Source organism: Podarcis gaigeae (genome assembly GCF_964106915.1).
Source record: "Podarcis gaigeae genome assembly, chromosome: W".
In the NCBI taxonomy this organism is placed as follows: Eukaryota; Metazoa; Chordata; class Lepidosauria; order Squamata; family Lacertidae; genus Podarcis; species Podarcis gaigeae.
In genome coordinates, this window is record NC_139695.1 from 12,572,066 (window position 1) to 12,860,423 (window position 288,358).

At 44.8% G+C, this 288,358-nt stretch overlaps 1 protein-coding gene across 1 annotated transcript; it reads right to left on the bottom strand.

Annotated features, from left to right (window-relative positions):
* Positions 1-29,989: 29,989 nt before the first annotated feature.
* On the bottom strand, positions 29,990-172,081 carry LOC310835981 (BCL-6 corepressor-like protein 1). Its single transcript, XM_083720952.1, is given in 15 exon segments — positions 29,990-31,652; positions 32,976-33,129; positions 70,937-71,014; positions 73,244-73,389; positions 75,996-76,162; positions 76,261-76,467; positions 77,324-77,544; positions 90,808-90,922; positions 111,398-111,714; positions 112,161-112,241; positions 137,796-137,934; positions 149,256-149,963; positions 149,965-151,665; positions 162,496-162,586; positions 171,115-172,081. Coding segments are annotated over 15 exon segments (4,494 nt in total). The 5' UTR covers positions 171,201-172,081; the 3' UTR covers positions 29,990-31,369.
* Positions 172,082-288,358: the final 116,277 nt, after the last annotated feature.

A 288,358-nucleotide genomic window follows, 5' to 3' on the forward strand; every position in this document is an offset into this window, starting at 1 on the left:
AATTTGCCATTTGAATGCCCATTCACCCAGTTTGGAGACATCCTTTTTGTTCTTACTGCCCTGACCAATTTGGTGCCATTTGTAAACTTGGCCATCTCACTGCTCATCCATGTTATTAGTATAATAGTTCAAAACTCAAGTCCCAGTACTGATCCTAGGGGGACCCTACTTACAGTCTTCCATTGTGAGAACAGCCCATTTATTCTTACCCTTTGCTTCCTGATTGTTGACCAGCTGCTGATCCATAAGACCTTATCCTCTTTATTTCATCACTGCTAAGCTTACTCATTAGTCTTTGGTCAGGAACTGTATCAAAAAGTTTTGAAAATACGGTATCTACCACAGCACCTCCGCAGATATACTTATTGACGCTCTTAAAATAACTGCTATGGGAGGCAAGATGTGTTGGGATATGAGTGCTCACCAGCTGCCAACCAGCAGTTCATTGTTTACATCATGTGATTCATCTGATGTTACTGAGCATGAGACAGGATGTTCTTCGCTCTTCTCAAGGTTGGGTTCTCAGTGTAACTTGAGACCTTCCTGTTGTTGCTGCAAAGGGGGAGTGAGTGAGTTGTGTGGAGGTTATTGAGATGTACACACTGTGCTGGTTATTTTTCAGCAAGGCTCTCTTTTTTGTACACTTGGTAATTCTACCTCTAATAATGCTCTGCAATAGCTTTTCCAGTAGAAATGTTAAGTTAAAAAAGGTAAAGGTACCCCTGCCCGTACGGGCCAGTCTTGCCAGACTCTGGGGTTGTGCGCCCATCTCACTCAAGAGGCCAGGGGCCAGCGCTGTCCGGAGACACTTCCGGGTCACGTGGCCAGCGTGACAAAGCTGCATCTGGCGAGCCAGCGCAGCACACGGAAACGCCGTTTACCTTCCCGCTGGTAAGCGGTCCCTATTTATCTACTTGCACCCGGAGGTGCTTTCGAACTGCTAGGTTGGCAGGCGCTGGGACCGAGCAGCGGGAGCGCACCCCGCCGCAGGGATTCGAACCGCCGACCTTTCGATCGGCAAGTCCTGGCGCTGAGGCTTTAACCCACAGCGCCACCTAACTGGCCTGTAATTTCATGGCAGCTCCCCAATTATCTTTTTTAAAAAATGGTGTTACCTTTAGGACCTCAAGCACAGAGGCTGATCTTAGGGTGTTGCATACTTTTGGTAGCTGATCAGCCATTTCACATTTCAGTTCTTAAGATTACACTTAAGCTTCTGCTGTTCAACACCCTTATTTTGAAATGTTCCATGAAATGAAGGATTTTCATGAGCTCAGGTGAACTACTGCAGCTGCCCAAGGGCCCGTTTTTACCTGGCTCCAGATATATAGTTTGTTGTCATATACTGAAGACTGACCAGTGAGGACAAGCCATGCCCCCTTTGAGCCTGTCACACACCAGTGCAGCTCATTGACTGATACGGGGCATGGGGAGTGGTTTATTTTTTGTGTCCTCCTTCCACATTGCTGGTGGCACATGATGTCCTTGAATTCCCTCTCAACCCTTGCAGCCACCCAATCCAGTCATCTGCTCTGTATGAGAAACATACAGGGGATTCTGGGGGCCACTAGGTGGCGCATCGGAAGATGGCTGACAATAACATCTCTCCGACCCACACAAGGTAATTTGGAGGCTATGATGGGGGTAATTAGCCTCCTTAACCCCTGGGGGATGGGGGGGGGACGGCCCTTGCCTGCTGTGCCCTATACCACCCCCGAATTTGTGGGGGTGGGGGCACTAGGCACAAAGCCCTCCTGTGGGATTCCGGCACTCCTGGACGCCGTCCCTGATTCGCGCCGCTAGTTGCAAGGATCTTCAAAAGAAACAATTTGGACAAGATAAATTGCACATGCTTCAAGGAAAAAGGGGAGTAAAGACTGCTGACAGAAGAGATCTCTGATAACAAGACAAGAATAAAATATGAGAAGATACGTCAAGATACGGTACGACAAATGACTGAGGGGGGAGGGGGGAAAAACCTGCCTTCCCTTTTTTTATGTGATTTAACAAGAATCCCCTCCCCTAATGAGTCAGAAATCAAGGACTTAAGCTGTGGATTTAAGGCTGTGTGGAGATAAACGTTCGATCCAAAGCAATGTTTCAAGATGAAGCTGGAAAGCTAAGAGTTTTGGAATGATGCAGTTAAAAATGCCGTCACCATTTTGGGAGGCATTGTTGGAGCTCTTGGGTCTGGGAGGAGAAAGAGAGAAATAGAGTTGACTTCCGGGACAGTGCCAACGACTAATGGCGGATTCCTTCTGAGCTCCAGAGGGAATCGGCTCCGCGGGATCGGGTCTTACCGCTGCGGTGAAGCGGGGACCCTAAAAAATCACAGGCGGTGAAGCCTGTGAACGTGGTGACTCGGCGGGCACCATCTGCGCCCCCCAAGCTGCGAAGGAGCCTTTTTAAAGGCTCCGGAACGGGACGGGGTGAGCGGTGTGGTGCTGAGAGTCGACTGCTCCTTCCGCGGAGTGAAGCCGCACGGCCATTGTCGAAGAACGCTGACTTATTTCTGAACAATCGGACTCTAAAGCAACTACCCGTGAGTAGGTTTAAATCGAATTAATTTGAGGAAAAAATTGAACAATTTCGGTACCGAAACGGGAAAGGCATAAACAGGAAGTCTGCCTTTCCTGCTTGTAAACAGACCAAAGCAAAGAGACTATAAAGCGGAAACTCTGAAAGACGTCTTATAAAGGTTTAAAATCGAACATCAAAAAAGTGGTTCCCCTCCTGTTTGCAGGAGTGGAGGGGGAGAAGTTTGAGCATTATTTACCTCCAAGAAAAGGGGGAAGGAAAGATATATCCGCTGCCTCCAAAACCTGGGAACGGGCTGCCTTTGAAAGGGAAAGCCGATCAGTGGGAAGACTGTCAGCACGTTAAAGGTAAAGACTCTTGAAATAACTCTGCGTAAGATATAGTGTTTCTAGACTGCTCTTGATTATAAAGTAACTTTTAAGGACATTGAAACTGTGGCTTTTAAGTGATTTGGGGGACTTATAAGGACCATATTTGTTTTAAAAAGTTGCAAAGTGAAGCTGGAAGTGTGTCCCCCTAGAGGAGACTTTGTTGCAATAACAACTAAGCCACTAAGTAACTAAGCCATTGGAAAATTCCTCTTCAAAACAAATCTACCAGGCGTGAGACTGACCATGGATTTTCATAAGAGTGTTATGGCAAATGATAAAGGGAAGATAGAGCTGGTACAGGAAAAAATCACCAGGTCTGGCAGACAATACAGGACTGACAGTACACATCAGCGAAGGGCTTCAACATCTGGAGCAGCAGGTACAGCAGGAGCTGCTGCTTTGCAAACAAAACTAAAAGTTATGTCATCTGAAGATGTATTGGCTCAGGCACTTGGTAAAATCAATGAATCCTTGGAAAATTTAGCTAAACAGGTAGCAGAGACAAATAAACAAGCAACAGAAACGAACAAACAAGTAGCTGAGGCCTCAGCAAAAATTGATTTGAATACCACAAGCATTAACAAATTGGGAAAGAAGGTGAATTCTAACACATAGTCCATCGAAAAACTATTAGAGGAATCGGCCACGACCCGAAAGATAGCAGAGGAAGCAAAGGAAATTGCAATTGCCACTCAGGAGAAGATACCACCGGTATATAAGAAACTAGAGGACCATGATCTGACATTGTCTATGATTGAACTACAAGGAAAGGAGAGAAATTTAAGAATCAGAGCAGTACCGGAAAGTGAGAAGGACAACTTGGCGGACTTCCTTACAAAGGAATTTACAGATTTTTGGCAACAGGACTTGGGGAAGGAAGAATTCAAGATAGTGAGTGCATTTAGACTTGGCAAAAGACAAAGAAAGAACAAGGTAAGAGATTGTTTGATTACTTTTCGAACAAAAGAAGAAAGAGACAAAATTTTGAATTTGTGGAGATCTTTAAGGATATACCAAAATATATTCTGGATGTAAGGACCTATTACAGAGATCTACTGAGAAGAAACAGAATACTCTTCAGGTGGGAATTCCCCCAAGGCCTATCTTTCAAATATAAAGGAAGGAAAATAAGAATAAGGACAGTGAATGACAAAGACAAGTTTTTGAAAGATCACGAAGAGGATTTACAGAAAGAAGTGGAATCTGGAGAGGAGCCAATCGCACCAGAAAAAGGAATATTAGACATAGCAAACTTATCATTCGGACTCCTTGGCCCAAGGAAAGATACACCACCGATAGAAGAAGAAGAACTACTCGGTGCAGCTGGAGGGAAAACTAAGTAACTTCAACATGGCTCTGCAACTTCTAAGTTGGAACTGTAATGGACTTAACTCCCCTCGGAAGAGAAAATGTGTTTTTCATAAATTAAGAAAAGAACAATTGGACTTGATTTGTTTACAGGAAACACACGTAATGAGGCTACACAGGAAAATACTTATTAATAAGAGATTGGGACAAGAGTTTATTTCGTCTGACAAAGTTAAAAAGAGAGGAGTGGTGATATACGCAAATGTCAGGACTGCCGCTAGGTCCCAGCTCACAGAGGACCAACGCCCAGTGGATGTTATATACAAAAGTCTTTATTAAAGTTTAGTTTCCATTTCCAAGCTCTGGGCGCGCAGACCCACGTCTCTACGCTAGACCGGCTAGGTCCCCTCTGACTCACTGCTCCACCCACACCAGTTTAAGATTCTAGCCCGGCTCCACCTCTTGCGCTGCTCTTTCCTGCGCTGGGTCCTTCTGCCCTCTGGGGTTCCCTCCTTCCTGGACTCCTCTGACGCTGAGCCTCCTGAGTCTTGCCCCTCCCTCCGGCGGGCTTTAGGACCTGGCTCCCTTCCCGGGCTCCCCGCTGTGCCGCGCTCCTGTACATTTGAACTTGGCGCGCGCCCCCAGCCGGTGACTTTCCTTCTGACCGTTTCCCCGCTTCCTGATGCGGGCGTTGCCAAACCTGACTCCTCTCCTCCCTCTGGTGGTGAGGACACTGGTCCCGACTCCTGGGACTCCCCCTCCCCACTGCGCTCTGGTGGAGACGCTGGTCCTGATCTCCAGCTGCTGCTCAGGGACTCCCCGCTGGCCCCTTCCTCCTGGGGCTTCCCCCCTGGACCCCCCTTCGCTCTGGCCACCGGCGCTCCCTTCTGTGAGTCCTCCGATTCGCTAGAGAGGCTTGTGGAATAACTCTGGCCACTGTCACTGCCTGCGCCCCCCTCGTACTCCTCCTCCTCACTCTCCATTTGCTCCCCCTCCTGTGTCTCTCCTTCTGAACCCCTGACAGCAAAGGAGAAACTTTCACCGAAATTAATTTTTAAAGATGAACAAGGAAGATATTTGGCAATTGAAATTCAATTCCAAGGAGAGAAATTTTTGATTGTAGGGGTGTATGCACCAAACGAGGGGAAATCTGAATTCTTCAAGAAGTTGCATGAGACTTTACTGGACTATCTAGATTACAATTTGATTTTGATGGGAGATATGAATGGAGTAGTTTCTACAAATATGGATAAAGCACAGAGACAGGTAGTCACAAAAGATGGCAGACTACCAAAAACCTTTTTTGAGATGACAGACAATATGGACTTAGTGGATATTTGGAGAACAAAGAACCCTCTCGGAAGAGAGGGAACATTCTTTTCTGAAGCCAAGATGACATGGACTAGAATTGACCAAATTTGGGTAACTAGAGGAATGGCACCAAAGATAAAGAAAGTGGAAATCTGCACATAAACCTGCTCCGACCATAATGACGTAAAGATGGAGATGAAACAAATATCAACTGGCTCCTTCAGATGGAGGATGAATGACACCCTATTTAGAGATGAAGATGTGTACCAAAAGGCCCAAAAAACTTTGAGAGATTACTTTGAAATAAATATGAACACTGATGTTGAGAAAAGAGTAATCTGGGATGCAAGCAAAGCTGTTATGAGAGGGTTCCTGATACAACAAAATGCAATAAAGAAGAGAAGCCAAAATGAGAAAAAAGATAAAAATTTAGAGAAAATAAAAGAAGGGGAAAAGAAATTGAGAGTGAAACCAAAGTCGCAAGAGATTTTGAGAGAAATTAAATTATATCAAACGCAATACATGGAACTGATGAACCAAGAAATAGAATGGAAAATTAAACAAATGAGACAAAAGACATTTGAATCAGCAAATAAATGCGGGAAACTATTGGCTTGGCAAATGAGAAAAAGACAAGAACTAAATACGGTTACAAATTTAGAAGTGGAAGGAAGGAACATACACAACCCAACTGAGATTAGAAATTGTTTCCAGAGGTATTTTAAACAATTATACTCACAAGGGCCACAGAAAGAAATGGAAATAATAATAATAATAATAATAATAATAATAATAATAATAAATTTTATTTATATCCCGCCCTCCCCAGCCGAAGCTGGGCTCAGGGCGGCTAACAACAGTCAAAATAGTTCAACATTCTAAAAACATTCATTATAAAATTAATTAAAATCAAATTAATGGCAACCATCAAGCAAAATTCTGTGTAGGTTGCCAGAGGAGGGGGTCAGGCTGCGCCCTGACCAAAGGCCTGGTGGAACAGCTCTGTCTTGCAGGCCCTGCGGAAAGATGACAGGTCCCACAGAGCCCTAGTCTCTTGTGACAGAGCGTTCCACCAGATTAGAGCCGCGGCCAAGAAAGCCCTGGCTCTAGTTGAGGCCAGCCTAACCTCTCTGTGGCCTGGGATCTTTAGATTGTTTTTATTTGCAGACCGTAAATTTCTCTGTGGGGCATACCAGGAGAGGCGGTCCCGTAGGTACGAGGGTCCTAGGCCGTATAGGGCTTTAAAGGTTAAAACCAGCACCTTGAACCTGATCCTATACTCCACCGGGAGCCAGTGCAGCTTGTATAGTACCGGATAAATATGATCTCGCAGCGAAGACCCCATAAGGAGTCTCGCCGCGGCATTTTGCACCCGCTGGAGTTTCTGGGTCAGTCTCAAGGGCAGCCCCACGTAGAGCGAGTTACAATAATCCAGTCTGGAGGTGACCGTCGCGTGGATCACAGTGGCTAGGTCAGGGCGAGAGAGATAAGGAGCCAACTGCTTAGCTTGGCGGAGATGAAAAAATGCCGCCTTTGTTATACCTGTAATCTGCGCCTCCATAGAGAGGGAGGTATCGAAGATTACACCCAAACTCTTAACGGACGATGCTGGCACTAATTGCACCCCCACAAGAGATGGGAGTTGCCCCCTCAATCCCATATCGCTCCGTCCCAGCCAGAGGACCTCTGTCTTCGAAGGATTTAACTTCAACCGGCTCCCACGTAACCATCCAGCCACAGCTTCCAGACATCTGGTCAGTGTATCTGGGGCCGAGTCAGGATGGCCATCCATCAACAGATAGAGCTGGGTGTCATCGGCATACTGATGGCAACCCAGCCCAAAACTCCGGACAAGCTGGGCGAGGGGGCGCATAAAGATGTTAAAAAGCATCGGGGAGAGAATCGCACCCTGAGGCACTCCACACACCAAGGAGTGGCACGATGACAATTCCCCCCCAAGCGCCACCCTCTGTCCCCGACCAGAGAGAAACGAGCGCAGCCATTGAAGGACTGTGCCCTGGATCCCCACGTCGGCAAGGCGGCGGTCTAGGAGTTCGTGATCGACCATGTCGAAGGCTGCTGACAGGTCTAGAAGAATCAGCAGCCCCGACCCGCCTCGATCCAGCTGCCTGCGGATATCATCTGTTAGGGCGACCAGAGCCGTCTCGGTCCCATGACCAGCGCGGAAGCCGGACTGGAATGGATCGAGAGCCAATGTTTCATCCAGGAACCTACCAAGCTGTTCAGCAACCGCTCTCTCAATCACCTTACCCAGGAATGGAAGATTCGAAACCGGGCGGTAATTGGATAGATCTAAAGGATCTAATGATGTTTTCTTTAAGAGCGGACGCACCACTGCCTCCTTCAGGTCCCCTGGGAATATCCCGGTACCAAGGGACAAATTGATGATATCACCCAGGGGGGCCCGCACCTCGTCTGGACACGCTCTAATCAGCCAAGACGGGCACGGGTCAAGAGGACAGGTGGTGGGCTTTCCAGCTTGGAGGAGTCTGTCCACATCGGCTGGGGATATCCAGTCAAAGTGGTCCAATACTGGACCCGAGGACAGTCGAGGGGCCTCCAGTTCCTTTATTGTATCCAAATTGGCAGGGAGGTCATGGCGGAGCAACAGGACCTTCTCCGTGATAAAGTTCGCAAATGCCTCACAGCTGTGTGTCGAATTGTTATTTAAATTTGGCTGTCCTTCAAGGGACGTTAAAGACCTAATTATACTAAATAATTGTGCCGGGCGAGAGCTAGCGGAGGCAATGGAGGCCGAGAAGTAAGACTTCTTAGCGGCCTTCACTGCCATCTCATAGGTTTTCATAAAAACCCTATAAGATATTCTTGAGGCTCCGTCACGGGCACCCCGCCATACTCGCTCGAGCCGTCTGAGGTCCAGCTTCATTTTCCGTAGCTCCTCGGTAAACCAAGGAGCCCAGTTTCTGCGGGGTCGCAGAGGGCGCCTAGGTGCGATCTCATCGATGGCTGCTAGGAGCTGGATATTCCAGCCCTCAACAAGCTCAGTCAATGAGTCACCAGGGGGAGCAAGGTCCCGCAAGGCCTGACGGAATCTATCAGGATCCATCAGCCTCTGCGGGCGAGCCCAAATTGGCTTGCCACCTAAGCAGGGTGGGGTGGAAAATCAATCCCGGCTTTCAGTGCGTAGTGATTAGACCATGGCACCTTCATCGAAGGAAACATGATCACATCTATACCGGTGCCAAAGATCAAATCCAGCGTGTGGCCTGCTTGATGTGTGGGGCCCGAAACAAACTGGGAGAGCCCTAGTGTCGCCATGGAAGACACCAGGTCCAGAGCCTGTGAGGAGGGAGTGGCATCAGCATGGATGTTGAAGTCCCCCAATACCAATAGGTTAGGGAACTCCAAGGCCCAGCCGGCCACCGCCTCCAGCAGGCCTGACAGGGTGGCTGCTGGTGCGCTAGGTGGCCGGTACACCAGCCAGACAGCCAAGCTCACCTCGGAGCCCCACACTAGGCCAACACATTCAATGCCGGGGATCGATGGCGATGGTAGAGCCCTGAAAGAACAGTCTTCTCGGATTAATAATGCCACCCCTCCCCCCCGGCCCACAGTCCGCGACTGGTGGAGGACGGAGAAACCCGGGGGTGCCATCTCTCGTAAGACCGATTTTTAGAGACAAATGGATTACAAAAAATTTCTCATGAAAGTAAATGAATGTTGAACCATAAAATAACTGAACAGTAAATAGAAGGTGCCATTCAAAACATGCAACTGAGCAAGTCTCCGGGACCGGATGGGCTGACTTCCAGATATTATAGATCTTTGAAGGAGTGGTTATTGCAACCTTTGAAGGAAGTCTGCAATGAAGTTTTGGAGGGGAAAAGGGCACCAGATTCGCAGAAAGAGGCATATATTACACTTATACCGAAAACAGAGACTGAAAAGACTCAACTTAAGAACTACCGCCCTATATCGCTATTAAATGTGGATTGCAAAATTTTTGCTGACATTTTGGCTAAGAGATTGAAAAAAGTTTTGATGGAGGAGATTCATGGAGACCAAGCGGGCTTTCTCCTGGGAAGACACTTGTTTGATAATTTGAGGAATATAATTGATATTTTGGAAAAACTAGAAGTGAACATAAATACTAAAGCAGTTTTGATATTTGTGGACGCAGAGAAAGCCTTTGACAATATTTCTTGGAGCTTTATGAAAAAGAATCTTCAGGGGATGGGGGTAGGCCAAGGTTTTGAAAATGGTATAGGTGCAATATATTCCTGAGTAAAAAGTTAATTGTAAATAATGTGGTGACAGAAGAATTTAAGATAGAAAAAGGGACACGACAGGGGTGCCCAATCTCCCCATTGCTTTTTATATCAGTCCTGGAGGTTTTGCTGAATATGATCAGAAGGGACCGGTTGGTTAAAGGTATACAGGTCGGAGCCAAAAAGTACAAATTGAGAGCATTTGCAGATGACCTAGTACTAACATTACAAGAGCCAGAATCTAGTACTAAAAGGGTCTTAGAACTAATTCAAGAATTTGGTCAAGTGGCAGGATTTAAATTGAACAAGTCCAAAACTAAGGTTCTAGAGAAAAACTTAACAGCAATTGAAAAAGAGAGGTTTCAGAATGAGACAGGTTTGGCTGTGGTTAAGAAAGTGAAATACTTGGGGATTAACATGACAGCTAAAAATGTGAACTTATTTAAAGATAATTATGAGAAATGTTGGACAGAAGTGAAAAAAGATTTAGAAATCTGGTCAAATTTGAAGCTTTCCTTGTTTGGTCGAATTGCGGCTATAAAGATGAATGTATTGCCTAGAATGTTGTTTCTGTTTCAAACATTGCTAATTGTGGACAAGATGGACTGTTTCAAGAAGTGGCGGAATGGACTTCCGGAGGCGGCGCAAAATAGCAATGGCGGTCCTCTTTACCTGGTGAAGAGGGGCTCCGCGAAAAAGGGTCGTCCGCTACGGCAAAGCGGAGACCCGTTAAGAAAAACCGCAGGCAGAGCGAGCCTGCGGCCGTGGGACTCGGCGGGCGCCCAAAGCCCCCCCGGAAACGAAGAAGGGGCTCCGTAAGGGGCTCCGGAACGCGAAAGGGGGAGCGGCGCTGTGAGTTCATCGCTCTTTTCGTGGATGCAAAGCCGCACTGCTGCTGCTGATGAGCGCCGACCTTTCTTCTTGAAAACATCAAAATTGGCTGCTACATACCCGTGAGTAAGGGGAGCTAAACATCGGAAATTTTGGGAATTTGGTTGAAATTCGGCTGAAAACGGGAGGCGAGTAACAGGAAGTCCGTCTCCCGACACTGCTAACCAGATTAAAGCAATTGCGCAGAAGAGTGCTGAAGCGCTGAAAGGGGACTGTCAAAGTAAAACGAGGGTGTATTTGATAGACTTTGTAGTGAAAAGACAAGCAGGAAATTTTTGTAAAGGTTGTGGATTTTATCTTTGGGACCTTCTTCCTAATTTTGAGATAAGTGGAGTTAAAAGAGACAACCCAGCGATCGGGCTGTCAGTGTGCAAAGGAGAGCTGTCAAACTGCTGATACTGTTATTGGAGCTTAACTGATACATAGACTGAGACATTAACGTTAAAACATTGTTGCTGGGACCTTTCTTGACACCTTGTGGCTTCTTTTTAAGTCAGAGAAAGCCTGTGGAAACTTCCTTTTGTGCTCTGGAACTACCAAAGACTTAACATAGGAAATATAAGAACTTCAATGGCGGACAAGAGTTCTCTCCTTCCTTGAAACTTTGAAATACCCCCACCTAGAGGATTGTGGAGATATAGAGACCTGGGAACTGTACTTTATTGTGACTCTCTGTGGTTAAATTGTTTACACTCTGGACTTTGTCTAACTTATGAAACAAAAGAAAATTTGACCTTGAACAGAGGCAGGTGTGGAATGAGTGGTACAGGGAGAACAAGAGCAGCTAAAGCTAAAGAGAAAGAAAAGAAACCAGGGCAACTTGTACAAACAACCCTATCTCATCAACGAAGATCATCCGTTCCAACTGTGCTAACAGCACAGGAGGTGGAATTTGAAGAGCCTGCTGCAGAGCCTGCTGCAGAAGATATGGCAACTGGAGGATCTGAAATAGTCCTGAAGCAAATCTTGGAACAACTTGGAATTTTAAATCAAAAAGTGGACAATCAATCATCAAAAATTGACCAAGCTACATCCTCTTAAAGGGAAGTTTTCCTTCTGCACATATGTTTTCCCTCTGCACACATGTTTTCCCTCTGCACATAACTGTTGCATTATAGGGAAGCATTGCATCTCTTTCTACACATAACTGTGGCCTTATGGGAAGTCTTGCTATGGGAAGTATTGCTTCTTTTCTCTTGCATTCTGGGAAGTCTCGCTTATAATCTTCTCTCTGTTTCTGCACACACTGTACGAACTTGCTCCAAATACCAAGACATTCCCTCATCGCTCCGTTCACCTAAAGTTCATGGTGACTTGTACTCCATGCATAGCTGACCACATCTATAGAACTTGATTATTGTATTCTTTCATGTTATGATCAATCATTAGTAATTGTTTCATGCCATATTAATCTTTAGTTAGGAGGTTTCATGCTTGTCTAGTCCCAACCTCGTTTCCCAGCCTTTAATCTACCAGTGATTAATGTTCACATGTAATTCCCACCCCTCACATGTAATTCCCGCCTTGCATTTGCATTAACCAATAGGCAATGAGTTTCTTTGTGTTTGTATCAACCAATCAGCCACAACCACACCTGTGGCAATGTTTGTAATATTCAATAAAAGAGAGTTCCCGGGGCTTCCCCAGCAGACGCCTCTCACATGACACCTACTACTCGTCTCCCGTGATTTTCATTCCTACATCCTCTATTACTAAATTATCTGAGCAAGTTTCCCATCATACCCAGGCAATTGAAAAATTACAAGGGGCAACTACTGAAAATTATAAGCTTGCGGTGGAAGCTTGTCAAAAAGCAGAACAGGCGAACAAAAAGGTTGATGAGATTAGGGGGGAAGTAAAGCCTCTGAAAAGACAGGTAGGGGAACAACAAGCCTACCTGTCATTGGTTGAATTGAAAAGTAAGGAAAATAATCTCAGATTAAGGGCTATCCCAGAATTGGAGGAGGGAAACCTACAGGGATTTTTGACACTTTTGTTCTCCAAATTCTGGGCGATAGAGGAAGATAAGGACTTTAAAATTGTGACTGCCTTTAGACTGGGAAAATTGATAAAGAAGGACAAGTCCAGAGACTGTTTGGTTATTTTGAGATCAAGAGAGGAAAGAGATAAGATACTAGGCCTACATTTTAAAAAACCTTTGGAGATAGAAGGAAAAAAGGCTGAGATTTACAGAGACATACCTAAACACCTTTTGGACCTTAGGACTACTTATACAGATTTGACCAAACTGTTGAGATATAACACAATCCCTTATAGGTGGGAGTTCCCGCAAGGACTATCATTTACTTACAAAGGAAGGAAAGTAAGAATTAAAACACCGGAGGACCAACAGAAGTTCTTACACGACCACGAGGAGGACCTCCAGAAAGGAGCTGCAGCTTCTTGGCCTCCACCACCACCGGGACCATCTCCAAAGCCTACACCGTCTGGATCTGGACCAACATTACTACCTCCGGGATCGGGGGGAAGCCTAGATACCCCATTGTAGACCCACCATTGTAGACCTACTAATTGGACCAGGATGTCGCTGCAGCTTCTTAGTTGGAATATAAATGGCGGAAATTCTCCGGAAAAAAGAAGAAAAGTATTTCATATATTGAAAAAAGAACATTTGGACATTATTTGCCTGCAAGAAACGCATGTGACAAGGCTCCACAGAAAAGTGTTAATTAATAAAAGACTAGGCCAAGAATTTATCTCTTCGGATAAAGTGAAGAAAAGAGGTGTGGTGATATACGCAAAGGAGAGCCTGTCACCGAAATTCTTATTTAAAGATGAACACGGCAGAATTTTGGCAATTGAAATTCAGACACAAGGAGAAAAATTTCTGATATTAGGAATCTACGCCCCAAATGAAGGAAAATCGGAATTTTTCAAGAAGCTGCATGAGATTATGCTGGACTACTTAGACTATAACAACATCATCATGATGGCTGACATGAATGGGGTTGTGTCTGTAAATATGGATAAGTCGCAAAGTGCTAACATAACGAAAGATGGCAGACTACCTAAAACTTTTTTTGAAATGACTGACAATGTGGACTTGATTGACATATGGAGGGTTAAGAACCCCCTAGGAAAAGAAGGGACTTTCTTTTCTGAAGCTCATCTGACATGGACACGAATCGACCAAATATGGATAACTAGAGGACTGGCACCCAAGACTAGAAAGGTGGAAATCTGCCCAAAAACCTGCTCCGACCATAATGCTTTGAAAATGGAATTGAGACTAAATACAACCGGATCCTTCAGATGGAAAATGAATGACACCTTATTAAGGGACGAGAAAATTGTTAAGAAGGCCCAAAAAACTTTGAAGGACTATTTTGAAATAAATTTAAATACTACTGTGGAAAAAAGAATAATCTGGGACGCAAGTAAAGCAGTTATGAGAGGGTTTCTAATACAACAAAATACGATCAAGAAAAAATTCTGGAATGAAAAGAAGGAGAAGATATTGGAAAAAATAAGAGATGGAGAGAAAAAATTAAGATCTAGGCCAAAGTCGAAGGAGGTGCTGAGAGAAGTGAAATTCTTCCAAGCACAATATTTGAAATTGATAAATCAAGAGGTGGAATGGAAAATTAAACAAATGAAACAAAGATCCTTTGAATCAGCAAATCTCCAGGCCCCGACGGACTTACCTCCAAATACTATAAGATTTTGAAAGACTGTTTGATACAGCCTTTGTTGGAGGTTTGTAACCAGATTATGGAGGGGAGGAAGGCACCGGAAACGTGGAAAGAAGCCTTCATCACATTGATACCCAAACTAGAAACTGAAAAGACTCAGCTGAAGAACTACCGCCCCATCTCACTCCTAAATGTGGATTACAAAATTTTTGCAGACATTTTGGCAAGTAGGTTTAAGAAAGTGCTTAATGAAGTGATCCATAAAGACCAGGCTGGCTTTCTCCCTGGTAGGCATTTGTTTGGCAACACAAGAAACATCATCAATATTTTGGAACTTCTACAAACAAAATTAAACACTAGAGCGGTGTTAATTTTTATTGATGCGGAGAAAGCCTTCGACAATATTTCCTGGATGTTTATGAAGAAAAACTTGGAAGGGATGGGAGTGGGGCGGGGGTTTGAAAATGGAATAGAAGCAATATATTCAGAACAAAAAGCGAAATTGATAGTAAACAATGTGGTGACAGAGGAGTTTAAAATTGAAAAAGGGACACGGCAGGGGTGCCCACTATCCCCCCTATTGTTTATTTCAGTTCTGGAGGTGCTATTGAACATGATTAGAAAGGACCGGTTGGTACAGGGAATTGAGGTCGGAGTGAAACAATATAAATTGAAAGCATTTGCAGATGACCTGGTATTAACATTGCAGGAGCCTGTCTCTAGTACTAAAAGAGTGTTAGAATTAATTTCGGACTTTGGTCGGGTGGCAGGATTTAAGCTGAACAAACAAAAAACTAAGGTTATAGCAAAAAATTTGACAAGTACAGAAACAGATGAGTTTGTGAAAGAAACAGAATTAAATGTGGTTAAAAAAGTAAAATACCTAGGGGTGTATCTGACCTCCAAAAATTTGAATCTGTTTAAGGACAACTACGAGAAATGTTGGTTAGAAATCAAAAGAGATTTGGAAACATGGTCAAGATTGAAACTTTCCTTGTTGGGCCGAATAGCAGCTATAAAGATGAATGTATTGCCAAAAATGTTATTTTTGTTTCAGACCCTACAGGTCGTGGACAAGGTGGAATGCTTTGGAAAGTGGCAGAGGGATATTTCTAAGTTTGTTTGGCAGGGCAAAAAGCCCCGAATAAAGTTTAAGATACTAACTGATGCGAAAGAAAGAGGGGGATTTGCCCTGCCAGACTTGAGGTTATATTATGAAGCTGCAGCCTTCTGCTGATTGAAAGATTGGATTTTACTGGAAAACACTGATGTCCTAGATCTGGAAGGGTTTGACAATGCTTTTGGGTGGCATGCATATTTGTGGTATGACAAGGTTAAAGTGCACAAATTGTTTAAAAACCACATTGTCAGGAGAGCAATTTTAATGGTCTGGACAAAATATAAAGACTTATTGGAGAGTAAGACTCCGAGGTGGCTCTCACCGGTGGAGGCCAAGGCACGTAAGAGACCTAATATGGAAGCCAATTGGCCTAAATATGGGGAAATTATTGAAAAGATTGGAGACAATTGGAGGCTGCAGAGCTTGGAAAAACTAAAAAACAAGGTGCGAGATTGGTTGCATTATGCACAAATTCAAGAGGTTTTTAAAGTAGACAAGAAGGTTGGATTCCAGGTGGAAAAATCGAAACTAGAGACAGAATTGTTAGATCCAAAAAGTAAACTACTTTCGAGAATGTATAACCTGCTGCTTAAATGGAATACTCAGGATGAGACAGTCAAATCCGCCATGATAAAGTGGGCGCAGGATTTGGGGCATAACATCATGTTCGAAGACTGGGAAAGGTTATGGAACACCGGAATGAAATTTACGGCATGTAGTGCCTTGAAGGAAAACATTATGAAAATGATATACCGGTGGTACATGACCCCAGTCAAGCTTGCTAAGATATATCACCTGTCTGATAATAAATGCTGGAAATGTAAAGAGGCGGAAGGGACATTCTTTCACCTCTGGTGGACCTGCCCGAAAGTGAAGGCCTTCTGGGAAATGATTCATAATGAATTAAAAAAGGTACTGAGATTTACCTTACCTAAGAAACCAGAGGCCTTCCTTCTGGGCATGGTGGACCGGAGAGTGTTTAAGAAGGACAGAACTTTTTTTATGTATGCCACTACAGCAGCAAGGATTCTGATTGCAAAATACTGGAAGACACAAGATTTACCCACACTGGAGGAATGGCACACGCAGTTGATGGATTATATGGAACTGGCCGAAATGACTGGCAGAATCCGAGACTTGGGAGAAGAAACATTTGAGGAAGATTGGAGAAAATTTAAAGTCTATTTGGAAAAACATTATAAGTTGTATGAATGTTAAAAAATGCACCTTTTAGGAAATTCTAGCTTCAGTAATGTTAAATTCAAGAAATGGAAATTAAGGTACAAGGAGCCAGAGATAGAATAATGAAACAACTTTATTGTGTTAAAATGAAAATGTACATGATTTGGGTTATAATATATTTGAAATTGGGTAACATGATAAAAAGGAAGATACAATAAGTATTGAAATAAGTTAACAAATTGCAGACGTTATGTATCACAGAGAATGCAGGGTTGGGAGGATGTGGGGAAGTCCAACAGATTTGGAAAAAAGGGTAAGAAAAATTTGTAACTTTTCTTTTTGGCTCTTATAACACGTTCTTTATTCTTTTTTCTGTACTTTATAAAACTAATAAAAAATATTATAAAAAAAAGAAGTGGCGGAATGATATCTCTAGATTTGTCTGGCAGGGCAAGAAGCCCAGAATAAAATTTAAGATTTTAATTGATGCAAAGGAAAGGGGGGGATTTGCCCTGCCAGACTTTAAACTTTACTATGAATCAGCAGCATTCTGCTGGTTGAAAGATTGGCTGCTCCTTGAGAATACAGACATTTTGGATTTAGAAGGCTTTAACAATATTTTTGGGTGGCATGCATATTTGTGGTACGACAAGGTCAAAGCTCATAAAGCATTTAAAAACCATATTGTCAGGAAAGCATTGTTTAATGCCTGGATTAAATATAAAGATTTGTTGGAAAATAAAACCCCAAGGTGGTTGTCGCCAATGGAAGCAAAGGCTGTGAAAAGGCTCAATATGGAGGCCAAATGGCCAAAATATTGGGAAATATTGGAACAAGAAGGAGACAAATTGAAATTGCAGAGTTTTGAGAAATTAAAAGATAAAGTGCGAGACTGGCTTCACTATTATCAGATAATGGAGGCTTATAAATTGGACAGGAAAATTGGCTTCCAGGTGGAAAAATCAAAATTGGAAACAGAATTGCTAGAACCAAAAACTAAGATTTTGTCAAAGATGTATAACTTGCTGTTGAAATGGAATACGCAAGATGAAACGGTTAAATCAGCTATGATTAAGTGGGCATAAGATATTGGTCATAACATTATGTTTGCTGACTGGGAACAGTTGTGGACCACCGGTATGAAATTTACGGCATGTAATGCCTTAAGGGAGAATATTATGAAAATGATATATAGGTGGTACATGACCCCAGTCAAGCTTGCAAAAATCTACCATTTGCCCGATAATAAATGTTGGAAATGTAAAGAAACTGAAGGAACATTCTTTCACCTTTGGTGGACGTGCCCAAGGATTAAGGCTTTCTGGGAAATGATTTATAATGAAATGAAAAAGGTATTTAAATATACCTTCTTGAAAAAACCAGAGGCCTTTCTCCTGGGCATGGTCGGCCAATTGGTGCCAAAGAAGGACAGAACATTTTTTATGTATGCAACAACAGCAGCAAGAATACTCATCGCAAAGTATTGGAAGACACAAGATCTACCCACTCTGGAAGAATGGCAGATGAAGGGGACTGGCAGAAATGACTGGCAGAATCCGAGACCAGGGAGAAGAGTCGGCGGAAGAAGACTGGAAGAAATTTAAGGACTATCTAGGGAAATATTGTAAAATTATTTATTTTTTTATAAATATTTATTAGGTTTTTTTTTATAGAAGAGATACACAGATAATAAACAACATTACTTATATCATAACAAAATTTCATAACTTGTTTAGACTTCCTGTCTCCTGCTCCCACTTACATTGTTAAAAAGTTTTTTCAAACAAATTATCATCTTGTTTACAATCTTATATCCACTCATTTAAATATAATCTAGCAATTCTCCAAAAGGTTTATGTTTTCCTTAATCTCACTTATCATCAAATTCCAGTCTAATTTGGTGTGGCCAATTATTTATGATCAAGCATCCTTCTTAACATTCAACCAAATTACAATATTTTTGTAAATAAATCTTAAATTTCTTCCAATCTTCTTCAATCCTTTCTTCCCCCAGGTCTCGGATTCTGCCAGTCATCTCCGCCAATTGCATATAGTCCATCAGCTGCATCTGCCACTCTTCCAGTGTGGGTAGATCTTGAGTTTTCCAGTTCTTAGCGATGAGTATCCTTGCTGCCGTTGTTGCATACATAAAAAATGTTCGGTCCTTCTTTAACACCTTCTGGCCGACAATACCCAGGAGGAAGGCCTCTGGTTTCTTAGTGAAGGTATACTTAAATACCTTTTTCAACTCATTATATATCATTTCCCAGAAGGCCTTCACTTTAGGGCAAGTCCACCAGAGGTGAAAGAATGTTCCTTCATTTTCTTTACATTTCCAACATTTATTATCAGACAAATGGTATATTTTGGCAAGTTTAACTGGGGTCATGTACCATCTGTATATCATTTTCATTACGTTTTCCTTCAGAGCATTACATGCAGTGAAGTTCAGCCCAGTGGTCCACAACCTTTCCCAGTCCTCAAACATAATGTTATGCCCAATGTCCTGTGCCCACTTTATCATAGCCGATTTAACCATTTCGTCTTGTGTGTTCCATTTTAGCAGCAAGTTATACATTCTTGATAATACCTTAGTCTTTGGTTCTAACAATTCTGTTTCCAACTTCGATTTCTCCACCTGGAACCCTAACTTTTTGTCATTTTTAAAAACTTCTTTAATCTGAGCGTAGTGTAACCAGTCTTGCACTTTATCCTTCATTTTCTCCAAACTCTGCAGTTTCCAATTGTCTCCATCTTTTTCTAATATTTCCCAATATTTTGGCCATTTGGCCTCCATATTGGGTCTTTTTCGGGCCTTAGCTTCCAGAGGTGAAAGCCACCTCGGAGTTTTGTTTTCCAATAAGTCTTTGTATTTTGTCCAGACATTAAATACTGCTTTCCTGACAATATGGCTCTTAAAGGCCCTATTGATCTTAACCTTGTCATACCATAAGTATGCATGCCAACCAAAAGCATTGTTAAAACCTTCCAGATCCAATACATCAGTGTCTTCGAGAAGTAGCCAGTCTTTTAGCCAGCAGAAAGCTGCGGCTTCATAGTACAGCTTTAAGTCTGGCAGGGCAAAGCCCCCTCTTTCTTTCGCATCAGTTAATATCTTAAACTTAATTCTGGGCTTTTTGCCCTGCCAGACAAATTTAGAAATATCTCTCTGCCACTTCCGGAAGCACTCCGTCTTGTCCACAATTTGCAATGTTTGAAACAAAAACAACATCTTTGGCAATACATTCATCTTAATAGCAGCAATTCGGCCTAACAGAGAAAGCTTCAATTTTGTCCAACTGTCCAAGTCTCTCTTAATTTCAGACCAACATTTTTCATAATTATCCTTAAATAGACTCAGATTTTTTGCTGTTATGTTTACCCCTAGGTACTTTACTTTTTTAACCATAGTTAATTCTGTTTCTCTCTGAAACCGCTCTGACTCTGTATCTGTCAAGTTTTTTTCCCAACACCTTAGTTTTCTGTTTATTTAGTTTAAATCCCGCCACCCGACCAAAGTCTTGAATCAATTGTAATACTCTTTTCGTACTAGATTCTGGCTCCTGCAGGGTCAAAACTAGGTCATCTGCAAAAGCTTTAAGTTTATATTGTTTCGCTCCGACCTGAATCCCTTGCACCAACCGGTCCCCTCTGATCATATTCAAGAGCACCTCCAGAACCGAAATGAATAACAGAGGGGAAATCGGGCAGCCTTGTCGTGTTCCTTTTTCAATTTTAAACTCTTCTGTAACCACATTGTTAACTATCAGTTTTGCCTTTTGTTCTGAGGATATTGCATCAATCCCATTCTCAAAACCCCGTCCCACTCCCATTTCTTTTAAATTTCCCTTCATAAATTTCCAAGAGATATTGTCAAAGGCCTTCTCCGCCATTACCGTTCGCGCTGCCTCCGGAAGTCTCCTATCTAGGGAAATATTGTAAAATTAATGGATGTTAGAATGATGTTGGTTAGAAATTAAATGGTTTTCAGCTGTAATGTTTAAGATAATTGGGGGGGGGAGGTTGAAAATTAAGCGAAAATTAATGGTGAGGATTTGCTGAATTAACAATTTGAATTGGAATACAAAAAGGGGAGGTATGAGGAGGTCTGGGAAGTAAGTTATAAGAAAATAAGTGAATGGAATTTTATGTGGTTTTTAATTGTTTTTAGTTTTGTATTTTTGTATTTTTGTTATTTCTTTTTGTTTGTGTTTCTTTTTTATTATTGTTTTTGTATAACTTATGAAATGTTAATAAATATCTTATAAAAAAGAGAGAGAGAAATAGAGTTGTTTACATATCGTGGATCAACGCCTCGGTGGGACTTAAGAGCGACAAATGCCAAAATTTACGATGGAAAGAGTGATGTTATCTACGAAGGAGATATATGGAAACCATATGGACTTAGTGGAGGAACAGGAAATCCACACAGGATTATTATACTTGCTATCGGCTTAAGGAGACTAACAGAAGAGATCGTAAAGGAAAAAGAGAAATTATATTGTCAGAGCCGCCCCTATGTCCCAGCTCACAGAGGACCAATGCCCGGCTGTAGTTATATACAAAAGTCTTTATTGACGTTCAGTTTCCATTTCAAAGCCGCAGCGTGCAGCTCTACATCTTAAACCCTAGACCGGCGAAGCTCCGTCTGAATCTCCTCCCCTTCCACACCAGTTTAAGACTCTAGCCTTGCTCCACCTCTTCCTTAGCTCCTTCCTCCTCTGGGCCCTCCTGCCCACTGGGGTTCATCCTTTCTGGACTCTTCTGACGCTGACCCCCCTGATTCTTGCCCCTCCTTCCGGCGGGCTTTAGGACCTGGCTCCCTATCCGGGCTACCTGCTGTGCCGCTCGCCTGTACGTTTGAACTTGGCGCGCGCGCCCAACCGGCAACCTTCCTCTTGAACGTTCCCCCGCTCTCCGATGGAGGCGTGGTCAATCCTGACTCATCTTCTCTCGCTGGTGGTGAATCCGCTGGCCCCGATACCTGGGACTCCTCCCCCCCACTACACTCTGGTGGGGAAGCTGGTCCTGATTTCCAACTGCTGCTCTGGGAGTCCCCGCTGGCCCCTTGCTTCTGGGGTGTCCCCCTTGGGGCCCCCCTTGCCCTGGCCACCGGCGCCCCCTTCTGTGAATCTTCCGATTCGCTGGAGAGGCTCATGGAATCTCTTGGGCTACTGTCATCTTCTCCTGCGCTGCCCTCGGATTGCTCCCCCTCGCTCTCCATCGCCTCCCCTCCCTGCGCTCCCGCTGCGTCCCTGACATATATGAACAAGATATGATGTGGAAACACCAAGATAAGACTGGATAGAATTATGAACTTTGTCTGGACTGATTGGGACTGATTTGGACATTAACGCAGTAATAAGAAGATGATCTGAATCCCCCTTTGGATCTTGAAGTATGGGTTCCCCCAACAAAATTTAAAAATTTGGCTTTGTAATTTGGAATTTATGCGATGTGATTTAATTTGATGTGATTGGCCAGTTAATAAATAAAAAAAAAATTTAAAAAAGAGAAACAATTGGGGGATTCTAGTCTACCATGTAATAATAATTGGCTACAGCTTCATGCTAGGCCCCAGCTTGGATCCCAAGCAGTTAGGAGAGAGAAATTTAAATGAGGCTCACATCCATGATTATGTTACTGGGCAGTTTATCATCTGGCATGCATATCCTTTCTTCCAACAGAAATGGGGAACCTGTGACTGGCCATATGTTGGACTCCTGGCTCCTATCAGCCCTGGGCAGTATGGCCAGGTCACAAGTTTCCAATCCCTGCCTTACAGAGTAGGGACCATGCCTCCTTGTTCCAGTGAATAGCCAATAAATGCTTTTCTAGATTAAAGGACAAGATTTGTCCCCCAGGAACTACAGTTGTGCCCAACAAGGATTGTGTGTGCATCCCACTTGAGTTTGGAACAGCATGTCCTTTCAGCCAGGCATTCCATGCCCCAGGCTTGGGTAGGGAACAGGTATCATGTCAAAGGGAAAGCAGGCACAGGAGAGGAATGAACCCTAGTCCCCTAGAGCCCAGCCCAGCATCATAAGTGACAACTTGCAACACAAAACAAAGCAGGCACAATTCAGGGGGTTCCAGAAATTCACCAGCTTGCTGCATTCCTCTCTGCACCAGGAAAGCAGCCTGATATGCCAGTAAAAGCTCTGCTTTGAGGAGAGAACCCACCTCTTTCCCTTGCTGTAGGAGAGCAAGGGAGTGAAATCTTGCTACTGTAAGTTGGTTGTTGTCAAAAAAAGATGGAGGAGATACCCCAAGTTCTTGCTGGAGAAAAGGAGTAGTAACGGGTGACGAGGTAATTACTTTACTTTCCGAGTGGGCTTCAGGATGGAGTGGAAAACACAGGAATGCCTGTGCCTTCTGCCCAATACCTGCATCAAAGAAGAGTGCCTTGACTTTCCACCTTCAGTTCTTTGCCCGTGCCAGGAGATTCTGGGAAATGAGGCGACAGTCCCACATAACACTCCTGACTAGAAAGCCAACCTAACTGCTGAAGACAAAGTGGGAGATAATCCCAGCTAGGGAGGACAGATTTTTCAAACCAATCCTCCTCCCAGGAATAATAGAAACCTTGTGTACAGCTAAGCTATGATGGAGCTGATCGGAGATAGGAAACACCTGTGGACACCTTAGCTGCTGCTGACCATTGGGTAAGTTGGCTGGAAGTGCTTGGAGTTGAAGTCCACCCACAGCAACCAAAGGGCCACAGGTTTCCTGTCCATGGACAAAACCTTCCATGTTGAACAGACCGCCTGCCCCCCTGCAGCTAGTCCTTCCCTTTGCGCAACACTGACAGGGAAGACTTTTGCAAAGACAGGATGCTGCTGCAGCAAATCCCACCTTAGCTGAATGATATGAGGGATAACCCAGCAAAGTGCCTTAAGATTTTTCTGCAGCAGATAATTATACTCTGTGTAAAGGGAATTGGGGTTGCTCGTGTGTAAGTGGCCGCTGCTCTAGGCAACACTGTCTGGCTAAACTTTTCCCTGGCTGAACAGCACTTTCTCCGTGGCTGTGTCAGTCACTGGCAGAATCCGTCAGTGGGCGTTTCCTGAACTTCTTCCAGCATAAAAGCTCTTTGACACCAAGTCGCCGCCTAGCCTCCCTGCGCGGAAGTTTTCTGCGCAGAGTGGGTGTGGCCAGCGGAGGTCCTGGGCTCTCCCCGCTGGTCTCTGTGGAAGAGTCTTGGAGCCATCTCTCCGAAGTCCTTCCCTGCTCCCCTTTCTTCCTGGTGTCACGCTGATTTCCTTCCTCCGAGGAAGTGTTCCCTCTCTCCCTGCTGGGTCCTTCTCCTGCATCGCTAGGGAGCCTTACCTCCACTCTTGGCTCCGATGGCAGTTTCCTGACATCCACCTCCCCCCCCCAGGACCCCCCTCACCTCCGGCCCGTTCCTTTGGCCCAAATTCCTCCCTTTCCTCTGACGCTGATGCGGGGAATCCCCGGAAGGAGCTATCCCCATCCTCTGATGATTCAAACATTGCTCTCCACCTGCTGCTATCTCTTCTCACGGGGTAATCTTCCCAGTCCGATTCCTCTCCCTCTGATACCTCTCCTCCCTCCTCTTCGGAGGCCGGAAATCCCATAAACTCTTCTTCATCATCTGTGGTGCCAAATTGCTCCTCCCAGAACCTTGCTATTGGTTTGGGCTTCCTTGGGAACCTGCTGTGAAACTCCCCCCGGAGATACTCATCCCTGATGGTTTCCGCAGGAACCCACGTGTTTTCCGACTCGGGCTCCCCCTCCCAAGCCACCAAATACTCCACCTGTCTCCCTCGCCATCTTGAATCGAGTATTTCCGTGGCTTGACTACTGAGTTCCCTCTCCTCTACCTGTGGATGTGTGAGGACCTCTCTCTCTCGCCCTGGAAATTCCAGTCCCTCCCTGTATGGTGAGAGTAAAGACCTATGGAACACTGGGTATAGTTTCATGCTGGTCGGCAACTTGAGCCTAAAGGCCACGGGATTAACCTGCTGTGTTACCTCAAAAGGTCCCAGCCGCCTTGGCCGCAACTTCTTGCAACCTCCCTTGAACGGTAACCCTTGGGTTGACAACCACACCCGGTCCCCAACCCGTATGGTTTCCCCTTCCCTACGGTGCTTGTCTGCCTGCCTCTTGTACACTTCCTTGGCCCGTTCCAAGTTCATCTTAAGTTGTTGGTGTAAGGCCTCCATTTCCTCCACAAACTGCTCTGCTGCCGGTACACTCCACCTCTCCTCCCCCTCCCCTGGGAAGGCCCTGGGGTGACACCCATAATTGGCCATGAACGGGCTCATTCCCGTGGACACATGTTCAGCGTTATTGTACGCAAATTCGGCCAGCGCTAGTTTCTCCACCCAATCGTTCTGCCTCTCGCTGACATAGCAGCGTAGGTATTGTTGGAGTATACTGTTCGCTCTTTCCGCTTGCCCGTTGGTCTCCGGGTGTCTGGCTGTCGAGAAGCTCACCTCGACTTGCAGCAAGCTCATGAGCTTCCTCCAGAACCTGGAAGTAAATTGCTTTCCTCGGTCGGACAAAACCATCAAGGGGGCGCCATGCAGCCTGGAGATGTGATCCACAAACAGCCTGGCAGTTTCCTCTGCTGTCACCGCATGCGAGCAAGCGATAAAATGGCACATTTTTGTTAACAGGTCGACAACAACCATGACGGCGGTTTTCCCCCTTGACTTGGGCAAATCGGTCATAAAATCTATGGATACCACCTCCCATGGTCTTCCCGGTGTGGGTAAGGGTTCCAGTAACCCCGCGGGCGCCGCCCTCTCCCCTTTCGCTCGTTGGCAGCGGTCGCACCCCCGTACGTACTCCCGTACATCTTCCCTCACGCTTGGCCACCAGAACTGCCTGGTGACAAGCAACATGGTTTTGTGTTGACCGAAATGCCCCGCCGTCGGGTTATCATGGAGTTGTTTGAGTACCCTTCTCCTCAAGTCATCCCCTGGTACGTACAGTGCTCCCCTGTAATACAGTACCCCTTCCTTCTCCTCAAAACCCCCAAGGTTTTCCCCTTCACCCCTGAGTTCCCTGATTTTGGTTTGGGCGAACTCGTCGTCCCTCGTCAGCCCGGCTAGTTCTTGTCTCCCTACCAACACTCCCCCACACACCCATCGCTTCTCGGGGATCACATGTCGGGCTTCTGGTGGTCCCTCTCCTTCCATGTACTCCGGCTTCCGGGAGAGGGCGTCTGCTCTGACGTTTTCCTCTCCCGGCACGTACCGAATCTCGAAGAAGAACTTGGAGAACTCCTGAGCCCATCGCACCTGTCGCTGGTTGAGCACCCGTGCAGTCCTCCAGTATTCTAGGTTCTTATGGTCCGTGCACACCTGGATCTTGTGCTGCACCCCTATTAACAAATGTCTCCAGCGTCGAAAAGCTTCATAAATTGCAAGCAGTTCCCGGTCATACACCGTGTAGTTTTGCTCCGACTTGCTCAGCTTCCTCGAGAAAAAGGCACACGACCTCCAGCTGGACTGGTCTCCCGGCTGTAGCAACACCGCCCCTACGGCTTGGTCTGACGCATCTGTCTCCAGCCTCATTGGCTTCTGCAGATCCACGTGCAAGAGCTGCTCTTCCGAAGCGAACGCCCTCTTTAGCCTTTCAAAAGATTGCTGTGCCTCTTCTGTCCAGATGAACTTCCTTTTGCTACTGAGACAATCGGTGCTGGGTGCGGTTAAGTGGGCGAAGTTCTTGATGAACTTCCGATAGAAATTCCCAAACCCCAGGAACCTCTGCACGTCCTTCCGGGTCTTGGGTGTCTTCCATTCCAGAACCGCCTGCACCTTGCCTGGGTCCATAGCTAGGCCCTTGTCCGACAACCTGTATCCCAGGAACTCAACCTCTCGGGCGTGGAATTGGCACTTCTCCAGTTTGACCCACAACTGGTGCTCCTGTAGCCTCTTTAGCACTTCCTGGACGTCTCTGACATTTTGCTCCTCGTTCTCCGAATAGATTAACACGTCATCTAAGAAGGCCACGCAATTCTTGTACAGCAGGGATCCCAACACGTGGTGCATGAAAGATTGAAAACAGGCTGAGCCTGATTGTAATCCAAAAGGCATAACTAAGTACTCAAAGGCCCCCAGAGGGGTGAACATGGTGGTTTTCCATTCATCCCCCTCCCTCATCCTAATCAAATTGTACGCTCCCCGGAGGTCCAGCTTGGTAAAAATCTTCCCCTTCCTCACCCTGGTTAAAATATCGTCAATCCTGGGCATTGGGAAGGTCACGGGTTCCGATACAAGGTTCAACGCCCTGAAATCTACGACCAATCTGGGCTGTTTAGTGTCTTTTTTGTCCACAAAGAACACCGGACTGCCTCCCACCGCCCTTGATTCTCTTATGAAACCTCTTTTCAGGTTCTTGTCAATAAACCCCCGTAACTCCTGCATCTCTCTGTCTGACATGGCATACAGTTTACCCACTGGCAGCTGAGCTCCTGGGAGTAGGTTGATTTGACAGTCAAAGGGCCTATGGGGGGGTAGTCTATCCGCTTCCTTCTCACTGAAGACCTCCTGCAGGTCAGCGTATTGCGGTGGTACCTTCCCTTTTTTCCCCACCGCCATCCCTGCCACCCTGGCTACAGCCATCCTCGGGGTTTCCCCCCCGTGACAGTGCTCCAAGCAGTGAGCTGACCCAAAAGTAACTGTCCGCTGGTGCCATGCCACCACTGGATCATGTAGTGCCAGCCAGCTCATCCCCAGTATGATTGGTGGTCCTGCCAGTGTGGCTACGTGGAAGGCAATGGTTTCTGTGTGTCTGGAAACTCTCATTCTCATGGGGGGAGTCTGGTGCGTCACTTCTCCTCCCAGGAGTTTTCTGCCATCAATGGTTGTTACTTGTAAGGGACACTCTAGAGGCAGAAGGTGGAGCTGGTGCTCCCGCGCGAAATCCTTGCTAAGAACTGCCGGAATCCAGCCGTGCCTTCACCTTGATTGGGTGCCCATTAGGGAGTTCTAGTACCACCTCTATGGCTATGGCTGCTTGGGGGGGGGGTCTGGCTTGGGCACTTTTACTGGTTGCTGGCCTGGCTGCTGTGCCCGCAGACCAGCAACCAAGCGTTGGCTTTTCCCTGCTCCTTATCCCCCTCCTCCTCACAGCCAGCAGCCCCCACCATTCCTTGCCATGCCTTCCTCTGAGGGCAGACCCTGGTAAAATGTCCTGGCTGTTGGCAGAGGAAACACTTCTTGGCTGTTTTCCCCTCCTTTCCCTCCTTCTTTCGAACTTCGCCGGAGTTTGAAACCCCGCGCGCGCTCCCCCAATCTCCATTGGTTCCACTGGCTGGGAAGGTTGCTCCGGTATTTCAGGAATGCGGTTGTCATGCCAACGCTCTCCCCTCCCTTCCCGCTTCTCTAGAGCGTGCGCTTCTTGGCGTACTCCTATCGCAAGCACAGCTTTAGTCAGCTGATCCATCGATTGAGGGCGGGGCGCGCGGGAAAGTTCATCCTTCACCGAGGGGGATAAGCCTTCCTCAAAAACCATTTGCACGGGTTCCAAACCCAGTTCCCACCCAAGTCTGTGGATAAGCATCGCAAAACGCGACCAGTACTCTCTAACTGACTGGCCCCCCTGCTTGCACGCCATCAGTTCCCTGCGCGTCACACTCTGCTCCACTTCACTTGAGAACATGGTATCCATGGCGCCAAAAAATTTCCTACGGTCCTTTAGAGCAGCATTCTGCATTGCCATTAATGGCCGGATCCATTCTCTGGCCGCGTCCTGAAGATGCCCGATAACATAAGCCACCCTCTCCCCATCGTCAGCAAAGTCATCATACTGCAGTTCCAGCGCGTACTGTACCTCCGTCCTGAATGCATTATAATCTCTGGGGTTTCCCCCAAACTTGTGCACCAGTCCCGGTACCTTCCTTGCGATGGGGGTGGGCTTCCCCTGGGCATCCTGAGTCCGCCTTTCATCTAGCTGCGCCGCTAACAGGGCCACCTGCCGTTCCAAATCTCAGTTTCTCTCCTCCAGATTTGGCACTGCCGCTGCTCCCTCTCCGGCGCCTGCTCCTCCTGTTTGACTCATGATGCTGCCTGTCCTGTCGTTGTGCACAAGCAACGTCAAGGACTGACGGATTGCTGTAAAGGGAATTGGGGTTGCTCGTGCATAAGTGGCCGCTGCTCTAGGCAACATTGTCTGGCTAAACTTTTCCCTGGCTGAACAGCACTTTCTCCGTGGCTGTGTCAGTCACTGGCAGAATCCGTCAGTGGCCGTTTCCTGAACTTCTTCCAGCATAAAAGCTCTTTGACACCAAGTCGCCGCCTAGCCTCCCTGCGCGAAAGTTTTCTGTGCAGAGTGGGCATGGCCAGCGGAGGTCCTGGGCTCTTGCCGCTGGTCTCTGTGGAAGAGTCTTGGAGCCATCTCTCCGAAGTCTTTCCCGGCTCCCTTTTCTTCCTGGTGTCATGCTGATTTCCTTCCTCCGAGGAAGTGTTCCCTCTCTCCCGGCTGAGCCCTTCTCCTGCATCGCTAGGGAGCCTTACCTCCACTCTTGGCTCCGATGGCAGTTCCCTGACACTCTGGTAGTGTTTAAAGTGAGTATAGGGAACCTGTGACTCTCAAGAGTCCTTGTCCATTGCCCATGCTGGCTGGGGTGTTCCGAGTTTCCCCAACATCTGGAGGGCCACACGTTCCCCACTCCTGGTTTAAAGAGGAGGCAAAGGGGGCTAAGTCCTAAAAAACCAGCTGTGTGAACAGAGCACTTGACTCCTTTAAAGAAATTAGAACATTGGGTTTGGATAGAGCTGGGAGAGAATGTGTACGTGGAGGCTGACCCTTTCAACTTCCTCGCACCCTGTTTTACACAACTGGAATTACAGCAGCTTTAGCTGAGGGGTGAGTGGAATGGGAATTCCAGTCAGGAAAATGCAAGTCGCTTAAATGATGCACCTTCAAAAAACACAATGCAGGCTCTCAAATTAAAACTGTCCTTCAAGATGCCTTCGTGTTCAACAGTTTAGGTGATGGACAACAGTATCAGAGCCAAAATCCATCTCCCTTCCTTGCTGATCTTGGTTTACTGGTCCGTACTGGGACTAAGAGCCCAGCACTCTCTTCCCCCAACCAACAACAGCTTGCTTTGTCCTGGGAGGGATATGGCAAGAAACTGTTTTCAAAAGTCAACTGTTATTGTACAGGTAAGCATCAAGTGGAAGTTGTAAACGGCCTTCTTTAGTCTGTACAACTCACTGCCAAAAATGGGTGGAAGAGGCAGCCATTACGGCATATAGATAACACCCGTTTTCCCCTCAGAGCAGAAGTGCTTCTATGATGGGGTTGCTTTCCCCCCACCCCCCACCCTATCCACCAGGCTTCAGAAGTAAGAGGCTGGACCCAAAAAACGAGGCGGGAGACTGAGGCTCTGATGCAGGTTTTTCTGTACATAAGTGTTTTTGACACCAAAGTGTTGCTTAAAACAAATCAGAAGAAGCAGCAGCAGCAGCAGCTGCAGCAGCAGCAGCTGCAACACATGCCCCAAAGCCTTGGTGGAAGAGAGAGATGGTGGCGGAGAGAAGGGAACGCTGTTTGCTTTTTCCAAGGAAGGGGGCCAGAAGAGGCAGCCTGCTTGGAAAACTGATTTTGGAGCTGTGCAAGGAAATGCAGCTCCCCGAGTGGGAAGGGTGGGGGGACACAACACAAAAGAACAAAAATGTCACCACCCAAAACAACCTCCCCAGAGCAGGGGAAGAGCCAAAATAATAAGAGATTGTCCAGTCCTTGTTAGCACCTGTACAATAAAACTGTACCGCACACCCCCACACCCTGCCCCCCTACCCTCCAAATGATCTCTCTCTCTCTCTTTCTCTGCTGCCCCCACCCCGTTGAAGACCGTACTGCCTTGCCAGCCGAACTGATTGAACAAGGATGAAATTATAAAGAGGGAGTGGGGGCTGTACAAATAAAATAGCTGAGACCACCAGGTGCCTTCGGCTGTGTAATCATTCTGTTTCGAAAAGTGGCTGGCTGGACATCAGAAACAAAATAATATGATAAAAAAGGGCAGGGAGGGAAATGCACCCAACCAGGGGTGCCAACTTGAATAAAGTACTGGGGGGGGGGGGCAGGTGTCACATCGCTTAGCTGATCACAAGACGTGATGACCACACACCATTTGAATGGTTATGCTCCTCAACTTTGGGGGGGGGCGGCCCCTCAAATAATTTATTGTGGAAACTGAAGGTTGGCTCCTACACACCCAACAGAAGCTGGGTGTCTCTAAAACAGAGGGGGGAGAAGAAACAATAGCCTCCCTCTCGCTATTTCATGGAGGACAGGAGAAAGGAAGGCCCAGCTTAGTCACTCAGGGGAATCCCAGAGGCGATGGTGGCTGCAGGAAGTTGTCCCCTGTCTCTCCACACCCCCCCCCGAATCACAGTGATACAGACTTAGCAAGAACAAAAAAGAAAAAGAACACCACAAATTAAATACTAATTTAAATAAATACTCTCGAAGAGCTTGGGGGTGGGGAAAGAGACGCAGTTCCATGGAGAGGCTTCCAAGCCACCGAGGCCTTGCAGCAGGTGAATGAGTGCAGAGTCCAGGGCACAGGGGACAGCAGCTTCCTACAATCAGGGTTGGTGGGAAGGTAGGAGGGCAGGCGGTGAGCACCCGTTGCAGTTCGTCAGGGAGGACCAGGCAGACAGAAGCCCTGCCCGCGAGAAGGCCACCTTCTCTCCTTGGTCCAGATTATTGCCTTGCAGTGCAGTCCGACGCCGACAGAGGGGAATGCCCAGCCCCCCATTAGCTGCTCCAGGCCTCCAACATCACCTCCGAGCCCAGCAGCCGAGCCAGCTCCAGCTCGTGGCGCACCAGCTCCACCGTCTCTGCAGCACCCAGAGCCAAGGGGGGTGCCATGTGCTCCTGGATTTCTTTTGGGGCCAGCACCTGGCTCAACAACGCCTGGCGCTGGAACTCCACCTTGGGCAGGGTGGTCACCTCAAAGTGTGGGAAACGGGCCTGGAAGATGCGGGACGAGAGCTTCAGCCGCTTCAGCATGTCCGAGAAGAGGAACCAGTTGCAGGGCCTGGGCAAAGGGGAGAAGCGTGGTGGTCAGTAGGGACATGCTCTCTGTGGCCATCCCTCCCCTGTTCTCCATTTCACTCTCCCCCTTCCCACCCCCACAGGCAAAGTTCTAAAAGCTGAAATGCAAGGGTTGAAACCTACCCATAAGTGACACCATCCCATCTTGATGGAAGCCCATTTTCCCCATATGTTGCTAGATCACAACTGCCATTATTCTTCCCACTGGCCAAACTGGCTGGGGCCAACAGGAGTTGGAGCTCAATGACATCTAGGGGGCCACATGTTCCCCATCCCTAATGTACTCAGAGCAACTGCCCTATCTTCTAGTGCCGTGTTTCCCCAAACGTGGGTATCCAGCTGTTTTGGGGCTATGATTGCCATCATCCCTGACCACTGGTCCTGCTAGCTTAAAAAGTGCTTGTGCTGCAACTCCACGCATCCTCTCTCCCCAGCCATTAGCACCCACCTCATATCACCCACGGCTACAACTGCCTGGTGCAAGTAAGTGAAAAGGATGGTAGTGCTTAGTTTTTGAACACCATGCTTCTAACCCTCATGGGTGCCCATTATGCTTGAATACACTGCAGCCTGTCCCTACTGACATCTCAGCAGTTGGCTGGACAGAGGAGGGGGGAGGCAGGACTTGGGTCAGGTAGTGGGTAGCTTGTCTCTGTGCTGTGCAGCCCTCCCCCATCCCTCCCCCAGCTTCTGCCTAATAAAAAACAGAACCAATGATGCAAAAGCACAAGACATTCTGAGATCTGCTTCCTTTGCATCCTTTATCTGGGTCACAGTATTGTAACGACTGCAGCACCAGCAGTTTGGAATGGTGCTTTTGCAGATGCAGGATCTTGGCCACGACCCTGCCTGCCTTCACCCCCATCCTTTTGGAACCACGGAGCTCCCACCACTTCCATGCTTAATATGCAGAATAGGCATCATATACCCCCCCCAAGCCTGTTATTTTGTCATGGTTTGCCAGTCTCTCATTTGTCACAGCAGGCTCTCTGAATGCCCCTCCCCTCCTTGAGAAGGAGAAGGAGAAGCTGGCAAAACCTTGCTGTGCCTGTGTGAGCTGGAGAAGGAAAGGGAAAGCTGACTTGCAAGCAAATGCATGTCTCCTCATCCTTTCTCCAAGGCTCTCAAAAGCTGTTGTCTGCAACAGACCCGTCCTTCTTTCCCTCCTGCTCACCACCTTCCAATGGCACTGGCCTTCAGACTTCAGGGCTCCTCTTTCTCCCAGGGAGTAGTGGGGTGGTACAATTTGGCCCGTTCTCAAAAGCTCCCCAAGCTCTCCCAACAAGGAGATGCCGCCATTACTCACCCATGGGAGACAGACACTTCCAGGTTGTAGCTGGGGAGCAACGGCTTGTTGGAAAACTCAAACATGAGGTGGCCCGAGTCCTGCTCATCGTCCTCCTGATCAGAGCTCCCGGGAGGGTTGAGCAGAAGGTCACAGCCAATTTTCTCTTTCCCCTCTGAAACAAGGGATACGGGAAATGGAGAGGGAAGTGAGAGAGGGGAAATGCCACGGGCTCAAAGAACTCTGCACGCACAAGCTTGCTCCCTAGCCTTCCCTGTGCCCAGTTCACTTGCTGGACAGCCATCACCATAGCAACCCAACCATGGGCTGCAAAAGAAGCCCAGCATGTAGATGCCTGGAGGAACACCTGGCAGAAGCCGATAGAAATTTAGAGACCACTATGGGGCTGTATTATGGTGCAATGCTACAGGAGTGCAGATGGCTCAGGCTGGGTGAGGAATGTAGCTCTGCAAGAATGACAGCTCCTGTTTTGAAAAACCCCATGCATCTAGCCTTTTTAGGTGCAGAGAAGCATCTGGCAGTGCTAGTAAGCTGAGTCTCCTGATGTTTCAGAAGTCGGAATGTAAGATTTCCAGGGGTTGGGGTGCATCATCAGCCCCTCATCAGCCCCTCCCAGGATCAGCAAAGGTAGAATAAATGACAGACACACAAAAAAAACCCAAATAGTGGAATAAATTGTGCATAATAAGGGAACTTTTGCACAGTGCTCAATCCTTGTCCTTTAGAGCTACCTTCTCCAATGTGGTGCCCTCCAGTTGTTTTTAGACTACAACTCCCATTACTCATGACTGTCAGCAGTGCTGGCTGGGGTTGATGGGAACTGGGACCATGTAGCATCTAGAAGGCACCAGGTGAGGGGAGGCTACTTTTGGCAGGCACAAATTTCAACTGTTCTGGACTGCATGGATGCAAAAATGCTGGGTTCCTCTTTCCCACATTTAAACAGAGAGTACAAACAGTCTTAGATACATACTGCCTCTCATTTCCCCACTCTCTCCACTCTCAGGATGGGAGAGGCCAACCTCCTGAGGCACAGGAGCAGCAGGCTCTTTTCTCCCACAGAGAATGGCTGGAATTCTGGCACAAGGTATGCCAAAAGTCACCCATCTCTTGCTGCCTACTGCTTGCCCAGAGCTGCCATTAGGGCAAGGACAGGGAACCTGTGGCCCTCCAGATGATGCTGGACTCCCAACTCCCATCAGTCCAAGCAAACGGTTAGGGATGACAGAAGCGGAAGTCAAACAGCACCTGGAAGGCCACAGGTTCCCTGTCCCTGCCTAGGCTGAAGAAGGGAAGGCACCAGCAAAGGATCAAAGAATGGAGGAAACTGTTAGGATATAGTTCCGTTCCACCTTAAATGGTCAGGCATGATTGTTGTGTATCACATGCCTGTTTCGTTCCAGCTCTCTCTCTTTTTTTTTTTAAAAAAAATAATTTTTATTAACCAACCAACCAATCAAATCAAATCAAATCAAATCAAATCAAATCACATAAATTCCAAATTACAAAGCCAAATTTTAATTTTTTGTTGGGGGTACCCATATTTCAAGTTCCAAAGGGGATCCAATCATCTTCTTGCTGCTGCTTTCAAGTCCACAAATCTGTCCAAATAATGTTCACAGTTCTATCCAATCCTTTCTTGTTGTTTCTTGTTGTTTTCCACATCTCTTGTTGTTTTCATATATTTTTACTTTCTCTTTGTGACCTCTGATGGTCTCCACAAGCGGGTTAAGACAAATTGTAATCCTGTGTAGGTTTTTTCCGTTCATCCAAGAGCCATATCAGACAGCTTCCATAGATCATCGCTTCCATAAATAAAAACGCTCTTACCGTCGTTAATCTTCACTAGTCTGTCGCTCCCTTCTCAGTCCTTTGAGGAGGTTCTCTAGGAATCCAGTATGAAAACAAGTCCATTCCTCCTCCCGGTCGTAAATCTTTCGACAAAACCAGCCAACATGGCGACTCTGTTTTTTACTGCTGCGTCATTCCAAAAGCTCTTGTTCTTTTCTCAATCTCCGTAAAGCAAACTTTTGGTTAGAATTCATTTCCACACAGTTCTTAATCATCCTGCTTGGATCAGTTAAGCAACGGTTCTATCTTGAGAAGGGGTTATTGGTTAATCACATAGAAGAAAATAAAAAGAGTTCCCCCCCATCCAGTCCTGCTGCCGACATTCCAAGCCTTTGATGTATTCTTCATGATATATTCCTGTTGATCCAACCCGTTGCTCTTCTTTCGCAGAGGTCCCTTCAATTAGCAGTATTCACTCCCGTTCTTCACTTGAAATATATGCATTTGCTTCTTTCTAATTGTTTATTTCCAATTTGCTGCAGCTAGTGCGCGATCAGAGACAGCGTCCAGGAGAGCCGGAGTCCATACAAGGGCATTCTGCCTAGTGCCCTCACCCCCTTCTTTCGAATCCGGGGGTGATTTATGGGCACAGCAGGCATGGGCAGTGTTCCCCATTCCCTTGGGGCAACAAGGGAGGCTGCATACTCCCATAACAGCCTCTTAATTACCTCGTGTGGGCCGGAGAGATGTTATTGTCAGCCATCTTCCAATGCGCCCCTAGTGGCCCCCCCATTTCATTCCAGCTCTCGCTGGGAACTTCTGTTTTGTATATAGCTTTTGTTCTGGCTGTTTTCCTGGACACGGAGGCAAGCAGTCATGTTTTTCCTTTGTTCTGATCTACGTTGAATGAAGCTGTAAATAAGCTCTTCTGTCTGCATCTTCCGTTGTGGAGACTCTGCTGAAAGGGTGTGCACGGGCCTTGGAATGTCTCTGAGGCTCGTGTCGCTAATTGACTGACGCTGTTCCTGTTGGAAAACATGCCCCCTCGGGAGAGGCTGGCCCCTTTCTGCGGCTCCCGGGGCTTGTCTCCGGTGACCTACTCCGGCTGGTATCACGGCAGTCCAGAGAGGTCTTGATAGGCGACATCCCCCAGCATGGAAGATGCACACCCCCTTCTCCCCTTGCATACCAGCAGGAGAAAGAAGATAGTCAGAAAGTCTATTACATTTCTACGGTTTATTTCTGACTTTACATCTGTACAAAAACATGTCCGTTCAGTTCAGTCTCCTCCAAGCAACTGACTAAGACTTCCTTCACACATGCAACAGGAAGGTCTCATATTAGACACAGAACAAATCCCTGTAAACTGCCTGGTACATTCTTTCCCAGGACTAGCCACATCATGTGATGTAAACATCGAGCTGCTTGTTTGCAGCTGCGTTGTACTCATATCCCAACATACTCCCCCATATGATTCAACGTTAGCTGCGAACAAAGCTTGATCCAGAGAAGAAAACAAACAGTTGTTATACACGTAACAATCCCCTGTTGTTTCAGTTCCACCTTTGGAACTACCCGCCACTGGTTTCACCAGTGTAACTCTCTGGTTGTCTGTTTTCCAAGGAATGAGTGCTTCTACATTGCCTTGGCTAGGGAAGGTAGTGTTACATTTTGCAACTCCCAGTTGTGTCTTTGTCTTTGACTTAGACATACCTTTAACCTGGCTTGAGTTGTCAACAATAGTAACACATGCAACAGCTGAGTTGGCAAACTCTTGAGAATAACTCTTGGGTGGTATGCCCTTTGTCATTCTCTCAGACCTGCGTATGAGGTACAGATCTTCCTTGCTGACTGGTTCTTCCTCTGGACTTTTTGGAGAACCACTCCCAACAGTAAACAGTGGTTCAGTCAATTCTAGTTCAGTCTTAACCTGTGAAGCACTAGACATTGTGTGTGAACCCCTCTCAATGACTGTGTCAGCAGAACTCTCTGAGCTCTCTCTGTCACTCTCAGTATCAGAGTACTCATCTGCATTGTCATCAGTGGGAAATGTGTGGAGAACCTCTCTCTCCTATCTTGGAGTGCTCTCTAGATATTTTGTGAGAATCACCTGACCAGATTCAGACAAAATTACTCTGTAGAGACCCTTTTCATAACCCACAAAAATGCCTCTGGCATTTCTGACCCCTTGTGGAGTTTCTGTATGGATGTGAGATCCAAAAACCTTAAAATGTGTTGCAGAAGGTTTCCTTGTGGAAGAGCTTCTCAAAAGGAGAACTTTCCATACCTTTTGAAACCTTTCTCACCCAAGTGTGACAAAAAGAGGATAAAGATTCAGCCCAGAGCTCATATTGCAAATGTGAACTCAGCAATTGCGCTCTCATGCCATTTTGCAACTCTTTGTTCACCTTTACATACACACTCTTGTTCCATGAAGCTTCAGATACAGCAATCTTATGCTCTATCCCTTGTTTCTCCAGGAAATCCTGAAAATCCTGTGAAAGAAAAATTGGCTTTTCATCTCTGAAAAGATAATCAATATTAGCATCATGAACAGTCTTAACCTTATCACAAAACTCTTTAAACCTTGCTAAGGTTTCTTTTGGTGATTGCAATACATATGTATGTGTCAGGGAACTGCCATCAGAGCGAGAAACGGAGGCAGGGCTACCCAGCGATGTCGGAGAGGGGACGAGCAGGGGGGAAGGATTTCAGCGTAACACCCATAGAGAAGAGAGGGAGATGGAGGAATTGGTGACAGGGCTCCAAGACCCTTCCCCCGACACTAGTGGAGAGAGCACTGGGACGCCCCTGCCTTCCCCTTACTTGCGCAGACGCGTTCCGCGCAGAGAACATAGGAGGAGACTCGGGGTCAAACAGCTTTTATGCTGGAAGAGGTTCAAGAGACGCCCACTCTCGGATTCTGCAAGTGACTAACAGGTCACGGAGGGCGAGCTCCGACCCTAAGCATGGTTGGGGCAAGCAAACTAACTGAACTGAAGTAAGGTTAGGCACAAGTAACCCCTCACAACCATTACAGCATTCCGAGAGTCCCTGCTGTTACTTGTGTGCAAGCAGTGGAAACATGAGCCAGACTGGAGGCGCCGGGGCAGCGGAGCCAGCTGCGGGGGCGCAGGACCTACTAAAGAGGAACCAGGAGCTGGAACGGCATGTAGCACTGCTGATGGCGCGGCTGGACGAGAGGCGCACCCAGGACGCGCAGGTTAGACCCACCCCAGTGGCAAAGAAGGTGCCAGGACTAGTACACAAATTTGGGGGGGATACCCAGAAATATAATGGATTCCAAATAGAAATAGAGTACGCCTTGCAGCTACAGCATGATGACTTTGCTGACGAGGCAGCGCAGGTGGCGTATATCATGGGGCACCTTGAGGGCAGCACGAGGGAATGGGTTAGACCCCTAATGGCCTCGCAGAACCCCGCCATGAAGGATGTTCGGAAGTTTCTTCAGGCAATGGACACAATGTATTCTAGCCAATTGGGGGAGAGCGTGAACCAAAGGGAGCTGCTGAGATGCAAGCAGGGGGAACTTTCCGTGAGAGACTACTGGTCCCGCTTTGCGATGCTAATACACCGGCTCGAATGGGATCTAGATAGCCCTCCCATACGGATGCTGTTTGAGGAGGGGTTGTCCCCAACCGTTAAAGATGAGCTCTCCCGCGCGCCCCGCCCGGAGACTATGGATCAGCTGACAAAAGCAGTGCTGGCGATAGGCGCGCTCCAAGAAGCGCGCGCTTTGGAAAGGCGGGAAGGGAGGGGAGAGCGCCACTCTGACTACCGCATTTCAGAGATGCCTAAGCTGCCTGCCGATGACGTAGTGCCAATGGAAATCGATGGAGCGCGAGGTTTCTGGCGCCAACCAAGGAGGCAAAAGGGAGGGAAAGGCTGGGAAAAGCACCAAGAAGTGTTTCCTCTGCCAACAGCTAGGACACTTTGCCAGGGTCTGTCCTCAAAGAAAGGCTTGGCAAGGGATGGTGGGAGCCGCTGGAAGCGAGGAGGAGGGGGCAGAGGAAAAGGTGCAGGGAAACGCCAGCGCTTGACTGCCCACAGGGGGGCGCAGCAGCCAAGCGAACAGATAACAGAAGTGCCCAAACCGGACCCACCCAAGGTTTCTATAGCGATAGAGGTGGTGCTAGAACTCCCAAATGGACACCCAGTCAAGGTGAAAGCAATGCTGGACTCAGGCAGCTCCTGTAATTTTTTTAGTAAGGAGTTTGCATTGGAGCACCAGATCCATCTGCTGCCCCTTGATTTCCCGCTCCAAGTGACCACGATAGATGGCAGGGAGCTGCTGGGAGGGGAAGTGACACATCAAACCCCACCTATGAGAATGAGTGCATCCAGGCACACAGAGACCATTGCCTTTCACGTGGCCACACTGGCGGGACCCCCGATAATACTGGGCATGAGCTGGCTAGTGCTACATGATCCAGTGGTGGCCTGGCACCAACGGACAGTCACCTTCGGGTCAGCACACTGTTTGGAACACTGTCTAGGGGGGTGAAACCCAGGGTGAGGTTGGCCAGAGTGGCAGCAACTACACTGAAGCAGAGAGCGGACGTGCCGCCACAGTACGCGGATTTACAGGAAGTCTTCAGCGAGAGGGAAGCGGACAAGCTGCTGCCACATAGGCCCTTCGACTGCCAGATCAACCTGCTCCCTGGGGCGCAGCTACTGGTGGGTAAGCTGTATGCCATGTCGGACAGAGAGATGCAGGAGTTGCGAGACTTTATTGACAAAAACCTTAAGAGGGGGTTCATAAGGGAATCTAAGGCAGTGGGGGGAAGCCCTGTGTTTTTTGTGGAAAAGAAAAACACGGATCAGCCGAGGCTGGTAGTGGACTTTCGAAAATTAAACCTTGTATCGGAACCCGTGACCTTCCCAATGCCCAGAATTGATGATATTCTGACTAGGGTGAGGAAGGGCAAGATCTTCACCAAGCTGGACCTCCGGGGAGCATACAATCTGATTAGAATAAGGAAGGGGGACGAATGGAAAACCACCATGTTCACCCCCCTAGGGGCCTTTGAGTACCTAGTCATGCCATTTGGATTACAATCGGACTCAGCCTGTTTTCAAAGCTTCATGCACCATGTGCTGGGACCCCTGCTGTACAAAAACTGTGTAGCATTTCTGGACGACGTACTGATCTATTCGGACAATGAAAAGCAGCATGTCCAGGATGTCAGGGAAGTGCTGAAGAGGCTACTAGAGCACCAATTGTGGGTCAAGCTGGAAAAGTGCCAATTTCACGCCAGTGAGGTGGAATTCCTGGGATACAAGTTGTCGGACAAAGGACTTGCCATGGACCCTGGCAAGGTGCAGGCAGTGCTGGAATGGAAGGCCCCTAAGACCCGGAAGGATGTGCAGAGGTTCCTCGGGTTTAGCAACTTCTACCGGAAGTTCATCAAGAACTTCGCCCACTTGACCGCACCCATCACGGATTGTCTCAGTAGCAAGAAGAAGTTTGTCTGGACGGAAAGTGCCCAAAGTTCCTTCGAAAAACTAAAGAAGGCGTTCGCCTCGGAGGAACAGCTCCTGCACGTGGATCTGCAGAAGCCGATGAGGCTGGAGACCGACGCATCAGACAGAGCTATTGGAGCAGTGTTGCTACAGCCGGGACGGAGCCAACACACCTGGAGGCCGTGCGCCTTCTTCTCACGGAAACTGAACAAATCGGAGCATAACTACACGGTGTATGATCGCGAACTGTTAGCTATTTATGCAGCGTTTCGACAGTGGAGACATATCCTAATAGGGGCACAGCACAAGATTCAGGTTTGCACGGATCATAAGAACCTGGAATAGGGGACTTCCGGTCGGCGCCAGCGTTTAATGGCTGCCCTTGCCTCGAGCTCCGAGGCAGGACTGCTCCGCGTGTTCGGGTCTGACCCGCTACGGCGAGCGGGGGACCCCTAAAATCACAGGCGCAGAAGCCTGTGAGCAAGGAGACTCGGTGGGCACCTTTTGCGCCCCCCGGTACTGTGAAGGAGCCTTTTTAAAGGCTCCGGAGCGGCATCGGGAGTGAGAGCGGTGCTGAGAGTCGCTACCCAGCCCGTGGAGTGAAGCCGCGTTGCCATGAACGGAGAGCGCCGATTCCTTCCTGAAACTGAGAATTGACTGCAACACCCGTGAGTAAGATTGAGGGACTGAATGGGACACTAAATTTGGAAATTTGACTGAAAACGGGAAAGGCATAAAATAAGGAAGTCTGCCTCCCCGAACTGCATGACTAACAAAGCAACGAAAAGAGTAAGCTGCATTTGAAAGGAAAAACCTTTTGCAATTTGTCAAACCTGACATCGGATCTAGATTTTCCCCCAACAGGCAGGAGAAGGGGGGAGGATAATTGGACATTGTTAACCTGCGTGAAAATAATTGGGGAAAAAGATCTTTCACTGTCAAACCCCCCCAAGTCGGGCTGCCAGAGCAAGGCACCGTGAAAAGTGAACTGTCAGATTAAACTGGATACAAAGTGGGGTCTCTGTCTGAAACAAAGTTACTGGACTTTAAGGGAAGAAAGTTGCGGACTTTTTGGTTATATTGAAACAATTGTGGATTTACAGAGTGAACTCTTGAACTTTTTATTCATTGCTCTACGTTCTCCCTGCTTCCTTTGTTACCTTTTTCCTTTGGATACAATTGAATGCTCCCTCTAGAGGGCCTAAAGAGAAACTGTTACATCGAGAAAGAAACAGTGGGATTTTCCACTTGCAACTTTTTCCTGTGAGAACGACCTTGAGGACATGAGTGGTTCAGATGAGATAGTAACCAGACTCAAAACAAAGCAAGCACAGCAGAAGAGAAGGGGCTCAACATCAGGAACAACACCAGCTGCACAGGAAAAGACAATAACAGCATCTATGGATCCTATGACACAGGCATTGTTAAAAATAAATCAATCTTTGGAGGCACTAACAAAGCAATCCACAGAGAATTCCAAAAAATTGACAGAACTGACAGCAAGATTGGATTTGAACACTGCAAGCGTATCATCTAACACAGACTCTATAAATAGACTAATTCAAGAAAGTTCTGAGACACGAAAGATCGCGGAAAGTGCAAAAAATACTGCAGAAGAGACAAGGGAAAAGTTTGAACCGATTAGAAAAAAAGTAAATGAACATGATGCAGCCCTGTCCTTACTGGAACTACAGAGAAAGGAGAAAAACCTGAAATTAAGACTGGTACCTGAGAGTGAGGGGGATGACCTTGCGGAATTCCTTAGAAACAACTTTGCAGAATTTTGGCATGAAGAATGGGAGGAAAAAGATGAGCTTGAAATAACAACGGCCTTTCGGCTTGGCAGGAGACAGGGGAAGAAACCAAGGGACTGCCTGATTACACTGAGATCCAAGGAAGAAAGAGATAAAATATTGAACCTGCACTATCAAAAGGCGCTGGTGATCCAGAATTGTCAAGTACAGATTTTTAAAGATATCCCTAAATATATTTTGGAGGTGAGAACCTTATTTAAAGACTTGGTCGACCTGCTGAAGAAAAATATCATTCCTTTCAGGTGGGAATTCCCACAAGGACTATCTTTTAATTTCAAAGGAAGGAAGATAAAAATAAGAACAATTCAAGATAAAGAACAGTTTCTGGGGAGATACCTGGAAGATCTACAGAAAGGGACGGTAGAGGAGAAAGAACCAACTGACATTGCTAACCTGTCATTCGGGCTTTTACCACCATCAGAGGAAGAACAAAAACTGGGAGCAGTTGGAGGAACAGATATTAAGTAACAAAATGTCTCTGCAACTTCTTAGCTGGAATTGTAACGGTTTGAACCTTCCCCGAAAAAGACGGCAAGTTTTTCATATTTTGAAGAGAGAACAATTAGACCTAATATGTTTGCAAGAAACCCACATTGCCAGAATACACAGGAAATTATTAATAAATAAGAAACTTGGACAGGAATTCATTTCATCAGATAAAGTGAAGAAAAGAGGTGTAGTGATTTATGCGAAAGAAAAATTGGTCCCAAAAATGATATTTAAAGATGAACAAGGGAGATATCTGGCAATTGAAATACAAGTTCAAGGAGAAAAAATTTTGATAGTTGGAATTTATGCACCAAATGAAGGGAAGGCCGAATTCTTTAAGAAGTTGCACGAGACTTTAATGGACTTCCTGGACTATAAAATCGTAATGATGGGAGATATGAACGGAGTTGTCTCCACAAACATGGATAAAGCACAGAGACAAGTGATATCTAAGGAAGGGAGACTACCAAAGACTTTCTTCGAAATGACTGAAACTATGGATCTGATTGACATTTGGAGAACAAGGAACCCTCTTGAGAGAGAGGGAACCTTTTTCTCTGAAGCAAAAATGACATGGACAAGAATTGACCAAATATGGGTTACTAGTAGCCTGGCGCCAAGAGTAAAAAAAGTAGAAATCTGCCCAAAAACCTGCTCCGACCATAACGCTGTAAAGATGGAGATGAAACTAACAACAACTGGATCCTTCAGATGGAGAATGAATGACACCCTACTTAAAGATGAAGAGATTCACAAGAAGGCCCAAAAGGCATTGAAAGATTATTTTGAGATAAACTTGAGAACAGATGTGGAGAAAAGAACAATTTGGGACGCAAGCAAAGCCGTGATGCGAGGTTTCCTAATTCAACAGAACTCTATAAAGAGGAAAAAACAAAATGAGAGGAAAGAAAAAATCTTAGAAAAAATGAAAGAAGGAGAAAAGAAATTGAGGTCCAAACCAAAGTCTCAAGAGATTCTGAGAGAAATAAAGTATCACCAGATGCAATATATGGAATTGATGAATCAAGAAATAGAATGGAAAATAAAGCAGATGAGACAAAAGACATTTGAATCAGCGGATAAATGTGGGAAACTTCTGTCATGGCAATTGAAAAAGAGACAGAAATTGAACACCGTGACAAGCCTAGAAATGGACGGAAAGATTATCCACAAACCTAATGAGATAAGTAATTGTTTTCAAAGTTTTTTTAGGAAATTGTATGCACAAGGGCCAGTCAATGAGCAAGAAATAGAAGAATTTATTAGAAAATATGGTCTACCAAAAATTTCAGAACAAAGTAAAATGATTTTGAATGAAAAAATAACAGATCAAGAAATAGAGGGTGCCATTCAGAACATGCAATTGGGAAAATCACCAGGACCAGATGGTTTGACTGCTAGATATTATAAAGCGTTGAAGGAATGGTTGATGCAACCATTGAAGGAAGTTTGTAATGAAATTATGGAGGGGAAAAAGGCACCTGAATCGTGGAAAGAAGCTTTCATCTCACTTATACCGAAAACAGAGACTGAAAAGAACCAGGTTAAAAACTACCGCCCAATATCTTTACTTAATGTGGATTACAAAATTTTTGCAGACATTTTGGCAAAAAGACTGAAGAGAGTGTTGATAGGGGAGATTCATAAAGACCAAACTGGCTTTCTCCCAGGGAGACATATGTCAGATAATGTGAGGAACATTATAGACATTTTGGAGTTATTAGAAGTTGACATTAACAGAAAGGCGGTTTTGATTTTTGTGGATGCGGAGAAAGCCTTTGACAACATTTGTTGGAGTTTTATGAAGAACAATCTCCAAGGGATGGGGGTAGGCCAAGGTTTTGAAAACGGTATAGGTGCAATATATTCTAAACAAAAAGCAAAGTTAATTGTAAACAATGTGGTAACGGAAGAAATTCCTATTGAAAAAGGCACACGACAGGGGTGCCCAATATCCCCTTTGCTTTTTATATCGGTCCTGGAGGTTTTGTTAAACATGATTAGAGGGGACCAGTTGGTTAAAGGAGTTCAGGTCGGAGTTAGACACTACAAACTAAGAGCATTTGCAGATGACCTAGTATTGACTTTGCAACAGCCAGACACTAGTACTAAAAGAGTATTAGAGCTAATCGAGACTTTTGGTCAAGTAGCAGGATTCAAACTTAATAAACAGAAAACGAAAGTGTTAGAAAAAAACTTAACTACAGAGGAAAGAGAGAGATTTCAGAGTGAAACAAGTCTGGAAATAACGAAAAAAGTGAAATACCTGGGGGTAAACTTAACATCTAAGAATGTGAATTTATTTAAAGACAATTATGAAAAATGCTGGTCAGAAGTAAAGAAAGATCTAGAAATATGGTCAAGGTTGAAACTCTCCTTGTTAGGCCGAATTGCTACTATCAAGATGAATGTATTGCCTAGAATGTTATTTTTATTTCAAACCTTACAAATATTGGACAAGATGGACTGTTTCAAGAAGTGGCAGAAAGATATATCAAAATTTGTCTGGCAGGGCAAAAAGCCCAGAATAAAATTTAAGATTCTAACTGACGCAAAAGACAGAGGGGGGTTTGCCCTGCCGGACTTAAGACTCTATTATGAATCGGCAGCTTTTTGCTGGTTGAAAGACTGGCTACTTCTTGAGAATACAGACATTTTGGATTTGGAAGGGTATGACAATAGCTTTGGTTGGCATGCATATCTATGGTATGACAAGGTAAAGGTATATAAGGGTTTCAAAAAACATATTGTCAGAAAAGCATTATACAATGTCTGGATTAGATATCAGGATCTGTTGGAAAGTAAAACTCCCAGGTGGTTGTCACCAATGGAAGCTAAGGGGGTTAAAAAAACTTAATATGGAATCTAAATGGCCAAAATATTGTGAAATTCTAGAATATGAAGGCGAAAGGGTTAAACTTCAGAGTTATGAGAAATTAAAGTCCAAAGTTAGAGATTGGTTACATTACCATCAGATAAACGAGACATTCAAACAAGACAGGAAAATAGGATTTCAGAAGGAGAGGTCAAAGTTAGAAACAGAACTGTTAGAACCCAATACTAAGAATCTGTCAAGAATGTATAATCTGCTGTTAAAATGGAATACACAGGATGAAACGGTGATTATACACAGGATTAAATGGGCACAAGACATTGGTCATGACATTATGTTTGCTGACTGGGAACAGTTATGGACCACTGGTGTTAAATTTACGGCATGTAATGCCTTAAAAGAAAACATAATGAAAATGATCTACAGGTGGTACATGACCCCAGTCAAACTTGCAAAAATCTATCATTTGCCCAATAACAAATGTTGGAAATGTAATGAGACGGAAGGTACCTTTTATCACCTTTGGTGGACCTGCCCAAGGATCAAAGCCTTCTGGGAAATGGACTTCCGGTCGGCGCCAGCGTTAATGGCGGTCCTTGCTTCGAGCTCCGAAGCTGGACTGCTCCACAAGTTCGGGTCTGACCCGCTACGGCGAGCGGGGGACCCCTAAAATCACAGGCGCAGAAGCCTGTGAGCAAGGAGATTCGGCGGGCACCTTTGCGCCCCCCGGTACTGTGAAAGAGCCTTTTTAAAGGCTCCGGAGCGGCACCGGGTGTGAGCGCGGTGCTGAGAATCGCTACCCAGCCCGTGGAGTGAAGCCGCGTCGCCATCAACGGAGAGCGCCGATTCCTTCCTGAAACTAAAGATTGACAACATCACCCGTGAGTAAGAACAAGAGAATAAGATTAACGGGACACTAAAAATTTTGACATTCGGCTGAAAACGGGAAAGGTATAAATTAAGGAAGTCTGCCTTCCCGAACTGCATGACTAACAAAGCAACGAAAAGGCAAGCTGTATTTAAAAGGGAAACTTTTCTTTAATCCAGCAAACCTGACATCGAACGTAGACCTCCCCCCATTCGGCAGGAGAAGGGGGGAAGATAATTGGGACATTGTTTAACCTGCATTAAATAATTTGGATGGGAAATCTTTCACTGTCAAATCCTCTGATTCGGGCTGCCTGAATAAGGCGCCGGGAAAGCGATCTGTCAGACGGATCTTGGATACAAAGTGGGACTTTATCTGTAACAAAATTATGGGACTTTAGTGGATTTATACTGTTGAATTTTGAACTGAAACAAAGTAAGGATTTACAATTGGACTTTTGAACTTTTTCATCGCTCTACGCTTTCTTGTTTCTTTGTGGCTTATTCCTATTTGGATACAATTTGCTCCCTCTAGAGGGTTTCAAGGGAAACAGTTCCATTGAGGAAGAAGCAGTGGGATTTTCCACTTGTAAATCTTTCCTGTGAGAATGACCTTGGATATGAGCACCCCAGTGGAGGAGATATCAACTAGATCAAAAACAAAGCAAGCACAAGCACAAAAGAAAAGGGGCTCTATGTCAGGAGCAGTACCAGCTGCACAGGAAAAAGTAACAACTGCATCAATGGATTCTATGACACAGGCACTGCTTAAGATAAATCAATCGCTGGAAGCATTGACAAAGCAGTCTACTGAAAATTCTAAAAAATTGACAGAACTGACAGCGAGATTGGACTTGAACACGGCAACTGTGACAACTAACACAGACTCCATAAATCGATTAATACAAGAAAGTTCAGAAACAAGAAAAATCGCTGAAAGTGCTAAAAGTACTGCAGAGGAGACAAGGGAAAAGTTTGTGCCAATTGCAAAAAAAGTGAATGAGCATGATGCAACTTTGGCCTTAATGGAACTGGAGAGGAAAGGGGAAAATCTGAAACTAAGATTGGTTCCTGAAAGTGAGGGGGACAACCTTGCGGAATTCCTTACAGAGAACTTTGAGGAATTTTGGCAAGACGAATTGGAGAAAGAGGAGGAGTTTGTGATAACTACAGCCTTCCGGTTGGGCAGGGGACAGGGCAAGAAACCAAGGGATTGCCTAATCACGTTGAGATCCAAGGAAGAAAGAGATAAAATACTGAATCTACACTATCAAAAGGCACTGGTGATCCAGAATTGTCAAATACAGATCTTCAAGGACATCCCTAAATACATTTTGGAGGTGAGAACCTTCTATAAAGATCTAGTTGACCTGCTGAAGGAAAATACCATCCCATTTAGGTGGGAGTTCCCAGAAGGACTGTCCTTTAACTTCAAAGGTAAGAAGATAAAAATAAAAACAATTCAAGACAAAGAACAGTTTTTGGAGAGATATTTAGAAGACCTGCGGAAAGGAACGGTAGGAGAGAGAGAAACAACTGATATCGCAAACTTATCATTTGGACTTAACCCAATACCAACCGAGGAGGAACAAAAGCTTGGCGCAGTCGGTGGAAAAGGTACCCAGTAACAAGATGTCTCTGCAACTTCTGAGTTGGAATTGTAACGGTCTAAACCTTCCCCGAAAAAGAAATCAAGTTTTTCACATTTTAAAGAAAGAACAGTTAGATATAATATGCTTACAAGAAACCCATATTGCCAGGATACACAGGAAACTTTTGACAAATAAGAGATTGGGACAAGAATTTATATCATCAGACAAAGTCAAGAAAAGAGGTGTGGTGATCTACGTAAAAGAAAAATTGGTTCCAAAAATGATATTTAAAGATGAACAAGGAAGATACCTGGCAGTTGAAATTCAAATTCAAGGAGAAAAAGTTTTGATAGTAGGAGTATATGCACCAAACGAAGGGAAGGCCGAATTCTTTAAGAAGCTGCATGAGACATTAATGGACTTCCTGGACTATAAAATCTTAATGATGGGAGATATGAACGGAGTTGTCTCCACAAACATGGATAAAGCACAGAGACAAGTGATTTCTAAGGAAGGGAGACTACCAAAGACTTTTTTTGAAATGACTGAAACTATGGATTTGATTGACATCTGGAGAACAAGGAACCCTCTGGAGAGGGAGGGAACCTTCTTCTCTGAAGCAAAAATGACATGGACAAGAATTGACCAAATATGGGTTACTAGTAGCCTGGCGCCAAGAATAAAAAAAGTAGGAATCTGCCCAAAAACCTGCTCCGACCATAATGCTGTAAAGATGGAGATGAAACTAACAACAACTGGATCCTTTAGATGGAGAATGAACGACACCCTATTTAAAGATGAAGAGATTTACAAGAAGGCCCAAAAAGCAGTGAAAGACTATTTTGACGTAAATTTGAGAACAGATGTGGAGAAAAGAACAATTTGGGACGCTAGTAAAGCCGTGATGCGAGGTTTTCTAATTCAACAGAATTCTATAAAGAGGAAAAAACAAAATGAGAGGAAAGAAAAAATCTTAGAAAAAATAAAAGAAGCAGAAAAGAAATTGAGGTCCAGACCAAAGTCTCAGGAGATCTTGAGAGAAATAAAGTATTATCAGACGCAATACATGGAACTGATGAACCAAGAAATAGAATGGAAAATAAAGCAGATGAGACAAAAGACATTTGAATCAGCAGACAAATGTGGGAAACTTCTGTCATGGCAATTGAAAAAAAGGCAGAAACTGGACACTGTGACAAGTCTAGAAATGGATGGAAAGACTATCCACAAACCTAATGAGATAAGTAATTGCTTTCAAAGCTTTTTTAGGAAACTGTATGCACAAGGGCCAGTTAATGAACAAGAAATAGAAGAATTTATTAGAAAATATGGTTTACCAAAAATTTCAGAACAAAGCAAAATGATTCTAAATGAAAAGATAACAGATCAGGAAATAGAGGGTGCCATTCAGAACATGCAATTGGGAAAATCTCCAGGACCAGATGGTTTGACTGCTAGATATTACAAAGCGTTGAAGGAATGGTTAATACAACCATTGAAGGAAGTTTGTAATGAAATTATGGAGGGGAAAAAGGCACCTGAATCGTGGAAAGAGGCTTTCATCTCACTTATACCGAAAACAGAGACTGAAAAGAACCAGGTTAAAAACTACCGCCCTATATCCTTACTTAATGTGGATTATAAAATTCTTGCAGACATTTTGGCAAAAAGACTAAAAAAAGTGCTGATAGGGGAGATTCATAAAGATCAAGCTGGCTTTCTCCCAGGGAGACATATGTCAGACAATGTGAGGAACATTATAGACATTTTGGAGTTATTAGAAGTTGACATTAACCGAAAGGCGGTTTTGATTTTTGTGGATGCGGAGAAAGCCTTTGACAACATTTGTTGGAGTTTTATGATGAAGAATCTCCAAGGGATGGGGGTAGGCCAAGGTTTCGAAAACGGTATAGGTGCAATATATTCTAAACAAAAAGCAAAGCTAATAGTGAACAATGTGGTAACGGAAGAAATACCTATAGAAAAAGGTACACAACAGGGGTGCCCAATATCCCCTTTGCTTTTTATATCTGTCCTGGAGGTTTTGTTAAACATGATTAGAAAGGATCAGTTGGTTAAAGGAATACAGGTCGGAGCTAAACATTATAAATTAAGGGCATTTGCAGATGACTTAGTGTTAACGCTGCAACAGCCAGATACTAGTACCAAAAGAGCATTAGAACTAATTGAGATATTTGGTCAAGTAGCAAGATTTAAACTGAATAAACAGAAAACGAAAGTGTTGGAAAAAATTTAACAATGGAAGACAAAGAGAGATTTCAGAGTGAAACTGGTTTGGAAATAATGAAAAAAGTGAAATACCTAGGGGTGAATTTAACATCTAAGAATGTGAACTTATTTAAAGACAATTATGAAAAATGTTGGACAGAAGTTAAGAAAGATCTAGAAATATGGTCTAGGCTGAGACTTTCCTTGTTAGGCCGAATTGCTGTTATCAAGATGAACGTATTGCCTAGAATGTTATTCTTATTTCAGACCTTACAGATTCTAGACAAGATGGATTGCTTCAAGAGGTGGCAGAAAGATATATCTAAATTTGTCTGGCAGGGCAAAAAGCCCAGAATAAAATTTAAGATCTTAAGTGATGCAAAAGATAGAGGGGGTTTTGCCCTGCCGGACTTAAGACTCTATTATGAATCAGCGGCTTTTTGCTGGTTGAAACACTGGCTACTCCTTGAAGACACAGACATTTTGGACTTAGAAGGGTATGATAATAACTTTGGTTGGCATGCATATCTATGGTACGACAAGGTAAAGGTGCATAAAGGCTTTAAAAACCATATTATTAGGAAAGCTTTGTATAATGTGTGGATTCGATATAAAGATTTGTTGGAAAGTAAAACCCCTAGGTGGCTGTCACAAATGGAAGCCAAGGCGGTGAAAAAATTAAACATGGAACCTAACTGGCCAAAATATTGTGAAATCCTAGAACAAGATGGTGAAAAGTTTAAACTCCAGAGTCATGAGAAGCTAAAGTTTAAAGTTCGAGATTGGTTACATTAAAGGTAAAGGTAAAGGTACCCCTGCCCGTACGGGCAAGTCTTGACAGACTCTGGGGTTGTGCGCCCATCTCACTCAAGAGGCCAGGGGCCAGCGCTGTCCGGAGACACTTCCGGGTCACGTGGCCAGCGTGACAAAGCTGCATCTGGCAAGCCAGAGCCGCACACGGAAACGCCGTTTACCTTCCCGCTGGTAAGCGGTCCCTATTTATCTACTTGCACCCGGAGGTGCTTTCGAACTGCTAGGTTGGCAGGCGCTGGGACCGAGCAGCGGGAGCGCACCCCGCCGCAGGGATTCGAACCGCCGACCTTTCGATCGGCAAGTCCTAGGTGCTGAGGCTTTAACCCACAGCGCCACCTGCGTCCCTATTGGTTACATTACTATCAGATAAATGAGACATTTAAGCAGGACAGGAAATTAGGATTTCAGAAGGAGAGGTCAAAGTTAGAAACAGAACTGCTAGAACCCAATACTAAGAATCTATCTAGAATGTTTAACTTGCTGTTGAAATGGAATACACAGGAGGAAGCGGTTAAATCAGCTATGATTAAATGGGCACAGGATATCGGTCATGACATTATGTTTGCTGACTGGGAACAGTTATGGACCACCGGCATTAAGTTTACGGCATGTAGTGCCTTAAAAGAGAACATAATGAAAATGATCTATAGGTGGTACATGACCCCAGTCAAGCTTGCAAAAATCTACCATTTGCCCAAAAATAAATGTTGGAAATGTAATGAGTCTGAAGGTACCTTCTATCATCTTTGGTGGACCTGCCCAAAGATCAAAGCCTTTTGGGAAATGATCTATAATGAAATTAAAAAAGTCCTTAAGTGGACATTTATAAAGAAACCGGAGGCTTTTCTCTTGGGCATGGTCGGCCAGTTGGTGCCAAGGAAGGATAGGACTTTTTTTATGTATGCGACCACAGCAGCAAGGATCCTGTTGGCAAAGTATTGGAAGATGCAAGAACTACCTACTCTGGAAGAATGGCAGACAAAGGTGATTGACTTTATGGGACTGGCAGAGATGACCGGCAGAATCCGCGACCAGGGGAAAAAGACAGTGGAAGAAGACTGGAAGAAATTTAAAATGTATCTCAAAAATTGTTGTAAAATTGAGGAGGGTTAGATGACAAGGGGTAAGAAGTAGAGAATTACAGCTGTAACTAATAAATTAAGGAAAACTTAATGAAAGGGAATTAAATGGATAAATGGATTGACGGGTTGCTAAAAAATTGTAAAATAAGGATGCAGTGAAAGGGAGGTATGGGGAAGTCGGATGAAAGAAGGTATACGAAAATAAGATTGTGAAATTATACATGTTTGTTTTTGTTTTAGTTTGTCTTTATTATGTGTTGTGCTTGTCTTTTTTGTATGTGTTTAAAAAAATGAATAAAAAAATATTTTAAAAAAAAACCATAAGAACCTGGAATATTGGAGAACAGCTCAAGTGCTCAACCAGAGACAGATTCGATGGGCACAGGAGTTCTCCAAGTTCAACTTTGAGATCAAGTACGTGCCGGGGGAAGAGAACGTGAGGGCAGACGCGCTTTCACGGAAGCCCGAGTATATGGAAGGAGAAGGACCGCCGGAAGCTCGACACGTGTTTCCTGAGGAACGATGGGTTTGCGGGGGAGCGTTGGTTGGGAAACGAGAACTAACCGAGCTGATTCGCCAGGACGAATTCGCCCAAACCAGAATCAGGGAACTCAGGGGAACGGGGGGAGATCAGGGAGGCTTTGAGGAGAGGGAAGGACTGCTGTATTACAGGGGAGCAATGTATGTGCCCGGGGAAGCCCTGCGAGAAAGGGTTCTCAGACAGCTTCATGACAACCCAACAGCGGGGCACTTTGGGCAACACAAAACCATGTTACTGGTTACGAGGCAATTCTGGTGGCCAAGGGTGAGGGAAGATGTACGAGAGTATGTACGGGGGTGTGACCGCTGCCAACGGGCCAAGGGAGAGAGGGCGGCCCCGGCGGGGTTACTGGAGCCCTTACCCACACCGGGAAGACCATGGGGGGAGGTGTCGATCGATTTCATGACCGATTTACCCAAATCTAGAGGGAAGACAGCAGTCATGGTAGTAGTAGATCTGCTAACCAAAATGTGCCATTTTATAGCGTGCTCACATGCAGTAACGGCCGAGGAAACCGCCCGGTTGTTTGTGGATCACATCTTCAGGTTGCATGGGACTCCGTCGAGGGTTATCTCCGACCGGGGGAAACAATTTACCTCGAGGTTCTGGAGGAAACTCATGAGCTTATTGCAGGTGGAAGTGGGATTCTCGACGGTGAGACACCCGGAGACCAACGGGCAAGCAGAGAGGGCGAACAGCATTTTACAGCAATATCTACGCTGCTACGTCAACGAGAGACAGAACGATTGGGTAGAGAAGCTAGCACTAGCGGAGTTTGCGTATAACAACGCTGAGCATGTGTCCACGGGGATGAGCCCGTTCATGGCTAATTATGGGTTGCACCCCAGGGCTTTTCCTGGGAGAGGGGAGGAAGGGTGGAGCGTGCCCGCCGCAGAGCAGTTTGTGTAAGAAATGGAAGCTCTGCACCAGCAGCTTAAGATGAACCTGGATAGGGCCAAGGAAGTGTACAAGAGACAAGCAGACAAACGTCGCCGGGAAGGGGAGACCATTAGGGTGGGGGACCGGGTGTGGTTATCCACACAAGGCTTACCCTTCAAGGGCGGGTGTAAGAAACTGAGGCCAAGACGGCTGGGACCATTTGAGGTGACCCACCAAGTGAACCCGGTGGCGTTCGGGCTCAAGTTGCCAGACAGCATGAAAATCCACCCGGTATTTCATAGGTCGCTGCTCTCACCGTACAGAGGGGAGCGGAAGGTCCGGGAGGCAGGAGGGGAAGGGCTCACCCACCCACTAATGGAAGAGAGGGAACGCCACCACGAGGTAATGGAGATCCTGGATTCGCGCTGGCGAGGGCGGCAGGTGGAGTACCTAGTGGCTTGGGAGGGGGAACCCGAGTCAGAAAACACATGGGTGCCTGCAGGGGAAATAGATGATGGATATCTGGTGGAAGAGTTCCACAACAGGTATCCGAGGAAGCCCAAACCCCTTGAGAGATTCTGGGAGGAGCAATTTGCCACCACCGATGAGGAGGAGGAGGATTTCGTGGGTTTTCCGGCTTCCCAGGAAGAAGGAGGAGAATCGTCAGGAGAGGAGGAGTCACATTGGGAAGTCCCGCCCGTAAGAAATTGGAGCAGGTGGGAAGCGGGGTTTGAGTCCACGGACGACGACAGCAGCTCCTTTCCCGGCATCATCGGCTGAAGAAGGGGACAAGGTCCCGTCACAGGGTCAGGCCGGGGGTGAAGGGGGCCCTGGGCAGGAGGTGGATGTCAGGGAACTGCCATCAGAGTGAGAAACGGAGGCAGGGCTACCCAGCGATGCCGGAGAGGGGACGAGCAGGGGGGAAGGATTTCAGCGTAACACCCATAGAGAAGAGAGGGAGATGGAGGAATTGGTGACAGGGCTCCAAGACCCTTCCCCCGACACTAGTGGAGAGAGCGCTGGGATGCCCCTGCCTTCCCCTTACTTGCGCAGATGCGTTCCGCGCAGAGAACATAGCAGGAGACTCGGGGTCAAACAGCTTTTATGCTGGAAGAGGTTCAAGAGACGCCCACTCTCGGATTCTGTAAGTGACTAACAGGTCACGGAAGGCGAGCTCCGACCCTAAGCATGGTTGGGGCAAGCAAACTAACTGAACTGAAGTAAGGTTACGCACAAGTAACCCCTCACAACCATTACAGTATGCAATCCATACATATTGAGAATAGTGATCAACAAACACAAGATAGTATTTAGCATTGCCTCTAGATGGTGCTAGAGGACCAATTACATCAGCATACACTCGCTGAAAAACACTGTTAATCTTTGTTGCCTTTCTTCCCGTGGCTTCTTTCGATACACCTGCAAAAGAAAGCATTTTAGATTCACATGCAGTGCACATTTTGTAATCATTCTCATCAAAAATCAATAGATACAGTCCATCTTTCTCTCTGGTAGAAAGATACAGCTCTCCGTCTTTAAAGATTTTGCAACTCTGCTTATCATAGGACAACATCAGCCCTTTCTTTGTCATCTGAGAAACATTCAACAAATTGAACTTTAAGTCCGGAACATAATAAACATTACTTATAGTCAAGTTCAGACTCTCCAGATAAACGGTTCCAATTCCAGTAGCTTCCATCTCCTAACCATTGGCTTGAATCACAGTGAAGCGTTGCTTCTCAAACGTAGAAAACAATTCCCGGCGTGACGTGAGGTGCTCGGTCGCTCCAGCGTCGATAATAAACGCGTTTTCTACCGATGATGTGGCTTTTGGCGACATCAAAGCCTTTTCTGGTCTTGCCTGCGACTTGGCACGACCCTTGCCTGAAACCTCAGGCTTTGCAGAGCCCCCTTTGGCTCCTTTCTGTTGACGTGGCCTTTTACAGTTCCTCTGAATATGCCCAGGCTGGCCACAATTGTAAGAACGAACAACGTTCAAAGCTACAGCCTGCTCCTCTGTAGCAATAACAGTGGGGGTGCTTGAACTCCGAGCTTCACTCCCCCCATCAGCAACAGCTATTGCAGCAAGTCGGTCTCTCTCATTCAGAACCACGGAACAAATTCTCTCCACCGTCAGATCCGCGGCAGGTAGAGAACCAAGTTGACTTGCAATGGTTTTGTAAGTCTGGTTCAAGCTGTTAATAATCATAAAACAGAATATTTCTTCCTGAAGAGGAAAATTTCTTTGCGTCATCTGCTGGCGTAGAAATTTCATCTCTGTCAAATGCACTTGCACATCGCCATCAGGCTTCAGTGTCATGTTTGTGAGTTTCTCAAAATGCAGCAGCGCAGTGCCAGCGGCATCTCTCTGATGAATTCGCTGTAACGTTTGCCAAATCTCGCACGCGAATTATGTGGTCAGAAACACATAAGATGATAGCCGACCTGGCCTTCACATTCTGTTCATTCCAAGCTCTTGTGGGAGCTGCTGGGATGGGATTTTCAATCACCCCAAATACTCTCTGTCTCTGAAGTAGGGCTTTCATTTTCAAAGACCATGAGGAATAATTGTCATTAGTTAGGGAGGGGTGGATAAGGCAAACCTGCCCCTTGCTTGGCATCCATCTTGATTCCAAGTGTCAGCTCTCAGCTACAAGCGTGAAAATCCAACAGTCTGTCAGCTGGCTCCCGGGGCTTGTCTCCGGTGACCTACTCCGGCTGGTATCACGGCAGTCCAGAGAGGTCTTGATAGGCGACATCTGTTCAGTTTCTGTTAATTGATTCTCACGAAAACTTACAGATTCTGGCTTCACACAATTAACTCAAGGCAGTGTCAATTTACTCTTGGAAGAAAGCCAAGGTCTGCTTGACCTAGAAACTACTTACTCTGATTGGTTAACGACCAGCACTCAACTCTGTTATCTAGGAATGCTAGCACAGTTTGTGTTAGGAGAAGAAGTGCTGTGTATGGTTAAGTGAGAGAGAAAGAAAGGATTTATTTTTGCTTTGTTTTGTATGCAGAAACCCTGCTGGTTTTATTTTTTCCTTTTAATAAATCCTGTAAATAGTTATTCTGAGTCTAGCTGACAAGTCATTTCCACCTCAACTAGCTTCTTCGCTGTGCAGGAAAACTCTGCTACGTTTGGGCTAAAGCCATTAGAGCTATGCCTGACACTTCAAAGTTCCAAGAGGTTATGGGTATTGTGCTGCCAGCCTGAGTTGTGGTGGTGTCAACATCAACGGTGTTGGTTCCAGTAGTTCCAGAAGTTCTTGTTCCTGTTGGTGCAGCAGATGGACACTGGTTGGTTCCTGACTGTTGTGAGCTGGTGACGCAGTGGACACAAGGACAACAGCTGCAGCGTGTGAGTGCTGGGTGCTGTGGTTCCTGTTTTCTCTCTCGGTGGTCGTGAGTAGCTGGTTCCGGGTTCCAGGAACATTGCTCTCAAGATGGCCTCTCAACCAGTTCAGATGGCTTTTGAGCGTCTGAATGACTCCAATTACTTGCTGTGGTCGGAACGCATGCAGGCAGTGCTGCAGAGGGATCGTCTCTGGCAAGTGGTGAGTAAGTTTCCTGCGAAGCCTGATGATGAAGACCTCGATAAAGACCAAAGAGCAAGGGCCACAATTGTCTTGGGGCTGGAAGATTCCCAGTTGCCGTATGTGAGGGGAATCAAGACAGCTAGAGGTGTGTGGCAAGCACTTAAAGAACTCCATGTGCGTGAGACAGCAGTTTCCAAGCTGTTCATTCGCAAGGCATTGTACAAGGCAATGTTACAGCCTGGGGTTACAATGCAGGAACACCTACACAGTTTACAGTTAAAGTTTACTGCGCTACAGGAAAGAGACTGTGTGTTAGACCAGCAGGAGAAGGTGGCTATTATTTTGAGTTCTCTCCCGGAAAGCTGGGATAATTTAGTTTTGTCTCTAGAAGGCATGCAGGAGCGTGATTTATCAGTCAGTTACGTTACTGGGCGTTTGATTGAAGAATGGCAGAAGAGGCAAGAAAGGTCGTTTGCTGCAGAGGCTTCTACAGGCGGGCGGTTTGGAAGGAGTTCTCATGCCGCGCCAGAGGTGAAGCAAAAGCAGCATACTGGTGAGGAGTCAGCGTTTGCTGTTAGGCGTTGTTTCCGATGTGGGTCTTCAGCGCATCTAAAATGACAATGCCCGGAGTTGGTCAAGTCTCTGTGGCTGGTGCAAGAGCAGAGACGAGATCAGCAGCAGCAGCAGCAGCAGCGTAAAAAGAAATTCTTCAAACGAAAACAGTCGGCTCAGCTGGTGACCGCCGAGGTCAAGATTGCTGATGAGAAAAAAGCTGTCTGGGTGGTCGATTCGGGCGCGTCTCGGCACATCGTAAATTCAGATGAATTGTTTGTTTCCAAGAACTCAGCACAGCGCAGCCAGGTGGCTCTAGCAGACGGAAGTACTTCCGAAGTGATTTCGGGGGGTGCAGTTTTTGTTCCTTGTCTTCGTGAATGCCTGCAAAATGTACTTTGTGTGCCTTCATTAAGGTGCAATCTGATGTCTGTAGATTGTTTGCTAAAAGCTGGGTTTAAAGTGTATTTTGAAGGAGACAGTTGCATTATTAAGAAGGCTGGTGAGATTTTAGGCACTGCTAAGTCAGAGGGAGGCTTGTTTTGGCTTAAAGCAGGATCTCAAGTTGCAGCAGTAGTCAGTAAATCTCAGCCTGCAGTGAATAACAAAGCTATACATGACAACTGTGTGCACTTATTGCATAGGAAAATGGGGCATGCTTGCTGGAAAAGTGTACTAAAAATGTCTGAATTGGCTGATGGGGGTAATTTAAAGAGTTGTAACAAGTACCTTGATTGTAATGTTTGTAAAAAGGTTAAAACCCACAGAGTCTCTTACCCCAGAAGTGACAGAGTTAGTGAGTCACCGCTACAGCTGGTTCACATGGACGTAATTGGTCCATTTGCTGTAAGCAGGGGTGGATCGCGTTTTTCATTAACAATTGTGGATGACGCCACACGTTACTCTTGGGTTTTTCCCATGAAGAATAAGGGTGACGTGTTCACTAAGTTTAAAGGCTGGGTGGCATCTGTGGAAAGATTTCTGTCCATTAAACTCAGAAGGATTCAGACGGACAGAGGTGGCGAATTTATGTCAAATGCTTTTAGAGATTGGTTACAAAAGCGTGGCATTGGGCATAGAAAAACAAACGCTTTTTCCCCAGAGGAGAATGGCGTTGCAGAGCGAAAAAACAGATCTTTACAAAATATGATGTTTGCCATGCTTGATGATGCTGATTTGCCCATGTCTTATTGGGGGGAGAGCATGCTCACCGCGTGTTATCTCCAAAATAGGCTCTTTCATCAAACAATAGGTACAACTCCGTACTTTAAATTGTTTCAGAAAAAAACCAAAATTGACCATTTGCATGTGTTTTGGAATTAATACCCAGGCTTTTGATCCAAACAAATGAGAAAGAAGGGAGATCCTAAGACCAAACAGTTAGTGTTTGTGGGTTACCAGGAGCTGGGAAAAGGTTTCCGCTTTGCTGAAGGGACAAATGGCATTGTGATCTCCAGGAATGCCAATTTTTGTGAACATAGTGGCTGGGAGAGACTACATGCCAATACTGAGGTTTGGTTTGAACCTTCCCAGGAGCTTCATGACTCTGAAGGTAAACATAGAGAATCAGAGTCTGAGGGGGAGGAAAGTTCAGATAAGAGCTCTCAAGAAAGTGGAATTAGCCAGAGACCAGTTGCTACGCAACAAAAGAGAGGTCGTAGTTCTGAGGAGGAAAGTGGGTCAGAAGAAAAATTTTCTCCCAGAAGATCTAAAAGACAAAACAAAGGAGTGCCTCCAGTGCGTTTTTCTCCAGATACTGCAAATGTGTTTAGTGTAATTGTAGAGCCCAAGAGTTTTCAGGAGGTGTTAAAGTTACCAAAAGAGGAGGCAGAGCTCTGGAAACAGGCAATGGAGGAAGAGATGTCCTCTCTGAATGAGCACAAGGTCTTTACACCAGTAGCAGCGCCTGAGGGGGCAAAGATTGTAGGCTGCAGGTGGGTGTACAAACTTAAACCTCTGGTGACAGGAAAGTACAAATACAAAGCTCGTTTAGTGGCTCAAGGATACTCTCAGAGGCCTGGAAAAGATTATGACGAGACTTTTCCCCCTACTGCTAAGGGGGACAGTGTAAGGCTGATTCTAACGCTTGGAGCAAAGAGAAAACTCCTGTTAAACCATTTTGATATCCAGACTGCATATTTACATGCATCAATATCAGAAGACCTGTATCTAGCCGAACCGCCTGGTTATGAGACAGGTTCCAATAGAGTGTTGAAATTAAACAAAGCTCTATATGGTCTCAAACAGGCTGCAAGATCTTGGAACAAATGTTTCCATGAGGCCTTAGTGTCATTTGGTTTCAAGCAGAGTACAGCTGACAATTGTGTTTATGTACGTGGTACAGGCAGTGATCAAGAGTTTTGTCTGATTTATGTAGATGATGTATTGTATGCTTGCAAAACAGATAAACAAACTAAAAGGTTTGCCAAGCAATTGTCCAGTAAGTTCAGAATGAAGGACTTGGGCCCGGTTAGGACATATCTAGGGTTGGAAGTGTGCTGGGCCCAAGATGGCAGCTGCCTAATTAGTCAGCAGAACAAGGTTAAACAACTACTGACTACATACAGGATGCAGGATTGCAAAGGGGCAGTGGTGCCTATGGATCCAGGTTTCATAAAAACACTTCATATAGATGAGAGTCCTGAATTTGAACATCCTGATATATATCATTCTGTAATTGGAAGTTTATTGTATCTAGCACAGTGGTCCAGACCTGATATTAGCTATGCAGTAGGCATATTGAGTAGATTGGTCTCAAAACCCACACTAAATGCCTGGAAAGGGGTAAAACAAGTTCTGAGATACCTCAAACAGACAATTGGCTATATGTTACAATTAAATTCTTCAGAGGATGAAATGTTGAGTTGCTTCTGTGATAGTGACTGGGGAAATTTGCCAGATAGAAAATCTGTCACAGGACTAATCATAATGGTCGGTGGAGCTCTAATCAGCTGGCGGTCACGCAAGCAAGACGTTGTAAGTGTGTCATCAACGGAATCAGAGTACGCCGCATTGAGTGAATTGTGCAATGAGGTGATTTATTTCAAGCATTTGTTAGCAGATTTAAATGTAAATTGTGGAGAACCAGTACAAGTTTACATTGATAATCAGGCTTGTATAACCTTAAGTAAAACAGAGGGTTTCAAATCACGTTCCAAACATATCTCTGTAAAATACCAAAATGTACGTTGCTGTGTACAAGACAATATAATCACATGTACTTATGTATCAAGTGAAGAAAATGTAGCAGATGTATTAACTAAACCATTGGCAAAGATAAAGAACAAGCAAATGTGCAAGGGTTTAGGTTTGCTGGAAAAATAATCTCCTACATAGGTGTTATTTGATGTTAATTGTCCAGCAGAATCTGTGAGGGGGTGTTCAGTTTCTGTTAATTGATTCTCACGAAAACTTACAGATTCTGGCTTCACACAATTAACTCAAGGCAGTGTCAATTTACTCTTGGAAGAAAGCCAAGGTCTGCTTGACCTAGAAACTACTTACTCTGATTGGTTAACGACCAGCACTCAACTCTGTTATCTAGGAATGCTAGCACAGTTTGTGTTAGGAGGGTGTGTTAGGAGAAGAAGTGCTGTGTATGGTTAAGAGAGAGAGAAAGAAAGGATTTATTTTTGCTTTGTTTTGTATGCAGAAACTCTGCTGGTTTTATTTTTTCCTTTTAATAAATCCTGTAAATAGTTATTCTGAGTCTAGCTGACAAGTCATTTCCACCTCAACTAGCTTCTTCGCTGTGCAGGAAAACTCTGCTACGTTTGGGCTAAAGCCATTAGAGCTATGCCTGACACTTCAAAGTTCCAAGAACATCCCCCAGCGTGGAGGATGCACACCCCCTTCTCCCCTTGCATACCAGCAGGGGAAAGAAGATAGTCAGAAGGTCTATTACATTTCTACGGTTTATTTCTGACTTTACATCTGTACAAAAACATTTCCGTTCATGAGAGACTATTTTGAAACTAATTTGAGAACTATGGTGGAAAAAAGAGTAATCTGGGACGCAAGTAAAGCGGTCATGAGAGGGTTTTTAATTCAACAGAATGCTATAAAAAAAGAGGACTCAAAATGAGAAAAAGGATAAAATTTTGGAAAAAATAAAAGAAGGGGAGAGGAAATTAAGGTCAAAACCCAATTCAAAGGAGATTCTGAGAGAAATCAAACTTTATCAAGTACAATATATGAAACTGATAAATCAAGAAGTAGAATGGAAAATAAAGCAGATGAGGCAAAAGACATTTGAATCGGCTAATAAATGTGGGAAGCTGCTAGCTTGGCAGTTGAAAAAAAGACAAAAGTTAAACACAATTACAAACCTCGAGATAGAAGGGAAAAACATTCAGAATCCCGTGGAGATTAGAAGGTGCTTCCAGAGATACTTTAAACAATTGTACACACAAGGGCCTCAGAAAGAGACTGATATAGACCAATTTTTGAGACTTAATGGACTACAAAAAATATATCAAGAAAAAAGGACAATGTTGAATTACGCAATTACAGAACAGGAGATTGAAGGTGCCATTCAGAATATGCAGCTGGGCAAATCTCCAGGGCCAGACGGGTTAACCTCCAAGCATTACAAAGTTTTGAAAGATTACTTAATTCAACCATTAAAGGAGGTTTGCAACGAAATTATGGAAGGGAAGAGGGCGCCGGAGTCATGGAAAGAAGCTTTTATTACGCTTATACCTAAACTAGAGTCTGAAAAGACACAACTCAAGAACTACCGTCCCATTTCCCTGTTAAATGTGGATTATAAAATTTTTGCTGACATTTTAGCTAATAGACTAAAAAAAGTATTAGTAGAAGAGATTCACAAGGATCAGGCAGGCTTTCTCCCAGGTAGACACTTGTCTGATAATACAAGGAACATAATTGATATTTTGGAGATGTTACAAGTGAATATTAACACAAAAGCTGTTTTAATTTTTATTGATGCGGAGAAGGCCTTTGACAATATTTCTTGGAATTTCATGAAGAAAAACCTTAAGGGAATGGGGGTGGGACAAGGGTTTGAAAATGGTATAAGTGCAATTTATTCAGAACAAAAAGCTAAACTGATTGTTAATAATGTGGTGACTGAAGAATTTAAGATAGAAAAAGGAACACGACAAGGTTGCCCTATCTCTCCATTGTTATTTATTTCAGTCCTGGAGGTGCTGTTGAATATGATTAGGAGGGACAGTCAGATTAAAGGAATTCAGGTCAGAGCCAAACAATACAAACTGAAAGCTTTTGCAGATGACCTAGTTTTGACATTACAGGAGCCAGAATCTAGTACGAAAAGGGTATTAGAACTGATTCAAGAATTTGGTCATGTGGCAGGTTTTAAATTGAACAAGTCAAAAACTAAAGTTCTAGAGAAAAACTTAACACAGATAGAAAAAGAAAGGTTTCAGAATGAGATTGGTTTGACCTTAGTTAAGAAAGTGAAATATTTGGGGATCAATATGACAGCTAAAAACTCGAATTTATTTAAAGATAATTATGAGAAATGTTGGTCAGAAGTTAAAAAAGATTTAGAAATATGGTCTAAATTGAAGCTTTTCTTGTTGGGGCGAAGTGCAGTTATAAAAATGAAGGTATTGCCAAAAATGTTATTTTTGTTTCAAACCTTACAGATTGTGGACAGGATGGATTGTTTCAAGAAGTGGCAGAAGGTTATTTCTAGATTTGTTTGGCAGGGCAAAAAGCCCAGAATAAAATTTAAAATATTAACAGATGCGAAAGAAAGAGGGGGGTTTGCCCTGCCGGACTTTAAACTACGAATCAGCAGCATTTTGCTGGTTGAGAGATTGGCTGCTTCTTGAGAACACTGATATTTTGGACTTAGAAGGTTTTAACAATGCTTTTGGTTGGCATGCATATTTGTGGCATGACAAGGTTAAAGCGCACCAAGCTTTTAAATACCATATTGTCAGGAAAGCATTATTTAATGTCTGGATAAGGTACAAAGATTTATTGGAAAACAAGACCCCAAGGTGGTTGTCACCCATGGAAGCAAAGGCTCTGAAAAGACTCAATATGGAGGCCAAATGGCCGAAATATTGGGAGATATTAGAATTAGAAGGAGATAAACTGAAATTGCAGAGTTTTGAGAAATTAAAGGACAAAGTGCGAGATTGGCTTCATTATTATCAAGTAAGAGAGGCCTATAATTTGGACAAAAAGTTGGGTTTCCAGGTGGAAAAATCAAAATTGGAAACAGAACTGTTAGAACCTAAAACTAAGATCCTTTCAAGAATGTATAACTTGCTGTTGAAATGGAACACTCAGGATGAAACAGTCAAATCAGCCATGATTAAATGGGCACAGGACATAGGCCATAACATTTTGTTTGCTGACTGGGAAAAGTTATGGACCACCGGTATAAAATTCACGGCATGTAATGCCCTAAGAGAGAATATTATGAAAATGATTTATAGGTGGTACATGGCCCCAGTCAAGCTTGCTAAAATTTATCACCTGCCTGATAATAAATGTTGGAAATGCAAAGAGTCTGAGGGTACATTCTTTCACCTATGGTGGACATGCCCAAAGATTAAGGCTTTCTGGGAAATGATATATAATGAACTGAAAAAGGTATTTAAATATACCTTCCTTAAGAAACCAGAGGCCTTTCTCTTGGGCATAGTCGGACAATTGGTGTTAAAGAAAGATAGAACGTTTTTTATGTACGCGACAACAGCAGCAAGAATACTTATCGCAAAGTATTGGAAGACACAGGATTTGCCCACCTTGGAAGAATGGCAGATGCAAGTGATGGACTATATGGAGTTGGCAGAAATGACTGGCAGAATCCAAGACCAGGGAGAAGAATCAGTGGAAGAGGACTGGAAGAAGTTTAAAGACTATCTGCAGAAACACTGCAAAGTTTATGAATGCTAAAATAATGTTGGATTTGGAAATAATAATAATTAGTGACATAGCTTAAAAAGTATGCAAAATGTAATAGAAAAGGAGGAAAGATTAAAGTGATATTATGTCGAAAGTAAATAATATTATAAAGGTGATTAAGTACGAGGAGAAAAGATTGGTGACATAATAGAATGAACTTAATAATTAGAAATGAGATCTGAAAGAGGGTAAGGATTTGCTGTATTTGATTGGGTAAAGAGGAACACAAAAAAAGGAGGCATGAGGAAGTCAAGAAAGGATTTTTCGATCAAGTATGATCGAAAAAGTTGGAGTTTTTATGTTTTTGTACTTAGTTGGGTGGAATTTTTCTTTACTGTATTTTATATTTTTGTGTTTTGATCTGTTCTATGTGTTACTTTTGATTATGCTTTATTTCTTTTTACATTTTTTCTATTTCTGTGGTGGTTATGTACTTTTATTTTTTGTAAAAACCTAATAAATATATATTTTAAAAAAAACACATTTCCGTTCAGTTCAGTCTCCTCCAAGCAACTGAGTAGACTTCCTTCACACACGCAACAGAAAGGTCTCATATTACACACAGAACAAATCCCTGTGAACTGCCTGGTACATTCTTTCCCAGGACTAGCCACATCATGTGATGTAAACATCGAGCTGCTTGTTTGCAGCTGCGTTGTACTCATATCCCAACAGTTCCACGGGAGACCAGTGATCGTCTGGAGACGACGTGTAGGCTGACTGATGCCTCCGTCTCCCTGGCAGTATCCCAACAACAGGTTATGGGCCCAGATTCACGGTGCTTACAGGAGAGTAAGACTGCTGAAGACTGCAAGAGGTATGTGGAGAAAAGCGAGACTTTTCTGTGCCGCAACAGAGTCTTTGAAGTCCGAGCCAACTAATTAGGCTGGCAGAGAGAGCAAGCAGGCCTCGTAATTTACAACCTGCCAAAGATAAGGAGCTTTTGAAGGGAATAAGACTCATGGCTGAAGTAAAGAGCTGAAATGGAGCTTTTACAAGCCTAAGATGGGGTTCCATGCCCAAAGCTTAATGGCCACAACTATCAGACCTGGGCAAGGTACTGCGAGGGCCAGATGAGACAGTTTGGAGAGTGGCACACTGTTTCTGAAGCCCCTCCAGTTCCTCTGACAGATAGATGGAGGGCTGATGATTCAGATGTGAAATGCTTTGAAAGTAGCCCATCTGACAGCGTCTCCAGCACAGAGTTTGACTGCCTCGGAGGTCCTGGCTGTTTCCCAGATTGAGAGTGATTGCAGGGATGCTGAGGGCACCGGTTGCAAGCTGCAGGGGGAGCTGACTGTTACGTCATCCCAGGCAGCATTCCAGCCTCCAGGGGGAGCCAAGGAGTCGGCAGCTGAGAGCTGTTTCCTGTGAGAACCAAGGTCGCCTTTGCAGAGACCAGAAGGCGAGATGTAAACAGAGACAAAAGCCTGCAGGTGGCCAGGAGCAGGGGGGCAAGCAGCAGCCCAGGCCGGTGGAAAACAAGGTTTTGTTTGCTGGCACTGCTGCTCCAAAGGCCAAAGCCAGATTTGTTGTTGATTCTGTAGCCACAAGGCACATTACGAAAAATCAACGCTTGTTTATCTCCTTCACGCCTCAAGATGGAGAGATCCAACAGGCTGATGGAAAGACGTTGAGAGTTGCAGGAGTCGGGACAGTGAAACTGGCAAGTCTGCACACAACCATTAGCGAAGTACTTTTTGTTCCAGATTCTGTAGACAATTTGCTCAGCGTCCCACAGCTGACTGGGCGAGGCTTTGAGATTTCCTTCAAGAAGAGCGTCTGTGTCATCAGGAAGGGCAAAGAGGACCTTTTGCATGTGAAGTTTATAGATGGCTTGTTCTTGATAACTTATGATGACAATGCTGTTGATGTGTCTAGTGTTGAATCTTGTTGTGTTGTACAAACTAACAAAGTTCTTCATGCAGGATGTATTCACGAGGCGCACCGAAAATTTGGTCACATGTCTTGGCAGGCACTGGCCAAGATGCCTGGAATGGTTCAGGGTTTGAACAGCAAGCCCTGTAAGTTTCACATGAAATGTGTGTCTTGTGCAGAGAACAAGGTGAAGGTTGCTCCGAAAGGCAAGGAGACAGGCTTCCAAACCATATCAGCTAGTCCACGCAAGCCTGGTTGGTCCACTTGCACCCTCTTTGGGTAGAGCAAGATACTTCATGGTTTTAATTGATTCTTTTTCCAGGTACATTCATGTGTTTATGCTCCAGCAGATGTCAGAAGCATTTCCTAAGTTCAAGGCGATCTGTGCTTGGTTGGAGAATGCTCACAATAAACGCATTGGCTGTTTATTTTCTGATCGAGGTGGTGAATTCACTTCTCAGCAGTTTGAAGGTTTCCTGACTGAGAAGGGAATCCAGCATAGCCTCTCAAGTCCTAGATCTCCATGGGAGAATGGACTTTGTGAGCAAGCAAGCCAGACTTTGTTGCAAGGCCTAAAAACCTTACTGCATGATGCCAATCTCCCTGGGAAATAATGGGCTGAAGCTTTATCGTGTTTCCTTTATTCCTATAATAGGAGACTGTCATCACCTATTGGTTGTACTCCCTATGAGAAGATGTTTGGTAAGAAACCTTACGTCAAGCACATGAGAATATTTGGTTCTGACATGTGGGTACACACCCCACAGAACAGCAAGCTTGGGAAGTGTGGGGCACATGGTTTGTTCACGGGGTACAAAAAAGGTGCATACGGGGTATTCATGAGTGACTCTAAGTCCATTAGGTTCACAAAGAGTGTTGAGTACAATCCTAAGTTGGGGGGGGGGGGGATGTGGGAATTTTCCAGAGTCACTCAGAGGAGGATGAAGATGATGTGAAAGAAGCAGATGATGATGAGGCAGATGAGGAAGCTGAGGATGATGATCAGAGTTTGGATTCCAGCTCAGTGGGCAGCGCTGCTGCTGTTGTCAGCAACAGTGATGACATAGCAGACTACAAGTGTGCAAAGGCCTCAGTCAGACCATCTGATGCGTCTGACACTGAACTGGGAGAACCACTGTTCACCATTGGTCACTTTTCTCCTAAGAAGGAGGAGATGAGTCCAGAAGACTTACGTCTAGTACGCAGATCTGAAAGGGCCACAAAAGGCAAACCTCCAAAGAGATTTGCTGATGAGTTTGCTAAGACAGCAACTGCTGTTCTTAGTAGCTTAGAGAAGGTGTGGGAACCTTCAAGCTTTAAAGAGGTTCAGGAGTTGACCTCTAAAGATGCTGAGCCATTACGAGATTGGCTCCATTATTATCAAATAATGGAGGCTTTTAAACAAGACAGGAAAATTGGGTTCCAGGTGGAAAAATCGAAATTAGAAACTGAATTGTTAGAATCCAATATTAAGAACCTATCAAAGATGTATAACTTGCTGTTGAAGTGGAATACAATTGATGAAACTGTTAAATCAGCAATGGTTAGATGGGCACAGGACTTAGGACATGATATTATGTTTGCTGATTGGAAACAGTTGTGGACCACAGGTATAAAATTTACGGCTTGTAATGCCTTAAGAGAAAACATTATGAAAATGATTTATAGGTGGTACATGACCCCAGTCAAGCTTGCTAAGATTTATCATTTGCCCAATAATAAATGCTGGAAATGTAATGAAACTGAAGGAACCTTCTATGACCTTTGGTGGACCTGCCCGAAGATTAAAGCCTTCTGGGAAATGATTTATAATGAAATTAAGAAAGTACTCAAATGTACTTTTCACAAGAAACCAGAGGCATTTCTTTTGGGTATGGTGGGCCAATTGGTGCCAAGGAGGGACAGGATCTTTTTTATGTACTCCACAACGGCAGCAAGGATTCTACTAGCAAAATATTGGAAGACACAAGAGTTACCCACGCTGGAAGAATGGCAGGCGAAAGTGATTGATTTTATGGGACTGGCAGAAATGACTGGCAGAATCCGTGACCAGGAGAAAGAAACTGTGGAGGAAGATTGGAAGAAGTTTAAAGTATATCTGAAAAACCGCTACAAAATTGAGGAGTGTTAAAGTGTTAAGGGAAAGGAAGATGTATAATTACAGCTATATTTATTCCTTTTGATTTAATGTGATATCGAAAAGGAGAATAAGTTAAATTTTAATTGACTAAAAAAGTTGCTGAAAAATTGTAAAATTAGGATGCAAAAAGGGGAAGGTATGGGGAAGTCCGTGAAAAGAGGCTTACGAAAACGAGGCTAAGAAACTAAAATTTATGTTTTTGTTTTTGTTTGTTGTAGTTTGTATTGTTTGGTGTTGTTTTGTTGATAAAATTGGAAAACCAATAAAAAAAGTATTAAAAAAAATAAAAATAAAGATGCTGAGCCATGGCTTAATGCCATGAAGGCTGAAGCTGATTCTTTGAATAGGAACCAAACCTGGGAGCTAATCCCAGTAGTCCCAGAAATGAGGCTGGTTGGCAGCAAATGGGTCTTCAAGGCCAAGACAGACCAGATTGGCAAGGTTGTAAGGCACAAAGCCAGATTGGTTGCCAGAGGTTTTTCACAGGTACCAGGACAGGATTACCACGAGACCTACTCACCCACCGCCAAGTATGAGAGCATTAGGCTAATGCTCACGATTGCTGCAGAGGAGAAACTGCACGTTTCTCATCATGATGTGAACACAGCTTTTTTGTACGGGGTTTGGGGGGAGGAGCTGTATATGCTTCCACCTGATGGAGTGCAGATACAGAAGGGAATGGTCTGTAAACTACGGAAGTCCTTGTATGGTCTCAAGCAGAGTGCCAGGTGTTGGAACACAAAACTCACTGAGACATTGCTTTCTCTAGGTTTTCACCAAGGCAAAGCTTATCCATGTGTGTTTGTCAAGGAGGAGGGGCAAAACAAACTGTATTGTTTATGTTTTGTTGATTATCTTCTTCTGTTTTGGAAGAATCAGGCTTTGTACCAAAGCACCCTAGCTCAGCTGAAGGAGCACTTTGACATGAAGGATCTTGGTGAGGTATCCAACTATCTTTCTCTGCAGGTGGAGAAGGACCAAGCAGGTTATTTTCTGGTACACCAAACACAGAAAATTGCTGATGTATTAACCAGGTTGAATTTGGTTGATGCAAACCCAGCAGACACACCGATGGTGACAGGTTACCAGGTAGATAGCACTGCTGAAGCATTTTCTGACACCACACTGTACAGATGCATTCTAGGCAAGCTGAATCTCATTGCTAGATGTTCAAGACCTGACATAGCTGTAAGCACTAACCTGCTTAGCAGACATGCCAACAATCCTACTGTTCAGGATTGGAAAGCTCTGAAGCGCATAGCCCGCTATTTGAAGGGGACTTTGCACTACAGGCTGAGGTTCACCAGTCAGAAGACTGCAGGTCTTGAAATCTTTGCAGGTGCTAGTTTTGGAAGTGACACCACGGATGGTACAAGCACTTCTGGAGTATGCTACATGTACAACCACTGTCTGTTTGACTGGCTATGCAAAAAGCAGACGACAGTAAGCCTAAGTTTCTGTGAAGCAGAACTCAATGCCCTGTCATTTTCACTCATGGGTTGTGAATGGTTGATGCAACTGTTTCAGGACATCAGAGTTTCTGTGAAATGTCCTATACAAGTGTATCAAGACAATAGATCCTGTTTGGCTTTGCTGAACTCAGAGAGTTGCAAGCAAAGAACCAAGTACTTGCAGATTAAGCTACATCGTGCAAGAGAGTGTATTCAGAAAGGACTCATTCAGGTGTCCTACATGCCAGGAAATGAAATTCCTGCTGATCTGTTGTCTAAGGTTGTTAACAGAGAACAACTTAAGGTTTATGTACAGAAGTTGCAATTGGGTTGAACCACAGGTACTACAGGTTACACGGAAAGGGGGAGGATGTTAGGATATAGTTTCATTCCACCTTAAATGGTCAGGCATGATTGTTGTGTATCACATTCCTGTTTCGTTCCAGCTCTCGCTGGGAAATTCTGTTTTGTATATAGCTTTTGTTCTGGCTGTTTTCCTGGACACGGAGGCAAGCAGTCATGTTTTTCCTTTGTTCTGATCTACGTTGAATAAAGCTGTAAATGTGCTCTCCTGTCTACATCTTTCGTTGTGGAGACTGCTGAAAGGGTGTGCACGGGCCTTGGAATGTCTCAGGCTCGTGTCGCTAACTGACTGATGCTGTTCCACGGGAGACCGGTGATCGTCCGGAGGCGACTGGGGGCCTGCCTGATGCCTCCGTCTCCTTGGCAGTATCCCAACAGAAACATCGCAAGGTGCACTTGTGAGACCAATATGTCTTGAGCTTGAAGGGTCAACCAAACCAGTTTCTTCAAAGGGCAGTAACTGAGCAAAATCACACACCATTTGAAGAAAATGGTTCAAACACATCTTTGAAGATCTGTCTCCTCCACTCAGTACGCTGCAGGAGCAAGTGGTTTAAGACCAAAAGACAGAGTGCTTGGGAAACAAATAAAAAATGCCCTGCACTTCATTCCCTTGCTCCAAACATCCTGCCTCTAAGGATGGAGGGAAGCCGATCAGCTCTACTACTTGTTGTTCCAGGGAGCAGGGAAAAGAGGTAGGTGGGGTCTACTCACCTAATATAGTGCTGCTGTAAAAATCCCAGGCTGTATGGGGGTCCCCTTCAGCTCGACCCTGCAGATCCAAGATGTAATCTGCAAGTGACAATTGGAAATTGCAGAGTTTGGAGAAAATGGAGGGTAAAGTGCGAGACTGGTTACATTACGCCCAGATTAAAGAAGTTTTTAAAAATGACAAAAAACTAGGGTTCCAGGTGGAGAAATCGAAGTTGGAGACAGAATTGTTAGAACCAAAGACTAAGGTACTATCAAGAATGTATAACTTGCTGTTAAAATGGAACACACAAGACGAAATGGTTAAATCTGCTATGATAAAGTGGGCACAGGATATTGGGCATAACATTATGTTTGAGGACTGGGAAAGGTTGTGGACCACTGGGCTGAACTTCACTGCATGTAATGCTTTGAAGGAAAATGTAATGAAAATGATATACAGATGGTACATGACCCCAGTTAAACTTGCCAAAATATACCATTCGTCTGATAATAAATGCTGGAAATGTAAAGGAAATGAAGGAACATTCTTTCACCTCTGGTGGACTTGCCCTAAAGTGAAGGCCTTCTGGGAAATGATATATAACGAGTTGAAAAAGGTATTTAAGTATACCTTCACTAAGAAACCAGAGGCCTTCCTCCTGGGTATTGTCGGCCAGAAGGTGTTAAAGAAGGACCGAACATTTTTTATGTACGCAACAACGGCAGCAAGGATACTCATTGCCAAGAATTGGAAAACTCAAGATCTACCCACACTGGAAGAGTGGCAGATGCAGCTGATAGACTATATGCAACTGGCGGAGATGACTGGCAGAATCCGAGACCTGGGAGAAGAAAGGACTGAAGAAGATTGGAAGAAATTTAAGATTTATTTACAAAAATATTGTAATTTGGTTGAATGTTAAGAAGGATGCTTGATCATAAATAATTGGCCACCACTAAATTAGACTGGAATTTGATGATAAGTGAGATCAAGGAAAAGACAAACCCTTTGGGAGAACTATTAGACTATATTTAAATGAGTGGATATAAGATTGTAAACAAGATGATAATTTGCTTGAAAAAACTTTTCAACAATGTAAGTGGGAGCAGGAGACGTGAGGAAGTCTAAACAAGTTATGAAATTTTGTTATGATATAAGCAATGTTGTTTATTACTTATGTTTTTCTTTCACAAAAAATCTTAATAAATATTTATATATATAAAAAAAACAAGATGTAATCTGCAAGAAGATAAAATTGAATAAAGGAAGCTGAGATGTCAATGTGTTTTCAGGTGCTTAGGCAAGGTTCCCAGAGAGTAAGATGGGGGAATTTTTGACCTGGTGTGCCAGATATTTTATCTCTCCCCATCCTTGTGGCTGAACTTTTACAGGTAGGCAGAGGCAACCCATCTGCCATCAGGTGACCATTAAGTAGGCAATCTTGCCCACCTGTTTAAGTTAACTTGCGGAAGGAAAAAGTCACCAGGAAGCAGCAAGGAGCAGAACTGAACTCTCTCTCATCAGGTGATGGGTGGGCACTTAAAATACTGATGCTTTGGCTGAGCATACCAGCTCCATGTGGGGAACAGGCAGGCACAGCCCATGCAGAACTGAACAGCCCATCAGCTGATTTCACCCACCCATCAAAGTGATGTCAGGTGACTGACCAGAGGGGGCACAGTTTAGAGGAAATGGCCTCATGGGCCAAACTGGATCCAAGATTGGCCTGCAGGATGAAGGCTCCACAATCCTTGCCATAAAGACTGATTAAAGCAGGGTTTCCCAAACTTGTGCCTCCAGCTGTTGTTGGACCACAACTCCCATCACCACAAGCTAGCAGGACCAGTGGTCAGGGATGATGGGAAATGTAGTCCAAAAAAACAGCTGGAGACCAAAGTTTGGGAAACCCTGGATTAAAGGGATAATTCAATGTGGATTTATCACAAAAGATTGTGATGTTATGATAAATCCACAATGAACTTTGCAAGCCTTTAATGAGAGCAAAAATCTTCGTCTTTTGCTCACAGGTACCTTCTAGCAAGATTCATGTAGGATTCTAGTCTAATGTTTTCAAGGTAGAGCCCTCCAACATGAATCCGTCCAAAGCCCTCCTTAGAGGGAAAACTAAGCACCAGAATCAACCCATTGAAGCATGCATATATCCTGCAGAATGATGTCCTTTAGTGCAAATCAAGCACTTTCCCTGCAAAACCCATGTGCATTTTCGACTGAAGCAACACATACGTCATATCTAGTATCCAATGGCCAGGGGGTGTGTGTGCAGGGGAATAAAATTGCTGCCTTACCTTTGACAAATGGAAACCTACCATTAAGGAAGTTTTTCATGTTTTCGCTGCTGGCCAGCTTCAGGGCAGTCTGCCCCGAATATGTAGCCAGGGTTGGGTCAGCACCGTAAGACAGCAGGAGCCACATGATCTCCAAGTTGTCATTTGCTGCAGCGTCATGGACAGGCCTGCCAAGAGACAAAGAGTTTTAAATTGAATTTCACAGAGTCAAAAGGCTGGAGCTGACCAGGGATCACCCATTCCTCCCTGGCCTTTCCCCATCAGGGAACCCTTGAGGAACCTGCAAGGGACCCTACCCCTCCTGTTTGCCTTTGTAAAGTGTTGTGTACTCTCTGTTAATGACAGGCGGTAAGCTCAGCATCTGATTGCCTACAAGAGGTCCCAGGTTCAATCCCTAGGAGCTTCAAGTAGGGCTGGGAGAGACCCGTCTGAAAAACCAGAGAGCCTCAGCCAGCCAGTGCGAACAATATGCTGAGGTGGATGGAAGGGTCCTGTGCTCTGCTACATATTTTAAATAGGGAGAAATGAATATGGAGAAATGTCCACTGTTGATCTGTCCTTGGTAACTGAGCAACGACCGTATTATTAATAAATAATTATCCTGAGGTGCAAGGATTTTAAGAAGTACCAGACATGAAGGAGCCACAGCTCAATGGCAAAGCACATGCCTTTCAAGTACACGGGACAACAATTTAGTCCCCGGAATTACTTGATAAAAGATCCAGGCACTGCCACTTTGGGCTTGGGACATTGCAGAACTGATGCCCCTCAGGGTAGATGAGTGCATCAGACAGCCCATCCATTGCGTCTTTCTCATGGGGTGAGGCGTGGACTGGACTGCTTTCAAGACCGCAGAGGGATTCTTGCTGAGCCTTCTCCCTAGCATGCTATTTTTAAAGAGAGAGCAGCTCCACTTCAGCAGACAGTTCTCAACCTGCAGAACTTGCTGAAATTCAGTGCAAGATCCTGACCTTAAACTGTATTATGAATCTGCTTGTTTGGTATGGATCAGGGACTGGATGAGGTTGGATAAGCAAGACACATTAGAATTAGAAGGACATGACAATAGATTTGCATATTTATGGTATGGGAAAGGGAAGATTCACAGAAGTTTCTATAACCATATAATTAGGAAATCATTAATGAGAGTATAGGAGAGATATAAAGATTTATTGGAACAAAAGACCCCTTGGTGGATTTCACCACATGAAGCATTACTTGCTCAAACCACTTGGAAAGAAAGGAAAATGGCTCACATATGTTGATCTAATAAAGGATCATGATGGAAAATGGAAATTAAGAGATTATGACGAGATCAAAGATCATTTTCAGAGTTGGTTGCACTAGCAACAATTATACGAAACATATAAAGAAGACAGTAAGAAAGGATTTAGCTACACAAGATCTAGATTCCAAACGGAAGTGATTGAAGGGAAAGTGAAATTACTGAAGGCCGCTTACAGCATACTATTAGAATGGGAGACGTAAGATGAAGAGGTAAAATCAGTCATGATTAAATGGGCACAAGATGTAGGCCACAATATTATGATGGAAGATTGGGGAAAGTTAAGGAAAACTGAAATAAAATTTACAGACTGTTCCCTGTTGAAGGAGAATTATATGAAGAAGATGTATATGACACCAGTGCAGTTAGGGGAAATGTACAAAACTAGTTCAAATATATGTTGGAAATGTAAGGAAAAGGAGGGGACATTTTTTCATATGTGGTGGGATTGTAATGTAATAAAAAAAAATTTGAGAAATGATACACAATGAAGTGAAGAAAATGTTCCACTTAACGTTTGTTTAAAAACCTGAAGCATTTCTGTTAGGGATCGTAGGGAAAGACCTGCCAAAAAAGCTGAAAAACATCTTCATGTATGCAACAACGGCCGCGAGAGTCTGGATGGAAGACTGAAGAAACCCCAACTAAAGAATCATGGCAAGAGAAACTGATGGACTATGCAGAACTGGCAAAGTTGACACATAAGCTACGGGACAAGGATAACTGTGACATCAAAGGTGAATGGGAACCCTTTATAAACAATTTGAAGAATCAACAAAGTGAATTGGACTCTTCAGCAGGTTTTGAATAAACACTCACAAACTCTTTATTGACAATAATCAGTTAGACAACTTAAGGATTTATACAACTTTGTAACATGCAGAGAATAGCATTCATAGAGAAACCAAAGATTGGAACTGAGGGAAGTCAGGGGGTGGGGGGGGGGGCTTTTTAGGGGAGGGTGGGGGAAGGGAGGAAAATGGGGAAAATATTAAGGAAGACATGTTTTTGGATAATATGTTTTGCTTAAATGCCTAATATTTTTTTTAAAAAAGGAAAGCAAATGCAAAAAAGAAAAGAAAAAGAAATTCAGTGCAAGATGCCCCTCTTAGAGCACACGGACAAGGTAGGTTGCATTTATTTATTTAATTGCCACCCCACCTTTCCTCCCAAGAATCTCAAGGAAGTTCACGTGGTCTCCCCCGTCTCTTTACCCTCATTAAAAACGTGCAATGTAGGTTAGGTAGGAAGGGTATGGCTGGTCCAAGATCACCCAGAGAGTGGCAGAGTTGGCAATGGAACCTGACTCTCCTCTGCCCTAAATCTGACACTCTTAAGTACTGCACCACAGCAGCTCTCACTGGCTTAACTCATCAATGTTACAGATTCAGAAGCTAAAACGGGCCACCTGAGGCCCAGATTCAGTGGACCACTTAGCCCCTGGCCAAGCCCCTGGCAACTGTGGTTCCTCAGCAGCGGTGGACTTGCCTGGTGCCATCCTGCACACTGCAGTTCACGTTTTCACCATGCTCCAGCAAGAGCTGCAGGATGTCCACCCAGCCGCAAGCGCAGGCCTCATGCAGGGCTGTGTAGCCTGCGTTGTCCCTGTGGTTGACATTGTTGTTTTCCTTCTGCAGGCAGTACATCACCACATCCTGGCGAAAGAACCCCCAACCCAAGATTAGTAAACAATGGCAGCAGTTGTCTCCTGCTGTTTATCCGCCCCGCCCCCCTTGCAAGAAGTGGCACCTACCTTGTAGCCAAGCAGGGCTGCTCTCTGCAGCAGTGTCTCCCCTGCATTCTTGTTCACTATCAGTCGACGAGCTTCAGGGGGCACTGGCAGGGCTGCGGGGGGCTCAGGGGCTCTTTCTGATTTGTGCTGCAGGGACTTGTTCAACAAGCAGGGTTCCCGAGCTTTCTTTGGAGAGCGTATCTTGAACTGGCTCAGGCGTGCCTTGGCCTTTAAAAAAAAAATGGAACACAGAGAATGATTGGGGGGATTGGGGAGGAAGAAGAGTAGTGTCAGAACAGGGCTAAGTGAAGAAGAATGCTGAACCTCTAAAAAAAGCTTGCATTCCACAACGTCACAGTTTACATCAATAACACTTTTACTTTTGTATGCACACTCAAATCTGCTTCTGCTAGCTGTTGAGAAGGGCAGAAAATGATATACAATATGGAAGTCCGGAAATCTCAGCTGTGTAAATCACACTCTCCAACACCACGCTAGTCCAGTTTCCTGGGATCTCACAGGCATCGCTCACATTTTTTTAAAATCTTAAAAAAGAAAAGAAAACCGGGACTCTCAAATGCTGAATTCTGCTCCCAGTAATCCATTCAGCCTTTGCATTGTGCACAGGCAGGCGTACCCAGGGCGGATTGCTGATTTGGGTTCTGAACACATACACACACGGCTTCTGCTCTGATCATATTGAGAGCCCTTTAAAATAAAATGAAAAATGCTGGTAAATCCATTCACAGGAACTGAGGAAGCAGCTGTACACCAGGATGAAACTCTTTGTTTTGCTTAAATTAGTACTGTTGACAACAGGGATGTGCTGCCTTTGGCACTTCAGCTCCCTCCCACCCCAGCCAGGGGGATGACGGGTTGCCCATCCTTGGTCTGTGATGCCGAGTGGCAACTTCCCAAAGCCCCAGGCAACCGAGAGAAGTTATTTCCCAGCATCTGCTAGCTAAACCTTTTAAGTGGCGATTGAGCCTGGTTTTGTAGCTCAGACTCCCACAGAGCCCTGGGTGCAGCACCCATCTAACCCTATCCCGAAATCAACTCCAGCATCTCCTAAGCAATACTGTACCTTCCCCTCTTCACAGATGCCTGAGAGGTGTTTGGTTTTGCATTTGCGTTTCCCGGAAGGTTTCTCTAGCACATCCTGGATGGGAGCCGAGTTGGGGTGATCCAAGAGGAATCCATTGTGGAAGTCCAGGAGTCCTTGGAGGGTTGGAGAAAGCCTGCTCCTCAAGCACAGGTCCGAGCCTTTGCTCGGCACAGCATCCTTGTGGTTTCGGTACCTGAAGTCTGCAAGGCAAGGCAGAGGGGGATTAAACAGCACAAAGGAGGCTCAAATGCACACATCCCTGGGCTCAAATGCACACATCAGCTCCTGAACATGCAAACAGAAGTGGGGAGTAGAAAAAGAAAGGAACAGCAGAGGCTTCAGAGCAAGCTTCTTGGTTAGCTCCCCTTGCATACTATCAGCCAGCCGTGGGTACATCAGAGGAAGCTGTCCAGCATCCTCAGTCTATGGTGTGCTGCTAAGCAACTGCTCCATTTTAGCCAACTGAAATGGCACTAACGTCACAACTTCTGCACCTATTTCCCTGTTGTTGTTTAGTCGTTTAGTCGTGTCCGACTCTTCGTGACCCCATGGACCAGAGAACGCCAGGCACCTCTGTCCTCCACTGCCTCCCGCAGTTTGGTCAAACTCATGCTGGTAACCTCGAAAACACTATCCAACCATCTCGTCCTCTGCCGTCCCCTTCTCCTTGTGCCCTCCATCTTTCCCAACATCAGGGTCTTCTCCAGGGAGTCTTCTCTTCTCATGAGGTGGCCAAAGTACTGGAGCCTCAGCTTCACGATCTGTCCTTCCAGTGAGCACTCAGGGCTGATTTCCTTCAGAATGGAGAGGTTTGATCTTCTTGCAGTCCATGGGACTCTCAAGAGTCTCCTCCAGCACCATAATTCAAAAGCATCTATTCTTCGGCGATCAGCCTTCTTTATGGTCCAGCTCTCACTTCCATACATCACTACTGGGAAAACCATAGCTTTAACTATACGAACCTTTGTTGGCAAGGTGATGTCTCTACTTCTCAAGATGCTGTCTAGGCCTGTCATTGCCCTTCTCCCAAGAAGCAGGCGTCTTTTAATTTCGTGGCTGCTTTCACCATCTGCAGTGATCATTGAGCCCAAGAAAGTAAAATCTCTCACTACCTCCATTTCTTCCCCTTCTATTTGCCAGGAGGTGATGGGACCAGTGGCCATGATCTTCGTTTTTTTGATGTTGAGCTTCAGACCATATTTTGCGCTCTCCTCTTTCACCCTCATTAAAAGGTTCTTTAATTCTTCCTCACTTTCTGCCATCAAGGTTGTGTCATCTGCATATCTGAGGTTGTTGATATTTCTTCCGGCAATCTTAATTCCGGCTAGGGATTCATCCAGCCCAGCCTTTCGCATGATGAATTCTGCATATAAGTTAAATAAGCAGGGAGACAAAATACAGCCTTGTCGTACTCCTTTCCCAATTTTGAACCAATCAGTTGTTCCATATCCAGTTCTAACTGTAGCTTCTTGTCCCACATAGAGATTTCTCAGGAGACAGATGAGGTGATCTGGCACTCCCATTTCTTTAAGAACTTGCCATAGTTTGCCGTGGTCGACACAGTCAAAGGCTTTTGCATAGTCAATGAAGCAGAAGTAGATGTCTTTCTGGAACTCTCTAGCTTTCTCCATAATCCAGCGCATGTTTGCAATTTGGTCTCTGGTTCCTCTGCCTCTTCTAAATCCAGCTTGCACTTCTGGGAGTTCTCGGTCCACATACTGCTTGAGCCTTCCTTGTAGAATTTTAAGCATAACTTTGCTAGCGTGTGAAATGAGTGCAATTGTGCGGTAGTTGGAGCATTCTTTGGCACTGCCCTTCTTTGGGATTGGGATGTAGACTGATCTTCTCCAATCTTCTGGCCACTGCTGAGTTTTCCAAACTTGCTGGCATATTGAGTGTAGCACCTTAACAGCATCATCTTTTAAAATTTTAAATAGTTCAGCTGGAATACCATCACTTCCCTAGCTCCCTTTTATTCTGAGCCACTGCCACATTACCGTGGCAGTGAGTTCCATAGCTTTATTGAATTTATTATTATGCCATCGACGTATATGATCCTTTGCTAACAACTTGAAAGGAAGATGGATCAGAGGGCCAGAGAACTGCAAAAGCAAAGGATTCTGGGAAACTGATACCTCTGACCAGAAGCAAAGAATTAGCATACAAACGACGGCGAAGAGAGAAGCAGACTGGTGGACGGACCCACCACTGGCAGCACACACCGTTAGATACACTGCAGATGTCCACAATCGCCCCAAAGGGAAGCTGTGCTTGAAGTTCTACATGGTTTCCTCCTGCTTAATGAACTTTCCCACAATACATGCGGCCGTGTCCTCCCTTAAGGCTTCCAGGCCTTTAAGCTCTTCACGAAGCACTCCGCAGCTTTTTCCACCCGTGCTAACAGAGACCAAGCTTAAGCAGCTGCCCCCTGGTGGCTACCGCAGCTGGCAAACTGGACAGTTGTGCCTTGCTCCGTGCCACTAAGGAAGACTTGTCCTCACTCAGGCTGAAGAGGGATGCCTTCCTGCAACCGACAGTGGGATTAATTTGGCAAGCCTGCAAGAGCAATTGTCCCTCTTCTTTCCAATGGCCTAAAAGGGTTTTGTTTTTGTTTTTTTAAAAAAAAGATGCCAGAAAGGAGAGGGACAACAATTGCTTGTTATTTCCTCTCTGGTAAAGCACTGCCTTTTAAATTCTAGGGAGGAGATGGCTGCAGCATAAGCTGTTCAAAGGGCACTCCATAGACTTCAGAGCCGTTCAGCAACAAATAAGCAGGCTAAGAAGCTGGCGAGGTCTATTTTGGACAACCTCTAGGGAGGTGAAGTTGGATGGATGTCCACCAGGGGTGCTTCAGGCACAGACAGGGCTGTGTGCAGCACTTGGCGCAGGATCACAAACTTCAGACTGCACCACATGGTTCAAAATGCATGGTCAATGCTGGCAAAACCTCAGATGACCCGAGGAAGGGAGACTGCCAGTCCCAAGTTCACACTGTTTCCATGGGAAACTACTGCACATGCACAGAAACATGGTGGGCAAACTAAGAGTGCTGGCAACCATTGTGAGCAGTGGGGGCACACAGGGTGAACAATGTTTCCCTCTCTGCCCCTTACAACCCTCCCAATCACAGGTATTGGCATGGGCTGGCACAGCCCACAAATTTGTGTTTTTTATTTACCAGCCTGCCCCACGGCCAGCAAGAAACACTGGCAATGCTTTGTTTAAAAATTGCATTCTGCAAAGCAGGTTGGCAGAGAAGAGGCAGAAAGGTCCATGCCTCCTTTGCGAGTCCACTCACTTGCCTGCATGGGATTCCTGGTTGCCCATGGCAAGTAAGTGAATTGTTAAATGCGAAGCTGCCACAGGGCCAAGTAACACTAGCCTGACAGCGCAGAAGTTGCACCAAGGGCTGCCGCTGAAGGGAGAAGGAAGGGTTAATAAGGCAAAGAAGCTAAAAGCTGTGGTTAGGCAGAAAACCGCAAATGCGTTAGCTCTGTAGGCCAGAAGTTGCTTCCTGTTTTCAGCTCTGCAGACTGGGAGCTGTTTCCTGTTTTTGTGCTATCTATTTTAGAAATGCAAGACATACATGCAGGGCATGAGAAGGATTTCTCTCTACCTTCTCTGTACCATTGTACTTTGTAGGGGTTGCTCTCGAATATTTCCTGCAGTAAATTCCTGTACTAATCCTGTTTTTGCAGTTGCGGCATTACCAAACAATGGGTGTTTGCTAAAGTCAGGCAGGTCAAGAGTCCAGCTTCCTGCCTTACCAGCTAGCCAGAAAATTGCAGCTGTTTGCAAATTTAACCAGCCTGCCAAAGAGGTCTCACTCTGTCTTTTATAACATGCATTTGTTTTCATATTTCAAAACTACAAACCATGTTTGGGTGCCTTGGCAAAAAGGTGGTTTCTAGGGGGATGCATACCCCTAAACATTTTGTGAATCTAGTGGAAGAAACTAATTTTTAAAACTTTCTAGTTTCTTCCACGGCGAATCATCACCATGTTTCCTGCCATACGCTTCCTGTCTTAAGTAATGCAAAGATAAGAAAAGACACGTACAAGCAAGAGGGGAGGGGGAAGTGCTTAGCTAGCAGAAAGACACGTATGAGGAAGTGCTTACCCAGCAGATAGATGTGCCATATAAGGGAATAAGTTGAACATTTGCCAGCTGATTGGGAAAATTTGAGGAAGGAATGGGAGGGGGGGAATGCTCAAAAGGTATAAGAAGGCTTGCTGAAATGTATTCCTTTACAGCCAGTTTGCAGGAGCGATCCTGCTGGCTGTCCTGTGCACAGTTTGCAATAAACTCTTTTCTCCAAAGAAGAAACTTTCCTGGTGCTTTTTGCTCTCTCTCTCTTCGGCACTGGGGACGCGGGCAAACGAATTCCCTGGCAAGGACAAGGTTCAGCCTTCAGTTTGGTGCGTTGGCCGGGAATTTTTGCCCCACCCCAGAGGGCCGGGGAGGGCCAGGCTCGACCTCGGTGAACAGCTCGGATCGGCGTTTTGCAGGCTCCAAGCGCGCACCCTGCCAATTCGTGGGGGGAACCAGCCACACCGCTCCGGAGTGGAGACACAGGTCGAGGGAGAAAAGAGAACTGGCCAGAAGGGGTCTGCAGCAAAAAAAGGTAAGCCCAAGGGAAAGGGCGAGGCCTGATCAGCCTCACCTGGCTGTGGCAGTACAGTGCCAGCCAGGAATAAGGGGATTGGTTGTACAGTACAGTACTAGCCACCAGGAATAAGGGGACTGGTTGTGCAGGAGAGTGCCACCAGCATAAATTTGGAACAGAGGAAGGAGGGGAAATTATATTGATGTGATTTGTATGTTGTGTGTGTTGCATGTCAGATACTCCAGTGATTGAATTGTCGAGTGTGGGCCGGGGTATTAGTGCCCCTTGGCCGAGCGATTGCAGGGTTGTGCGTTTTCTGCCAGGGCGACCTCGTGCAGGCCACAATCTGTATTATTTGGTGTGTGAAAGAATTTATAACCCGGTTAGGAGAGGAGTATCTGAAGAAAAAAAAAATGGGGTCTGGGGCAAGCCAATGTAGTCCCCTGGAATGCTTTTTAAACAATTGGAAAGCAGCCACAAAAAATGATGACTGGGGAATTAAATTAAGAAGACAGAGAATGAAGACATTGTGTGAAGTTGATTGGCCCTTACAAGGAGTTACTTGGCCTTCAGAAGGAAGCTTTGATTTGCAGCTAATCAGTCCATTATATCAGAACATCTTGAATGTCCACCCAGACCAGATCCCTTATATTTCTACTTGGAAAACCAATGTAGAGAAGAACCCACCATGGTTGAAAGCCTGCCGGGGCAACGCCCCACAAAGTGCAGTTTGTACAGTTCGACCGGCAGGGAAGTCAGAAAGGCCCCCAGTGATACCAGACCCAGAAGAAGAGGAGGGAGGAATTATTAAACCACCTCCACCCTATGCTCCACCAACTGCCCCTCAGGCAAATCCACCAGACCCAGGTCCCCAGGCACTGGGAGGAGCTAGCCCCCAGCCTGAACCCTCCAAGGCTGATGAATCAGATGAAGAAGAAGATGATGAGGAATTTTTAAAGGGATTACTTGAACTAGCAAAGAAAGGAAAAGGGTGGACTCAGTATCAGTCGATAAGATTGCAACGGTATGTACAACCTTATGCAGAAAAAGTAGATGTTGGTCCCCACTTGTTGGCCGCAGCAGAATGCCTCCCAACACAAGGGAAGAAATGGCAGAAGGAATGGATAGAAGCAGCAACCAGGGCGGCCCTCCATAAGTCCCATGAGGTGCAGAAAAAGGGTGGGGCTGGAATGATGCCTCTACGTAGAGTATATGATCCTCCGGCCCCCGCGGGACCTAACGGAGTTGTGCCCAATAGAACTTATACAGTTCAACATGTCCCCTTCTCTAGTGCAGATGTTTGTAATTGGAGGAATCAAAACCCTTCATTTGAGGAAAACCCAGCAAAAATAATTAAGCTGTTTGAGGGAATTTTCAAAACCTACAATCCCACTTATGATGATGTACAGTATTTGATGGATGCCCTGCTAACTACAGAGGAGGTTAGGCGAATTCATACTGAAGCCCGAGCACACATGAGAGCGCAGGGGGTAGGAGAGCCGGCTGTTACAACAGGATATCCTGAAAATACACCGAATTGGGATTATCAGACCACTGATGGGCAAAATACCCTCACCACTTATCGCCAGAATGTCTTAAATGGCATGAGAAGGGCAGCCAGGAAGCCTACTAATTTTGCCAAGATCAGGGAAATAATGCAAGGGAGTGAGGAGCCCCCAGGTGCCTATCTGGAAAGACTAAAGGAAGCTTACCGCCAGTATACCCCTGTAGACCCAGAGGAGGTTGCCAATGCCCCGATCATAAAAACTGCCTTTGTAGCTCAGGCAGCACCCGATGTCCGCCGAAAAATCCAGAAGCACGAGGCTTTCATGGGCCACACCCTTGAGTGGATGTTAGAATTGGCTCAAACCACTTATAATCAGAGGGAGGAAGAGGCACAAAAGAAGAAGGAGAAATATCAAGCAAAAAAGTTGATGGCGTTACAGGTTACCACACCCACCCCTCATGAAAGAGGAAGCGCCCGGGGAGGAGGGCAAGGCCGTTTGGGGAGGAACCAGTGCGCCATCTGCCGGCAGGAAGGGCACTGGAAAAGAGAATGCCCACAGGCTCATTCAGGTGGAAGAGGACGAGGAGAACGAGTTCCAGGGCCAATCCCCATGGGACCTGGACAGGAACTGAGACCCTGGACATCAGCAAATGTCGGCAGGGGTAGAGGACGTGGACAGGGACCCCCCTGGCACCCCCCAGCCCAAAGGCAGCCCGGCGCAATGAGCCTGAGAGAGGAAGAGGAGGAATATTAGGACAGACCGGGCCCAGCTGATTTAGGTTCCCGTGAGCCCATGGTCAAAATACAAACAGGGAACCGAACCATCCCCTTCATGGTGGACACCGGAGCCACACACTCTGTTTTGCCAGTACCAGTGTCCAAGCCCACCAAGCAAACGATTAATATAATAGGAGCTACAGGCAAATCACAAAGAGCCCCATTCCTGCAATCTGTTGCCTGTAGCTTGGGCGGCCAAGTGGTCCAACACAAGTTTTTGTATATACCGGAGTGTCCCATCCCATTATTGGGTCGAGACCTGCTATCAAAATTGCAAGCCCAGATTTCTTTCCAACCAACAGGAGAAGTAACAATGACCACAGGGCCAGCAGGGGAATTCTCCTTAGAGGTACCTTTAAGGGAACACTGGCGCTTAATGATGGTAAAAGAAGAGGAGGGGATTATTTCAGAGGACCTCCTGCAAGAAGTTAACCCTGATGTGTGGGCAGAAGGCAACCCGCCCGGAATGGCAAAGAACATCCCACCTATAATAGTCAAGCCCAAACCATTCGCCAACCCTGTGGCTGTAAACCAATATCCTATCCCCCGAAGAGCTGCAGAGGGAGTATGGGTACATTTGGAACGGTTACTTCGCCATGGCATCCTGAGACAGTGTCAATCTCAGTGGAACACCCCACTCTTGCCGGTGAAGAAGGAAGATGGCACGTACCGTCCGGTCCAAGACCTTCGATTGGTCAACCAGGCCGTGGAAACCCTCCACCCCAATGTGCCCAATCCTTACACGCTGCTTAGTCTAATACCTCCTACTGCATGTTGTTTCACAGTATTGGACTTGAAGGATGCATTCTTCTGCTGCCGCCTGGCAGAGGAAAGTCAGCCCCTGTTTGCATTTCAATGGACAGATCCAGGAACAGGCACGAAGGTGCAATATACGTGGACGAGGCTTCCACAAGGGTTCAAGAATTCTCCAACCCTTTTTGGGGTAGCATTAGCATCAGACCTGTCTAGCTTCCCCACCAGCCCACGCAGAGTTTTGTTGCAGTACGTGGATGACCTTCTTTTAGCTTGTTCAGACAAAGACACGTGTATGGAAGCCACCAAGGACTTGCTGAACCATCTGGGTGAAGCAGGATACCGAGTATCTAAGAAAAAAGCCCAAATATGCCAACCCACTGTGAAATATCTTGGATTTGATATATCCTATCAGCGACGGACCCTAAGGGAAGAAAGGAAGCAAGCCATTATCCAGATTCCAGAGCCAAAGAATCGCAGAGAACTACGTGGCTTTCTGGGATCGGCAGGATTCTGTAGGATATGGATACCAGATTACAGCACAATTGCCAAGCCTCTGCATGAATCAACCAGAGGGACGGAAAAGGACCCCTTTGTGTGGGGAGAAGAACAGCAACAGGCCTTCCAGGATTTGAAAAAGGCATTGCAGCAAGCACCAGCGCTGGGTATCCCAAATCCAGAAAAGCCTTTCTCCCTGTTTGTGGATGAAGACCAGGGAACAGCAAAGGGAGTGCTATGCCAGAAATTGGGAAGCTGGCAACAGCCTGTGGCATACCTATCCGAGCGCCTGACACCTACAGAACAAGGTTTACCGCCATGCATGAGAGCAGTTGTGGCAGTAGCTACCCTACTGAACAAGGCAGACAAATTTACTTTTGGCCAAGACACTGTTTGTGTGACCCCGCATGCAGTCCCAGCTCTACTCGACATGAAGGGTACCTATTTCTTCTCCCAAGCAAGGATGAGAAAGTGTCAGATGCTGTTGTTGCACCCGCGTTTGAAGTTCCAGGTTACCACCGCCCTCAACCCAGCTACCCTGTTGCCGGTAGGAGAAGGTGAGGAGCAGACGCACGATTGCATTGAAGTAATGGACGAGGTATATTCCAGCAGACCTGATCTCAAAGATGAGGCAAACCCCCATTGGCCTTCATGGTTTGTAGATGGAAGTAGTTTTGTTGAGGCTGGGCAACGGAAGGCGGGCTATGCAGTGGTGGCCCTGGAGGACCAGGTGATCGAAGCAAAGTCACTCCCGCCTGGAACATCGGCCCAGCTGGCAGAACTAACTGCGCTTACCAGAGCCCTGAGCCTGGCAAAGGGACAGAAAATAAACATTTACACAGATTCTAAGTATGCATTCCTGACTTTACATGCCCATGGAGCCTTATGGAAAGAAAGAGGTTTGCTTACCTCCAGAGGAAACCAGGTGGCCCACCCGCAAGCTCTACTGAACCTTCTGGATGCTGTATGGGAGCCCGAGGCAGTGGCAGTTATCCATTGCTATGGCCACAAGACTGGACCAGGGGAAGTGGCCAGAGGAAATCGATTGGCAGACAGAGTGGCCAAGGAAACAGCCCGGGAACTGGCCCCCACCTTGGTTATCGGAGCACTGGTCCCAGAAGAGATTTTAAGCACCACTGATAAACCAGCTTACACAAAGCAGGAAAAGGACACTGCAGACGCCCAGGAACTGACCTTGTCCAAGGAAGGATGGTACCTTACCCCTGATGACAGGATATGGATTCCAGAGTCTCTTTCTCGGCAGATAGTTCAGAGGTACCATGAATCAACCCACATAGGACCAGATGCTACAACCAAGCAGCTGGGGAAGTGCTTATATATATCCCACCTCTACCAACTGGCAGCCCAGATCTCCAGGAAATGCCTGCTATGCCAAAAGAATAATCCCAGAGCCGGACCACTGGCTCTCCCAGGGATTCAGCACAGTGGAACTGCACCTATGGAAGATCTTGTCGTGGACTTTACTGAATTACCCCGTTGTGGACTATACCGCTACCTGCTGGTGGCAGTGTGTACCTACACCGGGTGGGTCGAAGCATGGCCCACCAAGACTGAAAAGGCACTTGAAGTAACCAGGTGCCTGCTTAGGGAAATCATCCCTCGCTATGGATTGCCAAGGTCCATAGGATCTGATAATGGACCAGCATTTGTTCATGCAGTCCTACAGGGACTGGCAAAAGCGCTCCAGATCAACTGGAAGCTGCATACTGCTTATAGACCCCAGAGTTCTGGAAAGGTAGAGAGAATGAACAGAACTCTAAAGAATCAGCTGTCCAAGCTGACGCAGGAGACCGGGTCTAATTGGGTGGCCATGTTGCCCTTAGCATTGCTCAGGGTCCGCAGTCTCCCTTCAAAGCGGACCCACTTGTCACCCTTTGAGGTTTTGTTTGGGAGACCAGTCCCATATGTTAGAATGTTAACTCCATATGCTAGCCAAGATATGCAATTGAATAATTATGTGCAGTCACTCTCCCAAGTTCTCTCCTGTTTCCACAGGTGGACCCAGGCTCGCACCCCATGTGTGTTAACTGAACCGTTCCATCAGTTCGAGCCAGGTGATGAAGTGTGGGTGAAAGACTGGCAGCGAGCTCCCCTACAGCCTTGTTGGAGGGGACCATACACTGTGCTACTTTCTACACCTACTGCTGTGAAGGTTGCTGGCATCACCCCGTGGGTCCACCATACTCGAGTAAAGAAAGCCATTTCAGACTGGACAGTTACACCAGATCCAGAGAACTCCCTTCGGCTGACTATCTCCAGACGCCTGGTAGACGACCGCTCTGCTGATATCACACCGGAAGCTGATATCTCTACGCACAGCTGAAGAATTGGATGGGAGGGGCGCCCGCGGGCAGTGTCCCCAACGTAGAAACTTGCTCTCCAGCAAATTTAGAGGCACCAGTAGGTCTTTTGGTATTAGGACCAGAACCCCTTGATATAGTCACCCCATGTGTCAGGCTGTTGCAGGGGTGGATATATTCCTGTGGGTGCATGTTAATATATGAAGAGGGAGAGGCCCCTTTTGGATATAATATTTTGGAAAGACAGCACGAGGGCCCAGCCCATCAACAAGGGATTATAGGGAAATTGCTCCATATAGTGGGTGCTTCAGCAGAAAAGTGGAAAGTCACCCCTGAGGCCCGGAGAATAATTGAATACGAATATCAGTGGGCCCTTCAGCGATAAGAAGAAAAGCTAGAAATGACCCCCAAATATTGGTGGGTGGGAGTTATCTCAACCGCCCTTGCCATATGGATGTGCCTTTTCTTTTGCTGGCATGAACGTCACAGGTTCTGCGGGAGGCAACGGTCAAATCCTTCTACCCCCTTGATGATCCTCCTAGTATTTCTCGTTCTCATAGTTGCAGGAGACAAGGAAGGTGCTGCACCTGGTGAACATGGGCAGATGGGGACTAGATTATTGAATAAAACATCACGAGGAGAAAATTATCATAAGATGTGGAAAGACAATATTTATATCAAGGATATGTTTAAGTTCACCACAATGTTAAATCTCTCCAATTGTTGGCTGTGTATGCACATACCACCTTATGCTCAACGGCCAGGTTTGATGCTACATGGAATTCCCATTGATGATATCTACAATGTAAAAAATAGAAAAAACCCTGAAGAAGCTCAATGGCCACCCGTAAAATTGGCCCTGTCCGAGCCAGCTTTTATTTGTTTAAAATTCTCTGAAGGGTCAACCCCACGAGGGATTTATCCTGATTGCTTATATGTATTGAATTTTGTATTTAATAGGACCTGCTCTGCCTTTGTTAATTATGGAAATACCTCACGGTGTTATCAATCCGATACTAGCGCCAAGTTAATGACTGATATGCACCACCTCCACAAAAGCTCTAGATCCAATTCTTCTGTTCAGCCCCTATTAAATTTCACCCAGGAGTTATGGCACGTAAGCCTCCTGTTTTCACAAGCTTTCAAATGGTCGGAGCAACAACGAAACACCAGTCACCTTCTTCCGGAAGAACTCTGGCTAATTTGTGGCGATGCAGCATTCAAATCTATTCCCCGAGATCTTACTGGAGTTTGTACCCTAGGAGTGGTGGTTCCCCTTTTATATAAGATAGGAGAGTTACCAACATCTCTCAGACTGCGTAACCGCAGGGCAGTGAATACACCTATTAACCACTATGTTGGGACCCAGGTATCGCGGGGCCTACTACCTTCCTTAGGGGCAGCCATGAATTATAGAGATCTTCATTTGCTCGCCAATTGGACAGAAGGGCTATTTAATGATACCATTAAGGCACTAAAGGACCTCAATCAAGAGGTGTCTGCTATGAGGGAGGTCGTTTTGCAAAATCGTTATGCTTTAGATGTAATGTTGGCCTCAAAGGGAGGAGTTTGTGCGTTAGTTCATTCTCATTGCTGCGTGTTTATCCCAGATAATAATGTCAGCATTTCGGCCACAATCGACCACATGGAAACAATGATAGCTGAAAACCCGCTAAAAAATACAGAAGGTGATCCATGGAATTGGTTATATTCTTGGCTCCCCGATGGTGGTTGGATCAGGCATATTATGGTATTGATAGCAGGGCCGCTTATAATCCTTTTGCTTTTCTGCTTCTGTATTCCCTGCTTGATGCAATGTATGCAACATATGATGGAAAAGATGATATCCCGCACGATGGGACCTCGTGTAATTGCTTTTATGAGAGAATATAGACCCTTACCCCAGAACGAATCTAAGTAATAGATTGTTCATAAAAAGAGGAGGGAGTGAAGGGAGAAGGAAGGGTTAATAAGGCAAAGAAGCTAAAAGCTGTGGTTAGGCAGAAAACCGCAAATGCGTTAGCTCTGTAGGCCAGAAGTTGCTTCCTGTTTTCAGCTCTGCAGACTGGGAGCTGTTTCCTGTTTTTGTGCTATCTATTTTAGAAATGCAAGACATACATGCAGGGCATGAGAAGGATTTCTCTCTACCTTCTCTGTACCATTGTACTTTGTAGGGGTTGCTCTCGAATATTTCCTGCAGTAAATTCCTGTACTAATCCTGTTTTTGCAGTTGCGGCATTACCAAACAATGGGTGTTTGCTAAAGTCAGGCAGGTCAAGAGTCCAGCTTCCTGCCTTACCAGCTAGCCAGAAAATTGCAGCTGTTTGCAAATTTAACCAGCCTGCCAAAGAGGTCTCACTCTGTCTTTTATAACATGCATTTGTTTTCATATTTCAAAACTACAAACCATGTTTGGGTGCCTTGGCAAAAAGGTGGTTTCTAGGGGGATGCATACCCCTAAACATTTTGTGAATCTAGTGGAAGAAACTAATTTTTAAAACTTTCTAGTTTCTTCCACGGCGAATCATCACCATGTTTCCTGCCATACGCTTCCTGTCTTAAGTAATGCAAAGATAAGAAAAGACACGTACAAGCAAGAGGGGAGGGGGAAGTGCTTAGCTAGCAGAAAGACACGTATGAGGAAGTGCTTACCCAGCAGATAGATGTGCCATATAAGGGAATAAGTTGAACATTTGCCAGCTGATTGGGAAAATTTGAGGAAGGAATGGGAGGGGGGGAATGCTCAAAAGGTATAAGAAGGCTTGCTGAAATGTATTCCTTTACAGCCAGTTTGCAGGAGCGATCCTGCTGGCTGTCCTGTGCACAGTTTGCAATAAACTCTTTTCTCCAAAGAAGAAACTTTCCTGGTGCTTTTTGCTCTCTCTCTCTTCGGCACTGGGGACGCGGGCAAACGAATTCCCTGGCAAGGACAAGGTTCAGCCTTCAGCCGCCTTGAGGATCCCTGCCCTGCAGCCGTTCCCGGTGGCTCCCCTTCGCTACCTGCTTGCATTTTCCATGGCTTGTTGCAACATCTCATGTGCTCCTCTTTCTCCCGCTCTATCAAGTACTCTCCAGTCTGGTACCTCCAGCTTTTCTGCCTCCTCCTTTTTGTTCTCTTTTTTTTTCCCCTTTCCTTTTCTTATTTATACCCCACCCTCCCCAACTAATTCTGGGCTCAGGGTGGCTAACACCAAGTATAAAAACAATTGATTAAAATACAACTTAAAAACAAGACAGATAAAAAATAATACAAGAATAGTGACTGATCTTCTATTTTTTTTTAAATGATATTTTATTAAGTTTTAAGAATAACAACAAACAGAAAAAGGAAAAAAACACATACACAAAAATATAAAGTTATAGAATACAAAAAATACAATAATTTAGGAAAAAAGACAACACCAAAAAAGAAAAGAAAAAGCACATTGAAAAAAACAACAACACAAAAATCCCTCTTTTTAATTCCTCATCTTTGATTCACTTATTTTCCTGACTTCCTCACATCTCCCTTTTTTGTATCCCTTTTAAAAATTAGTTCAGCAAATTCATATCCAATTTAGTTTATCTATTATCAATCCAATCTTATTTTTTACCTTGTTGCTAGAACCCCTTCAGTTCATTTCAATGTCATCAACATTCAAAAATTTTACAATGTTTCTGTAGATAAATTTTAAATTTCCTCCAATCTTCTTCCAACAACTCTTCTCCCTGGTCTCGGATTCTGCCAGTCATTTCCGCCATTTCCATGTAGTCCATTACTTGCATCTGCCATTCTTCCAGTGTGGGTAGGTCTTGTGTCTTCCAATGCTTTACGATGAGTATTCTTGCTGCTGCTGTAGCATACATAAAAAAAGTTCTATCCTTCTTTGACACCAATTGGCCGACTATGCCCAAGAGAAAGGCCTCTGGTTTCTTGGGGAAAGTGTACTTAAGTACCTTCTTCAATTCATTATAGATCATCTCCCAGAAAGCCTTAATCCTTGGGCATGTCCACCAAAGGTGAAAGAATGTACCTTCAGTTTCTTTACATTTCCAACATTTATTGTCGGGCAAGTGATATATTTTTGCAAGCTTGACTGGAGTCATGTACCACCTATACATCATTTTCATAATATTCTCTCTTAGGGCATTACATGCCGTAAATTTAATCCCGGTGGTCCACAACTTCTCCCAGTCAGCAAACATGATATTATATCCTATATCTTGTGCCCATTTTATCATTGCAGATTTTACCGTTTCTTCCTCAATGTTCCATTTCAACAGCAAATTGTACATTCTTGATAGTATCTTAGCATTGGGTTCTAACAGTTCTGTCTCTAACTTTGATCTTTCCACCTGGAAACCCACTTTTTTGTCCTGGTTGTAAACCTCTCTTATTTGAAAATAGTGTAACCAGTCTCGCACCTTCTCTTTAAGCTTCTCATAACTCTGCAATTTCAATTTGTCACCTTCCTGTTCTAAAATTTCCCAGTATTTTGGCCATTTTGCCTCCATATTAGGTTTTTTCAAAGCTTTCGCTTCCATGGGTGAAAGCCACCTTGGGGTTTTACTCTCCAAAAAATCTTTATATCTGATCCAGACATTAAACAATGCTTTCCTGACAATATGGTTTTTAAATGCCTTATGTGCTTTTACCTTGCCATACCACAGATATGCATGCCACCCAAATACATTATCATACCTGTCAGGACTGCCGCTAGGTCCCAGCTCACAGAGGACCAACGCCCAGTGGATATTATATACAAAAGTCTTTATTGAAGTTTAGTTTCCATTTCCAAGCTCTGGGCGCGCAGACCCACGTCTTAACGCTAGACCGGCTAAGTCCCCTCTGACTCGCTGCTAAAGCCACACCAGTTTAAGATTCTCGCTTTGCTCCACCTCCACCTCCACCTGCTCCTTCCTACGCTGGGTCCTTCTGCCCTCTGGGGTTATCTCCTTCCTTGATTCCTCTGAAGCTGACCCCCCTGAGTCCCGCCCTTCCTTCCGGCGGGCTTTAGGACCTGGCTCCCTGTCAGGACTCCCTGCTGTGCCGCTCGCCTGTACATTTGAACTTGGCGCGCGCGCCCAGCCGGTAACCTTCCTTCTGACCGTTTCCCCGCTTCCGGATGTGGGCGTGGCCAGCCCTGCCTCCTCTCCTCCCGCTGGTGGCAAGAACACTGGTTCCGACTCCTGGGACTCCCCCTCCCCACTGCGCTCTGGTGGGGAAGCTGGTCCCGATTTCCAACTGCTGCTCAGGGACTCCCCGCTGGCCCCTCCCTCTTGAGGTTTCTCCCCTGGAATCTCCCTTGCTCTGGCCATCGGTGCTCCCTTCTGCGAGTCTTCCGATTCACTAGAGAGGCTTGCGGAATGACTCTGGCAGCTGTCACTTCCTGCTCCCCCTTCTTCCTCTTCCTCCTCACTCTCCATTTGCTCCCCCTCCTGTGTCTCTCCTTCTGAACCCCTGACAATACCCTTCAAGATCTAACACATCCGTATTTTCCAGAAGTAGCCATTCCTTCAGCCGGCAAAAAGCTGCTGATTCATAATAGAGTTTAAAGTCTGGCAGGGCAAACCCCCCTCTATCTTTAGCATCAGTAAGTATCTTAAATTTTATTCTGGGCTTTTTGGCCTGCCAGACAAATCTAGATATATCTCTTTGCCACTTCTTGAAACAGTCCATCTTGTCAATGATTTGTAGTGATTGAAATAAAAATAACATTCTCGGCAATACATTCATCTTAATAACAGCAATTCGACCCAGCAAGGAAAGCTTCAGGTTCGACCAAGTTTCTAGATCTTTCTTCACTTCTGACCAACATTTCTCATAGTTATCTTTAAATAAGTTCACATTCTTAGCAGTCATGTTCACCCCCAGGTATTTTACTTTCTTTACCAATGTTAAGTCTGTCTCCTTCTGAAACCTCTCCCTCTCTATTGGTGTCAGATTCTTCTCGAAAACCTTGGTTTTTGACTTATTCAACTTAAAACCTGCTACTTGACCAAATTCCTGGATTACTTCTAGGGCCCTCTTGGTGCTAGTTTCTGGCTCTTGCAATGTCAATACTAGGTCATCTGCAAAGCCCTTAAGTTTATATTGTTTAACTCCAACCTGAATACCCTGAATCAGCTGGTCCCTTCTAATCATATTCAGCAAAACCTCCAGAACCGAAATAAAGAGCAGTGGGGAAATTGGGCAGCCTTGTCGTGTCCCTTTCTCTATTTTAAATTCCTCTGTCACCATGTTATTAACTATCAATTTGGCCTTTTGTTCAGAATAAATAGCACCTATAACATTTTCAAAGTTTTGTCCGACCCCCATCCCCTGAAGGTTCTTCTTCATGAAACTCCAGGAAATATTGTCAAAGTCTTTCTCCGTGTCTACAAATATCAGCACTGCTTTTGTGTTGATATTCACCTGCAATTTTTCTAGGATATTAATAATATTCCTCATATTGTCCAATAAATGTCTACCAGGGAGGAAGCCTGCCTGATCTTTGTGTATGACCTCTGCCAATACTCTTTTCAATCTTTTAGCCAAAATGTCTGCAAAAATTTTATAATCCACATTAAGCAGGGATATGGGACGGTAGTTCTTAAGTTGTGTCTTTTCAGACTCAGTTTTCGGTATAAGTGTGATATAAGCTTCTTTCCACGACTCAGGCGATTTTCCCCTCCATAATTTCGTTGCACACCTCCTTTAGTGGTTGAATTAAATAGTCTTTCAAAGTTCTATAGTATTTAGAGGTTAGTCCATCAGGCCCTGGAGATTTGCCCAATTGCATGTTCTGAATCGCACCTTCCACCTCTTGTTCAGTTATTTTGTGGTTGAATAACAATTTATTTTCTTGAGAGATTTTTTGTAATCCATTGGTTTTCAAAAATTGGTCAATTTTTGTCTCAATCTGTGGCCCTTGTGTATAAAGTTGTTTAAAGTATCTCTGGAAACAATTTCTAATCTCCTGTGGGTTCTGTATGCTCTTTCCTTCCACCTCAAGATTTGTAACCGTATTTAACTTTTGTTTCTTCTTCAACTGCCACGCTAGCTTCCCACATTTATTGGCTGATTCAAAGGTCTTTTGTCTCATCTGTTTGATTTTCCATTCAATATCTTGATTTATCATTTTCATATATTGTACTTGGTTTAGTTTAATTTCTCTCAGAATCTCTTTTGACTTTGGTTTAGCTCTAAGCCTCTTCTCTCCTTCTCTTATCTTCTCCAAAATCTTTTCTTTTTTCTCCTCTTGAGTTCTCCTTTTTATTGCATTCTGCTGTATCAGAAACCCTCTCATTACAGCTTTACTTGCGTCCCAGATTACTCTTTTTTCCACAGAAGTCTTCAAATTTATCTCGAAATAGTCCTTCATAATTTTTTGGGCCTTCTTGGTGATTTCTGTATCTCTAAACAAGGTGTCATTCATCCTCCATCTGAAGGAACCAGTCGGTGTTAATTTCATTTCCATTTTCACAGGATTATGGTCGGAGCAGGTTTTGGGGCAAATCTCCACTTTTCGAATCTTGGAAGCCATTCTTCTGGTTATCCAGATTTGGTCAATTCTTGTCCAGGTCTTTTGGGCTTCAGAAAAGAAAGTCCCCTCTCTACCTAGGGGGTTCTTAGTTCTCCAAATGTCAATCAAGTCCATATTGTCTGTCATTTCAAAAAAGGTTTTCGGTAGTCTTCCATCTTTTGTCACCACCTGTCTTTCTGACTTATCCATGTTTGTCGATACCACCCCATTCATATCTCCGAGCATGATGATATTGTAATCCATAAAGTCCAACAATGTCTCGTGCAGTTTCTTAAAAAATTCTGATTTCCCCTCATTTGGTGCATAAACCCCTACTATCAAGAGTCTCTCTCCTTGAAATTGTATCTCAATTGCCACAAATCTTCCTTGGTCATCTTTAAAAATAAATTTTGGTGATAAACTTTCTTTTGCATAGATCACAACTCCTCTTTTTTAAACTTTATCTGATGAAATAAATTCTTGACCTAATCTTTTATTGATTAATACTTTCCTGTGTATTCTGGTCACATGGGTTTCTTGCAGACAAATCAAATCCAATTTTTCCTTTTTCAATAAATGAAAGATTCTTTTCCTTTTGTCAGGGGAGTTCAAACCTCGAATATTCCAACTTAGTGCCCGCAGAGACATTGTATAAATTATTCTATATTCCCTCCAACAGCTCCCAACAATTGTTCTTGATCTGTGGGTGGTATCACTTTCTCTGATTTATCCAGTCCCAATGGTGGCTTCCCTGGGTCCAAAGCTCCTGGTCTTGGTATCTTCGATTCTCTTTCTTCTGCCTCTTTTTGTAGATTTTCCTCGTGATCTTTCAGAAATCTCACTTAATCTTCCTCTGATCTTATCTTCACCTTTCCCCCTTTATAGGTAAAAGACAGGCCTTGTGGAAACTCCCACCTAAAAAATGATACTGTTTCTTCTTAACAGATACACTAAATCTCCGTATTTAGCTCTAAGGTCTAATAGGTATTTTGGGATATCTTTAAAAAATTCAATCCTTGAGTCTTCTATCTCCAATGATTTCTGGTAACGGAGGCTCAATATTTTGTCCCTCTCTTCTTTAGATCTGAGTGTAATCAGACAGTCTCTTACCCCTCTTCCCCCTTTGCCGCCTTTACCGAGTCTGAAGGCAGTCACTATCTTAAAATCTTTGTCCTGATCAAGGCCCCAGAATTCTTCAAATTCCTGTGTCAGAAATTCACTCAAGTTATTTTGTTCCAATTCTGGTACCGACCTAATCCTTAAATTGGTCTGTTTGTCTCTTAGTTCGATCAAGGACAATTGCACCTTATGATCCTCAAGTTGTTTGTTAATTGGCTGTATCCTTTCTTCTACTGTCTGTGCCTTCTCTTTTGCTTCCTCAGCAATTTTTCTTGTCAATTTAGAGTCCTGCAGCAACCGATCAATGGCCTGTGTGTTGGAGCTGATAGTTGTGGTGTTTAAGTCAATTTTAGCTGACAATTTTTCCAAAGCTCCAAATATTTTATCTAATGATGCATTTAATGTCTCTTCAGAGCCCCCACCTTTTGCTCCAGGCTGTCCAATTTCTTCTTTTTCTAAAACAGGTGGGGCTACTACTGATTGTCTTCGTTGCTGCAGCCTGGTTTTTATCTTTGAGGATTTTTCCTGGGATTTTTCCTGAGGTAGAAGCTGATCCATTACTTTATCTTTGAAACTCAAGGTCACTCTCACGGTTCAGATTCTTTAGTAATGGGAAAATTTCCTGGCCAGCTGTAATGGAAAATCCCCAGTTATATCACAAACCTCCTCTAGGGGAGCTCCTTGGCAACAATGTTCTTTTCAAAGTAACTTATTTCTATAGGCAGTAGTATCCTTCAGTCAAAAGCAACAGTTACAAAGAGGGTCCTTCAATAAAGTCAGTTCAGTTACAGAGTGGTCTCATGTAGTAACAATGTCTTTAAATGGTGCAGAACTTTCCCTGCTGTCTCTGGCAGTCCAATATCAGGGATTAAGCGGTGGTCTTTATTTTCCCTCACCCTTTTTCCTTCAATCGAAAAATTTCTTCTCTTCCCCCCACTCTGAGGGGGGGGGTACTTATTCCAGACATTAAAATTTAGCTCCTTTTAGCTCAATTTTCCGAATTCTTAGCTTCAAAAGTCTTTGCTTTAGTCCTATTTACAAAACCGGAAGACGGACTTCCTTTTTGCGCCTTCCCGCTTCAGTGCCAAATTCAAGTTCTTTGCGTCGATCAAAGCAAACAAATCCTTTGATCTTCCACTTTTAACGAAATCTTACTCACGGGTTGTAGTTTAGAAGCCGAATTTTCAAAGGAAAAAGGTCAGCGCTCTCTGGCATCAGCTGTGCAGCTTCACTCCGCAGAAGTAGTGATTAACTCTCAGCACCAAGCCGCGCACCCCCGTCTCGTTCCGGAGCTTTTTAACAAGCCCCTTTGCCAAACGGGGGGGGGGGTGCCCGCCGAGTCCCACGGTCGCAGGCTTTGCTCGCCTGCGGTTTTTGGAAGGGTCTCCACTTCGCTGCAGCGGGTAGACCCGATTTCCGCGGAGCTTCCCCCTCTGTATCAGAAGGAGACCGCCATTGCCGTTGGCGCCGCCTCCGGAAGTCTAGTGACTCATCTTCTAGAATATATTGATATGAAACCTAGCAAGAAGGTGGCAATGTTACTGGTAGATGCGGAGAAAGCCTTCGACAGTGTGGCCTGGAATTTTCTGGTCCACACTGTGGAAAGTTTGAAACTTGGGAACAAAATTTCGAATGGTAGTAAAGCGATATATGAAAACCAGAAAGCTAAGTTAATAATTAACAATGAAATAACTGAAGAATTCCGAATTGAAAGAGGCACCAGACAAGGATGCCCTCTATCCCCACTTTTGTTTTTTATGACGCTGGAAACACTCCTAATAGCGATAAGAAAGGACCTAAAAATCAAGGGGATTAGTCTAGGTAATAGACAATATAAAGTTAAAGCGTTTGCGGACGATGTAATCATTACTACAGAAAACCCAGAAGAAAGTATACCAGAAGCACTAAAGAAATTGTTTGAGTATGGAGAAGTATCAGGCTTTAAGTTAAATAAAGAAAAATCTAAATTATTAATGAAAAATATGGGGGTAAAGGATCAGGAAGAATTGGAAAGAGTAGCAGGCCTTAAAATTACCACGAAAGTTAAGTATTTGGGGATCTAGATCACAAATAAAAATACCAATTTGTACAAGGATAACTATGTGAAGAAGTGGAAGGAAATAAAAGGACATCTAAATAAATGGAATAAATTGAACTTGCCCTTATGGGGAAGGATATCCTTGATAAAAATGTCAATTCTACCAAAGATGCTCTTCCTTTTCCAGACGATCCCAATAATTATCAGGACAAAATGTTTTAAAGGTTGGCAAAGGGATCTTTCTAATTTTATCTGGCAAGGTAAGAAGCCAAGAGTAAGGTTCAAAGTACTGATGGAGCCTAGAGAAAGGGGCGGGTTCGCAGTCCCAAACCTCAAGCTGTATTTTGCGGCTGCATGCATGACATGGCTAAAAGATTGGATGTTACTGACAGATACTGAAATCTTAGACCTGGAGGGCTGGGACAAAGTTTTCGGGTGGCATGGCTATCTGGGTCACGATAAAATAAAAGCACATAGAGGATTCACTAATCATTTGGTGAGAAAGGCCCTATTCGAAGTCTGGGAAAGAAATAAAACAATAGTAACAGCCAAAACTCCCTGGTGGCTGTCACCTATAGAGTCATCAGCCTTGCACAGAAGCAATATGAAAGATAGCTGGCTAACATATAGGGAACTCGTAGAAGAGATAAAAGATTGCCCAACAGTAAAGACAAAAAAAATCCTTCCAGTAGCACCTTCCAGTACCTGGTATCTGAAGAAGTGTGCATGCACACGAAAGCTCATACCAAGAACTAACTTAGTTGGTCTTTAAGGTGCTACTGGAAGGAATTTTTTTGTTTTGACTATGGCAGACCAACACGGCTACCTATCTGTAACCAACAGTAAAGAAATTTGAAGAATTAAAAGAGAGGGGGGTGAATTGGTTAGAATATTTTCTATTAAAACAATATTTGAGAAGGATAGTAAGCTTAAGGGTTTGATAAAAAAATCTCGGCATGGGAAAAGGAAATTTTATATAACAACCAACAGACTCTTTCAAAAATATATAAACTGTTACAAAATGGGGAAGTAGAAAAGGAGGAAAAAGGAGACGCTATTAAAAAATGGGAACAAGATCTGGGCCACCCAATTGAATATAATGGGAAAGACTATGGACAAAAAATATAAATTTTACAGCATGTTACCTAATAAGAGATAACTATATGAAAATGTATCACAGGTGGTACATGGCACCAGAAAGTCTTGCAAAAATGAATAAAACCTAATAATAAGTGCTGGAGATGCAAGATACAAAAAGGAACCTTCTACCATATGTGGTGGACGTGCCCCGAAATTGGGAAATTTTGGAGCATGATCCACAAAGAAATAAAGAAAATATTAAGAATATCATATAGTAAAAGGCCAGAGGCATTCCTTTTAGGAATTTTAAATGACGATATTCCAAAAGACAAAACTAGATTTTTCTTATACACAACGTCTGCAGCAAGAATCCTGGTGGCTAAGTACTGGAAAGGGAATCAGTTACCCACTAGGGGAGAGTGGCTATGTAAGCTCTCAGAATACTTAGAATTAGCCAAATTGACAGATTTAATAAGACAAAAACCAAAAAATGAAGTTAAAAATAATGGGAGTGCGTAATGAATACCTCAAAAGTCAAGGTTCGAGGGCAGAAATCTGGCTGAGTGTGGAATAACCTTGTGAAGTGAAAGGATATGAAAGAAGGATTTATATCTAGATGTTAGGATAGAGAGGATAAAGAAAACAGGAAATCAGGAAGACAGAATGAGAGATAAAGGAGGTGCTGTGGGATTGGTGGAAGACAATGTCTTCTTGTTGTTGTTTTAGTGTTTATAATATTAACTTGTAAGATATGGATTTGTTTGTTTTTTTGTTTTTTGTTGTTGTCTTTTTTAGTTTTCGAATGTTGATTTTTGTGTGTTGTGTATTGTTATCTTTTGATATCTTTCGGGTTGTTGTTGTGTGGAAAATACTAATAAAATTCATTTATTTAAAAAAAACAAAAAACAAACAAACATACAACATTAAAATTCAGCCTCATTTCAGTAGAAACTCAAATCAAAATAATAATAATAATAATAATAATAATAATAATAATAATAATAATAATATCATCTTTATTGTCATTGCCCCCTCTCGGGGACATAGAAATTACTTGGCTGCTCCATCCACCCAGGTAGGGCACTCCACACAAAATCAAAACAACTATAAAAACACTAATTAAAACAATACAGTATAATACAGCAAGGAAGATTAGATGACTTTCAAAGTCCAGGCTTCCCATTCAGGGCCGAGATCGCTCTGGAGAAGAAGCTGTTCTTAAGACGGCTTGTTCTTGTCTTCATCGTCCTGTATCTCCGTCCCGACGGCAGGAGCTCGAAGAGACAGTGACCAGGATGCGATGGATCTTTTACTATGTCCAGTGCCTTCCTATGGCACCTTGTGGCATAAATCTGCTCTAAGGTGGAGAGTGGGCAGCCAACAATGCTCTCTGCTGCCTTAACAACTCTGCACAACCCCATCCTGTCCTGGGTAGTACAGCTTCCGTACCACACACATAAGCCATAAGTGTGTGCAATTAAGATGGCGTCCGGCACGTTTCCCCCTTCATACTGTGCTTCTGTGCCGATAGAAAACATCTTCAGCTCTCTCAGCTTAGTCCCAGCAGAGTTCACGCAGCGGGGAAAAACTATTGCTGTGTGTGGAAAATAAATCAAACTGGAAGCAGGCTTTCCTCTTATCTCCAATAGTCTTTTATTGCGTAGAATAACATCGTAAATTTAGCCCGGCGAACAAGCAGGCATCTTTTGCCTCTCCTCTCAGTCAAAACCGAAAGAGAACTCACACAAAGGAAAATTCCCGTATGTGAACATAACCACGCCTCAGAATGTGAGACGTCACTCAGAACTGTTTAACCCTGTAAGTTCTGATTCTCCTCACAAAGTGAGCATGCTCTCAATGGCACAGTGATAGAAGGCAAGCAGCAGTTTCTGCGGAAGATGGTTTTTCCTTAGAATTCTCAAAAAGTACAGTCTCTGCTGTGCCTTCTTCACAAGCCCCCTTGTGTTGACACTCCAGGACAGATCCTCTTGTAATTCAATGCCCCAAAATCTGAACGTTGTTACCCTCTCCACACAGACCCCATCAATCAAAAGTGGCTGGACATTGCTCTTCTGTCTCCCGAAGTCCACCACAAGCTCCTTTGTCTTCCTTGTATTTATGAGCAAGTTGTTAGCTCTGCACCACTCTGTCAGCCGCTCTACCTAATCTCTATAGTCCGTTTCACCCTCCCTTTCAGAGATGAGCCCAATCACGGTTGTGTCATCTGCAAATTTGACAACCCTATTACTAGCGTGAGCAGCGACACAATCGTACGTGTAGAGAATATAAAGAAGCGGACTGAGTACGCATCCCTGTGGTGTTCCTGTGTTAGTCTTAAGCATATTAGAGGTATAAGGGCCCAACCGAACCCTCTGGGGGCAGTCCGACAGAAAGGCCGATATCCACCCACAAAGTGATAACGGAAGCCCCAGATCTTCCAGTTTAGACATCAGACGTTGTGGCAGAATGGTATTAAATGCCGAGCTGAAATCTAAAAAAAGCAGTCTGGCATAACACCCCCCCCCCGCTGCTCCAAATGTGCAAGAACGGCATGGAGGGCAATCGCCACAGCGTCCTCTGTCGATCTTTTCGTTTTATAAGCAAATTGGAATCCAGTCCCTCTGGTAGGCAGGCAATGACATAATTTCGTACCAGCTTTTCCCTCGTCTGCCAGGGAATCCTTGGATTTATATTCTGTTAATTCTTGTACACCTTGCCACACCTGCCTGGTGTTGTTACTTTGTAGATGATTCTCCAGCCGCTGTCTATACGCCTCCTTTGCTACACGGATACCTCTCTTTAGATCCGCTCTAGCTAAGCTGTACAACAACTTATTTCCACTTCTGAAGGCAGTATTTCTTGCCTTTAGCAACCCCTGGACCTCCCTTGTCATCCAGGGCTTCCTGTTTGGGTAGATCTTTATCCGGCGCCTCTGTGTTACATTGTCAGTGCAGAACCTGATATAGTCCAACACTTGCTCAGTATGAGTCTCTACATCCTGTTGGGCGAATACCTCCCAATCGGTGTCATGAAAACAGTCTTGTAGTTGTTGGGATGCTTCAGCTGACCATATTGTAATATCCCTCTTTATAGCTGGAGTCCGTTTCCTCAATGGAATATATTCAGGAGTCAGGAGCAGGGACACATGATCAGATTGGCCTAGATGTGCCAGTGGTTCGGCCTTATAGGCCTGTTTGACATTTGTATACAGCCTGTCCAGAGTCCTTTCTCCCCTGGTTGCACACTTTATGTGTTGATAGAATTTAGATAGGACCACTTTCAAATCTGCCTGGTTAAAATCCCCGCATACAAGAAATGCAGCCTCGGGATACTTGCCTTGTTGTCTGCTAATGGCATCATGCAGAAGACCCATTGCCTCATTGATGTTTGCATCAGGTGCAATGTATACTATAGTTATCAGTACTACTGTAAATTCTTGGGGGATATATATAGGTCTGCATTTAAGCGTCATAAATTCCACAGTTGGGGAGCAATGACTAGCTATCACAGCGTGGTTTGTGCACCAGCTGTTATTCACGTATGCACACAAACCTCCCCCCCCCCCCCTTTTACCAGAGTCCTCTGTTCTATCATGGCGGAACACTGTATAGCCTGTTAGTTCTATGGCTGAGTCAGGAATAATTGGTGTCAGCCAAGTTTCTGTAAGCAGCAGAAGACAGCATTCACTCACAGTTTTCTCCGTTGCTATCCACAATTTCCACTCCTCCAGCTTATTCACCAAAGATCTCACATTCGCATAGAAAATGCTGGGAAGCGGTAAGTTATAATGTTGTGTCTTCAACCTTAATTGCCTTAATAGCCTTCCTCCTCTGCAGCCTCTCTTCTGTTTACGGTCTCTCCTGTGTCTCTTTACTCCCCAGTTCTTTGTTGTTGTTGTTTTTATAATATTTTTTATTAGTTTTATGAAATACAGAAAAAAGAATAAAGAGCATATTATAAAAGTAGAAAAAGAAAGTTACAAATTTTTCTTACTCTTTTTTCCAAATCTATTGGACTTCCCCGCGTCCTCCCAACCCTGCATTCTCTGTGATGCATAACGTCTGCAATTTGTTAACTTGTTTCAATACTTATTGTATCTTCCATTTTATCATGTTACCCAATTTCAAATATATTATGGCCCAAATCATGTACGTTTTCATTTTAACACAATAAAGTTGTTTCATTATTCTATCTCTGACTCCTTGTACCTTAATTTCCATTTCTTTAATTTAACATTACTGAAGCTAGAATTTCCTAAAAGGTGCGTTTTTTAACATTCATACAACTTATAATGTTTTTCCAAATAATCTTTAAATTTTCTCCAGTCCTCCTCAAATGTTTCTTCTCCCAAGTCTCGGATTCTGCCAGTCATTTCGGCCAGTTCCATGTAGTCCATCAACTGCGTGTGCCATTCCTCCAGTGTGGGTAAATCTTGTGTCTTCCAATGTTTTGCAATCAAGATCCTTGCTGCTGTAGTAGCATACATAAAAAAGGTTCTGTCCTTCTTAAGCACTCTCTGGTCCACCATGCCCAGGAGGAAGGCCTCTGGTTTCTTAGGTAAGGTAAATCTAAGTACCTTTTTTAGTTCATTATGAATCATTTCCCAAAAGGCCTTCACTTTCGGGCAGGTCCACCAGAGGTGAAAGAATGTCCCTTCCGCCTCTTTACATTTCCAGCATTTATTATCAGACAGGTGATATATCTTAGCAAGCTTGACTGGGGTCATGTACCACTGGTATATCATTTTCATAATGTTTTCCTTCAAGGCACTACATGCCGTAAATTTCATTCCGGTGTTCCATAACCTTTCCCAGTCTTCAAACATAATGTTATGCCCCAAATCCTGCGCCCACTTTATCATGGCGGATTTGACTGTCTCATCCTGAGTATTCCATTTAAGCAGCAGGTTATACATTCTCGAAAGTAGTTTACTTTTTGGTTCTAACAGTTCTGTCTCTAGTTTCGATTTTTCCACCTGGAATCCAACCTTCTTGTCTACTTTAAAGACCTCTTGAATTTGTGCGTAATGCAACCAATCTCGCACCTTGTTTTTTAGTTTTTCCAAGCTCTGCAACCTCCAATTGTCTCCAATCTTTTCAATAATTTCCTCATATTTAGGCCAATTGGCTTCCATATTAGGTCTCTTACGTGCCTTGGCCTCCACCGGTGAGAGCCACCTCGGAGTCTTACTCTCCAATAAGTCTTTATATTTTGTCCAGACCATTAAAATTGCTCTCCTGACAATGTGGTTTTTAAACAGTTTGTGCACTTTAACCTTGTCATACCACAAATATGCATGCCACCCAAAGGCATTGTCAAACCCTTCCAGATCTAGGACATCAGTGTTTTCCAGTAAGATCCAATCTTTCAACCAGCAGAAGGCTGCGGATTCATAATATAACCTCAAGTCTGGCAGGGCAAACCCCCCTCTTTCTTTCGCATCAGTTAATATCTTAAACTTTATTTGGGGCTTTTTGCCCTGCCAAACAAACTTAGAGATATCCTTCTGCCACCTTCCAAAGCATTCCACCTTGTCCACGATCTGTAGGGTCTGAAACAAAAATAACATTTTTGGCAATACGTTCATCTTTATAGCTGCTATTCGGCCCAACAAGGAAAGTTTCAATCTTGACCATGTTTCCAAATCTCTTTTGATTTCTGACCAACATTTCTCGTAGTTGTCCTTAAACAGATTCAAATTTTTGGAGGTCAGATACACCCCTAGGTATTTTACTTTTTTAACCACATTTAATTCTGTTTCTTTCACAAACTCATCTGTTTCTGTAATTGTCAAATTTTTTGCTATAACCTTAGTTTTTTGCTTGTTCAACTTAAATCCCGCCACCCGACCAAAGTCCGAAATTAATTCTAACACTCTTTTAGTACTAGAGACAGGCTCCTGCAATGTTAATACCAGGTCATCTGCAAATGCTTTCAATTTATATTGTTTCACTCCGACCTCAATTCCCTGTACCAACCGGTCCTTTCTAATCATGTTCAATAGCACCTCCAGAACTGAAATAAACAATAGGGGGGATAGGGGGCACCCCTGCCGTGTCCCTTTTTCAATTTTAAACTCCTCTGTCACCACATTGTTTACTATCAATTTCGCTTTTTGTTCTGAATATATTGCTTCTATTCCATTTTCAAACCCCCGCCCCACTCCCATCCCTTCCAAATTTTTCTTCATAAACATCCAGGAAATATTGTCAAAGGCTTTCTCCGCATCAATAAAGATTAGCACCGCTCTAGTGTTTAGCTTTGTTTGTAAAAGCTCCAAAATATCAATAATGTTTCTTGTGTTGCCAAACAAATGCCTACCAGGGAGAAAGCCAGCCTGGTCCTTATGGATCACTTCATTAAGCACTTTTTTAAACCTGCTTGCCAAAATGTCTGCAAAAATTTTGTAATCCACATTTAGGAGTGAGATGGGGCGGTAGTTCTTAAGCTGAGTCTTTTCAGTTTCTAGTTTGGGTATCAATGTGATGAAGGCTTCTTTCCACGTTTCCGGTGCCTTCCTCCCCTCCATAATCTGGTTACAAACCTCCAACAAAGGTTGTATCAAATAGTCCTTCAAAACCTTATAGTATTTGGAGGTAAGTCCGTCGGGGCCTGGAGATTTGCCTAATTGGAGGTTCTGAATGGCGCTTTCAATTTCTTGCTGTGTGATATTACTATTCAGGGTTGTTCTCATTTCCTGAGGTATTTTCTGTAATCCGTTGGTTTTAAGAAATTGGTCCACCTCCGAATCTTTCTGTGGCCCTTGTGAATAAAGCTCTTTGAAGTATCTCTGGAAGCACTTTCTAATTTCCTCGGGTTTCTGTACCATTCTCCCTTCAATCTCTAGATTTGTAACTGTATTAAGTTTTTGTCTCTTTTTCAACTGCCATGCTAGCAGTTTCCCACACTTATTTGCTGATTCAAAAGATCTTTGTTTCATTTGTTTAATTCTCCATTACACCTCTTGATTTATCAATTTCACATATTGTGCTTGGAAAAATTTCACTTCTCTCAGCACTTCCTTCGACTTGGGCCTGGATCTTAGTTTTTTTCCTCCATCTCTTATTTTTTCCAATATCTTCTCCTTCTTTTCATTCCAGAGTTTTTTCTTGATCGTGTTTTGTTGTATTAGAAACCCTCTCATGACTGCTTTACTTGCGTCCCAGATTATTCTTTTTTCCACAGTGGTATTTAAATTTATCTCAGAATAGTCCTTTAAAGTTTTTTGGGCCTTCTTAACAATCTTCTCATCCCTTAGTAGGGTGTCATTCATTTTCCATCTGAAGGATCCGGTTGTATTTAGTCTGAGTTCCATTTTCAAAGCATTATGGTCGGAGCAGGTTTTTGGGCAGATTTCCACCTTTCTAGTCTTAGGTGCCAGTCCTCTAGTTATCCATATTTGGTCGATTCGTGTCCATGTCAGATGAGCTTCAGAAAAGAAAGTCCCTTCTTTTCCTAGGGGGTTCTTAACCCTCCATATGTCAATTAAGTCCACATTGTCAGTCATTTCAAAAAAAGTTTTAGGTAGTCTGCCATCTTTCGTTATGTTAGCACTTTGCGACTTATCCATATTTACAGACACAACCCCGTTCATATCACCCATCATGATGATGTTGTTGTAGTCTAGGTAGTCCAGCATAATCTCATGCAGCTTCCTGAAAAATTCCGATTTTCCTTCATTTGGGGCGTATATTCCTAATATCAGAAATTTTTCTCCTTGTGTCTGAATTTCAATCGCCAAAATTCTGCCGTGTTCATCTTTGAATAAGAATTTCGGTGACAGGCTCTCCTTTGCATATATCACCACTCCTCTTTTCTTCACTTTGTCCGAAGAGATGAATTCTTGGCCTAGTCTTTTATTAATTAGCACTTTTCTGTGGAGCCTTGTCACATGCGTTTCTTGCAGGCAAATAATGTCCAATTGTTCTTTTTTCAAGATATGAAATACTTTTCTTCTTTTTTCCGGAGAATTTCCGCCGTTTATATTCCAACTAAGAAGCTGCAGCGACATCCTGGTCTAATTGGTGGGTCTACAATGGGGTGTCTAGGTTTCCCTCCGATCCCGGAGGTGGTAATGTTGGTCCAGATCCAGGCGGTGTAGGCTTTGGAGATGGTCCCGGTGGTGGTGGAGGCCAAGAAGCTGCAGCTCCTTTCTGGAGGTCCTCCTCGTGGTCGTGTAGGAACTTCTGTTGGTCCTCCGGTGTTTTGATTCTTACTTTCCTTCCTTTGTAGGTAAATGATAGTCCTTGCGGAAACTCCCACCTATAAGGGATTGTGTTGTATCTCAACAATTTGGTCAAATCTGTATAGGTGGTCCTAAGATCCAAAAGGTGTTTAGGTATATCTCTGTAAATTTCAGCCTTTTTACCTTCTATCTCCAAAGATGTTTTGAAATGTAGGCCTAGTATCTTGTCTCTTTCCTCTCTTGATCTCAAAATAACCAAACAGTCTCTGGACTTGTCCTTCTTTATCAATTTTCCCAGTCTAAAGGCAGTCACAATTTTAAAGTCCTTATCTTCCTCTATCCCCCAGAATTTGGAGAACAAAAGTGTTAAAAATCCCTGTAGATTTCCTTCCTCCAATTCTGGGATAGCCCTTAATCTGAGATTATTTTCCTTACTTTTCAATTCAACCAATGACAGGTAGGCTTGTTGTTCCCCTACCTGTCTTTTCAGAGGCCTTACTTCCCCCCTAATCTCATCAACCTTTTTGTTTGCCTGTTCTGCTTTTTGACTAGCTTCCACCGCAAGTTTATAATTTTCAGTCGTTGCCCCTTGCAATTTTTCAATTGCCTGAGTATGATGAGAAACTTGCTCAGATAATTTAGTAATAGAGGATGTAGCTTGGTCAATTTTTGATGATTGATTGTCCACTTTTTGATTTAAAATTCCAAGTTGTTCCAAGATTTGTTTCAGGACTATTTCAGATCCTCCAGTTGCCATATCTTCTGCAGCAGGCTCTACAACAGGCTCTTCAATTTCCACCTCCTGTGCTGTCAGCACAGTTGGGACGGATGATCTTCGTTGATGAGATAGGGTTGTTTGAACAAGTTGCCCTGATTTCTTTTCTTTTTCTTTAGCTTTAGCTGCTCTTGTTCTCCCTGTGCCACTCATTCCACACCTGCCTCTGTTCAAGGTCAAATTTTCTTTTGTTTCATAAGTTAGACAAAGTCCAGAGTGTAAACAATTTAACCACAGAGAATCACAATAAAGTACAGTTCCCAGGCCTCTATGTCTCCACAATCCTCTAGGTGGGGGTATTTCAAAGTTTCAAGGAAGGAGAGAGCTCTTGTCCGCCATTGAAGTTCTTATATTCCCTATGTTAAGTCTTTAATAGTTCCAGAGCACAAAAGGAAGTTTCCACAGGCTTTCTTTGTCTTGAAGAAAAGCCACAAGGTGTCAAGAAAGGTCCCAGCAACAATGTTTAAACGTTAGTATCTCAGTCTATGTATCAGTTAAGCTCCAATAACAGTATCAGCAGTTTGACAGTTCTCCTTTGCACACTGACAGCCCAATAGCTGGGTTGTCCCTTTTAACTCCACATAGCTCAAAATTAGGAAGACGGTCCCAAAAATAAAATCCACAACTTTTACAAAGATTTCCTGCTTGTCTTTTCACTACGAAGTCTGTCAAATACACCCTCGTTTTACTTTTACAATCCCCTTTCGGCGCTTCAGCACTCTTCTGCGCAATTGCTTTAATCTGGTTAGCAGGATCGGGAGACAGACTTCCTGTTACTCACCTCCCGTTTTCAGCCGAATTTCAACCAAATTCCCAAATTTTCCGATGTTTAACTCCCCTTACTCACGGGTATGTAGCAGCCAATTTTGATGTTTTCAAGAAGAAAGGTCGGCGCTCATCAGCAGCAGCAGCGCGGCTTTGCATCCACGAAAAGAGCGATGAACTCACAGCGCCGCTCCCCCTTTCGCGTTCCGGAGCCCCTTACGGAGCCCCTTCTTCGTTTCCGGGGGGGCTTTGGGCGCCCGCCGAGTCCCACGGCCGCAGGCTCGCTCTGCCTGCGGTTTTTCTTAATGGGTCTCCGCTTTGCCGTAGCGGACGACCCTTTTTCGCGGAGCCCCTCTTCACTGAGTAAAGAGGACCGCCATTGCTGTTTTGCGCCGCCTCCGGAAGTCCATACTCCCCAGTTCTTTGAAGTCAAAAAATCTTCCTTGCAGACGCGGAGACACTCACAATTTGTGCAGCACTCACTCCGTAGCCGAATAGATAACATGTCCTGCCGACTATAAACAAGTCTATTTTGGCAGGACAAAAAAGCCAAATTCTGAGTTGAGGAGCAACCAGCCGCTGCATCTACACGCGCCACCATCTTATCTGTTCTTGGGGGATAAAGAGGGACCACTAGGGGCGCATCAGAAGATGGCTGACAATAACATCTCTCCGACCCACACGAGGTAAATTGGAGGCTGTGATGGGAGTAAATAGCCTCCCTACCCCCCCCTCGGATTGTGGTGGGGGACTGCCCTTGCCTGCTGTGCCCTATACCACCCCCAAATTTGTGGGGATGGGGGCACTAGGCACAATGCCCTCCTGTGGGATTTCGGCGCTCCTGGACGCCGTCTCTGATCCGCGCCAAAAGCTGCAAGAACTTCAAAAGAAACAATTTGGATGAAGCGAATGCACATATTTCAAGGAAGAAGGGGGAGTAAAGACTGCTAAAAGAAGAGATCTCTGATAAAACAAGACGAGTCAGAGGAACAAGTATAAATCATGAGAAGATACGCCAAGACTCGGTATGGCAAAGGGACTGATGGGGGAGGGGGAAAAAAACCTTTCCTTTCTTTCCTTTATGTGATTAAACAAGAATCCCCCCCCCCTCATAAGTCAGAAATGTCGTTTTAAGGACTTAAGCTGTGGATTTAAGGCTGTGTGGAGATAAACTATCGAACCAAAGCATGTTTTAAGAAGAGCGTGGAATGTATAAGGGCTTTGGAATGACGCAGTTAAAAATTCCGTCGCCATATTGGGAAGTTCTGTCGGAGGACTTAAGTCTGAGAGGAGAAATAGAGAAATAGAGCTGTTTTTATATTGTGGGTGAAACTCCTCAGTGGGACTTAAGAACGACAGTTCTGTAATTAATGATGGAAAGAGCACTGTTATCTATGAAGGCGATGATATATGGAAACCATCTCGATGTGAGGATTGGAAGAACGGAAAAATTCACACAGGATTATTATTGGTGTTTATCGGCTTAAGGAGACTATCAGAAGAGATCAGAAAGAAAAAAGAGAAAATATATGAACAAGATGTGATGTGGAAACAGCAAGATAAGACTGGATAGAATTATGAACTTTGTTTGGACTGATTTGGACATTAACGCAGTGGCAAGAAGATGATCAGAATCCCCCTTTGGATCTTGAAATATGGGTTCCCTCAACAAAATTCAAAATTCAGCTTTGTAATTTGGAATTTATGTGATGTGATTTGATTTGATTTGATTTGATTGGCCGGTTAATAAAAAATATTTTTTAAAAAACAAAAAACGTTTTGGGGATAAAAACGTCAAATCTTCAAGGCCAACTATCCAGACTGGTCCTACGTGGGCCAGAAAAAACCCAGGGAAGTCCCCAAATAGGAGTTCCATCACAGAAGAAGAAAGGAAAAATGAAAGAGGGAGAGGGGATCAAGTTGATTCCAAGCCAAAGGCCAGGCGGAACAACTCTGTTTTACAGGCCTTGCGGAAAGAAATCAGATCCTGCAGGCCCCTGGTCTCATGGGACAGAGCGTTCCACCAGGCCGGAGCCAGTGTTGAAAAGGCCCTGGCTCTGGTTGAAGCTAATCTGACTTCCTTAGGGCCCGGGATCTCTAGGGTGTTGCTATTTATGGACCTTGAGGCTCTCCGTGGGGCATACCGGAAGAGGCAGTCCCGTAGGTATGATGTGGCCGCTCTCCTCCGCCGCCTCCTTGCAGCTCCACAGCTGCCGAGTGGCATCCACTTGCCACGGCATCTCCTGACCCTTGCGCGAGTGGAAACTGCTCTTCTCTGACCGCGACTGCTCTCTGTCTTTGCAGCCGGAGTGGGGGGAGAGGTGGGGGGATTTTCTCAACCTGCGATGCCTCAGGGTGAATTGATCCTCTCCCTCAACATTCTCTTCTTCCTCTTCCACCGGCAGTAGAATCTCCTGGCCACACTCCTCCAACATGTTAACAGAAGAGCCTCCCATGCTTCCTACAGGAAGAAGGAAAGGAAAGGACCCCCCCCCCCCGCTCTTGAATCAGAATTAAGCACTACACCTCGGGATCTCAGCTTTAGCAACACCTCCCTCTTTTGTGCCCAATTTTTCCTCTCAGGATCCCCTAATATATAATTCATTTCACAAGTAACAACAACATCAAAACAATTAGCAAATCCAGATGCTGATTTTTCTTCCAAATTCACTCTGAGGAAGAGACCTGTGTAACTCAAAAGCCTGCACACTTGGTTTCAAAATTAAATTGACCCAAAGCACAGATATTGCTTGTCTCTTTCTGTATGGTTGTTTAGGGACTGGGGGACCAAGGCAGCTAAGCTAAGAAGATTTTACACAACACACAAGCATATGTTTCAGACAGACCACAACTCCCTGAAAAATAGCCAGGTTCCCCTACCCCAGGTTGAAGGAATCAGCCACTCACCTGACTGGCTGCGTGTGCGGCTGCTCAGCACCACAGGAATGAAGTCCCGGAAACTGTTCTTTGATTTCTTCTCAACAAAAGCTGAGGAGGATTGTTTGGTTGGGGGGAAAGAAAAGAAAAAAGAAGAGAGCTCTGAAAACTAAACTGCCATTTGGAAAAATACAACTATTGGTCCAGGGACGCTGTACATCTTCCTTCCTGCCCCCATCCCCAGAGATCTTAGCCACAAGCAGGTGTGAAGCTGGGAAAGTGAGCCCACAAACCCAAAAGGGGGTTTTCAGACACACAACTCAAGATTAGGGCACAATAGATCAAACTGTGCATGGGTTCAGTCATTCAGTCTGCTCTGTCCCACTTCCACATTAATCGGAAAATATACTTTAAAATTTTCATTTCTATCCTGCCCTTCCTGTCACCTAAAATACACATTTAAAACGTATTTTGGTACTCCCCCCCAAAAAAAATCTTTATTTATTTATTTTTAGCTACGAGCTGTATTGCAAAATTTGAACAGCTGCAAAACCCAAAGGACAGTTGTGTTCTGATTTGCATTATCATCAGCTTGTACCCTCATGCCCAGCTCAACAGGCAAGTGGTCCTGCCATGGTTGCACAAACAAAAACTGAGGTAGAGGACATTGCAAAAAAATAAAAAAAAATAAAATAAAAACCTACATTTAAGTTATCTAATAGGCTTGATGTTTGTTAAACCTTTGCTTACATGTAACCCTAACCCTAACAAACAAACAAAAAAAAAGGAAAATGCTAGGTACGTGTAATGGTTCTAGGGGTTGCTCGTGCGTAAGCCGGTGCCAACACCTGGCTGGGTTGCCTGAGTGAACCTTTTCTGTCCGGACAGCTACTCACCCGTGGCTGTCTGAATCGCTGGCAGAATCCGTCAGTGGGCGTTTCTTAAACTTCTTCCAGCAAAGAAGCTCTTTGACGCCTAGTCTCTTCCTACTCTCCCTGCGCGGAAGCCTTCTGCGCAAGGAGGGCGTAGGCAGCAGAGGACCCTTACCCTCCCCGCTGGTCCCCGGCAAGGAGTCATGGGACCGCCTCGCCGATTCCCCCATCTGCCCCCCTTCTCCACTGGTGCTACGCTGATTCTCTTCCCCAAAAGATGGGCTGCCTCTCCCCATCCCGGGACGCTCTCTGGAATCCCTCTGGCTTTTGCTCTCTCCCTCCGGCACTGATGGCAGTTCCCTGACATCCACCTCCTCCTCAGGACACCCCCCCGGCGCAATTTTCCGATACAACCTCCCCTCTCTCCTCGGCCAACGATGCGGGGAATCCCCTGAAGGAGCTGTCATCATCTTCTGAGGATTCAAAATCAGCCTCCCATCCGCTCGGATCTCTTCCCTCTGGTTGAACCTGAAAGTGTTGCTGTGCAATGCCAGGTCAATGATTCATAAGACCACTGCCATCCATGACTTGATCATGGATGGAGGACTTGACCTGGCATGTGTAACAGAGACTTGGTTGGATGAAGCAGATGGGCCTGTCCTTGCCGCTGCTTGTCCACCAGGTTTCTCTTACGCACAGCAACCCAGGTCATGTGGGCGGGGAGGGGGGGTTGCAGTGATTTTTTGGAAGTCATTAGTTTGCACCAGGCGTCCTATTGGGAAGACCCAGTTTTCTGAGTGCATGTTCTGGAAGTTGGGCAATAGGGGCAGTACAGGATTCCTTTTGGTGTACCGACCTCCCCGCTGCACCAAGGATTCCCTGCCCGAGCTGCTTCAGGTCGTGGCGGATGTTCTCCTGGAGACACCTAACTTGGTTGTCCTAGGGGACTTTAACATCCATGCCGACACGACCTTACAAGGGGCTGCTCGGGACTTCGTGGAAAGCATGGCCTCCATGGGGCTGTCCCTGAATAAGTCTGGCCCAACCCATAGCCGCGGACATGCCTTGGACCTGGTGTTTACCTCTACGGATGTTGGTGATCTGACACTAAGTAAAAGTGAAACGAAAGAAGTGCCATGGCCAGACCACTTCCTGGTGCAACTGGACTTCTCTGCGACCCATCCCCTCTGCAGGGAGGTGGGACCGATTTGGATGGTCCGCCCCCGCCACTTAATGGATCCAAATGGTTTCCAGAGAGTGGTAGGGGATGCTTTATCCCATGTTGATGGCCTTTCAGCCGATTCCCTGGTGGCCCGCTGGAATGTGGAGTTAACCAGGGCTATTGACTGTTTGGCTCCGAAGCGCCCTCTCCGATTGCATGGAGCCCGGAGAGCCCCGTGGTTTTCCACGGATCTGAGGGCAATGAAACAATCGTTGAGACGGCTAGAGCGCCGGTGGCGGATAACTCATTCCGAATCTGACCGGACACAGGTTAGAGCTCAACATCGAGCCTACCAAGTGGCGATAGCGACGGCGAAGAAGACTTTCTTCACCGCCTCTATTGCATCTGCAGAAAACAGCAGCAGGAGACTCTTTCAGGTGGTTCACAATTTAGCGGAACCACCTGTAACATCGGGGCCCAGTACTGGCCACATGTTCTCCTGCAATGATTTTGCAATTTTTTTTGCAGATAAAATCGCTCAGGTTCGGGAAGAAGTAGACTCCACCGTGGGAGCAGGGCCGGGGCGGGAGAGTGCTAGAGTCCTGTCTGGTCAAGTTGTGTGGGATCAATTCCAATCTGTTACCTCCGAGGATGTGGACAGGCTGCTTGGACGAGTGAAGCCAACCACCTGTCTCCTGGATCCTTGCCCATCCTGGCTTATAAAAGCTAGCCGGGAAGGACTGGGCGATGGGCTTCGTGGGGTGGTGAATGCTTCCCTCCATGAGGGAGCCTTCCCAGACCCGCTGAAAGAGGCGGTTATTAAACCGCTTCTTAAAAAACCATCTTTAGATGCGGCCACGATGGCCAATTATCGCCCAGTCTCAAACCTTCCATTCTTGGGCAAGGTGATTGAGCGAGTGGTTGCTGAACAACTCCAGGCACGCCTGGAAGAAGCGGACCATTTGGATCCCTTCCAGTCAGGATTCAGGCCTCATCATGGGACTGAAACTGCCTTGGTCGCACTGGTTGATGATCTCCGGCGGGCTAGGGACAAAGGTGAGAGCTGTTTCCTAGTTCTGCTGGATCTCTCAGCGGCGTTTGATACCATCGACCATGACATCCTTCTGGACCGTCTTGAGGGGCTGGGAGCTGGGGGCACTGTCATACAGTGGTTCCGCTCCTTCCTCCTGGGCCGTGTTCAGAAAGTGGTGGGGGGGGATGAGTGTTCAGACCCCTGGGCTCTCACTTGTGGGGTGCCCCAGGGTTCTGTCCTCTCCCCCATGCTTTTCAACATTTACATGCAGTCTCTGGGAGAGATCATCAGGAGGTTTGGGCTGGGTGTTCATCAGTATGCAGATGATACCCAGCTCTACCTCTCTTTTAAATCAGAACCAGTGAAGGCGGTGAAGGTCCTGTGTGAGTGTCTGGAAGCGGTTGGAGGATGGATGGTGGCTAACAGATTGAGGTTGAATCCTGACAAGACAGAAGTACTGTTTTTGGGGGACAGGAGGCGGGCAGGTGTGGAGGATTCCCTGGTCCTGAATGGGGTAACTGTGCCCCTGAAGGACCAGGTGCACAGCCTGGGAGTCATTTTGGACTCACAGCTGTCCATGGAGGCACAGGTCAAATCTGTATCCAGGGCAGCTGTTTACCAGCTCCATCTGGTACGTAGGCTAATACCCTATCTGCCTGCAGACTGTCTCACCAGAGTGGTACATGCTCTGGTTATCTCCCGCTTGGACTACTGCAATGCGCTCTACGTGGGGCTACCTTTGAAGGTGACCGGGAAACTACAACTAATCCAGAATGCGGCAGCTAGACTGGTGACTGGGAGCGGCCGCCGAGACCATATAACACCGGTCTTGAAAGACCTACATTGGCTCCCAGTACGTTTCCGAGCACAATTCAAAGTGTTGGTGCTGACCTTTAAAGCCCTAAATGGCCTCGGTCCAGTATATCTGAAGGAGCGTCTCCTCCCCCATCGTTCTGCCCGGACACTGAGGTCCAGCTCCGAGGGCCTTCTGGCGGTTCCCTCACTGCGAGAAGCCAAGTTACAGGGAACCAGGCAGAGGGCCTTCTCGGTAGTGGCGCCCGCCCTGTGGAATGCCCTCCCATCAGATGTCAAAGCGATAAACAACTACCTGACATTCAGAAGACATCTGAAGGCAGCCCTGTTCAGGGAAGTTTTTAATATGTGACATTTTAGTGTATTTCTCATCTCTGTTGGAAGCCGCCCAGAGTGGCTGGGGAAACCCAGCCAGATGGGCGGGGTACAAATAATAAATTATTATTATTATTATTATTATTATTATTATTATTATTATTATTATTGAACCTCCCAATCTGATTCTTCTCCCTTGGACACCTCCTCTCCCTCCTCTTCGGAGGCAGGAAAACCCACAAAGTCCCCTTCATCGTCTGTGGGTCCAAATTCTTCCTCCCAGAATCTAGCTAATGGTTTGGGCTTATCTGGGAACAAACTGTGGAATTCTTCCACCAGATACCTGTCAGTGATTGATTCAGCAGGGACCCACGTGTTTTCCGACCTAGGTTCCCCCTCCCAGGCTACCAAGTACTCTACCTGGTGACCTCGCCACCTTGAATCAAGTATTTCCGTGGCTTCGTTACAGTGTTCCCTCTCCTCTACCCGCGGGTGGGTGGTAACCCCTCCCTCCCGTCCCGGGAATTCCCGCCCCTCCCTGTAAGGTGAAAGTAGGGACCTATGGAACACCGGATGTATCTTCATGTGCTGTCAGGCAACTTGAGTTTAAATGCCACTGGGTTAACCTGCTGTATTACCTCAAAAGGCCCCAGCCGCCTCGGCTGCAACTTCTTGCACCCTCCCTTTAGGGGCAACCCTTGGGATGACAACCACACCCGGTCTCCCACCCGTATGGCCTCCCCCTCCCGACGGTGCCTGTCCGCCTGCCTCTTGTAAACTTCCTTGGCCCGCTCCAAGTTCAACCTGAGTTGCTGGTGTAAGGCCTCCATTTCCTCCACAAATTGCTCAGCTGCAGGTACACTCCATCCTTCCTCCCCCCGCCCCGGGAAGGCCCTGGGGTGACACCCGTAATTGGCCATGAAAGGGCTCATTCCCGTGGACACATGTTCAGCGTTATTGTACGCAAATTCAGCCAAAGCTAATTTCTCTACCCAATCATTCTGTCTCTCACTGACATAGCAGCGTAGGTATTGCTGAAGTATACCGTTCGCTCTTTCGGCCTGTCCGTTGGTTTCTGGGTGCCTCGCCGTCGAGAAGCTCACCTCGACCTGTAGCAAGCTCATGAGCTTCCTCCAGAACCGGGAAGTAAATTGTTTCCCGCGATCCGAGATTACCCTCAAGGGAGCCCCATGCAGTCTAAAAATGTGATCCACAAACAGCCTGGCTGTCTCCTCTGCCGTTGCTGCATGTGAGCAAGCTACAAAATGGCACATTTTAGTCAGTAGATCGACTACTACCATGACCGCTGTCTTTCCCCTTGACTTGGGCAGATCTGTCATAAAATCAATGGACACCACCTCCCAGGGCTTTCCTGGTGTAGGTAAGTGTTCCAGTAACCCCGCGGGGGCAGCCCTTTCCCCCTTAGCCCTCTGGCATCGGTCGCACCCTCATACATATTCTCGTACGTCTTCCCTCAGCTTTGGCCACCAGAACTGCAAGTCAAGTCAAGTACTTTATTACGGTCATAGACCAGCATAGACAAAACATATACATAAATAGCATAACAGTATGGACTGCCTGGTGACAAGTAGCATGGTCTTGTGCTGTCCAAAGTGCCCAGCTGTTGGGTTGTCGTGGAGCTGTCTAAGTACCTTCCCCCTCAAAGTCTCCCCCGGTACATACAGCACCCCCTTATAGTACAGTAGCCCTTCCTTTTCCTCAAACCCTCCATTGTCTTCCTTTCCGAGTTCCCTGATTTTTGTCTAAGCGAACTCATCGTCTCTGGTGAGCCCTGCCAGTTCTCGTTTCCCAACCAACGCTCCCCCCCACACCCACCAGTCCTTGGGGAACACGTGCCTGGTGTCTGGTGGTCCCTCTCCTTCCATGTACTCCGGTTTCCGGGAGAGAGCATCTGCCTTTACGTTTTCCTCTCCCGGCACGTATCGGATCTCGAAGGAAAACTTGGTGAACTCCTGGGACCTGTTGCTATCAAAGGGTTAAAGGGTAGCAGAAACGCTCTAATCACTGAGCAGCTGGAGGTCATTAGGCTTCCAGGAACATGAGTTTGTATAAATAGTCTCCTGTGTGTTTGTTCTTCCCTTTCTCCCCTTTTTTGGGCGTGTTTGCTGAGATGTGTGATTCTTCGCCAGGGTTGTTTTTGTTTTTGTAAATAAACCTTACCTTTGAGTTACAAACCGCATGCTCCAAGACTCCTCTTTGAAAAGATACTGCCTCTCCTGCCCTTCTTCAACTGCTGTGCGAAATACTCTGCTGTAGTGGGACTTGTGACGACGGAAGCGCACTGGGCATTTACATTAAACTAATTAAAGTTTAATGGGACAGGTTATGGTTGTTTGTACGTCAAGAAGGAGCTAAGGAGTGCAGTTGAGAGTGATTTATGAAAGGACTGGAGCGAAGACAGAAGCGGTTGCCGACAACGAAAGCCTTCAAAGCAGCTTGAGTCCTGCAACGTGCCTAGAAAAGTTTTAAACAGGCACTGAGCAGTTTGTACTCGCTGGAAGACGTCTTATTCTTCAAGGAGCCACCTCAGCAGCTGGGAGACGGTCTACAGGTGTGTGAGTATCGTTCCTAAGCCCCAGGGAGGATGGCAGAGTCCCAGGAAAGTTTTTCTGTCCCGTTTACGCGACTCAATGGGAAAAATTGGCAAGATTGGAAGGCTAGAGTGAGGGTTTGGTTGCAAGCAAAAGAGTTGTGGAGTTGTACTGAAGCACCGCCTTTACAGGCAGCTGCAGACGCGTCTGCAGAAGACAAAGCAACAGCAGCAGCTTCACAGAAACGTGACAGGAAAGCCCAAGGTCTACTAGTTTTGGCAGTGGGACCAGAGCAAATGCCTTATGTTTCTGAGTTAAAGAACACGCATGAGGTCTGGACGGTTCTGCAGCGGCTAAATTCCAGAAACACTGCGGGGGCCAAGATCCATGCTACAAGATGTTTGTTTGATTTACATCTCCAACCGGGAGCGTGTGTGAAAGAACATATTGCCAAAATGGTGTCTGCCTTTAATCAACTAAGACAGCTGGGCATTCCTTTCTCTATGGAGCAGCAGTCATACATATTGTTGTCTTCTCTTGATAAAAGCTATGAGACTCTAGCTCTAACTTTGGAAGCTATGCCTTCAACTGAATTAACCCTTGAATACATTTCATCTCGGCTTGCAGATGAACAGGATAAAAGGCAAAGAGAAAGAGGTTTGTCTTTAAAGGGGAGTTATGCTGTGCCTAAGAGTGTTGATGCTGAGTTTGAGCACACAGTAAATGCTTTTGCAGCTAGACACTGTTTTCGCTGTGGTTCCCCTTCCCATTTAATTAGGAATTGCACACGTGAACCTGGTCAAGACAGCACCAAGGCCGTTACCCCTAGTTACCAGACAAGGAGTTCCAGGGGACGTCGAAGAAGAGGAGGAGGTCGTGGCTACTCCCACAGCACACAGCACATGGCTTCAGTAATAGCGTTGATGCAAGGGCGTGGCCAAGGCAGCAATCTACGCTGGTTGATCGACAGTGGTGCATCTCACCACCTGGTGGCGCCATCTAGTGTCCGTTTGCAGAATTGCAGACATTTGCAAACCCTTAAAGTTGTGACAATGGCAGATTCAACTAAACGTTCCTTAGAGACCGTAGGCACAGTGTTCTTGAAATGTTTGCAAACAGAAATTGATGCCTACGTGCTAAAGGGAATGAAGGGGTGTATTTTGTCTGTGTCAGAACTAGATAGAAATGGGTTTAAAACTGTGTTTGAAAATGGGGTTTGCACTATTTCAAAGAATAACGTATCTCTTTTGCAGGTGGAATGCAGAGATGGGTTATATTATTTTGAGACAAGTCCAGATGAAGTTGAACAGGTTCATGCTGGTTGTGTGAACTCACCTACCCATAATTCTTGTGTCCATTTATGGCACCGCCGTCTGGGACATATTAATTTTCAGTATGTTAAAAGGCAACCTGAATTATCAGAAGGGTGCAAAATGAACAAATGTACTAAGTATTTGGATTGTACTGCATGCAAAAGGGCGAAGGTTCATAGATGCAGCTATCCCAGTTCAGATAGGAAATCTGACAAAGTATTCCAACTTGTGCATATGGACCTATGTGGCCCAATGCCTGTTGCTAGCATGGGAGGTTCGAGGTATGCACTGTGTCTCTCGGATGACAAAACAAAGGTTACATGGTTTTTTCCTCTCAAAACAAAAGCAGATACTGCAGAAACAGTTAAAAATTGGGTTCATGCAGTGGAACTTGAATTCGGTACTAGAGTACTTGCTTTTCAGACAGACAGAGGGTCAGAATTTACCGGGTCTGTGTTGCCGAATTTCTTTAAGAAAAAGGGAATTAAGCATCGTCTGTCTACACCTTATTCCCCCCAAGAAGGAGGCGTGGCCGAACGTAAAAACAGGGTTTTGCAAGAGTTGGCAAACTCTATGTTGTTTGATGCTAAACTCCCTCAAAGTTACTGGGCGGAAGCCTGGCAGGCGGCTACTCATATTCTGAACCGAGTATATAATTCGGTAATTGCCACTACCCCATATTTTGCTTTATATGGGAAGAAGCCCAAAATTAATTACTTTCGGGTGTTTGGATGTCCAGCCTATGTACTTATCCCAAAAGCGTTAAGGAAAAAGGGAGGTCCAAGGGCTAGGAAACTCATCTTTTGTGGGTACGAACCACACGCCAAATCTTGGAGGTTCGTGAACCCAAATGGGGATACTACAAGAGTGGTCCTCAGTAGGAGCGCTGAATTTTGTGAGCAATCTGGATGGACTCACTTACATGCTAACCCTGACATTTTGAGAGATGATTTAGGCATTTATGCTGAGAATGAAAGGCCAGAGGGTAGTGAGCCAGAAGAGGGTGGTGCACATGGTTCAGATGCAGATTCTGACCAGGCACAAGGTCCTTCTCCTAAGGTAGAAAAGCCAAAATCTAGGGGTGTTCCAACATCGCCAGTCAGTAGGCCTAGCAGACAGCAAAAGCGAAGCAGGTCGCCTGCAACACCAAGCCCAAGGGAGGTATCTAAACGGAGGTCTTTATCCCTAGAGGCACATCCAGGTATAAAGTCTGAGACAGATTCTGACAGCCAACGGTCAGACGGGGCACAAGAGGAACAATTGCGCAGGTCAAATCGTGCCACAAAGGGCAAGCCACCAGAGCGGTTTAAGGTGACAAGTGTATACGTAAATATGGCACAGTGTGAGCCAGATAGCTATATGGAGGTACAACAGCTTCCAAGCTCAGAAGCCGTTAAGTGGCAGGAAGCAATGGAAAAAGAGATGGCTTCAATGAAGTCTCTCGGTGTGTTTACAAGTACAGAGCTTCCGAAAGGGCAACAAGCTGTAGGTTGTCGATGGGTATATCGTTTAAAGCCCACAACTACTGAAGAGTTGCAATATAAAGCCCGGCTAGTTGCAAAAGGGTTTTCGCAGCGCAAAGGTGTTCACTATTCTCAAATCTATGCCCCAACTTCAAGATCGGAGTCATTAAGAATGCTTTTAGCCTCTTCAGCTAAGAAGGGAAATAAGCTGTTTCATTTTGATGTCAATGAGGCTTATTTAAATGCAGACTTACAGGAGGAAGTCTATATGACACCACCACCAGGTTTTGAAGGAGACAAGCCAAACCAGGTCTGGCGCCTACACAAATCCATTTATGGGTTGAAACAGTCCGCCCGTAATTGGAATTCCTGCTTAAACGATGCTCTAGAGAGCATGGGGTTCAGAAAGAGCGCAGCAGATGCGTGTCTTTATCTAAAAGGCTCGGGATGTGAACAAGAAGCAGTTTTGATATTTGTTGACGATTTATTATACAGTGGAAAGGATGATAAACTTGCACAACAATTTGCCACAAAGCTTGGAGAAAGGTTTCAGATAAAATCACTAGGCAATGTATCTGTTTATCTAGGAGTTAAAATTCAGCAAGATGAAAATGGGAACTATTGGCTCAGCCAAGAAGCTAAGATCCAGCAGTTGCTGGAAAGGTTTAAAATGGACAACTGTGCTGGCGTTAAAACCCCAATGGAGTTAAGTTACACAAAGGATGCTCAAACTGAGCAACAGGCAGAGTTCAGTAATCCCGGGGTTTACCAGTCAGCGATAGGCAGTCTACTCCACATTGCACAGTGGACTCGGCCCGATATAACATATGCTGTCAACATGCTGTGTAGACAAGCTGAAAAACCATCAATGCATGCTTGGCAAGGAGTAAAAAGAGTTTTAAGGTATCTCCAAACTACCAAAAGGTTTCGCTTAAAACTATCAGCAGAGGGCAGCACACAACTTGAATGTTGGGCCGACAGTAGTTGGGCAGATGCTGGACCAGATAGAAAATCAGTGTCAGGAATGGCGATAAAATTTGGAAATGCACTAATTGGTTTGAGATCAAGAAAGCAATCACTTATAGCTTTAAGTTCAACTGAATCTGAGTTTAATGCATTATCAGATATATGTAGAGAACTGGAATTTTATAAGCAACTGGTACAAGAATTGTTTGGAGAATGTTCCCTACCTATCAGAGTGTGGGAAGACAACCAACCTTGTATTAAACTAGCTAAATCAGGTCAATTCAAGGCCCACACAAAACACTTGGATATCCGTTATCAAAATGTATGCCAAAGTGTAAAACAAGGTTTAATTGAACTAAAGTATTGTCCAAGCCAAGAAAATCTTGCAGACGGTTTTACGAAAGCTTTGGGTCCGCAATCTCATAAATGTTTCTGTTCAGGTTTAAATTTGAATTAAGGTTGGTACAGCTCAGTGTTACGAGCGAGAGGGGGTGTTGCTATCAAAGGGTTAAAAGGTAGCAGAAACGCTCTAATCACTGAGCAGCTGGAGGTCATTAGGCTTCCAGGAACATGAGTTTGTATAAATAGTCTCCTGTGTGTTTGTTCTTCCCCTTTCTCCCCTTTTTGGGCGTGTTTGCTGAGATGTGTGGTTCTTCGCCAGGGTTGTTTTTTGTTTTTTGTAAATAAACCTTATCTTTGAGTTACAAACCGCATGCTCCAAGACTCCTCTCTGAAAAGATACTGCCTCTCCTGCCCTTCTTCAACTGCTGTGCGAAATACTCTGCTGTAGTGGGACTTGTGACGATGGAAGCGCACTGGGCATTTACATTAAACTAATTAAAGTTTAATGGGACAGGACCATCTGATCTGTCTCTGGTTGAGCACTCATGCGGTCCGCCAGTATTCCAAGTTCTTGTGGTCAGTTCGGACCTGGATCTTGTGCCGCGCCCCTATCAATAGATGTCTCCATTGCCGAAATGCCGCATAGATCGCAAGCAGTTCTCGGTCATACACTGTGTAGTTTTGCTCTGACTTGCTCAGCTTCCTTGAGAAAAAGGCACACGGCCTCCAGTTCTGCTTGGCCCCGGGCTGCAAAAGGACCGCTCCAATGGCGTGGTCGGACGCGTCCGTCTCCAGTCTCATAGGCTTCTCCGGATCCACATGCAGGAGCTGCTCCTCTGAGGCAAACGCCTTCTTCAGTCTTTCAAAGGATTGCTGCACACCCTCTGTCCACACGAACTTCTTTTTGTTACTAAGACAATCCGTTATGGGTGCTGTCAAGTGAGCGAAGTTCTTTATGAACTTCCTGTAGAAGTTGCTGAAGCCTAGGAACCTCTGCACATCCTTTCTGTTTTGGGGGGCTTTCCATTCCAGCATTGCCTTCACTTTGCCCGGGTCCATAGCCCGGGTCCTTTGTCTGACAACCTGTACCCCAGGAACTCGACCTCCCTGGTGTGGAATTGGCATTTTTCCAGCTTGACCCACAACTGATGCTTCTTCAATCTCTGTAGCACCTCCCTGACGTCTCTGATGTGTTGCTTTTCATTGTCCAAATAGATTAAGACGTCATCCAAAAAGGCTACGCAATTCTTGTACAGCAGGGGCCCCAACACATGGTGCATGAAGGCTTGAAAGCAGGCGGACCCCGATTGTAATCCAAATGGCATAACTAAGTACTCAAAAGCCCCCAGGGGGGTGAACATGGTGTTTTTCCATTCGTCCCCCTCCCTTATCCTAATCAGATTGTATGCTCCCCTGAGGTCCAGCTTGGTAAAAATCTTCCCCTGCCTCACAAGTGTCAAAATATCGTCAATCCTGGGCATTGGGAAAGTCACAGGTTCTGACACCAGGTTTAGGGCCCGGTAAGGTAAAGGTAAAGGTACCCCTGCCCGTACGGGCCAGTCTTGACAGACTCTGGGGTTGTGCGCCCATCTCACTTAAGAGGCCAGGGGCCAGTGCTGTCCGGAGACACTTCCGGGTCACGTGGCCAGCGTGACAAAGCTGCATCTGGCGAGCCAGAGCCGCACACGGAAACGCCGTTTACCTTCCCGCTGGTAAGCGGTCCCTATTTATCTACTTGCACCCGGAGGTGCTTTCGAACTGCTAGGTTGGCAGGCGCTGGGACCGAGCAGCGGGAGCGCACCCCGCCGCAGGGATTCGAACCGCCGACCTTTCGATCGGCAAGTCCTAGGCACTGAGGCTTTAACCCACAGCGCCACCTGCGTCCCGGTAATCCACGACTAATCTGGGCTGATTAATCTCTTTTTTTGTCCACAAAGAACACCGGACTGCTCCCACTGCCTTTGATTCCCTTATGAAACCTCTCTTCAGGTTCTTGTCAATAAACTGCCGCAACTCCTGCATCTCCCAGTCGGACATGGCATACAGCTTACCCACCCGTAACCGAGCCCCTGGAAGCAGGTTGATTTGGCAGTCAAATGGCCTGTGGGGGGGCAGTCTATCTGCCTCCCTCTCGCTGAAGACCTCCTTCAAATCAGCATATTGTGGTGGCACCTCCCCTTTTTGCTCCAGGGCCAACCCAGCCACCCTGGCCACAGTCATTCTTGGTTCCTTCCCTCCCAGACAGTGTTCTAAGCAGTAAGCTGACCCAAAGGTGACCAATCGCTGATGCCATGACACCACTGGGTCATGTATTGCCAGCCAGCCAGCTCATTCCCAGTATTATTGGGGGTCCTGCCAGCGTGGCCACGTGAAAGGCAATGGTTTCCGTGTGCCTGGAGACCCTCATTCGCATTGGCAGTGTCTGGTGTGTCACTTCCCCTCCCAGGAGTTCCCTGCCATCAATGGTGGTCACCTGCAAGGGAAAATCTAGTGGTAACAGGTGGAGTTGGTGCTCCAGAGCGAAGTCTCTGCTGAAGAAATTACACGAGCTGCCAGAATCTAGCAGCCTTTGACGGGGTGCCCATTTCGGAGTTCTAGCACCACCTCTATGGCTATAGCTGCCTTGGGGGGGGGGTCAGGCTGGGGCACTTCTATTGGTCGCTGGCCTGGCTGCTGCCCCTGCTGGTTGGCAGCCAGGCGTTGTAGTTTCCCTGGACCGGCCCTTCCTCCCCCTTCTCGTCATGGCCTGCAGCCCAAATCATGCCTTGCCAGGCTTTTCGTTGAAGGCAGACCTTTGCAAAATGTCCCGGTCGCTGACAGAGGAAACACTTCTTGGTAGTTTTCCATTCCTTCCCCTCCCTTTTCCGACCTTCACCATCGTTTGAAACTTCGCGCGTGCGCTTTCCATCGGCTCCACCGCCTGGGAAGAATCCTTCGGCATCTCCGGAATGCGGTTGTCATGGAAACGTTCCGCCCTTATCTCCCGCTTCTCCTGAGCCCGCGCTTCCTGGCGTACACCGATCGCAAGCAGTCTTTGTGAGTTCATCCATCGACCGCGTGCGGGGCGCTCAGGACAACTCGTCTTTCACTTCAGGGGACAAACCCGCTTCAAGCAACATTTGCATTGGTTCAGAGTCCAGATCCCACCCGAGTTTGTGGACTAACACGACCAGTAGTTTCTGACGGACTGGCCCCCCTGCTTGCACCCCATCAGCTCCCGCCGTGTCACGCTTTGCTCCACCTCACTGGAGAACATCGCGTCCATTCCCTGGTAGAATTTCTTAAGATCCTTCAATGCATCATTCTGCGTCACCATTAGGGGCCTGATCCATTCGCGCGCCCCATCCTGCAGATGTCCCACAATGTAAGCCACCCTCTCCCTGTCATCCGCAAAGTCATTTTTCTGCAATTCCAAAGCGTACTGAATTTCCGTTCGGAAAGCATTGTAGTCTTGGGGCTTTCCACCAAACTTGTGTACCAGCCCCGGGACCTTCCTCCCTATCGGGGTGGCTCTGACCTGTGCATCCTGAGCCCGTCTCTCCTCCAGCCGCGCAGACAGGGTAACTACATGCGCCTCCAGGTCTCGGTTCCTCTCGACCAGACCTTGCACCATGGCTTCTTGCTCTGTCTCTCCGGCCGGCCCTGTTTGGCTCATCGTGCTGCCTCTCCGGGGCTACGCACAAGCAACGTCAGGGACTGATGGATTGCTGTAATGGTTCTAGGGGTTGCTCGTGCGTAAGCCGGTGCCAACACCTGGCTGGGTTGCCTGAGTGGACCTTTTCTTTCTTTTTTTTTATAAGATTTTTATTAAAGTTTCAAAAATTATATCAAAACAAAACAAAACAATAATACAAACAGACAAAAATAAAAACAAGTATAATTTCAATCCCTTATTTTCTTATAACTTACTTCCCCGACTTCCTCATACCTCCCCTTTCTGTATTCCAATTTCTAATTTATTAATTCAGCAAATCCTTTCCCTTAATTTTCATTTAATTTTTAACCTTTCTTTTCTTTTTACTTATCCATTACAGCTGGAAACCACGTAATTTCTAAACCAACGTCCTTGTAACATTCATTAATTTTGCAATGTTTCCTAAGATAGTCCTTAAATTTATTCCAATCTTCTTCCGCTGTCTCTCTCCCCTGGTCTCGGATTCTGCCAGTCATTTCTGCCAGTCCCATGTAGTCTATCACCTTCATCTGCCATTCTTCCAAGGTGGGTAGATCTTGTGTCTTCCAATACTTTGCGGTGAGTATTCTTGCTGCTGTTGTGGCATACATAAAGAATGTTCTATCCTCCTTTGGCACCAATTGGCCGACCATACCCAGGAGAAAGGCCTCTGGTTTCTTCAGGAAGGTATATTTAAATACCTTTTTCATTTCATTATATATTATTTCCCAGAAAGCCTTAATCTTTGGGCATGTCCACCAGAGGTGAAAGAATGTACCTACAGTCTCTTTACATTTCCAGCATTTATTATCAGGCAAGTGATAAATTTTTGCAAGCTTGACTGGGGTCATGTACCACCTATAAATCATTTTCATAATATTCTCTCTTAGGGCATTACATGCCGTAAATTTCATTCCGGTGGTCCACAACTTTTCCGAGTCAGCAAACATAATGTTATGACCAATGTCTTGTGCCCACTTAATCATGACTGATTTCACCGTTTCATCCTGCGTATTCCACTTCAACAGAAAGTTATACATTTTTGACAATTTTTTTGTATTGGATTCTAACAATTCTGTTTCCAATTTTGATTTTTCCACCTGGAAACCAATTTTCCTGTCCATCTTATAAACCTCCATTATTTGATAATAATGAAGCCAGTCTCGCACTTTATCTTTTAATTTCTCAAAACTCTGCAATTTCAGTTTGTCCCCTTCTTGTTCCAAAATTTCCCAATATTTCGGCCATTTGGACTCCATATTAAACTTTTTCACAGCCTTCGCCTCCATTGGCGACAACCACCTTGGGGTTTTATTTTCCAACAAATCTTTGTATCTAATCCAGACATTATACAATGCTTTCCTGACAATATGATTTTTAAAGGCTTTGTGTGCTTTAACCTTGTCATACCACAAATATGCATGCCACCCAAGAGTATTATTAAAACCTTCTAAGTCCAAAATGTCTGTGTTCTCAAGAAGCAGCCAGTCTTTCAACCAGCAGAAAGCTGCCGATTCATAGTATAGTTTAAGGTCTGGCAGGGCAAATCCCCCCCTTTCCTTTGCATCAGTTAAAATCTTGAATTTAATTCTGGGTTTCTTGCCCTGCCAGACAAATTTCGAAATATCTTTCTGCCACTTCTTGAAACAGTCCATCTTGTCCGCAATTTGCAATGTTTGGAACAAAAACAACATTCTAGGCAATACATTCATCTTTATAACCGCAATTCGACCAGACAAGGAAAGCTTCAAATTTGACCAGATTTCTAAATCTTTTTTCACTTCTGTCCAAGATTTCTCATAATTATCTTTAAATAAATTCACATTTTTAGCTGTCATATTAATCCCCAAATATTTCACATTCTTAACCACAGTTAATCCTGTCTCATTCTGAAACCTCTCTTTTTCAATAGCTGTTAAATTTTTCTCCAATACCTTAGTTTTTAACTTGTTCAGTTTAAATCCTGCTACTTGACCAAACTCTTTAATTAATTTTAAGACCCTTTTAGTACTAGATTCAGGCTCTTGTAATGTAAGTACCAGATCATCTGCAAATGCTCTCAATTTGTACTGTTTTGCTCCGACCTGTACACCTTTAACCAGCTGATCCCTTCTAATCATGTTCAACAAAACCTCCAGGACGGATATAAAAAGTAATGGAGAGATTGGGCACCCCTGACATGTCCCTTTTTCTATTTTAAATTCTTCCGTGTCAGGGAACTGCCATCAGAGCAAGAAACGGAGGCAGGGCTCCCGAGTGATGCCGGAGAGGGGACTAGCAGGGGGGAAGGATTTCAGTGTAACACCCATAGAGAAGTGAGGGAGATGGAGGAATTGGTGACAGGGCTCCAAGACCCTTCACCCGAAACTAGTGGAGAGAGCGCTGGGACGCCCCTGCCTTCCCCTTACTTGCGCAGACGCGTTCCGCGCAGAGAACATAGGAGGAGACTCGGGGTCAAACAGCTTTTATGCTGGAAGAGGTTCAAGAGACGCCCACTCTCGGATTCTGCAAGTGACTAACAGGTCACGGAGGGCGAGCTCTGACCCTAAGCATGGTTGGGCAAGCAAACTAACTAAACTGAAGGCAATTTACGCACAAGTAACCCCTCACAACCATTACAGCAATCCGAGAGTCATTTACGTTACTTGTGCGCAAGCAGTGGAAACATGAGCCAGACTGGAGGCGCCGGGGCAGCGGAGCAAGCTGCGGGGGTGCAGGACCTGGTGAAGAGGAACCAGGAGCTGGAACGGCATGTAGCCCTGCTGACGGCGCGGCTGGATGAGAGGCGCACCCAGGACGCGCAGGTTAGACCCACCCCAGTGGCAAAGAAGGTGCCCGGACTAGTACACAAATTTGGGGGGAAGCCCCAGGAATATAATGGATTCCGAACGGAAATAGAGTACGCCTTGCAGCTGCAGCATGATGACTTTGCTGACGAGGCAGCGCAGGTGGCGTATATCGTGGGGCACCTTGAGGGCAACGCGAGGGAATGGGTTAGACCCCTGATGGCCGCGCAGAACCCCGCCATGAAGGACGTTCGGATGTTTTTTCAGGCAATGGACGCTATGTATTCTAGCCAATTGGGGGAGAGTGTGAACCAAAGGGAGCTGATGAGATGCAAGCAGGGGGACCTTTCCGTTAGAGACTACTGGTCCCACTTTGCGATGCTAATACACCGGCTCGAATGGGATCTGGATAGCCCTCCCATACGGATGCTGTTTGAGGAGGGGTTGTCCCCAACCGTTAAAGATGAGCTCTCCCGCGCGCCCCGCCCGGAGACTATGGATCAGCTGACGAAAGCTGCGCTGGCGATAGGCGCTCGCCAGGAAGCGCGCGCTTTGGAAAGGCGGGAAGGGAGAGGAGAGCGTTGCCCTGACTACCGCATTCCTAAGATGCCAAAGCAGTCTCCCGGTGACGTGGTGCCAAGGGAAATTGATGGGGCGCGTGCCCGCGAGGCTCCGAGCGCCCACCAAGGAGTCAAAAGGGAGGGAAAGGCTGGGAAAAGCACCAAGAAGTGTTTCCTCTGCCAACGGCCAGGACACTTTGCCAGGGTCTGTCCACAAAGAAAGGCTTGGCAAGGGATGGTGGGAGCCGCTGGAAGCGAGGAGGAGGGGGCAGAGGAAAAGGTGCAGGGAAACGCCAGCGCTTGACTGCCCACAGGGGGGCGCAGCAGCCAAGCGAACAGATAACAGAAGTGCCCCAACCAGACCCACCCAAGGCTTCTATAGCGATAGAGGTGGTGCTAGAACTCCCAAATGGACACCCAGTCAAGGTGAAGGCAATGCTGGACTCAGGCAGCTCCTGTAATTTTTTTAGTAAGGAGTTTGCACTAGAGCACCAACTCCACCTGCTGCCACTTGATTTCCCACTCCAAGTGACCACGACAGATGGCAGGGAGCTGCTAGGAGGGGAGGTAACACATCAAACCCCACCCACGAGAATGAGTGTGTCCAGGCACACCGAAACCATTGCCTTTCACGTGGCCACACTGGCGGGACCCCCGATAATACTGGGCATGAGCTGGCTAGTGCTACATGATCCAGTGGTGGCTTGGCATCCACGGACAGTCACCTTCGGGTCAGCGCACTGTTTGGAACACTGTCTAGGGGGGGAGAAGCCCAGGGTGAGGTTGGCCAGAGTGGCAGCAACTACACTGAAGCAGAGAGCGGAGGTGCCGCCACAGTACGCGGACTTACAGGAAGTCTTCAGCGAGAGGGAAGCGGACAGGCTGCCGCCACATAGGCCCTTCGACTGCCAAATCAACCTACTCCCTGGGGCGCAGCTGCCGGTGGGTAAGCTGTATGCCATGTCGGAACGAGAGATTCAGGAGTTGCGGGACTTTATTGACAAAAACCTAGAAAGGGGGTTTATAAGGGAATCTAAGGCGGTAGGGGGCAGCCCTGTGTTTTTTGTGGAAAAGAAAAACACGGATCAGCTTAGGCTGGTCGTGGACTATCTTAAATTGAACCTCGTATCGGAACCTGTGACCTTCCCAATGCCCAGAATTGATGATATTCTGACTAGGGTGATGAAGGGTAAGATCTTCACCAAGCTGGACCTCCGGGGAGCATACAATCTGATTAGAATGAGGAAGGGGGACGAATGGAAAACCACCATGTTCACCCCCCTAGGGGACTTTGAGTACCTGGTCATGCCATTTGGATTACAATCGGGCTCAGCCTGTTTTCAAAGTTTCATGCACCATGTGCTGGGCCCCCTGCTGTACAAAAACTGCGTAGCATTTCTGGACAACGTCCTGATCTATTCGGACAATGAAAAGCAGCATGTCCAGGACGTCAGGGAAGTGCTGAAGAGGCTACAGCAGCACCAGTTGTGGGTCAAGCTGGAAAAGTGCCAATTTCATGCCAGAGAAGTGGAATTTCTGGGATACAAGTTGTCGGACAGAGGACTAGCCATGGACCCCGGCAAGGTGCAGGCGGTGCTGGAATGGAAGGCCCCCAAAACAGAAAGGATGTGCAGAGGTTCCTAGGCTTCAGCAACTTCTACAGGAAGTTCATAAAGAACTTCGCTCACTTGACAGCGCCCATAACGGATTGTCTTAGTAGCGTGTTCACATGCAGTAACGGCCGAGGAAACCGCCCGGTTGTTTGTGGATCACATCTTCAGGTTGCATGGGGCTCCTTCGAGGGTTATCTCCGACCGAGGGAAACAATTTACCTCGAGGTTCTGGAGGAGACTCATGAACTTATTGCAGGTGGAAGTGGGATTCTCGACGGCGCAACACCCGGAGACCAACGGGCAAGCAGAGAGTGCGAACAGCGTTTTACAGCAATACCTGCGCTGCTACGTCAACGAGAGACAGAACGATTTGGTAGAGAAGCTAGCACTAGTGGAGTTTGCGTATAACAACGCAGAGCATGTGTCCACGGGGATGAGCCCGTTCATGGCTAATTATGGGTGTCACCCCAGGGCTTTTCCCGGGAGAGGGGAGGAAGGGTGGAGCGTGCCCGCCGCAGAGCAGTTCGTGGAAGAAATGGAAGCCCTGCACCAGCAGCTTAAGATGAACCTGGATAGGGCCAAGGAGGTGTACAAGAGACAAGCAGACAAACGTCGCCGGGAAGGGGAGACCATTAGGTTGGGGGACCGGGTGTGGTTATCCACACAAGGCTTACCCTTCAAGGGCGGGTGTAAGAAACTGAGGCCAAAACGGCTGGGACCATTTGAGGTGACACACCAAGTCAACCCGGTGGTGTTCCGGCTCAAGTTGCCAGACAGCATGAAAATCCACCCGGTATTTCATAGGTCGCTGCTCTCACCGTACAGAGGGGAGCGGAGGGTCTGGGAGGCAGGAGGGGAAGGGCTCACACACCCGCTAATGGAAGAGAGGGAACGCCACCACGAGGTAATGGAGATCCTGGATTCGCGCTGGCGAGGGCGGCAGGTGGAGTACCTAGTGGCTTGGGAGGGGGAACCCGAGTCAGAAAACACGTGGGTTCCCGCGGGGGAAATAGATGATGGATATCTGGTGGAAGAGTTCCACAACAGGTATCCGAGGAAGCCCAAACCCCTTGAGAGATTCTGGGAGGAGCAATTTGCCACCACCGATGAGGAGGAGGAGGATTTAGTGGGTTTTCCGGCTTCCCAGGAGGAAGGAGGAGAATCGTCAGGAGAGGAGGAATCAGATTGGGAAGCCCCGCCCGTGAGAAATTGGAGCAGGTGGGAAGCGGGGTTTGAGTCCACGGACGATGACAGCAGCTCCTTTCGGGGGTTCCTGGCATCGTCGGCTGAAGAAGGGGACAAGGTCCTGTCACAGGGTCAGGCCGGGGGTGGAGGGGGTCCTGGGGAGGAGGTGGATGTCAGGGAACTGCCATCAGAGCAAGAAACGGAGGCAGGGCTCCCGAGCGATGCCGGAGAGGGGGCTAGCAGGGGGGAAGGATTTCAGCGTAACACCCATAGAGAAGAGAGGGAGATGGAGGAATTGGTGACAGGGCCTTCACCCGAAACTAGTGGACCACATTCCGTAACCACATTGTTTACAATTAGCTTTGCTTTTTGTTCAGAGTATATTGCACCTATACCGTTTTCAAACCCTTGGCCTACCCCCATCCCCCGGAGATTCTTCCTCATAAAACTCCAGGAAATATTGTCGAAGGCTTTCTCCGTGTCCACAAATATCAAAACTGCTTTAGTGTTTATATTCACTTCAAGCTTTTCCAAAATGTCAATTATATTCCTTACGTTATCTGACAAATGTCTTCTTGGGAGAAAGCCCGCTTGGTCTCTGTGAATCTCCTCCATCAAAACTTATTTCAGTCTCTTATCCAAAATGTCAGCAAAGATTTTGTAATCCACATTTAGTAAAGAAATAGGGCGGTAGTTCTTAAGTTGAGTCTTTTCAGTCTCTGTCTTCGGTATAAGTGTAATAAAAGCCTCTTTCCACGATTCTGGTGCCCTTTTCCCCTCCAAAATTTCATTGCTGACTTCCTTCAAAGGTTGTAATAACCACTCCTTCAAAGCTTTATAGTATCTGGAAGTCAGCCCATCCGGTCCTGGAGATTTACCCAATTGCATGTTTTGAATGGCACCTTCTATTTCCTGTTCAGTTATTTTCTGATTCAAAACTATTTTACTTTCCTGTGAGATTTTTTTTAATCCATTTTTCTCGAGAAATTGTTCTATGTCCAGTTCTTTCTTGTGAATATAGTTGTTTAAAATATCTCTGGAAGCAGTTCCTAATCTCAATTGGGTTGTAAATGTTCTTTCCTTCCACTTCTAAATTTGTAACCGTATTTAGTTTTTGTCTTTTCCTCATTTGCCAAGCCAGCAATTTACCACATTTATCTGCTGATTCAAAAGTCTTTTGCCTCATTTGTTTAATTTTCCATTCTATTTCTTGGTTCATCAATTCCATGTATTGTGTTTGATATAACTTAATTTCTCTCAAGATCTCATGAGACTTTGGTTTTGATCTTAATTTCCTTTCCCCTTCTTTTATCTTCTCCAAGATCTTGTCTTTCTTCTCATTTTGGCTTCTCTTCTTTATTGCATTTTGTTGTATCAAGAATCCTTGCATAACGGCTTTACTTGCGTCCCAGATTACTCTTTTTTCAACATTAGTCTTCATATTTATTTCAAAATAGTCTCTCAAAGTTTTTTGGGCCTTTTTGTACACTTCTTCACCTCTAAATAAGGTGTCATTCATCCTCCATCTGAAGGAGCCAGCTGTCATTAGCTTCATCTCCATCTTTACGGCATTATGGTCGGAGCAGGTTTTTGGGCAGATTTCAACTTTTTTATCTTTGGTGCCATTCCTCTAGTAACCCATATTTGGTCAATTCTAGTCCATGTCATTTTGGCTTCAGAAAAGAAGGTTCCCTCTCTCTCAAGAGGGTTTTTTGTTCTCCAAATGTCAACCAAGTCCATATTGTCAGTCATTTCAAAGAAAGTTTTTGGTAGTCTTCCATCTTTAGTAACTACCTGTCTTTGTGCTTCGTCCATATTTGTAGATACTACTCCATTCATATCTCCCATCAAAATTAAGTTATAGTCCAAATAGTCCAACAAGATCTCATGCAAGTTCTTAAAAAAATCGGATTTCCCCTTATTCGGTGCATAAATTCCTACAATCAAAAAATTCTCTCCTTGAACTTGAATTTCAATTGCCAAGAATCTTCCTTGGTCGTCTTTAAAAATTAATTTCGGCAACAATATTTCCTTTGCGTATATCACCACTCCTCTTTTTTTAACTCTGTCAGATGAAATAAATTCTTGTCCCAATCTTTTATTAATACGTATTTTCCTATGTGACCTCATCACATGTGTCTCTTGTAAGCAAATCAAGTCCAATTGTTCTTTCTTTAATATATGAAAAACGCTTTTTCTCTTCCGGGGTATATTCAGACCATTACAATTCCAGCTTAGAAGTTGCAGAGCCATGATGGGGTTATTTACTTTTCCCTCCTACTGCTCCAAGTAATTGTTCTTCTTCTGTCGGTGGTTGCAGTCCAAATGATAAATTTGCTATGTCCAGTATTCCTTTTCCTGGTGAGATTGGTTCCACTCCAGATTCCGCCTCTTTCTGAAGATCCTCTTCGTGGTCTCTCAAAAACTTGTCTTTGTCGCTCACTGTCCTTATTCTTATTTTCCTTCCTTTTTATTTAAAGGATAGGCCTTGAGGGAATTCCCACCTGAAAAGTATGCTGTTTCTTTTCAGTAGAACAACCAGGTCTCTGTAGTGGGTTCTTACATCCAAAATATACTTCGGTATATCTTTAAAGATCTCCACATAAGAATCTTCAATTTGCAATGTTTTTTGGTAGTGCAAATTCAGAATTTTGTCTCTTTCTTCTTTTGATCTTAAAGTTATCAAACAATCTCTTGCCTTATTCCTTCTTTGTCTTGTGCCGAGTCTAAATGCACTCACTATCTTGAATTCTTCCTTCTCCAGGCCCTGTTGCCAGAAGTCTGAAAATTCTTTTGTAAGAAAGTCCGCCAAATTATCCTTTTCACTTTCAGGTACTGCTCTGATTCTTAAATTTCTCTCTTTTCTCTGCAAATCAATCATGGACAGTGTCAGATCATGATCCTCCAATTTCTTAAAAACCGGTGGAATTTTCTCCTGGGTAACAATTGCAATTTCTTTAGCCTCCTCTGCAATCTTTCGAGTTGTAGCCGATTCCTCTAATAGTTTTTCAATAGTCTCTGTGTTAGAGTTCACCTTCTTTCCGAGTTCATTTATACTTGTGGTATTTAAATCAATTTTTGCTGAGACCTCAGCTACTTGCTTGTTGGTTTCTGCAATTTGCTTGTTAGTTTCGGCAACTTGTTTACTTGTCTCTGCCCCTTGCTTCGTTAAATATTCCAGAGATTCATTAATTTTACCAAGTGCCTTTGCCAATGCGTCTTCAGATGACCTAGTTCTTGATTTTATTTGCGAGGCAGCAGCTGCTCCTGTGCCTCCGAATGTTGAGGCCCTTCTTTGTTGTAAAATATCAGTCTTGTATTGTCTGCCGGATCTTAAACCTTTTTCCTGTGGCTCTACTTTCCCTTTACCATCTGCCATAACACTCTCATGCCAAGCCAAGGTCAATCTCATGCTTGTAAAATTGTTTTGAATAGGAATTTTCCAATGGCTCAGCAGCTAGTGGTTCAGTTATTATTGTTGCAACAAAGTCTCCTCTAGGGGGAGAAATCTCCAGCTTCACTTTACAATTTTTGAAACAAAAGTGTTCTTTAAAAATCCCCCATGCCTCCTAAAAAGCCACAGTATCAATTATTTTCAGAGTTATTTTAAATGCAACACAGTCCAAAAACAATCCAGGGACACTGTATCCTTTCAAAGAGTTAGCTCAGAAGTTAGCTCAAAAGTTACTTCTTTACCTTAACGTGCTGACAGCCCACAGCCGGCTTCCCTATCAAGGCAGTCCGTCCCCAGGGTTTTAAAACAGCGGTTAAATTCCAATTCTCTTCTTTTCATGCAGGCATGTAAGGTACAATCCCCCCCCCCACCGCTCCTGCAAACGGGAGGAGGACTACTTTTTTGACGGTGGATTTGCTTTTGTCCAAAGATAAATTCTCCAAAAGTTACAGCTTCGCAGTCTCTTTGCTTTAATCTATCTGCAGAACGGAAAGGCAGACTTCCTTTTTATACCTTTCCCATCTCGGTACCGAAATTCATCAAATTTAGCTTCAATTTAGTCCTTTAATCCTACTCACGGGTAGTTGCTTTTTTAGATCCAATTCTCAGGAAGCGCTCTCCGATAATGGCGATGCGGCTTCACTCCACAGGCTCGGTAAACAACTCTCAGCACCGCACCGCTCACCCGCTGCTGTTCCGAAGCCTTTAAAAAGGCTCCTTCACAGTTTGGGGGGGGGGCGCAAAAGGTGCCTGCCGAGTCTCCTTGTTCACAGGCTTCACCACCTGTGATTTTTAGGGGTCCCCGCTTCGCCGTAGCGGCAGGACCCGAACCCGCGGAGCAGACTCCCTCCGGAGCTCAGAGGGAAATCCGCCATTAAACGCTGGCGCAGACCGGAAGTCCTGAGTGAACCTTTTCTGTCCGGACAGCCACTCACCCGTGGCTGTCTCAATCGCTGGCAGAATCCGTCAGTGGGCATTTCTTAAACTTCTTCCAGCAAAGAAGCTCTTTGACGCCTAGTCTGCTCCTACTCTCCCTGCGCGGAAGCCTTCTGCGCAAGGAGGGCATAGGCAGCGGACGACCCTTACCCTCCCTGCTGGTCCCTGGCAAGGAGTCATGGGACCGCCTCGCCGATTCCCCCATCTGCTCCCCTTCTCCACTGGTGCTATGCTGATTCTCTTCCCCAGAAGATGGGCTGCCTCTCCCCATCCCGGGACGCTCTCTGGAATCCCTCTGGAGCTTGCTCTCTCCCTCCGGCACTGATGGCAGTTCTCTGACAGTACGCTACTGTATTTTAAGGAAGCAAGCAAGAAATTCAGAGAACGGGCCTTATATATCCCAGAGAGGATGGACAGAAACGCCTCACACTGCAGGTAGCAGCTCTGCCCTTTAAGGGTGGCTCACACCCATTTTGATCATCCCTCTCTCAAGAGGTAGGAAAAGATGGACTGTGCCCAGCAGAGAGAGACCCTTGCTGGCTACAGGACCAGCGTAAAAGAGTCTTCCATGGATGTTGGACACTTTTAGGAAAGGCAATTGTCAGAGCGCAGACCCAGCTCCTGTACCTTCTTCGCAGCTGTGCCCATGATGCCCTGGAGCTGCCTTCCGGCGCTTGCGCTTCACACGAGGGCTGCCATGCTCCTTCGTGGAGCCCGACTGGCTCTCCTGCTTGCTGACCTCATGGGAGCTGTGATACGTCCGCCACTGTGGATACAGAAGAGACACACTGGCAGTGAGAAGAAGCAAGAGGTCTTTGCCAGATTTGTTCCACGTTATTTTTTCCATGTTTGTACCCCGCACCTCCCCCCTTCATGGATCACTGCCTTGCCATGGCGAAGGGGCTTGAATAACTCAGAGAAGCTATGAGCTATGCCATGCAGGGCCACCCAAGATGGACAGGTCATAGTGGAGAGTTTTGACCAAACGTGATCCACCTGGAGCAGGAACCGGCAAGCCACTCCAGTATCCCTGCCAAGAAAACTCCATGGACAAAGACAACAGGCATATAAAAGTTATGACGCTGGAAGATGAGCCCCTCAGGTCAGAAGGCATCCAACATGCTACTGAGGAAGAGCGGAGGTGTAATGGCTTGGCTCTCCCACAGAAGCCGAGAAACCAGCAGTAATTATCTCAGGTTTATTGCTCAAACACATAAATCACTCCGGAGCTCCTTCACTCCATGTCTGACTCCAAGTTAGCAGTTGCCAAGTCTAAACTCCGCCCCTTCCTCTTCTTCCAACAGTGGAAAAAACCCTTCCGCTTCCGTTCTTTTTCCCTCCTCTTACTGACCTTTTCCCGCCTTCGAGTCTTTGGGCTAGCTGTTCCCAGCCTCTCTCCTTCTGTCTCTGAGCTAAGATTGGTGTTTAGAGCTTTTTTATCTTCTGCTTGCTCTCTGCTCTCTGAAGTTCTGCCACTCGGCTGCCCCTCCTCCCTCTCACATTCCAGTCTGCATTCCAGTGTCCTTATCTCCCTCGGCTTGCTTAGATTCCCAGCTTCTGTCAGCTCCGGAACGAAGCTGACATCACCCCCTCCTCTAAGCCCCCCTTCCTCCTCCTCGGCTTCGCTGCCTGTCTCGGAGGGCTCTCTCTGCTCTGGTGCCCACCATGTGCCAGTCTCTTCAGCTTCTTCTTCGCTAAGGTCATCCTCTTCCTCCCACCCTCTGGGCTTGGGTTTGTGGAGGAACCTACGGTGGAACTGCCGTTGCAAGTCTGGGGCGTGTAAATTCTGGCTTCGTACCCAGGAGTTTTCTTCAGGTCCATAAACTTTCCATGACACAAAATACTGTAACTGTCTTCTACACAGTCTTGAGTCTAAAATCTGTCGGATCGCAAACTCCTCCTGATCCTCCACCATGACCGGAGGAGGAGGTGTCTGTTTAGGTTCCTGGCAGGGATGTGCAGGAACGTATGGTGACAGGAGAGCCCTGTGAAATACAGGGTGTATCTTCATCGAGGCAGGCAATCTCAATTTAAACGCTACGGGGTTTACCTGTTCTACCACTTCAAATGGTCCCAATCGCCTTGCCTCTAACGTCTTGCACCTCCCCTTTGTTGGTAAGTCCTTGGCCGACAACCACACCTTGTCCCCCACCTTGATCCCTTCTCCCTGCTGTCTACGTTCATCAGCATTCCTCTTATACACGTTTTTAGCTGCGTCCAGCTTTTCTCTCAGTAGTTCGTGTAACACCTGCATCTCCCCTACGAACTGTTCTGCCACTGGCACCAACAAGGTGTCCTCTGGTTCTGGAAACGCCCTCGGATGTCATCCATAGTTGGCCAGAAACGGTGTTTGTTGGGTAGACGCATGTACCGCATTGTTGTACGCAAATTCTGCTAGTCCCAATTTATCCACCCAGTCCTCTTGCTGGTACTTCACGTAGCAACGCAAGTATTGCTGCAACGTAGCATTGGTCCTCTCTGACTCTCCATTGGTTTGAGGGTGTCTCGCTGATGTCAGACACACTTCAACTTCCAAAAGCTGCATCAGCTTCCTCCAAAACTGTGAGGTAAATTGTGTTCCTCTGTCCGAAATCACTCGCAACGGCAAACCGTGCAGTTTGAACACGTGGTCTACAAACATCTGGGCTGTTTCCTGTGCCGACAGCAGCTTTGGGCATGGCACGAAGTGCGCCATTTTCGTGAACAAGTCCACCACGACCCAGATGACTGTCTGCTTTCGAGAAGGCGGCAAGTCTGTGATAAAATCCATTGTGATCGCTCTCCCTTGCGGAGTCAGAAGTGGTTGCAGAAGTCCCACTGGTGCTGCTCTAGGTGTTTTTGCTCGCTGGCAAGTGTCACATGCCCTGACATACTCCTGGGCCTCTTCTCTCATCCTGGGCCACCAAAACTGTCTCCTTAGTTGATCTACGGTCTTGTACTGCCCAAAGTGACCCGCCGCCGGGTTGTCGTGGCACTGCCGCATGACTCGTGCTCGCAAATCCCCTTCTGACACGTAGAGCACCTCACCCTTAAACAAGAGGCCTTCCCTTTCAGTGAATGCTTCAGCGCTGTTCTCCTTGTTACGTATCACTGCCAGTTTCTGCTGCGCAAATTCATCTCCTTGTGTTTGGCGCCTGAACTCCTCCACATCGACAATCAATGTTGCCGCTAGTTGCAACTGTTCTGGCTTCAGAATGTGTTTCAATTCTTGCTTCTGTTCTCCCCTCATGTATTACGGTTTCCGGGACAAGGCGTCTGCCCTCTGGTTCAGGTGCCCCGGTACACATTGTATGCAGAGGTTGAAATGGGCAAAGAACTGCGACCACCTGATCTGTCTCTGGTTCAGTTGTCTCGCGGTCTGCCAATATTCCAAGTTCTTGTGATCGGTGTGCACCTCCACTTGGTGTTGTGCACCTTCTAGGAAATGCCTCCATGTCTCCAAGGCCTCTTTTATAGCCAGCAGCTCCCTTTCCCAAATGGTGTAGTTCTGTTCCGAAGCGTTAAGCTTCCGCGAGTGGAATGCACACGGCCGTAAGTCCCCGTGGCTGTCTTCCTGCAGCAGCACCGCTCCTACTGCCCTTTCAGAAGCATCCGTCTCCACTACCATCAGTATGTACGGATCTGCGTGGTCAGGTACTTCTCTGCGGTGAACATCTCCTTGAGCCTCTCAAACGCGCACCGCGCCTTCTCCGTCCAGACGAACGGCTTCTTGCCCCTCAAGCAGTCAGTGAGGGGTGTGATGAGCTGCGAGTAGTTAGGCACGTACTTCCTGTAGTAGTTAGCGAAGCCCAAGAACCTCTGCAAGTACTTCTTGGTCTTAGGCTTCTGCCACTCCAACACCGCCTTCACCTTCGCCAGATCCATACGCACCCCCTCAGGAGACACACAATACCCCAAAAATTCCACCTCTGTCATGTGGAACTGGCACTTCTCCAACTTGGCGTAGAGTCTATGTGCCCTCAGCCGTTGCAACACCTCCCTTACATGTCGCACATGCTCTTCAGGACTTTCTGTGTATATCAAAAGATCATCAAGGTAAGATACCACATTCCTGTCTAGCAAGTCCGCCAAAACATGATTGATGAAGGCCTGGAAGGTGGCTGTGCCCGATTGCAACCCAAACGTCATCACTAAGTACTCAAAGGTCCCATATCTTGTATTAAAGGCCGTCTTCCAATCGTCGCCTTCCCTTACCCGTATCAGGTTGTAGGCCCCCCTCAGGTCCAACTTGGTAAAAATTTTCGCTGATCTCAACTTCTCCAGCAGATCCCCAATACGTGGCAAGGGGTATCGGCTGGGAATCATGAGCTTGTTGGTCCTCCTATAGTCCACAACGAGCCTTTTTTTCCAGGGTGTCCCTCTTGCTTATGAAGAAAACTGGGGCTCCCCCTGGTGCCTTTGTTGGTCGGATAAAACCCCTTGCCAAATTCTTCTGCAAGAACTCCCTCAGCTTGGCTAACTCCATCTCTGACATGGAATAGAGGCGACTGGTGGGTATCTGGGCCCCTGGCACCAAGTCTATTTTGCAGTCATAAGGGCGGTGTGGGGGTAACTGGTCTGCCTCCCTCTCACAGAACACATCTCTGAAGGCCTTATACTGCAAGGGTATGGAACTCTCTTCTCCCGTGAGTTTCCCTCCTACCTCCGCCCCCTTCGCTCCCACCTCTCTAGGTACTTCACGCCTCAAGCAGTTCGCTTGGCAAAAGGCTGACGCGAACGTTAAGGAGCGTTGGCGCCAGGCCACGACAGGATTGTGTTTTGTGAGCCACATCATTCCTAGGACTATGGGGTGTGTCACTAACTTAGTGATATGGAACCTCATTGTCTCCTTGTGTCCCACCACCTCCACCCCTAACAGTTGTGTGGCTTGAACCACCTCCCCCCCTATTAAGGGTCAACCATCTATCGTCTGTACCTCGATTGGGGAGTCTTGTTGCTGTGTCCCAAGGTTGTGTTGCTTCACAAAATCTGCATCTACAAAGTCTAGAGAAGCCCCCGAATCCACCAGTGCTTGCCCTTGCACCCTGCGACCATCAGGGAGTTGTAGCGTCATGGGCAGAGCTATCCCAGGAATGGCTGGTTCCATTTGAGGCCCCTCTACTGACTTGTCTCCCAGCCCCTAGCCTCTCTTAAGGGCTGGGATTGGCCATTTCCTGACTGTTCTGCTTGGGGTTTGGGCTTTTCCTCCACCCTGGTCCCTGAAAGGGATCCCCCTGTCTTCCTATCAGGACACTGTTTAGCCAAATGCCCCTGCCTAGCACACACAAAGCAAGTGCGTGTCTCCCGACGCCACTGACTCCCTTCCTTCCATGCCTTCCTGGTTCTCTCCCCTTCCACCGATCCAATCTGCATCGGTTCAACAGGTGTGCTGCCAACCCCCTGTTCCGGAAGCTTGAGAGTGTAGGCCCTTACCCCTAAGAGCCCCCCTGCCCCCCCTCTTCTCTAGCTTCCTCTGCTGTTGGCGTAGCCCTAGCTGTAAGGACGCTTGAACTATCTCTTCCAATGTCTGCATGGGTTGCATCTTCGCCATCTCATCCAGGATCGAAGGACTCACCCCTGCACGATACATGGCTGCAAGGGGCTCTGTGTTCCATCCCCAGCCCACCTTGTGCACTAGTGAATTGAAGGTAGTCTAGTAAGAGGCCACAGAGTCACCCCCTTGTTGCAAGTTCAGTAACTGCTGCTCTGCAGTGGCGTGTTCCAGTGGGCTCTTGAACATGGCATCCATCAGTTTCCAGAACTCCTGCAGGTTCCCTAGAGCACTGTGTTGGGTCTCCATAAGGGGGATACCCCAGTCCTTAGCTGTTCCCCCCAGCCAACTGATTAGACATGCAACACGCTGCTTATCTGAGCTGAATTCAGCTGATCTCAAGTGCAAAATGTATCTGGCTTCAGTTCTAAAGGCTGCATAACTTTCTGTATCTCCATTGTATTTAGCTGGGATCAGTCCAGGCCCCCTGCTGGCTCTGAGGTTCCTTTTCTGTTCTGAAGTCAACCTTTGTTCTGCATTGCTCCTGCCAAAATGTCTAATTGGCTTTTGAGCTGCCACGTGTAGCTCCTTAATTCTGTTATGGGGTCAGTGGGCTCTCCTGCCCCCCAACTGCTCCCCCAGCTGCACTTCCTACGTCTGGTACTTGCCCATTCAACACGGTCTTTGATGTCCTCCGGTGTGAGAGATTAAGATGAGACTCAGCAATCTGTAATGGCTTGGCTCTCCCACTGAAGCGAGACACCGGCAGTAATTATCTCAGGTTTATTGCTCAAACACATAAATCACTCCGGAGCTCCTTCACTCCGTGTCTGACTCCAAGTTAGCAGTTGCCGAGTCTAAACTCTGCCCCTTCCTCTTCCAACAGTGGAAAAAACCCTTCCGCTTCCGTTCTTTTTCCCTCCTCTCACTGACCTTTTCCCGCCTTCGAGTCTTCGAGCCAGTGTGGTGTAGTGGTTAAGAGCGGTAGTCTCGTAATCTGGGGAACCGGGTTCGCGTCTCCGCTCCTCCACATACAGCTGCTGGGTGACCTTGGGCCAGTCACACTTCTTTGAAGTCTCTTAGCCCCACTCACCTCACAGAGTGTTTGTTGTGGGGGAGGAAAGGGAAGGAGAATGTTAGCCGCTTTGAGACTCCTTAAAGGGAGTGAAAGGTGGGATATCAAATCCAAACTCCTCTTAATCCTCTTCTTCTTCTTCTTCTTCTTCTTCTTCTTCTTCTTCTTCGGGCTAGCTATTCCCGGCCTCTCTCCTGTCTCTGAGCTAAGATTGGTGTTTAGAGCTTTTTTATCTTCTGCTTGCTCTCTGCTCTCTGAAGTTCTGCCACTCGGCTGCCCCTCCTCCCTCTCACATTCCAGTCCGCATTCCAGTGTCCTTATCTCCCTCGGCTTGCTTAGATTCCCAGCCTCTGTCAGCTCCGGAACGAAGCTGACAGCAGGACAAGTACAAGTAGATTCAGAGCTGATGAAGCGGCTGGGCCAAAGCCGAAAGGACGCTCAGTTGCGGATATGCCTGGAAGGGAAAGGAAAGTCCAATGCTGTAAAGAAAAATATTGCATAGGAACCTGGAATGTAACAACCATGAACCTGGGTAAGTTGGATGTAGTCAAAAATGAGATGGCAAGAATAAATATTGACATCCTGGGCATCAGTGAACTAAAATGGACGGGAATGGGCAAATTCAGTTCGGATGATCATCACATCTACTATTGTGGGCAAGAATCCTGTAAAAGAAATGGAGTGGCCCTCATAGTCAACAAAAGAGTGGCGAGAGCTGTACTGGGATGCAATTTCAAAAATGATAGGATGATCTCGATGCGAATCCAAGGCAGACCTTTTAACATCACAGTAATCCACATTTATGCACCAGCTACTGGTGCTGAAGAAACTGAAATTGACCAATTCTATGAAGACTTAAAACACCTTATAGAATTGACACCAAAGAAGGATGTTCTTCTCATCATAGGGGGTTGGAATGCTAAAGTAGGGAATCAAGAGATAAAAGGAACAACTGGCAAGTTTGGCCTTGGAGTTCAAAACGAAGCAGGGCAAAGGCTAATAGACTTCTGTCAAGAGAACAAGCTGGTCATCACAAACACGCTTTTCCATCAACACAAGAGACGACTCTACACATGGACATCACCAGATGGGCACCATTGAAATCAGTTTGATTATATTCTTTGCAGCCCAAGATGGAGAAGCTCTATACAGTCAGCAAAAACAAGACCTGGAACTGACTGTGGCTCAGATCATCAGCTTCTTACAGCAAAATTCAGGCTTAAACTGAAGAAAGTAGGAAAAACCACTGGGCAGGTAAGATACAATCTAAATCAAATCTTTTACGAATACACAGTGGAAGTGAGGAACAGGTTTAAGGATTTAGATTTGGTGGGCAGAGTGCCTGAAGAACTATGGATGGAGGCTCGTAATATTATACAGGAGGCAGCAACGAAAACCATCCCAATGAAAAGGAAATGCAAGAAAGGAAAGTGGCTGTCCAACGAGGCCTTACAAACAGCAGGGGGGAGAAGGCAAGCAAAATGCGAGGGAGATAGTGAAAGATATAGGAAACTGAATGCAGATTTCCAAAAAATAGCAAGGAGAGACAAGAAGGCCTTCTTAACGAGCAATACAAAGAAATAGAGGAAAACAACAGAATGGGAAGAACCAGAGATCTGTTCAAGAAAATTGGAGATATGAAAGGAACATTTCGTACAAAGATTACCATAATAAAGGACAAAAGTGGTAAGGACCTAACAGAAGCAAAAGACATCAAGAAGAGGTGGCAAGGATACACAGAGGAATTATACCAGAAAGATATGGATGTCTCGCACACCCCAGGTAGTGTGGTTGCTGACCTTGAGCCAGACATCCTGGAGAGTGACGTCAAATGGGCCTTAGAAAGCTGCTAATAACAAGGCCAGTGGAAGTGATGATATTCCAGCTGAACTATTTTAAAAGATGATGCTGTTAAGGTGCTACACTCAATATGCCAACAAGTTTGGAAAACTCAGCAGTGGCCAGAGGATTGGAGAAGATCAGTCTACATCCGAATCCCAAAGAAGGGCAGTGCCAAAGAGTGCACCAACTACCACACAATTGCACTCATTTCACACGCTAGCAAGGTTATGCTTAAAATTCTACAAGGCAGGCTTAAGCAGTAGGTGGACTGAGAACTCCCAGAAGTGCAAGCTGGATTTCGAAGAGGCAGAGGAACCAGAGACCAAATTGCAAACATGCACTGGATTATGGAGAAAGCTAGAGAGTTCCAGAAAGACATCTACTTCTGCTTCATTGACTATGCAAAAGCCTTTGACTGTGTTGACCACAGCAAACTATGGCAAGTTCTTAAAGAAATGGGAGTGCCTGATCACCTCATCTGTCTCCTGAGAAATCTCTATGTGGGACAAGAAGCTACAGTTAGAACTGGATATGGAACAACTGATTGGTTCAAAATTGGGAAAGGAGTACAACAAGGCTGTATATTGTCTCCCTGCTTATTTAACTTATATGCAGAATTCATCACGCGAAAGGCTGGGCTGGATGAATCCCAAACCGGAATTAAGATTGCTGGAAGAAATATCAACAACCTCAGATATGCAGGTGACACAACCTTGATGGCAAAAAGCAAGGAGGAATTAAAGAACCTTTTAATGAGGGTGAAAGAGGAGAGCGCAAAATATGGTCTGAAGCTCAACATCAAAAAAAAACCACAAGATCATGGCCACTGGGCCCATCACCTCCTGGCAAATAGAAGGGGAAGAAATGGAGGCAGTGAGAGATTTTACTTTCTTGGGCTCCATGATCACTGCAGATGGTGACAGCAGTCACAAAATTAAAAGACGCCTGCTTCTTGGGAGAAAAACAATGACAAACCTAGACAGCATCTTGAGAAGTAGAGACATCACCTTGCCAACAAAGGTCCGTATAGTTAAAGCTATGATTTTCCCAGTAGTGATGTATGGAAGTGAGAGCTGGACCATAAAGAAGGCTGATCACCGAAGAATTGATGCTTTTGAATTATGGTGCTGGAGGAGACTCTTGAGAGTCCCATGGACTGCAAGAAGATCAAACGTATCCATTCTTAAGGAAATCAGCCCTGAGTGCTCACTGGAAGGACAGATCCTGAAGCTGAGGTTCCAATACTTTGGCCACCTCATGAGACGAGAAGACTCCCTGGAAAAGACCCTGATGTTGGGAAAGATGGAAGGCACAAGGAGAAGGGGACGACAGAGGACGAGATGGTTGGACAGTGTTGTCAAAGCTACCAGAATGAGTTTGACCAAACTGCGGGAGGCAGTGGAAGACAAGAGTGCCTGGCATGCTCTGGTCCATGGGGGTTACGAAAAGTCGGACACGACTAAACGACTAAATAACAACAACAACAACAACAACAACAACAACATCCTGCACCTCCAGCACTCCCATGTCCCCAGGGCTGTTTGCAATTGAAATGAAACTTAATAAAACTCTGGAACCGAAATGCTAAGAAGATCCAGCAGATTTTTAAAAAGCACAGCAGTGACATCACTACCCCAATCTGCTTAACAGGTAAAAAAAAAAAAAACTAAAATTAAAACAACCTGGGAAAATGGAAAGGGACTTAGCTGGTGCTGAAATGACATCAAATCAGGTGCCACCTGGGGGGAAGTGTGTTTATATATATATATGGGACTCGGGTGGCGCTGTGGGTAAAACCTCAGTGCCTAGGATTTGCTGATCGTAAGATCGGCGGTTCGAATCCCCGCGGCGGGGTGAGCTCCCATCATTCGGTCCCAGCTCCTGCCCACCTAGCAGTTCGAAAGCACCCTTAAGTGCTAGTAGATAAATAAGTACCGCTTTATAGCGGGAAGGTAAACGGCATTTCCGTGTGCGGTGCTGGTGCAGCTTCATCACGCTGGCCACGTGACCCGGAAGTGTCTTCGGACAGTGCTGGCTCCCGGCCTCTTAAGCGAGATGAGCGTGCAACCCTAGAGTCGGACACAACTGGCCCGTACGGGCAGGGGTACCTTTACCTTTACTATATATATATATATGTTTGTGTGTGTGTGTATGTATGTCTATATATATGTGTGTGTGTGTGTGTGTGTGTGTGTGTGTATGTATGTACACACACACACACACACGGGAATACCTGAAAAAGGTCTCTCACTGCCCTTAGAGCCAGTGTGGTGTAGTGGTTAAGAGCGGTAGTCTCGCAATCTGGGGAAATGGGTTCGCGTCTCCGCTCCTCCACATGCAGCTGCTGGGTGACCTTGGGCCAGTCACACTTCTTTGAAGTCTCTCAGCCCCACTCACCTCACAGAGTGTTTGTTGTGGGGGAGGAAGGGAAAGGAGAATGTTAGCCGCTTTGAGACTCCTTAAAGGGAGTGAAAGGCGGGATATCAAATCCAAACTCTTCTTCTTCTTATTGCCACTCACTTAGCCTTTGAAGGGCAGGTCACCCTCAGAAAGGCTACAGAAGTGAACCTCAGTCACAGTGGTATGGAGGAAGACAGTCTAAGAGATAATCTGGGTTCCAAGCCATGCAGGAGCTTTAAAATGATCAGCATGGGCCACTTTGAACTGAACTCTGAAAGGAATCAGAAGCCAGGGCTTCTTAATGGCTGTGTCTCAATCAAGCAGCTGCTGGCAACAGGCAACGCACTTGGGGCAATTAAAACAGACCTGCCCTAAGCCATATGACACAACCAAGCAGTGGCGTAGCATGGGGGGTGTAGGGGGGGCCGGCCGCACCGGGCGCAACATCTGGGGGTTAGGGTTAGGGGCCACAAATCCATGGGTTAGGGGGCGCAAATCCACGGGTTAGGGGGCACAAATTACTTGCCTTGCCCCGGGTGCTGACAACCCACGCTACGCCACTTCAACCAAGTGCCTCTGAGCCGCTTCTGATGTCACATGCTCCATCTAGCTGCACAAAACAACCTCTGATACAAGTAAAGTCTAACACAGGGGAAAGCCCAAGGCATTCTGGTAAGGCTGGCACCACCAGACAAAACGAGAATCGCTTCCAAGACCGCATCTGGGATTCACACATCAGCTTCACCTCCAACACAGAGATTCAACCTGGCTACATTTTTTTAAAGTATAGAGGACAAACTACATTTTAAAATGTAATATCAGAGGCATCTCGTCATGTAATTATTTTCCCTGGATCCGTTCTGTCTTTTAGGTAAGATACAGTAAAAATAAGAAACTGAATAAAAAATAACCAACCAGGACATTCATGTAAACAATGGACACTGATCCTAATAGTGCTCTCATGCAACAAACAAGCACTTCTCATGAGGGAAAGTCACAAAATAATTTAAGATGCACAGTGGTATCACATGAAATTCCTGGTTCTGTCTGCTGTCCAGGCAAGATTCTCTCCTTCCTGTAGTATTGAAAGCAGCTCTGCAGGAACTCCATCAGCACTACAGGAGCTTACTTCCAACATCTTTCAATCCTAGTTCATCTTTTTCCTTGTCCTCAGCAAGAAACTAGTCCTCCCGGAGGACTCCCTAACCCTCAGCCCAATCTCACCCATGCCACCCCTCAGATGCTGCTCCAGGAAACACTGGGTGTGAGCCCTGTTTTCACATCAGGGCAAGTCACTCACCTTGTGGGTGTGCAGGTTCTGGCTGTCCGATTTGCAGGGAGCCTGAGATTCCTCACTGCCCCTGCACTTCTGCTTCTTGTGGGTCAGGCGGTCTGGCCCGTCATGCTGCCGCTTGGACTTGCAGGGGAAGCCCTCCTCCATTTCAATGTGGGCCACCCCCTTGAGCTTGGCTTTTGGAGGGCTTCTCGAGGCAGCCCCAGCATGTAGACAAGTGGCAGAGGTGATCAGCACCTCTGGCTCCACTCGTTCCTTCTTCACGCGGCTGAGATCAACCTGGTGCACACTGCGGAGAGGGACTTCTGCCGTCAGCTGATCCCGAGATGCGTTGCTGCACTTCCGGTCCTTGCGCTTGCTCCCTGGGAGAGGCGTCTCAGAGGTCGTCCGCACACCTGGCTGGCTAGCTAAGGAAAGGCCGTGAGATAGGTAGGCAGCCAATACCTGGTTTTTAGGCTTGGTGTCCCCGGGGCACTTGCGGCTACAGCCCTCTGGGGGAGCTTTGGGCTGCGGGGTGGCCTCTGCTGCTGAGTCAGCCTCAAGTCTGTCAGAGTCGTATTTTGGAATGAGACCCTCGGAACCCCTTGTGTCTGGGAGACTGGTCTGAAGAGCTGTTGAGATGCACAAAGGGCTGGCATTGTTCAGCAAGGCTGCCTTACAACCCTTGCCCTGAGAGGGAGATTCGGGGGCTTTCTGAACCACTGCGGAGGACTCTTATCAGCTGCACACCAGGGAACATGGCCAGCTCACCTGCACCAACTGGCTTGCAGGGGGCAACTTGATTCGGGCACAGCTGCCCGGCTGCCGAGATGCCGATGGAAAGCAGAGGGCCCTGATGGTAAGGCGACCACCCCAAGGGCAGCAGCTGGGGGCTGGCAGGCTTCCTGTTGACTGAGCACCGAGGGTAAATGCTTCCCTGGCTGGGGCTCCAAATGGCAAGCTCCTTTGAAGGGTGCAACTGGGCCCCTGGGACACCCCAGGCACGAAGGAGCTGCCTTGCGGGGTCAGGCGGCCCCTCTCCACCACTCTTCTTCCCGGGAGGCAGCCCACCACTGCGAGGCTCTTCCTGGTCAACAATGGAAATGAGCTCCTGCTTGGCGAGATGGCGGGAGTCCTTGCCAAGGCCGGTGCCAGAATCCTTCCCCAGCAGCACGGAAGCTGGGACTGGGTTGGCCACCCCAACGTAGGTGCCTGGGATGGTGCTGATGAGGGTGGTCGAGTTCTTCACCCAGGAGCCCTGCTCCCCAGTGGGGAGAAACTCCGGGAAGATGACAAAGGGCGACGTGGTGCCTGGGCCGCCAATGGCCTGAGCTACCCACTGAGGCTTGGAGAAGACTGTGGTGAGCAGTGCTTTGCCACTGGTGTGCACCGGGGTCAACACAGGCATCGGGGCCATCTTTCGCTGGCTCGGAGGAGGCAGCTTCTGGTGGTTTGACTTGGCGGAAAGGTCAAGGGGCATCTCGCTGCATTCTGGGGAGACCATCTCAGGCTCCAGCTGTGGGGGGGATTTCAGTGGGGAGATGGAGGCCAGGATGCCCAAGGGAAGCTGTTCTGGGCCTGCTGGGCCCCTGGCAAGCACGCTGGTGGCGACTGACAGCGGCACAGTGCTGGCACCTGCCATTGCCGAGGCAGGCGTGCTAGGCAAGAGGTCCGAGCCATCGACAGTAGAGGAGGGTCCAGTGACCGCAGGGGTGCTGCTCTCCCCTGACGGGGCAAGGCAGTTCAGCTGGCTTGTCTCCACAGGGGCCACTTTGGGATCTGCGGCCAAAGGCCTAGCCATGGAGAAGGCATATGGGTAAGAGCAGAGCTCAGAGGGGGAGAGAAGACTAGGCAGGCAGGGGTCTTGTGGGAAGGAGGGCATGACAGGCAGGGCAAGGGCAGAAGGGACCCCGAGCAGGCTCGGAAGAGGTGGGAGGTAAACCAGGGGCTGGCTGGGGGTGAGGACTGCTCCGGGTGGGAAGGAGAGGGCCATTTTTTGCATAGCAAGGGCCTGAGAAGTGGAGAAACAGATGCTTTTCAAGGTGAAGGTGGCTGGGGCAGAGGTCAAAGTGCAGCTGTTGGTGGCCATGGTGGCGGCGGCCTTTGTGGTAGCTGTAAGGGTTGTGCCAGCAGCTGCGGTGCTCTTCTCCTTCCCTGGATGCTCGCTCTCCAGAGCCTTTGGGAAAGCAGGGGAGACCTCTGCCGCCTCCTTAGCAGATAGCCGTGCACCGTCCGGGCTGCCACTGCTCTCTGGCCTTGTGAGTCCACCCTCCCTAACTTTGCCTGGGTTGGCATCGCTGCCCTTCAAGGCCTTCTCAGCACAGTCTGGCTCGCAGGGCTGCTCCTTAAGTGTAGGTTCGAGTTCCTCTTCCATGGTGCCCTCTGCCTCAAACCCTTGGGCATTGCCGCCGCTACTTGAGACTGCCGTGTGCTCCACCTGCAGCAATGAGGGAAGGCAATTGCATTAATAACATTATTGTATAAGCACAATGCTGGTGTTTCATATGCAAATTATATCAGGAATCCTAAAACAGGTTAGAAATCAGTTTTATTGTCTCCACATTGCTAGGGAGCCAAGGCAGAGTGACTTGACTAAGGCTACCTAGAATCAACAAGGGTGATCCACACCTCCACCTGGTACGCCGCGTGAGACCCTACCTACCTTCAGATTGTCTCATCAAAGTAGTGTGTGCCCTGGTTATCTCCTGCTTGGACTACTGCAATGCGCTCTACATGGGGCTACCTTTGAAGGTGACTCAGAAACTACAACTAATCCAGAATGCAGCAGCTAGACTGGTGATTGGGAGTAGCTGCCGGGACCGTATAACACCAATCCTAAAGGATCTTCACTGGCTCCCAGTGCGTTTCCCAGTACAATTCAAAGTATTGGTGTTGACTTTAAAGCCCTAAATGGCCTTGGTCCAATAAACCTGAAGGAGCGTCTCCTCCCTCATCATTCAGCCTGGACACTGAGGTCCTCCTCTGAGGGTCTTCTGGTGGTTCCCTCACTGCGAGAAGCAAAGTCACAGGGAACCAGGCAAAGGGCCTTCTCTGTAGTTGGGGCCGCCCTGTGGAATGCCCTCTCATCAGATGTAAACCGAAAGTAACTTCACACACAAAGAACATTCCCCGTATGTGAACAAAACACACCTCCCAGTGGGCAGGACGGCACATAGAACTATTAACCCTGTAAGCTCTGATTCTCCTCACACTCCCTCTCATTCTGTACACTGGGGGAACTGTAAGTACAACCACTTACCCCAAACACAACCCTTCACAGAACTCCCCATGACGCTGGAAGCTCAAAGGTTTAGTAAACCCATCTGCCAGATTCTCCTGACTTGCACAGTACTTCAGCTTCACCAAGCCTGTCTGGACACTCTGACACACATTTTGGAAACGTATGTCCAAATGTTTGGTTCTGGACTTAAACTGCCCAGACTCTGCCAACTTCAAACAGCATTGATTGTTCTCCCAAACAGTGATGGGCAGGCAACAATCCCCACAGATCTCTTAGACCAAACACTGGTAAAATTCTAGTTCCCTACAGAGTTCTGATGGCACACTGAACTCAGCTTCAGTAGAGGAAACTGCAATAAGACTTTGCTTTTAGGACTTCCACCCAACTAGAGATTCCCCAAACTTCACTACCATCCCAGACACCGATTTCCTGTCTCCAAGATTTGCCCAATCGCTGTCAGTCCAGCACATGAGCTGTGCTTCACCCTCAGCTGACAGTTTGAGACAGAAATCTTTGGTATTTTGCAGGTAACGCAGCACCCACTTGATACCATTCCAGGCACTCACACTTGGCTTTGTAGCCTCCCTGCTGAGCAGATTGGTAGCAAATGCTATGTCTGGTCTGCTCCACTGGGAGAGATAAAGCAAACTACCCAGAGCTGACTGAAAGATCTCAGCGTTTTCAAACTCAGCACATTCCCCAAGCGGACTGTCTTTCACGTAGCTTGTCTCCATGGGTGTTCTGACCCCTGCACATTCATACATCCTGAACTTCTCAAGCAACTTCTCAATCTTGCCTTTCTGACTGAACAAAAAGCTTCCATCCTCAGACCTATCTATCTGGACACCTAGGTAAACCTTCACTGGATCAAGGTTTTTGATCTTAAACCTTGCACCTGTTTCCCTGTCTGTGCCACATGGACGATGTCATCCAGAAACACCAAGACCAGCTCCTATGTCTCTCCTGACCCTTTCAGGTACAGGCAGCTGTCTGCCAGACTTCTCTGGCAACCCATGCTCTGCAGAGCATCATTCAGACACATGTTCCAATTACTGGCTGATGGTCTCAAGCCATAAATGGACTTGTGTAACTTCCACACTACATCTGGCTCATTGCCCTCAAACCCTGGAGGAGGTAGCATGTACAGATCCTCCTTCAGGTCTGAGTTCAAATAAGCAACATCCACATCAAAGTGATCCACATGATGACCTCTTTGTGCAGCTACTGTTAAAAGCATGCACAGTTTCACTCCGGGAAGTAGGAGCATACACTTCAGTGTAATGCAGTCCCTTCTGCTGAGTGAACCCTCTGGCCACTAGCCTAGCCTTGTACTGTGGTTCTCCAGTCGCTGTGGGTTTAATCCTGTAAACCCAGCGACAGCTCATGGCCTGCTTGCCTGCTGGCAGCTTCGTGGTGGAGAACACACCTAAAGACTTCATTGAGTTCAACTCCTTTCCCATTGTCTCTTGCCATTTCCTGGCTTCTGCTTCAGGCAACTGTTGAACTTCCTCAAAACTCTCTGGTTCGCACTGCACCAAACCAACCCACACACTAATGACCTCAAACCTCTCGGGTTTAGTAGTGTGTGTGGAACGCCTTAGCACTACTTCAGGTGCCTCCTCTGATCCACTGCGGCCAGCTAGTGTAGTGCGTCCTTGTCATCAGAAGACTCCACCTCAGACTTACCGCGTCTTCTGAACTTCTGCACTGGACTGGTGGGAGATGAAGGTGCACTCTGAGGTTCTTTTTTAATAGCCTGTGGAGATGCCCTTCCCTGTTCCTGCTCCTGGTCAGGGACCAGATCCTCAGTAGCAGGTTCAGTATCTACCTCTCCCTCCTCAGCAGAGTCAAACAGACTCTCTGAGAGAATGTCAGGATTCCCATGGATGCGTGTCCACCCACTCTGCTCACAGAACTCAGCACTTCTGCTGACTAGAACCCTTGACTGATTGCCTTCTGGATAGGCAAATCTCCACCCCTTAGTCCCTGGTTCATACCCACAAAAGATCATTTTCCAAGACCTTGGGCCACCCTTCCTGTGTTGGGCCTTTGGCACAAGAACCCAAGCCTTGCACCCAAACAAATGGAAAAAATGCACCTTGGGCTTCTTACTGTGCAGCAGGAAATAGGGCATGTTCCCTACAACAGAACTGTATGAGCGGTTCAGCGTGAAGCTTGCAGCTTTCCACGCTTCCCCCCAAAAGCGCTCTGGCAACCCTGCGTCAAACAGCATGGCTTCTGCCACTTCCTGCAGTGTTCTGTTCCAACGTTCTGCAACCCCATTCTCCTGTGGAGAATTTGCGACTGTCAATCTGTGGCGTATCCCTTTCTGGCGAGAGAAAGCCTGCAAAGCAGACCCAGTGAATTCCCCACCGCAATCTGATCGAAAACTACACACCCTCAGGGGGAATTGTAGTTCCACTGCAGTGATCCACTCTTTTAACCATGTTGGCAGCTTCACTCTTGTCCTTAAGACAACCAACCATTTCTGGGAAAATCATCAATCAGAGTGAGAGCAAACCTAGCTCCGCCCAGACTTGCAACTGGCATAGGGCACATAAATCTGCATGGACCAGCTCAAAAGGTTTTGTGGTTACCCTGTCAGAGGTAGGAATAAGTGCACGTTTTAACCTTAGCTTTCTTGCAAGCTCTTCAACCCAGAAACTTATTACATGCCTTTATTTTGCATCCCTCAGTGCATTCTGGCAGCTTCTTGACATACCCCCAATTGCTGTGCGACATTCTCCTGTGCCACAAATGCTGACACATATCGTGAGTGGGAACGTTAGCACACTGGGCTTGTGCTGTCTCAGTGTCACCCTCACGTGCTTGAGGTGTTTCCAGAACAAAGAACCTTGTTCTGACATTCAACACTAACCAGGTGCTTCCCACCCCTGGAAATAAAACAGACATAATTTTCAAATCTAACCTTATAGCCATCTGTAACAAGAGAAGAAACAGACAGCAGACAACATTGCATTCCTGGCACAACATAGGCTTCCAGTTCCGCCTGTAAAAAAGGAACAAAGGTATTTCCAACAGTCATTAGCTGACTCTGCGACCCATCTGCAAGTGTGACTGCTTTTCCGGTCAAAACAGCTCTGCAGTTCCACATTTGGCCACCAGAGAGCAGCAGATGATGACTGGCACCACTGTCGATGATCCAGCGCAGCATGCTGACCTCACTGGAGCTGTCTATCACCATCGCCATAGATGCAGCAAGATGATGCGAAGTGCTGTCTCTCTCACTTCCGCTGTCACTTCCTCTCCTCGCGTTACCACGCTGGGCTCCCCCTCTTATCTGGTTGCCATGAGAAACAGCCTTGGAGGCATCCTGTGCAGATTCCTTTGCTCTCCTTGGACACGCTCGATGCAGGTGTCGATCAGAGCCGCAAACAAAGCAATGACACGTTGAAAAAGCTTTGGCTGTGTTTTCTGTCTTTACTGCTCCCTCACTCCTGGCAGCAGCTCTCCTTGAGGCTGTCCTGCTTCTGGGGATGTGGCCTTTGGCTCCCGCTGTGGTTCCATGATGAACCCTCTCCAGTTCCTGCCAAACAGCCTGGGCATTTCCAAGACCCTCAACAACTGGCAACTGTGAGCCATCCAGACTGAGCACTATAGATCCCAGGGCTCTCTGGTCCCTCCTCTGTGAGGCATTTGCCGCTGCAACTGCTGCTGCTCCAGCTCCGTCTCCAGCCTGAAGCGGAGCTGCCTCCCAGAGACCTTTGGCTGTAAGCCAGGCTTTCCGGGACCATTCCTCCCAGTTATGTCCATTGAGTCTCTCAAAAGGGACTGTGTAGGACTCTTGGCCTTCCGCCATCTTCTCCCCCAGGGCTTAGCGTACTCATGTTCCAGTAGCTCCTGGCACCCAATTCTGAAGACGAGGCCTTCACCAGTGAGCTCCATGGCCTCAAGCCTTAGGCAGGATCTCCAGCTGGACCTCCTGCTCCCCCACACACAGGCACGACGTGGCTGAATCGATAACCTGTTGTGTTATGCAGGCAACTGCCACAACCTGTGATGATTTCTGGATGTCCTGTACGCTTCCTTGTGCTTCTGGACTTTCCCCAGCTTCGAGCAGAGTATCGCAAACAGTGGAGTGTGCTTGTGCGGGTGCAAAAATGACAGTCCATACGCAGGCTTCTTTCTAATCTAAAGAAGCTTTAATGTACATGTAATGGTTGTAAGGGGTTACTTGTGCGTAAGTTGCCTGCTAGTTGTGTTTGACTGCCTGGTTCACCATGCCTTGGCTGCCAGCCCACACTCCGTGGCCGGTCAGTCGCTTGCAGAATCTGTCAGTGGGCGTTTCTTGAACCTTTTCCAGCATAAGAGCTGTTTGACGCCAAGCCTCCTCCTACTTTCCCTGCGCGGAACTTGTCTGCGCAAGTAAGGGGAAGGCAGGGGTGTGCCAGCGCTCTCTCCACTAGTCTCTGATGCAGGGTCTTGGAGACCAGTCTCCAATTCCTCCATCTCCCTCCCTTCTCTACTGGTGTCGTGCTGAATTCCTTCCCCCCTGCTGGTCCCCTCTCCGGCATCGCTCTGGAGCCCTGCCTCCGCCTCTCGCTCTGACGTCAGTTCCCTGACAGTACAGAATAGCAAATAAATCATCCAGGAGAAAGAGCAGGCATCCTCCCTTTTGTCAGCGAAAACCGAAAGTAACTTCACACACAAAGAACATTCCCCATATGTGAACAAAACACACCTCCCAGTGGGCAGGACGACACATAGAGCTATTAACCCTGTAAGCTCTGATTCTCCTCACAATATCTGATCACTTGGGGATAGAATACCTCAGCACGCAGAGGTTCCATTTAGCTATCCTGGCTCAAGAAACAGGAATATCCTTTTGTACCAGATTCAGATGACTGGCCCATCTAGCCCAATACTGTCTTCTTTTACTGGCAGCAGCTGCCCAGGGTCTCAGGCCTTCCTAGAACCTGCAACCTGATCCTCTGGAGTTGATGTGGAATGAACCTGGGTCTATACACATGCAAAGCAGTTGCTCTACCTCTTGGTCAGGGGGTAAACAGCCATTAACAAATCTCTCCTTCTCCTCCATAAATGTGCATAACACCCTTTATATAAAAAAGTCACCCAAGTCCATCATAATAATAATAATAATAATAATAATAATAATAATAATAATAATAAATTTTATTTATATCCCGCCCTCCCCAGCCGAAGCTGGGCTCAGGGCGGCTAACAACAATCAAAATAATCCAACATTCTAAAAACATTCATTATAAAATTAATTAAAATCAAATTAAAATCAAATTGATGGCAACCATTAAGCAAAATTCTGTGCAGATTGCCAGAGGAGGGGGTCAGGCTGCGTCCTGACCAAAGGCCTGGTGGAACAGCTCTGTCTTGCAGGCCCTGCGGAAAGATGTCAGGTCCCGCAGGGCCCTAGTCTCTTGTGACAGAGCGTTCCACCAGATTGGAGCCGCGGCCGAGAAAGCCCTGGCTCTAGTTGAAGCCAGCCTAACCTCTCTGTGGCCTGGGATCTTCAGGATGTTTTTATTTGCAGACCATAAATTTCTCTGTGGGACATACCAGGAGAGGCGGTCCCGTAGGTACGAGCGTCCTAGGCCGTATAGGGCTTTAAAGGTTAAAACCAGCACCTTAAACCTGATCCTGTACTCCACCGGGAGCCAGTGCAGCTGGTATAGTACCGGATGAATATGATCTCGCAGCGAAGACCCCATAAGGAGTCTCGCCACGGCATTCTGCACCCGCTGGAGTTTCTGGGTCAGTCTCAAGGGCAGCCCCACGTAGAGTGAGTTACAATAATCCAGTCTGGAGGTGACCGTCGCGTGGATCACAGTGACTAGGTCAGGGCGAGAGAGATAAGGAGCCAACTGCTTAGCTTGGCGGAGATGAAAAAATGCCGCCTTTGTTATAGCTGTAATCTGGGCCTCCATAGAGAGGGAGGTATTGAAGATTACACCCAAACTCTTAATGGACGATGCTGGCACTAATTGCACCCCCGCAAGAGATGGGAGTTGCCCCCTCAATCCCATATCGCTCCGTCCCAGCCAGAGGACCTCTGTCTTCGAAGGATTTAACTTCAACCGGCTCCCACGTAACCATCCAGCCACAGCTTCCAGACATCTGGTCAGTGTGTCTGGGGCCGAGTCAGGATGGCCGTCCATCAACAGATAGAGCTGGGTGTCATCGGCATACTGATGGCAACCCAGCCCAAAACTCCGGACAAGCTGGGCGAGGGGGCACATAAAGATGTTAAAAAGCATCGGGGAGAGAATCGCACCCTGAGGCACTCCACACACCAAGGAGTGGCGCGATGACAATTACCCCCCAAGCGCCACCCTCTGTCCCCGACCAGAGAGAAAGGCGGCAAGTCCAGGAGTTCGTGATCGACCATGTCGAAGGCTGCTGACAGGTCTAGAAGAATCAGCAGCCCTGATCCGCCTCGATCCAGCTGCCTGCGGAGATCATTTGTTAGGGCGACCAGAGCCGTCTTGGTCCCATGACCAGCGCGGAAGCCGGACTGGAATGGATCGAGAGCCGATGTTTCTTTTCTTCTTTTTTTTAAAAAAAAGATCTTTAATAAAGTTTCAAAAATTATATAAAAACAAAACAATAAGACAAACAAAACACAAACAAAAACAAGTATAATTTCAATCCGTTATTTTCTTATAACTTACTTCCCCGACCTCCTCATACCTCCCCCTTTCTGTATTCCAGTTTCTAATTATTAATTCAGCAAATCCTCTCCCTTATTTTTCATTTGATTTTTAACCTTTCTTTTCTTTTTACTTAATCATTACAGCTGAAAACCACTTAATTTCTAAGCCAACGTCATTCTAACATTCATTAATTTTGCAATGTTTCCTAAGATAATCCTTAAATTTCTTCCAATCTTCTTCCGCCGTCTCTCTTCCCTGGTCTCGGATTCTGCCAGTCATTTCTGTCAGTCCCATATAGTCTATCACCTTCATCTGCCATTCTTCCAAGGTGGGTAGATCTTGTGTCTTCCAATACTTTGCGATGAGTATTCTTGCTGCTGTTGTGGCATACATAAAGAATGTTCTATCCTCCTTTGGCACCAATTGGCTGACCATACCCAGGAGAAAGGCCTCTGGTTTCTTCAGGAAGGTATATTTAAATACCTTTTTCATTTCATTATATATCATTTCCCAGAAAGCCTTAATCTTTGGGCATGTCCACCAGAGGTGAAAGAATGTACCTACAGTCTCTTTACATTTCCAGCATTTATTATCAGGCAAGTGGTAAATTTTTGCAAGCTTGACTGGGGTCATGTACCCCCAAAAATCATTTTCATAATATTTTCTTTTAAGGCATTACATGCCGTAAATTTCATACCAGTGGTCCACAACTGTTCCCAGTCAGCAAACATGTTATGACCAATATCTTGTGCCCACTTGATCATAGCTGATTTAACCGTTTCGTCCTGCGTATTCCATACATTCTTGACAAATTCTTAGTTTTGGGTTCTAACAATTCTGATTCCAGTTTTGATTTTTCCACCTGGAAGCCAATCTTCCTGTCCAACTTATAAGCCTCCATTATTTGATAATAATGAAGCCAGTCTCGCACTTTATCTTTTAATTTCTCAAAACTCTGCAATTTCAATTTATCCCCTTCTTGTTCCAGAATTTCCCAATATTTCGGCCATTTGGACTCCATATTGAGTCTTTTCACAGCCTTTGCCTCCATAGGCGACAACCAAGCCAATGTTTCATCCAGAAACCTACCAAGCTGTTCAGCAACCGCTCTCTCAATCACCTTACCCAGGAATGGAAGATTCGAAACCGGGCAGTAATTGGATAGATCTAAGGGATCTAATGATGTTTTCTTTAAGAGCGGACGCACCACTGCCTCCTTCAGTTCCCCTGGGAATATCCCGGTGCCAAGGGACAAATTGATGATATCACCCGGGGGGTCCGCACCTCGTCTGGACATGCTCTAATCAGCCAAGACGGGCATGGGTCAAGAGGACAGGTGGTGGGCTTTCCAGCTCGGAGGAGTCTGTCCACATCGGCTGGGGATATCCGGTCAAAGTGGTCCAATACTGGACCCGAGGACAGTCGAGGGGCCTCCAGTTCCTTTATTGTATCCAAATTGGCAGGGAGGTCATGGCGGAGCAACAGGACCTTCTCCGTGATAAAGTTCGCAAATGCCTCACAGCTGTGTGTCAAATTGTTATTTAAATTTGGCTGTCCTTCGAGGGACGTTAAAGACCGAATTATACTAAATAATTGTGCTGGGCGAGAGCTAGCGGAGGCAATGGAGGCCGAGAAGTAGGACTTCTTAGCGGCCTTCACTGCCATCTCGTAGGTTTTCATAAAAACCCTATAAGATGTTCTTGAGGCTCCGTCACGGGCACCCCGCCATACTCGCTCTAGCCGTCTGAGGTCCCACTTCATTTTCCGAAGCTCCTCGGTAAACCAGGGAGCCTGGTTTCTGCGGGGTCGCAGAGGGCGCCTAGGTGCGATCTCATCGATGGCTGCTAGGAGCTGGATATTCCAGCCCTCAACAACCTCAGTCAATGAGTCGTCAGGGGGAGCAAGGTCCTGCAAGGCTTGACGGAATCTATCAGGGTCCATCAGCCTCTGCGGGCGAGCCCAAATTGGCTCGCCACCTAAGCAGAGTGGGGGTGGAAAATCAATCCTGGCTTTCAGAGCGTAGTGTTCAGACCATGGCACCTTCATCGAAGGAGACATGATCACATCTATACCGGCGCCAAAGATCAAATCCAGCGAGTGGCCTGCTTGATGTGTGGGGCCCGAAACAAACTGGGAGAGCCCTAGTGTCGCCATGGAAGACACCAGGTCCAGAGCCTGTGAGGAGGGAATGGCATCAGCATGGATGTTGAAGTCCCCCAATACCAATAGGTTAGGGAACTCCAAGGCCCAGCCGGCCACCGCCTCCAGCAGGCCTGACAGGGTGGCTGCTGGTGCGCTAGGTGGCCGGTACACCAGCCAGACAGCCAAGCTCACCTCGGAGCCCCACACTAGGCCAACACATTCAATGCCAGGGATCGATGGCGATGGTAGAGCCCTGAAAGAACAATCTTCTCGGATTAATAATGCCACCCCTCCCCCCCGGCCCACAGTCCGCGACTGGTGGAGGACGGAGAAACCCGGGGGTGCCATCTCTCGTAAGGTAACAGTATCCCCTTCGCGCACCCAGGTCTCCGTCACACAAGCCAGGTCGCAGGGTGGCGGTTTTGTTGCCTATAGACCTGGCATTGCACAACACCAGTGATGGAGGTGAGTAATCCTTGCTCACCCTACCTTTGTCCCTCGGGATGGGGCGCAGATTGGAAGGGGTACGAGCATATCCGTATCTCAATCCCCTTCGCCTATGACATCTGCCCCCACCGCCATACCTCTCTCACCCCTCCACGGTAGCAATCCCAAGCCTCATACTAGCCTCCATTTACAAAATAGAGAAACAAATCAAACCAAAAACAATTGTACCAACAAAACAAATCCCCACCCCACTCACCATCCAACCCCAAACCAACATAAAACGGAACAAAATAAAAATACATGTATACAGACCACTGTTCACGGTGGTACAACAAAGTAAAAAGTAAAAACCCCTTTAAAACACTTTAAAATATATAAAAACATCTTTAACATTTGCTGCAGCAACACCAGTGTCCTTAAAACTGTAGCTGTGGCGAGTGTGGGCCCCGCCCCCTAGGCCTGATGGAGTGGGCCTACAGGAGGGAGCGGCCTTCCTCAACCCCCACGGTGCAGCAGCAGCAGTGGTGTCCCAGTGCCTCAATGAGGCCTCTTAAGCTGTGGCGGTGGTGAGTCAGTCTGGGCCCCGCCCCCTGGGCCAGGTGGAATCAGCCTGAGGAGGGAGCGGCCTTCCCCAACTCACAGTGCAGCAGCAGCAGTGGCCATCAGTCCACCCTCTGGCAGCCCATTCCATTTGAGCTGGCCAGATAATTAGCCACCTAGGCCCTCTGTATCTCAGCAAGTGTCAAAGCCTCCTCCCTTAGGTACAGCCACTAATACCAGCTGCCCTTACCTTAGAAAAGCTGCTGCCAGTGCAGGAGTCAGGGGAGCCCAGATGCTGGGAGTTGCTGGTGTTGGATTCTTCATCAGAAAGTGGGGCTCTTGTGTTGCAGAAAGAAGAGAAAGAACAGTGAAGCTGAGAAACAATCTCCCAAGCCTGCAAGACCCAAAGTACCCCACTTTGGGGGGTATCTCTTGTTAGCAGATGCACGTAGGCAGGGGGCTTCGTCAGCTAGATACAGTTCATGAGTCATACACAGCTCACGCTTGTCCTAAAGGATGTGCAAGCAAGGCAAGGTTGGCTTCCCAACCTTCAGCAGTGGTCCTGTGTAACTTAAGAGAAATTCAGAATCACTGAATGCTTCAGTCTGGGTCGCCAGGTGCTGCTGGACTAAAACTCCCATCATGCAGAACCAGTTTAGCCAAGAGTCAGGGATGATGGGAGCCGTAGTCCTGCAACTCCAGGGAAGCCAAGGTTGAAGAACACTAACAAAGCCATAACAAGGGACAAACACCAGCTCCCTCCCAAGACCTTTTTCTACCTGTGTGCCTTGATTCATGTGGCACCCACTCCTAAATCTATGCTGTTTTGGGTCCAGGGCTGCAGCTTCCCAAACTTTACCACCAAGGACGATGGAAGTAAACTTGTGAAGTAGCAGTTGAGATTGTAGCCAAAGTTAGTGTGGGGGAAAAGAAGAGTCCAAGAATCTTGATGATGAAAGAAGAGATCCCTTCCATCCACCTTCCCCCCTGAGATCCCTCACCTCAAGCTTTCCAGACTTTCCACAAATTCTCTCATATCTCAACCATGGAGAAAACCAGCATCAAATACCCCACATTACCCACTTGGCCTGACCTCAATCCCCTACTCTACTTAAGAGTGCTGAGTGGAAAGCCTGGCCATGCTTTTAGAAAGTAATCTTTCTTTCCCTCCACCCCAACATTTTTTTGGGAGGTAGAGCAGCACTATCTCTTCAAAAACATGTGGTTAGTGGTGGTGCTGTCAGCTAATTTCAGGCTGCATATATGCTATAAATTTAAAGCACATTACTTTCTTCTAAGAATCCTGGGAGCTGTAGTCTACGCCTCACAAAGCTGCAATTCTTAGCTACTAAAAACAACCTACAGTTCCCAGGATCCTTTGGGGGAAATCGTATGCTTCAAATGAGCTTTAGAGTTATGACTTCCGGAGGCGGCGCGAACAGTAATGGCGGTCCTCTTCACTTCGTGAGGAGGAAGCTCCGCGGAAACTGGGTCGTCCGCTACGGCGAAGCGGAGACCCACATCGGAAACCCACAGGCAGCAAGAGCCTGTGGTCCTGAGACTCGGCGGGCGCCAGAAGCGGCTCCCAAAACGCAGAAGGAACCCCGTAAGGGGCTTCGGAACGTAGAGGGGGTATCGCGGCGCTGTGAGTTGATCGCAAATCTGCGGAGTGAAGCCGCGCTGCTGCTGCCAGTGAGCGCTGACCTTTCTTCTTGAAACTTTCTGATTCGGAAAAGCAACAACCCGTGAGTAAAGAAGGACTTTATTTAATTGGAGACTTAAAATTTATTGAATTTGGCTGAAAGCGGAGTGACGAAAAACAGGAAGTCCGTCTTCCGCTGTCATTGAACTTTAAAGCAAAGAGCTGGAGGAGTGGAGGCAAAGAAAGAACTTTTAACTTAATGGATCTGAGCAACCACTGAACTTTTCTGTAAGTGAATAAGGACTTTAAGCACTTGATTTCATGCTCTATACTTGCACCGTGATACCTTTCTTCTATTGGAAATATAAACTGAGTAAGGAACCCAGGTGCTGGAGCTGCCTGAGCAACTGAGCTGTCAGTTTGCAGATTTGGTTACTTTGAATCAAAAATTACAACAATCTGAGGGGAGTTTGGACTTGCTATTTTGAAGCATCATTCGAAATACCAGTATGCACTGTCTGAAACAATGTGGCTACTAATACTAACTCTGCTTAAAACCTGTTACTGAAGGTTCCTGGACTTTAAATTTGATTTCAGCAATTTTACTAGAATTGATCTCTCCCCTAAAGACATTTTAAGCTCCCCCTAGAGGATTTGGGATTTACAGCAGTGACATTATTTTACTTTCCTTTTCCTGGCCTCCTGTTTGACTGTTACCATCTGGGCTGTTGTTTTCTCATGGGAACAACTCAGCTTGACCTTGACTTTTAGATAACTTTGGAATGAGTGGCGCTAGAAAAAAGGGACCTAAAACCAGACAAACAACTTTAACAACTTTAACCTCAGCTTCTCAGGCACGTAGATCATCTGTACCTACTCTGCCTTCAGAGGAAGAAGCCGCTTCTCTGCCAAAAGCAGGGGAGGAAGAAACTGAGCAATTACAATTGGAAGATATGGCCTCAGGAGCAACTACTTCTATTCTAGAGAAAATTTTTGAAAAATTGGAATCTTTGGATAAGAGAGTGGAATCTCTGGATAAGAAAGCTGATGAGCAAACAGCTAAAATTGATCAAAATACAGAATGTTTAAATAGACTAACTGGACAAGTAGCACAGAATGTACAAGCAATTGGAGAATTGACGGGGGCCACAGCAGACAATCGGAAATTGGCTGAGGATACTAGCCAAAGACTTGGAATTTTGGAACAAGAGGTAAGACCACTCTGTAAACAAGTAGATGAACACCAGACCTATCTCTCTATGATAGAACTGCGGAATCGGGAAAGCAACTTAAGGATAAGGTCGATACCAGAAGTGGAAGAAGGCAACTTAGCTGAGTTCTTGACTAAAGAATTTTCCAAGTTTTGGAACTTAGAGGAAAAGGATTTTAAAATCGTATCCGCTTTTAGGCTTGGAAGACTTGTAAAGAAAGAGAAACCCAGAGACTGTTTGATAACACTGAGAACAAAGGAGGAAAGGGACAAGATTTTGGGCCTACACTACGGAAAGTCACTGGACATTTCGGACAAAAGAATTGAAATTTACAAGGATATTCCTAAACAACTGCTTGACCTTAGATCTGACTACCTTGAATTGGTTAGACTGTTGAGGAGCAACTCAATTATCTTCAGGTGGGAGTTCCCTCAAGGACTATCTTTTACTTTTAGAGGGAAGAAGATCAAAATCAGAACATTGGAAGACAGAGATAAATTCTTGATTGCATACGGAGAGGACCTTCAAAAAGGAATTTAATCACCCTTTGGGCCTGGAGTACCAGCGGTGCCTGCACCCTTGGAACTGGAAGATCCAGCGAATAAGATACCACCCCCAGGAAAATAACCAGATTTATTCAGGATGTCTCTGCAACTCTTGAGTTGGAATATAAATGGCTGCAACATCCCGGAAAAAAGGAGGAAAATTTTTCACATATTAAAAAAGGAACAATTGGATATTATTTGTTTACAAGAAACACACGTGATCAGGCTCCACAGAAAAGTGTTAATAAATAAAAGACTTGGCCAGGAATTTATATCTTCGGATAGAGTAAAGAAGAGAGGAGTGGTGATATATGCAAAAGAGAGCCTGTCACCTAAACTTCTATTTAAAGATGAACATGGAAGAATTTTAGCAATTGAGATACAACATCAAGGAGAGAAGATCTTGATATTAGGAATTTATGCACTAAACGAAGGGAAATCGGAATTTTACAAGAAGTTGCATGAGACTATGCTGGATTATCTGGACTACGATAACATCATCATGATGGGAGATATGAACGGGGTCGTATCAACTAACATGGATAAGTCACAAAACCAAAATGTTACAAAAGATGGCAGACTACCAAAGACTTTTTTCGAAATGACTGACAATATGGACTTGATCGACATTTGGAGAACGAAGAACCCCTTGGGAAGAGAGGGAACATTCTTCTCTGAAGCCCAGCTGACTTGGACAAGAATCGACCAAATATGGATATCTAGAGGTCTGGCACCGAAGGTCAGAAAGGTGGAAATCTGCCCAAAGACCTGCTCCGACCATAACGCAGTAAAGATGGACATGACACTACTACCAACCGGCTCCTTTAGATGGAAGATGAATGACAATCTGTTCAGAGATCAAGAGATCACTAAGAAGGCCCAAAAAGTTTTGAAAGACTATTTTGAGATAAACTTGAACACCACGGTGGACAAAAGAATCATCTGGGACGCAAGTAAGGCTGTGATGAGGGGGTTCTTGATTCAACAGAATGCTGTAAAAAAAAGGTCACAAAACGAGAGGAAAGACAAAATCTTGGAGAAAATTAAAGATTTAGAGAAGAAGTTAAGATCAAACCCGAAGTCACAGCCGATTTTGAAAGAAATTAAACTTCATCAAGCACAGTATTCTAAATTGATAAATCAGGAAATAGAGTGGAAGATTAAATTAATGAAACAAAAAACTTTTGAATCGGCGAATAAATGTGGAAAACTGCTAGCTTGGCAGTTGAAGAGGAGACAAAAATTAAATACAGTTACAAACTTAGAGATTGAAGGAAGAAACATCCAGAATCCTGTGGACATTAGAAAGTGCTTCCAGAGATATTTCAAAAAATTATACACTCAAGGGCCGCAAGATGAGGTTGAGATTAAACAATTTCTGGGAAAAAATGGGCTACCAAAACTGTCACAAGAAAATAGATCAATCCTGAACTGCAAAATAACACGACAAGAGATTGAACAAGCCATTCAGAACATGCAATTGGGCAAATCTCCAGGGCCAGATGGGCTGACCTCCAAGTATTATAAGACATTAAAAGACTATTTGATACAACCACTGATGGAGGTCAGCAATGAAATCATGGAGGGGAAGAGGGCGCCGGAATCGTGGAAGGAAGCTTTTATCACATTGATATCAAATTCGGAAGCTGAAAAGACACAACTTAAGAACTATCGTCCCATCTCTCTTTTAAATGTGGATTACAAAATATTTGCAGACATTCTGGCAAGTAGACTTAAAAAAGTTTTAAATGAAGTAATTCACAAGGACCAGGCAGGCTTTCTCCCAGGTAGACATTTGTTTGCTAACACAAGGAACATTATTGACACCTTGGAACTTTTGCAAACAGATATAAACACAAAAGCAGTGTTAATTTTTATAGATGCGGAGAAGGCCTTTGACAATATCTCCTGGAAATTTATGAAGGGAAATTTAAAAGAAATGGGAGTGGGACGGGGTTTTGAGAATGGGATTGATGCAATATATTCAGAACAAAAGGCTAAATTGATAGTCAACAATGTGGTTACAGAAGAGTTTAAAATTGAAAAAGGAACACGACAAGGCTGCCCTATTTCCCCTTTGTTGTTTATTTCGGTTCTGGAGGTGCTCCTGAACATGATTAGAGGGGACCGGTTGGTGAAAGGAATTCAGGTCGGAGCGAAACAATATAAACTTAAAGCTTTTGCAGATGACCTAGTTTTGACCCTGCAGGAGCCAGAATCTAGTACGAAAAGAGTATTACAATTGATTCAAGATTTTGGTCGGGTGGCGGGATTTAAATTAAACAAACAGAAAACTGAGGTATTGGAAAAAAAACTTGACAAATACAGAGTCAGAACGGTTTCAGAGAGAGACAGAATTAAATGTGGTTAAAAAAGTAAAGTACCTAGGGGTAAATATAACAGCAAAAAACCTGAGTCTATTTAAGGATAATTATGAAAAATGTTGGTCAGAAATTAAGAGAGACTTAGATAGTTGGACAAAATTGAAACTTTCTTTGTTAGGCCGAATTGCTGCTATCAAGATGAATGTATTGCCAAAAATGTTGTTTTTGTTTCAAACACTACAGATTGTGGACAAGACGGAGTGCTTCCGGAAGTGGCAGAGAGACATCTCTAAGTTTGTCTGGCAGGGCAAAAAGCCCAGAATTAAGTTCAAGATATTAACTGATGCGAAAGAAAGAGGGGGCTTTGCCCTGCCAGACCTAAAGTTATACTATGAGGCCGCAGCTTTCTGCTGGCTAAAAGACTGGCTACTTCTTGAGGACACTGACGTTCTGGATTTGGAAGGTTTTAACAATGCTTTTGGTTGGCATGCATACCTGTGGTATGACAAGGTTAAGATCAATAAGGCCTTTAGGAACCATATCGTCAGAAAAGCAGTGTTTAATGTCTGGACAAAATATAAAGACTTATTGGAAAATAAAACTCCAAGGTGGCTTTCACCTCTGGAAGCTAAGGCCCGAAAAAGACCCAATATGGAGGCCAAATGGCCAAAATATTGGGAAATATTAGAAAAAGATGGAGACAATTGGAAATTGCAGTTTGGAGAAAATGAAGGATAAAGTGCGAGACTGGTTACATTACGCTCAGATTAATGAAGTTTTTAAAAATGATAAAAAGTTAGGGTTCCAGGTGGAGAAATCGAAATTGGAAACAGAACTGTTAGAACCTAAGACTAAGGTACTTTCAAGAATGTATAACTTGCTGTTAAAATGGAATACACAAGATGAAATGGTTAAATCGGCTATGATAAAGTGGGCACAGGACATCGGGCATAACATCATGTTTGAGGACTGGGAAAGGTTGTGGACCAACGGGCTGAACTTCACTGCATGTAATGCTTTGAAGGAAAATGTAATGAAAATGATATATAGATGGTACATGACCCCAGTTAAACTTGCCAAAATATACCATTTGTCTGATAACAAATGTTGGAAATGTCCTCTGGTGGACCTGCCCTAGAGTGAAGGCCTTCTGGGAAATGATATATAATGAGCTGAAAAAGGTATTTAAGTATACCTTCACTAAGAAACCAGAGGCCTTCCTTTTGGGTATTGTCGGCCAGAAGGTGTTAAAGAAGGACCGAACATTTTTTATGTATGCAACAACGGCAGCAAGGATACTCATCGCTAAGCACTGGAAAACTCAAGATCTACCCACACTGGAAGAGTGGCAGATGCAACTGATAGACTATATGGAACTAGCCGAGATGACCGGCAGAATCCGAGACCTGGGAGAAGAGAAGGTTGAAGAAGATTGGAAGAAATTTAAGATTTATTTTAAAAAGCATTGTAATTCGGTTGAATGTTAAGATGGAGGCTAGATCATAAATAATTGGCCACCATTAAATTAGATGCAATTAGGATGATAAATGTGATTGAGGAAAAATCATAAACCTTTGGGAGAATTATTAGATTATATTCTAAATGAATGAGACACAATAATGTAAACAAGATGATAAATTGCGGGCAAGAATTGACAATGATGCAAGTGGGAGCGGGAGACGTGAGGGAGTCCAAAGAAGTTAAGAAGCTATGTTATGATATATGTTACATTGATCTTTATATTTGCATTTATGTTTAAAAATCTTAATAAAAATATATTTAAAAAAAACAAATGAGCTTTAGAGTTATGATTTATGATCTTGAAACACTGGTCTTGCTGGGGGCAGCAGGCAACTTTTGCTATTTATTATGTCCATTACATCACTTCAAAAATGTGGAAAGCCAGTCCTGCTGCATTTGGGACCCCTCCTGCTCCTTTTACTAAGGAGTGGGGCTCTGGGCATGCATCTCCGAACCCTGCCCTGATAGCACCACTGCATACTAGAGACTCAGAGAGGTGCCTGTGATCATGTAGGAGTGATTTGTCCCACTTTGCCTCTGCTGGTGATGCATACGGCTACAGGTGAAATGTCATAGATCTTGCAAAAATTAAAAGGATCCAGCAAAGCTTCTCCATTCAAACCTGATACATTGAAAGTTTCTGATTTTAGCTTAAAAACTACCATTCTAATATAGATCTCGCAATATTGAGTACTACTTGGCCAAATTCATACTTTAAATGAATGATGATGATGATGATAATAACAACATATTATTATTATTCAATGTACCACTTAATGACAAAAAAGGCTCGATACCATGTGATGCAGTGGTTAGAGCAGACTAGGAAAGGAGAGACCCAGGTTCAAACCCCCACTCAGCCATGAGGCTCCCTGGGTGCCTTTGGGCTGATCACTCTCTTTCAAAGTAGCCTACCTCACAGGGTTGTTGTGGGAATAAACAACGGGGGAGAGAAGAACCACAAGTTACTTGGAGGAAAACATAAAACTTTCATTATTATTAAACAACAAAGCCACACACTTCCAGCAAAAAAGAGAGAGTTAAAATAATTAACAGAGATCATAAAATGTACTGGCTGGTGCTGATCTGATCCATAGTCAGCACATCTGGTGGGTACCAAGAGATAGCTACTTTAAAGCAGTAGTCTTCCAGCTTTTTCAGACCCAGGAACTTCCTTTAGCTCAATCATACATATTTAGCTCAATACCCATTTATTATTTTTCTTACCATATATTTGTATGGTTGTAGAGCTACTGTTTTGACCCACTGTAGATAAGTAGCGGATACCTGGTGCAACAGTTTAAAGCTGATGTCTGGTGCCGGGAACTTGTGGGAACTTGTGTCCCTGCAGATGTTGCTGGACTGCAACTTCCAGAAGCCCCCAGGCAACAATCAGGAATGGTGGGAGTTGTAGCCCAGCAAAGTCTGGAGGGCCACAGGTTCCCCAGCCCCACTCCCAAGTCTCTTTGGCTAAAACACCCTACAAATTAAGTCAGCTGAACTGCATTTCTGCAAACTGGAGGACACCCCTTTTCCCAGCATCGTCTAACAAGGAATCCAACACCTCATACACACCAGCTGCCCAACCTCTTCGCTCCTGGCCTGTGGAGGCTACGCGCACCTCACCTCTCTTCGCTGAGGCCACACATGCGAATCCACTCAGCGCCAGTCCAGTTGTGCACCCCGCTGTAGAGAGGCGCTGCAGAGATCATGACAGCGGCTCAGTGCCAGCCAGTCTCAATCCTGTCACGGGCTCTGCCTATTGAAAAACAACAACAACAAAACACAAAGCATTAGGGCCAGATTTGACAGTCGCTGTTTTCAGCTTCTAAGGGGCAGTTCAGACAGATAAAGAGCAGGGGGGCAGTCACACTGACCCTTGGCTAAGGTGAGGTGCTGCCATGCACAAAGTTAGGCTGGAGGCAAGGGCATCTGCAGAAATGTTTTTGGGAAGGTGGAGCTAAACCACCAAAAAGGGGAAAGCAAGCTAACCTCTTTGCCGCACAAAATGAGAATACCGTATTTTTCCCTCTATAACACGCAGATTTTTTCTCCTAAAAAGTAAGGGGAAATGTCTATGCGTGTTATGGAGCGAATGTGTGGTCCCTGGAGCCAACTGGCCCGAGTGCATCACACATTTTCTTCGAGGGTTGTCTTCGTTGCGGTCAGCAGAAGCCAGGGAAGTGCTTGCTAGGAGGTTTGGCCACTCTGCAGCCCGACTGCGTGTTTGCTAGTGTGTGTGCTTTGTGAGTGTGTGGTTGCCTGTGTGTTTGTTCGCTAGCGTGGGTGCTTGGAGGGAGTGAGAGAGTGACGGACTGCTGCATCTTCTCCTGCAATTTGCCTTTTAAAAAACTGGAAGCAGCGGGGCAGTAAAAACCACCTCCGAAGCCCCATTTTTCCCTTCTAAGGCTGCAGCTCGGCTTTGGGAGCCCTGAACCCCTGCCTTGTTCTTGAGGGATCTTTGAGGTTTTCCCTTTAGCTTTAACCCAGCCCCCTTATTTTACCAGTTTATCTTCATTCTCCGTCTGCTAAACTGATTGCAGGCAGCGAGAGAGAAAGCTGTTGCTTTCCTGCATTCTGCCTCAGGGTCTTACTGCCCACCCTCTTCTCTTTCGTTAAGAGGGGAAAGCAGAGCGTCCTTCCTTCTAACTCCTCTCCGTGCTCCTGTGCTGCTGAGTCTAGAGACTCGCAGGCAACATGCAGATTGGGGGGCGGGAGAGAGAGAGAGAGAGAGAGAGAGAGAGAGAGAGAGAGAGAGAGAGAGAGAGAGAGAGCGCGCTGGCTGGCTGGCTTGGGGAACTTTTGCCTTTCTTTCCCCCCTCCGGTAAAACCCCTCTCCTGCATTCTTAGCCAGCTGCTTCTCCGCACACCCCTCTCAGTGCTCCTTGTCCCTTCTATGTTTTTCCTTCCCTCCCCACTTAAAATGTGGTTACAAAGCACGGATCCACATGGATCCTCAGGATTTTTGCATTGGGTCACCCCAAATTCAACATCAGATCACATAGCAATGATCTGATGCAAAAACAGGGCTGCAGTGGTGCAAAAACATGGTTACAAAGCATGGATCCTCAGGATCTTTGCATTGGGTCACCCCAAATTCAACATCAGATCACATAGCATGTCCATGGCTACAGCCTGCACCAAAAAAATCACGCACCCACTGTTGCCTGGGGCTGCAATGGTGCAAAAACGTGGTTACAAAGCACAGATCCACATGGATTCTCAGGATTTTTGCATTGAGCTACCCCAAACTCACCGTCAAATCACATGTCTGTGGCCACAGCATGAAGCACAAAAATGATACATCCACTGTTTCATTCAGAATTTTTTTTCTTGCTTTCCTCCTCTAGAAACTATGTGCGTGTTATGGTCAGGTGCGTGTTATCGAGCGAAAAATACGGTAATTACCGTACTTCTTGTACTTTTTTGCCTCGTATCTCAGGCTTGAAACTTAGCTTGTTTAAAATGAAAAGCGGGGAATCTGGGAGTTATGGTTCATGGGGTGCAGGGTTGTCTCCTTTGTGGATGCCTACGGCTGGAGGAAGCATGGAACACTGCAGGAGAAGAAGTGCAAAAGGCAAAGGCATGCACGTCAGCTTGAAATTCCTTGAGCTGAGTTCTGTTCAGATAAAGAGTCATTTCCTCTCCGCACTGCCAGGCAATTAATTGCAAAGCAATTCTCAGTACAGATATGCAAGACATGAGCTGTCAAATTTCCAGACTGGGGCCACAGTGGGAAGACCATACAGGGATTGTGGGAAACCCAAAGAGGGGAGTACTGTAACTTCTCATGATGAGAAGTTAGTAGAAAACACAACACCAAGGGAAAATTCAAAGTCACTAGGAAGCTGTGTGGTGTAGTGGTAAGAGCTTGAGACAAAGGAGACCCAAGTCCAAATCCCTTGGGCCCATCGTCATGTATTAACCTAACCTACCTAACAGGGTTGTTGTGAGGAAAAAAATTGGGCAGGGAGGAGCATCATCTATGCCACCTAGATCTCCTTGGAGGAAAGATGGGGGTTGAATGCAGTATATGAAATAAAGGGGGGAGAGAGATGAGGGAAGCAAGTGTGAACTCTTTCTCCCATGCACCGTATCAGTGCTTTATATGGTTATCAGAGAGCTTGCAGATGTGTGGGGGACTTAACAAGCAAATTTCATGGGATATCGAGGGCAAGAAGAAAGCAAAGTACCATACAAAATGGGAGGCGGCACTGGGGGAGAAGCAGAGAGCACAGATGGGACAGGATCTCCGTGCACGAAACATGCCAAAAGCAGAGGCCAAGGCTGCACGGGCAGCCATGTGTTTGCCGAAAGCGCAAAGAAGGACGGGGGTCAACGGCAGAGGCACGAAGGCACCTTGAAGGATGCAGCAACAGAAACGGACATTGTTGAGTGCTTTTTTTTGTTTTGTTCCCAGGGAGGATGTGGGATGTGAGCCAGACAGAACCATTCCCAGGGAGCAGAGAAAAGGGGAGAGCAGGAATCCCTCGCAACTAGGGGAACAAAACCCAGGGGTTGAAAATTGGGTAGCGGAGAAAATAGAGAGAGAGACTCCAAGCTAGGCAGTACAAGTGCACGTTCCCAAGGAACTACGAGGAGTTCCCTTCTGGGCAGGCAGCACGTAGGGAGGTGCCAAGTGCAGAGAGAATTCCACAAAGGAATTTGCAGAAGTGCCCTTGACCAACCCCACTAAGAAGTCACCCTGATGGCAAGCGCCCCTTCTCGGGAGTCAGGAGCCTTGAGAAGCAACAAGCACCTTCTTTCCCAATCCTCAGTATGCCACTTCCTCAGCAGGAAGATAGCCATGTACACCTCTTGGGGTCCTATAATGTCATCTTATGTAGCCTGGCAGATTAGCATGAGCCAAAGCTCCGTCTCTGCCAATCTACAGTGAACTATTACAACAAAACAGAGGCACCAGGAAAGCAGCTTGAGCCTACAAATGTGTTATGTACTGAGTCGAATAGGATCCAAACTGCAGCAGTCTGATTGGTCCTAGAACAATAGGATTCAGAATGCAGCAGTCTGATTGGTCCTAGAACAATGCAGCAGTATGATTGGTTGGCAGGAACCACCCAATCATGCTCCAGATTGAAGTGAATCCACAACCTGATTGGTTTACAGTACAATTCCGGAATTAGCCAATCATGTGCAGCCCATTGTGTAAATAATGTATATAAGGCAGATACTTTGAGGGGACTTTCATTCATTCCTCCTCACCACTATGAGCTGAATAAAGAGCATGAAATCACTTTGCGACTCCGAGTATATTTCACTGGCGACGAAGGTGGGATCCCGCTGAGCTGACTGCCACACACAGCACCGCAGCACCGCCACCTGCCGCACTGCTGCCTCGCAGCGTGTATCCAGGCTTCAGCTCCGGGACACAAGGAACTCAGAATGGCAACTGACAGCAGCTTCTCGCCGTTCAACCCAGCATCTGGAGACTGGGAAGCGTACGCCTCCCGTTTCACCTTCCTCCTAGAAGCCAAAGGGGTCACCGATGATGAAGACGCCAAGAAGAGGGCAATATTCTTCAGCGTCTGCGGAGAGGAGACATTTGAAATCGCCCGGGCTCTCCTTGCGCCTGAAGACGTGGCTACTGTTCCATACAAAACAATAATGGAACAGCTGAAGGGGCACTTTTCGCCACAGCCCTCAGTGGTGGCTCGTCGAAATGCCTTCTACGCAAAGCGGCAAGCCCCTGGGGAAACCATAACTGGGTTTGTGACCTCTCTCCGCCAAGCCGCCCGGTTCTGCAACTTCTCAGAGCTGGAGAACATGCTTCGTGACCGCCTCGTCGGTGGCCTGAGGGATGAGAGGCTGCAACGACGCCTCTACGCTAAGAAGAACCTAACGTTCCAGGTCGCTCTGGAGGAGGCCCTGGCAACGGAAGCTGCCGAGAGGTCGACACCAGAGGCACGGCCGAGCCAGCCGTCCCAACCGAGGGTCCACCATGAAGACCTCACCGACGACTCAGGATCTGACAGGGAGGAGGTGCACCGAGTACAGCAGCGCACTCAAGCAGCCCACATACCACAGCTGCCTCGACGAGAAGGAGGGAACTGCGCAAGCTGTGGAGAAAGTCATGAGAGGAGGACCTGCCGTTTCCGCAATGCAGAGTGCAGACAGTGCAGAAAATCGGGACACATCGCCCGGGTGTGTCGGGCTCGGCCCACCCGACGCCAGGCATCAGACGACCAATCCAAGAGCCCCAGGTCCCGGGGCCCAACGCACCAAGGCAACTCGACGGAGCTCACGGACTTCCAGGTATACCAGTTGCCCCACCCCAACATAGAGAAAATTTATGTAGAGGTACAGATAGAGGGGGCCCCATGCCGCATGGAGCTTGACACGGGTTCAACTCTATCCATAATCTCGGCAAGGACCTTAAGGAAACTGTGTCCTACTGGGGGTCCCAAACTCAGGCCGGCCCCATTCACCCTCCGGGACTTCCAGAAACGTAAGGTCCCCACAATGGGGGTGGGGACCTTCAGGGTGCAATACCGAGGGCGGACGCGGCAACTAGACTTGCTTGTGGTCAAGGGCCCCTACATTAGCTTACTGGGATTGGCATGGTTTGGACCACTGGGGCTAGCTGTCACCGGGGTGAACCACACTAGCTTACAAGTGGACGTGGACGCCATATGCAAGGAATTTCCGGGGGTTTTCGATGGGAAATTGGGACAGTATACGGGCCCCCCCATTGCTCTACAGCTTGACCCCGCAGTACGACCGGTCAGGCTCAAGGCCCGCCGGGTCCCGTTCGCTCTGAAACCCCGTAGAGACGAGGAATTGGACCGGCTCATGGAGCAAGGAGTGCTGGAACCGGTACCTAATGCCCCCTGGGAAACCCCAATCGTCACACCTGTCAAGCCTAATGGTTCAGTCCGCATCTGCGCAGACTACAAATGTACCATAAACAAGGCCCTCACGGCCCATGCATACCCAGTGCCAGTGGTCAGCCATGTCCTTGCCACCCTGGCTGGGTCGAAAATTTTTGGCAAGCTGGACTTGGCCCAAGCATATCAACAGCTGCCAGTAGATGAGGCAACAGCAGAGGCACAGACGATTGTGACGCACAGAGGAGCATTCAGGGTAAAGCGGCTGCAATTCGGTGTCAGCGTGGCACCAGGCATATTCCAGAATCTAATGGACTCTCTCCTTAAAGGGATTCCTGGCGTCACCCCCTTCTTCGATGATGTGTTGATTGCCGGGCCCACACCAGAGGAGTTTGAGGACCGCCTCCGCACCGTTCTGCACCGTTTCCAGACAGCGGGTCTCAAGGTAAAGCGGGAAAAATGTCTACTAGGAGTGCCCCAGGTGGACTTTCTGGGATTCATGGTGGACGCAGAAGGGGTCCACCCGACTGGGGACAAGGTACGGGCCATTTGTGATGCCCCAGCGCCCAAAAACAAGACTGAACTTCAGGCCTTCTTGGGACTATTGAACTTTTACCATTCCTTCCTTCCCCACAAGGCGGCGGTAGCGGAGCCCCTACACAGACTCCTGGACAAGCGGGCCCCTTGGGTGTGGGGCCAGCGCCAGGAGGCCGCATTCCAGGCAGTCAAGGACTTGCTTGTCTCAAACTCGGTCTTGGCACACTTCGACGAGAGGCTGCCGGTGGTGCTAGCATGCGACGCCTCACCCTATGGCATTGGCGCTGTCCTGGGACACCAACTCCCAGATGGAAGAGAGGTACCGGTGGCATACTTTTCCCAGACACTCAACGCAACCGAGCGGAACTACTCACAAATCGACAAGGAGGGCCTGGCAATCGTGAAGGGAGTAAAAAAATTCCATGATTTCTTGTACGGGCGGCCCTTCACCGTGGTGACTGACCACAAACCGTTGCTTGGCTTGTTTGCCCCCGAAAAGCAGACCCCCCAAGTGCTGTCTCCTCGTGTCCTCAGGTGGTCAATTTTCCTTGCCAGCTACCAGTATGCACTGATTCACCGCCCTGGGAAGGCGATGGGCCATGCGGACGCCCTCAGCAGGCTACCACTACCAGAAACAGGCCCCGACCCGGCACCTGCACAAGAGGTTATGAGCCTGGAGCTGCTTCCCGACCGCCCCATTCAGGCACAAGAAGTTGCACACCATTCCAAGAAAGATAGGGTCATCTCCCGGGTCCTGGACTGGGTGTGGAGGGGATGGCCCAACAGCAGCCCCGGGCCAGAATTCGCCAGCTACACAACCCGCAAACATGAACTGTCGGCCCACAAGGGGTGCCTGTTATGGGGAAGCAGGGTCGTTGTTCCCCAGCCCCTCCGCAAAAGGGTCCTCACAGCCCTACACGAGACACACCCAGGGGTAGTAAGAATGAAGGCCCTTGCCAGGAGTTATGTGTGGTGGCCGGGGATTGACGGAGAGATAGAGGCCTGGGTCAAACACTGCCAGGCCTGCCAAGAATCCCGCCCAGATCCCCCAAGGGCCCCAGTCCAGTCCTGGGAGTCCGCCCGAGCACCATGGTCACGCCTGCATGTGGACTTCGCTGGCCCCTTTCAGGGGAAAACATTCTTCATAGTGGTGGACTCCTACACCAAATGGCTGGAAGTCGCACTGGTACCGTCCACTTCTACATCCGCAGCCATCCGGGTACTACGCAGGCTGTTTGCAACCCACGGGCTCCCTGACACTCTTGTCTCAGACAACGGGACTGCATTTACGTCAGGAGAATTCCAAACCTTCACAGCGCAGAACGCCATCCGCCACATCCGTTCGGCGCCATTCCACCCTGCCACCAATGGCCAAGCAGAACGCATGGTGCGGACCACCAAGGACACCCTTCGCCGCATGACGCAAGGGGATTGGGAGTACCGCCTTGCCACATTCCTTCTAGCACAGCACAGCACCCCCAGCTCAACGACTGGCCGGAGCCCCGCTGAACTACTAATGGGTCGGCGCCTTGCAATCAGATTGGACCGCCTTCACCCCGATAGAGCTCAGGATGAGGTAGTGGTGGGGGAAGGCGGGAACCCCCGGACCTTCGAGGCCCAGGACCCAGTGTACACAAAGAATTTTGGGGCAGGCCCTGCATGGGTACCTGCCACAGTCACCAGGGTCACTGGCCCCGTGTCGTACGAGGTACTAACGGATGGGGGGCAATGCTGGCGCCGCCACTGTGACCAGATACGGCGACGATTCCCGGGAGAAAACCAGGAGGAGGAGGACAGGTCAGAGGAGTCCCAGGGGAACAGTGGGGCAGTGAGGCCCATAGAGCAGCAGGGGCCAGCAGGAGAGGCAGAACCAGTAAATACAGAGAGGTCCCGGGACGCTGAAAGGACACCGGAACCAGAACCACGACTGAGCGAGCCGGTGGCGCCAGACCAAACAGCCCCATCACAGCCAGCATCCTTGGAACACGAGCCAGAACCTGAACCCCGGACCAGGGAACACCCCAGGCCGCAACGCACACGTAGGCCACCAGCGTACCTTGAGGACTATGAATGCGACCTCCCGGGCAGGACTGGAACTTAGAGGGGAGGGGTGTTATGTACTGAGTCGAATAGGATCCAAACTGCAGCAGTCTGATTGGTCCTAGAACAATAGGATTCAGAATGCAGCAGTCTGATTGGTCCTAGAACAATGCAGCAGTATGATTGGTTGGCAGGAACCACCCAATCATGCTCCAGATTGAAGTGAATCCACAACCTGATTGGTTTACAGTACAATTCCGGAATTAGCCAATCATGTGCAGCCCATTGTGTAAATAATGTATATAAGGCAGATACTTTGAGGGGACTTTCATTCATTCCTCCTCACCACTATGAGCTGAATAAAGAGCATGAAATCACTTTGCGACTCCGAGTATATTTCAAAATGTTTACTCGGAAATTGCCCTGCTTTCAGCAGTTGAGGCTAACTGTGAAGAGGATGCTGCAATCTGTAGGGTCTTCCAAATTTAGTAAACACCTTAGCAATGGAGCTTTGAATATAGCTCTCATGAGAAAGGGGAAAGCTGCCTCCCACTTCACCTGTTTTCTCCATTCCTCTGCCTCAGCTGCCTTTTTCAGAAGCCTGTTCCAATTGCCTGTCAGTACGCCTTTGAGCCGATGCCAACAACTGGGCTCAACAACTTCTGCCGCAACTGGAGCACTTCCAGAGACCTTCCACTCCTGGAAAGCAGGTCTAAGTGCACTGGACCCACAAATGTCCATTGTGAGCACCAAACTCAGCAGAGTATGAACAACACGGAAGAAAGCTGTGAAGCATAACTTCTTTTATTTCTATTAGCTACTGCAAACTAAAACTAAAAAGAGGTACTGGCTTGCATGAGTGTTATAGTTCTCACTCAGCCATTTAATCTCTCCAGAGATAACACTCAGACTCCCACAGAATCAGGCAGGAGCGGAAGAAGCAAAGAGCAGTTTCCGCCTCCTCCTTTCTCAAAACATCAGATCAGGAGATTATTGCAATGGGAGGGGGTGGAAATCTCCACATTGCCAGAGATGAATCCAATTCGGAACCCATACAGAAATGCTTTCTGTTTTCCTGTTTTATTGCAGAGTTATTCAAAAAGTAGCGCACTTGATAATACTGGAACAATCATCGCTTGGGAGTGCTACACTTGGTCCAGGATGTTGAGGTTAAAGAGGGCTGCTGGAAGCATAGAATAGATTTTGGTATCTTACCCATAGAATTAATTCAAAGCACAACTGCATATGTCATTTAAGCTTTTGCAGGGGTTGAAAGGCTTCCGGTTTCACTGCCTCCTGAGAATAAGATAAGAGCGACAGTGAAATTTCCAGCGACCTTTATCCCATAAAAATAAAGAATTCGGCTGATAAGGAATGCATTAAGGACAAGGGGACAAAGCTAGGCTACGGAACCAACACGACATGAACGTGCTGGTGTGGCAGAAAGAAGCCAACCCCCAAAAAATTCCCCCAAAAGACTAAAGCACAAAGAATAAAGAGCGGGGAGAAGATTTTATTTGATAAATTACAGAAATATTTCTCATTATACTTAAACAACAGTGCAGAACTGTACAATAAGTATCAAAAAAAGTGGAAGAATAACAATATTTATTCTGCAGCGGCAAGTTTGTCCTATGAAAGTTGTTAAAACTACAAACACAAAGCGGCTGAACTTTTTAAAACTTACATAAATGGCAAATATGGCATAGTGTGCTTGGGAAAAAGGCTGGACTAAGTGTGGACTCAGGAGCAGAGAGAGGAACGACGCAAGAAGGGGTGGAGTCAAAGAAACAAGAGGTCTTAAAGGAGACAAAGACAGGTATCTATTAAAAGGATTACAGAGACTGGACACAGCGACACCAAGTGGTGTAAAAAAGAAAAAGCATCCAACTTTACTCCAGTTAACTGTATAAGAGAGACTGAGTGAATAGAAGAGTGAACAGGCGATTGAATAGGGGAGGAAGGTAAAAAAAAAAAAAAAACACTCTCCCACCCCTGGATATACAGGCTCACAAACAGTCTTCCCTTCTTACTTTTTCCCCCTTTTCCCCTTTCCCTTTTTTGGGGGGATCATAGAATCATAGAATCACAGAGTTGGAAGAGACCACAAGGGCCATCGAGTCCAACCCCCTGCCAAGCAGGAAACACCATCAGAGGACTCCTGACATATGGTTGTCAAGCCTCTGCTTAAAGACCTCCAAAGAAGGAGACTCCACCACACTCCTTGGCAGCAAATTCCACTGTCGAACAGCTCTTACTGTCAGGAAGTTCTTCCTAATGTTTAGGTGGAATCTTCTTTCTTGTAGTTTGGAACCATTGATCCGTGTCTGCTTCTCTGGAGCAGCAGAAAACAACCTTTCTCCCTCCTCTATGTGACATCCTTTTATATATTTGAACATGGCTATTATATCACCCCTTAACCTCCTCTTCTCCAGGCTAAACATGCCCAGCTCCCTTAGCCGTTCCTCATAAGGCATCGTTTCCAGGCCTTTGACCATTTTGGTTGCCCTCCTCTGGACACGTTCCAGTTTGTCAGTGTCCTTCTTGAACTGTGGTGCCCAGAACTGGACACAGTACTCCAGGTGAGGTCTGACCAGAGCAGAATACAGTGGCACTATTACTTCCCTTGATCTAGATGCTATACTATTGATGCAGCCCAGAATTGCATTGGCTTTTTTAGCTGCCGCGTCACACTGTTGGCTCATGTCAAGTTTGTGGTCAACCAAGACTCCTAGATCCTTTTCACATGTACTGCTCTCAAGCCAGGTGTCACCCATCTTGTATTTGTGCCTCTCATTTTTTTTGCCTAAGTGCAATACTTTACATTTCTCCCTGTTAAAATTCATCTTGTTTGTTTTGGCCCAGTTCTCTAATCTGTCAAGGTCGTTTTGAAGTGTGATCCTGTCCTCTGGGGTGTTAGCCACCCCTCCCAGTTTGGTGTCATCTGCAAATTTGATCAGGATGCCCTTGAGTCCATCATCCAAGTCATTGATAAAGATGTTGAATAAGACCAGCCCCAAGACAGAACCCTGTGGCACCCCACTAGTCACTCTTCTCCAGGATGAAGAGGAACCATTGATGGGTTCCCTTTGGGTTCGGTCAGTCAGCCAGTTACAAATCCACTGAGTGGTAGCGTAGTCAAGACCGCATTTTATCAGCTTCTTTACAAGAATATCATGGGGCACCTTGTCAAATGCCTTGCTGAAATCAAGGTAGGCTACATCCACTGCGTTCCCTTCATCTACCAGGCTTGTAATTCTGTCAAAAAACGAGATCAGGTTAGTCTGACATGACTTATTTTTCAGAAATCCATGCTGACTATTGGTGATCACAGCATTCCTTTCTAGGTGCTCACAGACTGTTTGCTTAATGATCTGCTCCAGAATCTTCCCTGGTATTGATGTCAGACTGACTGGGCGGTAATTATTTGGGTCCTCTCTTTTCCCCTTTTTGAAAATAGGGACAACATTTGCCCTCCTCCAGTCTGCCGGGACTTCGCCTGTTCTCCAGGAATTCTCAAAGATGACTGCCAGTGGTTCTGAGATCACATCTGCCAGTTCTTTTAATACTCTTGAATGCAGTTCATCTGGCCCTGGAGGCTTGAATACATCTAGACTAGCCAAGTATTCTTGTACTATCTCCTTAGTTATTCTGGGCTGTGTTTCCTCTGCTGAATCATTTGCTCCAAATTCTTCAGGTCGGATTGTTGCATTCTGGAAAATTTGTTGATAAATTCCTACCCTCTACTCCCCTCCTTCTTTTTTTCCTTGCCTCCCTTCCTGGCTTCCCTTTCCCCTTTTGTTTCCCTCACCTACCATTAATTTGGTAACAGGAATTGTTGAGCATCAACAATAATTGAAAAATAATTGGATTAATAGGAATCTCATTTGAAGGGAGTGGGTGACAAGGTGGGAGGCGAGTGGGTGGAATGGAGGTGGGCGGGGGAGAAGAGTGAAAAACGAAAGGTATTTGGATTATTTAGAAATATTTGATTTTATACAGAAAGCAACAAACCCAATGGGGGGGGGAATAGAGAGATAAGAAAAATTGAAAAAAGTCATTATTTTATAAATCGGAAGGTGCCAAGTTTTATTTGGAAATAAAAGATCATGCCAAGGGATTAACCTTATATAACCTCAGGGAGGACAGAGGGAAAGAGTAACAATTAAGGCTTGGGATAAGGTTTTTACTTTATCCCAAAGAAATATAGGATACATGAAAAAGCAATTTTGTGATCTCAAAATGGAAATGAATAATAAAGTAAAAGGACTAGATGATAAATTATATAGGATGGTGTGAAAAATTGATGAAAATACAAAATCAGTTACAGAATTGAAGATTCAAGTAAAAAAAAAACTCACTGAGGGAAAGCAAGAACTAACAAAATCAATACATGAACTTAAAACCAAAACACAACATTTAGAATAAATTAAAAAAAACTCCAAAGAATTAAGAGAAAATAAAAAAAAGATTGGGAAAGGGTTAAAAAGGAAAATGATGACTTTAGGAGACAACCTGGGATGCCTTGTCTATTCTCCAGATGCAGACTAAAGAGAATGTTCTCAGAATACACGGTGATCCAGAAATAGCTGAAGAGAATGTACAAGAAACTATCACAAGAGAAGTAGCTAATTGGCTAGAAGTAGAAGAAGATTTGATATCAGAAAACACAGAGAATGTATTCAGGGTAAACTCTAGAAAAGCAAAGGCAAATAAATGGCCTGAGGATTGCTTAATTACATTCTCATTGAATAAACTGAAGAATAGGATCTTACAACATAGAAGAAAGAAGGCATTTAAAATAAAAGGAGAAGACATCATAATCTTGAAAGAAATCCCCCCATCTGCTTAAAAAGAGAGAAAAATATCAATTCCTGACAAATGCCCTAAAAGCAAAATCTATATTTTTTTAATGGGAATTCCCAGAGGGAATCTCCTTTAATTTTAAAGGAAAAAGAAGATTGATTTAGAAACAGTAGAAGAAGCTGAAAAATTCTACAGAACATATAAAAATGAGCTAGGGGGCAACAGACAGACAATAGAAGAAAGTCCAGCCTAAAATATAAGAACTATAAGAACACTAATCTAGAATACATTAGGAACGTGATTGTAGAAGGTGATTTGACATTCAATAAAGTATTATACACTGACTTGCTAAGTTGTTAATATTGTAAATAAAAATTATTGTAACAAATTTTAACGAATAAAAATGAATCTAAAAATTATGTTGTGGATTTTTTTTTTTATGCTGTGGACTTCCGGAGGCGGCGCGAACGGCAATGGCGGTCCTCCTTGCTTTGTGAGGAGGAAGCTCTGCAGAAACGGGTCGTCCGCTATGGCAAAGCGGAGACCCGCACCGAAAAACCCCAGGCAGCAAGAGCCTGGGGACCTGGGACTCGGTGGGTGCCAGAAGCGGCCCTTAAAACGAAGAGGAGACCCCGTAAGGAGCCTCTGAACGTGGAGGGGGGCGCGGCGCTGTGAGTCGATCGCTATTCTGTGGAGCGAAGCCGCGCAGCTGCTGTCGGTGAGCGCTGACCTTTTTTCCTGAAAACATTCGTAACGGAAAAGTAACAACCCGTGAGTAAGGAAAGACTTTTACAATTTGACCATAAATTTACTGGAAATTTGGCTAAAAGCGGAGAGATGAAAACAGGAAGTCCGTCTTCCGCTGCTATTTAAACTTCAAAGCAAAAAGAGCTGGAGGCGTGGAGCCGCTGAAGAGGCTTTTAAACTAACTGATTTGAGCATCTACTGAAGCTGCTTTTAGGCAAGGATTTAACTTATTTATATGATTCACCCTTTACTTGGAATGTGTTAACCTTCTTCTTTGGAACTACAAATTTTGTTTGAGAAGCCCAGGCACTCGGGCTGCCTGAACAATAGAACTGTCAGTTTGCAGACTTGGCTATTCTGTAGCTGGACTTGTAACAATCTGAGGGTTTTTGGACTTGTTATTTTGAAACACCTGTCGGCACTTGTCAGAAACAATGTAATGCTGTCAATAACAACTCTGCTTAATACTAGCTACTGAAGGTCTCTGGACATTAAATTTGATTTTATTGACTTTCTTTGATTTGGCTTCTTCCCCCAAGACATTTCAAGCTCCCTCTAGAGGATTTTGGACTTACAGCAGTGACATTATTCAACTTTCTCTTTCCTTTCCTCCTATTTGACTGTTTGCTCTTGGGCTGTTGCACTCCCATGGGAACAATTTAGTCTGACCTTGACTTTTAGATAAAACTGGAATGAGCGGCACAAGAAAAAGGGGAGCAAGAACTAGACAAACAACCTTAACCACAGCCTTACAGACACGTAGATCATCTGTACCTACTCTGCCGTTGGCAGGGGAAGAAGAAAGTGTGCCTACTCTGCCACTGGCAGGGGAAGAAGAAACTGAGCAGCTACAGCTGGAAGATATGGCCGCAGGAGCAACTGCTTCAATTTTAGAGAAAATTTATGAAAAATTGGAATCTTTGGACAAGAGAGTGGAATCTTTGGACAAGAAAGCGGATGAACAAACAGCTAAAATCGACCAGAACACAGCCTGCTTAAATAAAATAACTGGACAGGTGGCACAGAATGTACAAGCAACTGGGCAGTTAACTGAGGCCACTGCAGAAAATCGTAAATTGGCTGAGGCAACTAGCCAAAAAGTTGAAAATTTGGAACAAGAGGTAAAACCATTTTATAAACAAGTTGGAGAGCAACAGATGTATTTGTCTATGATAGAATTGAGGAACCGGGAAAATAACCTAAGGTTAAGGTCAATACCAGAAGTTGAAGAAGGAAATTTAGTTGAGTTCTTGACCAAAGAATTTTCCAAGTTCTGGCCTATACAAGAGGAAAAGGACTTTAAAATTGTGTCGGCTTTCAGACTTGGAAAATTTGCAAAGAAAGACAAGCCCAGAGACTGTTTGATAACTTTGAGATCGAAGGAGGACTACTACACTACGAAAAGTCACTGGATATTTTGGACAGAAGAGCTGAAATTTACAAGGATATCCCGAAACAGCTGCTGGACCTTAGATCCGCCTATCTTGAACTGGTCAGACTGTTAAGGAGCAACTCAATCATCTTTAGGTGGGAATTTCCTCAGGGATTATCCTTCACCTTCAGAGGGAGGAAGATTAAAATCAAAACACTTGAAGACAGAGATAAATTTCTGATTGCCCACGGAGAGGACCTTCAGAAAGGAATTGAAACACCTTTGGGGCCTGGAGCATCTGCTGCACCTCTACCCTTGGAACCTGAAGATCCAGAGAAAAAGACACCACCCCCAGAGAAATAACAGAATCGTTCAGGATGTCTCTGCAACTGCTGAGCTGGAACATTAATGGGTGCAACTCCCCGGAAAAAAGGAGGAAGTTATTTCACATATTGAAAAAAGAACAATTGGACATTATTTGTCTGCAAGAAACACATGTGACTAGGCTCCATAAAAAAGTATTAATAAATAAAAGACTAGGCCAAGAATTTATTTCTTCAGATCGAGTCAAGAAGAGAGGAGTGGTGATTTATGTAAAGGAGAGCCTGTCACCAAAATTTTTATTTAAGGATGAACAAGGAAGAATTTTGGCAATCGAGATACAATATCAAGGAGAGAAGTTTTTGATATTAGGAATTTATGCACCAAATGAGGGGAAATCGGAATTTTATAAGAAGTTGCATGAGAGCGTCCTGGACTATCTGGACTATGACAACATCATTATGATGGGAGACATGAACGGCGTGGTATCAACTAACATGGATAAGTCACAAAATCAAAATGTGACAAAAGATGGCAGACTACCTAAGACCTTTTTCGAACTGACTGACAATATGGACTTGATTGACATTTGGAGGACAAAGAACCCCTTGGGAAGAGAAGGAACATTCTTTTCTGAAGCCCAACTGACATGGACGAGAATCGACCAAATATGGATATCTAGAGGTCTGGCATCTAAGACCAGAAAGGTGGAAATCTGCCCAAAGATCTGCTCCGACCATAATGCAGTAAAGATGGATATGACACTACTACCTACCTGCTCCTTTAGATGGAAGATGAATGACAATTTGTTTAGAGATCAGGAGATTACCAAGAAGGCCCAAAAAGTCCTGAAGGATTATTTTCCACCACAGTGGAAAAAAGAACTATCTGGGATGCAAGCAAGGCCGTGATGAGGGGGTTCCTGATACAACAGAATGCTGTAAAGAAAAGGACACAAAATGAGAAAAAAGATAAGATCCTGGAGAAAATTAAAGAATTGGAGAAGAAGTTGAGATCAAACCCGAAGTCACAGCCGATCCTGAGAGAAATTAAACTCTATCAAGCACAATATTCCAAATTGATAAACCAGGAAATAGAGTGGAAAGTTAAACTAATGAAACAAAGAACATTTGAATCGGCGAATAAATGTGGAAAACTGCTAGCATGGCAGTTGAAGAGACAAAAACTAAATACAGTTACAAATTTAGAGATTGAAGGAAGAAACATTCAGAACCCTGCAGATATTAGAAAGTGTTTCCAGAGATATTTTAAAAAACTATATACTCAAGGGCCGCAAGACGAGGCTGAGATAAAACAATTTTTGGAAAAGAATGGACTACCAAAATTGTCACAAGAAAATAGAGCAATCCTGAACTGTAAAATAACACGACAAGAGGTTGAACAAGCCATTCAGAATATGCAATTGGGTAAATCTCCAGGGCCAGATGGGCTTACCTCCAAGTATTATAAGACATTGAAAGATTATCTGATACAACCACTGACGGAGGTTAGCAATGAAATTTTGGAGGGGCAAAAGGCGCCGGAAACGTGGAAAGAAGCGTTTATCACATTGATACCAAAATTAGAAACTGAAAAGACACAACTTAAGAACTACCGCCCCATCTCCCTCCTGAATGTGGATTACAAAATATTTGCAGATATTTTAGCAAGCAGATTTAAAATAGTTTTAAATGAAGTAATTCACAAGGACCAGGCCGGCTTTCTCCCAGGTAGACATTTGTTTGCCAATACAAGGAACATCATTGATATTTTGGAACTTTTGCAAACAAATATCAATACAAAAGCTGTGCTAATTTTTATAGATGCGGAGAAGGCCTTTTATAATATTTCTTGGAAATTTATGAAGAAAAATCTGGAAGGAATGGGAGTGGGACGGGGTTTTGAAAATGGGATAGATGCAATTTATTCAGATCAAAAGGCTAAATTGATAGTTAACAATGTGATTACAGAAGAGTTTAAAATTGAAAAAGGAACACGACAAGGCTGTCCCATTTCCCCTCTGCTATTTATTTCGGTCCTGGAGGTGCTCTTGAACATGATTAGAGGGGACCGGATGGTTGAAGGAATTCAGGTCGGAGCGAAACAATATAAACTTAAAGCGTTTGCAGATGACCTAGTTTTAACCCTACAGAAGCCAGAATCTAGTACGAAAAAAGTATTACAACTGATTCAAGAGTTTGGTCGGGTGGCGGGATTTAAATTGAACAAGCAGAAAACTGGGAAAAAAATTGACAGTTACAGAGTCAGAACGGTTTCAGGAAGAGACAGAGTTAAACGTGGTTAAAAAAGTAAAATACCTAGGGGTAAACATAACAGCAAAAAATCTGAGTCTATTTAAGGACAATTATGAGAAATGCTGGTCAGAAATTAAGAGAGACTTAGAAAGTTGGACAAGACTGAAACTTTCCTTGTTAGGCCGAATCGCTGCTGTAAAGATGAATGTATTGCCAAAAATGCTGTTTTTGTTTCAAACATTACAGATTGTGGACAAAACAGAGTGCTTCCGGAAGTGGCAGAGAGACATTTCTAAATTTGTCTGGCAGGGCAAAAAGCCCAGAATTAAGTTTAAAATACTAACTGATGCGAAAGAAAGAGGGGGCTTTGCCCTGCCAGACTTAAGGCTGTATTATGAATCAGCAGCTTTCTGCTGGTTAAAAGACTGGCTGCTTCTTGAGGACACTGATGTATTAGATTTGGAAGGTTTTGACAATGCGTTTGGTTGGCATGCATATTTATGGTACGACAAGGTTAAGATTCATAAGGCTTTCAAGAATCATATTGTCAGAAAAGCAGTGTTTAATGTCTGGGCAAAATACAAAGACTTATTGGAAAATAAAACTCCAAGGTGGCTTTCACCTTTGGAAGCTAAGGCCCGTAAAAGGCTCAATATGGAGGCCAAATGGCCAAAGTATTGGGAAATATTAGAAAAAGATGGGGACAATTGGAAATTGCAGTCAGGAGAAAATGAAAGACAAAGTCCGAGACTGGTTACATTATGCTCAGATTAAAGAAGTTTTCAAACTAGATAAAAAGCTAGGATTCCAGGTGGAAAAATCGAAGTTAGAAACGGAATTGTTAGAGCCCAAGACTAAGATACTCTCAAGAATGTATAACTTGCTGTTAAAATGGAACACACAAGAAGAAACGTTTAAATCAGCTATGATAAAGTGGGCACAGGACATTGGGTATAATATTATGTTTGAGGACTGGGAAAGGTTGTGGACTACTGGGCTGAATTTCACTGCATGTAATGCTTTGAAAGAAAATGTAATGAAAATGATATATAGATGGTACATGACCCCAGTCAAACTTGCAAAAATATACCACTTGTCTGATAACAAATGTTGGAAATGTATGGGAAATGAAGGACCATTCTTTCACCTCTGGTGGACTTGCCCTAGAGTGAAGGCTTTCTGGGAAATGATATATAATGAGCTGGAAAAGGTATTTAAGTATACCTTCCCTAAGAAACCAGAGGCCTTCCTTTTGGGTATTGTCGGCCAAGGGGTGCTAAAGAAGGACCGAACATTTTTCATGTACACAACAACAGCAGCAAGGATATTTGTCGCTAAGCATTGGAAAACTCAAGATCTACCCACACTGGAAGAATGGCAGATACAACTGATAGACTATATGGAACTGGCCGAGATGACTGGCAGAATCCGAGACCTGGGAGTGGAGACGGTAGAAGAAGACTGGAAAAAATTCAAGATTTACTTGCAAAAATATTGTAAATTGTATGAATGTTAAGCAGGATGCTTGATTATAAATAATTTGGCACCATTAAAACAGATGAAGTGAATTATGAAGACAAGTTAAATTTAAGAAAAAACAATTTTTTTTTAGATAATTATTAGGCTAAGTTTAATCTGTTAAAGAGGGAAATAAATGTATCTAAAATTTGAGATCTAACATTGGAAAAATAGACAGTCAGGATGGAGACAAGGTGATAAATTGCTGGTTTAATTTTTATAATTTGGAACGTAGGAGCGGGAGATGTGAGGAAGTCCAAAGGAGATAAGAAAAGATGTTATGATATGTAATATTTTTGTTTGCTTATTTATATTGTAATTAAAAAACTTTAATAAATATTATTTTTTTAAAAAAAAAATTATGTTGTGGAACGTTAATGGTTTAAACGAAAAGAAAAAAAGGAACAAAGTACAACACATATTAATGAAACAAAAGAATGATGTCATCTGCTTACAGGAGACCCATGTTACAAAAGACCACAAAAGAGTGCTAATAAATCCTAAACTAGGAAAAGAATTCATCTCTGTCCAGGTAAAAAAAAGAGGGGTAGTGGTCTATGTTAGACCATGCTTAGAGCCAGAATTAATATTTTCAGACCCAAACAGAAGAATAATAATACTCAAAATTCAAAGCCAAGGAGAAAAAATTATTATAGTAGGGGTGTGTGCCCCTAACGAGGAAAAGGCAAAACAAATTTAAAAACTAGAAACGAAGTTGTTAGACTATATGGAAGAAGAAATAATATTTGTCAGGGAACTGACATCGGAGCCAGAAGTGGAGGCAGGGCTCCCAAGCGATGCCGGAGAAGGGCCAAGCAGGGAGAGAGGGAACTCATCGGCTGGGGAAGGAAATCAGCGTAACACCAGGGATAAAGGGGGGCGGATGAGGAAATCGGAGAGGGGGCTCCAGGACTCTTTGCCGGAGACCAGCAGAGAGAGCACAGGTCTTCCGCTACCCACACCCACCCTGCGCAGAAGACTTCCACGCAGGGAAAGTAGGCGTAGATTTGGCGTCAAAGAACTTATTTGCTGGAAGAAGTTCAAGAAACGCCCACTGACGGATTCTGCTAGCGACTGAACAGCCATGAAGTGAAGGGCTGTCCAGCCAGGAAAGTTTTAACCAGGCTACCTAGCCAGGAGTGGCGGCAACTTATGCACGAGCAACCCCATATAACCATTACAATATTATTAGGAGATTTTAATGGGGTTATAAACCCACAACCAGATGGAATGGGAGAAAATAATAGACAAGGGAAATTACCATCCAGTTTTGTGAATATGATTGAGAGCTTGGAACTAAAAGATTCTTGGAGGTATAAAACATGAGCTAGAAAGAGATTATACGTATTTCTCTGAACCAAAGAAATCAGCTAGCAGGATAGATGCTATATGGATTTCTACAGACTTGCTTAGAAGGATTGAGGAGTCACAGATTTTACCAAAAACAATTTCAGACCATTCAGTCCTCTTAGGCCTAAAATCAGATTGGAGAACAGGAATAAGGAGAAGGCAATTGAATGAATCTTTATTGAAAGATGAAAAATAATAGAAGATGCTAAAAACACACTAAAGGAATACTTCGAATTAAATAACAAGTAAACGAGCGATATCAGAACAATATGGGATGCAGGCAAGGCGGTTATTAGAGGATATTTTATAAAACAAAATGCCTTACAAAGAAAAGAGAGCAATAGGACTTCAGTGTTGGCTGCCCGTTCTGCTGGAAGGGTGAGCTCTTTCGCTTGAAAGAGCACCGGTGCTTTGAAGGTTGAAGGTTGGGGAAACCACTAGAGCGATGAGGTACCTCTTAGAAACCTCGGATTGAGCATTCCGAGGACTTGGTGTTCCTGCGGGTGCCTGGAATGACTCCCTCACTCCCCGGTAAGCTCTTGATAAGGCCTCCGATAGCGGGTGGGGTTGGAGACTGAGGCACTTGGGAATAGACTCGCTTCCTTCATCACATGAAGCTCTGAGTCCAGCGATCGTGAGCGGCCAATTTCTCCAAGCAACTTTGATTGGAAAAGAGTGAGTAATAAATTAAAAATCTGGACATTTATTTGGAAAGGACAGGGGCTTTAAAAAAACGGAGGTCAGTCCCTTCCTCTAATTAAGAGACAAAACAGCTACATTAGCCGAAGCCGCGATCTAAGATTTACGACTTTCTAAAGACTTTCAAGTTAACCTTTGTATCCCTCCTTCTAGCAGGGGGAAGGGGGGAGATACTTTTCAGACTTTTTTAATCCTTGCAGACAATTTGGATTTACGAGGTATTTTCTTTGTGGAAGCAGACTACTCAGTCGGGGAGACTAGACTCCATTGTGACGTTGTAAAGAAAAGGACACGTTCAACGTTTGTTTTCCTACTTGGGGGAGGGGAGTAACTGCAGCTGCCCGAACTCAAAGGTTTTTCTTTTCCCTTTCTCTTTTAAACCGTACCCCTACCCCCAGATATACCGTATTTTTCGCACCATAGGGCGCACCAGACCATAGGGCGCACCCAGTTTTTTGGGGGGGAAATAAAGGGGGGGAAATTATTTTCCCCCAGGCGCGGGGCTGGGGCGGGGGAAGCTCGAGCTTCCCCCGACCCCAGCCCCCAAACAGGCAGCTCTCTGCAAGCCGTGGGAGCACTCCCGCTGCTTGCGGAGAGGTCCGCGAAGCCTGGATGCGCTGAGCTCAGCGCGCGCAGGTTTCAACATGCAGGCAGGTGTCCGCAAGCAGCGGGAGCGTTCCTGCTGCTTGCGGAGAGGTCCGCAAAGCCTGGGCGCGCTGAGCTCAGCGCGCGCAGGCTTCGGCATGCAGGCAAGTCTCCGCAAGCAGCGGGAGCCCAGCGCTGGGCTCCCGCTGCTTGCGGAGAGGTGTGCGAAGCCTGGAGAGCGTGTGGGGTCGGTGCGCACCGACCCCTCTCACTCTCCAGGCTTCAGCGAAAGCCTGCATTCGCACCATAGGATGCACACACATTTCCCCTTCATTTTTGGAGGGGAAAAAGTGCGTCCTATGATGCGAAAAATACGGTAAATGGTAAATTGTGACTGTGTTATTAACTTCTGGGGAATTAAGAAAGGATTACAAGTTAGAGAGACTGTTGACTTGTATATTAAGACTGGTGGAGAGGCTTGAGAAGAGAAACTGTCTGTCTCCTTATCTCACCTTTGTGTTTGAGACTGACCTTGAACAAAAAATTGCAAGTTATGGATGGGGGAGAGAAAGGAGAGAGGACAGAGAAAACAAAAACCAAAGCAAGGAGGAATTCTAAGTCACCATCTTTTGAGGACTCTGTGTTGCAATTGCTTCAGGAAATTAAAACAGAAGTAAGAGGAAATCAAAAGTCTATACAGGAACTAAAAAGTGACTTTGCTCAATTAAGACAAGATTTGACGCAAGTTAATTCAGATGTATCAGCACATGAGTCAAGACTGGCGCATTTGGAAACTGTGAGAATTGCTGACTTAGAAGCAATTCAGCGACAATCTCAAATTTCAATTGCACCTCTGCAGCTAAAACAGAGGGAATGCAATCTGAGATTGAGGGGCGTACCTCAGAAAGAGCAGGATAATTTGAAGGATTGGTTAACTGAAGAATATGCAGTGTACTGGGGCCTCTCAAAAGAAGAATTAAATTCCTGGATTGACAAGGCCTACAGATTTGGACCTAAAAAAGATACTAAGATGACACATGACTGTATGGTGATTTTTAAAACTAAGAGCAGAGAGATATTATTTTAGGCCACCATTATAAAAAAAAATTAAAGATAGATGAGAAGGGAATAATTCTGTTTAAAGACATTCCGACATACTTTTTTTAAAAAAAGATATTTATTAAAGTTTTCAATAGTAATACAATAAAAATCAAAAAGAAAAAAGAAAAAATAACAAAAATACAAAAATGAAAATAATTAAAAACACACAAAGTTTCCATTACTTATTTTCCATTAACTTATTTCCCAGACCTCCTCGTACCTCCCTTTTTTGTATTCCAATTCAAATTGTTAATTCAGCAAATCCTTATCAATAAATTTTAACCTATTTCTAAACTTTTTTTTCCATATTCTCTTAAAGCATTACAGCTGGAAACCACTTAGTTTCTATCCGACATCATTCTAACATTCATTAATTTTGCAATATTTCTGTAGATAGTCTTTAAATTTCTTCCAATCTACTTCCGCCGACTCTTCTCCCTGGTCTCGGATTCTGCCAGTCATTTCTGCCAATCCCATATAGTCCATCACCTTCATCTGCCATTCTTCCAGAGTGGGTAGATCCTGTGTCTTCCAGTACTTTGCAATGAGTATTCTTGCTGCTGTTGTGGCATACATAAAGAAAGATCTATCCTTCTTTGGCACCAATTGGCCGACCATGCCCAGGAGAAAGGCCTCTGGTTTCTTCAGGAAGGTATATTTAAATACCTTTTTCATTTCATTGTAAATCATTTCCCAGAAAGCCTTAATCCTTGGGCACGTCCACCAAAGGTGAAAGAATGTACCTTCATTTTCTTTGCATTTCCAACATTTATTATCGGGCAAATGATAAATTTTTGCAAGCTTGACTGGGGTCATGTACCACCTGTAAATCATTTTCATAATATTCTCTCTTAAGGCATTACATGCCGTAAACTTCATACCTGTGGTCCATAACTGTTCCCAGTCAGCAAACATAATGTTATGTCCAACATCTTGTGCCCATTTAATCATAGCAGATTTCACCGTTTCATCCTGAGTGTTCCATTTCAACAGCAAGTTATACATCTTTGACAAAATCTTAGTTTTAGGTTCCAGCAGCTCTGTTTCTAATTTTGATTTTTCCACCTGGAAGCCAATTTTCTTGTCCAAATTATATGCCTCCATTATCTGGTAATAATGAAGCCAATCTCGCACTTTGTTTTTTAATTTCTCAAAACTCTGCAGTTTCAATCTATCTCCTTCTTGTTCCAAAATTTCCCAATATTTCGGCCATTTGGCCTCCATATTGAGCTTTTTCTGAGCTTTTGCTTCCATTGGTGACAACCACCTTGGGGTTTTATTTTCCAATAAATCCTTATATCTTATCCAAACATTAAACAATGCTTTCCTGACAATATGGTTTTTAAATGCTTTATGTGCTTTAACCTTGTCGTACCACAAATATGCATGCCATCCAAAAACATTGTTAAAACCTTCTAAATCCAAAATGTCTGTGTTCTCAAGAAACAGCCAGTCTTTCAACCAGCAGAATGCTGCTGATTCATAGTAAAGTTTAAAGTCTGGCAGGGCAAATCCACCCCTTTCCTTTACATCAGTTAATATCTTAAATTTTATTCTGGGCTTCTTGCCCTGCCAGACAAATCTAGAAATATCTTTCTGCCACTTCTTGAAACAATCCATCTTGTCCACAATTTGTAACGTTTGAAACAAAAACAACATTCTAGGCAATACATTCATCTTTATAGCTGCAATTCGACCCAACAAGGAAAGCTTTAAATTTGACCAGATTTCTAAATCTTTTTTCACTTCCATCCAGCATTTTTCATAGTTATCTTTAAATAAGTTCCCATTTTTAGCTGTCATATTTATCCCCAGGTATTTCACTTTCTTAACCACGGTCAAACCCGTCTCATTCTGAAACCTCTCTCTTTCAATTGATGTTAAATTTTTCTCTAAAACCTTAGTTTTTAACTTGTTCAATTTAAATCCTGCCACTTGACCAAATTCTTGAATTAGTTCTAAAACCCTTTTAGTACTAGATTCTGGCTCCTGTAACGTCAATACTAAGTCGTCTGCAAATGCTCTTAGTTTGTACTGTTTAGCTCCGACCTGTATACCTTTAACCAGCCGGTCCCTTCTAATCATGGTCAGCAAAACCTCCAGGACCGAAATAAAAAGCAATGGGGAAGTTGGGCACCCCTGTCGTGTCCCTTTTTCTATCTTGAATTCTTCCGTAACCACATTATTTACAATTAGTTTGGCCTTTTGTTCAGAGTATATTGCACCTATACCATTTTCAAAACCTTGGCCTACCCCCATCCCCTGTAGGTTCTTTTTCATAAAACTCCAAGAGATGTTGTCAAAAGCTTTCTCCGCATCTACAAATATCAGAACTGCTTTAGTGTTTATATTCACTTCTAGCTTTTCCAAAATGTCAATTATGTTCCTCAAGTTGTCAGACAAATGTCTTCCCGGGAGAAAGCCCGCTTGGTCCTTGTGAATCTCTTCCATCAATACTTTTTTCAATCTCTTGGCCAAAATGTCAGCAAAAATTTTGTAATCCACATTTAATAACAATATGGGGCGGTAGTTCTTAAGTTGAGTCTTTTCAGTCTCTGTTTTCTATATAAGTGTGATATACGCCTCTTTCCACGACTCTGGTGCCCTTTTCCCTTCCAAAATTTCATTGCAGACTTCCTTCAAGGGTTGTAATAACCACTCCTTCAAAGATCTATAGTATCTGGAAGTCAGCCCATCCGGTCCTGGAGACTTGCCTAGTTGCATATTTTGGATGGCACCTTCTACTTCCTGTTCAGATATTTTATAATTCAGCATTAATTTACTTTCTTGAGAGATTTTTTGTAATCCATTTGTCCTCAGAAATCGGTCTATATCCATTTCTTTCTGTGGCCCTTGTGAGTATAATTGTTTAAAGTACCTCTGGAAGCAATTTCTAATCTCAATTGGATTATGTATGTTCTTTCCTTCCACTTCTAAATTTGTAATGGTGTTTAATTTTTGTCTTTTTTTCATTTGCCAAGCCAGCAGTTTCCACATTTATTCGCTGATTCAAATGTCTTTTGTCTCATTTGTTTAATTTTCCATTCTATTTCCTGATTCATCAGTTCCATGTATTGTACTTGATATAGTTTTATTTCTCTCAGGATCTCCTGCGACTTCTTCTCCCCTTCTTTTATTTTCTCCAAAATTTTATCTTTTTCCTCATTTTGGCTTCTCTTCTTTATTGCATTCTGTTGTATCAAAAATCCTCTCATAACAGCTTTGCTTGCGTCCCAGATTACTCTTTTTTCAACATTGGTGTTCATGTTTATTTCAAAATAGTCTCTCAAACTTTTTTATACACTTCTTCATCTCTAAATAAGGTGTCATTCATCCTCCATCTGAAGGATCCAGTTGATATTTGCTTCATCTCCATCCTTACAGCGTTATGGGACATTCCGACATACTTTTTGGCCCTGAGAAATAATTATACGGATTTGGCCAGTGCCCTAAGAAAAAAGAACATTTTCTTCAGGTGGGAGTTCCCGGAAGGACTATCTTTTAAATTTCAAGGAAGGAAACAAAGAATAACAGCTGTCGGAGAGAAAGAAAGATTTTTGGAGAAAAACGCAAAAGAGCTTGGACTGGAAAGTTCTCCTTCATTAGGGGCAGGGGCAGTGGGCCCCTAACAAATTAGGATGTCTTTGAAAATCTACTCCTGGAATGTGAATGGTCTAAATTCACGCTTTAAGAGGAATCAAGTTTATCACGTACTGGCAAGACAGAATTTGGATATAATTTGTTTACAAGAAACAGTGCTACAAGGGCACCACAGCCCCCCAACACACCCCTGGAAGGAGATTCAGGGGCCAGGATCCTGGCATGGCCGTTGAGCGATTCCCCCGGCCGCCAGGTAACCTCTTTTTTTAGAGGAGACGAGAGCGGCGGGGTAAAAGGCAGGCAGCGGGACGCCATTGCTAACCTCCAGGAGTGAAGCCCCGAGCTTGTACGCTGGAGCGATCGGCTCTCCAAACTAAGAAATCGAATTGGAAACTTTTTTAAAAAAAGGACTAAAATATAATCTAATTGCATCTAATTCGACACAGACAAGGTGGAAAAAAAGGAGGTCAGCCTTGTCTGGATTCCTAAGAATACACAGGGATTATTCTCAGAACGGAACGGAACAGAACGGAATAGTGAGTTAAGACAAACGGTTTTGTTTTGGCGGTTGGATTTATCTCTTTTTTTCTTATTTTTTATAATAAATTTTATTAATTTTCATCCAGTTATACATTTTAACCCGAATACAACAAATTATGACTGTTTTGAACTTCCTTCAGCGTCTCTGACAATCATCCATATTTATACCTTTAATATACATTCCCTTTTTTCGTATTGCCATTGTTCCTCCTTGCTCCCATTATTTCTAATAAACAATACTTATTTGTTTTTTTACAGTGCCTCTTGAAAACCCACTAGCGTTGTGTTTACACCACATATGTTTTTCAGATAGTCCACCAATTTTCCCCAGTCCTCGATGAACTTTTGGTCTTTAGTATATCTGATTTTCCCAGTTAATTTGTCCAATTCCGCATAGTCTATCAATTTTAATCTCCATTCTTCTATCGTCGGTATCTCCTCTTGTTTCCATTTCTGGGCCAACAGGATTCTGGCTGCCGTTACCGCATATTGGAAAAGCTTATAGTCCTTTCTTCTTATGTCCTTTCCTACAATACCTAAAAGAAAAGCTTCTGGTTTTTTCACAAAAGTATATCTTAACATTTTTTTCATCTCATTATATATCATTTCCCAGAAGCTTTTCACTTTCTTACATTCCCACCACTGATGAAAGAACGTCCCTTCTTTATCTTTACATTTCCAACATTTGTTATCAACCTTATACATCTTTGCTAGTTTTACAGGTGTCATATACCATCTATAAAACATTTTCATCACATTCTCTTTCAATAACGTACATGCCGTAAATTTTATATTCTCTTTCCACAATTTTTCCCATTCCTCAAATTGAATATTATACCCAAAATCCTTTGCCCACTGTATCATTACCGATTTAACCTCTTCATCCTTCGTATTCCATTCCAGCAATATCTTATACATTTTTGACAGAGTTTTATACTCATTGTTTATTATGTCTTTTTGGAAAATTGATTCTTTTTCCACAAAACCTTTTTCCTTCAAATCTTTTTTGAATATTTCATTTACTTGAAAGTAATGCAGCCAATCATATATATGCTCTTTGATTTGTTCGTATGGCTTCAGTTTCCATTTCCCTCCTTCATTAGTCACCAATTCACCATATGTGCCCCATTTTTCTCTCATATTAATCTTCTTAACACTCATTACCTCCAACGGGGACAACCAGTGCGGGACTTTGGGTTCCAATATATTTTTATATCTTTCCCAAACCTCTATTAAAGAACCACTGAAGATGTGGTTTCCAAATCCTTTGTGAACCCTCTTTTTATCATACCATAGGTACGCGTGCCACCCAAATCTATTATCAAAGCCTTCAAGGTCCAGTAATTCATTGTTTTCTAACTTTATCCATTCTTTTACCCAGCATAAACATGCTGCCTCGTAGTACAATCTCATATCTGGCAGGGCGAAGCCTCCTCTTTCTTTAACATTGGATTTATCTCTTTTTGATTCTTTTTATTTGGCTCCTATTAAGGAGTAAGGTGGACAGAGGGGATAGAGGTGATAATTTTTCTTTTTGTGGACAGTCTTTATGTGAAATCAATGGGAAACGTTGACAAAGGACCTTCGGGTTGTTTTTTACTTTCAATTTTAAAAGAGCTGCGCAACAAGCAAGAAGCATAGATTACAAACTTTTGAAGTCTTTGTTTAAGCGTGTATTTACCTTTTCTTCCCTTGTATTACCATACGATAAGAAGACACAAACTGCTCTTTTGGTTGCTAAGTTTAAGTATATATGGGACATATTTAGCGTGGTTTTCTCCCTCTTTGGATTTATTGGAGACTGCACCCCCACTCTTTTTGTTTATTTTGCTTTTTCGACTTTTTCTTCCTTTTTTCCTTTTTTTATATATATGGATAGACTTTTTGTTTCTCTTTGCTTCTTTTGAGGGACTTGGTTTGGGAATTTTTATTTTTGTTTTGCTTTTATTTTTAAACTTTTTTTAAGAGTGAGGGACATTTTTTTTGTATTAGTGGTTTTGTGGAATATAATTAAAAATATTGGATGTGGCCATGCAAGTGGCAAGAAGAAAGTGAAGTAACCCTCTGAATTTTTAATTGATCTAAATTCCGGATCTTGTGGCCTTGGGTTTTTGTTTTTACTTAGCTCCCTCTGGTGGATACTTTTATTGGAGTTAAATTGGAACAGTTACATAGGTGGCAGAAGATATTTAATCAGAATGTCTCACATACAGAAGAAAGGTGAAGGAGGGACACCTGCAGAAAGGAAGAGTTCTAAGCAAGAATCTGAAATTAAAGGAGACTTAATAAAGATGTTTACAGAGCTTAAATCAGATCTTAAGTTAGAAATAAAAAAAAGTGAGAAAAATATTGAAACAAAATTGGAACAAATGGATAAAAAAATAGATGTGACTGTTAAAAAAATTGATGAAATGGTTAATGAGATAAAAGGACAAATGAAGGAGATGACAAAAAGGACACAAAATTTGGAAGAAGGGATGAAAAAGACCAAATTAGATGTTAGGGAAATTAAAAAAGAGGAGAAAATCAAAGCAGAGGTGTCAGAGGTGAATAGAGCACAAGAGGAACTGTGGAACTCAATTGCCATGAATGGACTGAGGCAGAGAGAAAATAATCCAAGATTTAGATCGGAGCCAGAGGTTCAAGGAGAAAGAATAAAGGAGAAATTGATTACAGAGATTGCCCAATGGTTAGAGATGCAAGAGGAGGACGTCGCAAAGACAATACAAAACGCTTTCAGAATTAAGGTCAGGACAACTAAAGCAAAGAAATTTCCCGGAGAATGTCTGATTATTTTTAAGGATAGAGAAATAAGGAATTTAATTTTGCAAAAGAATAGAGAAAAAAGATTGAATATTGATGGAAATTATATAATTATTTTTAAAGACGTCCCACTTTGTTTATTAAAAAAAGGCGACCAATATAAACACCTGGTGCAAATATTGAGGAAAAACAAAATTGATTTTAATTGGGAATTTCCAGAGGAGCTTTCATTTCCTTATAAAGGGAAATGACATAGGCTTACAAGACCAGACGAAATGGACAAGTTCCTGAGAAGATACAGAGAGTTAGGAAGAGAAGAAGAAGAAGTGGCAGCGATGGGAGCAGGGGCAGAAGGAGGAGGCTCTCAAGAATCTGAAGAGGATAGGGAGGAAGAGGAGGAAAAAGCAGAGGAAGAGGAGAAACAGAATTTAAAATTTATTAATAAAATTAATTGGGAATCATCATGGCATTGAAATTATGGACTTGGAATGTTAATGGGATGAACGATAGGAAAAAAACAAAATAAAATTCAACAATACTTTAAAAAAAATTAGACATTATTTGTTTACAGGAGACACATGTGACGAGAAAACATAGAAAATTTTTAATTAATAAAAAATTAGGAAATGAATTTATTTCACCTGATAAAAGCAAAAGGAGAGGGGTGGTATTATACATAAAAAATAAATTGGAGGCTCAACAGATTTTCAAGGACGAAGAGGGCAGAATTGTTGCAGTACAAGTCAAATGGCAAGGCGAAAAATTAATAATTGTCGGAGTGTATGCACCTAATGATAATAAAATGGACTTTTTCAAAGATTTGGAGGAAAGACTATTTGAATATTTGGATCAAAAGATTATAATAATGGGTGATATGAATGCAGTAGTGTCAATGGAAATGGATAGATTAAGAGCAACAGGGAAAACAAAGGAAGGAAAGCTACCAAAAACATTCTTTTCAATGGTAGAAAACTGCAATTTAATTGATATTTGGAGACTGAGACACCCATTAGAAAAACAATTCACCTTCCATTCTGAGGCAAATCAGTCAATGTCCAGAATTGATCAGATATGGATATCTAATGAATTAACACCAAGAATATCAAAGATTGAAATCCAACCTAAAGTACTTTCGGATCATAATGCAATAAAATGCATAGTAAGAGGATTTGAGGAACAATCTTTACGGTGGAGAATAAATGAAAATATATTTGATGATCAGAAAATAGTGGAAAACACGCAAAAGTGTTTGAAGGACTACTTCATAAATAATATGAATCAAGGAACAAAAATGAGTACAGTCTGGGACGCTGGTAAAGCAGTGATGAGAGGTTTCTTTATTCAACAAAATACAATCAAAAATAAATTTAGAGAAAAAGGGAAAAAAGAAATCTTAAAACAAATAATGGAGAATGAGAAGAAGTTAATTACCAGACCCGAGGACAAGAAATTGAAATTGAATATTAAAACTCTACAATCGCAATTTGTGATGATAATAAACAAAGAAGTAGAATGGAACATCAAAAGGATGAGACAGAGGAATTTTGAGTTTGCAAATAAATCAGGAAAATTTCTGGCTTGGCAGATTAAAAAAAGGAAAGAGCAAAACACAATTCAAAAAATTATAGTTGAAGATCAAGAGATAGATAATCCGAAAGGAATTAGAAAAGGATTTGTGGATTTCTAGAGACATTTATATAAAAGAAAAGAAAAAGGTAATATTAAAAAAATAGAAGATTTTTTAAAGGAAAAAGAGGTGCAGAAAATTCCGACGGAGAAAAAGAATAAACTGAACGAGACAATCGAGATAGAATAAATTAACTGTGCAATTAAAGAATTGAAAAGTGGAAAGACACCAGGGCCGGATGGATTTAGTGCGAGGTTTTATAAAGAAATGAAAGACATTCTACTTGTACCGTTGAAAGAAGTGATGAATAATATTTTAACAAAAAAAGAAATACCAGAAACATGGAAGGAAGCTTATATTACTTTTATCCCTAAACAAGATTCTGATTTGTCTCAAGTTAAAAACTATAGGCCTATTTCGCTTTTGAATAATGATTATAAATTGTTTGCAAGTATATTAGCAAATAGGATGAAAAAGGTATTAAAAGAATTGATACATAACGATCAAGCAGGTTTTCTTCCAGGCAGGCAGATGAAAGGTAACATAAGAAATATAATTAATATAATGGAATATCTGACTGCCAGGAATGATAAGCAAGCAATGTTGATATTTGTGGATGCAGAGAAGGCCTTTGATAAAAAACTTAGAAATGATGGATATGGGACAATTGTTTTTAAATGGTATTAAGGCAATATATACAGAACAAAGAGCAAAACTAATAGTTAACTGTTAGGATATTTCCGTTCCACCTTAAAAGGGAGCAGGCTTGTGAGTCTGCGTATTTCCTGTTCTCAGGATGTTTATGTTTGCTATTGCTTTCGTTTTCTCTCTCTGCGCCAGAACATGCTAGCAGGCAGTCACGTTTGTTCTTTGTTCTGACCAACGCTGAATAAACATTCTAAATGATACCCTCCTGAGTGCAACTTTTGCTGTGTGAATTCTGCTGACAGAGTGTGCAAGCTATTTCTTAGGCTTCGTGTCACTAATTGCTGATACTGTATCTACGGGAGGTCGATGGATCATCCAGCAGCCGGCTTGGGGGCTCAGATGGACTTTATCTCCCTGGCAGTATCCCAATGTGAAAATATTACAATAACTAAAGGTACAAGACAAGGGTGTCCTCTCTCAGCGTTGTTATTCATTGCGGTCCTGGAGGTCTTTCTAAGGGCAATAAGAAGTAATGAACAAATAAAAGGTGTGACTGTGGGCTGTAATGAATATAAGGTTAAGGCCTTTGCTGATGACTTGGTTATTACTGTGGAGGATCCCATAAATACTGTAACAGAAGTGCTGAAAGAAATAGATCAGTTTGGTCAGGTGGCGGGATTTAAATTGAATAAGAAAAAAACCAAAATAATTGCCAAAAATATGGATCAAGAAATAATTGATAAAATGCAGCAACAAACAGAGATGGAAGTGGTCAAGAAAGTTAAATATTTAGGAGTTTGGTTAACCCCCAAGAGTATTGACCTATTTCAGAATAATTATTCCCCAATTTGGAATAAGATCAAAAGAGACCTGGAGGTGTGGGGAAGAATGAAATTGTCATTTTGGGGAAGAATTGCAACAATAAAGATGAGTGTGCTACCGAAATTGCTATTTTTGTTTCAAACAATTCCAATAATTAAAGGGGCAGTAACTTTTAAAGAATGGCAAAGAGTAATTTCAAGGTATATCTGGCAGGGTAAGAAGCCGAGAATAAAGTTTAAGTTATTGACAGATGCAAAAGAAAGAGGAGGCTTCGCCCTGCCAGACTTGAAATTATATTATGAAGCATCATGCCTCTGTTGGTTAAAAGAATGGATGAAACTAGAAAATACAGAATTGTTAGATTTGGAAGGTTTTGATAATAGATTTGGGTGGCACGCATATTTGTGGTATGACAAGAAACGTGTGCATAAAGGTTTTGAAAACCACATAATACGAAGGTCTCTTATTGAAGTTTGGGAGAGGTATAAAAATCTATTGGAGCCAAAAACTCCATATTGGTTATCGCCACTGGAGGCGATGAGTGTAAAGAAGATCAATATGAGGGGGGGATGGGCGACATATGAGAAGTTAATAACGAGGGCAGGAAGTAAATGGAAAATGAGACCATATGAAGAGATTAAAGAATATGTTAATGGTTGGCTGCATTATTTTCAAATCAATGAAATGTTTAAGAAAGATATGATACAAAGGGGTTTTTCTGATAATCAACATTTCAGAAAGAAATATTGAACAATGAAACTAAAAGCTTAGCGAGAATGTATAAGTTATTATTGGAATGGTATACAAAGGATGAAGAGGTGAAATCGGTTATGATTGACTGGGCCAAAGATTTTGGTTATAATATACAAATAGATGATTGGTTAAAACTGTGGAAGGAAGGAATAAAATTTACTGTGTGTACTATAATAAAAGAAAATGTGATGAAGATGATGTATAGATGGTATATAACACCAGTGAAATTAGCAAAGATGTATAAGATAAGTAATAAATGTTGGAAATGTAAAGAAAAGGAAGGAACGTTTTATCATATGTGGTGGGAATGTAAAAAAGTAAAAAGCTTTTGGGAAATGATATATAATGAATTGAAGAAAATGTTGAAATATACATTTGTTAAGAAACCAGAAGCGTTTTTACTAGGAATAATAGGTAATGAAATAAATAAGAAAGAAAGGAAATGATTCTTATATGCGGTGACAGCAGCAACAATATTGATGGCCCAGAAATGGAAACAAGAAGAGCTACCTACGATAGAAGAATGGAGAATGAAAATGATGGACTATGCAGAACTCGATAAAATAACAGGACGGATCCGGAATCGATGCGACCAGAGATTCACAGAAGACTGGAGGAAATTTACAGAATATATGCAAAAATTAAGTGATGATGAGATAACGTTTGTAAGTTTTAAGGAAGTTTTGTGATAAGAAAAGTCAGAAATATTGTTTTTAAAAAAACAAGATAAAAAGTTAAATAATATTCTAGTGCAATATTAATTTAAGAAATGTGGAAGAAGTAAGTAATATGAAGGATTGCCAGGCGAGTTGAGGGAAGTCAAAAAGGAGAAATTGGTGACAAAAAAGATGTTTTGATTGTATAATTTTGTATTGGAAAATGAATAAAAATATTATAAAAAATAAAATAAAAATATTGAAAGATTGGCTAATTCAACCGTTGGCAGATGTCTGTAATAAGATTCTAAGAGGGGACAAAGCTCCTGAAACCTGGAAAGATGCATTTATCACTCTGATTCCAAAAACAGATCAAGATAGATCTGATGTAAAAAATTATAGACCAATCTCATTACTTAATGTGGATTATAAAATCTTCGGAAACATTTTAGCCAATAGATTTAAAAAGGTTCTATCAAATTATATACATAAAGACCAGGCAGGATTTATACCTGGGAGACATATGAAAGATAACATTAGAAATATAATTGATATAATAGAAAGGTTGGAAGCGAAAAGAAATTGTAAAGTAATGTTAATGTTTATTGATGCTGAAAAGGCCTTTGATAATGTTTCTTGGTTATTTATGATGAAAAACCTAGAAAGAATTGAGGTTGGCCAGGAATTTTTAAATGGTATCAATGCGATCTATTTTGAACAAAAAGCAAAAATCATAGTTAATAATGTGGTCTCAGAGGAAATCAGAATTGAGAAAGGAACCAGGCAAGGGTGCCCGCTTTCCCCTCTGTTATTTATTTCTGTTCTGGAGGTTTTGTTAAACATGTTGAGGAAAGAGGAGGAGGTTAAAGGCATTGTAGTAGGATCCAAGCAATATAAATTAAAAGCCTTTGCTGATGACTTGGCTTTAACTTTACAAGATCCAGAAACCAGTGCAGTAAAAGCACTGGAGCTGATTCAAGAGTTTGGGCAGGTAGCAGGATTTAAATTAAACAAGAGCAAAACCAAAGTTTTAGAAAAAAAACTTAGATAATGAGGAAAGAAAAAACCTTTTTGAAAGGACAGGCCTTGTTTCTGGGGAAAAAGTTAAATATTTGGGTGTGAACTTATTGGTAAAGAAATTGAATCTTTATAAAGATAACTATGAAAAATTATGGAATGAAATCAAGAGAGATCTTGAGATATGGTCAAACCTAAAACTCTCATTGATGGGCCAAATATCGGTGGTTAAGATGAATGTATTGCCGTAGATGTTGTTTTTATTTCAAGTTTTACCAATCATTGATAACGTCAAATGTTTTAAAACAAAAAAAATTCCTTCCAGTAGCACCTTAAAGACCAACTAAGTCAGTTCTTGGTATGAGCTTTCGTGTGCATGCACACTTCTTCAGATACACTGAAACAGAAGTTTCCAGACCCTAAAATGTTTTAAAGAATGACAGAAGGCATTGTCTAAATTTATCTGGCAGGGGAAAAAACATAGAATTAAATATAAATTACTTACAGATATAAAGAAAGAGGGGGCTTTTCCCTACCAGATTTGAAGATATACTTTGAAGCTGCCACATTCGGCTGGATCAAGGATTGGATTCAATTAGAGAATGATGATGTGTTAGACTTGGAGGGACTGGATAATCAATTTGGATGGCATGCATATCTATGGTATGACAAGATAAAGGCCCACAGTGGTTTTAAGAATCATGTAATTAGAAAGGCATTATACAATGTATGGACTAGATACAAAGATCTCTTAGTAAGAAAAACACCAAAATGGATTTCACCAATGGAAGCACAGGCCCAAAAAAAGTTTAATATGGAAAACAAATGGATGGGGTATTCAGATTTGTTGTTAGAGAATCAGGAAGGTTTTAAATTAAAACCATGTGAACAAATTAAAGATAAAGTGAATTGGTTGCAATATTATCAAATTAACGAATTATATAAGATGGATAAGAGAAATGGTTTTGCAACAGAAAAAACCAAATTGAAAACGGAGTTGTTAGATACTAATGATAAGAATATGTTTAAAATGTGGGGGTTCCCCCCCCCACCATCCTGCCTCCTCCCCCCCCCTGTAGGGGGAGAGCAGTGACTGGTGAAACACTGGATGGATCCTCATGCTCTCTGGCAACCGCAGTTTAAAGGCCACCAGGTTGATTTGTTGGATTACCTCAAATGGTCCCACCCTCCGGGGCTTGAGCTTCTTGCAACCTCCTTTCCAGGGCAACCCTTGCATGGACAACCACACCTTATCCCCAACCCGGACCACTTCCCCCGGCCGCCGATGCTTGTCGGCCTGCCTCTTGTAAACCTCCTTGGCCCTTTCCAAGTTCAACTGCAGCTGCAGGTGGATCGCCTCCATTTCCTCCGCAAAGCGTTCTGCTGCGGGCACACTCCATGACTCCTCCCCCCTCCCTGGGAATGCCCTTGGGTGACAACCATGGTTAGGAAAAAACGGAGTCATTCCCGTGGAAACATTCTCTGCGTTGTTGTAGGCAAACTCAGCCAGAGCGAGTTTGTCCACCCAATTGCTGGGTCTCTGACTGACATAACACCACACTGTTGCAAGACAGCATTTGCTCTCTCCGCCTGCCCACTGGTCTCCGGGTGCCTGGCTGTGGTAAAACTCACCTCCACCTGCAACAGACTCATGAGTCTGCGCCAAAAACGTGAGGTGAACTGAGTCCCCCATCTGAGACCACCCGCGTGGGTACCCCGTGTAACCTAAACACGTGCTCAACGAACAGTCACGGGATGCGAGCAGGCCACAAAATGGCACATTTTTGTTAGAAGATCCACCACTACCATGATCGCTGTCTTTCCCCTGGACCTGGGCAGATCAGTGATGAAGTCCACCTCCCATGGCCTGCCCGGTGTGGGCAAAGGTTCCAGCAAACCAGCTGGTGCCGCCCTTTCCCCTTGGGCCCTCTGGCAGGTGTCACATCCTCTCACATACTCCTTGACATCTTCCCTCACCTTGGGCCACCAAAATTCCCTGGTGACCAGCAACATGGTTTTATGCTGCCCAAAGTGCCCCGCTGTGCAGCTATCGTGGAGTTGTTTGAGCACTCTGTTCCTAAGGTTTTCCCCCAGGACATACAAAGCTCCCCTATAGCCTCCCCCCCCTAACTTTGGAACCTCCCTCGGAACCTCCCCTTTGCCTTAACTCCATCTTTTTCCTGGCAAAGTCATCCTCTCTGAGCAGCCCCATCAGTTCATCGTCCTTGACCAATGCCCCCCCCCCCCACATCCACTTGCTCTCGGGGAACATCAGTCTTGCCACCGGAGCCCCTTCTTCCGGCATATACTCCGGTTTCCGTGACAGTGCATCGGCCCTCACATTCTGTTTGTTGGCTATTTGCAGTATGGTAGCGCTGCAGAGAGCTTGCTGGGGAGACCATGCATTAAAAAGAAAGGGACTCAAAAATAACTTAAACAAGGTTTTAATTACAAAAACTCCTTATACACTAAATACATTAACAACAAACCAGACCCAACCCCCAGGGTAATGGGAAAGCTAGGTGCTGCTCCTTATATACTACACCCAAATGCTGACACACCTTAATCAAATACAACTCAGCAGCACCTGCTATGTTTCACAGCTGCAAAGCTGGGTCTCGTTATCTTGCTCTGGCCCTTGCTCTGGCCCCTTAAAGACATACACATCAAGTGGAACAATGATGAACCTTTACATTTAAAGAAACCATTCAACACTGTTCTCCCGGCACATACTGGATCTGAAAGTTAAAGTTGGCAAAGAACTCCGCCTACCTTATCTGTCTCTGGCACAACACCCTCGCCGTTCGCCAGTACTCCAAATTCTTGTGGTCAGTGCACACCAAGATTTGGTGCCTCGCTCCAATCAGAAAATGCCGCCATTGTTTGAACGCAGCGAAGATCGCAAGCAATTCCTTATCGTAGATAGTATAGTTCTGCTCTGATTTACTCAGTTTCCGTGAAAAGAAGGCACACGGACGCCACTCCCCTTTTTGATTTGGCTGCAGCAAAACCGCCCCAATCGCCCGATCAGAGGCGTCCGTCTCAACCCGCAGTGGTTGATCGGGGTTGATGTGGAGCAGTTGCTCCTCTGATGCAAAGACCCTCTTTAGCTGCTCGAAACCTTCTTGTGCCACCTCCGTCCAGCGAAACTTCTTCTTGGCACTAAGACAGTCCGTTATGGGCGCCGTCAGTTTCACGAAACCTTTGATGAATTTCCTATAGAAATTGCTGAAACCCAGGAAACGCTGAACATCCTTCCTGGTCTTAGGGCTCTCCCATTCCACCACCGCCTTCACCGTCTCCGGATGCATGGCCAGACCCTTGTCTGACAGCCTGTAACCCAGGAACTCGACCTCTTTCGCGTGGAACTGACACTTCTCCAGCTTCCCCCACAATCGATGCTCCTTAAGTTTGCTCAGGACCTCCCGTACGTCCTTGACGTGCTGTTTCTCGTTGTCCGAGTACACCAGTATATCGTCCAGGAAACAAACACAGTTCCAGTACAGCAAAGGCCCTAGCATGTGGTGCATGAAGGCCTGGAAACAGGGAGTGCCACACTGTAATCCAAAAGGCATAATGAGATACTCAAATGCCCCCAGCGGGGTGAACATGGTGGTTTTCCACTCATCACCCTCTCGCACTCTGATGAGATTGTACGCCCCCCGGAGGTCCACCTTGGTGAAAATCTTCCCCTTTCGCACCCTGGCTAGAACATCGTCAATCCTGGGCATTGGGAAGGCCACCGGTTCCATCAGGCTGTTCAGGATTCTGAAATCCACAACCAAGCGGTGTTCGTTAGACGATTTCTTGTCCATGAAGAACACAGGGCTCCCACCAGCCGCCTTGGATTCTCTGATGAATCCCCTCCTCAGATTTTTCTCAATAAAGTCCTTTAGGTTCTCGATTTCTCCTTCCGACATGGCGTAGGTCCGTCCCACAGGCAGCGTGGCCCCAGGCTTCAGGTTGATCTGACAGTCATATGGCCGATGAGGTGGTAATGCGTCAGCCTCCTTTTCACTGAACACCTCCTGCAGGTCCTTGTAGCACGAACGTATCTCGGGAGCTGCCATCCTGGCCTCCATCAGCTGTTGTTGCTCTAGGCCCAGGCAGTTCTCCATGCAGTGCGTCGAACCAAAAGTGAGGGACCGTTGGTGCCATGAAACCACCGGGTCGTGCAGAGCCAACCAACTCATGCCCAATATGGCCAAGGTGGCCACGTGGAAGGCGATGACCTCGGAGTGGGTGGACACCCGGATCCTCATGGGAGGCGTTCGATGTGTGACTTCACCCCCCAACAGTTCTCTCCCATCAATGGTAGTAACTTGCAACGAAAAATCCAAAGGCCTCAGGTTAAGTTGGTGCCGGGCCGCAAACTCCTTGCTAGAAAAGGAGGCAGAAGCACCTGAGTCAACTAAAGCGAATTCCTCCACCATCTGGCCATTGGGGAACTCTAGAATCACTTTCAACATTATGCTTGCTTTGGGGTGTCCAAGCCGGGGACTTTCGCTGTCGCTTGTGCCTGGCTGCCGCCCCGGTTCATCACCAGCCAGGCCTCCTCGTTTCCCAACATCTTAGGAGCCTCTGCCTCAGTCTGTTGAGCTGCCCCAACCATTCCCTGCCAGTTGCGACACTCAGGACACACTCTGGCAAAGTGCCCTGCTTTCTGACAGACAAAACATTTCTTGGCTGTTTGCCAGTCTTTTTTCTCATTCCCGCCCGGCCGTTGCATTTTCAAACTTTCCTGCGCGCGGGCAGTGTCTATCTCCATCGGCTCTGGCATTTGCTGACCTTCTGAGGCAGCTGCCGGCATTTCAGGAATGCGGTTACCATGGTAACTCCTTTCCTTGCCTTGTCTCCGCTCCCTCTGTTTGGCTTCTTGTCTCAAACCCACCGCAAGCGCAGCCTTCGTTAACCCATCCATGTCCTTAGGGCGTGGACCCCTGGCCAGTTCGTCTTTAACTTCCGAGTTCAAGCCCCCCTTAAATAGAGCTTGTACTGGCTGTGACTCCAATTCCCAGCCCAGCTTGTGTATAAGCATGGCGAACTCGGCCCAATACTCACACACCGTGGATTTCCCCTGCTTCAAAGCTAACAACTCCTCCTGTGTCTTGTCAATTAAACTTTCATCTGAGTAGATAAAGTCCATAGCTTGCCAGAATTTGGACAGATTCTTGAGCGCTGGATTCCCTGAGGCAATTAACGGCCTCACCCAGCTCTTGGCAGAGCCCGATAGGTGACTAATTACGTGGGAAACTTTCTGCGCGTCATCCTCAAACTGAGCGCTGTGCAGTTCCAAAAAATAACCCATTTCAGTTTTGAAATCAAGGTAAGTCCCAGGGTCTCCACAGAATTTTTCAACCCACGCAGACCTGCCCCCTGCCCCTGGCAAACCTGCGGTCTTTTGCTGTGCTGCTCTGGATTCCATAAGCCGAGCCTCCAAGTCCGAAACACGAGCCTGAAGAGCCGCATTTTGCTTTCGCAAGTCTGCCAATTCCTTTTCCATAATGAGCCGTCTGCTTTCTGTCACTAGCTTCCTGCAGCAGAAAATTGAGAAGCGGCAAGCTGTGAGGGATGTGTTTGCTGCCTAGCTAGTTAGGAGATAACATTCCAGGCATCGAGCCACTTCTGTCCGGTAGATTTATTACTGCAAAATCCAAGCCCATGCCAGAGCTCCAAAACAACACCTCCGTGTTGCTCAGTCAGTTGCCGCTTCTAAAATTTTGTGATGTGGCTTTCTAGACCAGCATGCCCAGTGAGACAGGGAACGCCTCTTATCTCCTCTCTTCTGGGAATAGCTAGTTCCTGGAACAGACTGGCCACTCCCTATTTCAGTCTCCGATTCAGAGGACTGGCTGGAAAAGTGCTGTTTGGGCTCTTGGTAAGTGTTTCCATGCCCCCCCCCCATCTCTGTCTGCCTCCCTTTCCCTGACAGGTGCAAAATTTAATTAAAATTTATTCGAAAAAAAAAGAAAAGAGAGCAATAAAGAAAAAGGAAATTGAATTAAACAAACAACCAAATAATGAAAGAATTAAAAAAGAAATTAGGTAATTACAGCCAGAGTATACATCGAAAATAGAACAAGAAATTGAGTGGAATTTGAAAACGCTTAAACAAAATAATTTTGAATTCGCAAATAAACCAGGTAAGTACCTAGCATGGCAACTCAAAAAATTAAAAATGAAAAACAAATTAATAAAAATAGGAGAGAAAAGTATAGATAATCCTAAAATAATATTACAAAAGTTTTTTAAATATTATGACAATCTATATATTAAAAAAATGCTGACATAGAGGAAGAGATAGAAGATTACCTATGCCATGTGGGTCCGGTACGTTTCCACAGCAACAGAAATTCACGGACTTGCAGCAGAGCGGCACAGCAAGTGGTTCTTGTGTGAGTGAGCTTGCAGAAGGGAGAGTCCACACGCTGTTGTTCCTCTAGCTAACAGCTTTATTTACATCAGAACGGCAAAATAACAAACAAACCATCGGAGACGGCAGGCATGGTGTCTCTCAGTGTCTCAGCAGAAAAGTGAAAGTAACTCAAAGACAAAGAACTCAGCTTTCCCAGATGTAGGGAAAAGCTCCTCCCCAGATGCAGGACACACAGAGCTGTTAACCCTGTAAGCTCCAAACCTCACACCCCCTCTTATCCTGCACTGGGGGCGTGTAAGTGTGACCACTTACCCCAAACACAGACCTTCACAGAACTCCCCATGACGCTGGAAGGTCAGCGGTTTCGAGAACCCATCTGCCAGGTTCTTCGAACTGGGACAGTATTTCAGTTGCACCAATCCCAACTGAACACTCTGGCACACATTTTGGAAACAGATGTCTAGGTGTTTGGTTCTGGCCTTAAACTGCCCAGACTCTGCCAACTTCAGACAGGGTTGATTGTCCTCCCAAACCGTGACGGGCAAGCAACACTCTCTGCAGATCTCTTGAACCAAGCACACATAGAACTCCAATTCCCTACAAATCTCAGACAGCGCACTGAACTCAGCCTCAGTAGAGGATAGCACTATGAGGCTTTGCTTTTGGGACTTCCACCCAACCAAAGAGTCCCCTAGCTTCACCACCATACCAGAGACAGACTTCCTGTCTTCCAGATTCGCCCAATCGCTGTCTGTCCAGAACATCAGTTTGACATCGCCCTTGGCTGACAGCTTGAGACAGAAGTCTTTGGTATCCTGCAGGTAACACAGTACCCGCTTGACACCATTCCAGGCCTGTACGCTTGGGTTTTTAGCTTCCCAGCTGAGCAGATTGGTAGCAAAAGCTATGTCAGGTCTGCTCCACTGGGACAGATACAACAGACTACCCAGGGCCAACTGAAAGAGCTCAGCATTTTTTAACTCAGTGCATTCTACTTGCTGACTGTCTTTCACGTAGCTTGTCTCCATAGGTGTCCTGACCCCTGCACATTCAGACATTCTGAACTTTTCAAGCAACTGCTCAATCTCGCCCTTCTGACTGAGCAAGAAACTTCCATCTTCAGTCCTGTATATCTGCACACCTAGGTAGATCTTTACTGCACCTAGGTTCTTGAGCTTAAAACGTTTTCCAAGCTCTTTGGCAAACTTTTCCACCCGTTTATTTGCCTTTGAGACATATACGATTTCATCAACAAAAACTAAAAGCATTTCCTGTGACTCTCTTGACCCTTTAAGGTACAGGCAGCTGTCAGCAAGACTCCAGTGTGGTGTAGTAGTTAAGAGTGGTAGTCTCGTAATCTGGGGAACCGGGTTCGTGTCCCTGCTCCTCCACATGCAGCTGCTGGGTGACCTTGGGCTAGTCACACTTCTTTGAAGTCTCTCAGCCCCACTCACCTCACAGAGTGTTTGTTGTGGGGGAGGAAGGGAAAGGAGAATGTTAGCCGGTTTGAGACTCCTTCGAAAGTATGTATTTTGCCCCACCCAGACTGGCTACTGGCATAGAGCCACACAAGTCTGCATGCACCAGCTCAAAAGGCCTGGTTGTCACTCTGTTAGACCTAGGGTAAGAGCACATTTTTACTTTGGATTGCTTACAAGCTATGCAATCTAAAAACTTATCACATGCCTTCATCTTGCACCCCTCAGTGCACCCCGGGACCTTCTTAATGTAGCCCCAGTTCATGTGTGCCATACGTCTGTACCGTAAATGCTGACAGCCATCATGTGTTGGAACATTGGCACACTGAACCTGTGCTGACTCAGTGGGACTGTTACCTGCAATAGGCATTTCTACCACAAACAGCCTGTCTTTGCATTCAACACTGAACAGTTGATGCCCACCCCTGGAAAAAGAACACATATTATTCTCAAAACTAATGCTGAAACCATCAGCAACAAGGGCAGCCACGGATAGAAGACAGCTGGACATCTCTGGAACGACAAAAGCCTCAATCTCGTGCTGTAAAAAAGAACAATACAGTGAGCCAGATATAGTCAAAGCACATTTGCTTCCATCTGCTAGTGTGACAGTTCGTCCACTTTTTACAGCTTTGCAGTTCCGCAGAAGACCACTAGAGGGCATGAGATTGTGAGTAGCACCACTGTCCACCACCCAGCTCAGCACGTTGCTATGGGTGGAGCTGGTCTCTGTTGCCATGCTCGCTGCAAAATGATACTGTGAAGACTTGTCCTTGCTTTCAGTTCCCTTGATACTTTTGTGAGCTTTCCCACGTCTCTCCGCTGAGCTTATCTGGTTGCTACGTGAGACGACCTTGGATTCCTGAGCCTCTACCGGGCAGTCTCTCACGAGATGGGAGGGGGATCCACATCTGTAGCAACGTCTTGAAGAAAAAGCTTTCACAGATTCATCATTGCTTTTTGCTGCCCCCCCCCCCCACTCCTGGGTGCACAGCTCATGGGGGCACAGCTAGTGCCTACTCGCTTTCTGTCTCTTCTGCTCTTCATCGCAAAGTCTCCCCGTTATATATTCCAGACTAAGCTGGTCAGGCAGCATCGTTTCCATGGTCAAAACTAAATTCTCATAACTCCTGTCCAAAGAGCTCAACAAGATGTAAGCCTAGAGCTCATCAGGGAGAGGTACGTTCAGCTGCCGCAGCTTAGTAAAAACACAGCATCTGTGTAATGTGATCTTGTACCGATTCCCCTGGAGACAGCCTCAACTCAAAAAGAGAGCGTGTCACATGAATCTTGGCACCAGCCGTGGTTCTTTGGTGTACCCTGACCAAAGAGTCCCAGACCCCTTGCAAGTCAATAATCCATCAATGTGGGGCAGTTGAGAATCCTCCAGGGGAAGTACTATATGGGACATTGCTTTCTGGTCTTTCTTCACTGCCGCTGTAACTCTGGCAACCTCAGCAGCATTTGCCCCAGCGGCTGCCACTGGCGGTTCATTTTGGGTGCAATCCCAGAGCTGTTTGCCCAAAAGCCAATACTTCACTCTTCTCGACCAGTCCTCCCAATTGCGCCCATTAAGCCTCTCAAAAGGGATGGTGAAAGTCTCATGAGCCTGGGCCTCTGCCCGGGGCTATAAGCTTACTCACGCTTTCTGCCAGCCGGTTGTTTCAAAGATGCCTCCTCCAGCAGGCTCTTGCTTCCACCAGCAAGATCGGACTCCCTCTGCTTTCTCCACAACAGCAGACAGGATCTCAGAGCTGGACTTCACTGCAACTCCTCTCCTCACACTCAGCACAAACGTGGCTGGAAAGCTTCCATAACCTGTGGGTCCGGTACGTTTCCAAAGCAACAGAAATTCCTGGACTTGCAGCAGAGCGGCACAGCGAGTGCTTCTTGTGTGAGTGAGCTTGCAGAAGGGAGAGTCCACACGCTGTTGTTCCTCTAACTAACAGCTTTATTTACATCAGAACGGTAAAATAACAAACAGACCATCAGAGACGGCAGGCATGGTGTCTCTCCGTCTCTCGGCAGAAAAGTGAAAGTAACTCACAAAGAACTCAGCTTTGAGTTGTTAACCCTGTAAGCTCCAAACCTCACATGCCAACAGAAAATCCTAGAGGCTAATAAAGAAAAAATTCAAATGTTAAACGCCCCAATAACAATATTAGAAAACAAAAATGCAATTAAGAAGGCACGCAGTCCAGATGGCCTCCCAGCTGAATTTTATAAAAAAATGGACGAGATTTTAGTAACACCATTGTTAGAAATAATGAATAATGCCCTTAATAAAGGGGAAATCCCCGATTTGTGGAGGAAAGCCTACACAATACTAATACCTAAACAGGGAGGCAACCCAGAACTAATATCTAACCACAGGCCGATATCACTATTAAACTGTGATTATAAGCTTTTCACCAATATATTGGGAAATAGGCTCAAATAAATCATTAGAGATATTATATATCCAAACCAGGCGGGATTTCCTCCCGGAAGACAAATCTCTAGAAATACCAGAAACAGTGTCGAAATTTTGGAATATCTAGAAACTAAGAGTGATAAAAAGGCAGCTGTGTTATTACTTGATGCCGAGAAAGCATTTGACAATGTTTCCTGGCTTTTTATGAAAAAAACAAATAGAGGTAATGAAATTAGGAGAAAAGTTTAGAAACGGAATGGAGGCAATATACCATCAACAAAGAGCTAGACTTCTGATGAATGGCAACCTTACAGAAAATATCCCTATCACAAAGGGGACAAGACAGGGTTGCCCCTTGTCGTCCTTATTATTTATATTAGCCTTATAACCACTCTTACAAAATATCAGGAAGGATGAAAATTTAAAAGGGATAGTGATTGGGGGAAAATCCCATAAAGTCAGGGCATTCGCTGATGATTTAATGGTAACAACACAAGATCCAAAACAAAGTTTACCAGCAACTATAGATTTAATTTAAAAAATATGAAAGAATAATGGGAATAAAAATAAATTACCAAAAAACTAAAATATTGACAAAAAACCTAACACAAGGAGAGAAAAGAGAACTACAAGAAACAACAGGCCTGGAAATTAAAAACAAGGTTAAATACCTGGGGATCTGGATATCAACTAAAAATATAAACCTATATGAACATAATTATATTAAAACTTGGAAAGAGATTAAGAAAAACATGGAAATGTGGACTAGACTTCACCTCTCCCTTTGGGGAAGAATCTCAGTAGTTGTCACAGAGCTGCCAGGGAATGCTCCGGATCTGGAGGAGGGGGAGGAAAAGGAGCCAGTAGAAGAGACAGGAGGAGCACAGGGGAGAGAGCAAGAGGAAGGAACTCAAGCGGCAGGAAGGCTCCCTGATGTTGGTGAGCAGCAACACCACTCTACCAGCTCAAGCACAGAGGGAGAGGTGATGCCAGTTCCTTCAGCACAGGACAGGAGAGGGTTAAAGTGCAGGGAACAAAGAAGGCATTTGTGACTTCCCAAGCTGCTCTGCTGGAGGACACTTCCCACTTCCTGGATCTACTATGGATGATTTGGACGCATGAAGCTACACTCTGTACCTTGTACATAGATGTAAATAAATACTGTAAATACATCTCTGAGTGAGCAGAGGTATTTCTTGCAAAAGGCTTCCCAAACCCATCACAGTAGTGAAGATGAATATCCTTCCTAAAATGATTAACCTGTTCCAAACAATACCAATCTTGGGAGGAATGAAATGCTTCCAAGAATGGAGAAAGGAATTAGCAAGATTTGTTTGGAGTGGAAAGAAACCGAGAATCAAACATCAATTATTAATAGATAAAAAAGAGAGGGGAGGGTTTGCATATCCGGACTTAGAATTAATTATACCATGCGGCTGCAGGATTAGTATGGTTAAAAGAATGGATTATTCTAAAAGATACTGACGTATTAGATCTTGAAGGCCATGACAATCGGTACAGATTTAATATATGAAAAAGTGAAGGTCCACATGGGGTTTTTAAGCCATATAATAAGAAAATCACTTTATAAGATTTGGATTAAATATAAAGGATTATTGGAACCAAAAATACCCTTGTGGACTTCACCCGCAGAAGCAATAGCAATTAAAAGGAGGGATATGAAGGGAGAGTGGCCTACGTACCGGACACTATTAGAAGTGGAAAAAGAAGAACCAACTTTGAAGAATTATAATGAAATTTAAAAATATCTATCAGACTGGCTCCAATATTTTCAGTTAAACCAAAGAGTGTGCATAGATAAGAAAGAAGGTATCGCAAAAGAAACATCTAGATTTGAAAAAGAGTTAACCCATAATAAAGGAAAACACATATCGCAAATCTGGGCGGCTTCCAACAAAGATAAAAGATACACTGAAATGTCACATATTAAAAACTTCCCTGAACAAGGCTGCCTTCAGATGTCTTCTGAATGTCAGGTAGATGTTTATCGCTTTGACATCTGATGGGAGGGCATTCCACAGGGCGGGCGCCACTACCGAGAAGGCCCTCTGCCTGGTTCCCTGTAACTTGGCCTCTCACAGTGAGGGAACCTCAGAAAACTGAGCTGGACCGCAGTGTCCGGGCAGAACGATGGGGGAGGAGACGCTCCTTCAGATATACTGGACTGAGGCCGTTTAGGGCTTTAAAGGTCAGCACCAACACTTTGAATTGTGCTCGGAAACGTACTGGGAGCCAATGTAGGTCTTTCAAGACCGGTGTTATATGGTCTCGGCGGCCGCTCCCAGTCACCAGTCTAGCTGCCGCATTCTGGATTAGTTGTAGTTTCCGGGTCACCTTCAAAGGTAGCCCCACGTAGAGCGCATTGCAGTAGTCCAAGCGGAAGATAACCAGAGCATGTACCACTCTGGCGAGACAGTCTGCAGGCAGATAGGGTCTCAGCCTAAGTACCAGATGGAGCTGGTACACAGCTGCCCTGGATACAGATTTGACCTGTGCCTCCATGGACAGCTGTGAGTCCAAAATGACTCCCAGGCTGCGCACCTGGTCCTTCAGGGGCACAGTTACCCCATTCAGGACCAGGGAATCCTCCACACCTGCCCGCCTCCTGTCCCCCAAAAACAGTACTTCTGTCTTTCCCTTTTTTAAAAAAAAAAAAAAAAGATTTTTATTAGGGTTTTAACAGATTTTATCATAACAAACAAAACAACACAATAACAGACAATAAACAATATAACACATAAAAATCGAACAAAAATATATAAGTTCAATTATTAATTTCATATACCTTACTTTCCCGACTCCCTCACACCTCCCTTTCCTGTATTCCAATTTCCAAATTTGTTTCAGCAAACTCTTCCATTATTTTGACTGATCTTAATGTTACTTAATTTCTTTTAAATTAACCATTGCCGCTGCTAACCACTTGTCTTCTAATCCCTGTCATTGATTAATTTTGCTATGTTTCTTTACTTGTTACTTATACAACATCTTTGCACGTTACTTTCAATTTTGTCACTAATGCCACATTATCTCTATATCCTGCATCGTTTTAACATTCAAATAGTTTACAATGTTTTTGCAGATAATCTTTAAATTTCCTCCAATCTTCTTCTGTTTGTTCTTCTCCCAAGTCTTGGATTCTGCCAGTCATTTCTGCCAGTTCCATGTAGTCTATCAGTTGCATCTGCCATTCTTCCAAGGTGGGCAAATCTTGTGTCTTCCAGTACTTTGCGATGAGTATTCTTGCTGCTGTTGTTGCATACATAAAAAAGGTTCTATCCTTCTTTAACACCTTCTGGCTAACAATGCCCAAAAGAAAGGCCTCTGGTTTCTTAAGAAAGGTATACTTAAATACCTTTTTCAGTTCATTATAGATAATTTCCCAGAAGGCCTTAACCTTGGGGCATGTCCACCAGAGGTGAAAGAATGTTCCCTCAGTTTCCTTACATTTCCAACACTTATTGTCAGGCACATGATATATCTTTGCAAGCTTGACTGGTGTCATGTACCACCTATAAATCATTTTCATAATATTTTCTTTCAAGGCATTACATGCCGTGAAATTCATGCCAGTGGTCCATAACCGTTCCCAGTCAGCAAACATAATGTTATAACCAATGTCCTGTGCCCACTTAATCATAGCTGATTTGACCATTTCATCCTGAGTATTCCACCTTAACAGCAAGTTGTACATTCTTGACAATACCTTAGTTTTAGGTTCTAACAATTCCGTTTCTAATTTCGATTTTTCCACCTGGAAACCTATTTTCTTATCCATATTAAAAACCTCTCTGATTTGATAATAGTGTAGCCAGTCTCGCACTTTGGCTTTTAATTTCTCAAAACTCTGCAATCTCCATGTATCCCCATCATGTTCTAGTATCTCCCAATATTTCGGCCATTTGGCCTCCATATTGAGTCTTTTCAGGGCCTTAGCTTCCATAGGTGACAACCACCTTGGGGTCTTGTTTTCTAATAAATCTTGTCCAGACATTAAAAACTGCTTTCCTGACAATATGGTTCTTAAATGCTTTATGAGCTCTAACCTTGTCATACCACAAATATGCATGCCACCCAAACGCATTGTTGAACCCTTCCAAATCCAGAATGTCAGTGTTTTCAAGAAGTAGCCAGTCCTTCATCCAGCAGAAAACTGCTGATTCATAATATAGTTTCATGTCTGGCAGGGCAAACCCCCCTCATTCTTTAGCATCAGTCAGTATTTTAAATTTTATTCTGGGCTTTTTGCCCTGCCAGACAAATTTAGAAATATCTCTCTGCCACCTCTTGAAACAGTCCATCCTGTCCACAATCTGCAAAGTCTGAAACAAAAACAACATTTTTGGCAATACATTCATCTTTATAGCAGTAATTCGGCCCAACAAGGAGAGCTTCAAATTTGACCATACTTCTAGATCTTTTTTTTACCTCTGACCAACATTTTTCATAATAGTCTTTAAATAAGTTCAGGTTTTTAGCTGTCATATTTATCCCTAGGTATTTCACTTTCTTCACTACATTTAAATCTGTCTCTTTCTGAAGCTTTTCTATTTCCGTAAAGTTCATATTTTTCTCCAGTACTTTGGTTTTTTGCTTATTTAATTTAAATCCTGCCACCTGACCAAATTCCTGAATCAGTTCTAAAACTCTTTTCGTACTAGATTCTGGCTCCTGCAACGTCAAAACCAGGTCATCTGCAAAGGCTTTTAATTTATATTGTTTGGCTCCGACCTGAACACCTTTAACCAACTGGTCCTTCCTAATCATATTCAAGAGCACCTCCAGGACCGAAATAAATAGCAATGGAGAGATAGGGCAACCCTGTCGTGTTCCTTTTTCAATTTTAATCTCTTCTGACACCACATTATTAACTATCAATTTTGCTTTTTGTTCCGAATAGATTGCTTCTATACTATTTTCAAACCCTCGTCCCACACCCATTCCCTTGAGGTTTTTTTTCATAAAACTCCAAGAAATATTATCGAAGGCCTTCTCCGCATCAATAAAAATTAACACTGCTTTTGTATTAGTATTCGTCTGCAATAACTCCAATATATCAATAATGTTCCTTGTGTTATCAGACAAATGTCTACCTGGGAGAAAGCCTGCCTGATCTTTATGTATCACTTCATTTAACACTCTTTTCAGTCTGTTGGCTAAAATATCTGCAAAAATTTTATAATCCACATTTAACAGGGATATGGGACGGTAGTTTTTAAGTTGTGTCTTTTCAGCTTCGGATTTTGGTATGAGTGTGATGAAAGCTTCTTTCCACGAGTCCGGTGCCTTTTCCCCCTCCATAATCTCGTTGCACACCTCCTTTAGTGGTTGAATTAAATAGTCTTTCAAAGTCTTATAGTACTTGGAGGTTAACCCGTCCAGCCCTGGAGACTTGCCCAATTGCATGTTCTGGATGGCACCATCAATCTCCTGTTCCGTTATCTCATAGTTCAATATTGTCTTATTTTCTTGAGATAATTTTTGTAATCCATTAGTTCTTAAAAATTGGTCTATAGCAGTCTCTTTCTGCGGCCCCTGTGTATAAAGTTGTTTGAAGTATCTCTGGAAGCACTTTCTAATCTCCACAGGATTCTGTATGTTTCTCCCTTCTATCTCGAGGTTGGTGACCATGTTCAACTTCTGTCTTTTTTTCAACTGCCATGCCAGCAGTTTTCCACATTTATTTGCCGTTTCAAAAGTTTTTTGCCTCATTTGCTTAATTTTCCATTCAACTTCCTTGTTTACTAATTTCATATATTGTACTTGATATAATTTAATTTCTCTCAAGATCTCCTGTGACTTTGGTTTCGATCTTAGCTTTTTCTCTCCTTCTTTTATTTTTTCCAAGATTCTGTCTTTTTTCTCATTTTGAGCTCTCCTCTTTATTGCATTCTGCTGTATCAGAAACCCCCTCATAACTGCCTTGCTTGCGTCCCAGATTATTCTTTTTTCCACTGTAGTTTTGAGATTTACTTCAAAATAGTCCTTCAGGTTTTTTTGGGCCTTCTTAACAATCTCTTGGTCTCTTAATAAGGTGTCATTCATCCTCCATCTGAAGGAACCAGTCATAGTTAGTCTCATTTCCATCTTTACTGCATTATGGTCGGAGCAGGTTTTTGGGCAGATTTCCACTTTTCTAGTCTTCGGTGCCAGTCCTCTAGTTATCCATATTTGGTCAATTCTTGTCCATGTCATTTTAGCTTCAGAAAAGAAGGTCCCTTCTCTTCCTAGGGGGTTTTTTTGTTCTCCAAATGTCAATCAAGTCCATATTGTCAGTTAGTTCAAAAGAAGTCTTTGGTAGTCTGCCCTCTTTTGTTATATTTTGGCCTTGTGCTTTATCCATATTCGTGGATACCACCCCATTCATATCTCCCATCATAATGCTGTTGTGGTTCGAGGACCCGACCACCGCGACGTGAAAAGAAGACACAGGGACACGTGATATAAGGTTAATGGGCTAGAAAAGGCCACAACTTTATTGATTACAGCAATGAAAAGGTATTGGCTTAGACATTGGATCGCGAAACAAGTGAGTTTATTCACCAGGGGTTCATCACCTGTTGATGCTAATCCAACTATAGGCTCACCCCTGCTGTCACCGAGGGTCGTGCCATGGCCTCCCGCCAAGCAGGCATCGGACAGAATACACGACCGCCAGATTCCTTTAACGGAATACCCCTAAACATTGAAGGCATAGGCGATGGCCACACCTAGCACTTCGACACACCACAGCACATTATTCCAATGCCTAACCGCCACCCGAGCCAAAAGGCTCGCCGCCAATACCCTCAAAGCTGTAACCAATCCCAGATGCATTTGCTGACACTAGCTAACCAACTGTTGTTCCCCAGATCCGATAGGTGGACACCGTCATTCCGGTATAAAGCTTGGTCGCCGATCCGGATACGGTCATGATAAATGACTCGGCCATACAAAAAGTGCACCCAACGGGCTATTGCACGATTTAAGAGTTTCCTGGATTTTTCAATGGCCATACAGTTCTGCACACTGCGTCACACAATTCTCTTCAGGAAGGAGGACCAGAACACCGTTGTTCCGGGACACAAGGCAGCCACCTCATCCAAATCTCTCTTTATGTGCCACGACAAGTCCACACTTCTTCTGCTGATAAGGATGTCAGGAGGGCCAAACGCGGCAACTCTCCCTCTCAACAATGGCATAAGCAATGCCTCGTCTCAAAAACCAGGAAACTCGCACTCCAGATGGCTGCCAGGAGGGCCAAACGTGGCAACTCTCCCTCTCAGCAATGGCATAAGCAATGCCTCATCTCGAAAACCAGGAAACTCGCACTCCAGGTGGCTGCCAGGAGGGCCAAAGGTGGCAACTCTCCCTCTCAGCAATGGCATAAGCAATGCCTCATCTCGAAAACCAGGAAACTCGCACTCCAGATGGCTGCCAGGAGGGCCAAACGTGGCAACTCTCCCTCTCAGCAATGGCATAAGCAATGCCTCGTCACGAAAACCAGGAAACTCGCACTCCAGATGGCTGCCAGGAGGGCCAAACGTGGCAACTCTCCCTCTCAGCAATGGCATAAGCAATGCCTCGTCTCGAAAACCAGGAAACTCGCACTCCAGGTAGCAATCCGAGGTTAGGGGTGAGGCCACAGCTAACTGACCGTACGTGGGCCAATGGACTATACCATGGCCACAAATCCAGACACTTCTGAGAACGGCTGAAAATAAAGGAGAGAGAAGAAAAAGAAAAGAAAATTACGGATAAGTAGAGGTAAAGGAGCAGGGCGCATTCTAACGAATGTAGCCTTTATAAGCGTCGGATTCCACCGGCCCATTTCCTTAATCTTATCCACTGGCAGGCCCAAGCGTGCAGCTGTTGAGGCGGCGCCAATCCTAAATGAGTGTGCTGCATAATCCTGGGAAGATGAACCACAGGCATCAATAACTGCGGAGTGCCCTTGTGAATTGGTGTCTCAACAAAGGTGACCCATCCTCGTGAACCAGGACCGGGCCAGGACCGGGCAGTCTGAGGTAAAGGTACCATCTAGTGTCTTTGACCGGGCATGGACCCCGCTGCGCTGAAGCTGTAAGTTTTACGAGGGAACCGCTACCTGCCTGGTCCGTTTGGGATTGACGTATGTGCACAGTCATGCTAGCTTCGGTCAACTGCAGTTCCTCCCACTTGCGTTAACCTTGGCTACCACTTCACCAACCCTCAAGGCGCCAAAGAAGGCGATCGCATATGCTGCGGAAAAGAGGCGGGCCTCGAACTTGGCCCAGCAGATTGACCTAAGCTTTGTGCGTATCTGAGATAGCAGCCCGTAAGAAATTGGCTTACGGCTCTAGGGGGGTTGTAGCCTGCCCCAAACCTCAATAGCTCTGCGGATCAGGAAGTCACTGCACAGGTCAGAGGAAAACATGGCTCTAGCAAAGAAGCTGATGGCGACTACGTGTATCTTTAAAGTTTTGGGGTCCCGTCCCAAATCGTCAAGATGGGAAAGGTATTGCAGAATGTAATCCGTGGTGGGTGGCACGCTAGGCAAAAGCCCCAATATCCCTGACCTGAAGCCCATGAGCTCCAGGTGCTAGCCACCGGAAGCGAGACATCTGAGAGCGAGACCTTTAGGGTAAGAAAGGTTGTGGATTAATCTAAACTCACCATGGGTCTTTTTGGGTACAATACCAAGGGGCGAGATATGCAGGTTTGGGATAGGGGGGTGTACGAATGGACCAGCCACCCTCCCTGCGGCCACTTCCTTAGCTATTTTCTTTTTCTGCAACCTCAAGCCTTTCCCTTACTGACATCTGGTTAGGGGAAATCCTTTGCAATTAAAGAGTCGGTTACTGGTATTCTGAAACCCTCTGACAAAACCCTTCCAACGAAAGGATGCTGCGCTTCCATCTGGATAGCTAGACAAGAGGTTGCGGAGAGGAGGGAGCTGGATCAGTGAGAATGCTAGACCCGGAGGGTCCCTATTGTCTGTTCCCTGCTGCGGGGGCTCCTCTGGAGCTAGAATGGTGGAACCCCCGACCTCCCCGAAAGGGCTGCTTCTCTTTGTAACACGCTGCAGCTGGGTGTACCCCTGCACACCTCTCGCATTCGTGCGGATACTTACCAGACTGCCTTGGCATGACCCCTTATTGAATTTCCAACACACCTTGCGCTTTGGCTCCCTTCTTAAGTCCAGCTTACCCATGCGATGGGAATCTAATGGTTTCTTCTCAACATACGGGATGACCGCCACCGACCAGATGCCCTTTTCAAATTGATCCCAGCATGCTAGCGGGATCCTGGAAGCCTTCCTTCAGAACTTTTATCATAGCTAACGGTGGCGGCCCCCCATAAGGCACATAGGCTGTTCTGACTCTTCTTCTGTGTTGCCCGTTTTCAACTTGCTCTTCTTACAAACGTGCTTCTTCTTGGTGAGTCTTTTGCCTGACAGTTTGTCCCCCTCAGCTGTCTGAAGTTCCCCCTCCAGCTGCTGTTCCTCCTCACCGGCTGACGAGGTGCCCAATTCTGGAAGCTGGACCCAGGGCTGCTTATTCTGCGAAGGACTAGAAGAACTGGACACAACAGGGTTATTGACACAGGCCGGCGGCCTCCTCGCAGGCGACCCAATGCAGTTCTGAGGACCAGATGATGCCGAGTGAGCCCGAGACCTAGTTTGCACTGCTGCAGTTACTGTCCAAGAGCATATCAGGGGTAGCAGTGGAGGGCATGGGGTTAGGGGATTGATTGGAAAAAAGCTGCTCATAATCATCAATGAACGATCTAAATGCATTTAGGCAGTGTGAAATAGGTTATTATCCCGTCCATGTGGCACCCCCGATGAATTACGGCTATTGGCACCCATGCAGCCTGAGGTGTGAGCTGATTCCGTTGCAGAGCGCTTCCTCTTAGGCGCCATGGATAACATGCTAAAGCTACTGCCACAAACACGAGCTACCACTTACAAGCAGTTGTACAGGGACATGTTATTGATTCTGGAACAAATATACTAATTAATGATTGTTTTACTTATAATAAACAATGATTCCCAAGCATTATCAGCCCCATGCTCTAACCAGTTGAGCTATCCAGGCTCTCTAGAATTGTGTGGGACCCCATGGGTCATTTAGTCCAACCCCTTGGAATGCAGGAATATGCAGTTTTCCATACAGGGATCGAACCTGCAACCTTGGCATTATTGACACCATGATCTAAGCAACTGAGGGTTCCGAAATATATGTCAATTATTTATTATTAATTTTATTTTTATTTTTATTAGTTTTATTTGTCTATTTATATATTTATCTTTAGATTTACTTAATTAATTAATCAATTTAATCTTGGTATGTGATGCCATTCCACTTATTCTCTTTATTTATTTTTTATTATATATTATTATTAATATTCTTTATTTTAATGTTTTATTTTATTATTATTATCATTCTATTATTATTTATCTATTATTTATTTATTTATTGTTCTTATTATTTATTATTATTGTTATTTACTAGAATCTAATCCAATTATTTGTTCAATCAATTACCACTGTAAGTAGAATTAATTACTGATACTATCAATTGTCTACCGTAAGTGACGATGATATGAAATAATTATTCATCACTTGACTGTTCTGTTTGTATATGTCTATAAATTTATTTGACACCAAACAAATGGGTCAGGTGGATAGACCTGCCTCCTGAGGAGCAACTCACAAGCATGTAGTGATGAAACAATAGGAACAGCAGAGCAATGCAGCCCCCATACTGCAACCAAATGGAATCAAAGAAAATCGCTCTCAGGGAAATGTCCTTTAACTAACACTTTGCAAAACAAAAGGTAATGCTGGAGGCCCAGCAGAAGGAAAATGCTGCCAAAAACAATGTTTCCTTGAGTTGATTATTAACGCTTGGCTATATAATGTTTCCTTGAGTTGATTATTAACGCTTGGCTATATAAATTCTTAATATCAGCTGAATTAACTACACTGTGCAAATTCCATGCAATAGTATGCTCAGAACGTACTTCCTTATTAATTTATGTATCTGTTAGTCAATATACAATTCAGGCAGATGCACACAATCAATTATATAGAGCTGCTTCCTCAGGTAAAACTAGTGATTTAGAGGGATGGTACCATAGAACAATCAGAGAACAACAGACACAGGAACTGCTATCAAATGAAAATGTAGGAAAAATACACTTAAGGAGATGGTCCTTCTACCAGCATTTCGGCAGAACAGTGAGCCTTTTAAATCAATCAATAAATAAAATCTCATTCAATCCTCTGCAATGCAGGAATATGCACGGTGTCCCATACAGAATAAGCTATACGTCACTTAAATGCACCGCTTGTATTTATTTATATTTATTAAATCACAACCCAGCAAGAGTTCAAGCAGCAGCGCTCAGCTAGTTGTTAGCACCTGGCTCCAAGGAACAGACCCATACACATAGAAACCTCAACTGCAGTCAGACAGAATTGGAAGATAATTGCCTACAATTAAATGTTGCCCCTTTTAAATGATAGGCAAATCTAGGTGCATAGCAACACCAAGTAATCAGAATTGAAAATAACTGCTTACTAGGAAATGCCCAGAAGCTGCAGCCAAATTAAGAGAAAAGGAAATCAACAAGATTCCAGGCCCACACCAATGGCCCTCTGAAAAGGAGGGGTGAGGTTGCTCTTAAGGGGAATATCTCACTACTGGGAAAACGTCTACCAAACAAAGGAAACTTTGCCAAACAAAGAAAAGTAAATCTTTGCCCACAAGGTCAGCTCCATGAGAGTGCTTAAACAGACAAAAGACTGCAAATGGTCAAACTGCTGGTTAGTTAAACTGACAATGCAACTAGAGCTGCTGAACTGCCAGGTGCTTAAAGACAATGCCTAACAAACTGCTGGTCACTCAGAGAGCACTCAAGCCTGCAAGCAAGCTAGTTGAAAAACCTGTCTGGTAACTGTGATGACTCAGGCCAGAAGCAAAGGGAACTCTGAAAGGGTGGGGGGTGCTGGGAGGGAGGAGGGGTGAAGGGAGGAGAAGAAAAGCCTGGGGGGGAGTTGGGGGGGAGGAGGGGGTGAAATGAACATGCCGGGCAAGGAAAAGTTTAGAAGAAAAGGAAAATAGCTGTCCTTTACAGTGAGCCAAAATGAAGTGGAAATATAAACCGCAACCTGTTTTGTTTTGTTTTGTTTTGTTTTGTTTTGTTTTGTTTTGTTTTGTTTTGTTTTGTTTTGTTTTGTTTTGTTTTGTTTAAAAGCGGTTTTCTTTAGGGACCCTGTACTGGCAAGTGAAGCCAATGACAAGAACCAGGCAAAGGTACACCTTCAAAGGTTCTAAACATATAAATGTACAATGCTGAGGAATGGTTCCCTGGTCAGAAACCCTGAATTGTCCCCCCCAAGCCCTGCCTTATTTCTTCCCCCAAACGCCAAGCGAAAAGGGGGGGTGGCTTAGATAAAATAAGAGGGGTGAGGTTTAAATGCACAGTCTATTGTAAGCCCCAGCATCATTTAAAATTTCAGAGGGGGCTCCCGATTTAAGTGGTACCAATGGATGGCAGGGTAAATCAAACCCACACTAAAAGAGTAATAAATCAACAAACGGCAGGCACAAACACACGCTGCCAGCACACACACACACACACACGACTTAAAATTAGAGAGGAACAGTCAAGGGCAAGGGAGGGGGGAAAACGTACAAGCACCCTGGCCAACAAATTAAAATGTAAGGCAAACCCAAAGGCAAACCCACTCAGTCACCCAGACCAGCCAGGCAATCGGATGGGCAAGGGCAATAGAGGGGAAAAAACATACATGCACACTGGCCAAAATTAAAATAAAACGCACAGCCACCAAGGCAGAGACCAGGGAAGGAAAGTGAGGAGACAAGGGAGATACTAAGATGGCATTCACACTCAGACCTCGCTGGTGGTGGAGTGACCATGTGCTGGGCAAAGGAACAAGCTGCAGCTTAAGAAAGGTAATTCGCACTTAAAAACACCCAAACAAATCCAGCACCAGGAGTGGGGGGGGGGGGAATAAAAGGTTAAATGTAGGTTTTTACACAGAAAAGAGGACACAGCAAGACAGCAAGGCAAACTTGGGTGCGTAGGTTTTTAAAAGCAGTAAAGCAATGAGCGCACGCAAGCCTCCTAAATTTAAAAAGGCAAGCCAGGAACCAGACAGCCTCCACACACACAACCCCCCCCCCCCGACTCCAAACCTCGTGGCTGAGCTCTTCCCTACGATAACTCCTGACTCGCACAGGACGACAAAGAGAAATGAGGCCGGGGAGAGGCTGACGCTGCAGCATCAAGGCTGCTGGACACGCCCCCCCACGGCACCTGGTTGGACAGCCGCCGGGGGGGGGGGCGTGAGCGCCAGCCAGGTGAGCTGGAGGCAGGGGGCTATGCCCCCTGCTAGGGGCGGTGTTCAGGCTCCCGCCCACAACCACTCCCCTCTCTTTCAGGGAGGAGAGTATTTATTATAGTCAATATACTCCAGCATTGTCTCGTGCAACTTCTTGTAAAATTCCGACTTCCCCTCGTTTGGTGCATAAATTCCCAAGATCAAAAATTTTTCTCCTTGTACTTGAATTTCAATTGCCAAAGTTCTTCCATGTTCATCTTTAAAAAGAAATTTTGGTGATAGGCTTTCTCTTGCATAGATGACAACTCCTCTCTTCTTCACTCTGTCAGATGAAATAAATTCTTGACCCAGTCTCTTATTAATTAAGACTTTCCTATGAAGCCTAGTCACATGTGTTTCCTGTAGACAAATTAGATCTAATTGTTCCTTTTTTAATAAATGAAATATCTTCTTCCTTTTCTCTGGGGAGTTACAGCCTTAATGTTCCAACTTAGTAGTTGCAGAGACATGTTGAAGTGTGTCTATTCTCCCTTTGGCAGTGGTATCACTTTCTCAGAGTCCACAGAACCCAAAGGTGTAGGTACAGAACTAAGTAGTCCGGATCCTAAGGCTCCTAGTTCACCTTCAGTCCCTTTCTGAAGGTCTTCTCCGTAGTCGCTCAAAATTTTTTCCTTGTCTTCAGCTGTTTTGATTTTAACTTTCTTCCCCCTGAAAGTAAAAGATAGTCCCTGGGGGAACTCCCATCTAAAGATGATGCTGTTGCCTCTCAGTAGTGTCACCAAATCTCTGTAATCAGATCTAAGTTCCAGTAAGTGTTTCGGGATGTCCTTGTAGATTTCCACGTTAATATCCTGAATTTCTAAGGTCTTTTGAAAATGTGCACTCAGTATCTTATCTCTTTCTTCCTTCGTTCTGAGGGAGATCAGGCAGTCTCTAGACTTTACCTTCCTCCCTCCTTTTCCAAGTCTAAATGCACTTACAATTTTAAAGTCTTTATCTTCTTCCAAAGACCAAAATTCTGCAAATTCTTTTGTCAAATATTCAATTAGATCTCCCTTTTCAAGTTCTGGGACTGACCTCAATCTCAGATTATTTTCTTTACTTTTTAATTCCACCATAGACAGGTATGCCTGATGATCACCAATCTGTTTACGCATAGGTTTTATTTCCCGTTCCACGGCCTCCACTTTCCGTTGGGCCTCTTCCGCAATTTTGCGGTTTTCAGTAGTGGTTTCCAAGAGTTTCCCAATAGCTTGTGCATTTAAGCCGACTTGTTGAGTCAGATTATTTACACTGGCTGTATTTTGGTCTAATTTAGTTGAATGTTCATTCACTTGCTTACACAGATCATCTAATTTTCCAAGAATTTTATCTAATACTGATGTGTCTCCACCTGCGGCCATTCCTTCAGGCCTTTCTTGCCTTTCTTGCTCTGAGTCTTCCTGTTGTGTCACGGAGACAATAGGAACCGATGATCTGCGCAGCTGTGAAGTTATAATAGTTTGTTGTGTCTTGGCTTTGCCTGATCTTGTTTTCCAACTCATCCCACCACTGTCTATGCGCCAAGGTCAGTCTCACGGTTAGTAATTCCCATGGGAATCCACAAGTCCCTGAATGGAAAAATCCCCCAGCAGTTGCACAATTTCAATGTTCCTCTAGGGGGATATATCTTTTTCTTACAAGAGAGAAAGTTACTGTTCATACAATTTTCCAAGTTGTTTAAAGTGTCTCAAATATTAATATCAATGTCAAACAGCCTCCAATTCCTAAGAACCTTCTTAGTCCTTTAATCTTTTGCAGAGCGAACCTTAAATACTTACAATGTCTCAAAAGGTGCGAGTTTCCAGCATAGCAATTCAATGTAGCAGTCCACTGTAACAATTCTAACCAATTGACAGTTCTAGCAATTTTGTAGCTCTAATAGTCTGGCAGCCCGATTGCAGGGGTCTCACAGAGATTTTGTAAATCCATAAGAAAGCAAGGATATATCCACAAGTAAAAGGTAAAATCCACGGGTAGAAAAGTAGGCTAAATTCAGTTGATGCTCAGATTACTGCCCTTTAAAGACGTAGTTTCCAAGGCATTAGAAAGTTAAACGTCTTTGCTCTGGGTCTTTGTACAGAGCCGGGAGGCGGACTTCCTGGTTGCACCTCCCGCTTGAGTGCCGAATTTCCAATAATTTAGTCCCCAGGTCAATAAACTTCGTCTTACTCACAGGTAGTTGTTTTATAGCCGAATTGTCCCAGGAAGAGGGTCAGCGCTCACCGACAGCAGCTTCGCGGCTTCACTCCGCAGAAAGAGCGATCGACTCACAGCACCGCGTCAGCCCTTTCACGCTCCGGAGCCCCTTACGGGGTTCCTTTGACGTTTCGGGGGGCGCAAATGGTGCCCGCTGAGTCCCACGGCCACAGGCTAACGCTGCCTGTGGTTTTCCAACGAGGGTCTCCGCTTCACCGTAGCGGACGACCCGTTTCTGCGGAGCTTCCCCTTCACCAAGTAAAGAGGACCGCCATTGCCATTCGCGCCGCCCCCGGAAGCCAGTACTTCTGTCTTTCCCATGGAACAATGGGAAAGATTATGGAGGAAAGATATAAAATTCACAGCATGCTCAGCAATCTCAGATAAAATAGTATGAAGATGTTATACAGATGGCATCACACTCCTTTTAAACTTGCAAAAATGTACAAAGGCAGATCGCCATTATGTTGGAGATGGAAAAATGATACAGGATCATATTTCCATATGTGGTGGAATTGTGAGGTTATCCATGAATTTTGGAACAACATTTATAGTGAACTTAAAAAATTATTCAAAGTTACATTTATAAAAAAAACCCAGAAATCTTTCTATTAGGTATAATACCAATGGAAATAAAAAAGAATATAAGGCAACCAGAATAATAGTGGCAAGAAATTGGAAAAATGAAATCTTATCAACGATTACAGAGTGGCAAATTCTTATGATAGAATACCTGCAACTAGCAAAATTGACTGGAAAAATTAGAGGAATGTCAAACCAAAAGGTATTCAGGGAATGGAAGGTATTTAAAGAATACTTGAAAATGTACTGTACAAACAATAAGATACTTGCAGAAATAGAGTGATACAGATAACCAAGAACTATTTAAAATATAATAGTGGAATATAGATCTATATATAAAACAAAATAATATGAATCTGTGCAAGGAATACAGATAATATAAGCAGTATAATGAAGATTATTGGAAGTTACATATTTTAATTTGTTATGTAAGTGTAATATGTTTGTTTATTGTTTATTTGCTTATTTGTTTATGTTTGTTTTTCTATCTTTTCTTACTCTATTGTTTTTATTGATTTGTATCTTTTTGTATTATATGTTATGTAATTCAAGTATATTTGTCTATGTGAAAATTAATAAAGATTTTCTAAAAAAATAAATAAAATATAAGCTTTTGTAGGGGTTAGTCCTGCAAGTCAGGGAGGGGCTGTTGATCAGCAGAGGAGCACCGTGCTTTGTATGTGAAAGCTCCCAGGTCCAATCTCTGGCATCCCCAGGTAGGGCTGGGAAAGAGCCCTGCCCCAAATCCTGGAGAGCAGCTACCAGTCAGGAAATGGCCTGCTACTCATTCATCAATAGTTTTTGTAACCTGCCTTTCATCCCAAAGAGGAGCACAGGGTGACTAACAAGATAACATGAAAAGAACTATATGACACAACTGTTACGATATGGATGCAATACTGCTGCAAAGTGCTAGCTTGAAAAGTAAACATGATGGGAATGTTGGGACTGCCCGTGGGAAACAAAGAGACAGTCAATTCACAGTGCGAAGCACCGGAATTAGCTCAGAGTGTAATATGAGCTCTTCCGTTTGTTCCTGTCCAGGAAGTACAGGAAGTGTTTGTCTCTACACTGCTGGCGTTTGAAGAGAGCAGTCATATTTTTTTGTAACGCTGCAAAGACAGAAATAAAGGCATGTAAATACGTTTCTGTCTATCTCTTTCCCCTGCCAGGGAGCAGTAAAGAGGGGGGGTGTTCTTCTCACGTTTGAGAAGAATCGCCGATTGAGACCTAGCCTGCACTTGCTGGGGAATGCAGCCAGGGAGGTCAACAAGGAATCAAGCCGGGTGCCTGGGATTATTGCCAGTTTCTCCTGATATGGGCTTGAATTCCCGACATATGGTAGCACGGAGTCGATGGCATCGATCCATGAAAGCAGCTAAAGAGGTTGATGGATCGTACTCATCCTCTGCAAGGAGATAAAGGAGTTTGTGGTAGCGTGCAGATGGAGGCTACAACGAATGGCTAAACACCGAAGCAGACGTTTTTGCTGATAAGCCAGGAGCAACGGAACCCCCAAGGTATGCTGATTTATGGGCTAAAAGAGTGAACGCAGATTGATTCTTCTCTGGTTCACAAAAGCTGCTTTTTGGATAGAAAAACAGCACTGAGAGAGAGCCACATTCTTCGCATTCTTGGGACTGATAACGGTTTGCTGCTCAAATCTGGAATGTCCAGTTGCTAAGCAACGAGACGTCAGTCTTTTCAGCTACTTCGGAGATAGTTAGCTTGAAAAGAAAGTGGAAAGTTACTAGCCAACACGGCTGACAGTGTTAGAGGCTAGAAAAACAGCGTTTGTTTGTCTGCTATATCACTGCTCTTGGAGGGACTTCCAAAGCAGCCTGCGTTTAGCTGCCAGGTGCAAAGAGTAAACAGCCAGCTATTGGAATTTAGAGGCTCGAGAGTGGGAGCTGAGGCTTGGATTCAAAATGGATACCAAGAAGGGGGGAGGCTTACCTTACCCACCTCCACTGACTAATGACAATTATGCCTCATGGTCTGTAAAGATGAAAGCCCTGCTTCAGAATCAGAGGGTTTTGGGGGTGATTGATAACCCCATCCCTCCTGCACCAACACCAGGTTGGAATTCACAGAATGTGAGAGCCAGGACGGCCATAATTCTGTGTGCCTCAGATTATCAACTTGTGCATATTCAGGATTTGGAATACGCGCGTGAGATTTGGCAAACGCTGCGTAGAATACATCAAAGAGATGCTGGTAATTCTGTGCTTAAAAATTTGGACTAACACTAAGTGAGATCTGGATGTAAAAGGATTTAAGTGAGGAACCCGACCTGTTTTTTCAGAGCGAAAATGGCGCAGGATACATAGTCGTAAGAGCGAAGAAAGGAAATGACTAATCACCCGCTGTAGAGAACAGAAAAGTGAAAGTCCTCAGCAATCTTTTAAGCGAGGCGAAGGAAACTAAGTAATATAAAAGTAATTGAACAGACCTTTAGAGACTTTGTATCTCCTTTGGGGGGAAGACACTAAAAACAAGAGAATAAACTGAACAGAGTGGTTGTAAAGAGATAAATACCCTGAAGCCTCAAACGCTAATATTGAAGCACAAGGGGGAAGGAGGGGGAAGGAGAAAGGACAAAACAAAACAAAAGTTTCTAAACAAAATAATAACTTCCACTCACTTGCCCTTTTTGTTCTGAAGTTTGAAAACTGAAATCTTTATTTTTTTAAAAAAAAAACATTTTTTTATTGCTTTTTTAAAAGTACAGAAATACAGAAAAAAGAATAAAGAGTGGTTATAAGAAAGAGAGATATAAATAACAAATTTCCATATTCTTTTTCCATCTAACCTATAGGACTTCCCCACATCCTCCGAACCCTGCGTTCTCTGTCTTATAAAGCATCAGCAATTTGTTAACTTATTTCAAAACTTATTGTAACTTCCATTTTATCATGTTCCCTATTTTCAATTTTACTGTCGCTCAATTCTTATATGTTTTATATTAAACACAATAAAGTTATTTCATTATTTTACCTCTGAATTCTTGTGTCTTAATTTTCATTCCAATAACTTACATTTGCTGAAGCTAGAATTTCCTGAAAGGTGCATTTTTTTTAACATTCATACAGCTTATAGTGTTTTTTCAAATAGTCCTTAAACTTTTCCCAATCCTCCTCAGTTGTTTCTTCTCCCGCGTCTCGGATTCTGCCAGTCATTTCAGCCAGTTCCATATAGTCCATCAACTGCGATTGCCATTCCTCCAGCGTGGGTAAATCTTGTGTCTTCCAGTATTTTGCAATCAGGATCCTTGCTGCTGTGGTAGCATACATAAAAAAGGTTCTGTCCTTCTTAAGCACTCTCTGGTCCACCATGCCCAGAAGGAAGGCCTCTGGTTTTTTAGGTAAGGTAAATCTCAATACCTTTTTTAGTTCATTATGGATCATTTCCCAGAAGGCCTTCACTTTCGGGCAGGTCCACCAGAGATGAAAGAATGTCCCTTCCGCCTCTCCACATTTCCAACATTTGTTGTCAGACAGATGGTATATCTTGGCTAACTTGACTGGGGTCATGTACCACCGGTATACCATTTTCATAATATTTTCCTTCAAGGCAGTACATGCCGTGAATTTCAAACCGGTGTTCCATAACCTTTCCCAGTCTGCAAACATAATGTTATGCCCCACATCCTGAGCCCATTTTATCATAGCGGATTTGACTGTCTCATCCTGTGTATTCCACTTAAGCAGCAAGTTATACATTCTCGAAAGTAGTTTACTTTTTGGCTCTAACAATTCAGTCTCTAGTTTCGATTTTTCCACCTGGAATCCAACTTTTTTATCTATTTTAAATACCTCTTGAATTTGCGCATAGTGCAACCAATCTCGTACCTTAGTTTTCAATTTCTCCAAACTTAGCAACCTCCAATTGTCTCCAGTTTTTTCAATTATTTCCCAATATTTAGGCCAGTGGGCCTCCATGTTGGGTCTCTTACGTGCCTTGGCCTCCACCGGTGAGAGCCACCTCGGAGTTTTACTCTCCAATAAGTCTTTGTATTTTATCCAGACCCTCCAAATTGCTCTTCTGACAATATGGTTTTTAAACAATTTGTGCACTTTGGCCTTGTCATACCACAGATATGCATGCCACCCAAACGCATTGTCAAACCCTTCCAGATCCAGGACATCAGTGTTCTCCAATAAAATCCAATCTTTCAACCAGCAGAAGGCTGCAGATTCATAATATAACCTCAAGTCTGACAGGGCAAATCCCCCTCTTTCTTTCGCATCAGTTAATATTTTAAACTTTATTCGGGGCTTTTTGCCCTGCCAAACAAACTTAGAAATATCCTTCTGCCACTTTCCAAAACATTCCACCTTGTCCACGATCTGTAGGGCCTGAAACAAAAATAACATTTTCGGCAATACATTCATCTTTACAGCAGCTATTCGGCCTAACAAGGAAAGTTTCAGTCTTGACCATATATCCAAGTCTCTTTTGATTTCTGACCAGCATTTCTCATAATTATCTTTAAACAAATTCAAATTTTTGGAGGTCAAGTACACCCCTAGGTATTTTACTTTTTTAACCACATTCAGCTCCGTTTCTTTGGAGAACTCATCTGTTTCTGTAGCTGTCAATTTTTTTGCTAAAACCTTGGTTTTTTGCTTATTTAACTTAAACCCCGCCACCCGACCAAAATCAGAAATTAATTCTAACACTCTTTTAGTGCTGGAGACTGGTTCCTGAAGTGTTAATACCAAGTCATCTGCAAATGCTTTCAATTTATATTGTTTCACTCCGACCTCAATTCCCTGGACCAACCGGTCCTTTCTAATCATATTTAGCAACACCTCCAGGACTGAAATAAACAATAGGGGGGATAGAGGGCACCCCTGGCGTGTCCCTTTTTCAATTTTAAACTCCTCTGTCACCACATTGTTTACTATCAATTTAGCTTTTTGTTCTGTGTAGATTGCTTCTATACCATTTTCGAACCCCCGCCCCACTCCCATCCCTTCCAAATTTTTCTTCATAAACATCCAAGAAATATTATCAAAGGCCTTCTCTGCATCAACAAAAATCAAAACCGCTCTGGTATTCAGATTTGTTTGTAGAAGTTCCAAAATGTCAATAATGTTTCTTGTGTTGTCAAACAAATGCCTACCAGCGAGAAAGCCAGCCTGGTCTTTGTGAATCACTTCATTTAGTACTTTTTTAAGTCTATTTGCCAAAATATCTGCAAAAATTTTATAATCCACATTTAGGAGTGAGATGGGGCGGTAGTTCTTAAGTTGGGTCTTTTCAGTCTCTGATTTAGGTACCAATGTGATGAAAGCTTCTTTCCACGTTTCCGGTGCCCTCCCTCCCTCCATTATCTGGTTGCAAACCTCCATCAAAGGTTGTATCAAATAGTCTTTTAAAACTTTATAATATTTGGAGGTTAGGCCGTCCGGGCCTGGGGACTTGCCAAGTTGAAGATTTTGAATGGCACTTTCAATTTCTTGCTGTGTAATATTACAGTTCAGGTTTGTTCTCATTTCCAGGGGTATTTTTTGTAATCCATTAGTTTTTAGAAATTGATCCACCTCTGAGGCTTTTTGCGGCCCTTGTGTATAAAGTTCTTTGAAGTACCTCTGGAAGCACTTTCTGATTTCCTCGGGTTTCTGAACCATTCTCCCTTCGATCTCTAGATTTGTAACCGTATTAAGCTTTTGTCTCTTTTTCAACTGCCAAGCTAGCAGTTTCCCACACTTATTCGCCGATTCGAAGGATCTTTGTTTCATTTGTTTAATTTTCCATTCCACCTCTTGGTTTATCAGTTTTGAATATTGCGCCTGGAAGAATTTCACTTCTCTTAACACGTCCTTCGACTTAGGCCTAGATCTTAATTTTTTCTCTCCTTCTCTTATTCTCTCCAATATCTTCTCCTTCTTTTCATTCCAGAGCCTTTTCTTAATCGTGTTTTGTTGTATTAGAAACCCTCTCATGACTGCCTTACTTGTGTCCCAGATTGTTCTTTTTTCCACAGTAGTATTCAAATTTATCTCAAAATAGTCCTTTAGAGTTTTTTGGGCCTTCTTAATAATCTCCTGATCTCTTAATATAGTGTCATTCATTTTCCATCTAAAGGATCCGGTTGTATTTAGTCTCAATTCCACTTTCAAAGCATTATGGTCGGAGCAGGTTTTTGGGCAGATTTCCACTTTTCTAGTCTTAGGTGCCAGTCCTCTAGTTGTCCAGATTTGGTCGATTCGTGTCCATGTCAGATGAGCTTCAGAAAAGAAAGTCCATTCTTTCCCTAGAGGGTTCTTAACCCTCCAAATGTCTACTAAGTCCATATTGTCTGTCATTTCAAAAAAAGTTTTGGGTAGTCTGCCGTCTTTCGATATGTTGGCACTTTGAGACTTATCCATATTTACAGACACAACCCCATTCATATCACCCAGCATAATGATGTTACTATAGTCCAAATAATCCAGCATAGTCTCATGCAGCTTCCTGAAGAATTCCGACTTTCCCTCATTTGGAGCATATATTCCTAATATCAAAATTTTTTCTCCTTGCGTCTGTATTTCAATCGCCAAAATTCGGCCATATTCATCTTTGAATAAAAATTTCGGTGACAGGCTCTCCTTTGCGTAAATCACCACTCCTCTCTTCTTAACTTTGTCTGAAGAAATAAATTCTTGGCCTAGTCTTTTGTTAATTAACACTTTTCTATGGAGCCTTGTCACATGTGTTTCCTGTAGGCAGATAACGTCCAGTTGTTCCTTTTTCAAAATGTGAAAGACTTTCCTTCTTTTTTCCGGGGAGTTTCCGCCATTTATGTTCCAACTAAGAAGCTGTAGAGACATCCTGAATCAATTGACGGGTTCTACAATGGGGTATCTAAGCTTCCTCCCGATCCCGGGGGAGGTAATGCTGGTCCTGGTCCTGGTGGTATAACTCTTGGAGATGGTCCCGGTGGTGGTGGAGGCCAAGAAGCTGCAGCTCCTTTTTGCAGGTCCTCCTCGTGGTCGTGTAGGAACTTCTGCTGGTCTTCAGGTGATTTAATCTTTATTTTCCTTCCTTTGTAAGTAAATGAAAGTCCTTGTGGAAACTCCCACCTGTAAGGAATTCCGTTGTGTCTCAACAATTTGGTCAAATCTATATAGGTAGTCCTAAGTTCCAAGAGATATTTGGGTATATCTCTGTAAATTTCGGCCCTTTTACCTTCTACCTCCAAAGATTTCTTAAAATGTAGGCCTAATATCTTATCCCTTTCTTCTCTTGATCTCAGAGCAACCAAACAGTCTCTGGGCTTGTCTTTCTTTACTGATTTTCCCAGTCTAAAGGCTGTCACAATTTTAAAGTCCTTTTCTTCCTCAATTCCCCAGAATTTGGAGAACAAAAGTGTCAAAAATCCCTCTAGATTATTTTGTTCCAATTCCGGGATAGCCCTTATCCTGAGATTACTATCTTTACTTTTCAATTCAACCAATGCCAGGTAGGCTTGTTGTTCCCCTACCTGCCTTCTCAAAGGTCTTACCTCTCCTTTAATTTCATCCACCTTTAAGTTCGCCTGTTCTGCTTTTTGGTTGGCTTCCACAGCTAATTTATAGTTTTCTGCCGTAGCTCCTTGCAATTTCTCAATTGCCTGAGTGTGCTGCGAAACCTGTTCAGTTAATTTGCCAATAGAGGATGTAGCTTGATCAATCTTTAATGTTTGATTGTCCACTTTTTGGTTTAAGACTGCCAATTGTTCCAAAATTTGTTTTAAAACTGTTTCAGATCCTCCAGTTGCCATGTCTTCTGCAGCAGGCTGCACTAGTTCCACCTCCTGTGCTGTCAGCACAGTTGGGACAGATGATCTGCGGTGATGAGTTAAAGTTGTTTGCAAAAGTTGCCCAGATTTTTTCTCTTTTTCTTTATCTTTAGCTTTAGCTGCTCTTGTTCTCCCTGTGCCGCTCATTCCACACCTGCCTCTGTTCAAGGTCAAATGGTCTTTTGTCCCATGGGAAAAACAAGTCCCAAATATAAATAAAAAGAACCACAAAAAGTTTCAATAAAGCTCAGTTCCCATGCAACTATATTTCCACAGTCCTATAGGGGGAGTATTTCAAAGCTTCAAAAAAGAAAGGAACTATTTTCCGCCATTGAAGTTCCTCAATTCCCCATATTGAGTTTAGTAATTCCCAAACACAAAAGGAAGGTTTCCAGAACTTCTAATCTCTTAAAATCCAGCCATAAAGTATCAATACAGGTCCATGCAACAATGTTTAATGTTAGTATCTCAGTCTATGCAACAATTTCGATCTCTGCAACAATGTCGTCAGTTTGACAGCAGTTTGACAGTTCTTTTTCTATGCACTGGCAGCCCGGTGACGGGGTTATCTCTTTCAGCCCCGTTTAGCCCAGAAATTGGAGGATAGTTCTAAAGAATAAAAGTCTATACAACCCACAGTTCTTTCCTTTTTATCTTCAAAATACAGAGTCTCTCAATGCACCCTTTCTTCCACTTTTACAATCCCTTTTTAAATACTTCAGCTCGTTTCCGAGCCCTTGCTTTGATCTAATTAGCAGAGTCGGGAGGCGGACTTCCTGTTACTCGCCTCCCGCTTTCGGCCGAATTTCTTCAATTTAGTTGGAAAATTTAGGACCCTTACTCACGGGTATGTTGCTCCAATTCCGATAATTTCAAGAAGAAAGGTCAGCGCTCATCAGCAGCAGCAGCGCGGCTTTGCTTCCACGAAAAGAGCGATGAACTCACAGCGCCGCTCCCCCTTTCACGTTCCGGAGCCTTTTACGAGGCTCCTTCCCCGCTTCTGGGGGGGCTCCAGGCGCCCGCCGAGTCCCACGGCCGCAGGCTCGCTCTGCCTGCGGTTTTTCTTGATGGGTCTCCGCTTTGCCGCAGCGGACGACCCTTTTTCGCGGAGCCCCTCTTCACAGCGCAAAGAGGACCGCCATTGCTGTTTCGCGCCGCCTCCGGAAGTCAAAACTGAAATCTTTATAGTGTAGTATAACTTGAGCAATTGATTAAGCAAGAGCGTAAATTTTTCTTCCCCCTTCTCTTTTAAACTTTAAATTTGGACATTAACCTCCTCCCCCCCCCTAAAGAATTCGGAGTTTTGACCTCTTTTTCTGCTTCTTTTCTCTGAGTTATTTGGAATTATTCATGGACTGAGCTCATAGAGACAAGACCAACTTTTATTTGAACACCTACCCCCTCCTTTTTGAACGACTGGATTAAAATTTGAGTACACCTGACTCTTAAAGGCTTTGAAATTTGGATTTTTGTGGGACTGAAATATATTCGAATTTGAGAGAGGAGTGTATTCAAGATTATCGGAGGATATATTCACATTCATTTGATGGTCTGGACTTGATCTTTGGTTGTTTGGACTTCTGGATTTTTTTTCAATTATAGCCCAATATTGGATTAAGCCAGCAAGTGGCTGAAGAACACAGAATTTAGAAGCTAAGTAAATAATTCTCTCCCCCGCTTTCTCATTACCTGTGGAGAACTAAATGTGTGGAGCCCATCAAACTGCACATTAAAGATTGGGTTTATTCCTTATCTATCTAATTATCCATAATTTCTCCCTCTACGGACTGCTTCGATGTTCTCACTCTCTCCTTGGCCGTAGAGATTTATTTACTGAGACCAACCCTTAAATACTGATGCACTCTCCTGGTGAAATTTCGGAATCGGATTAAGCTGACCAAGTGGCTGAAGTTCAAATAGAAGGAAGGAAAGAGAGCCTTCACATAAGACAAAATTAGATATATGCTAAATTTATCTTGCTGTTCTTACTGTTTGTTTGCTGCTCTGTGTGTTTCGATTTGTTTCTCTCTTTTTTTTCCCTTTTCTTTTTTACTCTTTCTTTCATTACAAAGGCTTCCCAGTAAGATTGATAGATTCCTTATAAGGCCCTTATTTATATATAACTAACAACTTTTTAATAAGTTTATTATTTAAACAATCTAGACTAACTTGTATTAGTTGTGAGGTTATGTGAGGTTATGTTAGACCCTATCTAAATTTGGAGTTTATAGTTTGTAAGCTCACCAACTGGAGCTTCAATCTTGGAAATTAACCAACATCTGAGACCCTAGAATTGAAGCTGGAAATTATCTAAGCTAACTTGGCAGTATTAACGTATTTGTTGGAAACCAAAGGGACTGAGAACAATTTGATTTATTACACTCAGCTTCCACTTACCTTTTTATAACTCTAAATGGTTAAAAAATTGAAATCTGAGTGTTCAAGAAAGTGCTTTTGAATATACTGTTCGATAATTAGTAAGATCCCCTTCATGGATCACTGCCTTGCCGTGGCGAAGGGGCTTGAAGAACTCAGAGAAGCTATGAACTATGCCGAGCAGGGCACCCAAGATGAACAGGTCATAGTGGAGAGTTGTTGTTTTTTTTAATGAATATTTATTAGCATTTTCAATAACAAACATAACAAAAATAAACAGAAAAAAGTAATAAAAATACAAAAAAAACTTTAAAAGAACAATTAAAAACATATGCAATTTCAATTGCTTATTTTCATATAACTTCTTTCTCAGACCTCCTCACACCTCCCCTTCTTGTATTCCAATTCAATTGTTATTCCAGCAAATTCTTATTACTTATTTCTCAACCTTCGCTTAATAATTTTTACATATTGTAATTTTACCTTTCCTCTTTCTTCCATTTCCTTAAATTATTTTTGCAATTCTTATTTTCATTTTAATTTGACCATTCTAAAAACCAATTTTAACTTATCTAAACTTAAACATCAATACTTATACGTCATTTCTTATTCTTAAGCATATTTCTTAAAGTCGGCCAATATTTCCCTTCCACGGCTTTCCCAACTTCCATGCAAATAATCAACACATTAAAACAAAGTAATTTATAATTATATACCCTTTGGATTACCAAACTCCACCCCCCCTTTCCCGGTTTTGGTCCCCAGCAATTGTTCATCATATACTGTTTAGCCTGGAGATCTTGTTGGAATTCTGCCTCGGTCAGAGGGATGTGCCAGTCTTCCAGGCACCGGCTGAATTCCTTTCTGACCTCCCTCCTGCGACTCCCGGCAGGAAAACAGACGAGGTCCGTTCCGGCGATTTTTCCCAGACTGTGAGAAAAACACACCACTGCTTCTCCTCCTCCCTGCTCCCCAGGGAGGGGAATCAGACTCAGACAGAAACGTATTTACATGTCTTTATTTCTGTCTTTCGCAGCCATACAGATAAAGATGTCTGCACTCTTTGAACAACAGAGAGAATCTCACTCCACCCATGTACATCCTGTACAGGTCATATGACACACACTGAGCTCATATCCGGTGCTCAATAAGGAGAATGGACTGCCCCTTTGTTTCCATGGCAACAGTCACACACATCCTGTTTGGCTTTCCAGCCACAAGCAGCTGACTGAGCTGCTAGAGCCTTTGCTTGCTGCAGCGTTGCTGCTTTATGGTAACAGATCTCACGTCCGAGGCTCTCAAGTCACCCTCAGTTCCTCTCTGTCGGCCTCTTTGACAGTCCTTGATGTTAAGCCCCAAGGCTCGGAGGGGCTCCAACCCCACAGGATCCAAGTTTTTTCCAACTAACCCTCCATATTTAAAATTAACGCTTATGGGGTGCTCCAGACCTAGTTTCATCTTCCTCTCAAGTCCAAAAGTTCCCCAAGCTCCAACTTCCACCTTGGTCAGATTTGTGATCCTTAGGTCTTCATTTTCCATCTCAGGCCAGACTTTCCACCTCAAATTTTTATTCTCCTTTGTTACCTTCCTGTCAGGCCCCGAATTATAGCTCTCCTTTAACATCTGCAAGGCTAGAACTCCTCCTTCCTTTTCTTCAAAAAGAACATGTGTCTCTTTCTCCATATTCTCATGGCTCTCAGATTTCTCTGGTTGTTCAATTGTGTAGATTTCTTGCTTCCATGCCTTATCAGTCTCAGCAATGTTATTTACTGCCAAGACCAAAGTGTTCACACTTGTAGTCAAAACATTGGTCTGATCTTGTAACTTTCCCAGGAGAACAAGTATTCTATTGAGTTCAGTCTAATTTTTATTTCCTTCAGCCATTGCGTGGCGATTACTTGCGACCAGGATAAAGTCATCCAGATAATGCCCCACCCCTTCGGAGCCAGTTTTAAATTTAAGGGCCCATTCCAGGAAGGTGCTGAAGGTCTCGAACGCGGCGCAGGCGATCGAGCACCCCATCGGCATAGCCTTATCGATGAAATAAAAGCCCTGAAATTTGAAACCTAACCAACGAAAGTCTTCAGGGTGAACTGGGAGGAGACGAAATGCCGACTCGATGTCGCATTTCGCTAAAAAGGCGCCCCTGCCGAAACCCCAGACCAGCTTTACCGCCTGATCGAAAGATGCGTACTTCACTTTGCACATTTCTTGGGGTATGGCATCATTGACAGAGGCACCCTTGGGATAGGAGAGGTTGTGTATCATACGAAATTCCCCAGGGGCCTTTTTTGGGACAATCCCGAGCGGTGAAACATGCAACTGATCAATCGGGGGAACTGGGAATGGGCCTGCCACCCTCCCGGCCAAAATTTCTTTTTGGATTTTCTTCGCAGCAATATCGGGTCTCTCTAGTACGGATTTTTGGTTGGGGGGGCAACCGAAATTGGGGGTGAAGGCCACTGGAATTCTGAACCCCTGGGAAAACCCTTCACCTAGCAAAAGGGCAGCTTGCCTATTGGGGTATCGGTTCAACAGTGCTCTAAGCGGTTGGAGTTTAATTGGAGAGTGAGCTAAGTCAAGGGACACATTAGAAGCGATTGGATGCTGACCCTTGGGCCATTCCTGAAGCACCGGAGGGGGCACCCCTGTTTCCCTGGTGGGAGTGACCCCTGCCGCCACGAAAGGGCTGCTGTTTCCCTTTGTAACAGTTAACTGCCGAGTGGCTGCCTAGACACTTGTCACATTTGTGTAAGTACTTACAAGAAGTGCGCTGGCAAGTCCCTCTATTGAAATCCCAGCAGTATCTACGACGCTTGGCGTCGGCCTTACCAGGTTTCGCTTGGTCGTGCGTTTTCTTTTCGATGTTGGGCCCCACATGGTCCATCCAGGAGTTATTGTCCCTCTGGTCCCAGCGCGTCGACGACAGCAGGGAGGCATTCCTACGGAAGTCCTCATCGTACGAGATGGCAGCCTCATCTCCAGCTAGTTCCCGCGCCCTTCTCACATGGGCCAGATAAGACGCAAGATGCAACCCCCGTTTTGGGTAGCAAGCCAAAACTATTCCCATAAATACCTGGTAGCCATTAAGCCAGTTCTCAAACGTACGTTCTGCCCGAGGGGTCCTATATCTCCTCTTACCGTAATACTTCCTTTTCTCACCTTTCCCTTTGACCTGTACAGGTGGCAGCAGCGTAAACATATCTACGTAATCCCCGTTCAATATTGTCAGAGCTGCCTCTAGGTCCCAGCTCACAGAGGACCAACGCCCGGTTGATGTAATGTACAAAAGTCTTTATTGAAGTTTAGTTTCCATTTCAAACCCCAGAGCGTGCAGCCCTACGTCTTGACTCTAGATCGGCGAAGTCCCCTCTGAGTCACTATCCCTTCCGCACCAGTTTAAGATCCTAGCCCGGCTCCACCTCCTGCGCTGTTCCTTCCTCCTCTGGGTCCTTCTGCCCCCTGGGGTTTCCTCCTTCCTGGACTCTTCTGACGCTGACCCCCCTGAGTCTTGCCCTTCCTTCCGGCGGGCTTTAGGACCTGGCTCCCTATCCGGGCTACCTGCTGTGCCGCTCGCCTGTACATTTGAACTTGGCGCGCGCGCCCAGCCTGTGACTTTCCTCTTGACCGTTTCCCCGCTCTCCGATGGAGGCGTGGTCAATCCTGACTCATCTCCTCTCTCTGGTGGTGAGAACACTGGTCCCGATGCCTGGGACTCCTCCCCCCCACTGCGCTCTGGTGGGGAAGCTGGTCCTGATTTCCAACTGCTGCTCAGGGAGTCCCCGCTGGCCCCTTCCTTCTGGGGTTTCCCCCTTGGCACCCCCCTTGCCCTGGCCATCGGCGCTCCTTTCTGTGAATCTTCCGATTCGCTGGAGAGACTCGTGGAATCTCTCTGACCACTGTCACTGCCTACACCCCCCTCGGATTCCTCCTCCTCGCTCTCCATTTGCTCCATCTCCTGTGTCTCTGCTCCTGAACCCCTGACATCCATCCCCCCCTCGAAGCCCCCCCTTCCCCTCTCCCCCTCTTCAGGTGCGGGTTCCGGGAGCTCCAGTGTTGTGGGGGTGAGCGCTGGATACAGTTCGTCCCCCGTGGCGTGCCGCCATCGGGATAAGTCCGGGAAGTCCTGCATGGGCTTATCGACGGCGATTTCCTCTGCTTCCATCTCTTGGGAGGCGTGTTCGAAACCTGGAGCCACCCCCATATCCCCCAAGACCCCCTCTTCCCCTGGTTCCTGGGACGACACTGCGTGCCAAGGTCCCTTCGGCAGGTCTCTGCGCCAGCCCACTTCGGGTTGATCCTCCCACCAATAAGACCCTCCCGTGCCAAACCCTGAGAGCGATCCCTCTGGGGAACTAGTCCCCGGAGTCGTCTCCTCAGCTGATGAGAAACCCTGGAAAGTGCTGGCTGAGAGTGTGGGCGTGAAAAGATATTCGTCGAAATAATCCGCTGGCATGGGTTTGTGCGGGAAAATGGTATGGAATTCTTCCTTGAGCCACTGCTCCTCCACTGCATACTCCGGCACCCACCTGTTGGCGCTGGCTGGGGTGTCTTCTGTGGCGAGGAGATATTCTATCCCTTCCTCCCCCCACCTCGAGTCTAAAATCTCTGTGGCTTCATTGAGTGGCTCCTCTCTCGGCGACCCCCCCTTCTCAGGTGCCCCCCTGAGCGGTTCTGGTGCTGTCCCTGGCGCCTGAAACCCGTGAGGTGCCTTGTAGGGCGTTAGCACTGATCTATGAAAGACCGGGTGCATTCTGGATCCCTCCGGGAGTGTCAACCGGAAGCCCACTGGGTTGATCTGTGCCTCGACTTGGTAAGGCCCCAGCTGCTTGTGCCCGAGCTTCTTCTTGGCTAACGATCTGGCCGGGACTGCCTGGGCTGCTAACCAGACCCAGTCCCCCACCCGGATGTCCTCCCCAACTCTCCTGTGTCGGTCTGCCTGCACTTTGTAAGCTTGTTTTGCTAACTCCAACTGCCTCCTGAGCTGCTCGTGGACCTCCTGTAACTCCGCTGCCACGGCCTCTGCTCCCTGCGGCTCCCCCTCCCTCACCTTCTCTAAACCCGGGAAGGTTCTGGGATGCCGCCCATTGTTGGCGAAAAACGGTGTCACCCCCGTGGACACGTGCTTCGTGTTGTTGTAGGCAAACCTGGCCAGCGGTAGGTAGTCCACCCAGGTCGATGGCTGCTGGTTCGCGTAGCATCTCAGGTACTGCTGCATGACGGCGTTGACCCTTTCTGCCTGTCCGTTGGTCTGCGGGTGTCTCGCCGACGCCAGGTTGCCCTTGACGTTCAGGATGCCCATCAGCTTCTGCCAGAAGTTGGAGATGAACTGGCGCCCCCGGTCGGACAGCATAGACCGTGGTAGGCCGTGCACCTTGAACACGTGGTCTATGAACAGCTTGGCTGTCTGTTCCGCTGTGGCCACCTTCGCGCAAGGAATGAAGTGGGCCATCTTGGTGAACAGGTCTACTACCACGAGTACCGCTGTCTTCCCCCTCGAGCTGGGCAGATCAGTGACAAAGTCCAGAGCCACCCTCTCCCACGGTTCGAACGGTGTTTGTAGCGGTTCCAACAGCCCCGCCGGTGGCTTGTGTACCGGCTTGGCCCTTTGGCAGGTGTCGCACCTATTGACATAATCCACGACTTCCCCCCGCATCTTGGGCCACCAAAAGTCTCTGGCTACCAATTCCACCGTCTTCTCTTTGCCGAAGTGCCCAGCACTGGGCGCGTCATGCAACTGTTGCAGTACTCTCGCTCGGAGGTCGTCTCCCGGCACGTAGAGGGCCCCTTTGCGGATGAGCAGTCCGTCACTTATCTGGAACTCGTCGCCCCTCGCTGTGCCACTGCGCACCTCCTCCATCTTGGCTCGAGCGAAGGGGTCCGTCTGCAGCGCGCGACGTACCGCGTCCAGGTCCACCGTGGCTGAGGCGCATGCCCACGCTTCCGGTGCGAAAATGTGCTTGGCCGCCGCCGGTGCCTCTTCCTCTAGATACTGCGGTTTCCTGGATAGCGCATCCGCCATGATGTTGCTGTCTCCCAGGATGTATTCTATCCTGAAGTCGAAATCTGCAAAGAATTCCACCCAGCGGATGTGCCTCTGGTTCAGGAACCTCGCCGTGCGCCAGTACTCCAAGTTCTTATGGTCTGTGCGGACCTGCACCGTGCGTTTGGCTCCGATGAGGAAGTGCCGCCACGCCTTGAAGGCTGCATGAATGGCCAGCAACTCCCTGTCCCAGATGGTGTAGTTCTGTTCCGACTTGCTGAGTTTCCTGGAGTAGAAAGCGCACAGCCTCCAGTCCCCCTGGTGGTCTTGCTGCAACAGGACGGCCCCCACGGCTCTGTCTGAGGCGTCCGTCTCCACCCTCATGGGCCTGGTGGGGTTCACATGTAGTAGTTGTTCTTCAGACGCGAAGAGACGCTTGAGTTTCTGAAAGGACTGCTCCGCCTGCTCAGTCCAGATGAACTTCTTCTTTTTGGAACTAAGGGTGTCGGTGATGGCCGCCGTCTGCATAGCGAAACCCTTGATGAATTTGCGATAGAAGTTGGCAAAGGCGACAAACCTCTGGACCTCCTTCCGATTGCACGGGCTGTTCCAGTCCAGCACCGAGCGGACCTTGGCGCTGTCCATGGCGAGTCCCTTGTCGGACAGCTTGTAGCCCAGGAAGTCCACCTCCGTCCTGTCGAACTGGCACTTCTCCAGCTTGGCATAAAGCCTGTGGTCCCTCAGCCGCTGCAGAACTTCCTTGACATCTCTCTCGTGGGCCTCTTGCGACTCCGAGAAGATCAGGATGTCCTCCAGGAAGCAGACGCACTTCTTGTAGAGGAGACCCGCTAAGACGTGGTGCATGAAGGCCTGAAAACAGTGGGAACCATTCTGCAATCCAAAAGGCATAACTCTATATTCATAGGTGCCCAGCGGCGTAAACATGGCCGTTTTCCACTCGTCACCTTCCCTCACTCGTATGAGATTGTACGCTCCGCGTAGATCTAACTTAGTAAAGATGCGACCCTTCCTCACCGTCGCCAGCAGGTCGTCGATCTTGGGCATGGGGAAGGCTGAGGGCTTGGTTTTCGAGTTCAAGATTCTGTAATCAACTACCAGCCTCTTTTGGGGCGTGTCCCGCTTCTTCACAAAAAACACGGGACTGCCCCCTACCGCCTTGGATTCTTGGATGAATCCCCGCTTCAAATTGTGATCTATGAACTCCCTGAGTTCCTGCAGCTCATCCTCAGACATGGAATACAGTTTCCCCGTCGGCAGCGTCGCCCCCGGCAGGAGGTCAATCTTGCAGTCGTAGGGTCTGTGTGGAGGCAGCTTGTCCGCTTCCTTCTCGCAGAAAACCTCCAAAAACTCTTTGTACTTGTTGGGTACTGCTTGCAACGTGCCTAAGTTAAGCTGTGGTCCATCCTCGTGCCCCTCCTCTTCCGCGTTAGCGAGGATGCAGTGTTCTGCGCAGTAGGAGGAGCCGAAGGTCAGTTGACGCTGGTACCATGCTAATGCCGGGCTGTGCCTGTCCAGCCAACTCATGCCCAACACTATGGGCGTGTCTGACAGGTGGGTGACATTGAAGCTGATGACTTCGCGGTGACGTTAAAAACAACGCTGAAAACACTCAATCAGCTGTTACTTTGGGCCCCCCAAATTTGTCCTAAAAGGCAAACCTGTGAAAGAAAAGCAATAACTCCCTAATGAAATAACCTGGAACTAATGAAGAATTATTAAAAACTTTCCGATTAAGCTTAGACCAATAATTTTAACCCTGTAACATGCGCTAAAAATTATTAATTGCAATAATAACCGTATGCAAACCAAAGGTTAAAGGTTATGCCACCGCCCCTATGAGGGCGTGCAAGGATCTACCCAAACAAGGAGGCCGACCGGCCACCCAATAACGACTGTAACCAAAACTGATAAATATCAAAACAGAAGAATAACGCTAAAAGCAGCCAAAAGCCCGCTACGCTAAGGGAAGCTGCTGAGGACTGCAACAAAAGTAAACCAGTGGCCTATTAAAATAGTCTTAAGGCCTTTAAAGTGATGCAAGGCTACAGTAACAATTGCAATCCCCAGGCTGTTCGGAAGACGCCTGCAGGCGATGGTATGCCTCACCTAAAATGGCTGCCTCTGAGACCACGTGGTGCAGGCAAAATGGCGACCGTCGCCTTTGTTGCCCAGGTAACAGCGCACGCTTAGGGTGGACTCTGCGGTGCCTATAATAAGTGCTCGCAGGAAGAACAGAACTGATCCGCTGCCAAATTAACCAAGGCGTTCTCTGCGTTCTCACGCTGAGCTCACAACAGTCTCCCCCCGGCAGCGCGCGCTCCCGAAGCTGCTGATTCGCCGCCAAACAGCTGATCAGAACCCCCACGCCGCCGATCCGCCCGCAACCCTGAAGCCGAGAAAAACTCTAAGATTAAAGCCCTCCCGGTCACCTTCCGTGAGCGCTGAGGCAGCTCACGCAAATCCGCTTCTAGAAAGGCAGCAGTTCAGGAGGTTATGATAAGGCAAATGCCGGCGGCCAAGCCGACAACGGCTCCTGCGCTGAAGGAATTACTGGAGAATGCGGGCAACGATCCCGGCGAAAGATTCCTTTGTTTTTTGCAGCGACCCTTTCGCGCGCTGCCCCTCATGCAACGAGCAAGAAAATCAAAATTCCACGAAGAAAAACCAGAAGAAAAGAGCAAAATTCCAAGAAGAAACCAGGACCGCTGGAGAAATAAAACCGCTGGAGAAATCAAACCGCGGCTGCAGCGAAGGAAGAAAAGGGGCGAGCCTCGGCTGCCCCGTCCTTAAGTCCCCTCAGCTAACTCCACCCCCAGCGCCAGCCCATTGGCTGGCTGCAAATATGAATATTTATGAAGTCCCTGGTCCCGCGGGGCTGCCGCCAGCCCCGCGAGAATGCGGATGGGGGCGTGCGCCCGCAACCCCCCCCTCCGTAGATCAGGAGGGGCTTTCTTGTAATGTCCCTACCCCCCACAAGGGGGATTTTGGTACTTTACTGTCTTTCGATTTAAACCCAGTAAACAAGTTAGTTTGTATCAGCTCTCCCTTATTTTCGAAAAATTGCAACAAATATAGCCAGCAGAAGCGACAAAGACAAAGTTCCCTTTTTCCTTTCCTTTGACAGCTAGTTTGACAGCTATCAAACTCTTCAGTACTTCATCAGCAGGCTCTCTCGCGGGACGCCCCTGGGCTCGGGGGGGTGAAACTTTAACTCCCAAAGTTACTTTTATCCTCCGGTAAAATTCTTGTAGTGTCAAACCGTGAAGGTTAAAAGCTTTTAGATAAAAAAAAGAAGATTCTCTCGACCTTAGATAGCAGGCTCTTTGCTTTAAAATATCTACAAAGGGGGGGGGGGGACTTCCTTTTTAACCCTTCCCCGCTCGTTCCTAATTCAACAAAATTTTATTTAAATTCCGAATTTCATATTTACTCACGGGTTCTTATTTTTAGGTCCAAATGTTCCAAGGAAAAAGTCAGTGCTTCTCCGACAATGGCATGCGGCTTCGCTCCGCAGAAGTAGCAGTCTACTCACAGCACCGCGCCGTACCCCGTCCCCGTTCCGTAGCCTTTAAAAAGGCTCCTTCGCAGTTTGGGGGGGCGCAGATGATGCCCGCCGAGTCACCACGCTCACAGGCATCTGCTCCTGTGATTTTTAAGGGTCCCCGCGTCGCCGCCGCGGACAAGACCCGATCCTGCGGAGCCGATTCCCTCCGGAGCTTGGAGGGAATTCGCCATTAGTCGATGGCGCTAACCCGGAAGTCATAGTGGAGAGTTTTGACCAAACGTGATCCACCTGGAGGAGGAACCGGCAAGCCACTCCAGTATCCCTGCCAAGAAAACTCCATGGACAAAGACAACAGGCATATAAAAGTTATGACGCTGGAAGATGAGCCCCTCAGGTCAGAAGGCGTCCAACATGCTACTGGGGAAGAGCAGAGGGCAAGTACAAGTAGATCCAGAGCTGATGAAGCGGCTGGGCCAAAGCCGAAAGGACGCTCAGTTGCGGATATGCCTGGAAGCGAAAGGAAAGTCCAATGCTGTAAAGAAAAATATTGCATAGGAACCTGGAATGTAAGAACCATGAACCTGGGTAAGTTGGAGGTGGTCAAAAATGAGATGGCAAGAATAAATATTGACATCCTGGGCATCAGTGAACTAAAATGGACGGGAATGGGTGAATTCAGTTCAGATGACCATCATATCTACTACTGTGGGCAAGAAACCCATAAAAGAAATGGAGTGGCCCTCATAGTCAACAAAAGAGTGGCGAAGGCTGTACTGGGATGCAATCTCAAAAATGATAGAATGATCTCGATACGAATCCAAGGCAGACCTTTTAACATCACAGTAATCCAAGTTTATGCACCAACTACTGGTGCTGAAGAAACTGAAATTGACCAATTCTATGAAGACTTACAACACCTTATAGAAGTGACACCAAAGAAGGATGTTCTTCTCATCATAGGGGATTGGAATGCTAAAGTAGGGAGTCAAGAGATAAAAGGAACAACTGGCAAGTTTGGCCTTGGAGTTCAAAACGAAGCAGGGCAAAGGCTAATAGACTTCTGTCAAGAGAACAAGCTGGTCATCACAAACACGCTTTTCCAACAACACAAGAGACGACTCTACACATGGACATCACCAGATGGGCAGCATCGAAATCAGTTTGATTATACTCTTTGCAGCCCAAGATGGAGAAGCTCTATACAGTCAGCAAAAACAAGACCTGGAGCTGACTGTGGCTCAGATCATCAGCTTCTTACAGCAAAATTCAGGCTTAAACTGAAGAAAGTAGGAAAAACCACTGGGCCGGTAAGATACAATCTAAGTCAAATCCCTTATGAATACACAGTGGAAGTGAGGAACAGGTTTAAGGATTTAGATTTGGTGGACAGAGTGCCTGAAGAACTATGGATGGAGGCTCGTAACATTATACAGGAGGCAGCAACGAAAACCATCCCAATGAAAAGGAAATGCAAGAAAGCAAAGTGGCTGTCCAATGAGGCCTTACAAATAGCGGGGGAGAAGGCAAGCAAAATGCGAGGGAGATGGTGAAAGATACAGGAAATTGAATGCAGATTTCCAAAGAATAGCAAGGAGAGACAAGAAGACCTTCTTAAACGAGCAATGCAAAGAAATAGAGGAAAGCAATAGAATGGGAAGAACCAGAGATCTGTTCAAGAAAATTGGAGATATGAAAGGAACATTTCGTACAAAGATTTCCATAATAAAGGACAAAAGTGGAAAGGACCTAACAGAAGCAGAAGACATCAAGAAGAGGTGGCAAGCATACACAGAGGAATTATACCAGAAAGAAATGGATGTCCCGTATACCCCAGGTAGTGTGGCTGCTGACCTTGAGCCAGACATCCTGGAAAGTGAAGTCAAATGGGCCTTAGAAAGCACTGCAAATAATAAGGCCAGTGGAAGTGATGGTATTCCAGCTGAACTATTTAAAATTTTAAAAGATGATGCTGTTAAGGTGCTACACTCAATATGCCAGCAAGTTTGGAAAACTCAGCAGTGGCCAGAAGATTGGAGAAGATCAGTCTACATCCCAATCCCAAAGAAGGGCAGTGCCAAAGAATGCTCCAACTACCGCACAATTGCACTCATTTCACACGCTAGCAAGGTTATGCTTAAAATTCTACAAGGAAGGCTCAAGCAGTATGTGGACCGAGAACTCCCAGAAGTGCAAGCTGGATTTAGAAGAGGCAGAGGAACCAGAGACCAAATTGCAAACATGCACTGGATTATGGAGAAAGCTAGAGAGTTCCAGAAAGACATCTACTTCTGCTTCATTGACTATGCAAAAGCCTTTGACTGTGTCGACCACAGCAAACTATGGCAAGTTCTTAAAGAAATGGGAGTGCCAGATCACCTCATCTGTCTCCTGAGAAATCTCTATGTGGGACAAGAAGCTACAGTTAGAACTGGATATGTAACAACTGATTGGTTCAAAATTGGGAAAGGAGTACGACAAGGCTGTATTTTGTCTCCCTGCTTATTTAACTTATATGCAGAATTCATCATGCAAAAGGCTGGGCTGGATGAATCCCTAGCCGGAATTAAGATTGTCGGAAGAAATATCAACAACCTCAGATATGCAGATGACACAACCTTGATGGCAGAAAGTGAGGAGGAATTAAAGAACCTTTTAATGAGGGTGAAAGAGGAGAGCGCAAAATATGGTCTGAAGCTCAACATCAAAAAAACGAAGATCATGGCCACTGGTCCCATCACCTCCTGGCAAATAAAAGGGGAAGAAATGGAGGTAGTGAGAGATTTTACTTTCTTGGGCTCAATGATCACTGCAGATGGTGACAGCAGCCACGAAATTAAAAGACGCCTGCTTCTTGGGAGAAGGGCAATGACAGGCCTAGACAGCATCTTGAGAAGTAGAGACATCACCTTGCCAACAAAGGTTCGTATAGTTAAAGCTATGGTTTTCCCAGTAGTGATGTATGGAAGTGAGAGCTGGACCATAAAGAAGGCTGATCGCCGAAGAATTGATGCTTTTGAATTATGGTGCTGGAGGAGACTCTTGAGAGTCCCATGGACTGCAAGAAGATCAAACCTCTCCATACTGAAGGAAATCAACCCTGAGTGCTCACTGGAAGGACAGATTGTGAAGCTGAGGCTCCAGTACTTTGGCCACCTCATGAGAAGAAAAGACTCCCTGGAGAAGACCCTGATGTTGGGAAAGATGGAGGGCACAAGGAGAAGGGGGCGACAGAGGACGAGATGGTTGGATAGTGTTTTCGAGTTTACCAGCATGAGTTTGACCAAACTGCGGGAGGCAGTGGAGGACAGAGGTGCCTGGCGTTCTCTGGTCCATGGGGTCACGAAGAGTCGGACACGACTAAACGACTAAACAGCAACACCAATTAGTAAGATAGGGCTTAGATTGTGCGCCCTCTAGGGGAGAGAACAAATATTGTAAGAGATTTAATTCAAAACTAGAGAAGGAGAAAATGTCGGGAGAAAATGGAAAAAAGATAGGAGGAACACCATCGGAAAGGAAAACATCCCGACAAGAAGAGATTAAGGACCTAGATATTTTATGGTTAAAAATAAAAGAGGAGTTCAAACAGAGTGAAATACATATGGGGGAAAAAACTAGGAGAGATGCATGAGTTAATAGATAAGAAAATAGAGGGAGCAGTAGGAAAATTGTCAAATAAAATTAAAGATCTGACAGTTCGGTCAAAGACTTTGGAAGAAACAAATAAAAAATGCAGAAAGAAATGAAAGAACAAAGAAAGGAGACAGATAGGATAAAGGATGAGATAGGAGAACTGAATAGAAATCAAGACCAAGTTTTGGATAATTTAGTGATGATTGAAATGAAACAAAAACAGCTAAATTTGAAATTTAGGGGAGTAGGAGAAAAAATAAATGAAAACATTAAAGAAAAAATGATTAAAGAACTAGCGAAATGGTTAGAACTGAAAGAAGAAGAGGTTGCATATACGATGGAAAACGCTTTCAGAATTAAAACAAAGACCAAACAAGTAAAATCAAAAAAAGTCGTAGGATACTGCTTAGTTCTTTTCAACTCGATAGAGATGAAAAATATGATATTAAGAATAAGCTATCAAAAAAAAATAATTATTGATGGCAGACCAATCATCATCTTTAAAGAGATACCAACCAGACTCCTGCGCAAAAGGGAAGGTTATAAACAGCTGGCAAGTGTCCTAAAAAAGAATAATATACAATATAGATGGGAGTTCCCTGAAGGGATTTCCTTTTTTTATAAAGATAAAAGATTTAGGATTGCTGAGACCCAAGAAGTGAAGAAATTCCTGCGTAGATATGAGAAAGAGCTAGGAAGAGTAGAGGAGAGATATGAAGGAAGAAGTGAGGATCCAGAGGAGAGAAGAAGGAAAAAACAAATAGGGAAAGATTAAGAAGATAAAGGTAGAGAAGAAGAAGTACACGAAGAAGAAGAGAAAGAGGAACAAGAAGAAGAGGAAGAGAATAGAGAAAACAAAACCACTCAAATCTAAATTATTAGTTATCTGTAAACTGGAAAGTAGTCATTATAATGAACTTGAAAGTTTTGTCGTGGAATGTGAACGGTTTGAATGAAAAAACCAATAGGAATAAAATTGTAAATGTGTTGAAAAGAAAGAATCTAGATTTAATCTGTTTACAGGAGACACACGTGACTAAAAAGCATAAACATATCCTGGTACACAAAAAGTTGGGGGTCGAGTTTATAAATTGTATAGCGGAAAAGAAAAGAGGGGTAGCGATATATGTGAAAGAAAAATGGGAACCCAAAGTAATTTGTAAAGACGATGAAGGAAGGATTTTGGGAGTACAAATTAACTTCCAGGGTGAAAAATTTAATGTGATAAACATATATGCCCCAAATCTGAATAAACCGGAATTCTTTAAGAAACTGGAACAAATTTTATTGGAGTTAGAGTGTAACAAGACGATACTACTGGGAGATTTTAATGGAGTGCCGAAACCAGAATTAGACAATCAGGAAAGAAAAAGAGTAAACAAGGAAAACTGCCAAGATCCTTTAATAATTTGGAGGAAAACTTAGATTTAATAGACATCTGGAGATACAAACATGCAATAGAGAAGCAATTCACCTTCTTCTCAGAGCCACACAAGAGCTGGGGTAGAATTGATCAAATCTGGGTCTCAAGGGAGCTTACACTGAGAACTATAAAGTGTGAAATCCAACCTAGAACTCTCTCTGATCATAATTTGGTAGTTTTGAAAATAAAAGGCAAATCACAGGGCGGGTTCAGATGGAGAATGAATGAACACCTACTGGAGAACGAAGAAGTGGTTGAAAAAGCCAAAGCCACCTTAAAAGATTATTTTAACCTGAATCTTAATACAGAAACAAGTATGGACATAGTCTGGGACGCCAGTAAGGCGGGCTTAAGAGGGTTTTTTATTCAGCAAAATAGTTACAGGAGGAAAGTAAGAGAACAAAAGAAAGAGGAAATCCTCAACCAGCTAAGAGAGTGTGAGAAAAAATTAACAACAAACCCGAAAGATGAACAAAACATGCAAATAATAAAAATGCTACAATCCCAGTACTCAATGTTAACAAGCCAAGAAATTGAATGGAAAATTAAATCAATGAAACAAAAATACTTCGAGTCAGCTAACAAAACGGGTAAATTATTAGCTTGGCAATTGCGAAGAAGGCAAAAACAAAACGTAATAAACACGATAAAAATAGAGGAGCAATTGATAGAAGACCCAAAAGAAATAAAGGAGAATTTCCTCAAATTCTATGAGAAGTTGTATAAAAAAGAAGAGGAAGAAATAACCCAAATAGAAAAATATCTAGAAGATTACAGCGGGAGGACCATAACAGAGGAAGAAAGAATTCAATTAAATAACCCCATAAAAGCAGAAGAGATCCAAGATGCGATAAAGAAGATGAAAACAGGGAAAGCCCCAGAACCGGATGGATTACCAGCCAAATATTATAAAGTATTGGAAAACCAATTAACGCCAGTGCTATGTGACATCATGAACAATATATTAAGAGGAGGAAGGGTACCAGAGACATGGAAAGAGGCTCACATTACGATGATCCCTAAACCAGACACGGATAAATTGAACATTAAAAACTATAGACCCATATCACTATTAAATAACGACTATAAAATCTTCGCGGAGGTGATGGCAAGCAGACTTAAAAAATGTCTAGTAAATCTAATACATAAGGATCAGGCAGGATTTCTTCCAAACAGGTTACTTAAAGATAACGTAAGGCATACCATAAACATTATTGAATATCTGGAGTGTAAGAACGAAATACCCGCGGCACTGATTTTTATCGATGCCGAAAAGGCATTCGACGTTTCATGGCAGTTCCTATTGAAGAGTATGGAGAAAGCAGGGCTAGAGGGTGAGTTTATGGATGGAATAAAAGCAATATATTCGAATCAATCTGCAAAACTGATTATAAATAATAATCTAACAAACTCATTTAAAATTGAAAAAGGAACAAGACAGGGATGCCCTCTATCCCCGCTTTTATTCATTATGGCACTAGAGGTAATTACAAATAAAATAAGAGTAACACCAGAGATCCGAGGGATCAAAATAGGAACAAAAGAATATAAACTAAAAGCGTATGCGGATGACTTGATGTTATCCCTGGAAAATCCGCAAAAAAGTGTTGGTAAGGCCTTGGAGATGTTAGAAGAATTTGGCAAGCTATCTGGTTTCAAATTAAATAAATTAAAGACAAAAATGTTGACTAAGAATCTGGGAAAGGAGGAAAGTGAAAAATTGGAAGTACAGCATGGAATTAAGGTGGCAAAAAAAATAAAGTATCTGGGAATTTGGCTAACTACAAAAAACATAAATCTGATTCAAGACAACTATCTTACAACATGGAAGGAGATTAAGAAAGATCTAGATACGTGGAATAGAGTGAAGCTTTCGTGGATGGGAAGGATGGCGGCAATAAAAATGAACTTACTTCCAAGAATGTTATTTCTGTTTCAAAATATCCCAGTGATCAGAGGCTCTAAAATGTTTACGGATTGGCAAAAAACCCTTTCAAAATTTATATGGCAAGGTAAAAGACCAAGAATTAGATTCAAACTTCTTACAGACCGGAAAGAAAGAGGGGGATTCTCGGTACCCAATCTGAAACTATATTTCGAGGCCGCCTGCCTCTGTTGGATCAAAGATTGGATTAATCTGGAAAACACTGATTTGTTGGACCTAGAGGGGTTCGACAATAGGTTCGGCTGGCATGCCTATTTATGGCAAAATAAAGAAAAGGTACATAAAGGGTTTTCAAGTCATATTATTAGAGGGCCTCTATACGAAGTGTGGGAGAAAAATAAAAAACTCCTAGAATGGAAAACACCCTGGTGGTTATCACCAACTGATATTTTAATAACTAAAAAAGTAAATATGGAAGGAGAAAGGCTGACCTATGAAGACCTACTGATAAGATCAGAAAGCAGATGGAAGATGAGAACATATGAGGAGTTGAAAGATAAATTAACAGGCTGGTTACAATTCCATCAAATAAATGCAGTATGGATAGAAGATAAAAAAGTAGGGATGAACGAGAAGAAATCCAAATTTCAGATAGAAATAGTTGAAGGCAAATCCAAATTATTATCCAAAATGTATAATATATTATTAGAATGGGACACCAAAGATGAAGAAATAAAGGAGGTCATGACAAGATGGGCAATGGATCTGGGATACAATATAGAATATGATAAGTGGTTGAAATTATGGACTAGCGGAATGAAATTCACGGCATGTGTAACACTCAGGAAAAATTTGGAAAAGATGATGTATAGGTGGTACATCACACCGGCAAAACTAGGGGAAATGTATAAAACAGGAAATAAGATTTGCTGGAAGTGTAAAATCAAAGAGGGCAATTTTTTCCATATGTGGTGGACATGCGACGAAATGAAGAAATATTGGGAACATATTTATAATGAGTTTAAAAATATATTCAAATACACATTTCCCAAAAGACCAGAGGCCTTCCTACTAGGAATAATTGGGGATGAAATCAAAAAAGAAGATAAGACATTATTCCAGTATGCTACAGCTGCCGCTAGATTGTTAATTGCCCAAAATTGGAAAAATCAAAACACCCCAGCAATTAGAGATTGGCAAATAAAATTATTTGAATTTGTTGAACTTGCAAAAATGACACAAAAAATCAGAAACCCAAAAAAATACAAAGTTTATTAGCGACTGGAATAAATTTATGATATACATTGAAGGGAATTATAGAAACCTAAAAACTATAGCAGGTTTGATATAGATCTTACGATGTGTAAACCATTAACAATTACCAGCTGCAGGAGAAATAAATTATTTACATCAAGAAGCCTGAAATCGGGAGGGATGGAGGTCAATAGGGTGTAGAAGAATGATTTAAGCTTTCAAAGATATAAAGATACAAGTGTGAAGAGAAAGAACTGTAACGGAAACTGATATTATTTTTATGTTACGTTCAGATATTTTTTTCCCTCTCTTTTTTGTAACTGTTGATTTGTTTTCCCTTTTGGTTATTTAAGTGAAACTCAATAAAAAGAAATAATAAAAAAGAGATGCTGGTTCTTTGGCGTTGCTGCATTTTGAAAAGCTGACCAATCTAAGGCTAGCGCCTGATGGAGATGTGCAAGCGCATCTGACAGAGATGAAATTCTTACGCCCGCAGATGGCGCAACGCAATTTTCCTCTACAGGAAGAGATATTCTGTTTCATGATTATTAACAGCCTTAATCGGACTTATAAAACGGTTGCAAGTCAGCTGGGTTCTCTACCTGCCAGAGATCTTACGGCGGAGAGAATTTGTGCCGTGATTCTCAATGAGAGAGACCGCCTTGCTGCAATAGATGTCAAAGACAGGGGGAGAGAAGCTCGGAGTTCTGACACCCCCACTGCTAGTGCAAGTGAAGGACAGGCTGTTGCTTTGAATGTTGTCCGTTGTATCAATTGTGGACAGACTGGGCATCTTCAGCGGAATTGTAAGAAGCCACGTCAACAGAAAAGAGCTAAGGGGAGCTCTGCAAAGCCTGAGGCGTCAGGCAAAAGTCGTACCAAGTCCCAGATGAAACCTGCAAAAGCATTGCTGTCAACAAAAGCCGCATTTTCAATGGAGAACACTTTTGTTTTGGACACTGGAGCGATGCAACACATGACGTCGCACAGAGAACTGTTTTCTACGTTTAAGAAGCAAAGCTTCGCTGTGAAACAGGCCAATGGCCAGGAGCTGGAAGCGACCGGGTTTGGAACTGTGTATCTTGAAAGTCTGAACTTGACTATTAACAATGTGTATTTGGTTCCTGATTTAAAGTTCAATCTGCTGAGTGTTTCGCAGATCAAAGAAAGGACTGACTTTGTCCTATGATAGAAAAAGCTGCAAAATCTTCAAAGATGGAGAGCTGTATCTTTCTGCCAAAGAGAAAGATGGACTGTATTTGTTGACTTTTGATCAAAGTGATTGCATAAATTGTGATGCATCTGAATCTAACATGATTTCTCTTGCAGGTATGGCGAAGGACGTCCAGAAGGCGACCAAAGTTAACAGTGCATTTCAGTGAGTGTATGCTGATGTGATTGGTCCTCTAGCACAGTGTTTCCCAACCTTGTGCCTCCAGATGTTTTTGGCCTACAACTCCCATCATCCCTAGCTAGCAAGACCAGTGGTCAGGGATGATGGGAGTTGTAGGCCAAAAACATCTGGAGGCACAAGGTTGGGAAACACTGCTCTAGCACCATCTAGAGGCAATGCAAGATATTATCTTGTGTGTAGATTATTACACTCATTATGTATGGATATACATATTGCAGAAACCACAAGAAGCCTTAGAAAGGTTTAAAGAGTTTTGTGACAAGGTTAAGACTGTTCATGATGCCAACATTGATTGTCTTTTCACAGATGAAAAGCCAGTTTTTCTTTCACAGGATTTTCAGGATGGAGCATGGAACAAAAGTTTCTGTGTGCAAGTGAGGAAAAAAAAAAGAATTAAGGACCACAAGGCTTTCCATAGTTAAAACCATACTCAAGGCAGCATACAACTTGAAAAATTTTACATAATTACAAACATATCAAAAGTAGCCATAAACAATAAACAAAATGTCAGAAAGTACACAACCGAATGAAACAATTTCCACAATGTACCTCATCAGTGAAGTCATGAGAGCTATCCATTGCACTCACACTACCACATTCCAGACAGCACTCTAAATAGCAATCCCTTACCCAGCTGAGCAAAGAATTAAAAATTTCCCAACAACAATATCGTTCCATCAGTGTTTTTCAGGAGGGTTGGGGGTGATGGTGACTGCAATACCCTTTCGGAACAGAAGCAGTTCCTCATGGGAAAATGCCCTGATCCTGTGCAAGCAGCACATTTCTTGGTCTTCAAAATAAACATGTGAAAAGGAATTCCAACCCTGGATGGAACTCAGTGGGTCATCTAATACAATCTCAATGTAATCTCAGTCAAATGTAGTTGGTACAAGTGTCAACCTGGAAAACCCATGTCTGAGTCTGTGTTAAGTCATGAAGCTCACTGCAGGACCTTGGCTTAGTCACTCATCTTCAGCCTGTGCTACCTGACAGGGCTGTTGTGAGAATAAACTATGATAACCCTCATGTATATTGCCCACAACTCATCCTAGAAAGAGCAGGATACAAACATGATTGATGGTAACAATAAATAACAATAAATAACCTCCTAACCTAGGAGACAAAATCTCTTAGATGACATCCAAGAAAGACAGGAAGTTGGACTTCCGGAGGCGGCGCGAACGGTAATGGCGGTCCTCTTCCTTTCGTGAGGGGGAAGCTCCGCGGAAACTGGGTCGTCCGCTACGGCGAAGCGGAGACCCACATCGGAAACCCACAGGCAGCAAGAGCCTGTGGTCTTGAGACTCGGCGGGCGCCAGAAGCGGCCCCCAAAACGCAGAAGGAACCCCGTAAGGGGCTCCAGAACGTGGAGGGGGTATCGCGGCGCTGTGAGTCGATCGCAAATCTGTGGAGTGAAGCCGCGCAGCTGCTGCCGGTGAGCGCTGACCTCTTTTCCTGGAAACTTTTGATTCAGAAAAAGCAACAACCCGTGAGTAAAGAAGGACTTTTATAATTTGAGACTAAAACATTGAATTTGGCTGAAAGCGGAGAGACGAAAAACAGGAAGTCCGTCTTCCGCTGTTACTGAACTTTAAAGCAAGGAGCTGGAGGAGTGGAGGCGTAGAAGAAACTTTTAATCCAATCGATCTGAGCACCCACTGAAACTGCTTTTAAACAAAGTAAGGACTTTAATCATATGACTTCTTTTCTTTATCTGGACTGTGCTAACTTTCTTCTATTGGAACTACAACTTGAATGAGAAACCCAGGTGCTGGAGCTGCCTGAGTAACAGAGCTGTCAGTTTTGCAGATTTGGTTACTGTGTATTAGGACTTGTAACAATCTGAGGGTTTTTGGACCTGTTACTTTGAAACATCATCTGAAATACCAGTCAGCACTGTCAGAAACAATGTAATGCTGTTAACACTAACTCTGCTTAATACCTGCTACTGAAGGTCCTTGGACATTAAATTTGACTTTAGTAATTTTATTAGAACTGGATTCTTCCCTAAAGACATTTCAAGCTCCCCCTAGAGGATTTGGGATTTACAGCAGTGACATCATCCTACTTTCTTTTTCCCTACCTCCTGTTTGACTGTTTATCTCTGGGCTGTTGCTTTCTCATGGGAACAACTCAGCTTGACCTTGACTTTTAGATAACTTTGGAATGAGTGGCGCAAGAAAAAAGGGACCAAGAACTAGACAAACAACGTTAACAACTTTAACCTCAGCCTTGCAGACACGTAGATCACCTGTACCTACTTTGCCTTCGGAAGAAGAAACTGTGTCTACTCTGCCATTGGCAGGGGAGGGAGAAACTGAGCAGTCACAACTGGAAGATATGGCCTCAGGAGCAACTGCTTCCATTTTAGAGAAAATCTATGAAAAATTGGAATCTTTGGACAAGAGAGTGGAATCTCTGGACAAGAAAGTGGATGAGCAAACAGCTAAGATTGATCAAAATACAGATTGCTTAAATAGAATAACTGGGCAGGTATCACAGAACGTACAAGCAATTGGGCAGCTGACAGAGGCCACAGTAGAAAATCGTAAACTGGCTGAGGATACTAGCCAAAAACTTGAAAATTTAGAACAAGAGGTAAGACCACTCTGCAAACAAGTTGGTGAACATCAGACCTATCTTTCTATGATAGAACTGCGGAACCGGAAGAGTAACCTAAGGATAAGGTCGATACCAGAAGTTGAAGAAGGTAACCTAGCTGAGTTCCTGACCAAAGAATTTTCCAAGTTCTGGAATATAGAGGAAAAGGACTTTAAAATTGTGTCAGCTTTTAGGCTTGGAAGATTTGCAAAGAAAGAGAAGCCCAGAGACTGTTTGATAATTTTGAGATCAAAGGAGGAAAGGGACAAGATATTGGGCCTACACTACGAAAAATCACTGGACATTCTGGACAGAAGAATTGAAATTTATAAAGACATCCCGAAACAACTGCTGGACCTTAGATCCGCCTATCTTGAACTGGTCAGACTGCTGAGGAGCAACTCAATTATTTTTAGGTGGGAATTTCCCCAAGGACTATCCTTTACCTTCAGAGGGAAGAAGGTTAAAATTAGAACATTGGAAGACAGAGATAAATTTTTGACTACATACGGAGAGGACCTTCAAAAAGGAATTGAATCACCTTTTGGGCCTGGAGCACCGGCCGCACCTGCACCTTTGGAACCTGAAGACCCAGCGAAAAAGATACCACCCCCAGAAAAATAACAGATTTATTCAGGATGTCTCTGCAACTTCTGAGCTGGAACATAAATGGTTGCAACTCCCCGGAAAAAAGGAGGAAGATATTCCACATATTAAAAAAAGAACAATTGGACATTATTTGCCTGCAAGAAACACATGTGACTAGGCTCCATAAAAAAGTGTTAATAAATAAAAGACTTGGCCAAGAATTTATATCTTCGGATCGAGTAAAGAAGAGAGGTGTGGTGATATATGCAAAAGAGAGCCTGTCACCTAAATTCTTATTTAAAGACGAACACGGAAGAATTTTGGCAATTGAGATACAACATCAAGGAGAGAAGCTTTTGATATTAGGAATCTATGCACCAAATGTCGGGAAATCAGAATTTTACAAGAAGTTGCATGAGAGCATGCTGGATTATCTGGACTATAACAACATCATCATGATGGGTGATATGAATGGTGTCGTATCAACTAACATGGATAAGTCACAAAGCCAAAATGTTACAAAAGATGGCAGACTACCAAAGACTTTTTTTGAAATGACAGACAATATGGACTTGATTGACATCTGGAGGACAAAGAACCCCTTGGGAAGAGAGGGAACATTCTTTTCTGAAGCCCAACTGACATGGACAAGAATCGACCAAATATGGATATCTAGAGGTCTGGCACCTAAGACCAGAAAGGTGGAAATCTGCCCAAAGACCTGCTCCGACCATAATGCAGTAAAGATGGACATGACACTATTACCAACCGGCTCCTTTAGATGGAAGATGAATGACAATTTGTTTAGAGATCAGGAGATCATCAAGAAGGCCCAAAAAGTTTTGAAGGACTATTTTGAAATAAATTTGAACACTACGGTGGAAAAAAGAATCATCTGGGATGCAAGTAAGGCTGTGATGAGGGGTTTTTTGATACAACAGAATGCTGTAAAGAAAAGGACACAAAATGAGAAAAAAGATAAGATCCTGGAGAAAATTAAAGAATTAAAGAAGAAGTTAAGATCAAATCCGAAGTCACAGCCGATTCTGAGAGAAATTAAACTCTACCAAGCACAATATTCTAAATTGATAAACCAGGAAATAGAGTGGAAAGTTAAATTAATGAAACAAAAAACTTTTGAATCGGCGAATAAATGTGGGAAACTGCTAGCTTGGCAGTTGAAGAAGAGACAAAAACTAAACACGGTTACAAATTTGGAGATTGAAGGAAGAAATATTCAGAACCCTGTGGATATTAGAAAGTGTTTCCAGAGATACTTAAAAAAACTATACATTCAAGGGCCGCAAGATGAGGCTGAGATTAAACAATTTTTGAAAAAGAATGGACTACCAAAATTGTCACAAGAAAACAGATCAATCCTGAATTGTAAAATAACACGTCAAGAGATCGAACAAGCCATTCAGAACATGCAATTGGGCAAATCTCCAGGGCCAGATGGGCTGACCTCCAAGTACTATAAGACATTGAAAGATTATTTGATACAACCACTGATGGAGCTTAGCAATGAAATTATGGAGGGGAAGAAGGCGCCGGAATCGTGGAAAGAAGCTTTTATCACATTGATACCAAAATCGGAAGATGAAAAGACACAACTTAAGAACTACCGTCCCATCTCTCTCTTAAATGTGGATTACAAAATATTTGCAGACATTTTGGCAAGTAGACTGAAAAAAGTTTTAAATGAAGTAATTCACAAGGACCAGGCAGGCTTTCTCCCAGGTAGACATTTGTTTGCTAACACAAGGAACATTATTGATATCTTGGAACTCTTGCAAACAAATACCAATACAAAAGCAGTGCTAATTTTTATAGACGCGGAGAAGGCCTTTGACAATATCTCTTGGAAATTTATGAAGGGAAATCTAGAAGGGATGGGAGTGGGACGGGGTTTTGAAAATGGGATTGACGCAATTTACTCAGAACAAAAGGCTAAATTGATAGTTAACAATGTGGTTACAGAAGAGTTCAAAATTGAAAAAGGAACACGACAAGGTTGTCCTATCTCCCCATTGTTATTTATCTCGATTCTGGAGGTGCTCTTGAATATGATTAGAGGGGACCGGTCGGTGGAAGGAATTCAGGTCGGAGCGAAACAATATAAACTTAAAGCTTTTGCAGATGACCTAGTTTTGACCCTGCAGGAGCCAGAATCTAGTACGAAAAGAGTACTACAATTGATTCAAGACTTTGGTCGGGTGGCGGGATTCAAATTAAACAAACAGAAAACTAAGGTATTGGGGAAAAATTTGACAGATACAGAGTCAGAACGGTTTCAGAGAGAGACAGAACTAAATGTGGTTAAAAAAGTAAAGTACCTAGGGGTAAACATAACAGCAAAAAATCTGAGTCTATTTAAGGACAATTATGAAAAATGCTGGTCAGAAATTAAGAGAGACTTAGACAGCTGGACCTGGGGACGCAGGTGGCGCTGTGGGTTAAAGCCTCAGCGCCTAGGACTTGCCAATCGAAAGGTCGGCGGTTCGAATCCCTGTGGCGGGGTGCGCTCCTGCTGCTCGGTCCCAGCGCCTGCCAACCTAGCAGTTCGAAAGCACCTCCGGGTGCAAGTAGATAAATAGGGACCGCTTACCAGCGGGAAGGTAAACGGCGTTTCCGTGTGCGGCTCTGGCTCGCCAGATGCAGCTTTGTCACGCTGGCCACGTGACCCGGAAGTGTCTCCGGATGGCGCTGGCCCCTGGCCTCTTGAGTGAGATGGGCGCACAACCCCAGAGTCTGTCAAGACTGGCCCGTACGGACCTTTACCTTTACTTTAGACAGCTGGACAAAATTGAAACTTTCTTTGTTAGGCCGAATTGCTGCTATCAAGATGAATGTATTGCCAAAAATGCTGTTTTTGTTTCAAACACTACAGATTGTGGACAAAACAGAGTGCTTCCGGAAGTGGCAGAGAGACATTTCCAAGTTTGTCTGGCAGGGAAAAAAGCCCAGAATTAAGTTTAAGATATTAACTGATGCGAAAGAAAGAGGGGGCTTTGCCCTGCCAGACTTAAGGTTGTATTATGAGTCAGCAGCTTTCTGCTGGCTAAAAGACTGGCTACTTCTCGAAGACACTGACGTATTGGATTTGGAAGGTTTTAACAATGCTTTTGGTTGGCATGCATATTTATGGTATGACAAGGTTAAGATCAATAAGGCCTTTAAGAACCATATTGTCAGAAAAGCAGTGTTTAATGTCTGGACAAAATATAAAGACTTATTGGAAAACAAAACTCCAAGGTGGCTCTCACCTTTGGAAGCTAAGGCCCGAAAAAGACTCAATATGGAGGCCAAATGGCCAAAATATTGGGAAATATTAGAAAAAGACGGAGACAATTGGAAATTGCAGAGTTTGAAGAAAATGAAGGATAAAGTGCGAGACTGGTTACATTACGCTCAGATTAAAGAAGTTTTTAAAAATGACAAAAGGTTAGGGTTCCAGGTGGAGAAATCGAAGTTGGAAACAGAACTGTTAGAACCTAGGACTAAGGTACTCTCAAGAATGTATAACTTGCTGTTAAAATGGAACACACAAGATGAAACGGTCAAATCGGCTATGATAAAATGGGCGCAGGATATTGGGCATAATATTATGTTTGAGGACTGGGAAAGGTTATGGACCACTGGGTTGAATTTCACTGCATGTAATGCTTTGAAAGAAAATGTTATGAAAATGATATATAGATGGTACATGACCCCAGTCAAACTTGCAAAAATATACCATTTGTCTGATAATAAATGTTGGAAATGCAAAGAGAATGAAGGAACATTCTTTCACCTCTGGTGGACCTGTCCTAAAGTGAAGGCCTTTTGGGAAATGATATATAATGAGCTGAAAAAGGTATTTAAGTATACCTTCCTTAAGAAACCAGAGGCCTTCCTTTTGGGCATTGTCGGTCAGAGGGTGACAAAGAAGGACCGAACCTTTTTTCTGTATGCAACAACGGCAGCAAGGATACTCATCGCTAAATACTGGAAAACCCAAGATCTACCCACACTGGAAGAATGGCAGACGCAACTGATAGGCTACATGGAACTGGCCGAGATGACTGGCAGAATCCGAGACCTGGGAGAGGAGAGGATGGAAGAAGAATGGAAGAAATTTAAGATTTATTTGCAAAAACATTGTAACTTGGTTGAATGTTAAGAAGGATGCTGGATCATAAACAATTTGGCACCATTAAACTAGATGGAGTAATGAGGATAAGCTATTTAAGAATTTAAAATTTTTTGAACAACTACTAGATTATATTTAAATTATTAAGATTTGGTTATAGGGCGTTGGAGATTAGAAAGTTAGACAATAAGAGTGGAATTAAGAGGATAAATTGCTGGCAAAATTTTATTGGAATGAAGGTAGGAGCGGGAGATGAGAGGAAGTCCAAAGAAGTGGTGAAACTATGTTGAGATATATGTTATATTGTTTATTTTTATGTATTGTATTTAAAAAGTCTTAATAAATACCATATAAAAAAAAGGAAGTTAACTCCATTGCATAACAGCTCTCCAAACTTCTTAAATCATTTTTAGTCTACATCTGTCATGGAAGTTCACTACAAAGCTAGGGAAATGGCAGAAGTTGGATTCTAGCACATAATTATACAAAATAGGGTGCACAGGACTCCAACGTTATATAAATGCTGGTGCTTGGAAATTTTATGTATTTTCCAAAGTCTGGATTCAAACCCATTGCTTTTTGCTTTGTCCTCAGTAGAAATGATGTCTGATATCCCTAACTTTGCAAAGATCTGTTCCTGTCCAGATCTGTTTTCTGCAGAACATATATTTCATCCTGGATATCATGATCTGAATTTTCTGTTGAAGGGACTTCCGGGTTGGCGCGACTGGCTAATGGCGGATTCCCTCCGAGTTCCGGAGGGAATCGGCTTAGCAGGGGATTGGGTCTTGCCGTGCCGGCGACACGGGGACCCTTAAAAACCACGGTATGACTTCCGGAGGCGGCGCAAAATAGCAATGGCGGTCCTCTTTACCCAGTGAAGAGGGGCTCCGCGAAAAAGGGTCGTCCGCTACGGCAAAGCGGAGACCCATTAAGAAAAACCGCAGGCAGAGCGAGCCTGCGGCCGTGGGACTCGGCGGGCGCCCAAAGCCCCCCCGGAAACGAAGAAGGGGCTCCGTAAGGGGCTCCGGAACGCGAAAGGGGGAGCGGCGCTGTGAGTTCATCGCTCTTTTCGTGGATGCAAAGCCGCGCTGCTGCTGCTGATGAGCGCCGACCTTTCTTCTTGAAAACATCAAAATTGGCTGCTACATACCCGTGAGTAAGGGGAGTTAAACATCGGAAAATTTGGGAATTTGGTTGAAATTCGGCTGAAAACGGGAGGCGAGTAACAGGAAGTCCGTCTCCCGATCCTGCTAACCAGATTAAAGCAATTGCGCAGAAGAGCGCTGAAGCGCTGAAAAGGGACTGTAAAAGTAAAACGAGGGTGTATTTGACAGACTTTGTAGTGAAAAGACAAGCAGGAAATCTTTGTAAAAGTTGTGGATTTTATTTTTGGGACCTTCTTCCTAATTTTGAGCTATGTGGAGTTAAAAGGGACAACCCAGCGATCGGGCTGTCAGTGTGCAAAGGAGAACTGTCAAACTGCTGATACTGTTATTGGAGCTTAACTGATACATAGACTGAGATACTAACGTTTAAACATTGTTGCTGGGACCTTTCTTGACACCTTGTGGCTTTTCTTTAAGACAAAGAAAGCCTGTGGAAACTTCCTTTTGTGCTCTGGAACTATTAAAGACTTAACATAGGGAATATAAGAACTTCAATGGCGGACAAGAGTTCTCTCCTTCCTTGAAACTTTGAAATACCCCCACCTAGAGGGTTGTGGAGATATAGAGGCCTGGGAACTGTACTTTATTGTGATTCTCTGTGGTTAAATTGTTTACACTCTGGACTTTGTCTAACTTATGAAACAAAAGAAAATTTGACCTTGAACAGAGGCAGGTGTGGAATGAGTGGCACAGGGAGAACAAGAGCAGCTAAAGCTAAAGAAAAAGAAAAGAAACCAGGGCAACTTGTTCAAACAACCCTATCTCATCAACGAAGATCATCCGTCCCAACTGTGCTGATAGCACAGGAGGTGGAAATTGAAGAGCCCGCTGTAGAGCCTGCTGCAGAAGATATGGCAACTGGAGGATCTGAAATAGTCCTGAAGCAAATCTTGGAACAACTTGGAATTTTAAATCAAAAAGTGGACAATCAATCATCAAAAATTGACCAAGCTACATCCTCTATTACTAAACTATCCGAGCAAGTTTCTCATCATACTCAGGCAATTGAAAAATTGCAAGGGGCAACGACTGAAAATTATAAGCTTGCGGTGGAAGCTTGTCAAAAAGCAGAACAGGCGAACAAAAAGGTTGATGAGATTAGGGGGGAAGTAAGGCCTCTGAAAAGACAGGTAGGGGAACAACAAGCCTACCTGTCATTGGTTGAATTGAAAAGTAAGGAAAATAATCTCAGATTAAGGGCTATCCCAGAATTGGAGGAAGGAAACTTACAGGGATTTTTAACACTTTTGTTCTCCAAATTTTGGGGGATAGAGGAAGATAAGGACTTTAAAATTGTGACTGCCTTTAGACTGGGAAAATTGATAAAGAAGGACAAGTCCAGAGACTGTTTGGTTATTTTAAGATCGAGAGAAGAAAGAGACAAGATACTAGGCCTACATTTCAAAAAATCTTTGGAGATAGAAGGTAAAAAGGCTGAAATTTACAGAGATATACCTAAACACCTTTTGGATCTTAGGACCACTTATACAGATTTGACCAAATTGTTGAGATACAACACAATCCCTTATAGGTGGGAGTTTCCGCAAGGACTATCATTTACCTACAAAGGAAGGAAAGTAAGAATTAAAACACCGGAGGACCAACAGAAGTTCCTACACGACCACGAGGAGGACCTCCAGAAAGGAGCTGCAGCTTCTTGGCCTCCACCACCACCGGGACCATCTCCAAAGCCTACACCGCCTGGATCTGGACCAACATTACCACCTCCGGGATCGGAGGGAAACCTAGATACCCCATTGTAGACCCACCAATTAGACCAGGATGTCGCTGCAGCTTCTTAGTTGGAATATAAACGGCGGAAATTCTCCGGAAAAAAGAAGAAAAGTATTTCATATTTTGAAAAAAGAACAATTGGACATTATTTGCCTGCAAGAAACACATGTGACAAGGCTCCACAGAAAAGTGCTAATCAATAAAAGACTAGGCCAAGAATTCATCTCTTCGGACAAAGTGAAGAAAAGAGGAGTGGTGATATATGCAAAGGAGAGCCTGTCACCGAAATTCTTATTTAAAGATGAACACGGCAGAATTTTGGCAATTGAAATTCAGACACAAGGAGAAAAATTTCTGATATTAGGAATATACGCCCCAAATGAAGGAAAATCGGAATTTTTCAGGAAGCTGCATGAGACTATGCTGGACTACCTAGACTATAACAACATCATCATGATGGGTGATATGAATGGGGTTGTGTCTGTAAATATGGATAAGTCGCAAAGTGCTAACATAACGAAAGATGGCAGACTACCTAAAACTTTTTTTGAAATGACTGACAATGTGGACTTAATTGACATATGGAGGGTTAAGAACCCCCTAGGAAAAGAAGGGACTTTCTTTTCTGAAGCTCATCTGACATGGACACGAATCGACCAAATATGGATAACTAGAGGACTGGCACCTAAGACTAGAAAGGTGGAAATCTGCCCAAAAACCTGCTCCGACCATAATGCTTTGAAAATGGAACTTAGACTAAATACAACCGGATCCTTCAGATGGAAAATGAATGACACCCTACTAAGGGATGAGAAGATTGTTAAGAAGGCCCAAAAAACTTTAAAGGACTATTTTGAGATAAATTTAAATACCACTGTGGAAAAAAGAATAATCTGGGACGCAAGTAAAGCAGTCATGAGAGGGTTTCTAATACAACAAAACACGATCAAGAAAAAACTCTGGAATGAAAAGAAGGAGAAGATATTGGAAAAAATAAGAGATGGAGAAAAAAAACTAAGATCCAGGCCCAAGTCGAAGGAAGTGCTGAGAGAAGTGAAATTTTTCCAAGCACAATATTTGAAATTGATAAATCAAGAGGTGGAATGGAGAATTAAACAAATGAAACAAAGATCTTTTGAATCAGCAAATAAGTGTGGGAAACTGCTAGCATGGCAGTTGAAAAAGAGACAAAAACTTAATACAGTTACAAATCTAGAGATTGAAGGGAGAATGGTACAGAAACCCGAGGAAATTAGAAAGTGCTTCCAGAGATACTTCAAAGAGCTTTATTCACAAGGGCCACAGAAAGATTCGGAGGTGGACCAATTTCTTAAAACTAACGGTTTACAGAAAATACCTCAGGAAATGAGAACAACCCTGAATAGTAATATCACACAGCAAGAAATTGAAAGCGCCATTCAGAACCTCCAATTAGGCAAATCTCCAGGCCCCGACGGACTTACCTCCAAATACTATAAGGTTTTGAAGGACTATTTGATACAACCTTTGTTGGAGGTTTGTAACCAGATTATGGAGGGGAGGAAGGCACCGGAAACGTGGAAAGAAGGTTTCATCACATTGATACCCAAACCAGAAACTGAAAAGACTCAGCTTAAGAACTACCGCCCCATCTCACTCCTAAATGTGGATTACAAAATTTTTGCAGACATTTTGGCAAATAGGTTTAAAAAAGTGCTTAATGAAGTGATCCATAAGGACCAGGCTGGCTTTCTCCCTGGTAGGCATTTGTTTGGCAACACAAGAAACATTATTGACATTTTGGAGCTTTTACAAACAAAGCTAAACACTAGAGCAGTGTTAATCTTTATTGATGCGGAGAAAGCCTTTGACAATATTTCCTGGATGTTTATGAAGAAAAATTTGGAAGGGATGGGAGTGGGGCGGGGGTTTGAAAATGGAATAGAAGCAATATATTCAGAACAAAAAGCGAAATTGATAGTAAACAATGTAGTGACAGAGGAGTTTAAAATTGAAAAAGGGACACGGCAGGGGTGCCCCCTATCCCCCTATTGTTTATTTCAGTTCTGGAGGTGCTATTGAACATGATTAGAAAGGACCGGTTGGTACAGGGAATTGAGGTCGGAGTGAAACAATATAAATTGAAAGCATTTGCAGATGACCTGGTATTAACACTGCAGGAGCCTGTCTCTAGTACTAAAAGAGTGTTAGAATTAATTTCGGACTTTGGTCGGGTGGCGGGATTTAAACTGAACAAGCAAAAAACTAAGGTTATAGCAAAAAATTTGACAAGTACAGAAACAGATGAGTTTGTGAAAGAAACAGAATTAAATGTGGTTAAAAAAGTAAAATACCTAGGGGTGTATCTGACCTCCAAAAATTTGAATCTGTTTAAGGACAACTATGAGAAATGTTGGTCAGAAATCAAAAGAGATTTGGAAACATGGTCAAGATTGAAACTTTCCTTGTTGGGCCGAATAGCAGCTATAAAGATGAATGTATTGCCAAAAATGTTATTTTTGTTTCAGACCCTACAGATCGTGGACAAGGTGGAATGCTTTGGAAGGTGGCAGAAGGATATCTCTAAGTTTGTTTGGCAGGGCAAAAAGCCCCGAATAAAGTTTAAGATACTAACTGATGCGAAAGAAAGAGGGGGATTTGCCCTGCCAGACTTGAGGTTATATTACGAATCGGCAGCCTTCTGCTGGTTGAAAGATTGGATTTTACTGGAAAACACTGATGTCCTAGATCTGGAAGGGTTTGACAACGTCTTTGGGTGGCATGCATATTTGTGGTATGACAAGGTTAAAGTGCACAAACTGTTTAAAAACCACATTGTCAGGAGAGCAATTTTAATGGTCTGGACAAAATATAAAGACTTATTGGAGAGTAAGACTCCGAGGTGGCTCTCACCGGTGGAGGCCAAGGCACGTAAGAGACCTAATATGGAAGCCAATTGGCCTAAATATGAGGAAATTATTGAAAAGATTGGAGACAATTGGAGGTTGCAGAGCTTGGAAAAACTAAAAAACAAGGTGCGAGATTGGTTGCATTATGCACAAATTCAAGAGGTCTTTAAAGTAGATAAGAAGGTTGGATTCCAGGTGGAAAAATCGAAACTAGAGACAGAATTGTTAGAACCAAAAAGTAAACTACTTTCGAGAATGTATAACCTGCTGCTTAAATGGAATACTCAGGATGAGACAGTCAAATCCGCCATGATAAAGTGGGCGCAGGATTTGGGGCATAACATTATGTTTGAAGACTGGGAAAGGTTATGGAACACCGGAATGAAATTTACGGCATGTAGTGCCTTGAAGGAAAACATTATGAAAATGATATACCGGTGGTACATGACCCCAGTCAAGCTTGCTAAGATATATCACCTGTCTGATAATAAATGCTGGAAATGTAAAGAGGCGGAAGGGACATTTTTTCACCTCTGGTGGACCTGCCCGAAAGTGAAGGCCTTTTGGGAAATGATTCATAATGAACTAAAAAAGGTATTTAGATATACCTTACCTAAGAAACCAGAGGCCTTCCTCCTGGGCATGGTGGACCAGAGAGTGCTTAAGAAGGACAGAACTTTTTTTATGTATGCCACTACAGCAGCAAGGATCCTGATTGCAAAATATTGGAAGACACAAGATTTACCCACACTGGAGGAATGGCACACGCAGTTGATGGACTATATGGAACTGGCCGAAATGACTGGCAGAATCCGAGACTTGGGAGAAGAAACGTTCGAGGAGGATTGGAGAAAATTTAAAGACTATTTGGAAAAACATTATAAGTTGTATGAATGTTAAAAAACGCACCTTCTAGGAAATTCTAGCTTCAGTAATGTTAAATTAAAGAAATGCAAATTAAGGTACAAGGAGTCAGAGATAGAATAATGAAACAACTTTATTGTGTTAAAATGAAAATGTACATGATTTGGGTCATAATTTATTTGAAATTGGGTAACATGATAAAAAGGAAGATACAATAAGTATTGATATAAGTTAACAAATTGCAGACGTTATGCATCACAGAGAATGCAGGGTTGGGAGGACGTGGGGAAGTCCAACAGATTTGGAAAAAAGAGTAAGAAAAATTTGTAACTTTCTTTTTCTACTTTCATAATATGTTCTTTATTCTTTTTTCTGTATTTCATAAAACTAATAAAAAATATTATATTAAAAAGAAACCACGGGTACGGAGCCCGTGGACATGGTGACTCGGCGGGCACCATAAGCGCCCTCCCGACTCGTGAAGGAGCCTTTTTAAAGGCTACGGATCGGGTGCCAGGGAGTGGCGTGGTGCTGTGAGTCCTTCGCTTCCCCTGCTGAGCGAAGCCGCAAGCCATTCTCCGGTCAGCGCTGACTTCTTCCTACCAAATTCGGACTTAAAAGCAAGAACAACTACCCGTGAGTAATTTGAAAATTGGATTACAATATATTTGGTTTTGGATTTGGCACGAGCGGGGGAGCCGAAAAAAAAGGAAGTCCGTCTCCCCCCTATTGTAAACAGCTCAAAGCAAGGACCTGTCAACTAAGGTCGCGGGAAGAGTTGCTGGGACTGGATAAAGATACAAATTCCACGGATTTAAAAGGATTTAAAAGGACTAAGCTAATGTGCTGGAGGATTGGAGTCTATTTTATTTGAATTAAATACCATTCTTCCCAAGCCCGGGAGTAACCCGAGTCAAGAGTCTGCTGAGGATTTATAGAAACCTTTGACAGCTGTCAAACTAGCTGTCAAAGTTGGAAGAATCGAAAGTTGAAACTTTAACCGGTTATATCGTTACAAAATATTGAAAACAAAGAAAGATTGTTACAACTAAATCTGACTTTTGGGTCGGAGGGGAAAAGAACACTAAGTAACCAGAATCCCTCTAGAGGGGATCCTTGGACATTACAAGAATGGAACTAAAACAGGGAATACAGGAAATACGTGCTGACTTGAAAGAGCTGATCTCTCTCGTGGGAAAGTTGCTAGAGATGAATGAGAAAGGCTTTGTTTTGTCTACGAGCCCCTCAAACCTGAAGTTATCTGAAGACACACCAATTGAATTGGAAAAAGACTCGTTGCTCGAAACACAGGCAGCTGGACAGGAAAAAGAACAAAAGATTGAGGAGGAGAAGATATCTGCCAAGCAGGAGGAGCTGAAAGAAGGGACGGCTGAGATGCTACAGAAGAGAAAAGAGAATTGGAGATTTGTTAAGAAGAATCTTAAATTGACCAAGGTGAAAGTCGGACTAATGGGGACATATAGATCTTGGAAACAGTGTTGGAGCACCACGTGTAAACAAGTAGGATTTATTGGAACAATCATGGTCAGCACCGAGAAAAAGTATCTTCGACCCTGGGTGTTAAGCAAGAGAGATTTCCGAAGAAACCGGCTGAAAGGGACTGAAAGAGACTTGCGTGCTTTGGACGTAAGATCACCAGGCTAAAAAGATGGACCAAATGGACTTTGGATAGGGATGGAAACCAGGGAGGGAAGGGTGGGACTTAACAGTCCGAAGGGGATCTGCTCTTTTTTTTCTTTTTTCGCTTTAGGAGTATAAAAATTAGGGGTTTCTTTTTTTGTTCTGTTTTATTATTAATATTATTATAAAAATGGGAAATCGGTGGAGGGGAAATAGTGGCAACCTTAGGAAGGGTATATTATTTTGTCTTTTCTCTTTTCTTTTTCCTTCTTCTTTTCTATATATAGGGCTAAGGTATATATTTTAATAGATGGCTAAGGTACAACAACAAACTAAAGTTTAATTCTATTATAAAAAATTATCTTAATTAAACTAGGGTTAAGTGATTTTAAATAAACTATGTCTTAGGATATTAAGTGGAAAACTTGCTTGATTAAACAATTGAAGATGGAATACAATAAGAGGAGGCATGGGGAAGTCTTGAAAAGAAGTTATAGAAAATGAGCTTAAAAGGTGGAAACCTTCTTTGCTGTTTTTTGTCTTTCTTTTTTCTTTGGTCTTTTTTATTTTTCTCTTCTTTCTTTTTTTCTCTCTTCTTTTTCTGTTCTGTTATTTGTAACCTTTTGAAAAATTTAATAAAGATTATTATATAAAAAAAAAGAATTTTCTGTTGAAGGGTCCAGACATACTCTGCACTTGATCTTAGCCAAAAGGCCGAGAAGCGATGCCAGACATACTCTGAAGGGTGCCAAACAGGTGAAGAGGCCTCACAATGCTACTGGCTGGAACAGCAAGGAGGTCTCTTGAAGAGAAGTGATTAGCTTAGTCCTAGCAGAGAGAAAAAGGCAAAAGACTGGGTGTTCTTGCCTAAGATGCCCTGAAAATCTCTCCTAGGACAGATGGGAAAAAAGAAGGAATAAAATACCAAAAAGGATGAAAATCTAAAGGAGACGGACAAAAAGAAGCGTCCAGAGAAATTATTTTACAGTTTATGCATTTGTAAAAGGAGGACTTATTTCTGCAAAATAAAATCCCCAAAGAAATACCAGGACACTATTTTATCTGAAGAATGACAACACAAGCTTTTCTAGCCATAACACAGCATTCACAGAATTCAAGTTTGTGCTTCAAGAGGCTCAAAGCACTTAAGATACATTATTTCAATAACTCATACAACAATCCTGTAAGTTAGGGCAATATCCAGGATGGGTGAGAAAGCAAACAGCGGTTTTCCTAAGGGAACCACATTCACGACAGAACAGAATTTGAACTGGAGATTTCTTAAATTCAGTCTCAAAGCCCTTATATTAAACTTGTATCAGAAAAGTGACCATTAGTAATGGACAGATCTGCCCAAGTCTGTCCCTTTCCTTTCCACTGGCACCCAATCATAGGTCTGTTCCATTCTATTTTGTGCAATTCTTTTTTAAAGATAGCATGAAAAAGTTGTACTTAAATTATATGCACCCCCCAAATATGTATTTTTCAATGCTTTTCAATGTATTTTCCACAAAGGGTACATTTTACATGTGCTTTAACCATCAACAACGTTTGTCTGTGCTCTTTTTGTGCACTAAAACTTCATTGCAAAATCCAGTTAAGTGCATCCTCTAATGAGGACTTGTGTTCCAATCCACAGACAAGTTTAGGACTGTTGAACTGGGTCAATACATTGCAAAAAAACCCCCACAAAAAAACGAACTAATTGAATTCCTCCTCCATCCCAAAAGACTACAGAGCAGAAACAGGAGAACCTATGGCCCTCCAGATGTTGCTGAACTCTAGCTCCCATCAGCCCCAGCCAGCATGGGCAATGGTCAGGGATGATGGGAGTTGTAGTCCAGTATGTTCTGGTGGGCCACAGGCTTCCCACCTCTGCCACAGAGGAAAAACCAGTGTCTGAATAAAGCTTTAGATGTTGTTATAACATATTTACTAAGAATAGGGCAAAATTTACAACATACATATATACTGTATGTTATAAAGCCAACAGCTTGTACAGCTTTGAGAGCTTCAGTGGCTGCCACAAAAAGTCAAAATGGACATCTCTGCTGGTGCTTGCAGAGACAAAGGCCAAAAGGAAATGAGCTCCGTCAACAGTTAAAGGCCAGACGGATTAACAACATTTCTTTTTTTAAAAAAAATATATTTATTAAAGATTTTCTTAATACAATAGAAAAAACAAACAAAATAACATATACTTTTACAATAACCAGACTTTCTTCACTTCTTTGGACTTCCTCGCATCTCTCGTTCCTGCGTTCCAAATTTTCAAGCTTTACCCAGCAATTTATCACCTTGTTTCAATTCTTATATAATAATTTTCCAATATTGTATCCCTAATTTTAGATAATTTAAGCCAAACCTTAAAAGCTTAATTTTAACATAATATTTATCCAAAATTTATCTTTTCTTATATTTTCATTTATCTTCATATTCCTTTTAACTAGCTTATTGGTGCCATATTGTTAATAATCTTACATCTTTCTTAACATTCATACAATTTACAATATTTTTGTAAATAGTCCTTAAATTTCTTCCAGTCCTCCTCCACAGCCTCTTCTCCCAGGTCTCGGATTCTGCCAGTCATTTCTGCTAACTCCATATAGTCTATCAGTTGCATCTGCCATTCTTCCAGTGTGGGCAAATCTTGGGTTTTCCAGTGCTTGGCGACAAGTATCCTTGCTGCTGTTGTTGCATACATAAAAAATGTTCGGTCCTTCTTTAACACCCTCTGGCCAACGATGCCCAAAAGAAAGGCCTCTGGTTTCTTAGGGAAGGTATACTTTAATACCTTTTTCAACTCGTTATATATCATTTCCCAGAAAGCCTTAACTCTAGGGCAGGTCCACCAGAGGTGAAAGAACGTTCCTTCAGTTTCTTTACATTTCCAACATTTATTATCAGACAAATGGTATATTTTTGCAAGCTTGACTGGGGTCATGTACCACCTATATATCATTTTCATAATATTTTCTTTCAAGGCATTACATGCCGTGAATTTCAAACCGATGGTCCATAACCTTTCCCAGTCAGCAAACATGATATTGTACCCAATGTCCTGTGCCCATTTTATCATAACCGATTTGACCGTTTCATCTTGTGTATTCCATTTTAGCAGCAAATTATACATTCTTGAAAGTACCTTAGTCTTAGGTTCTAACAATTCCGTTTCTAACTTTGATTTTTCCACCTGGAATCCTATCTTTTTATCCAACTTGAAAACTTCTTTGATCTGAGCATAACGTAACCAATCTCGCACTTTATCTTTTAATTTCTCCAAACTCTGCAACCTCCAATTATCTCCATCTTTTTCTATTATTTCCCAATATTTCGGCCATTTGGCCTCCATATTGAGTCTTTTCCGGGCCGGATTAACAACATTTCTTATAGCTCTTGTGTTACAGGTCAGCCCTCCAGATGAAGAAAGAGGTTTATTCCCAACCTGCAGTCTCTTTAAGTTAACCTTTGACGGACACATGGTACATAAACAAGTGTGCTCCTGAATCGAATTCCATATATGACATTTTTCTTTTTAAAAATACTTTCCAGCCCCCACCGCATGAAAAACAGCAACCATCATGTAAGAAATAAATTCAGCTTGCAAAAGTTGCCAAAACTTTAGCAATATGGAGAAGATAAAGTTACACTATTTACTTATGCCGCGCCTTATAACAACCTGGAAATCTTCATGTTGAGAACTTAAATGAAGCAAGGACTAAGCAGTGGCAACCTGCAATTAAGCACACAACACTACTGAGAGTGTACAGAGTGCCTCTTTCTCTTCATGAATTGAGAGAGAACACAGCTCCCATTCTACACATCTGGGTTGAAGGAACAAAGTTTCTAGGCCTACAGTGGCTTGAGGTATGACACTACTTTGAGAAACAAACCACCACTATACCCAGTGGAAGGCCTTATCACAGTAGTGTCAGCAACCACTTCCAACTGGCTTCAATAGAAGGCATGCATTTGGAGTGCAGGATCAGAGTGGAAGTCCCCATTTAAAACCAGCTCCTCTCCCTCACACTCTGCTTGCGAGTATGTATACAGAATGACTGCCAAAGCAATCTTTGCCTGCACACCTGCTCATTCCCTTTTCTTAAGCGTGCGCAGCCAGGACAATGCACTCCTAAGCATGCAAAGACAATAATGCATCTCCACCGAAGCCAGGCACTTGCAAACTTTTACCATGTCCAGGTAAACCCTCTCTCTTAGTCACACTGTGCAATGGCACAGAGAGAACCATCACTCGCTTGCTCACTGCAGCCTGGCAAGGGAAGTCTCACAGTGGAAACCTGTCGCAGCTGCAGATTAACATCATGTTTCTAAAAAACACAAGACAGGCTATCAAGACTGGGAAAAGCCTCCTCCAGACTCCAAGCGCACACACATTGTCCAGCCAATGCCTGCAGCACCTCTTCCCACCCCCACCCCGCAAACTGCCCTTCATCCCCATTTCAGTTTCAAAAAATGTCCCATCCCTTCACTCTTTCCTGCTGCCACTGCCAGGCTCCAATTTCCTTGGCAGGCTGAGAACTACACAACAGTAAACATGCACAACGACTAGCTCCGGGGGCTGCCATTTGTGGGCCCAACTTGGAGGCAGAGCCATGATTACAACAAATTGGAGGGGGGTGTTGCTCATGTGTTACCTAACTCTATGCTCCTCACCAACACAGACACATGGACACTTTTTGTGCTTTGCAAGCATTCTCAAGCCACCCTCCCACCAAGACATCTGAGTTTAAAGGGCTGGCCACGTACACTGCAAAGATGCCAACCAATACTTCCCACTCTTCCAAACAGGGCAAAAGTTGTCCCCCTCTTTCTGAAAACAAGCTTATGTTCTCTTCGCCTCCTGCGGACCCACTCGCTACCGAGACTCAGAGAAATCAACCTCCGGGAGAATGGGTCGCCTCCGTTCTACCTTCAGCAGTCCATCTCTGCCTCCCAACCGTCTAACATTTGGTTACTGCTTCGAGTTTACTGTAGCTCGCCTCCGCGCCACGTTCCTCCTCTCCTTTTCCCTAGCGGACCACAATCTAAGTTGCCTGTCCCTTCGGGACCGTCACGGACTTCGCCCTTGTCTCTTGTTTGAGGGAGGGAGCGGAAAGGAGGGACCAACCAAGCTTGAGTCTCTGCCATTCAGAAGTGTATATGCCATTATGAGGTCTCTTCTATCGGCGGATCGCCCCGCAACGTGCGCCTGGAGTGGGTGGCCGCTGAATAATTTCCCCTCCTTGCACAAAAAAATTAAGTCCAGAATTTAGACGGGGTGGTGCAGCTCAGGCTCCCCATGCCGAAGGCTCACCACACGCCCTAGATGCACAGAGACTCGCGCAGACCACCGTATCCGCCTCCGGAGGCCAGAGCGAAAAGGGTGTCGACCCCCCCGTCACTGGAAGCAAAGGAAAAATGGAAAGAGAGTGTGAAGAAGAGGAGGGTGGCAGTGGTCGAAGTAGTGGGGGTAAGCCCAAGCACCCCTTCCTGAGAACAGAAAGTGAAATAATCTGCCTGCTAGCCTGAAGCGACGATCGCTTCCTCCCTCGCCGTCGGCGCCGGAGCAGAAGCGGCCCTGCTGTCACCATCCTGTCCTGGACGGGACCTTACCGCGAAGGGAGGACGGGGGGGGGGTCAGGAAGGGAGAGAAAAGGTCCGCAGTCCAAGGCCCGCTCCCCGTTTCCATGGAAACCTCACTCACACGCCGCCCCCCCTTCCCTCCCCGATGGCGAAGGAGGGGTGGAGTATAGCTGTCAACTTTTCCCTTTTCTTGCGAGGAATCCTATTCAGAATGAGAGAATTTCCCTTAATAAAAGGGAAACATTGACAGCTATGGGGGGGGGGGGAGAGGAGAAGTGGGCGAGGCAAAGGGAATCTCCGGGGGCCGTCCACACGCACCTGCTCCCAGGGCGGGCCCCCGCCGGGTACAAGGGGCATTTGATCCCGAGGGAATCCAGCCAAGCGGAGCCGGAGGAGCACAAGGGCCGACCAGCGCGGCTCCGCGAGCAGCAACGCAGCGTAAGGAACAGCGGCGGTGGCGGCACTGGCAGATTGTGAGGATGAGGGTGAGAACGAGCCGCCGCAGACTGCTGCTTGCTGCGGGGTCTGCCGGGAAGTGTAGTCCGGCCGCCTGGCTGCCCCCACGCCCACCCCGAGCCGGGCCCTGCCCTGCAGCTTACGCCTCCCCGGCTGCACCGCGGCGAGCCCTGCCGTGAGAGCGGGGCGGTTTGCTCTGAGCCAGCCGAGTCTGGAGAAGGAAAGAAGGGGGGAGGAGTGTGGAGGGGGGTTGAGAGGAGGAGGGGCCTCGCGCCCTGCCCGGGGAGGGGCTGGGCGAGGGCCTCCCCTCTTTCCACCCCCCGGGGTTACCCATTCACACGCACAAAACCAAGTCCTCGGGTGGTACTGGGCACCCATCCCAAAAATATGCACGGTTAGCTCTCCACACCGATGAGGTCACGGGACTGGAGAGAGAGAAAAGAGATGGGGTCGGGGTACATATTCAAGAACAGATCAAATACATGCCAAAGTATTAAAGAGGAGAAAAATTATGAAACTGCTTACATACTGTCAACTAATATCCAGATTCAAGAAAGACTCTATGGCAAACATTTAAATAAGTGAAAAGACAGAATTTGAGTCCATCATAACAGAGTTCTACCTTTTGGGTAAAATTTATAAACTATTACTCGGAAAAAGGTAAAAGGGGGATCTAGACGGATCCTTGTGAATTCATATGATTTTTTCATTCAAATTAAATGAAACCACCATGATACTGTAGACCATGTCTTACTCTGTAGGCAGCATCAAAAAAATCACGCATCCACTGTTTCGGGGGGCCGCAGGGGAGCAAAAATTGTTAGGAAATCTGCCATATCAGGAGAAACTGGCCACTCTCCAGGAACCCGGCATGATCTCCTGGTGACTTCCCTGTCTGCATTCCCCGGCAGATGCAGGCTAGGTTGCGATCGGCGATCCTCCTCAACGTGAGAAGAACACACCGCTCTTCCCCCCCTCCCAGGTAGGGGGAAAGAGAGAGACAGAAATGTATTTACATGCCTTTATTTCTGTCTCTGCAGCATTACAGAGAAAACACGTCTGCTCTCATCAGAGTCCATCAGAAGAGAGAGAAAACTCCACCTCCTGTACTTCCTGTACAGGTCATATTTCACTCTGAGCTAATTCCGGTGCTTTGCACTGAAAATAGACCCTCCCTCTGTTCCCACAGAACAGTTCCAACATTCCCATTATGTTTTGCTTCCAAGCCACCTGCTGCTCGCGGTCGCATTGCATCCATATCGTAACAAAAATATGGTTATGAAACACGGATCCTCATGGATCTTCACGCTTTTTGCATTGGGCCAACCCAAACTCACCGTCAAATCACATATTATAGCCAGGGGCACAGCCTGCACAACGAAAAACTCGGATCCACGGCTTCCTGGTCGTACTGTGGTCCTAAAACGTGGTTTTGAAGCACGGATCCTCATGGATCCTCATGCTTTTTGCATTGGGCCAACCCAAACTCACAGTCAAATCACACGTCATAGTCAGGGGCACAGCCTGCACCACAAAAAACTCAGATCCACGGCTTCCTGGCCATACCGTGGCCCAAAAACATGGTTCCGAAGCATGGATCCTCATGGATCCTCATGATGTTTGCATTAAATCACCCCTAAGTCACCATCAGATCAAACATCATGGCCCTGGGCACAGCATGCAACACAAAAATCACGGATCCACGGCTTCCTGGTGAAACCGTGGCCCAAAAACGTGGTTTTGAAGCACGGATCCTCATGGATCCTCATGATTTTTGTATTGCGCCAACCCAAACTCACTGGCAAATCACATATAATAGCCAATGACACAACCTACACCACAAAAAACTCCACACCTGCCTGGCCATACCGTGGCCCAAAAACGTGGTTTTGAAGCACGGATCCTCATGGATCCTCATGATTTTTGCACTAGATCATCCTAAAGTCACCATCAGATCAAACATCATGGCCATGGGCACAGCATGAACACAAAAATCATGGATCCACGGCTTCCTGGCGAAACCATGGCCCAAAAACGTGGTTTTGAAGGATGGATCCTCATGGATCCTCACACTTTTTGCATTGAGCCACACCTAAATCACCGTCAAATCACACATCATAGTCAGCTGCACAGCCTGCACCACAAAAAACCCGGATCCATGGTTATCTGGCAACGCCATGGACCAAAAACCTGGTTATGAAACACGGATCCTCATGGATCTTCACGCTTTTTGCATTGGGCCAACCCAAACTCACCGTCAAATGACACATCATGTGAGGAGAATCAGAACTTACAGGGTTAAACAGTTCTGTGTGACGTCTCACATTCTGAGGCATTGTTATGTTCACATACAGGAATCTTTCTTTGTGTGTGAGTTACTTTCGTTTTTGGCTGAGAGGCGAGAAGGATGCCTGCTCTCTTGCCGGGACTGATTTATGATGTTTTCCTTCTCATTAAAGGCTGTTAGAGATTAGCAAGAAGCCTGCAAACAGTCTGATTTATTATCCACACACAAGGCAACACTTTCTGCCACTGCAGAACTCTGCTAAGAGCTGCAAAGAGAGCTCAAATTTTTTCTATCGGCACAGGCGTCCATCGGCACAGGGGAAGTGTGCCGGGCGCCATCTTATCTCAGCAGGTTATGGAAGCCAGCCAAGCTTTGGAAGCTGTTGCCACGTCGTGCCTGTGTGTGTGGGAGAAGCCAGCTGGAGCTCCTGCCTAACATTTTGAGGCAGCGAAGCTTGCTGGGGAGGATCTCATCTTCAGGACCGGGTGCCAAGAGGAGCTGCTGGTTACGTGAGTAGGCTCAGCCCCGGGGGAGAAGATGGCAGATGGACAGGAGTCATTCTCAACTGGGAGCAACTGGGAGGAGTGGTCAAGGAAGCTGAAGGCCTGGCTGGTAGCCAAGGGTCTGTGGGAGGCAACCCAAGGGCCCCCACAGCAAGCTCCAGCCGGAGCTGCAGCAGCGGTTGTTGCAGCTGCCCTTGCCTCACAGAGGAAAGACCAGGAAGCCCTGGGAGCTATCGTGCTCAGTTTGGAGGGCTCACAGTTACCTTTGTTGGAGGGTCTTGACAGTGCCCAGGCTGTTTGGCAGGAGCTGGAGAGGGTTTGCCGAGAAACCACAGCGGAAGCCAAAAGCCACGTCCCCAGATGCAGTACAGCCTCAAGGAGAGCTGCTAGCAAGGTTGGGGGGGGGCAAGAAGACCAAAGGCCAGTTTGCAAAGTTTTCCACCGGTCGTTTGTGTGACGAGGAGGAACGCCGTCTCAGAGAGGGCCGAGCTGGCTCAGGGTGCCCTGCCGGTAGCAGAGGGGGGGGGGGATCAAGCCAGAAGGCACAGTTCAAGCTTTTTCCACTCATCATTGTTTTGTCTGCGGGTCTGTTGAACACCTGCGTCGGTCCTGTCCGAGGGGAGCCAGAGAGGCCGGGTAGGATGTCTCCAAGGTCACTTCCCATGGCAGTCAGCCAAGTCCTCGTGGCAGCCAGCCAGGTTTCCATGGCAGCCAGTCTAGGAGAGGAGGCCAGCGTGGGAATGCGAAGGGAGGGGGACGTGACAGAGGAAGTGAGAAGGACGGTTCTTCTTATCACCTAGCTGCCTCCATGGCAACACTGAAGGACAACTCCAGTGAGGGCAGCATGCTGCGTTGGGTCATCAACTCAGGAGCCAGCCATCACCTGATGCCAGCGCCACCTAGTGGTGAAATGTGCTACTGCAGGGCTGTTTCAACTGGGAAAACAGTCACTCTTGCTGATGGCTCACAGAGACAATTAACCACTGTTGGCAATGTGTTTGTTTCTTTTTTACAGGCAGAGCTGGAGGCCTACGTTGTGCCAGGAATGAAATGTTGTCTTTTATCTGTATCTGCTCTTGTATAGGAGGGTTATAAGGTTTGCTTTGAAAATGATGTCTGTTCTATTTCCAGGGGTGGGAAACAACTGGTCAATGTTGCATGTCAGAACAACCTCTTTGTTCTGGAGACACCTCTGGAGGGTAAGGGGGACGCTGAGACAGCACAGGCGCAGTGTGCTAACGTTCCCACACATGATTCGTGTGCTCACTTGTGGCACAGGAGAATGTCGCATAGCTGTTGGAAATATATCCAGAAGTTGCCAGAATGCACTGAGGGTTGTAAGATGAAAGCATGTGATAAATTCTTGGATTGTAGGGCATGCAAAAGAGCAAAGATAAAGAGGTGCAGTTATCCCAGATCGGAGAGGGTAACCACAAGGCCTTTAGAGCTAGTGCATACAGACCTTTGTGGACCCATGCCAGTGCTGAGTCTGGGCGGAGCCAGGTATGCGCTCACGCTGATAGATAGATAGATAGATAGATAGATAGATAGATAGATAGATAATACTTTATTCGGCTATAAGCCCACAAGGTAAAACCAATCAATAAATAAAATAGCATTTTACATTCTAAAATATCAACTAAAATATTTCAACGCATAATCTCCTTCACATTACATACAATCTCTAGATGTACCGTATTGTGGCCTTGAAGATAAAGATGGTGCATAGAGTTTACTAGATTTTTAATAGTCATGCAGCATTCCATGAAGTCTTTTATATGAAAGAACTGAAATCAGGAATCTGGCAACCTGTAATGTTCTATAAGAGTCAATGTCCTGGAGTAGATAGGCTAGATGTAATTCAGGTGGTTTAGCAACAGTTTCCAAAATGATTGAACTCAGAATCCTTGATCGGGGAACAATATATAAAGGACAATTAAACAAGATATGATAAAGGGATTCTATTGATTTGTTGTCACATGTGCATAAAACAGAGGTTTTACCGTTAGAAAATCTATTGCTCAACACATTTGAGGGGAACACATTAAATCTGGCTCTAACAAATGCGAATCTATGCGACGCAACCGATAAGGTAGACAGATATCAAGGTATCTGGGAC